Genomic DNA, 288,358 nt, shown 5'->3' on the forward strand with positions numbered 1-288,358 from the left:
TGTTGAAATGGGGATTGCACATTTTCTGTTAGTACAATAAACCTCATTTCAATCCAGAAATATTACTCAGTCCATCATTTATTAGATATATGAAACTGAAATAGCTGTTGCAAAAACCCAAATTGTTATAAAGAAAAAAGGTTAACATTAATAGGGGTGCCCAAACTTTTTTCATATGACTGTACCTGTATGGTACTGCCTTTACTTCATATAGCAATATCCTGGTGGTTGATTCTCTTTAAGGTATTTCCAACAGATTTTTGTCAAAAAAACCTTACTAAATCTCCCCTTCAGTCCCCATTTCATTAAAACTGCCATTTTGTATTCTACCCTGATGAATAGTGCTTTGGATGCCTCCTAATTAATTGGCATATCTTTTAGCATGCATCAACACAACTGATTCCACTTTTTGTGCTTAAATCATGATGACTCTGAACATTTTTGTGTAACTTTTCAGTTATGCAAAAATGTTGCAATATTTCAAGGAGTTTACTATGATAAAGCTGCAGATGAATCAGTGCCTTAGTATGCAGTATTGACCTACTGTATATGGTGCAAATTCATGGAGAAAATAACGTTTTCAATAATGAATTTCTGTTACAGAAATATAGTGTTATGTGTAGGTATAGGAAAAGTTTTTGGTAGATAACAGACTACCAAATGTCACCGATTGAATTTCTGGGCCTCTTCCTCCCTATATTGACTACATGGGTCAGTGCAGCTCAGAAGATGAAAAAGGATTGTGTAGCGGGAAGTGATCTGGGGAAGGGGTTTCTGGTGCTGCCCAGTCTGAGTGTTCTCTTCCAGTCCCGTTTGCATACTCATAGTCAGGGTTGGACTGGGGTGTCTGGGGCCCACCATGGGAATTGACGCTAGGGGCCCACCCTACAGCGATATGCAAATACCTGTTAGCCGTTATACCTGTTATAGTGGAGCATTGACTAACACAGGCGGCTCCTGCACATCTCCTGGGCACACACACAATAACTGATGTACAATTACAGTAGTTTGCAGTAAAGGGGATCTTTGGTGATAAATTATCACTGATGCACAGGTTAGGGAGGTGATCACTTATTGAATGAATGGATCAGTGGTCGAGTCGGACATGACCTCCACTTTAATGGGGATAAAAGTTGCAGGATCGGTGCAGGTCCCAGCAATTGGTCCCCACAGATGAATACGCTATCACTTATCCTTAGGCCAGGTTAACTATTTGGTCAGAATGTTACATCAGTATTTCTAAGCCAATACTAGGAGTGGGTTAAAAATGCAGAGGTGTTTCTATTATAATTTTCCTCTGATTTTACCATTCCTGGTTTTGGCTACAAATACTGATGTAAAATACTGACCAAATACCCAGCATGGGCACATGGCCATCGAATAGGCGATTACTTAGCATATTTGCTACAGTGTAATAGTCACAGGACAAGGAGGGGTTAAAAGTTCACGTATTTAATCTCTACTGGACATAATCTTCCCTTTATTGATAGAGAGAAAAAGTGACCTCCAGGCACAACATAATCCACTATACCAAGACCAATAATACCACATACAAGTGAGAAATACCGCCACACCGTGAACAATAACATATTACCGTATTTTTTGGACTATAAGATGCACTTTTTTCTCCCAAATGTAAGGGGGAAAGTGGGGGGTGCGTCTTATAGTCTGAATGTGACTGCGGGGAATGAGGGTGCTACGGTGGAGAGGGGCATCGGGGGCATGAGCAGGCTGTAGCAGTGCCTGCCGTGACCACGTGGGCCCGCTCATTACATATGGACACCCGTCCTCCCGCCCATCATCCCTCAGCGCTGAAGCCAGCACTGACAGGTGGGCAAGGGGGTGCACGCATAATTAACAGCCGGCCCGCATGGTCACCCCTGGCAACTACAGCCTGGAGTGATCATGTGCGGCTGTATCCACTGCCCCCCGCGCATCATCATCAGCGCGGAGTGCAGTGAATATTACGGTATACTCACCGGTCACTTCCCTGCAGCATCGCGATCTTCTCCTGTCTATGCCGGCCAGCTGATATGTGTAGAGAGCGGTGAGCACAGCAATGACGTCATCGTTGTGTGCGCCGCTAGTCTCCACGCAGGTCAGCTGACAGGCAAACAGGAGGACAAGCGATGCTGCAAACAAAGGTGATGGCTCCACACTCCAGCGACGCTGCTACCGCCACAGACAGGGGGAGGAGCAATGCTGCATGGAGCGAGGAAAGGTGAGTATAAACATTTGTTTTTTTTGTGTGACACAGGATACATGCCATATAGAAGGATGGGGGTATATAGCAGGATGGGGCCATATAGAAGGATGGATGGGGGTATATAGCAGGATGGATGGGGGTATATAGCAGGATGGGGGTATATATAGCAGGATGGGGGTATATAGCAGGATGAGGGCATATTCCAGGATGGCAGTATATAGCAGGATGGTGTATTTAGCAGGATGCCAGTATATAGCAGGATAAAGGCATATACCAGGATGGGGTACATATATAAAAGGATGGGGATCATATACAAGGCAGGAGGATCATTACCAGGCTGGGGTAAATTAGTAGAGAGTTTGAGGACATTACCCCCATAACAGTGTTAGCAGCAGATCCTCGCCCCTTAACAGTGTGTCATGACCACATTTTTTGCTTAAAATTTTATTTTCCTATTTTCCTCCTCTAAAACCAGGGTGCGTCTTATGATTCGGTGCGTCTTATAGTCCGAAAAATACGGTACCACCAAATAGTAACCAAATACAAGAGAGAAATACTGCCACACCATAATCAGAGCACATAGTGACTGAATATTACCACATACAAGGGAGAAATACTGCAACATTATGACCAGACCACATAAATGACCAAATAATACTACATACAACAAAAAAATACCCCATACTGTGACCAGGCCACATATTACCGCCACACAGTACCTGACTAATACTACAATAATGATCATGAATAAAAACCACAATTCTAATAACACTAATAGTACCATTAGTGCCATTATACACAGGAGCTCTGTATATAGTGATCGCCGGTGACTTTATAGACAGAAGATCTGTATATAGTGCACAGGTAATACAGTGATCATCAGTGACATTAATTAGTGACATTATACACAGGAGCTCTGTATATAGTGTATAGTGTGTGTACATGTAATACACTGACTTACCAGTGACTTCTCTAGCTGAAGTAATTCATCTTCATTTTCGTTTTTCATCTGGCGCAGACTGCCACCACTTCTTCCTGCCATGATTCGATTCTACAGAAAATAACACACAGTCACCTATAGCCGATCACTCCCAGAGCACATTCCTCACTTTTTCCCCAATTTCTACATTACTTCAGACTTTTGTTCCCCCCCATGGGAGACAGTAGCCACAAAATTAAATTATATTACAGCAGTAATATATTGGCAATGTGGGACATTATTGGGCAATGGGCGACATTATTAGGCAATGGGGGACATTATAGGGCAGTAGGGGACATTATTTGGCAATGTGACACATTATTGGGAATGTGACACATTATTGGGCAATGTGAGACATTATTGAGCAATGTCACTGCCCTATCATGTTTCACAGTACCCTATCATGTCCCACATTGCCCATTAATTTCCCCCATTGCCCATTAATGTCCCCCATTGCACTATCATTTCCCAGTCAATTTTCTCCATAATGTCCTCCACTGCCCGATAATGTCCTTTGTAAAGTAATACCGCTTCTCCCTCACGATGGCCACTGCATCTAAAATGATTCTCCATGTCATGTTCGGCTCCTCAGGAGCACTTACCCGGTGCCTGCGCGTCCTCTTCTTCTGTGCGGCTCCGGTGATGACAGATGTCAAGTCGGGGCTGAGAAGCTCTTCTGCCTCAGTCCTGGCGCCACACTGTTCTGTATATGCGCCTGAAATATGCGCATACATTTGAATATGAGAGGCGAAGTCTGCAGGTCCTGCACTCACCTCATATTATATACACATTATATTGGGCATCAATGGATGTCCAAATCAAAGGAGTGACGCCATTATTCAATAAAAATAATCTTTATTTAAACATATATTTAAAATGTTTTAGCAAAAGGTACCGAATAAAAAGAGAGGCACGGACAGAAACAGTAATTACATCCCCATATTGATCACCCATCGATCAATGAGATGTTTACACCAAAAAACACAGGTGAATTTAAATAGATCAAATATTGCATGTTCTAGTGGACCAAACACAGACTCTGCGATTTTGACCGCGTTTTTTTATCAAATACTGCAAATATTCACTAATGCACAGTTCACCCATAAGTAATTTGTACTCATAAGAATAAATAAAATAAAAGAGTATATGGGTTCCCTTATAGCATAGGAAATGCAGTTTGGGCTTCAAAAGACCGTACAGTCACTATCGCAGAGCCCGGATAGCTCCACAGACACCAAGACTCATTAAAGATAGGCTAAACGCCTTAATCATGGCATAATTACAATGATATCAGACAAATATTCATTAAAGATAGGCTAACGCCCACCATAGTGTTATCACAATGATATCATGAAAGTACATCACCTGAATGAATGGTGTCCTGCCGTGACCCTCACACTCCGACACGTGTTTCGCAAATGGCTTTCTCGAGGAGCGTGTCAGAGGTGAGGGGCGGGTTGGTTTAAAAGCATCAAGTGACCAATAGAAAACAGAGAGCTCAAACCGCCCTTATCGCGTCAGAGCAGAACGCAGATTAATCCAATTATGGCGCATGACAATGGTTGCCACAGACGCTAATAAATGGACCTCCCACAAGTCGCGATCACGTGACCGTGATGTCATGACCCACATGATCGTGAGTCATGGCAACCACGTAACGCTACTGACGCGATGTGGGACGGCCAGCGAGCGGCACCAACAGACATGCGCACTGGGTAATCTATGATACTTAGAAAAACCAGAGAGGAAAATCTCATGGTTGGTTCCCATTATTAATGCAAACCGCACAGATGGGCCTCAAAGGGCACATCTACACATAACATGATATTGAGACAACAAATAGTTATATTTTAGTATACACATATACATAATATAATATACATTAAACCCTTAAACATCATATACTATGTGGCATAAACCGCCAATCACACCACTCCACCAATATGAATAGCAATTTTTTGGCACTTTTTAATCGTCCCATTATCCCGAAAGCGGCTTGAAAAGTAGCTCCTTTTTTCCTGGCCATAGGGTCATCGGAAAAGAACATCTCTGTAGGTGTAGAGTTGGAACACTTCATAGATGATAATAAACCAAATATATGGTATCCTATTAAGCTGAAAAAACAGACAATTAAAATCATAAAAGAACAAAAACCCACCAAACACACCTGACTAAAAACAGGTATCACCTTGCACAGAATGCATAAAGCGTTACAAAACGTTAAAAAACGTCATATGGACATAAAACTTAATAACCCCAACTAGACATGAACAAAACAGGGTTACAAAAAAGCTGAGAACCCCATATTCTCATTCAATCCATTAGGAGTCAATGTTCCCAGCCTATAAATCCATTTACTTTCAACCTGGGCTAGGAACCTACCCAGGTCACCCCCCCTAGTCCCAAGAGACACCAGATCAATGCCTTTCGCTCTGAGCATAGTAGGGTTGCAGCCATGAAATTTTTTATAGTGTCTGGGAATAGTTTTTAACTGACTTTCATCAGTAATACTTTTAGCTTTCTCAATGTCCAGACAGTGCTCACGGATTCTAATTTTTAGCTCTCTAGTGGTTAGCCCTACATAGACTTTTTTGCACGGGCACTCAATCCTATAAATCACTCCTTTAGAGGAACACGTGATCCGATGCCTAATATCGAACTCACGTGATCCATCAAAGTTGTGAAATTTCTTAGACTTCACAAGATTGGCACACGCTTTGCAAAGGCCACAGGGAAAAAAGCCTACCGATAATGGTTGGCTGGATATGTTCGTCCGAGAAGGTTCATAGTTGCTATGGACCAACATATCCCTCAAATTTTTACCACGTTTAGCCACAATAGATGGTCGTGATGGAAGAATCCTTTTTAAAACTGGATCCGTCAGTAGGATACTCCAGTGTTTTTGAACAATTGTCCTCATTTTATCCCACTTGTTGTTAAACGTGGTAATGAGACGCACTGTCTGGTCATTTTTTACTTTCACCTTGTTAGAAAAAAGGAGGGAATTCCTAGACAACCCTGCTGCTCTTTTGAACCCACGCCTGATTGTCCTCCGACTATACCCTCTTGATTCAAATCTATGGGCCAGTTCCTCAGAATGGGTCATAAAACTCGTGTCATCCGAGCAGATCCTCCTGACCCTGAGAAACTGGCCAATAGGAATCCCCTTAATTGTACTCTTGGGGTGTGCGGACGAAGCAAGTAATAAAGAATTGGTGGCAGTGGGTTTACGGAACACCTGAGTGGACAGCATGCCATCTGGCAATGCAACAATTCTTAAATCCAGAAAATTGATCTCTCGGCCATACTCGAAGGTGAGTTTAATGTTTAGATTATTTTGATTTAAACTCTGCATAAATTCCTGTAATCCACCCACATCACCCTCCCAGATGAACCACACATCATCAATATACCTGATCCAATTTAAGACCTGATGTGTACATAGGTTATTATCACTCACAAAGATCTGCCGCTCCCATGCCCCCAAAAAAAGGTTGGCATAGGATGGCGCACAACAAGCGCCCATGGCAGTACCTTGAGTCTGTAGGTAGACCTTCCCATTGAATATGAAGATGTTGTGTGTCAGTATATACTCTAACAGAGTTAGAATTACCTCAGCCGTAGGTCGTGCAATATTACTAGACCCAAGATACCAAGAGACAGCTCTCAGACCATCAGGATGTCTAATAGAGGTATATAGGGATTCTATGTCAGCAGACACCATCACCATATTATCCTCTAGATGAATCCCATCCAAACGTCTGAGAGCCGCCGTGGTATCCTGAATGTAGGATGGTAACTCACATACCAACGGCTTCAAATAATAATCAATAACCTGACACACCAATTCAATGAGACTGCCATTCCCTGATATTATTGGTCTGCCAGGGGGGTTAGTTGGATCCTTGTGGATTTTAGGGATCAGGTACAGAGCCGGAAGCCGTGGATGAAGTTTTTTAATTGTATCAAGGAATTTCTTAGGTATAATCCCCTTCTCATATGCCTGCTCCAAAATCACAATCAGGGAGTTATGAAAAGACGAGGTAGGATTATATGGTAATTTCCGATAACAACTAGTATCCCCTAATAGTTTGTTAGCCTGCTCCTCGTATTTGTCACAAGGCCATATAACGAGGTTGCCGCCTTTATCTGCTGGCTTAATTATAACATCCTGCCAGGATTGTAACTCTTTCAAACCAGCCCACTCAGCTTTGCTGAGATTTCTGGCAGGTGAAGATACGGCGGCTAAATCCTCAATCTCTTGAGATACCATTTTTGTAAATACCTCTAAGGCCGGACAAATACTTAGGCTTGGGAATTTTTTAGATTTGTTCATAAGCTGCAACGGGAAATCACCAACCTCATTTTCAGAGCTCTCCTCCTCCAAAGATTGTAAAATTGAAAGTGCCTCCTGCTCCTCCCTAGTAGTAAAGGTATCAGGACCCTGTGTCTTGTGGTGCAACTTTTTGAGGAGGATTTTTCTTGAAAAGAGGTGAATATCCTTCACCGCTGTGAACGCGTCTAAAGGATTAGAAGGGGAGAAAGTTAATCCCTTTTCCAAAACAGAAATTTGTACATCTGAGAGCCTGTGTTGCGAAAGATTAATTACCTGTGGCCCATCTTTGCGTTTGTCCCTAGGATTAAAGATGTCGTATCCTTTGCGTTTCCCCTTGTATCCACCAAACGAAGGATCTCTGGGACCTTCAGAGCCACTGCTAGACACATTGCTCTCAGATGCAGAATTCAGGGATTGATTAGAGGCAAACCTAGAAGTGGCCAATCTAGTTTCCTTTTTGGTCTGCCACTTATAGATTTTTTTAGACTCAAAGTCTTGGACATCGCGTTGATACTTTTTCAATTTATCAGCGCTAATCTCCTTCTCCCACCGTTCAAAATCCTTATCCAGGCTCACAAAGAGTTCTTGTAATTCATCCTTGGACAAATCCTTTTGGAAACCTTCCTCAAGTTCTTTTATCTCCTCCTCTAGTTTTTGCAGAGTAATTTTGTTTTTTTCATTTATAATTTTCATGAACTCGAATGAGCATTTAGCAGCAGCTTTCTGCCATTTCAAAATCAATTCCTCCTCCTCCAGATCAAAGCTGGGATATAAATGGATTCTAAGACCCCGGGGAATGATCTCCTGTTCACAATACCGTTCAAGGGCATTATTTGTCCACCATATTTTCGTTTTTTTATGAAGGACGTTTTTATATTTTTTAATACTATCCTTGCAGGATACCTGAGGTAAATTCGTACCGGCACCTTTGCTAAATATAGTGGAGGCTTTAGAAAGCCAGCTTAGTTCTCTGGCTTTGAAGTCCATTGTGGAGTAGGACCAACTGTTCAAAAAACAGCAAAAACATATAATTAACCACCTCATGTCCATCAAATTTTAGCTCATGGCACTCCAAAGAGCTACTTTATACACATTATATTGGGCATCAATGGATGTCCAAATCAAAGGAGTGACGCCATTATTCAATAAAAATAATCTTTATTTAAACATATATTTAAAATGTTTTAGCAAAAGGTACCGAATAAAAAGAGAGGCACGGACAGAAACAGTAATTACATCCCCATATTGATCACCCATCGATCAATGAGATGTTTACACCAAAAAACACAGGTGAATTTAAATAGATCAAATATTGCATGTTCTAGTGGACCAAACACAGACTCTGCGATTTTGACCGCGTTTTTTTATCAAATACTGCAAATATTCACTAATGCACAGTTCACCCATAAGTAATTTGTACTCATAAGAATAAATAAAATAAAAGAGTATATGGGTTCCCTTATAGCATAGGAAATGCAGTTTGGGCTTCAAAAGACCGTACAGTCACTATCGCAGAGCCCGGATAGCTCCACAGACACCAAGACTCATTAAAGATAGGCTAAACGCCTTAATCATGGCATAATTACAATGATATCAGACAAATATTCATTAAAGATAGGCTAACGCCCACCATAGTGTTATCACAATGATATCATGAAAGTACATCACCTGAATGAATGGTGTCCTGCCGTGACCCTCACACTCCGACACGTGTTTCGCAAATGGCTTTCTCGAGGAGCGTGTCAGAGGTGAGGGGCGGGTTGGTTTAAAAGCATCAAGTGACCAATAGAAAACAGAGAGCTCAAACCGCCCTTATCGCGTCAGAGCAGAACGCAGATTAATCCAATTATGGCGCATGACAATGGTTGCCACAGACGCTAATAAATGGACCTCCCACAAGTCGCGATCACGTGACCGTGATGTCATGACCCACATGATCGTGAGTCATGGCAACCACGTAACGCTACTGACGCGATGTGGGTTTTGTAACCCTGTTTTGTTCATGTCTAGTTGGGGTTATTAAGTTTTATGTCCATATGACGTTTTTTTAACGTTTTGTAACGCTTTATGCATTCTGTGCAAGGTGATACCTGTTTTTAGTCAGGTGTGTTTGGTGGGTTTTTGTTCTTTTATGATTTTATTGTCTGTTTTTTCAGCTTAATAGGATACCATATATTTGGTTTATTATCATCTATGAAGTGTTCCAACTCTACACCTACAGAGATGTTCTTTTCCGATGACCCTATGGCCAGGAAAAAAGGAGCTACTTTTCAAGCCGCTTTCGGGATAATGGGACGATTAAAAAGTGCCAAAAAATTGCTATTCATATTGGTGGAGTGGTGTGATTGGCGGTTTATGCCACATAGTATATGATGTTTAAGGGTTTAATGTATATTATATTATGTATATGTGTATACTAAAATATAACTATTTGTTGTCTCAATATCATGTTATGTGTAGATGTGCCCTTTGAGGCCCATCTGTGCGGTTTGCATTAATAATGGGAACCAACCATGAGATTTTCCTCTCTGGTTTTTCTAAGTATCATAGATTACCCAGTGCGCATGTCTGTTGGTGCCGCTCGCTGGCCGTCCCACATCGCGTCAGTAGCGTTACGTGGTTGCCATGACTCACGATCATGTGGGTCATGACATCACGGTCACGTGATCGCGACTTGTGGGAGGTCCATTTATTAGCGTCTGTGGCAACCATTGTCATGCGCCATAATTGGATTAATCTGCGTTCTGCTCTGACGCGATAAGGGCGGTTTGAGCTCTCTGTTTTCTATTGGTCACTTGATGCTTTTAAACCAACCCGCCCCTCACCTCTGACACGCTCCTCGAGAAAGCCATTTGCGAAACACGTGTCGGAGTGTGAGGGTCACGGCAGGACACCATTCATTCAGGTGATGTACTTTCATGATATCATTGTGATAACACTATGGTGGGCGTTAGCCTATCTTTAATGAATATTTGTCTGATATCATTGTAATTATGCCATGATTAAGGCTTTGAGCCTATCTTTAATGAGTCTTGGTGTCTGTGGAGCTATCCGGGCTCTGCGATAGTGACTGTACGGTCTTTTGAAGCCCAAACTGCATTTCCTATGCTATAAGGGAACCCATATACTCTTTTATTTTATTTATTCTTATGAGTACAAATTACTTATGGGTGAACTGTGCATTAGTGAATATTTGCAGTATTTGATAAAAAAACGCGGTCAAAATCGCAGAGTCTGTGTTTGGTCCACTAGAACATGCAATATTTGATCTATTTAAATTCACCTGTGTTTTTTGGTGTAAACATCTCATTGATCGATGGGTGATCAATATGGGGATGTAATTACTGTTTCTGTCCGTGCCTCTCTTTTTATTCGGTACCTTTTGCTAAAACATTTTAAATATATGTTTAAATAAAGATTATTTTTATTGAATAATGGCGTCACTCCTTTGATTTGGACATCCATTGATGCCCAATATAATGTGTATAAAGTAGCTCTTTGGAGTGCCATGAGCTAAAATTTGATGGACATGAGGTGGTTACTCACCTCATATTGTGCAGGCCTGGACTACCGCAGTCACATGACTGTTTTGTCACCACAAGTTATTCTGCAACCGTGGAAACTGCAGAGATCGTCCAGAATTTATACAATCACTGCAGTTTATGATGGAAAGGCTGGGGGCCATCAGAGCGTGGGGGCCCAGTCTGCCCGCTCTAATGTTGGCCTTGAGAAACACCCCTGCCCAGCCCACAGTAACAAGCCCGCGTTACCCCGCACAATATAAAACATAGGGGCCCACTGGGAACCCAGGGCCCACCGGGGGATTCCCCGGTGCTCTGGTGGACCAGTACGACTCTGATCTGCTGTAACAGCTATTGGCCGAGATACTCTCTGCTAATACTGGTGTCGTTCATACTTACAACTCTGCTCTAAAGGGGGCTTTACACGTAGCGACATCACTAGCGACATCACTCGTGAAAGCACCCGCCCCCGTCGTTTGTGCGTCACGGGCAAATCGCTGCCCGTGGTGTACAAAATTGCTAGTACCCGTCACACATACCTGCGTAACGACGTCGCTGTGACCGGCGAACAGCCTCTTTTCTAAGGGGGCTGTTCGTGCTGCGTTACAGCGACATCACACGGCAGGCGTCCAATCGAAGCGGAGGGGCGGAGAGCAGCTGCATGAAAGTCACGCCCACTTCATTGCTGGAGGACGCAGGTACGGTGTTGTTCGTCGTTCCTGGGGTGTCACATGTAGCGATGTGTGCTGCCTCAGAAACGACGAACAAGCTGCGACCAGCACCAGCAACGATATTTGGGAAATGGACGACGTGTCAACAATCAACGATTTGGTGAGTATTTTACATCGTTAGCGGTCGCTCGTACATGTCACACACAACGACGTTGCTAATGAGGCCGGATGTGCGTCACGAATTCCGTGACCCCAACGACACCTCGTTAGCGATGTCGTTGCATGTAACGGGGCCTTAACAGTGTGTAATCTCTGTAAGCATTGAATGTGCCTGTCCTGCGTTAACTATTTGTCTATTGTTTGAATGTCTTTGCCAACAACCTGTTTAATGCTTAGTTTCCCCTGGGGTTTCCTGCATTGCTTGTCTGTTATCCTACATACAGTACTGTCCCAGTCCTCCCTGATCTATATGCTGTTTGGCATGCCTTTCTCCACTGTGCCACCTCTTCTGCATGTGTCGCTTACTTAACCTCATCTATGGCTTAGGGATTTCAAACACGTGGGCTGCACGTGGCTCCTGAGGCTGCTTTATGCGGCCCACAGGCACTGTAGAGTCCTTGACAATTGTGGCCCTACTATGCAATACCAATGCAAGCCGCTGGCCATTAAGAAGCCAGCAGCTAATGTCGGCTTGCTGGCGCGGAGGCACATGCAGTGACGTTATACTACTACAAGATGAAGACCAGGATGGGGTATTACTACACTATGTTGACAAGGATGAGGACATTACTCCAAGAAGGGAACAAGGATGTACACATTACTACAAGATAAGGGCAAGGATCGAGCATCTCAACAAGAATAGGCTAACATGGGGACCTGGAAGGGGATATTACTACAGGATGGGGAGCAGGATGGGCACATTACTACAAGGGGACCAGGATGGGGCAATAGTACACTATTGAGACAAAGATGGGGCATTACTACAAGATAAGGACCAGAATGGGGCATTACTACATTATGGGGACCAGGATAGTAACATTACTGCAAGACAGGGACCAGGATGGGAATTTTACTATAAGAAGGGGACAAGGATGAGCACATTAATATAAGAAGGGAACTAGGATGGGGCATTACTACATGATGAGGACCAGAATAGTTACATTACTACAAGACGAAGAAAAGGATGAGCTCACTACTACAAGAAGGGGACAAGGGTGAGGTATTACTACAATATAAGGACCAGAATGGGAGACATTACTACTCGGGACTAGGATGAGGATATCGCTACAAGATGTGGACCATTATAGGGACATTACTATAAGAAGGGGACCAGGATGGGCATATTACTATAAGATGGGGACCAGGATGGGGCATTGCTACAATATGAGGACCAGGATGAGGACATTACAACAAGGGGTCAAGGATGGGCACATTCCTATAAGAAGGGGACAAGGATGGGCATATTACTATAAGATGGGGACCAGGATGGGGCATTGCTACAATATGAGGACCAGGATGAGGACATTACTACAAGAAAGGGATCAGGATGGGGTACAATGCCCATAGCACTATGTCCCCATTGTTCATTTCCTATATAGTTTGATGCCCCCCTAGAATATGATGCCCCCACACAATATGATCCTCCATGAGCCCCTTTACAAAACATACCATAACATTATGACCCAGAAAGAGGCAAATATATCCAGCGGATAGGCCAGGTGAAAAGAACTTCTTTATTTCACATTTTTTAAAAATTCAATAAGCAGCAACGGCAGACATGGCACCGACAGATAATAGCGGGCAGCAATCCAACGCGTTTCGAAAATAGATTATGTCTTAGTCATGGTCATCAGATAGAAGGTATGTGTTAATAAGTATCTGTGCTTATTTCTCTTCATTCACATAATGACAAGTATGTCAGCATATTTTTTTACTAAAAATCTGAAAATAAAGTTTCTTATTTGACAACGTTTAATAAATAAAGGAAATTCTTGTTTATTAATGAATACTTGAAAGACCAAACAATTTACTTCCCAAAAATGTAATAATTCCCCATATTTTGGTTTACTCAAAACAAATTGCATCAAAACATAGACTTGCCTCTGGGTAAATGAAATTGCTCTAAAAATTGACAGCAATAATGCTTGATTTGTGTGATTATGAGGACATCTTGTGGTAAAAATGAGTACTGCAAAGATTATGAAATAGTACAGTGAAGTGAAGAATGGTCATCAAACAGTCTCATGGTTAATTTCCCCTAAGGAGATTCTCTGTGGATACAAGAGGGGCGGAGCTCTGACTCTAGCGCCTCCTCTGTCTCTAGCTCCTCCCACCTCCTGTCTACATAGAATCTCATCAGCACCAACTGAATACAGATTTTACCCCAAACTTGAGAATTTTGATAATGACAGATCAATTCTGGCAGAGGAAGAAGCAGATTTGTCTGATAAGAAATATTACAAAGTTGCTTATTTTCATGTGTGCTATTGATGTATAAAATAAAAATTAAAACGGCATTTATGCTTTAAGCCTAATGAAGACCATGCAGATTGAAGCATTGCTTGAGTACGGGCATTGAGGAATAACATTTTGTTTTACTTTATTGCACACCTGGTTAGCGTTGTAATCTTAATATTTCATCATCTCACATAATTTCAACATCCGTGGGTCCGCTCATCTCTAGTTATCACCCCTTAGATGAATATCAGGGGAGCAGCTAGGGGTTTAAATCAAATTTAGGGGGGGAGAATACAATACGGATAAATCCAGTTACAGGTGATTCTTTCACGTTCCCAGTCTTTTTGGTCCGGCCCAGACTGGCCATTTCTTCTAGCCATGACTCATCTGTGGAGTTTGCAGCACTGATACATTTAGCTCAAATTTCCAGCACCACCCCCTATTCGTAACCTACACACATTCTAAGCCCATTGTTGACCCCGGTGTCTCCTTCACTACATATGCTAGTTTGTGTGGTACCCTAAATGCCGTGCTTCAGAAATATTAGCGTCATTACTATAATTACCCCTCAAAAAATAGCAGCTATCGGTCAGTACCCCTGAGAACAGTAATATGAAAGAAAATGTCCCCAAATAGTGGACAATGAGAAACTGTGTCATCCCAGATTGAAATAGCGCATAACACAGTAAAAGTGTGACCTACACAGTAGTAATCTTCTTAGTGCCCCAAAACAGTAAAGCCTGCTTTACACGGTACGATCTATCGTGCAATTTCACGATCAATCGTACCCGCTCCCGTCGTTTGTGCGTCACGGGCAATTAGTTGCCCGTGGCGCACAAAGTCATTAACCCCCATCACACGTACTTACCTGCTATGCGATGTCGCTGTGGGCGGCGAACATCCTCTTCCTGAAGGGGGAGGGACGTTCGGCGTCACAGCGACGTAACACAGCAGCCGGCCAATAGAAGCGGAGGGGCGGAGATGAGCGGGATGTAACATCCCGCCCACCTCCTTCCTTCCGCATAGCCGGCGGGAGCCGCGGGACGGAGGTAAGCTGCTGTTCATTGTTCCCTGGGTGTCACACGGAGCGGCGTGTGCTACCCCGGGAACGATGAGCAACCGGCGCCATTTTAATTAAACGAGATTATGAAACCGAGCGACGAGTACACGACTCACGATTTGTGAGCGATACTGCGTCGCTCGGAGGTGTCACACAGCCCAACGTCGCAAGCGATGCCGGATGTGCGTCACAAAAACCGTGACCCCGACAATCTATCGCATGATAGATCGCCTCGTGTAAAGCACCCTTAACTGTTCCTCTTAGTGCCCCGTATAGTAATAATACCCACCATTGCGCTTCATCCAAAGTATCAGTGTTGGCTTGTTGCCCCTAAACAGTAAAGTTGACTCTAGAAGGTAATATTACGTCCTGTATGCGCCTTATTGAATTGTATTTCCCCTCTTCTAACACCACTTAGGTAGTGACAAGGCCTCCTCTAAGGCCTCCGTCACACATCCGTGCCTCCGGTACGTGTTTGCCATTTTTTACACGTACCGGATACACGTACATACGGGGACCTAGGTAATCCCAATGGTTAGGAGACATATAAGTATTTAGGAACGGAACGTGTGTCCGTTCTGTACTTACGTGTGTCCGTGAGTTCCATACGCTGACATGTCCGTGTTGCTCCGGCAGCACGGGTGTCACACGGCCTGCACATGTACCACACGGATGTAGTGTGGATGCGTTTCCGTGTGACACGCGCCGGAGAAACACACATGTCAGGTTAAAAATTAAAAAAACACATACCTCCACGAGCCCTGCAGTATTTGCCGCCGCTGTCACCTGCATTGGTCCCCCAGTGAATTTGAACAACGCATCTTCTTCACTGGGGGCCGGAAGCAGTGTCAGCGGGGCGTGGCCAGTGCCGGATGCTGTCATTCAGCACCACAGACAGCTCCGGAAGAATCAGGTAAGGCGGGGCTTTCCGTTCTCCGTGTGCTATTACGTATAACACACGGAGAAAACGTACGTGCCATAAACACCGCACACAGAGAACAAACCACCCCTTTAACACGTACGTGACAAAAACTTTACGTTTCGTCAAGTAAGTGTGGCAGAGGCCTAAGGCTGTATTTCCATAACTGCCCCTTTGTAAAGTAATAATGCAGTGAATGTCCCTTTGAAGGTTCCCCTAGTGGCCCCTTAGAAGATAATAATGCCCCGAACGCAATAAAATAAATAAATATTTTTTATATAAAAATATATAAAATAAGAATCCCCCTGAGTTCTTTTAAGGGGATATGACCCTGATTTTGCCTTATGAGTTAATAATGCCCGGAGTCCCCTATAAATAATTCTCCGAGCACAATAGAGCTTGGAGCACAATACAAATAGTTGTAATGGCCGCTAAGTGCCCCCTCCCCCATCTCAGAAAAAATATTAATACTACAAAAGCACCAAGGAAAAAAATAGTGCCCCAAGTCGCTGCTTAAAGCGCCACTCCTGTGGTTTTTTATTGCATCGCTGAAGTGGTGCTTTAATTCTAAGCCCCTGCCCCCTGTATTATACTCAGCTGCTGCCGTCTTCATCTTCTATCACCGTCGCTCCGGTCGCTCTCTGGGCACTGATGACCTGTTGACAGCGCCAATGTTTCATGGAGCGTTCCGGAAGTCACAACTCATACAAGTCTATGAGAGTCTCATTCTGGCCTCTTTCCAGCTCTCATAGAGAATCTTTGAGACCTTGTGACATCTCTTCTGGCCAGTCAGAGATTTCGGGACCGGAGAGACACTGAGAAAAGGTGAAAATGTTGGAGGGTAAGTATAAGACCAGGAGCCAGAGGACTTAGACTCAAAGGGGTATTCCCATCTCCAAGATCCTATCCCAATATGTAGTAGGTGTAATAATAATAATAATATTAGCAAATACCTCCAATTAGAAATGTAGTACAGTTCTCCTGTGTCTCTTACTTCATGTGCAGGGCATTGCAGCTTAGGTATCCATGGTTACAACCACAAGCAACTAACTCACTATATGAGTGGTTGTAACCATGGATACCTAAGCTGCAATGCCCTCCACATGAGGTAAGAGACACAGTAAAACTATACTACATTTCTAATTGGAGGTATTTGCTAATATTTTTATTACACATACTACATTTGGGTAGGATCTTGGAGATAGCCTTTTTAAAGCACCACTACAGGGCAGAAACAAAATCATGGAGTTGTGCTTTAAACATAATAATGCATCAGAATAAAAACATATAAGGACTTGCGTTATATAAAGTATGTATTGTAGTATTTCTCTGTAGATGTTAGAAATGCTGGGACACGTAGGGTGCGTCACACAGTTTACCAGAGAAAGCAAGGTAACTATACAGCAGTGAATAGGAAGCTTCTACCAGCCCTTCTTGCCCACTTCCAAAATGGCGCTCATATTATACGGGCGTGGAAGCGCAATCATTTCCGGTCAGTCGTGACGTGCAGTGTGCGCCGGAAGTAGCAGATTGTTACAACGCTTTGCCGGGAGCAGTTCACCGGGGAACCGAGGAAGGAAGGAGACGTGATACGGAGCACAATGATCACCTCGGCGGGTGAGCGGGGCCGTGCTGAGTGCCGGGGGTAGCAATACGAGGCTGGGAGCCGGGGGCCGATATCCGCTGACTCATTGTTCGGGGCGGCGGCGTGCTATGTACCGGGACAGTGTTACTGTACACTGTGTCAGTGCTAGGCGGGCCCGTGATTGGAGCAGTGCGGCGGGCGGGGCGGCTAGAAGAGCGGAGACAGCGGGCGCATGCTGAGTCACCGGCAGGCCTCACCATTACAGCCGGCTCCGCTCCTGCCTCTCTACACTATGCATGGTCTTACCTGGTTCACCGTGCAGGGGTTGCCCAGTCACATGATCCTGATCGCCTTCCCTGGCACCGCAGCTCATTTTGTAGTGGCCGCTGCTGAGACCTGCAGATCAGATCCTATACAATAAGGGCTGATCTACACCCGGGGTGGGCATTGCTGCCCCACTGGTTACATCTGGCCGCGGGTGACAGCTGATCGGCGGGTTTCTGACTGTTCGATCCCCACAGATCTGATATTGATGAGGTAACCTCGTGATCTGTCATCATTATCAAATCGCCTGAGATCTTTAAGCAATAGTGTAACTAGAGTTCGATGGGCCCTGGTGCAAAATTTGGACCTGCCCAATCCTCCCCCATCCCCACATGTTGGTCAGATGTATGTATACATTTAGCATTCTAAATCCTATAAAGACATATGAGTTTCCCTACCCCCCATTATGTAGTAATGTCTCCCATCCTGGTATATGTCGACTGTCCTAGTAAAAATGTCCCCCTCCTGGTATATACTATACCCCTCCTGGTATATATGTTCCTCTTCTGGGCACTGCCAGGTATATACTGCCACCTCTCCTGTTGTATATATTCCTCTCATGGGCACTTCCTGTTATATAGTGTCCCCCTTCTGGTTTCCATGTTCCTCTTCTGTCCCCTTCGTGGTATATATGTTCCTCTCCTGGGCCCCTCCTGGAATATACTGTCCCCTCTCCTGGTATATATTGTCTCCCCTCCTGGTACATATGTTCCTCTCCTGGTATATACTGTCCCCCTCGTGGTATGTGTTCCTCTCCTGTGTCCCTCCTGGTATATGTGTTCCTCTCCTTGGCTCCTCCTGGTATATACTGTCCCTCCCCTGTGCCCCTCCTGGTATATATGTTCCTCTCCTTGGCCCCTCCTGGTATATACTGTACTGACTAATTCCCCGACTCCCACATTCGCACGGCGTCCTGCTCTATAATCGGCCTGCAATGGCTGGCAGCTGTCATCAGCATCTGTGCCATGGCAAAGCATGGTGTTATTGTCATGTGCGTCTCAGTCACAGAGATGCGAATGAAAGCTGCTAGCTTCTGTTTGTCATGGAGGAACCCACCGGGTCTCTGTACCGTGATGCATTATAGCTGGATGTGCACCCTTAGACGCACATCCAGCAGAAGAAGGGGCTAGGACCGGCGGGCCCCCTGCACCTCCCGAGCCCGTTCGCGATCCCTGCGATCAGGCCCCCTGTGACTATGATCATTTTGCCCCTGACTTTAAGGCTATGTCCGCACGTTGCTTTTTACCTGCTTTTTTGCTGCTTTTTCAACTGCAGCGTTTAATGCCAAAATGGTTGTGTTCTGCTTTTCAAGCAAAGTCTATGGGAATTTGGGTTTCTTGTCCGCACTATGCAGTTCAAACTGCAGCCTTTTTGTGGCAGAACTTTGGTCAAAAACTCAGCTTTGCAGGGCAAAACCCAAATGGCAAAAACAACTGACATGTTGAAAAAGCAGGTAAAAAGCAACGTGCGGACATAGCATTAGTCTTTGCTTATATTCACACGGTGTCTGTGCGTTGATGCTGGGGCAATCTCTGGTGTACAGTCATGTGTATTCATAGCCCCCATTTACCTGGTAGTCTGGCCTGATGGTGGCATGGGTGGCATATGTCAGGTATGTACTGTATAGCGTGACGTGATACATGGTGCAGTAGGAGAAACCACACAGGACACTGCTGCATCTGATGTCATGCTGATTTTTTTTTTTTTCTACACAAGACGCTGAGAGAGGGGTCGTGGAGATGCCCCTGTATATTTAAAGAGTCTGTCCACTGCTTTTACAATGATGGCATTTCCTTAGGATTGATGTCTGGTCGGCTGAGGTCCGACACCCCCGCGATCAGCTGTTCTCGGTGTCGGTAGCAGACGGCAGGAAATACTCCCGATAGCGGCACTGCCCTGACTTCTGATAGCAGCCGGGTACTGCACATCTGCCATCTCCTCCTCAGCCTCATTAAGGAGATGTTCCAGGGAATCATTATTCATTTATCTAAAGAGAACCAATCATCAGGTTTTTCATATATAAAGTAAAGCCAGTGCTCTACCAATGCTAGGATGCTGAATGTAAGCATACCATTTATTCTGAGATTGGAGGTTTTATTTCAGAAATATGTGCAAGTAAGGTTACAGAAATGCACTGCTGTTTGATTGACAGGTGCAACAGGGGTGGGACTATGTGTGTCGGGTTTTGCTATTTATTCACGCCCCTGTCTGCTGCCTGGCCTTGTAGATGCTAGACTGTATGGGCTCCTTCCAGGTATGAGTCATTAGGCTAAAATCCTATGATGAATATATGGTGAGTTTGTTGACTCTGCGTGCCTTCACGGAGCTATACACGCAGCGTCTGCCAGGTCCAGCCCAGTGGATGGGATTTCTAGACATCTCGGGCCCGCTTTGCTTCTTCTTTGGCAACCTAATCTGACATGCCAAAAATTTTAGAAATCCACGACGTGTCAGTTTCTCTTGCAATAAATGTGTTTTATGTGTGAATTTGCACCATAGACTTGACTGAGATGAGGAAAATACTCAGGTAAAAATGCAAAGAAACAAATGTCCTCCCCACATCTTTCTCCATAAGGGTCTAGCATAGCCAGATAGCAGGACGTTCCCATGGTCTTGTGACCTGATCTGTGCCGTCTTGTCTTTCTGCAGCTGGCATCCTGTCCCTTCTTGATGAAGAGGAGCCTCAGCTTAAGGTTTGACCTTTAATATTATTACATATTTCCTACGTGGATTATTGTTACCATAGACTCTTTACTAATGTTTGTGTGATTTCTTTTTTTTCTCCATTCCTAATTATCAGATCATATAATTTTAAAGCTTAGACTGTGTTGTCATTTGTAATATTTTTAATACACAAGATCTTTCTGTAAGCTGCAATGAAGGAGTCTTATGCGGGCGTCACAAGGTACGATCTATCGTGTGATCGCACGAGCAATCGTACCCGCCCCCGTCGTTTGTGCGTCACGGGCAATTAGTTGCCCGTGGCGCACAACGTCGTTAAACCCCTGTCACACGTACTTATGTGCTGAGCGACGTCGCTGTGGGCAGCGAACATCCTCTTCCTGAAGGGGGAGGGACGTTCGGCGTCATAGTGATGTCACGCAGCGGCCGCCCAATAGAAGCGGAGGGGCGGAGATGAGCGGGACGTAAACATCCCACCCACTTCCTTCCTTCCGCATAGCCGGCGGGAGCCACGGGACGCAGGTAAGCTGTGTTCATCGTTCCCGAGGTGTCACACGGAGCGATGTGTGCTGCCCTGGGTACGATGAACAACCGGCGCCATTAAAAATAAACAATTTTTTAAAAATAAGCGACGAGTACACGACTCACGATTTGTGAGCGATTCTGCGTCGCTCAGAGGTGTCACGCGAAACGACGTCGCAAGCGATGCTGTATGTGCGTCACGAAAACTGTGACCCCGACGATGCATCGCGCGATAGATCGTCTCGTGTGACACCCACATATTACTTTCACCATTTTTAAATGATTGCTGATAGGAGAGATGCCAGTCGAGAGCAGAGTGACCATTCTTTGTGCCTAGATCTTCATGTTCTCGGCAGCACACGTCTTGTTACATGGCAATGTGCCGCCGATAACTTATTTTTATGCAGGATTAAAAATCATTTCACCTGACGAGCGAGTGTTTTGCTCATTTGCTGGGTGATTGCTATCCTGTTTTAGGCATGACGATAACCAGGGAACAAGCATTCCTAGAAACTGTCAATATTATTATTTATTATTATAGCACCATTTATTCCATGGCGCTTTACAAGTGAAAGAGGGTATACATACAACAATCATTAACAGTACAAAACAGACTGGTATTGCCTACTAATGGCATGTCTAAACAGACTTTAAGGGGAATGTCATCGGGTTTTTTCTACCTAATCTTCATAGCGGAGATCCTGATTCCAGTGATGTCACTGGGTTGCGTAGTGCAGTTTTTATAAAATCACTGTATTAACAGTAGGAGATCATCACTAGAGGACTAGTAAACCTGCTGAAATGTAGTCCAATCACTGCTTGACAGCTTTCTGCCTATGCACAGTGTACACAGAAAGCTGCTAATCAGTGGTAAGGGCTCAGCATTGAGAGAACTGGTAGATCTGCAGCGGCCAAAACTACAATTTTTAGGAAAACTGCAGCAAAAAATAAAGTAAGGGTGCTTTCACATCAGCAGTATTTTATCGCTCTGCCGGATCCATCACAACTCCAGTACAGTACAATACAGTTTAATGGCATTGTGGCAAGCTCCGGTCACATGACAGCATGTGACCGGAGCTTGCGCGATGCCATTCAACTGTATTGCACTCTACTGGTGTTATGATGGATCCGGCAGAGCGGCAAAATACCGCTGATGTGAAAGCACCCTAAGTGACACATCACTGGAGTCAGGTTCATTGCCCCTACATCAACATCATGCTGCTCTCTGCTGGATGAAAAAAGCGGACAGCTTTCCTTTGTGTTTTGCTTTATTACTTTTATTTACTTTGTGCATTTACTTTTCAAGAATTCTGTTGCTTTGCCACTCATCATAAAATTGTCTTTCCTTTAGGAATTTGCGTTACACAAGTTGAATGCAGTAGTCAATGATTTCTGGGCGGAGATTTCAGAGTCTGTGGATAAAATGTAAGACCTTTACACATTGTAATTAAGGGGGTTGCAACCCCCCCCCCTTCCCCAGGAAACTGCCTATATGAATGCTTACAAGGTGATGGTACTTATTTTTTATTGCCCCGTCCAGTTCTATATAGGACTTCTTTTCTTTTTTGATGCTGCTAGGGCTGTGAATGAGATTACCATATAGTTAGAAGGGTATTCCCATCTCCAAGATCCTATCCCAGTATGTAGTAGGCGTAATAATAATATATTAGCAAATACCTCCAATTAGAAATGTAGTATAGTACTCTTGATTAGCTATATTGCTTACCTCGTGCAGGGCATTACAGTAGCTTAGGTATCCATGGTTATGACTACTGACAACTGTCACTATTTGAGTGGTCGTAGCCATGGATACCTAAGCTATGCCCTGCAAATTAGGTAAGAGACCTAGCTAAGCAGGAGAACTATACTACACTTCCAATTTGTGGTATTTGATAATTATTATTAATTTTATTCTTATTCATACTACATATTGGGATAGAATTTTGGATATGAGAAAACCCCATTAATTTATTTTTTATTTCACCAGGGTTTTGTCATTTTTGATTGCTAGAACAGCATAATGTATAACTTGAGGGTTACTATACATAATACATAGCTGTCGGCCTGTTGATTATTCTGCCAGTCATTGTGGCCGGTGGCTATCTATTCCGACTCTTCTGTACACAGCGCTCCTGTGTTCTCGGTAAGAGAGCTGCTACTAGACTTCTCTGGCAGCGGCTGATCTCCCAGAGAACAAAAGGATTGGTAATTCGAAATCGGACATGCTGGATCTTTATCTTCCCCGACATGATCTCTCGGGGAACAGTTGTGAGTCCCCATAACCATTACACTACCGTCGGTCTACTACTGCCACGTTCATTGAATAGGAATGGCAGCCCCAGATTGGTGCTATTTTTGAGCCTACAAAGTAATCTGAACCCTTTTGAACTCCTTGTGAATGTGATTGGTCAGAATTCAGTGGGATTTGTTTATCTATGTATCCATCTACCAGTATGGCAGTCATGATGCCCCATATAACGTAAACTAATGTTTATGGCCTGCTAAGTTTTATGTGATCTGAATAATGTAAGTGTGCGTTTGTTCTCATTGCAAGGCCAGGTTTACGTTGCATGTCCCTGCCCAACCCCATGTCTAGTGACCCAGATTGACAGCATCCTCTATCAGTGCTGCGCCGACATGACATTAGGAATGTTTTTTCTTCTGTGTTCTGTGTGACCAAACCCTATAATGACTGTATTCGCTAATATTCTCTTTTCCAGCGAGGTGCTGTATGAAGATGAGACCTTCAGAAGCAGGCAGTTTGCTGCCCTTGTGGCCTCCAAGGTGTTTTACCACTTGGGGGCATTTGAAGAGTCTCTGAACTATGCCCTGGGTGCCGGGGATCTGTTTAATGTGAATGACAATTCAGAGTATGTGGAGACTATAATCGGTAAGTTGTAGATAAAAGGTTTCCAACAGTTGCTGAAAATTTTGGGTAGGGTAAGGGAGGTATAACAGATCGTTGTGTGTAGTTAATATTGGCACATGTTAGGCTATGTGCGCACGTTGCGTACTAGCCCTGCAGAAATTTCTGCAGCGATCTGAAGAGCACACGTGCGCTTCAAATCGCTGCAGAAAATGTCCGTAGAGAAAAAAAAAAAGCAGATTCCATGCGCTCTGCCTGCAGCTCCTGCCATAGACAGAGCAGGAGCTGCCGGCAAAGCGCACGGAAGAAGTGACATGTCACTTCTTAGAACGCAGCGCTTCGGGCAGCAGCCGAAGCGCTGCGTTCTAAGACGCCACGTGCGCACGGCCCCTGCACAATCTCCATAGACTGTGCAGGGGATGCAGGACGCATGCAGTTACGCTGCGCTACAAAGTGCAGCGTAACTGCATGTATTTACGCAATGTGCGCACATAGCCTTACCTTTGCTCTTGCTATTAGGCTGTATGGGGCTATTATAGACAATCTGTGGCTGGTTGGGGTTACTCTTGGATAGTCTTTCTTGGGCTGTGTTCAGATTTGGTAGCTTTGAGACGGATGTTTCTTCTGCTTTGATGGCATGCTGCAGATGTCCTTGCAGATTGTTTTGCTATTTAGCAGCTGGATTCAAGCAAAATCCACTGCCCTTTCTTCTGTTAATTAGTGACATTCCAATAATGACCAGAGTCTATGCACACAATAAGGGTTAAGTTGTGACCCTGCTATGCTCAATCAGCCGCATGTGGCTTTTGCATAAGCAACGCTTGGTTTAGTCCTTTAGGTCCCTACTCACTAAGACTGGTGGTGTACACTAAGGGTACCTTCACACTTTAGCGATGCAGCAGCGATCCGACCAGCGATCTGACCTGGTCAGGATCGCTGCTGCATCGCTACATGGTCGCTGGTGAGCTGTCAAACAGGCAGATCTCACCAGTGACCAGCCCCCAGCCAGCAGCGACGTGCAAGCGACGCTGCGCTTGCACGGAGCCGGCGTCTGGAACAGGTATGGTTACCCGATGTTTACCTTAGTTACCAGCTCACACCGCTTAACTTAGCGTGTGCAGGGAGCAGGAGCCGGCACTGGCAGCGTGAGAGCTGTGGAGGCTGGTAACTAAGGTAAATATCGGGTAACCACCTTGGTTACCCGATGTTTACCCTGGTTACAGCTTACCGCAGGCTGTCAGACGCCGGCTCCTGCTCCCTTCACATTCAGGATTGTTGCTCTCTCGCTGTCACACACAGCGATGTGTGCTTATCAGCGGGAGAGCAACAATAAAAAACGAACCAGCACTGTGTGTAACGAGCAGCGATCTCACAGCAGGGGCCAGATCGCTGCTCAGTGTCACACACAGCGAGATCGCTAATGAGGTCACAAAAAACGTGACTCAGCAGCGATCTCGCTGTGTGTGAAGTACCCCTAACAGGACAGCTTACTCTGGAAAGTTGAAAGCATGCGGGTACTCAGATCATCAGCGATTGTTCAAAACTGTGTGGTGGAAGTGTTCAGCTATAGATTTAACATTCATTTATATGGACTGACCAGCAGCACGATACAACCGCAGATTGGTGAACGTTTACTGATCGGCGGTCATTTGAATGCCTGTTTAATCAGGCAGACCAAAGTAAACTATGCCCACTGAGCGACCTATACTAGCACATAAGCTGCCTCTGTTCTCATGGCTACGAGTCCTGTTTACACAAGACTATTCTCTCAGAGATTGATATTATGTGCTGGAGAAAAGACCATTGCACCTGATGAACCAGCGTTTTGCTCATTCATTGAGCTATTGGCTCTCTGTTTACACCGCAAGATAATTAGAAAAACTGTGGAAATAGCGCAATAGGGTCTTACCCGGTATATACCGAGAGAAGTGGAAGATTTGCACTCACCTCAAAGAGTTGTGCCAGTCACAACTCCTGTATAAGCATATGGTATTAAGGTGAATTCTGCTGCAGCCCCCGTGGTAGATAACAGAGTAATAATGAAGGGGTTTTATGCCGCGCTATTCACCAGGCACAAGGACGAGAAGATATTCAATGTTCCTTTATTGTAGCTTGAGTCTACGCGTTTCAGGAGCTCTGCTCCCTTCATCAGGACATAAGGCACAAAATTAACATATCAAGATATTATTACTCTCACGGCAAGATAATTGTGACACGAGTGTTTTTGGCATCACTTAATCATGATTATATTGCGGCGTGAATACCCCTTTACCTTGGAGCTTGTACCCCTCTACACACATGTGCTGAGCACTTCTATCCTGTGGTTTTAGCGATTGCTGAAGATTTCAGGGATTGAATAGGCGTTTACGTTTGCTTCTGTTGTTAGCTGCATTATTTTATACCTTTCAATTTCCTCGTGTAGCCAAATGTATTGACCATTACACGAAGCAGTGTGTGGAAAATGCTGAGCTCCCGGAGGGTGAGAAGAAGCCGGTGGATGAGCGATTAGAAGGCATAGTAAATAAGATGTTCCAACGCTGCCTAGATGACCACAAGTACAAGCAGGCAATTGGAATTGCTCTAGAGACACGACGGTTGGATGTCTTCCAAAAAACCATTCTGGAATCGGTGAGACCCTTTGTTTTCTTACTCGGCACTTCTGCGTTATTTTCTTGCTTAAGATTTTTTTTTTGTTTTTATTTTGAGCATGTGTATTGTATTATAAAATGTGTGCATTTTTACATGTTACACTTTCCATCAATTTGCTTCAATGTTAAGACTTTTTTTTAACCTTTCTTTGTGTTCCAGAACGATGTCCCTGGGATGTTGGCCTACAGTTTAAAGGTCTGCATGTCTTTGATGCAAAACAAGCAGTTCAGGAATAAAGTTCTTCGAGTCTTGGTGAAAATCTATATGAACTTGGAGAAACCAGACTTCATCAATGTGTGCCAGGTAACTTAGTACCATGTTCAACATGGCAATAGTGTACACAATTGCTGTGATAAGATGGACATTGACTTGTTTTATTTCTGCCAACAGTGCCTCATCTTCCTGGATGACCCACAAGCTGTTAGTGACATTTTGGAGAAGTTGGTAAAGGAGGATAACTTGCTTATGGCTTATCAGATCTGCTTTGACCTGTATGAGAGTGCCAGCCAGCAGTTCCTGTCTTCTGTCATTCAAAATCTCCGGACTGTTGGAGCCCCCATTCCACCAGTACCAGGATCAACAAACACCGGCACTGTACCAGGGACTGCAAAAGACAGGTAAGTGTCAGTTCTAAAGCACCCAAATTTCTAAGATTTATCAAGTAAAATATATCTTTGTACCGTGTTAAGATTTATCAAATGACTTTTAAGCCATTTAAGGAATAAAAACCACTTGTTTGGTGTGAAAATGAAACTTCCTATTTGCAAAACTCCAAGGATGGCCTCCTTTGTGCGCTGGCACACAGCACCAGGTTCCAAGGAGCTTCCTCTCTACCTTGTGTGTTTAACGTCTGTGAGGTTGTTTGGTAAGCAGGCTGCTTATGCACAGTAAAAGCTCTTACCTATAATCCTTGCTTTTTATATTTCATCTGACAGTGAATCAATGGAAACTGAAGAAAAACCCACAAGCACAACAGGCACCAAATCAACAGACTCGGTCAGTGCCCCCTTATAATCATGTGTATCTAGATAATATAATCTTGTTTGGTTTGCAGTGATATAATACCTCATTCAGGGTACTTTCACACTTGCGTTTTTTCCCTTTCATCACAATCCGCCCTTTTGGAAAACAACGGAATCCGTTAACTTATTCCGCTGTTTCCCATAGACTTGTATGGATGACGGATTGTGCCAAAAGTACCTGCGTTCCTTCCGCTGGCTGACGCTGCGTTGCTTCCGCCGGGCGGAAGGAAAGCAGCATGTAACGTTTTTTGAGCGGCGGAATCCTCTATTTTTCACTGCGCATGCTCATTTTTTTTTTTTTTTTTATTTATCACAGAAACTTTATTTTGTCTCTCGGTGGCCGAACGTTCAGCTGAGCGCCTGGCCGCCGGCATGTGAGAGCGCTCAGCTGAGCGCCCGGCAGCCGGCTTTTGAGAGCGCTCATCTGATCGTTCACAATAGTCTGCTGCCGGTAAAATTGTAAAGAAGAAAAAAACAAAAAAATCTTTACGTTGTTTTGTACGATCCGTTGTGCCATTATATGCAACGCATCCGTCACATAACGCAATGCAACGGATGCCGTTCAACGCAAGTGTGAAACTAGCCTCAAACGAATGGATTGGGCAGGAATCTCCTGACTCCATCTTGACAACCTCCTAGTAATTATATAGAGGGAGAGAGGTATAGATAGATATATAGATATCTTTCTTTGTCGCTCCATTGGGAGACCCAGACAATTGGGTGTATAGGCTATGCCTCCGGAGGCCGCACAAAGTATTACACTTAAAAGTGTTAAGCCCCTCCCCTTCTGCCTATACACCCCCCGTGCTCCCACGGGCTCCTCAGTTTTTTGCTTTGTGCGAAGGAGGTCAGACACGCACGCACAGCTCCACAGATTGGTCAGCAGCAGCTGCTGACCATGTCGGATGGAAGAAAAGTGGGCCCATATAGAGCCCCCAGCATGCTCCCTTCTCACCCCACTCTTGTCGGTGGTGTTGTAAGGTTGAGGTATCCATTGCGGGTACGGAGGCTGGAGCCCACATGCTGTTTTCCTTCCCCATCCCCCTCAGGGCTCTGGGTGAAGTGGGATCCTATCGGTCTCCAGGCACTGAGACCGTGCTTCATCCACAACTCCTGTGGAGCCTGCTGGATAGGAGCCGGGTATCGTTCAGGGACATGGCCCTGCTACTTGGAGGTACTCTGTATCCCTGTGGGGACAGCGCACAGCAACACTCCAGCTTTGCTGGGTGTGCTAGTGCACCGGGGACCACGGCGCTGACCGGGTTAATATGTGCCATTACACACTCAGCGTTGCTGAGTGTGTTTATGTATAGGGACTGCCGCACTGACCGCCGCGGCCATGGAAACACTGCGGCACGGCTGGGACTTGTAGTGTGCCGGGGACTTTCACGCCGGCCGCGCTTTTACGGCGGCCGCGTTTATTACTAGAGTCCCCGGCTTTTTGCGGCCTAGTTTCCTTTCCTCCCGCCCACAGCCCTGACAGGCAGGGGAAGGGCGGGACGCTGCACAGAACGAGCAGCACTGAGGGCTGGAGCATGCTTTGCATACTCCACCCCTCTCACTGTGCACAGTGCGGGCACCAGTTCCCGCTCTTTCTGGGTCACGCCCACGGCTCCCTCCTCTCCTCAGGACGCTGGCAGCCATTCCTGTCAGCTCCTCGGACGCTGCAGAGGGGGACAAAGTCTGGGAGACCCAGGCAGGGACTCTGGTGGCCTCACAACCGCCTTAGGCGGGTGGTAAGCAGCACCTGTGGTGCTAGCCCCATTGTGCAGTAGTGTAACATTATATGTTTATGGTATATATGTTTTACACTGTATGGTGCACAGTTGATTTCTGGCTATATACCCTATTGTGTTACTCAGGGAAGATAATAGCATGGCGCCCACGAAAGGCAGGGGTGCCAAAACACAGGCTTATTATGTTGCCTGCGCCGCATGTACGACCCCGCTACCGGCAGGTTCCACTGACCCTCATTGTGTGCACTGTTCGGCCCCTGTGGCACTTACTCAGCCGGAGCCTCTGCTAAGAGGGGCCCAGGGGGAGCCACCTGCTAACACTGTTCAGGTGACGGGGACGGAGTTTGCAAAACTCTCTGAGACTATGGCTAAGATACTAGAAGCCTTGCAGTCCAGGCCGGTATCTCAGCACAGGGACTCTGTTGAATCTTTGTTCCCTGGCCCACCTCAGCTGGACCAACAATGTCCTCCCGGGGTATCTCATGGATCCCAGGCTGAGGGTTCTGACACAGGTTTCCCAAGCGTACACCGAGTATGTTTCTGGACCACTCTGATTTCAGAGAGGCAGTCCAGAATCACCATGCTTGTCCAGATAAGCGTTTTTCTAAGCGCCTTAAGGATACACGTTATCCTTTTCCCCCTGACGTGGTCAAAAGTTGGGCTCAGTGTCCCAAAGTGGATCCTCCAATCTCCAGACTGGCAGCTAGATCCATACTTGCAGTGGAAGATGGGGCTTCACTCAAAGATGCCACTGACAGGCAGATGGAACTCTGGTTGAAATCCATCTATGAAGCTATCGGCGCTTCTTTTGCCCCAGCGTTCGCAGCCGTATGGGCGCTACAAGCTATCTCAGCAGGTCAAGCGCAAATTGACACAGCCACACGCACGTCCGCGCCACAGGTGGCGTCCATAACCACTCAGACGTCGGCATTTGCGTCTTACGCTATTAATGCTGTCCTGTACTCTGCGAGCCGTACGGCGGTTGCAGCCGCCAATTCGGTGGTACTCCGCAGGGCCTTGTGGCTACGGGAATGGAAGGCAGATTCTGTTTCCAAAAAGCGCTTAACCAGTTTGCCAATTTCTGGCGACCGATTGTTTGGCGAGTGTTTGGATGAAATCATCAAACAATCCAAGGGAAAGGATACATCCTTACCCCAGCCCAAACCGAACATACCCCAACAGAGGAAGGGGCAGTCGAGGTTTCGGTCCTTTCGGGGCGCGGGCAGGTCCCAGTTCTCCTCGTCCAAAAGGCCTCAGAAAGATCAAAGGAACGCTGACGCATGGCGGTCTAAGTCACGTCCTAAAAAGGCCACCGGAGGTGCCGCTACCAAAGCGGCTTCCTCATGACTTTCGGCCTCCTCACTCCGCATCTTCGGTCGGTGGCAGGCTCTCCCGCTTTTGCGACGCCTGGCTGCCACGGGTAAAAGACCGTTGGGTGAGAGACATTCTGTCTCACGGTTACAAGATAGAGTTCACCTCTCGTCCCCCGACTCGATTCTTCAGGTCATCCCCGCCTCCCGAGCGAGCCGAGGCTCTTCTGCAGGCGCTGGGCACTCTGAAGGCAGAAGGAGTGGTGGTCCCTGTTCCTCTTCAGCAACAGGGCCACGGTTTTTACTCCAACTTGTTTGTGGTCCCAAAGAAGGACGGGTCTTTCCGTCCTGTCCTGGACCTGAAACTTCTCAACAAACACGTAACGACCAGGCGGTTCCGGATGGAATCCCTCCGCTCCGTCATCGCCTCAATGTCCCAAGGAGATTTCCTTGCATCGATCGATATCAAAGATGCTTATCTCCACGTACCGATTGCTCCAGAGCACCAGCGCTTCTTGCGCTTCGCCATAGAAAACGAACACCTGCAGTTCGTGGCACTGCCGTTCGGCCTGGCAACAGCCCCACGGGTTTTCACCAAGGTTATGGCTACTGTAGCAGCGGTCCTCCACTCTCAGGGTCACTCGGTGATCCCTTACTTGGACGATCTCCTGATCAAGGCACCCTCTCAAGAGGCATGCCAACGCAGCCTCAACGCTACCCTGGAGACTCTCCAGAGTTTCGGGTGGATCATCAATTTTCCAAAGTCAAATCTGACACCGGCCCAATCGCTCACATACCTTGGCATGGAGTTTCATACCCTCTCAGCGATAGTGAAGCTTCCGCTGATCAAGCAGCGGTCACTACAGACAGGGGTACAATCTCTCCTTCAAGGCCAGTCACACCCCTTGAGGCGCCTCATGCACTTCCTGGGGAAGATGGTGGCAGCAATGGAGGCAGTTCCTTTCGCGCAGTTTCACCTGCGTCCTCTTCAATGGGACATCCTACGCAAATGGGACAGGAAGCCGACGTCCCTCGACAGGACCGTCTCCCTCTCTCAGGCGACCAAAGCTTCCCTTCGGTGGTGGCTTCTTCCCACTTCATTATCGAAGGGGAAATCCTTCCTACCCCCATCCTGGGAGGTGGTCACGACGGACGCGAGTCTGTCAGGGTGGGGAGCGGTTTTTCTCCACCACAGGGCTCAGGGTACGTGGACCCAGCAAGAGTCCTCGCTTCAGATCAATGTTCTGGAAATACGGGCAGTGTATCTTGCCCTGAAAGCGTTCCAGCAGTGGCTGGAAGGCAAGCAGATCAGAATTCAGTCGGACAATTCCACAGCGGTGGCATACATCAACCACCAAGGCGGCACACGCAGTCGGCAAGCCTTCCAGGAAGTCCGGCGGATTTTGATGTGGGTGGAAGCCACGGCCTCCACCATCTCTGCAGTTCACATTCCAGGCGTGGAAAACTGGGAAGCAGATTATCTCAGTCGCCAGGGCATGGACGCAGGGGAATGGTCCCTTCACCCGGACGTGTTTCAGGAGATCTGTTGCCGCTGGGGGGTGCCGGACGTCGACCTCATGGCGTCCCGGCACAACAACAAGGTTCATGGCACGGTCTCAAGATCCCAGAGCTCTGGCGGCAGACGCCTTAGTTCAGGATTGGTCGCAGTTTCAGCTCCCTTATGTGTTTCCTCCGCTGGCACTGTTGCCCAGAGTGTTACGCAAGATCAGGGCCGACTGCCGCCGCGTCATCCTCGTCGCTCCAGACTGGCCGAGGCGGTCGTGGTACCCGGATCTGTGGCATCTCACGGTCGGCCAACCGTGGGCACTACCAGACCGACCAGACTTGCTATCTCAAGGGCCGTTTTTCCATCTGAATTCTGCGGCCCTCAACCTGACTGTGTGGCCATTGAGTCCTGGATCCTAGCGTCTTCAGGGTTATCTCAAGACGTCATTGCCACTATGAGACAGGCTAGGAAACCAACGTCCGCCAAGATCTACCACAGGACGTGGAAAATTTTCCTGTCGTGGTGCTCTGCTCAGGGTTTTTCTCCCTGGCCTTTTGCCTTGCCCACTTTTCTGTCCTTCCTTCAATCTGGACTGGAAAAGGGTTTGTCGCTCGGCTCCCTTAAGGGACAAGTCTCAGCGCTCTCTGTGTTTTTCCAGAAGCGCCTAGCCAGACTTCCACAGGTACGCACGTTCCTGCAGGGGGTTTGTCACATCGTTCCTCCTTACAAGCGGCCGTTAGAACCCTGGGATCTGAACAGGGTGCTGCTGGTTCTTCAGAAACCACCATTCGAGCCAATGAGAGATATATTTCTCTCACGCCTTTCGCAGAAAGTGGTTTTTCTAGTAGCAGTCACTTCACTTCGGAGAGTGTCTGAGCTAGCAGCGCTGTCATGCAAAGCCCCTTTCCTGGTTTTTCACCAGGACAAGGTGGTTCTGCGTCCGGTTCCGGAATTTCTCCCTAAGGTGGTATCCCCCTTTCATCTCAATCAGGATATCTCCTTACCTTCTTTTTGTCCTCATCCAGTTCACCAATGTGAAAAGGATTTGCACTTGTTAGATCTGGTGAGAGCACTCAGACTCTACATTTCTCGTACGGCGCCCCTGCGCCGCTCGGATGCACTCTTTGTCCTTGTCGCTGGCCAGCGTAAAGGGTCACAGGCTTCCAAATCAACCTTGGCTCGGTGGATCAAGGAGCCAATTCTCGAAGCCTACCGTTCGGCTGGGCTTCCGGTTCCCTCAGGGCTGAAGGCCCATTCTACCAGAGCCGTGGGCGCGTCCTGGGCTTTGAGGCACCAGGCTACGGCTCAGCAGGTGTGTCAGGCGGCTACCTGGTCGAGCCTGCACACTTTCACGAAACACTATCAGGTGCATACCTATGCTTCGGCGGATGCCAGCCTAGGTAGACGAGTCCTTCAGGCGGCGGTTGCCCACCTGTAGGAAGAGGCCGTTTTACGGCTCTCTTACGAGGTATTATTTTACCCACCCAGGGACTGCTTTTGGACGTCCCAATTGTCTGGGTCTCCCAATGGAGCGACAAAGAAGAAGGGAATTTTGTTTACTTACCGTAAATTCCTTTTCTTCTAGCTCCAATTGGGAGACCCAGTGCCCGCCCCTGTTTTTTTGTGTACACATGTTGTTCATGTTGAATGGTTTCAGTTCTCCGATATTCCTTCGGATTGAAGTTACTTTAAACCAGTTTATAATTCTTTTTCCTCCTTCTTGCTTTTGCACCAAAACTGAGGAGCCCGTGGGAGCACGGGGGGTGTATAGGCAGAAGGGGAGGGGCTTAACACTTTTAAGTGTAATACTTTGTGCGGCCTCCGGAGGCATAGCTATACACCCAATTGTCTGGGTCTCCCAATTGGAGCTAGAAGAAAAGGAATTTACGGTAAGTAAACAAAATTCCCTTCATTCCCTCGGATCAGGAGACCCATGACCCATGATCAGTCCGTATATCAGGGGCCATTCTTGGATCACTGAATGAGCCTTACATTTGCTTTGTAACCATAGAAAGAACTTCCACAGTTTAATTTTTTTTCCAAAACAATGAGTAATGATAATTCTTATAACATAAGATGTGTGTTAGGCAAATAATTGTGAAAAACACCACCAAAACCAGATATTAAATGGACCCTTTGTAACCAGTCTAAACTGATGACTGCGTGGAATCAGATTGGATTTACACATGCAGCTTTTTTTTTATTTTAAATCATCACGAGGGAATACAAGCGAGGGTCTCTTTTTCTTTTAATAAATCTGTTTTAATTTATTCTTTGCATTGGCTGCAAAAGAGAAACTGCTCAAAGCCTAATAACCCTCTTCCATTACGTGTGGGTTCTGATCGGTAGCTTTTAAGGGTTAATCTCAAGTGATCTCTTGAGCAGCTCACAGCTCTCCAGTCTCCTTACCTCCTGGTTATGGAGGAGTGGCCCCACTGGTGAGCAGAGCTGTTATAGTAGAACCAGAATGCTATATTCACATGCAGCATTTTTGCAGCATATTTTATTATACAAGTTTTAAAGCTGCTTTTTTAACATACTAGCAAAAGTTCTAAGATTTCAGAAATCTCATGCACTTGGAGGTTTTCTTTTCCTGACAGGTGAACTGCTTTTTCGGAAATCTTCAGCATGTAAAGTCTTTTTTAGCATTTTTCTCCTATGGAAAGGAGTGAAAAAATCCACCAACCTTTTTTAATGGATAAAACTAACTTTCTTTGTCGCTCCATTGGGAGACCCAGACAATTGGGTGTATAGCTTCTGCCTCCGGAGGCCACACAAAGTATTACACTTAAAAGTGTAAAGCCCCTCCCCTTCTGCCTATACACCCCCCGTGCATCACGGGCTCCTCAGTTTTTTATGCTTTGTGCGAAGGAGGCTGACATCCACGCATAGCTCCACATCTTAGTCAGCAGCAGCTGCTGACTATGTCGGATGGAAGAAAAGAGGGCCCATAACAGGACCCCCAGCATGCTCCCTTCTCACCCCACTCTGGTCGGCGGTGTGGTTAAGGTTGAGGTACCCATTGCGGGTACATAGGCAGGAGCCACATGCTGTTTTCCTTCCCCATCCCTTAATGGGCTCTGGGTGAAGTGGGATCCTAATCGGTCTCCAGGCACTGGTACCGTGCTCCCTCCGCAGCCCCTGGGGAATCTGCTGGACAGGAGCCGGGTATCGTCAGGGACAAGGCCCTGCTACTGTGAGGTACTCTGTGTCCCCCTGGGGGACCGCGCATGGAGCGCTTGTGCCATATACACTGCAGCACTGCTGGGTGTGTTAGTGCGCCGGGGACTACCGCGCCGGCCGCGCTTATATGCCGGCCGCGCTTATAACTTTAGTCCCCGGCTTTTGCGGCCTAGTATCGCATATTCCCGCCCCCAGGCCTGCCAGTCAGGGGAAGGGCGGGACGCTGCACAGGACATCAGCGCTGAGGGCTGGAGCATACTTTGTATCCTCCTCCCCCCTCATTCAGCACAGTGGGGCTCCAGATTCCCGCACTTTCTAGGGCACGCCCACGGCCCCCTCCTCCCCACAGAACGCCGGCAGCCATTCCTGTCAGCACTTCTGACGCTGGAGAGGAGAGACACGGCTCTGGGAGGCCCAGGCAGGGAATCTGGTGATCACACAACCGCTTTGAGCGGTCGGTAAGCAGCACCTGAGGTGCTGGCCCCACTGAGTGCAGAAGTGTACATATATATATATATATATATATATATATATATATATATATATGCTTATATGCTATACATTTACACTGTACGGTCGCACTGTTGATTTTTGGCTATATACCCTCCTGGATTGTACTCAGAGGAGACAACAGCATGTCGTCCGCAAAAAGCAAGGGTGCCAAAGCACAGGCTTACTTTGCAACCTGTACCTCATGTGCGGCCATACTATCGGCAGGTTCCACTGACCCTCATTGTGTGCAATGCTCGGCCCCTGTGGCACTTACTCAGCCGGAGCCTCTGCTACTGGTGGCCCAGGTGGAACCACCTGCTACCACTGTCCAGGTGACAGGGACGGAGTTTGCAGTATTTGCTGACAAACTGTCTGAGAGTATGGATAAATGGTCTGCTAGGATACTAGAAGCCTTACAGTCCAGACCGGTGACTCAGGCCCCGGGCACTGTTCAATCATTGACCCCAGGCCCCCCTCAATTGGAGCAGCAAAGTGCTCCTGGGGTGACCCATAGGTCCCAGGGTGAGGTCTCTGACACGGACCGCAGTCCCAGGCCGCCTAAGCGGGCTCGCTGGGAAATTCCCTCGACTTCATCACACTGTTCGGGGTCTCAGCAGGAGGACTCTCTGGAAGATGAAGCGGAGGTAGCAGATCAGGATTCTGATCCTGAGACCGCTCTCAACCTGGATACACCTGATGGTGACGCCATAGTGAATGACCTTATAGCGACCATCAATCAGGTGTTGGATATTTCTCCACCAGCTCCTACAATTGAGGAGTCAGCTTCTCAGCAGGAGAAATTCCGTTTCAGGTCTCCCAAGCGTACATTGAGTATGTTTCTGGATCACTCTGACTTCAGAGAGGCAGTCCAGAAACACCGAGCTTGTCCAGATAAGCGTTTTTCCAAGCGCCTTAAGGATACACGTTATCCTTTCCCCCCTGACGTTGTCAAGGGCTGGGCTCAGTGTCCTAAGGTGGATCCTCCTGTCTCCAGACTGGCGGCTAGATCCATAGTTGCAGTGGAAGATGGGGCTTCACTCAAAGATGCCACTGAGAGACAGATGGAGCTATGGTTGAAATCCATCTATGAAGCTATCGGCGCGTCTTTTGCTCCAGCATTCGCAGCCGTATGGGCACTCCAAGCTATCTCAGCTTGTCATGCGCAGATTAATGCAGTCACACGTACATCTGCTCCGCAAGTGGTGTCCTTAACCTCTCAGGCGTCGGCGTTTGCGTCCTACGCCATTAATGCTGTCCTGGACTCTACGAGCCGTACGGCGGTAGCATCCGCCAATTCGGTGGTAGTCCGCAGGGCCATGTGGCTACGTGAATGGAAGGCAGACTCCGCTTCCAAAAAGTTCTTAACCGGTTTGCCATTTTCTGGCGACCGCCTGTTTGGTGAGCGATTGGATGAAATCATTAAACAATCCAAGGGAAAGGACTCATCCTTACCCCAGTCCAAACCAAACAGACCTCAACCACGGAAGGTACAATCGAGGTTTCGGTCCTTTCGGCCCGCGGGCAGGTCTCAGTTCTCCTCGTCCAAAAGGCCTCAAAAGGATCAGAGGAACTCCGATTCATGGCGGTCTAAGTCACGTCCTAAAAAGACCGCCGGAGGAACCGCTCCCAAAGCGGCCTCCTCATGACTTTCGGCCTCCTCACACCGCATCCTCGGTCGGTGGCAGGCTTTCCCGCTTTTGCGACGCCTGGCTGCCACAGGTAAAAGACCGATGGGTGAGAGACATTCTATCCCACGGTTACAGGATAGAGTTCAGCTCTCGTCCTCCGACTCGATTTTTCAGAACATCTCCGCCCCCCGAGAGAGCCGATGCTCTTCTTCAGGCGGTGTGCACTCTGAAGGCAGAAGGAGTGGTGATCCCGGTTCCTCTTCAGCAACAGGGTCACGGTTTTTACTCCAACTTGTTTGTGGTGCCGAAAAAGGACGGATCCTTCCGTCCTGTTCTGGACCTAAAACTGCTCAACAAACACGTAAAAACCAGGCGGTTCCGGATGGAATCGCTCCGCTCCATCATCGCCTCAATGTCCCAAGGAGACTTCCTGGCATCAATCGACATCAAAGATGCTTATCTCCACGTACCGATTGCACCAGAGCATCAGCGCTTCCTGCGTTTCGCCATAGGGGACGAACACCTTCAGTTCGTGGCACTGCCTTTCGGCCTGGCGACAGCCCCACGGGTCTTCACCAAGGTCATGGCAGCAGTGGTAGCAGTCCTACACTCTCAGGGACACTCGGTGATCCCTTACTTAGACGATCTGCTTGTCAAGGCACCCTCTCAAGTGGCATGCCAACACAGCCTGGACATTGCTCTGGAGACTCACCAGAGTTTCGGGTGGATCATCAATTTTCCAAAGTCAAATCTGACACCGGCCCAATCACTGACATATCTTGGCATGGAGTTTCATACTCTCTCAGCGATAGTGAAGCTTCCGCTGCACAAACAGCGTTCACTACAGACAGGGGTGCAATCTCTCCTTCAAGGCCTGTCACACCCCCTGAGGCGCCTCATGCACTTCCTAGGGAAGATGGTAGCAGCAATGGAGGCAGTTCCTTTTGCGCAGTTTCATCTGCGTCCACTTCAATGGGACATTCTCCGCAAATGGGACAGGAAGTCGACGTCCCTCGACAGGAACGTCTCCCTTTCACGGGCAGCCAAGGCTTCCCTTCAGTGGTGGCTTCTCCCCACTTCTCTGTCGAAGGGGAAATCCTTCCTTCCCCCATCATGGGCTGTGGTCACGACGGACGCGAGCCTGTCAGGGTGGGGAGCGGTCTTTCTCCACCACAGGGCTCAGGGAACCTGGACTCCGACAGAGTCCTCCCTTCAGATCAATGTTCTGGAGATACGGGCAGTGTATCTTGCCCTAAAGGCGTTCCAGCCGTGGCTGGAAGGCAATCAGATCCGAATTCAGTCGGACAACTCCACAGCGGTGGCATACATCAACCACCAAGGAGGAACACGCAGTCGGCAAGCCTTCCAGGAAGTCCGGCGGATTCTGATGTGGGTGGAAGCCACGGCCTCCACCATATCCGCAGTTCACATCCCGGGCGTAGAAAACTGGGAAGCAGACTTTCTCAGTCGCCAGGGCATGGACGCAGGGGAATGGTCCCTTCACCCGGACATGTTTCAGGAGATCTGTTGCCGCTGGGGGATGCTGGACGTCGACCTAATGGCGTCACGGCACAACAACAAGGTCCCGACATTCATGGCACGGTCTCAAGATCACAGACCTCTGGCGGCAGACGCCTTAGTTCAGGATTGGTCGCAGTTTCAACTCCCTTATGTGTTTCCTCCTCTGGCACTGTTGCCCAGAGTGTTACGCAAGATCAGGTCCGACTGCCGCCGCGCCATCCTCGTCGCTCCAGACTGGCCGAGGAGGTCGTGGTACCCAGATCTGTGGCATCTCACGGTGGGTCAACCGTGGGCACTACCAGACCGACCAGACTTGCTGTCTCAAGGGCCGTTTTTCCATCTGAATTCTGCGGCCCTCAACCTGACTGTGTGGCCATTGAGTCCTGGATCCTAGCATCTTCAGGGTTATCTCAAGAGGTCATTGCCACTATGAGACAGGCTAGGAAACCAACGTCCGCCAAGATCTACCACAGGACGTGGAGGATATTCCTATCTTGGTGCTCTGATCAGGGTTTTTCTCCCTGGCCATTTGCCTTGCCCATTTTTCTTTCCTTCCTTCAATCCGGATTGGAAAAAGGGTTGTCGCTCTGCTCTCTTAAGGGACAAGTCTCAGCGCTCTGTGTTTTTTCAGAAGCGCCTGGCCAGACTTCCACAGGTACGCACGTTCCTGCAGGGGGTTTGTCACACAGTCCCTCCTTACAAGCGGCCGTTAGAACCCTCGGATCTGAACAGGGTGCTGATGGCTCTTCAGAAACCACCTTTCGAGCCAATGAGGGATATTTCTCTCTCACGCCTTTCGCAGAAAGTGGTCTTCCTATTAGCAGTCACATCACTTCGGAGAGTGTCTGAGCTAGCGGCGCTGTCATGCAAAGCCCCTTTCCTGGTGTTTCACCAGGACAAGGTGGTTCTGCGTCCGGTTCCGGAATTTCTCCCTAAGGTGGTATCCCCCTTTCATCTCAATCAGGATATCTCCTTACCCTCTTTTTGTCCTCATCCAGTTCACCAGTGTGAAAAGGATTTGCACTTGTTAGATCTGGTGAGAGCACTCAGAATCTACATTTCTCGTACGGCGCCCCTGCGCCGCTCGGATGCACTCTTTGTCCTTGTCGCTGGCCAGCGTAAAGGGTCACAAGCTTCCAAATCAACCCTGGCTCGGTGGATCAAGGAACCAATTCTTGAAGCTTACCGATCTTCTGGGCTTCCGGTTCCCTCAGGGCTGAAAGCCCATTCTACCAGAGCCGTGGGTGCGTCCTGGGCTTTGCGGCACCAGGCTACGGCTCAGCAGGTGTGTCAGGCGGCTACCTGGTCGAGCCTGCACACTTTCACGAAACACTATCAGGTGCATACCTATGCTTCGGCGGATGCCAGCCTAGGTAGGCGAGTCCTTCAGGCGGCGGTTGCCCACCTGTAGGAAAGGGCCGTTTTACGGCTCTATTACGAGGTATTATTTTACCCACCCAGGGACTGCTTTTGGACGTCCCAATTGTCTGGGTCTCCCAATGGAGCGACAAAGAAGGGAATTTTGTTTACTTACCGTAAATTCCTTTTCTTCTAGCTCCAATTGGGAGACCCAGCACCCGCCCCTGTTCCCTTCGGGCTGTTGTTCTTTGTGTACACATGTTGTTCATGTTGAATGGTTTCAGTTCTCCGAAATTCCTTCGGATTGAATTTACTTTAAACCAATTTATAACTTTTCCTCCTTCTTGCTTTTGCACCAAAACTGAGGAGCCCGTGATGCACGGGGGGTGTATAGGCAGAAAGGGAGGGGCTTTACACTTTTAAGTGTAATACTTTGTGTGGCCTCCGGAGGCAGAAGCTATACACCCAATTGTCTGGGTCTCCCAATTGGAGCTAGAAGAAAAGGAATTTACGGTAAGTAAACAAAATTCCCTTCTTCTTAATCGTTCCTTATGGGAGACCCAGACCATGGGTGTATAGCTTCTGCCTCCGGAGGACACATAAAGTACTACACTAAAAAGTGTAGCTCCTCCCTCCGAGCATATACACCCCCTGGATGACAAATCTAACCAGTTCAATGCTTTGTGTTCAGGAGGTCACACACACACACACATGCATTCTCATCTGATTTTTGATTTTTGATTTCAAAGATTTGGAAGAAAAGCGGGTCCAATCTGGACTCCCGGCATGTCCCTTCTCACCCCACTGTGTCGGCGGTGCTGTTAAGGTTGATTTTACAAGGCTGGAGCCTTCACATGCCGCGCTCCTTCACCATCCTCTGAGGCTCTGGCTTGAAGTGGGAGCCATCACGGTTCTCACTGCTTTTCAGGAGACCGGTCTCCATCCGCAGCCCTGTCAGGATCCTGCCGGACGGAGCGCTCACTCCTCAGGGAGCTGGCCCTGCGTCTCATACGCTAAGTATTGAGACGTTATTCAGAGGTCCCTTGTACATTTATTGTGGGGAGAGTGTGTTATTTCATTTGTTGTGATTTCCGGCCGGTTCTCTGTTTTTTTCCTGAGAACTGCGCCGAGGGTGCCTGCTCGTCGGCCGCATGGAAAAATCTAGGCCCCGGCTTCAGATGCGGCCTAGTTTCGATTTCACTGCCCCTGCATGTCAGTCATGCAGGGGAACATTGCGGCGCTGCCCTCCGGCCGTTCAGCAGAGGGGAGGACACGCCTCTCTGAGGAGATGTTCCCCTCCCCTGTATTTCTTCTTGGCCCTCCGGTTCCCGCTCTTGGACTCAACCCCGCCCCCCCTCCTCACTCCGGCGCCATTTTATCAGCGTTTACACACTGATCGGCGCTGGCTGCTGCAGCTACTGCATCTGTCTGGGGGTCCAAGCTGTGGAATCCGGAGAGCACACAAAAGCGGTCTGGTAAGCCACAACTTCTGGTTGTGGACTTTATTATACACTCTCTGAGGGTCATTCTGAAGGAGTGTATTCTTTACTGCAGAGCCTCCACCTCAGCAGCATGTCTCTCACTAGGAGCAAGGTTGCAAGGCTTTACTCTATTTGCACTGCATGTCAGCTCATACTGCCTGAACCGAGCACATATCCACATTGTGATGCCTGCTCTAACATGGTAGTGCCTCAGCCTGGAGCCTCCTCAGGGGTCCCTCCGGCTGCTCCAGTCCCGGTGGCTGAACCCCCGGCTTGGGTAGCATCGTTTTCTAAAGCTATCTCCCAGTCCTTTGCCGACTCCATGGGACAGCTGTCCCGGTCTCTGCTGACCATGCATCAGCCCCCTTCTCAGGGCGCTTCTGCTGCTCCGACTCGCTCTGCAGAGCTCTCAGAGGATTCTTTATCTGTTCCCGGACCCCGTCCTCCTAAACGGAGACGCAGGGACTCTTCTCCTTCCTCGTCCCACGGCTCTGATTCACGAGCTGAAGTGCAGGGCGAGGAGGATGCCTTTACTGTGGGCTCGGACGCTACCTCTATGTACCCTATTGATCTATCTGAGGGTGATGCGGATGTAAGTGATTTGATTGCGTCCATTAATTCCGTACTGGACCTCAATCCACCAGTGTCAGAGGAACAAGCCTCTCTGGTAGAAAAACACCAGTTTACCTCACCTAAGAGAGCAAGGAGTATGTTTTTTAACCACTCCAGTTTTCAGGCCACTGTGACCAAGCCCAGGGCCTGTCCTGACAAACGCTTCCCAAAGCGTAGTTCTGATGACCGTTTTCCCTTTCCACCAGAAGTGGTCAAGGAGTGGGCTCATTCACCAAAGGTAGATCCTCCGGTGTCTAGAATCTCAGCCCGGACAGTTGTATCTGTGGCTGATGGCACCTCACTTGAGGATCCCACTGACCGCCAGGTTGACCTTCTGGCCAAATCTGTATATGAGGCGGCAGGGGCTTCGTTCTCCCCGTCTTTTGCAGCAGTGTGGGCTCTTAAGGCAGTTTCTGCTTCTCTGGCGGAGATACATTCCCTCGCCAGAGACTCTATGCCCGAAATGGTTGCCTTAACTTCCCAGGCTTCGGCTTTTTCATCCTATGCCATGTCTGCCATTCTGGAGGCTTCTCACCGCACGGCGGTGGCTTCCGCTAATTCCCTCGGGATCCGCAGGATCTTGTGGCTTCGAGAGTGGAAAGCAGACGCTTCTTCCAAGAAGTACCTTGCTGGGCTCCCCTTTGCAGGGTCCCGGCTGTTCGGTGAACAACTGGATGAAATTATTAAGGAAGCTACTGGCGGGAAGAGTACTTCCTTGCCACAAACTAAAACCAGGAAACCTGTCCAGGGCAGGAACCAGTCGAGGTTTCGTTCCTTTCGTTCCTCTAACTGGTCGTTCTCTAAGCCCTCGGCCTAGTCCACTAACTCAGCCAAGGATTGAAAACCCAGCTGGCGCGCGAAGCCGCGTCCTCAGAAGAACGGAGGAGCCGCTGCCACTAAGGCAGCCTCCTCTTGACTATCTGGCTGCGCCAGCAACGTCCTTGGTCGGTGGCAGGCTCTCCCACTTTGTCGACGTGTGGTTTCAACACGTCTCCGATCAGTGGGTGTGGGATATCATCTCCCACGGCTACAGGATAGAATTCTCTTCCAGCCCGCCAAACAGATTTTTTCTGTCCACTCCCCCCTGCTCCAATGCCGCCGCTTTCTCTCAGGCCGTGGCATCCTTGCAGGCCAACGGAGTAATTGTTCCGGTTCCCGCCCGGGAACGGTTCAGAGGTTTCTACTCAAACCTCTTCCTAGTCCCCAAAAAGGACGGTTCCTTCCGGCCCATCCTGGATCTCAAGCTTCTCAACAAGCATGTTCAGGTGCGGCACTTTCGCATGGAATCTCTGCGATCGGTCATTGCCTCAATGACCCAAGGAGATTTTCTAGCATCCATCGACATCAGAGATGCCTATCTGCATGTGCCAATTGCAGTTTCACACCAGCGTTGGCTACGTTTTGCAATCGGAGAGGAACATTTCCAATTCGTGGCTCTTCACTTCGGGTTAGCCACGGCCCCTCGTGTATTCACCAAGGTCATGGCAGCAGTGGTTGCGGTTCTGCACCTCCAGGGGTTGGCAGTGATTCCTTACCTGGACGACCTTCTAGTCAAGGCTTCATCCAGTGCAGACTGTCAGCGGAGTGTCTCGCTCACTCTCGCCACGCTTGTTCAATTCGGGTGGCTTGTCAATCTGCCCAAGTCCACTCTGACCCCGACCCAGAAACTTGCGTACCTAGGGATGCAATTCGAGACTCTGCCGGCACTTGTGAAGCTGCCCTTAGTCAAACAGCAGTCCCTTCATCTGGCGGTGCGTTCTCTATTGAAGCCCCGCCGTCATTCCATCAGGCACCTCATGCAGGTGCTGGGTCAGATGGTGGCGTCAATGGAAGCGGTTCCCTTTGCCCAGTTCCATCTGCGTCCTCTGCAGCTGGACATTCTCCGCCTTTGGAACAAGCGGACCTCTTCCTTGCACAGGCTAGTGGCTCTGTCGCCACAGACCAGGAGCTCTCTTCAGTGGTGGCTTCGGCCCCTCTCTCTGTCTCAGGGACGCTCCTTCCTGTCTCCGTCCTGGGTGATCCTCACCACGGACGCCAGTCTCTCCGGCTGGGCAGCAGTATTTCTCCACCACTGAGCACAGGGCACTTGGACTCCGTCCGAATCAGCCCTCTCGATCAATGTGCTGGAAATCAGAGCTGTGCTCCTAGCTCTCGTAGCCTTTCACCACCTGTTGGCGGGCAAGCACATTCGAGTCCAGTCGGACAACGCGACAGCAGTTGCCTACATCAATCACCAGGGCGGGACTCGCAGCCGCCTGGCGATGTTGGAGGTTCAACGCATCCTTCAGTGGACGGAGGACTCCAAGTCCACCATATCCGCAGTCCACATCCCAGGCGTAGAAAACTGGGAGGCAGATTATCTCAGCCGTCAAACCGTGGACAGCGGCGAGTGGGCCCTGCATCCGGCAGTGTTCCGGTCAATCTGCCGCAAGTGGGGCACTCCGGAAGTGGATCTAATGGCATCCCGGCACAACAACAAGGTCCCGGTTTACGTGGCTCGCTCCCACGATCCTCAGGCCTTGGCAGCGGACGCGCTGGTTCAGGATTGGTCCCAGTTCCGTCTGGCCTACGTGTTTCCCCCTCTAGCTCTCTTGCCCAGAGTCCTGCGCAAGATCAGAATGGAGGGCCGTCGGGTCATAATAATTGCCCCAGACTGGCCCAGGCGACCTTGGTACCCAGACCTGCTCCGTCTGTCCGTAGAGGTGCCGTGGCATCTCCCGGACCGCCCAGACCTTCTCTCTCAAGGTCCGTTTTTCCGCCAGAATTCTGCGGCTCTCAGATTGACGGCGTGGCTCTTGAGTCCTGGATCCTGACGGCTTCAGGCATTCCTCCCGAGGTCATCTCCACTATGACTCAGGCTCGGAAATCTTCCTCGGCCAGGATTTACCACAGGACTTGGAGAATTTTCCTGTCCTGGTGTCGCTCTTCCGGCCATGCTCCTTGGCCTTTTTCCTTGCCGACCATCCTGTCCTTTCTACAGTCTGGTCTGCAGCTAGGACTATCCCTCAATTCCCTCAAGGGACAGGTCTCGGCTCTGTCAGTGTTGTTCCAGCGGCGTATCGCCGGACTGGCCCAGGTGCGCACCTTCATGCAGGGCGCATCTCACATCATTCCTCCTTACCGGCGGCCTCTGGATCCCTGGGACCTTAATCTGGTCCTCACGGCCTTACAGAAACCCCCCTTTGAGCCTCTTAGGGAGGTTTCTTTGTTTCGACTTTCACAGAAAGTGGTCTTTCTGGTGGCCATAACTTCTCTCAGGAGAGTCTCTGATTTGGCTGCGCTCTCTTCGGAGTCACCCTTTTTGGTTTTTCACCAAGACAAGGTGGTTCTCCGTCCGACTCCGGACTTTCTCCCTAAGGTGGTGTCTTCTTTCCACCTTAACCAGGACATTTCATTGCCATCGCTTTGAGAAAGCGTTGCATACTTTAGATCTGGTGCGGGCGCTCCGGATCTATGTGTCACGCACCGCCGCTCTCAGGCGGTGCACCTCTCTGTTTGTGCTAACCACAGGTCAGCGCAAGGGTCTCTCGGCTTCTAAACCGACTCTGGCTCGTTGGATTAGGTCGGCCATATCCGATGCCTACCAAATATTCTCAGGTGCCTCCCCCGCCGGGGATTAAGGCGCACTCGACCAGAGCTGTCGGTGCCTCTTGGGCTTTCAGGCACCAGGCTACGGCTCAGCAGGTCTGTCAGGCTGCCACTTGGTCTAGTCTACACACCTTTTCGAAGCACTACCAAGTGCATGCTCATGCTTCGGCAGATGCGAGCTTGGGCAGACGCATCCTTCAGGCGGCTGTCGCCCATTTGTGAAGTTAGGTTTTGCCTACTTCTCAGTTTTCTGTTTATTCCCACCCATGGACTGCTTTGAGACGTCCCATGGTCTGGGTCTCCCATAAGGAACGATGAAGAAAAAGAGAATTTTGTTTACTTACCGTAAATTCTTTTTCTTATAGTTCCGACATGGGAGACCCAGCACCCTCCCTGTTGCCTGTTGGCAGTTCTTGTTCCGTGTGTTTTCACCGGCTGTTGTTGTAGACAGAGGTTCCGGTTATTCCGGGTTTTACTCTCTCTACTTATGGGTGGATGTCCTCCTTCAGCTTTTGCACTAAACTGGTTAGATTTGTCATCCAGGGGTGTATATGCTCGGAGGGAGGAGCTACACTTTTAGTGTAGTACTTTGTGTGTCCTCCGGAGGCAGAAGCTATACACCCATGGTCTGGGTCTCCCATGTCGGAACTATAAGAAAAAGAATTTACGGTAAGTAAACAAAATTCTCTTTTTGTTAAACGCACACATGTAATCAATCTGCTGAAAAAAACCAGCAAAATGAGTGTTTTGAATGAAGAGTTTTTACTGCCAAGAGATCAGGTTTTGGCTGAAGAAGATAAAACACTGAATGTGAACATGCACTACTCACAAAAAGTTAGGATGTTTGGCTTCAGGTGAATTATATGGAAAACGTAAAAAGTTCACGCTACATTGATATTTTATCATGAAAGTAGGGCATTTAGGCAAAAGCATACAATGGGGATTTCCTCATCTCAGACAATTTATTGAAACAAAAGCCAACAACAGTAGTGGGTATCCCCCCACCCCCGCAAAAAAAAAAAAATTGTCAATGTCTCATTACCTTGTCATGGGGCCTTGAGCATCAATTGCAGCTTGATAATGACGTCTTCCGGTGTTCACAAGTGGAGTTATTGTCTGCGGAAGCATGGCACCCCTCTCTTACAGAAAGGACCTAGGGTCATTGAGGTTCTGGGGTACAGATTTACGAGCCTCTACACTTGACTCTATGGGATTCAGGTCTGGAGAAAGTGCAGGCCGCTCCATTTGAGGTACCCCAGTCTCCAGCAGCCGTTCCCTAATTATGCAGCTTCAGTGACCTGGAGCATTGTCGTCCGTGAAGATGAAATTAGGCCTGTGTTGTTCATACAGATGCACAATGACTGGATTAATGGTGTTATTCAAGTAGTAGGGGCTTGTCACTGAACCATTCTTAAGTGTAGGGCAGTTCTGTATTGACTAGACACACCTGACCACACTAACACACCAAAGGCTCATCAGATGACAACACTGGCATAGTGCTTTCCTTGAGGTCTCCAACATCATTGGAGGCAATCATTTCTGCTCAGCATGAATCGAATTTCATCAGTGATCAGCAGTGTGGCCCACCAGTCCCTCGTCCAGAAAAACTGTGGTGCCTGTGCCTGGTGGTGTGGTCAGGTGCCCTTCCAGGTCATCTAGCACGCAGACCACACTGTTGTAAACAGTTTCAAATGGTCTGATATGACACTTGGGTGCCTCTCATCTCCCTTAAATATGCCTGGAGTTGTGTGGCATTCATAATTTCTTTCTGAAGGGCATTGTCCACAATTTATCGGTCATTAGTAGGGGATGTGTGTACGTGCACGTCTATGCCTTTCTGTGGCTCTCCCAGTCTCTCAGTATCTCTGTTGCAATCTACTGATGAGACTCTGACTCGACGATCAATGGCCACTTCTGTCTGCTAACATCCTGCTTGAAGCCTCGCATTGTGAGGTACTGTTTATCAATTGTTAGGTGTCATCTTGGTCTCATAATGTCAAATGTGAACAGCATGACAAGGACTGTTTAAATACCAATTCTAATTGCGCCCTGAAATGTATTGGGCAATTCATGAGTCAAACATCTATTGTATGAAACCTGAAAAGGTTAGAGAGTATTTTAGGATCATCCCAAAATTTCACCTGAAAGCCAAATCTTCCTAACTTTTTGAGAGTAGTGTAGCCTAAAGGCCCCTTTACACACTGAGACTTTCTAGCGATCCCACCAGCGATCCCAACCTGGCAGGGATCGCTACAAAGTCTCTGGTGAGCTGTCAAACAGGCAGACCTGGCCAACGACGCAACAGCGATCCGGACCTGCAGAACGACCTAGCTAGTCATTGGGGACGTTGTCAGACCTAAAACACACATCCGTGAAAACTGTCGGCAGACAGCAGACAGAGTAGCGCGATGAGAATGAACTCGGGTGAACTTCACCCGACTTCATTGTCATGCCGCGGCTCTGTGTGCCGTGTACTGATTAGCGGTCACCTGTGAAGGATTCACCGGTGACCGCTAATCCCCCGAGTGACTGAAGTGTCCCCCCCCTCTCTCATACTCACCGATCCCCGATCACAGTCGCTGCACGGCGTTCACACTGCTCCGGCGGCTTTTTCTAATTTGAAAAAGCCGGCCGCTCGTTAAACAATCTCGTATTCCCTGCTTTCCCCGCCCACCGGCGCCTATGATTGGTTGCAGTGAGACACGCCCCCACGCTGAGTGACAGGTGTCTCACTGCACCCAATCACAGCAGCCGGTGGGCGTGTCACTATGGAGTATAGAAATAAATAAAAAAAACGGCGTGCGGTTCCCCCCAAATTTAATACCAGCCAGATAAAGCCATACGGCTGAAGGCTGGTATTCTCAGGATGGGGAGCCCCACGTTATGAGGAGCTCCCCAGCCTAACAATATCAGTCAGCAGCCGCCCAGAATGGCCACATACATTAGATGCGACTGTTCTGGGACAGTACCCGGCTCTTCCCGATTTGCCCTGGTGCGTTGGCAAATCGGGGTAATAAGGAGTTATTGGCAGCCCATAGCTGCCAATAAGTCCTAGATTAATCATGTCAGGCGTCTCCCCGAGATACCTTCCATGATTAATCTGTAAATTACAGTAAATAAACACACACAACTGAAAAATCCTTTATTAGAAAAAAAAACACAAACACATTCCCTGGTTCACCACTTTAATCAGCCCCAAAAAGCCATCCATGTCCGGCGGAATCCAGGATGGTCCAGCGTCGCTTCCAGCTGTGCTGCATGGAGGTGACCAGAGCAACAGAACAAACCGCCGCTCCTGTCACCTCCACGCAGCAAATGAAGAGAGCAGCGTGATCGGCTGAGCTGTCACTGAGGTTACCTGGATCTAGCGGTGGATGCAGCGGTGGCCGCGAGTAACCTCAGTGACAGCTCAGCTGATCGCGATACTAACCTCAGTTGCTGCGTGGAGCTGACCGAAGCGGCGGTGAGTAGCGCGATCAGCTGAGCTGTCACTGAGGTTACCCGCGGCCACCGCTGCATCCACCGCTGGATCCAGGTAACCTCAGTGACAGCTCAGCCGATCACGCGGCTCTCTTCATTTGCCGCGTGGAGGTGACAGGAGCGGCGGTTTCTTCTGCTGCCCCGGTTACCTCCATGCAGCACAGCTGGAAGCGACGCTGGACCATCCTGGATTCCGCCGGACATGGAGGGCTTTTTGGGGCTGATTAAAGTGGTTAACCAGGGTATATGTTTGTGTTTTTTATTTCTAATAAAGGATTTTTCAGTTGTGTGTATTTATTTACTGTAATTTACAGATTAATCATGGAAGGTATCTCGGGGAGACGCCTGACATGATTAATCTAGGACTTATTGGCAGCTATGGGCTGCCAATAACTCCTTATTACCCCGATTTGCCAACGCACCAGGGCAAATCTGGAAGAGCCGGGTACAGTCCCAGAACAGTCGCATCTAATGTATGCGGCCATTCTGGGCGGCTGCTGACTGATATTGTTAGGCTGGGGGACTCCCCATAACGTGGAGCTCCCCATCCTGAGAATACCAGCCTTCAGCCGTATGGCTTTATCTGGCTGGTATTAAATTTGGGGGGAACCGCACGCCGTTTATTTTAATTTATTTATTTCTATACTCCATAGTGACACGCCCACCGGCTGCTGTGATTGGGTGCACTGAGACACCTGTCACTCAGCGTGAGAGCGTGTCTCACTGCAACCAATCATAGGCGCCGGTGGGCAGGGAAAGCAGGGAATACGAGATTGTTTAACGAGCGGCCGGCTTTTTCAAATTAGAAAAAGCCGCCGGAGCAGTGTGAACGCCGTGCAGCGCCGGTGATCGGGGATCGGTGAGTATGAGAAAAGGGGGGACACTTCAGTCACTCGGGGGATTAGCGGTCACCGGTGAATTCTTCACAGGTGACCGCTAATCAGTACACGGCACACAGACAGAGCCGCGGCATGACAATGAAGTCGGGTGAAGTTCACCCGAGTTCATTCTCATCCCGCTACTCTGTCTTCCAACATGTAGTAACGACATTTTGCATCACACACGGACATTTCTCGGAAGATCAAATAACACGCACGTGTGCTTTTAAACATAAAAAAACATATGTGCACGTTTGGTCGTATTTCTGGTATGTACGGAAACGGACCAAACACGCACGTTTTAAACGGATGTGTGTTGCAGGTAAAGCAGCTTTCTTCGGCGCTCCATTGGGAGACCCAGACGATTGGGTGTATAGCACTGCCTCCGGAGGCCACACAAAGCAATTACACTAAAAAGTGTAAGGCCCCTCCCCTTCTGGCTATACACCCCCAGTGGGATCACTGGCTCACCAGTTTTCTGCTTTGTGCGAAGGAGGTCAGACATCCACGCATAGCTCCACTGTTTAGTCAGCAGTAGCTGCTGACTATATCGGATGGAAGAAAAGAGGGCCCATATGGGGCCCCCAGCATGCTCCCTTCTTTCCCCACTTGTGGTTTGTAAGGTTGAGGTACCCATTGCGGGTACGGAGGCTGGAGCCCACATGCTGTTTTCCTTCCCCATCCCCCTGGGGGGCTCTGAGGAAGTGGGATCTTACCGGCCGCCAAGCCCTGAGGCCGGGCTCCATCCACAGACCCATAGAACCTGCTGGATGTGGAGCGGGAGTGCCGTTCAGGGACAAGGCCCTGCAACTTTCAGGTACTCTGTGTCCCCGTATGGCAGGCCACGCACACCCCAGGCTTGCTGGGTGTGCTAGTGCGCCGGGGACTGTAGCGCTGTGCGCTGGGCTTATAGTCCACGCAGATTACTGGGGGACTTTATGTGTGTGGATCGCCGCGCCGACCGCCCCTGGAGCGGCGGCGCAGCTGCGACTTGTAGTGCGCCGGGGACGCGCCGACCGCGCTTTTACGGCGGCGGCGCTTCTAACTTTAGTTCCCGGTTTTTCTGCGGCCTAGCTCCGCTTCGTTAACGCCCCCCACCCTGTCAATCAGGGTAGGGGAGAGACGTTGTTCAATCGGCAGCGCCGAGGGCTGGAGCACGATTTACATGCTCCAGCCCTCTCACTGAGCACAGTAGGACACAGGCTTCGCGCTTTTTCTCTGTGCACGCCCTAGGCCCGCCCCCAGGCTTGCAGCTCCCCAGGACGCCGGCAGCCATTATACACATGCAGTCTGGCTGGAGAACGGACGCAGGCTCTGGGGGACCCAGGCTAGGGATTTCTGGCGACCACACACCCGCGCTAAGCGGGCGGTAAGCAGCACATACGTGCGGCCCCACTAGTGCCACAGTGTTATATTTGTGTACTGTTTTTCGCTGTACCAGATATATTTATATATATTTATATATACTGCACTGTTCGGTCGCTTCTTGGCTGTATACCCTATATTACTCTGGGGAGACAACAACATGTCATCCACAAAACGCAAGAGTGCCAAGGCAAGGGCTGCTTACACTGCTTGTACAGCATGTGGGGCTAATCTACCAGCAGGCTCCAAAGACTCTCATTGTGTGCAATGTTCAGTCCCAGTGGCACTTCGTCAGCCAGAGCCTATGGTGGTGGTAGCCCAGGCAGAGTCGCCTGCGACCCCTGCCCCGGTGACGGGGTCAGAATTTGCAGTTTTTGCTGATAAAATGTCTGTGACTATGGCAAAAATCCTGGAAACCTTGCAGTCCAGGCCAGTTGCTCAGACCATGGACACCGCTGTGTCTATGTTCCCCGGCCCCCCTCAGCTGGAATTAATCCGTAATTCAAGGGGGTCCCAGGCATCACAGGCTGAGGGCTCTGACTCCGCTGACAATCCCAGTCCGCCTAAGCGAGCTCGCTGGGAGAGACCCTCCACGTCATCACGCGGATCAGGGTCTCAGCGAGAAGGGTCTCTATATGATGACTCAGAGGTGGGTGATCAGGAGTCTTGTCCTGACGCCGCACTCAATTTGGATACGCCAGATGGTGACGCCATGGTAAATGACCTTATAGCGGCCATCAATAGGCTGTTGGATATTTCTCCCCCAGCCCCTTCTGCAGAGGAGGCAGCTGCACAGTAGGAGAAATTCCATTCCTGTATCCCAAGCGTAAATTGAGTACTTTTCTGGACCACTCTGACTTCAGAGAATCCATCCAGAAACACAATACTTATCCGGACAAGCGTTTTTCTAAACGCCTTAAGGATACACGTTATCCTTTTCCCCCTGACGTGGTCAAACGCTGGACCCAGTGTCCAAAAGTGGACCCTCCAATATCCAGGCTGGCAGCTAGATCCATAGTTGCAGTGGAGGATGGGGCTTCACTTAAAGATGCCAATGACAGACAGATGGACCTTTGGTTGAAATCTGTCTATGAAGCTATCGGCGCGTCGTTTGCTCCAGCATTCGCCGCCGTGTGGGCGCTCCAAGCTATTTCAGCTGGTCTGGCACAGGTGGACTCTCTCATACGTCCAGCAGTGCCGCAAGTGGCGTCCCTAACTACACAAATGTCTGCGTTTGCGACCTACGCTATCAATGCGGTACTGGACTCTACGAGCCGTACCTCAATGGCATCCGCCAACTCTGTAGTTTTGCGCAGAGCCTTGTGGTTAAAAGAATGGAAAGCAGATTCTGCTTCTAAAAAATGTTTAACCAGCTTGCCATTATCTGGAGACAGACTGTTTGGTGAGCAATTGGCGGAAATCATTAAACAGTCCAAAGGTAAGGACTCCTCCTTACCCCAGCCCAGATCTAGCAAACCTCCACAGAGGAAGTGGCAGTCAAAGTTTAGGTCCTTTCGAGGCTCGGGCAAGCCCCAATTCTCCTCGTCCAAAGGGACTCAGAAAGAGCAAAGAAGCTCTGATTCCTGGCGGGCTCACTCACGCCCCAAGAAAGCAACCGGAGGTACCGCTTCCAAGGCGGCTGCCTCATGACTTTCGGCCGCCTCCCTCCGCATCCTCGGTCGGTGGCAGGCTCTCCCGCTTTTGCGACATTTGGCTGCCACAGGTCAAAGACCGGTGGGTAACAGACATTTTGTCTCACGGGTACAGGATAGAGTTCAGTTCTCGTCCTCCGCCTCGGTTCTTCAGAACTTCCCCACATCCCGACCGAGCAGATGCCCTTCTGCAGGCGGTGAATTCTCTAAGAGCAGAAGGAGTGGTGGTCCCTGTTCCTCTTCAGGAACGAGGTCAAGGTTTTCACTCCAATCTCTTTGTGGTGCCAAAAAAGGACGGCTCATTCCGTCCTGTTCTGGACCTAAAACTGCTCAACAAGCATGTGAACGCCAGGCGGTTCCGGATGGAATCCCTCCGCTCAGTCATTGCCTCAATGTCTCAAGGAGATTTCCTAGCATCAATAGACATCAAAGATGCTTATCTCCACGTGCCGATTGCTACAGAGCACCAACGCTTTCTACGCTTCGTGATGGGAGACGACCATCTTCAGTTCGTAGCTCTGCCATTTGGTCTGGCGACAGCCCCACGGGTGTTCACCAAGATCATGGCGGCAGTGGTAGCAGTCTTGCACTCTCAGGGACACTCTGTGATCCCTTACTTGGACGATCTACTGGTCAAGGCACCCTCTCAAGAGGCATGCCAACTCAGCTTGACTGTTGCACTGGAGACTCTCCAGACGTTCGGGTGGATCATCAACTTCTCAAAGTCAAATCTGTCACCGACCCAATCACTAACGTATCTTGGCATGGAGTTTCATACTCTCTCAGCGATAGTGAAGCTTCCGCTGGACAAGCAGCGGTCTCTACAGACTGGGGTGCAGGCTCTCCTTCAAAGTCAGTCGCACTCCTTAAGACGCCTCATGCACTTCCTCGGGAAGATGGTGGCGGCAATAGAGGCGGTTCCGTTTGCGCAGTTTCATCTGCGCCCACTTCAATGGGACATTCTCCGCCAATGGGACGGGAAGTCAACATCCCTGGACAGGAAAGTCTCCCTTTCCCAGACGGCCAAGGACTCTCTGCAGTGGTGGCTTCTTCCCACCTCATTATCACAGGGAAGATCCTTCCTACCACCGTCTTGGGCGGTGGTCACGACAGACGCGAGTCTGTCAGGGTGGGGAGCAGTTTTTCTCCACCACAGGGCTCAGGGTACGTGGACTCAGCAGGAGTCCACCCTTCAGATCAATGTTCTGGAAATCAGAGCAGTGTATCTTGCCCTACTAGCCTTCCAGCAGTGGCTGGAAGGAAGGCAGATCCGAATTCAGTCGGACAACTCCACAGCAGTGGCATACATCAACCACCAAGGGGGGGGACACGCAGTCGGCAAGCCTTCCAGGAAGTCCGGCGGATTCTGATGTGGGTGGAAGCCACGGCCTCCACCATATCCGCAGTTCACATCCCCGGCGTAGAAAACTGGGAAGCAGACTTCCTCAGTCGCCAGGGCATGGACGCAGGGGAATGGTCCCTTCACCCAGACGTGCTTCAGGAAATCTGTCGCCGATGGGGAAGGCCGGACGTCGACCTAATGGCGTCCCGGCACAACAACAAGGTCCCAGCCTTCATGGCACGGTCTCGCGATCAAAGAGCGCTGGCGGCAGACGCCCTAGTGCAAGATTGCTCGCAGTTCCGGCTCCCTTATGTGTTTCCACCTCTGGCACTCTTGCCCAGAGTGCTACGCAAGATCAGATCCGATTGCAGCCGCGTCATACTCGTCGCCCCAGACTGGCCGAGGAGGGCGTGGTATCCGGATCTGTGGCAGCTCACGGTCGGCCAACCGTGGGCACTACCAGACCGACCAGACTTACTGTCCCAAGGGCCGTTTTTCCATCGGAATTCTGCGGCCCTGAACCTGACTGTGTGGCCATTGAGTCCTGGATCCTAGCGTCTTCAGGATTATCCCAAGGGGTCGGTGCCACCATGAGACAGGCTAGGAAGCCCACGTCCGCTAAGATCTACCACAGAACGTGGAGGATATTCTTATCCTGGGGCTCTGCTCAGGGAGTGTCTCCCTGGCCATTTGCATGGCCTACCTTTCTTTCTTTCCTGCAATCTGGGTTAGAAAAGGGTTTGTCGCTCGGCTCCCTTAAAGGTCAGGTCTCGGCGCTATCCGTCTTTTTTTCAGAGGCGTTTGGCACGCCTTCCTAAGGTGCGCACGTTCCTACAGGGGGTTTGCCATATCGTACCCCCGTACAAGCGGCCGTTAGATCCATGGGATCTGAACAGGGTACTAGTTGCCCTCCAGAAGCCGCCCTTCGAGCCTCTGAGAGAGAGTTTTCACTTTCTAGACTATCACAGAAAGTGGTTTTTCTGGTAGCGATCACATCTCTTCGGAGAGTGTCTGAGCTGGCACATCCAAGGCTCCCTTCCTGGTCTTCCACCAGGAGAAGGTAGTGCTGCGCCCCATTCAGGAGTTTCTCCCGAAGGTGGTATCCTCTTTTCATCTGAATCAGGATATCTCTTGCCTTCGTTTTGTCCTCATGCAGTTCATCAGTATGAGAAGGATTTACATTTGTTAGATCTGGTGAGAGCACTCAGAATCTACATTTCCCGCACGGCGCCCTTGCGCCGTTCGGATGCACTCTTTGTCCTTGTCGCTGGTAAGCGCAAAGGGTCGCAGGCTTCTAAGGCCACCCTGGCTCGATGGATCAAAGAACCAATTCTTGAAGCCTACCGTTCTGCTGGGCTTCCGGTTCCATCAGGGCTGAAGGCCCATTCTACCAGAGCCGTGGGTGCGTCCTGGGCATTGCGACACCAGGCTACGGCTCAACAGGTGTGCCAGGCAGCTGCCTGGTCGAGCCTGCACACTTTCACCAAACATTATCAGGTGCATACCTATGCTTCGGCGGACGCCAGCCTAGGTAGAAGAGTCCTGCAGGCGGCAGTTGCCTCCCTATAGGGGAGGGCTGTCTTGCAGCTCTAACATGAGGTATTCTTTACCCACCCAGGGACAGCTTTTGGACGTCCCAATCGTCTGGGTCTCCCAATGGAGCGCCGAAGAAGAAGGGAATTTTGTTACTTACCGTAAATTCCTTTTCTTCTAGCTCCTATTGGGAGACCCAGCACCCGCCCTGTTGTCCTTCGGGATTTTTGGGTGTTTTTCGGGTACACATGTTGTTCATGTTGAACGGTTTGCAGTTCTCCGACGTTACTTCGGAGTGAATTTGTTTAAACCAGTTATTGGCTTTCCTCCTTCTTGCTTTTGCACTAAAACTGGTGAGCCAGTGATCCCACTGGGGGTGTATAGCCAGAAGGGGAGGGGCCTTACACTTTTTAGTGTAATTGCTTTGTGTGGCCTCCGGAGGCAGTGCTATACACCCAATCGTCTGGGTCTCCCAATAGGAGCTAGAAGAAAAGGAATTTACGGTAAGTAACAAAATTCCCTTCTTTTGAAAGGGAAGTTGCTAACGAAGTCGCTGTAAAGTCCCCTTTACACACTGAGACTTTGCTGCACAGCGGGAAACAAAGAACCAAGGAATGGTCCTGAACGATTTGTAGCGATCAGCAACTTCACAGCAGGGGCTAGGTCGCTGATGTGTTTCACACACTGCAATGTCGCTGGGGAGGTCGCTATAACGTCACAAAACCGGTGACGTTACAGCGATGTCGTTTGCGATGTTGCAGTGTGTAAAGGGGCCTTAAAGCTCTGAAAGTTCTGCTGTAACACAATCGGCCTCCAGTGGTTTGTTCTGGAGTCTGCACTGTTATCACTATGTCGCCCAGATCTGCCAGGACATCTGAATTGGCCTATCCGTTTTCCACTTTCTATTTACCGTATTTTTCGCTTTATAAGATGCACTTTTCCTCCCAAAAATTTGAGAGGAGAATGGGGGGTGCGTCTTATAAAGCGAATATAGCAGTACCTGGGGGTCCTGTCTGTGCGGTGATCGGGCGGCCGGGTGCCTGTGGCTGCGTGCAAGCGGCCGGGTACCTGTGCTTGCGTGCGGTGGCAGCCGGGTACCCGTGGCTGTGTGCGGGCGGCAGTCGGGTGCTGTGTGCGGGCGGCGGTCGGCGTCTGTGTGTGGGCAGCCGCCGGGTGCTGTGTGTGGGCGGCGGCTGTGTGCGGTCGGCGGCCGGGTGCTGTGTGCGGGCGGCGGCTGTGTGCAGGCGGCGGTCGGCGGCCGGGTGATGTGTGCAGGCGGCGGCTGTGTGCAGGCGGCGGCTGTGTGCAGGCGGCGGTCGACGGCTGTGTGCGGGCAGCGGCCAGGTGTTGTGTGCGGGTAGCGGCCGGGTGTTGTGTGCCCCGCGGCTCCTACCACCATGAATCCCCCGGCTCCTGCCACCCCGGACGCCGCTGCCACTGACCCGCCGTGCCTGCCAGCAAATCCGCTGCCTCCTGTGACCCCGCTTCACCACCACTGCTGCCCCCCTCCGGTAAGAGAACACCGGATTATAAGATGGACCCCATTTTTCTTTTTTTACCTTTTTTTATGTCTAAGTTTGGGGTGCGTCTTATAATCCGGTGCGTCTTTTAAAGCGAAAAATACGGTACTTTATATTTTTTCTTCTGATTCCTATAAATTTAGGCTGTGGCTTTTTTTTTTTTTTTTTTTTTTTTTTTGCTGCATATGATTACTGTAAAAATGTACAACACTTTCCTATTCTTGCTGATGGGTGAAGGATTGAGTGAAATCGGCAGTTGGGTAGGTGTCTATTAGAAGAGAAGGGTTTTGGAGCTGGAGTGTACACCACCATTATTAAATGTGTGCAGATGTTTACTTGCTGTTAGCTACATCATATCTAATATGTCTTATTGTCCATTTTTCTGTTTTTATCTTCAGAGTCCTGAACCAAAAGACCAGATTTCCAAAATGATAAAGATCTTAAGTGGGGAGATGGCCATAGAGCTGCACTTACAGTTTTTGATCCGTAATAACAATACAGATTTAATGATCCTAAAGAACACTAAGGTTTGTTATATTTCCTCTAATGCTTTTCTGCTTCACTGTTTGGCTAAATGAAGATAACCCTGACTAAAGCCTTGACCATAACTACTTCTGCCTTCGCAGTGTAACACCGGTCTGTTCATAAACTACAGCTCACCCTTGCACCATTGGAAATAGTCCTTGACGAGGTTCCCTTGCATTGCTCTGCTCAGTCTGTGTAAGGCTATATGCCCACGGGAGATAATACCTGCGGATTTATCTGTGGAAAATCCGCGGATTTTCTGGATTTTCCAGATGAATCCGCAGGTTTCAGCAAGTACAGACACTCCCAATGTTATCCTATGGGACATGGGGAGTGCTTGTGTCTATGCTGCGGTACGTGCGGCTGCAGAATATGCTGCGGATGTCCCGCAGCCACACGTAATTGCATGTCAATTATTTCTGAGGAAATACCTGCGGAAATCCCGGCCCTCCACTATGGAGAGAGAGGCCGGGACTTCCGTAGTTAAGCCGCACGAATGCCCGCAGGTTTACCGCAGATATTTCACTGTACTAACGCAGCTATAAGTAGCTGCGGATTCCGGGGAGCAGCTGCGGGAAACCTGCGGACGTACCTGCGGATATATCCGCAGGTACAAACTCCCGTGGGCACATAGCCTAAGCCTCATTTAGGGCTGAAATAAATTATATAGGGGATTTTATACAAAAATCCACAAAGAACCAGCGCTAAATGGGTTTTTTTATATATTTTTATTAAGAAAATTTTGCTATCCTTGTTCCAAGGCAGAGTATTTAGTAGTACACAATACACTAAATATTAAATCCAAGAACCACATATACCAGAAAAAACATAAATTGAATAAAACTAAAAATGGAAATAAAATTAAAAATAAAAATGAAAATGAAAAATACAGATAAATCAAAAACCACACAAAAGGTTTTGGTATAAACCCGTTTTCTCAGAGGTGATCCAATATTCACAATAATTTGTTTCTAACTCAGCTATCGTAATGCCCCGGCCGGTGGCATATACTTGATTTGGTAAAATATTAAGACTAATAGCATAAAGGTGTACCACACCACCTCTGACTAATTTGCAAGCCTATTTTGCACACATCAAGCTTTGCAACGTTACAATTACCCCTAGATGGGGAATTAGCCTCAACAATCTGTTGTAGAAAACAAAATACCCCTAATCCACAATGTGAAATCAGTGGGATTTGCCAGCAGATTTTGGTCTGCAGTAAATAGACCGGATTCCTCCGTTAGATAAACTGAAGTCGTTGTAAATGCAGGATTAACCTGTTAGATTTCCCAAGCACCTACTTGGAGGCAAGTGGCCGTGAACAATACAGGTTGTGGAGGAGATGTCAGGTTACCAACATCCCACTTAGTTAGAGTCTCTAGACCACTTTACGGTGCCACAATCGGGCGGTCCCGTATTGTCCCAGTTAACCAGCAGCTAGACACAGCCGCTGGAAGCACCGATTGTTTGCTGCAAATAGAGTGTAAGATCAGCGGTTTTACTCAACCTCTCCAGCGGGCAGTCCGATCTGTGTCCAGTGTAAGCTGACTGTATCCACGCACCGGAGGAATTTACTTGGCAAACTGTCACCACACAGGTAAAGCAGACAGTGCAAGATTCCAATCCAATCCACTTCCAATGCGAACAATGAGTAGCCGTAGAGGGCACCACTGGAGGATGGTTGCAGACAAAAATATCAGCGGTAACTTCTCAACCTTTTCAGCAGACAGTCCGGACCGTGTCCTTTAGAGGCTGACTGATACCGCACGGAGGAGAGGTTATTTGACAGAGTATCACCACACAGGTGAAGTAGGCAAAGCAGAGTCTTAATCCGACGCGCGTTTCGGGGGCGTGCACCGGCCCCCTTCCTCAAGGTTCCTTGAGGAAGGGGGCCGGTGCACGCCCCCGAAACGCGCGTCGGATTAAGACTCTGCTTTGCCTACTTCACCTGTGTGGTGATACTCTGTCAAATAACCTCTCCTCCGTGCGGTATCAGTCAGCCTCTAAAGGACACGGTCCGGACTGTCTGCTGAAAAGGTTGAGAAGTTACCGCTGATATTTTTGTCTGCAACCATCCTCCAGTGGTGCCCTCTACGGCTACTCATTGTTCGCATTGGAAGTGGATTGGATTGGAATCTTGCACTATATGCTTTACCTGTGTGGTGACAGTTTGCCAAGTAAATTCCTCCGGTGCGTGGATACAGTCAGCTTACACTGGACACAGATCGGACTGCCCGCTGGAGAGGTTGAGTAAAACCGCTGATCTTACACTCTATTTGCAGCAAACAATCGGTGCTTCCAGCGGCTGTGTCTAGCTGCTGGTTAACTGGGACAATACGGGACCGCCTGATTGTGGCACCGTAAAGTGGTCTAGAGACTCTAACTAAGTGGGATGTTGGTAACCTGACATCTCCTCCACAACCTGTATTGTTCACGGTCACTTGCCTCCAAGTAGGTGCTTGGGAAATCTAACAGGTTAATCCTGCATTTACAACGACTTCAGTTTATCTAACGGAGGAATCCGGTCTATTTACTGCAGACCAAAATCTGCTGGCAAATCCCACTGATTTCACATTGTGGATTAGGGGTATTTTGTTTTCTACAACAGATTGTTGAGGCTAATTCCCCATCTAGGGGTAATTGTAACGTTGCAAAGCTTGATGTGTGCAAAATAGGCTTGCAAATTAGTCAGAGGTGGTGTGGTACACCTTTATGCTATTAGTCTTAATATTTTACCAAATCAAGTATATGCCACCGGCCGGGGCATTACGATAGCTGAGTTAGAAACAAATTATTGTGAATATTGGATCACCTCTGAGAAAACGGGTTTATACCAAAACCTTTTGTGTGGTTTTTGATTTATCTGTATTTTTCATTTTCATTTTTATTTTTAATTTTATTTCCATTTTTAGTTTTATTCAATTTATGTTTTTTCTGGTATATGTGGTTCTTGGATTTAATATTTAGTGTATTGTGTACTACTAAATACTCTGCCTTGGAACAAGGATAGCAACATTTTCTTAATAAAAATATATAAAAAAACCCATTTAGCGCTGGTTCTTTGTGGATTTTTGTATAAAATCCCCTATATAATTTATTAAAACCTGGCAAAGTAAAGGGGTCTCTTTGCCATTAGAACCAAGCTGCAAGAATATAGCAGGTTTTCTTTTTCGCTCCTAATTGGGAGACCCAGACAATTGGGTGTATAGCTACTGCCTCCGGAGGCCGCACAAAGTACTACACTTAAAAGTGTAAGGCCCCTCCCCTTCTGGCTATACACCCCCCCGTGGGAGCACGGGTCCCTCAGTTTTTGCTTTGTGCGAAGGAGGTCAGACACGCACGCATAGCTCCACTATTTAGTCAGCAGCAGCTGCTGACTATGTCGGATGGAAGAAAAGAGGGCCCATACAGGGCCCCCAGCATGCTCCCTTCTCACCCCACTTTCTGTCGGTGGTGCTTGTTAAGGTTGAGGTACCCATTGCGGGTACGGAGGCTGGAGCCCACATGCTGATTCCTTCCCCATCCCCATTAGGGCTCTGGGCGAAGTGGGATTTTACCGGTCTCCAGGCACTGAGACCGTGCTCCATCCGCAGCCCCTGGAGAAGCCGCTGGATATGGAGCTGAGTATCGTCAGGGACATGGCCCTGCTCCGTCAAGGTACTCTGTGTCCCCGTGCATACGCGCGCACACCGCAGCATTGCTGGGTGTGTTAGTGCGCCGGGGACAACAGCGCTGCTGCGCTTGTGCCATTTCCTCACTTCAGCTTAGCTGAGTGGGTAGACTCAGGGAGAACGGTCGCGCCGGCCGCTGGGACTGCGACGCGGCTGGGACTTGTGGTGCGCCGGGGACTTCCGCGCTGACCGTGCATATATCACGGCCGCGCTTATTACTACAGTCCCCGGCTTTTGCGGCCTAGTTCGTTCGTTCCCGCCTCCGCACCTGCCAGTCAGGAGGAGGGCGGGACGCTGTACAGAGCATCAGCGCTGAGGGCTGGAGTCTTTTTTACATACTCCAGCCCTCACACCAGGCACAGTAGGACGCAGTTTCCCGCACTTTGTTTGTGGCACGCCCACGGTCCGCCCCTCTTCACAGAACGCCGGCAGCCATTCCTGCCTGCACGCTGAGCTGCAGAGGGGAGACGGGGAGACCCGGACACGGGATTCTACGGCCTCATACCCGCTGTTCAGCGGGCGGTAAGCAGCCCTCAAGGGCTCACCCCCACTTGTGCCGTTTGTATACTGAGTATTTTGTGTTTGCAAATACTTTGTACTGTACGGTCGCTGGTGATTCTCGGCTATATACCCTCCTAGATTACAAGGAGGCAACAGCATGTCGTCCGCAAAACGCAAGGGTGCCAAGGCACAGACATTATATGCTGCCTGTACCGCATGTGGGGCTGCTCTACCGGCAGGTTCCACTGACCCCCATTGTGTGCAGTGCTCGGCCCCTGTGCAACTTGCACAGCCGGGGCCTCTGCTGGACGTGACCCAGAGTGTACCACCTGTGAATGCTGTCCAGGTGACAGGAACGGAGTTTGCAGCTTTTGCTGACAGATTGTCTATGACCATGTCAAAGATTCTTGAAACATTGCAGTCTAGACCAGTAACTCAGGCCATGGACACTGTGGCATCATTGCTCCCTGGTCCCCCTCAGCTGGAACACTTCCAAGCTCCGGGGGTGTCACATGCACCCCAGGGTGACGATTCTGACTCAGACGACAGTCCCAGACAACCTAAGCGGGCTCGTTATGAGGGGCCCTCAACTTCGTCTCACTGGTCAGGATCCCAGCGGGACGAATCTATGGGTGATGAGGCGGATGTAACTGATCAAGATTCTGATCCTGGGACCGCTCTCAATCTGGATACACCGGATGGTGACGCCATAGTGAATGATCTTATAGCGTCCATCAATAGGATGTTAGATATTTCCCCGCCAGCTCCTCCTGCGGAGGAGGCAGCTTCACAGCAGGAGAAATTCCATTTCAGATATCCCAAGCGTAAATTAAGCACTTTTCTGGACCACTCTGACTTTAGAGATGCAATCCAGAAACACCACGCTTATCCTGAGAAGCGGTTTTCTAAACGGCTTAAAGATACACGCTATCCTTTTCCCCCTGACGTGGTCAAGGGTTGGACCCAGTGTCCCAAGGTGGACCCTCCAATCTCCAGGCTTGCAGCTAGATCTTTAGTTGCAGTAGAAGATGGAGCGGCACTTAAAGATGCCACTGACAGGCAGATGGAGCTCTGGCTGAAATCCATCTATGAAGCTATTGGAGCGTCGTTGGCGCCAGCTTTTGCAGCCGTATGGGCACTCCAAGCCATTTCAGCTGGGCTTATACAAGTCGACTCGGTCACACGTACATCTGCCCCGCAGGTGGCACCATTGACCTCTCAAATGTCTGCATTCGCGTCTTACGCGATTAATGCTGTCCTGGACTCTACGAGCCGTACGGCGGTGGCGTCAGCCAACTCCGTGGTTTTGCGCAGAGCCCTGTGGTTGAGAGAATGGAAGGCAGATTCTGCTTCCAAGAAGTGCTTAACCAGTTTGCCTTTTTCTCGTGACCGATTGTTTGGGGAGCGTTTGGATGAAATCATTAAACACTCCAAGGGTAAGGACTCATCCTTACCTCAACACAGACAAAACAAGCCCCAACAAAGGAGGGGTCAGTCTGGTTTTCGGTCCTTTCGAGGCTCAGGCAGGTCCCAATTCTCCTCGTCCAAAAGGACTCAAAAGGATCAGAGAGGCTCAGATTCTTGGCGGACTCAGTCACGCCCAAAAAAGACAGCAGGAAGAACCGTTACCAAGACGGCTTCCTCATGACTTTCAGCCTCCTCTCTCCGCATCCTCGGTCGGTGGCAGGCTCTCCCGCTTTGGCGACATTTGGCTGTCACAGGTCAAAGACCGTTGGGTGAGGGACATTCTGTCTCACGGGTACAGGATAGAGTTCAGCTCTCGTCCTCCAACTCGTTTCTTCAGAACTTCCCCACCGCCCGACCGAGCCGATGCTCTGCTGCAGGCGGTGGCCGCTCTAAAGGCGGAAGGAGTGGTGACTTCCGTTCCTCTTCAGGAACAAGGTCACGGTTTTTACTCCAATCTGTTTGTGGTGCCAAAGAAGGACGGGTCCTTTCGGCCCGTCCTGGATCTAAAGTTGCTCAACAAACACGTAAAAACCAGGAGGTTCCGGATGGAATCTCTACGCTCCGTCATAGCCTCAATGTCTCAAGGAGATTTCTTAGCATCAATAGACATCAAAGATGCTTATCTTCACGTGCCGATTGCGCCAGAGCATCAGCGTTTTCTACGCTTCGTTGTAGAAAGCGAACACCTGCAGTTCGTAGCGTTACCTTTCGGGCTGGCAACAGCCCCTTGGGTCTTCACCAAGGTCATGGCAGCAGTAGTAGCTGTCCTGCACTCGCAGGGTCACTCCGTGATCCCGTATTTGGACGATCTACTTATAAAGGCACCCTCTCAAGAGGCATGCCAACACAGTCTGGACGTGGCACTGAAGACTCTCCAGAGTTTCGGGTGGATTATCAACTTTTCAAAGTCAAATCTAACCCCGACCCAATCACTAACATATCTTGGCATGGAGTTTCATACTCTCTCAGCGATAGTGAAGCTTCCACTGGACAAGCAGTGCTCTCTGTAGACAGGGGTGCAATCTCTCCTGCAGAACCAGTCCCACTCCTTGAGGCGCCTCATGCATTTCCTAGGGAAGATGGTGGCAGCAATGGAAGCAGTCCCTTTCGCGCAGTTTCATCTGCGCCCTCTACAATGGGACATTCTCCGCCAATGGGACGGGAAGTCGACGTCCCTTGACAGGGATGTCTCCCTCTCTCAGGCAGCCAAGGACTCTCTCCGATGGTGGCTTCTTCCCACCTCATTGTCAAAAGGAAAGTCGTTCCTACCCCCATCCTGGGCGGTGGTCACGACAGATGCGAGCCTATCAGGGTGGGGAGCAGTGTTTCTTCACCACAGGGCTCAGGGTACGTGGACTCAGAGAGAGTCCACCCTTCAGATCAATGTTCTGGAAATCAGAGCAGTCTATCTGGCTCTGCGAGCCTTCCAACAGTGGCTGGAGGGCAAGCAGATCCAGATTCAGTCGGACAATTCCACAGCGGTGGCGTACATCAACCACCAAGGGGGAACACGCAGTCGGCAAGCCTTTCAAGAAGTCCGGCGGATTCTGACGTGGGTGGAAAACACAGCATCCACCATATCCGCAGTTCACATCCCAGGCGTGGAAAACTGGGAAGCAGACTTTCTCAGTCGCCAGGGCATGGACGCAGGGGAATGGTCCCTTCACCCGGACGTGTTTCAGGAGATCTGTCGCCGCTGGGGGATGCCGGACGTCGACCTGATGGCGTCACGGCACAACAACAAGGTCCCGGTTTTCATGGCACGGTCTCACGATCACCGAGCTCTGGCGGCAGACGCCTTAGTTCAGGATTGGTCGCAGTTCCGACTACCTTATGTGTTCCCACCTCTGGCATTGTTGCCCAGAGTGCTCCGCAAAATCAGGTCCGACTGCCGTTGCGCCATTCTCGTCGCTCCAGACTGGCCAAGGAGGTCGTGGTACCCGGATCTGTGGCATCTCACGGTAGGACAACCGTGGGCGCTACCAGGCCGTCCAGACTTGCTGTCTCAAGGGCCGTTTTTCCATCTGAATTCTGCGGCCCTGAACCTGACTGTGTGGCCATTGAGTCCTGGATCCTAGGGACCTCAGGTTTATCTCATGATGTTGTTGCCACCATGAGACAGGCTAGGAAACCATCCTCCGCCAAGATATACCACAGAACGTGGAAGATATTCTTATCTTGGTGCTCTGCTCAGGGAGTTTCTCCCTGGCCATTTGCATTGCCTATTTTTCTTTCCTTCCTGCAGTCTGGGTTGGAAAAAGGTTTGTCGCTTAGCTCCCTTAAAGGACAAGTCTCTGCGCTATCCGTATTCTTTCAGAAGCGCCTGGCGCGACTTCCTAAGGTACGCACGTTCCTGCAAGGGGTTTGTCATATCGTTCCCCCTTACAAGCGGCCATTGGAACCCTGGGATCTGAACAAGGTTCTAATTGCTCTCCAGAAGCCACCTTTCGAGCCTATGAAGGAGATTTCCTTTTCTCGGCTTTCACAGAAAGTGGCTTTTCTGGTGGCGGTCACGTCTCTTCGGAGAGTGTCAGAGCTGGCGGCGTTATCTTGCAAATCTCCCTTCCTGGTGTTTCACCAAGACAAGGTAGTACTGCGTCCAATTCCAGAGTTTCTTCCCAAGGTGGTATCTTCCTTTCATCTCAATCAGGATATCACTTTACCATCTTTGTGTCCGCATCCAGTTCACCAATTTGAAAAGGGTTTGCATCTGTTGGACCTGGTGAGAGCACTCAGGATCTACATTTCCCGCACGGCGCCTCTGCGCCGTTCGGATGCACTCTTTATCCTGGTCGCTGGTCAGCATAAAGGGTCGCAAGCTTCCAAATCCACCCTTGCGCGGTGGATCAAGGAACCAATTCTTCACGCCTACCGTTCTGCTGGGCTTCCGACTCCTTCTGGACTGAAGGCCCATTCTACCAGAGCCGTGGGTGCGTCCTGGGCATTACGGCATCAGGCTACGGCTCAGCAGGTGTGCCAGGCGGCTACCTGGTCGAGTCTGCACACTTTTACCAAGCATTATCAGGTGCATACCTACGCTTCGGCGGATGCCAGCCTAGGTAGACAAGTCCTGCAGGCGGCGGTGGCCCACCTGTAAGAAAGGGCTGCCTGACAGCCCGATCACGAGGTATTCTTTTACCCACCCAGGGACTGCTTTTGGACGTCCCAATTGTCTGGGTCTCCCAATTAGGAGCGAAAAAGAAGGGAATTTTGTTTACTTACCGTAAATTCCTTTTCTTCTAGCTCCAATTGGGAGACCCAGCACCCGCCCTGTTTTTTCTTAGGGTATTTGTTTTTCGGGTGCACATGTTGTTCATGTTGATAAGTTACGTTCTCCGATATTGTTTATCGGATTGAATTTGTTTTTGAAACAGTTATTGGCTTTCCTCCTTCTTGCTTTTGCACTAAAACTGAGGGACCCGTGCTCCCACGGGGGGGTGTATAGCCAGAAGGGGAGGGGCCTTACACTTTTAAGTGTAGTACTTTGTGCGGCCTCCGGAGGCAGTAGCTATACACCCAATTGTCTGGGTCTCCCAATTGGAGCTAGAAGAAAAGGAATTTACGGTAAGTAAACAAAATTCCCTTCTTTTCGGGGTTAAGCGCTGCCAATTGCCTGCAGGCATTTTAGAATTCATTTAGGGCTGATGCACAGCCATCTGAATGAGGCTTTACAGTAGCCTCTGTAAAGCTCATCAGTCGAGATGACTTTGTCACTGGCTTCAGGGCTGAACATATTCAACTTCAATGTATAGAGCGCAGTAATCAGTGACCAAGTCATCTTGCCTGCAGGGCTATGCAGAGGTAGCAGTGAGGTCTATCCAGATGTCTGTGCAGTAGTGACTGAGTAGTGCCAAGGCAGTGTCCAGGGTACAGCAGTGAAGATTTGATGGCTGCCCACCAGTGATTACCGTGATCTGAGCCCTCGGCCACAATGGCATGATGGCTCCAGTCAGATCATAGTAATTACATGATGTGTCAAAACTGTAGTTCAGTGCAGAGCACATGGCTACAGAGAAATGATGCCGGACTCCACCTACAGCTGTGATCTGAACATAACAAGGGGGTGTACAGAGTTCACAACTGATACAGCATGGGAGATGGGGTCTGACACCCACCACACGCTTCTGTGGTCTGTGATTGCTGCATGGCAGTCGCCCCAGTTATGGTATAAAAAATATTTCACCATTTAACTTTTAACAGAATGAAAAAATTAACAAATTCAAAACATTAATATAATAGTTTGTGACACATTCTCTTTTAACTCCTTCACGACCATGGACAGATATATCTGTCATGGAGCGTGTCCTGTTAACCCCGCCCCCTGCAGCGGGCAGGCGGCGGCGGTCGGCACACATATCAGCTATTATCAACAGCTGACATGTGTGCCTGCATGTTCCTTCCACTCGCAACATTTAACCCCTTAAATCTCGCTGTCAAAGTCTGGCAGCGAGATCTATATGCGCGCGCCCATGATTTTTACTTACCGCCGCCCCCACCGGAAGTCACATGTGTGATCACGTGATTTTCGGTGGTTGCCATCGTAGCACAGGGTCATGTGATGACACCTGCAGCTATGAAGTTTCACTTTCGTTTTCTCTCGGCCGAGAGCAGAGAGAAACAGGAAGTGACTGAATCTGCTGTTTACAGCTGTATAGCTGTGATCAGCAGATAGATAAGAGCGATTGGATTGCTGATCCCTATAGCCCCCTAGGGGGACTAGTAAAATAAAAAAAAATAATAAAAAAAATTTTTAAAAAATAAAAAAAAAACAAAACCTAAAAGTTCAAATCACCCCCATTGAAAATGAAAGGGTTAAAAATAAATAAATATACACATATTTTGGTATTGCCGCGTTCAGAAATGCCCGATATATCAAACTATAAAATCAATTAATCTGGTAAACGGCGCAATGGCAAAAAAAATTCCAAACGCCAAAATTACGTTTTGGTCGCCGCAAGTTTTACGCAAAATGCAATAACAGTCGATCAAAACGTAGCATCTGCGCAAAAATGGTACCATTAGAAACGTCAGCTTGAGACGCAAAAAATAAGCCGTCACTGAGCCATAGATCCCAAAAACTGAGAACACTACGAGTTTCGGAAAATGGCGCAAAACGTGCGCCACTTTTATTGGACAAGCTTGTGAATTTTTTTTAACCCCTTAGATACAAGTAAACCTATACATGTTTTTGGTGTCTACAAACTCGCACCGACCTCAGGCATCATACCCACACCTCAGTTTTACCATATAGTGAACACCGTGAATAAAACATCCCAAAAACTATTGTGCCATCACACTTTTTTTTGCAGTTTTTCCACACTTGGAATTTTTTTGCTGTTTTCCAGTACACCATATGGTAAAACATATATGGTTTCATTTAAAAGTACAACTTGTCCCGCAAAATAATAATAATAATCTTTATTTCTATAGCGCCAACATATTCCGCAGCGCTTTACAATTCAGAAGGATCATATACAAACAAGTAACAGTTATCGAAAATACAATATTTAAAGGGAAAAAAAGACAACCCTGCTCATGAGAGCTTACAATCTACAGTGGGGGGGGGGCACAAGGTACAAGTGCTTATTTACAATGACAATCCAGCCATCTCAAGAAAATGGGGGATAGATAATGGCTTCGTGGATCAGTTGGCCAGGACCTTGAGATGCATTTGGGTGCCATGGAGTTTGACGTGGGGTACTTATCTGAGAAGTTGTGGAGGGATTAGGTGAAATTAGTTTGGCTAGGGATTGTGATAGGCCGCCCTAAAAAGATGCGTTTTTAGGGTGCGTCTGAAGCTGAGTAAGTTGGGATTCGTCCTAACTTCTTGGGGTAGAGCATTCCAGAGGTTTGGTGCAGCTTGGAAGAAGTCTTGGATTCGGGAGTGGGAGGTTCGAATTAGTGTAGATGTTAGTCGAAAGTCATTTGCAGAGCGTAGAGAATGGATGGGGTGATAGACAGAGAGGAGGGTGGAGATGTAAGGGGTGCTGCACTGTGGAGAGCTTTGTGGGTAAGAACAAGCAGTTGGAATTGGATCCTGTGATATATGGGCAGCCAGTGCAATGACTGGCACAGGGCAGAGGCATCCGAGTAGTGGTTAGCCAGATAGGTGACCCTGGCTGCTGCATTAAGGATGGACTGTAGAGGAGAGAGTCTAGTTAGGGGGAGACCAATTTAATAGAGAGTTACAGTAGTCAAGGCAAGAGTGGATCAGGGCCACGGTGAGGGTTTTTGTCGTTTCCATTGTGAGAAAGGAGTAGATTCTAGAGATGTTCTTGAGGTGCAAGCGGCAAGAGCGGGCAAGAGATTGTATGTGGGAGGTGAAGGAGAGATCAGTGTCAAGTATAACACCCAGACAGCGGGCTTGCTGCCTAGGGCTTATCGTTGTGCCACACACAGAGAGGGAGATGTCAGGTTGAGGAAGGTTGGAAGATGGAGGGAAAAGAAGTTCAGTTTTGGAAAGGTTAAGTTTCAGATAGAGAGCAGACATGACATTGCAAATTGCAGTCAGGCAGTCACTTGTGTTCTGTAGTACAGCGGGGGTGAGTTCAGGGGATGAGGTGTATAGCTGTGTGTCATCAGCATAAAGATAATACTGAAAGCCAAATCTGCTGATGGCCATTCCAATTGGGGCAGTGTAGAGGGAGAAAAGAAGAGGGCCGAGGACTAAACATTGAGGGACCCCAACAGTTAGAGGAAGAGGAGATGTGGAGCCAGCAAATGATACACTGAATGAACGGCCAGAAAGAAAGGAAGAGAATCAGGAAAGAACAGTGTCCTTTAGGCCGATAGAATGGAGCATAGTGAGAAAGAGATGGTTGTCAACAGTGTCGAAGGCGGCAGAGAGGTCAAGAAGAATAAGCAGAGAGTGTTCACCGTTACGTTTTGCTGTCAGTAGGTCATTGGTCACTTTGACAAGAGCAGTTTCTGTTGAGTGTAAAGGGCGGAAGCCAGACTGTAAGGCTATGTGTGCACTTAGCGGATTTTGCCGTGGATTTTTTGCGATTTTGCTGCATGTTTCGCTGCAGAAAATGTTCATAACATCTCTGCAGTGAATCACCAGCAAAACCTATGGGCAAAAAAAATCCTGTGCGCACTAGGCGGAATTTGACAGCTGCATGTTTTGCTGCGGGATTCCCGCAGCAAAAACAATTGCATGTCAATTCTTTCTTTATCGTTCCTATGGGAGACCCAGACATTGGGTGTATAGCTTCTGCCTCCGGAGGACACACAAAGTACTACACTAAAAAGTGTAGCTCCTCCCTCTGAGCCTATACACCCCCTGGAGAAACCAGATCTAGCCAGTTCATTGCTTTGTGTTCAGGAGGCATACATCCACACATGCATTCTCATCTGATTTTTCATTTTTGGAAAGAGTTTGAAGAAAAGCGGGTCCAAGTCTGGACCCCCGGCATGTCCCTTCTCACCCCACTGTGTCGGCGGTGCTGTTAAGGTTGATTACAAGGCTGGAGCCTTACATGCCGCGCTCCTTCACCATCCCTCGGGCTCTGGCTTGAAGTGGGAGCCAGCACGGTTCTCCATGCTTGGCAGGAGACCGGTCTCCATCCGCAGCCCTTCAGGATCCTGCTGGACCGGAGCACTCACCCCCAGGGACATGGCCCTGCGTCTCAGCAAGCTAAGTACCTGAGACGTTTATATCTGGGGGTCCCTGTATTTTATTATGGTGGGAGAGTGTGCTGAGTGTGTTTTTCTAACATTTCCGGCCGGTTCTCTGGTTTTCCCCTGAGAACCGCGCCGATGGTGCCTGCGCGCCGGCCGCACAGCTCAAATTTAGGCCCCGGCTTCGCCGGAGGCCTACTTTCGTTTTCACTGCCCTCGCATGTCATTCATGCAGAGGGACAGTGCGGCTCCACCCAGCGGCCGATTTGCACAGGGGAGAGACACTCCTCACTGAGTACATGTCTCCTCCCCTGTAAACCTCTTTGGCCCTCCAGTTCCCGCTCTCAGAGTTGGCCCCGCCCCCTCTCCTCGCTCCGGCGCCATTTTATCAGCGTTTTCTCTGCGATCATCACTGGCTGCAGCATCCCTGCTGAGGTGCTTGGGGGTCCGGGCTTTGGGATCTGGAGGGCACACAACACCGCTCCAGCGGTCTGGTAAGCCACAACCTTTGGTTTTGGGCCTCTGTATATACTCTCTGGGGGTCACTCTAGCAGAGCCCCCACTCCAGCAGCATGTCTCACACGAGGAGCAAGGCAAAGCTATACTCAGTATGCACAGCATGTAAGCTCGTGCTGCCGGAACCGAGCACCTATCCACATTGTGATGCCTGCTCTAACCTGGCGGTGCCTCAGCCTGGAGTCTCACCCCCAGTGGTCTCTCAGGCTGCTCTGGCTCCTGTGAAGAGAAACCAAGGAAAAAATTGTGAAAAAATACCCTGCTGTAACTAAATAAAAGCATAGTGCATATAAACATAGGGTACTTAGTAAACACTGTTTTCTTTATCGTTCCTTATGGGAGACCCAAACCATGGGGTGTATGCTACTGCCCCCGGAGGACACACAAAGTTACTACACTCAAAAACGTGTAGCTCCTCCCTCCTAGCATATACACCCCCTGCTAGCCAGATCTAGCCAGTTTTTTGCTTTGTGTCAGGAGGATCACACACACACATGCATTCTCTTTTGATTTTTCATTTTTTCTAAAGATTTGGAAGAAAAGCGGGTCCACTGGACTCCCGGCATGTCCCTTCTCACCCCCCTGGCGGCGGTGCTGTTAAGGTTGACTTCAGGGCAGGAGCCCTTCATGCCGCGCTCCTTCACCATCCCTTAGTGGCTCTGGCTTGAAGTTGGAGCCAACACGGTTCTCACTGCCTTGCAGGAGACCGGCCTCCATCCGCAGCCCTTGTGCAGGACCCTGCTGGAAGGAGCACTGGACCCCCACCCCACCAGGGACTGGGCCCTGCGTCTCAAAGCTAAGTATAGAGACGTTATTCAGAGGGTCCTTCTGCAATGTGGGGCACTTTTTATTGTGGGGGACAGTGATGCTTGATAATGCTGCTTTTACTGTGTTTCCGGCCGGTTCCACGGTTTTTTACTGGGAACCGCGCCGATGATGCCTGATTCTCGGCCGCATGTATAACTCTAGGCCCCGGCTTCAGCCGCGGCCTAGTTTCGTTTTCGTTCCCCTGCATGTCAGTCATGCAGGGGGACACTGCAGAGCCGCCCGCCGGCCGCTCTGCACAGGGGAGGACGCTCCTTTTTGAGGAGATGATTCCCTCCCCTGTACATCTCCTTCGCCCTCCGATTCCCGCTCCTGGGTTAACCCCCGCCCCCCCTCACTCTGGCGCCATTTTCTCAGCGTCTCAGTACTCTGGTCGGCGCTGGCTGCTCTGCAGTGCAGAGGGAGTGAATCTCTGGCTGGGGGTCCAGGCCTGGAATCCGGAGGGCACTCATATAGTGGCCTGATAAGTCACAACCTCTGGCTGTGCACTTTTATTCACTCTCAGGGCATTCTGAAGGAGTTAATTCTTTATCATAGAATCTCCTCCTCAGCAGCATGTCTCACTCTAGCAGCAAAGCCCCAAGGCTGTACACTACATGCTCTGCATGTAACCTCATATTGCCTGAACCGACACACTGTAACGGTTCTTATGTGGTGGATAGTGGCAAGATGCCTCAGCCGGGATTCTCCCCAGGCTGAACCTCTGTCTTGGGTATTCTAGCCATTCTAGACAGAGCCCCCCACCTCTGCAGCATGTCACAGAGCGAGACTGCAGGCTGTTTTTTATTATCCACTGCAGGTAGTCTCGTACGGCCTTACCGAGCTCATAACATGGGAGCTCATTCATGGTCCCTCCAGTCCGGTTTCGTTGGCTGACCCCCGTAGGAATCCTATTCCAGGGGTCGGCTGTCCCGGCATCTGCTGAGCATGCAGCCCCCTTCTCAGGGCGTTTTTCTGCTTCGCTCAGCAAAGCTCACAAGGGACTCTCCTTCTGGACTCAGACCCCGTCCTCCTGACAGGGAGACGCAGGGTCCCCTGTCCTCCCCGTCCCGCAGCTCCGATTACGAGCTGACTCGCTGGACGAGGAGGATGTCTCTACCACGGGCTCGGACGCTACTTGATGTACATTGATCCGTCCGTAGGTGGCGCAGATGCGAATGATTGGATTTCGTCCATTATTCTTGTACTGGACCTCCATCCGCCTGATCAGGGAAGTGTTCCCCGCTGGCAGAAATGCATCAGTATGCCTTTAACATGACGAGGAGTGTGTTCTTTAACCACTCCAGTTTTCAGCCCGCCGCGTCCAAGCCACAGCCTATCCTGCAGACCCCACAGCGGAGTTCTGCTGCCTGTCTCCCCCTCCCATCTGAGGTGGTCTAGGAGTGTACTCATTCGCCAAGGGTAGCCACTCCGGTGTCTAGACTTCAGCCCGGATAGTTGTATCAGTGGCTGACGGCACCTCTATATGGATCCCACGGTACATTAATTTTGTACTGGACCTCAATCCGCCGGTGTTACCTTATCTAGGTGAACACAACGTGTGTTCCTTAACCTCTCCAGTTTTCAGGCCCCTGTGACCAAGCCCAGGGTCCGCTCTGACAGTCGCTTCCCATGAAGCGTGATTCTGAGGACTGGATTTCCCCTGTCCACCAATGGTGGTCAAGTAGTGGGCTCATTCACCTTAGGTGGCTCAGCCCGGGCCGTTATGTCAGTGGCTGATGGCTCCTCACTTACGGTTCTGCGGTCCGCCCGGTTGTCCTTTGGGCCAAGGGGGACGGCAGGAGCTTCGTTCTCCTCAGCTTACGGCAGTGCGTTTTTTTTGTACCTTCTCTGCTTCTCTGGAGGAGATGCATTCTCTCACAGGGACTCTATGCCAAAACGGTTGCCTGAACTTCCAGACTCAGTTCTCTCATCCTATACCAGATCTGCCATGCTGGACGCCGCACGGCGGTGATCTGGGCTACCTTCCTCGCTATCCGCAAGCTCCTGTGGCTTCGGATTTGGAAGGCAGATGCCTCTATGGAGGTTCCCTGCTGGGCTCCCCCTTGGTGGGACCAGTTTCCTCGGAACCAACTGAGTGAAATTGAGGAAGCTCTTGGCGGGGAGTATTCTTCCTTGCCACAAACCTAAATCAGGGAACCTGTCCAGGACAGGAATCAGTTGAGGTTTCGGTGGTTTCCGTTCCTCCATCTGGTCGTCCTCTAGCTCAGCCTAGGTTCATAGAACCAAATAGCTCGAAGCTGCGTCTTCAGAAGGCCGCAGGAGATGCTGTCACTGAGTCAGCTTCCTCCGAGCTATTTAGCCACGCCAACAACCTCCTTGGTCGGTGGCAGGCTCTCTCCACGTGGCGACGTAGGGTTCTAACACGTCTCCGTTCAGTGGGGGCGAGATTATATCTCCCTTGGCTACAGGATGGACTTCTGTCCACCCGCCAAACAGATTTTCTCTGTCATCTCCTCCCTGCTCCAAGGCCGCCGCCTTCTCACAGGCCGTGGCATTTCTGGCAGGCCAATGGAGTAATGTACCGGTTCCCGTCTGGGAACGGTTCTGAGATTTTTGCTTAAATCTATTCCTAGTCCCCGAAGAGGGCGGTGCCTTCCGACCTGGATCTTTAGCTTTTCAAGCATAGCCAGGTGTGGCGTTTTCACATTGAGTCTTGGTTTTGTTCCGTGTGTTTTTTTTCACCGGATCAATCAAGACCCCAAGGAGATTCTCTAGCGACCATCGGCATCAGAGATGCCTATCGGCAGGAGTCAATCGCAGTTTCACACCAGCGTTGACTACGTTTTGACAATCGGAGTGGTCCAATCGTGGCTCTTCCCTTGGGGTTAGCAAGGCCCCTCGAGTATTCTCATTGGGGCAGCTGTGATCAGGGTCCTGCCCCCCAAGGGGTTGGCAGTGATTTTTAGCCCTGGACGGCCTTCTTGTCGGGGTTTCATCCAGTGCTGACTCTTAGCAGAGTGCTCCGCTCACTCTCGCCACTCTGACCTATCGGGTGGCTTGTCTTCTGTCCAAGTCCACTCTGACTTCGAACCAGAGGTTCTCAGGGCGTCAATGGAAGCGGTTCCTTGCCCAGTTTTTCCTGCGTCCTCTGAGACTGGATGTTTTCCGCTGTACAAGCGAACTCACTCCTCCCACGGGGTGGTGGCTTCGCCACTGACCAGGGGCTCGTTTCAGTGGTGGCTTCGGCCACTCTGTCTCAGGGGCGCGCCTTTTCTGGCCCGTTCCGGGTGATCCTCACCAGGATAGCCTATCCGCCTTGGGAGCGGTATATCTCCACGTGGAGCGCAGGGCGCTTGGACTCTGTCCGAATCAGCCCTCTGGATCAATGTGCTGGAATTCAGGGCTGTATTTCTTGCTCTCTAAGCCTTCACCATCTGTGGGCGGCTAGGCGCATTCGAGTCCAGTCGGACAACGTGACAGCGTTTTCCTACACCAGCTTCCAGGGCGGGACTCTCAGCCGCCTGGCAATCATGGCGGCTCAACATCCTTCAGTGGACAAGGGACTCCTAGTCCACCGTATCCGCAGTCCACATCCTAGATGTGAAAACTACGAGGCAGGCTATTTCAGCTGTCCTACCGTGGTCCACAATCCTCAGGTTTTGCGGTAGACACACTGGTTCATGTTTGATCCCAGCTTTGTCTCTTTACGAATTTCACCCTCTACCTCTTGTCCAGAGTCCTGCGCAAGATCGGTAAAGGGGGCCGTCGGGTCATTCTTCCAGACTGACCTAAGCAGGCTTCGTACTCTGACCTGCTCCTTCTGTCCGTTGGGTTGCCTTCGCATCTTCCGGACCGTTCAGACCTTTTCTCAAGAGGTCCGTTTTTTCCCCGTCAGAATTCTGGATTCTCAGATTGACGGCATAGCTCTTCAGTCCTGGATCTTAGCGACTTCTGATATCCTTCCTGAAGTCATCTCCACTTTGACTCGAGCTCCAAAGTGTCCTTTGACCTTTTTTTGGCCTTGCCGACCCTCCTGTCCCTTCCACAGTCCGGTCTACAGCTAGGACTATCCCTCATTAAGGGACAGGTCTCGGCTCTGTCAGTATGTGCCAGCGGCGTATCGTCCGGCTGGCTCCGGTGCGCTCCTTTAAGGGCGCATCTCACATCATTCCGCCTTCCGGCGGCCTATGGAGACCTCGGACCTTAATCCGGTCCTCACGGTTCCCGGAAACCCCCCTTTGCGCCGTCTTCGGGAGGTTTCTTTGTTGTGTCTTTCACAGAAGGTAGTCTTTCTAGTGGCTATAATTTCCCGCCAGAGAGTTCTGGCTGCGCTCCCTCGGAGTCACCCCCTTTTTTGCTCTTTTGCATCAAGACAAGGTGGTCTTCATCCGACTCTGGACTTTTTCCCTAAGGCGGTTACTGCTTCCACCTTATCCGGGGCAATTTTCCTGCCTTCCTTTTGTCCGGCTCCTGTTCATCGCTTGAGGAAGCGTTGCATATCCTAGATCTGGTGCGGGCGCTTCGGATCTACGTGTCTCGCACCGCCGTTATTAGGCGGTGCACCTCACTGGTGCTGACTGTTCGTCAGCGTAGCGGTCTCTCGGCATCTAAGCCGACCCTGATCGTTGGCTTAGGTCAGCCATTTCTGAGACTTACAAGTGTACTCAAGTGCCTTCCCCACCGGGGATCAGAGCACATTTGGTCAGACCTGTCGGCGCCTTTTTTTCTTGGGCTTCAGGCACCAGGTTACGGCTCAGTAGGTCTGTCAGTCTGCAGCTCGAATTTGTCTGCATACTTTTTCGAAGCACTACCCAAGGCATGCTCATGCTCTGGCAGACGTGGGCTCGGCAGACGCATTTTTCCAGCGTCTGTCGCCCATTTGTGAAGTTAGGTTTGCCTGCTTCTCAATTGTCTGTTTATTCCCACCCATAGACTGCTTTTGAACGTCCCATGGTTTGGGTCTCCCATAAGGAACGATAAAGAAAAAGAGAATTTTGTTTACTTACCGTAAATTCTTTTTCTTATAGTTCCGTCATGGGAGACCCAGCACCCTCCCTATTGCCTATTGGCAGGTTTCCTGTTCCGTGTGTCTTCACCGGCTGTTATTGTTGTAGACTGAGGTTCCGGTTCTTCCGGATTTTACTCTGTCACTTCTTGTGGGTGGATGTCCTCCTTCAGCTTTTGCACTAAACTGGCTAGATCTGGCTAGCAGGGGGTGTATATGCTAGGAGGGAGGAGCTACACGTTTTTGAGTGTAGTAACTTTGTGTGTCCTCCGGGGGCAGTAGCATACACCCCATGGTTTGGGTCTCCCATGACGGAACTATAAGAAAAAGAATTTACGGTAAGTAAACAAAATTCTCTTTTTTGATCAAAAAAAGCATAAAGCTATCCCACCAACGCCAAGGTGTACCCAGTTGGGATAGTATATGTATGCTTTGCACTATGCTTTTATTTAGTTACAGCAGGGTATTTTTTCACAATTTTTTCCTTGGTTTCTCTTTGTCTCATGGCCAGTGTGAACATGGTCTCACAAGTACCATGTATACCATCTCATACTCCGGCTCACTTTTTTGTTTTTATGTAGTTTTTTTGTATTCAGTACAAACAGGGAGTGGCCCCCTTCTCAGCGAGCTGGACATTTCATTCTGTGAATCCCCCTGACTGTGTGTGTCCTGTTGGGACCCGGTCGCTCTCAGCCCTTAGCCACATTGAGGCCTATTTTAGACCCATGGTAAGGTTTTAATATTAGAGAGTGTAGGTACTATCCCAACTGGGTACACCTTGGCGTTGGTGGGATAGCTTTATGCTTTTTTTGATCAAAAACAGTGTTTACCAAGTACCCTATGTTTATATGCACTATGCTTTTATTTAGTTACAGCAGGGTATTTTTTCACAATTTTTTCCTTGGTTTCTCTTTGTCTCATGGCCAGTGTGAACATGGTCTCACAAGTACCATGTATACCATCTCATACTCCGGCTCACTTTTTTTTTTTTTTAATGTGGTTTTTTGTTTTTGTTTTTTGTTTTGTTTTTGTTTTTGTTTTTTTTTTTTTGCTCCGGCTCCTGTGGCTGAACCCCCGGCTTGGGTAGAATCCTTAACCAGGTCTATCTCCCAGTCTTTTGCCGACTCCATGGGACAGCTGTCCCGGACTTTGCTGAACGCAGGGTGCCTCTGCTGCTAGGGCTCTCTCAGCGGAGCTCAGAGGATTCTTCATCTGGTTCCAGGTCCCGTCCTCCTAAGAGGAGACGTAGGGCTTCCTCCCCTTCCTCGCCCCGCGGCTCTGTTTCGGAGCCTGACTCGCAGGACGAGGAGGATGCATTTACTGGGGGCTCGGATGCTACCTCCATGTGCCCCATTGATATGTCCGAAAGTGACTCAGATGTTAGTGATTTGATTGCGTCCATTAATTCTGTACTGGACCTCAATCCGCCAGTATCAGAGGAGCAACCCTCTCTGGCAGAAAAGCACCAGTTTACCTCGCGTAAGAGGACAAAGAGTGTGTTCTTTAACCACTCCAGTTTTCAGGCCGCTGTGACAAAGCCCAGGGCCTGTCCTGACAAACGCTTCCCAAAGCGTGGTTCTGATGACCGTTTTCCCTTTCCACCTGAGGTGGTCAAGGAGTGGGCTCATTCACCAAAGGTAGACCCCCCCCCGTGTCTAGACTTTCAGCCCGGACCGTGGTATCAGTGGCTGATGGCACCTCTCAAGGATTCCACTGACCGTCAGGTTGACCTTCTGGCCAAATCTGTATATGAGGCGGCAGGGGCCTCTTTCTCCCATCTTTTGCAGCAGTGTGGGCTCTCAAAGCCATCTCTGCTTCTCTAGAGGAGATGCATTCCTTCGCCAGGGAATCTATGCCCGAGATGGTTGCCTTAACTTCCCAAGCTTCCGCTTTTTCATCCTATGCCTTGTCTGCCATGCTGGAGGCTTCTCACCGCACGGCGGTGGCTTCGGCTAATTCCCTCGCTATCCGCAGGATCTTGTGGCTTCGAGAGTGGAAGGCAGATGCTTCTTCAAAGAAGTACCTTGCTGGGCTCCCTTTTGCTGGGACCAGGCTATTCGGTGAACAACTGGATGAAATCATTAAGGAAGCTACTGGCGGGAAGAGTACTTCCATGCCACAAACCAAAACCAGGAAACCTGTCCAGGGTAGGAACCAGTCGAGGTTTCGTTCCTTTCGTTCCTCCAACTGGTCGTCCTCTAAGCCCTCGGCCTCGTCCACTAACTCAGCCGAGGACCAAAAATCCAACTGGCGCACAAAGGCGCGTCCACAGAAGACCGCAGGAGCTGCTGCCACTAAGGCAGCCTCCTCGTGACTATCTGTCCGCGCCACCAACGTCCTTAGTCGGTGGCAGGCTCTCCCACTTTGGCGACGCTTGGTTTCAACACGTCTCCGACCAGTGGGTGCGGGATGTCCTCTCCCACGGCTACAGGATAAAATTCTCTTCCAGCCCGCCAAACAGATTTTTTCTGTCAACTCCCCCCTGCTCCAAGGCCGCCGCCTTCTCTCAGGCCGTGGCATCCTTGCAGGCCAACGGAGTTATTGTACCGGTTCCCACCCGGGAACGGTTCAGAGGTTTCTACTCAAATCTCTTCCTAGTCCCCAAAAAGGACGGTTCCTTCCGGCCCATCCTGGATCTCAAGCTTCTCAACAAGCATGTTCAGGTGCGGCATTTTCGCATGGAATCTCTGCGGTCAGTCATTGCCTCAATGACCCAAGGGGATTTCCTGGCATCCATCGACATCAGAGATGCCTATCTGCATGTGCCAATTGCAGTTTCACACCAGCGTTGGCTACGTTTTGCAATCGGAGAGGAACATTTCCAATTCGTGGCTCTCCCCTTCGGGTTAGCCACGGCCCCTCGATTATTCACCAAGGTCATGGCAGCAGTGGTTGCAGTTCTGCACCTACAGGGGTTGGCAGTCATTCCTTACCTGGACGACCTTCTAGTCAAGGCTTCATCCAGCGCAGACTGTCAGCGGAGTGTCTCGCTCACTCTTGCCACTCTAGCCCAATTCGAGTGGATTGTCAATCTGCCCAAATCCACTCTGACTCCGACCCAGAGTCTCACGTACTTAGGGATGCAGTTCGAGACTCTTCCGGCACTTGTGAAGTTGCCCTTGATCAAACAGCAATCCCTCCAATTGGCGGTGCGCTCTCTGCTGAGGTCCCGCAGTTATTCCATCAGGCACCTAATGCAGGTGCTGGGTCAGATGGTAGCGTCAATGGAGGCTGTTCCCTTTGCCCAGTTCCATCTGCGTCCTCTGCAGCTGGACATTCTCCGCTGTTGGGACAAGCGGCCTTTCTCCTTGCACAGGTTAGTGGCTCTGTCACCACAAGCCAGGAGCTCTCTTCAGTGGTGGCTTCGGCCCCTCTCTCTGTCTCAGGGACGCTCCTTCCTGTCTCCGTCCTGGGTGATTCTCACCACGGATGCCAGTCTTTCCGGCTGGGGAGCGGTATGTCTCCACCACCGAGCACAGGGCACTTGGACTCCGTCCGAGTCAGCCCTCTCGATCAATGTGCTGGAAACCAGAGCCGTGCTCCTGGCTCTCCTAGCTTTTCACCACCTATTGGCGGGCAAAGCACATCCGAGTCCAGTCAGACAACGCGACAGCGGTTGCCTACATCAATCACCAGGGCGGGACACGCAGCCGCCTGACAATGTTGGAGGTTCAACGCATCCTTCAGTGGACGGAGGACTCCAAGTCCACCATATCCGCAGTCCACATCCCAGGCGTGGAGAACTGGGAAGCAGATTATCTCAGCCGTCAGACCGTGGACAGTGGCGAGTGGTCCCTGCATCCGACAGTGTTTCAGTCAATCTGCCGCAAGTGGGGCACTCCGGACGTGGATCTAATGACATCCCGTCACAACAACAAGGTTCCGGTTTACGTGGCTCGCTCCCACGATCCTCAGGCCTTCGCAGCGGACCCTCTGGTTCAAGACTGGTCCCAGTTTTGTCTGCCCTACGTGTTTCCCCCTCTAGCTCTCTTGCCCAGAGTTCTGCACAAGATCAGAATGGAGGGCCGTCGAGTCATTCTCATTGCCCCGGACTGGCCCAGACGAGCTTGGTATCCAGACCTGCTCCATCTGTCCGTAGAGGTGCCGTGGCATCTTCCGGACCGTCAGACCTTCTCTCACAAGGTCCGTTTTTCCGCCAGAATTCTGCGTTTCTCAGATTGACGGCGTGGCTCTTGAGTCCTGGATCTTGACGGCTTCTGGTATCCCACCTGAAGTCATCTCCACGATGACTCTGGCCCGTAAGTCTTCCTCTGCCAAGATCTATCACAGGACTTGGAAAATTTTCCTGTCCTGGTGTCGTTCTTCTGGCCATTCTCCTTGGCCTTTTTCCTTGCCAACCCTTCTGTCTTTTCTACAGTCCGGTCTGCAGCTGGGACTATCCCTCAACTCTCTCAAGGGACAAGTCTCGGCTCTGTCAGTGCTGTTCCAGCGGCGTATCGCCCGGCTGGCTCAGGTCCGCACCTTCATGCAAGGTGCGTCTCACATCATTCCGCCTTACCGGCGGCCCTTGGATCCCTGGGACCTCAATTTGGTTCTCACGGCTTTGCAGAAACCCCCCTTTGAACCTCTTAGGGAGGTTTCTTTGTTTCGTCTTTCACAGAAAGTGGTCTTTCTAGTGGCCATAACGTCCCTTAGGAGAGTATCTGATTTAGCCGCGCTCTCTTCGGAGTCCCCTTTTTTGGTTTTTCATCAAGACAAGGTGGTTCTCCGTCCGACTCCGGACTTTCTTCCTAAGGTGGTCTCTACTTTCCACCTTAACCAGGACATTACCCTACCTTCCTTTTGTCCGGCTCCTGTTCATCGCTTTGAAAAAGCGTTGCATACTTTGGATCTGGTGCGTGCGCTCCGGATCTATGTGTCTCGCACCGCTGTTCTTAGGCGGTGCACCTCTCTTTTTGTGTTAACCACAGGTCGGCGCAAGGGCCTCCCTGCTTCTAAGCCGACCTTAGCCCGTTGGATTAGGTCCACCATTTCGGATGCCTACCTGGGTTCTCAGGTGCCTCCCCCGCCGGGGATCAAGGCACATTCGACAAGAGCTGTCGGTGCCTCTTGGGCTTTCAGGCACCAGGCTACGGCTCAGCAAGTCTGTCAGGCTGCCACTTGGTCTAGCCTGCATACCTTTTCGAAGCACTACCAAGTGCATGCTCATGCTTCAGCAGATGCGAGCTTGGGCAGACGCATCCTTCAGGCGGCTGTCGTCCACTTGTGAAGTTAGGCTCTGCCTACTTCTCAGTTTTTCTGTTTATTCCCACCCATGGACTGCTTTGAGACGTCCCAATGTCTAGGTCTCCCATAGGAACGATAAAGAAAAAGAGAATTTTGTTTACTTACCGTAAATTCTTTTTCTTATAGTTCCGTATTGGGAGACCCAGGTCCCTCCCTGTTGCCTGTTGGCAGTTTCTTGTTCCGCGTGTTATCACCGGCTGTTGTCGTAGACAGAGGCTCCGGTTGTTCCGGTGCTTGCTCTGTTTTTACTTGTGGGTGGCTATTCTCCTTCAGCTTTTACACTTAACTGGCTAGATCTGGTTTCTCCAGGGGGTGTATAGGCTCAGAGGGAGGAGCTACACTTTTGAGTGTAGTACTTTGTGTGTCCTCCGGAGGCAGAAGCTATACACCCAATGTCTGGGTCTCCCAATACGGAACTATAAGAAAAAGAATTTACGGTAAGTAAACAAAATTCTCTTTTTTCCGCACGTCGCTGCGGGATTTCACTCCATTGACTCCAATGTTAATTGTGAAATCCCGCAGGGAATAACGCAGGAAGCAAATTCTGTGCGGTTCACTGCGTTTTCCTGCGTTATTCCCTGCGGTATTTCGCGGTTTACCTCCGGTAATGTACATAGCCTGTCTGCGGTTTTGCAGGGAAGTGATGTCATTACAGGAAGAGGAAGCGGAGGAGAGAGTAAACACACACACATCACAGACACACACAGACATCACAGACATAGAACACAGACATATAGAACACACATAGAAAGAAAACGGAAATATAGAAAACAAAGAACGTGGGCTCCGCTGTATATTTACCTTCCAGCCGAGGTAAGCACACAGCGGCGGCCCGGTATTCTCAGGCTGGGGAGGGAGAGGGGCAGGGTTAATGTCCCCCGCCTCACTCCCCCTCCCGCAGCCGAGAATATCAGCCGCAGCTGCCCCGGGAATGTTGCATGCATTATGCGGCACTACCGGAGTGTCCCCGGCTCTTCCTGCCGCCGTGTAGCAGTGGCAGCAGGGTAATACAAGGGGTTAATGATGGTGGTGGATCACCGCCATTAAGTCCAGGCTTGATCATGGCAGCGTCTATGTGACAGCTGACATGATCAACCCGTAAGTAAAGTGAATAAAACACACCGAAAAATCCTTTATTTTAAATAAAACAAACAAGCCTCGTTCACCATTTTATTAACCCCCCCCCCCCCCAAACAAAGCTCCGATGTAATCCACAGGTCCTGTGCTGCTTACATCCAGCCGCGACTGTCACAGACACAGCGCTGAATGAATGCAGCAGACAGCAGAGGTAATTACCGGTCATTTCCCACGGCCGGTAATGTGAACTCACTGCCGACCGTGGGAAATGTAGCGATCTGTCCTCTATCTATCTATCTGTCTGTCTATCTATCTATCCCTCTATCTATTCTTCTGTCTATCTATCTACTATCTCAGAATTAAATGACTTTTTTTTAAATTTTTTTTTCAATGTGCTTTATTGCATTGGATGCAATAAAGCGCATCCTAACCCGCACGCGGCAATACCGCGAACAAAACCGCGGCAAACCGCATGCGGTTTTCGGGTGCGGTTTCCCGCGTTTTTTTTTACCGCGGGTGCGGTAATCTTTGCGAGCATGCGGAATTTTCTCAAGAAAATTCCATTTCCCAGTGCGCACATAGCCTAAAGGATCTAGAAGAGTGAGTGGAAAGGTAGCGGGTGAGACGAGAGTAGACCAGGCGCTCCAAGAGTTTGGAGATGAAGGGGAGATTGGAGACTGGTCTGTAGTTGCTTGTGCAGGACGGATCAAGAGAAGGTTTTTTTATTAATGGAGTAATGATAGAGTGTTTGAGGGAACAGGGGAAGATACCAGAAGAGAGAGAGAGAGATTGAAGATTTTAGTTAGGTGAGTGGTGACAACTGGAGAGAGACTGGAGTAGGTGTGAGGGAAAGGGATCAGTAGGGCAAGTGGTAGGACGAGAAGGAGAGGAGCCTGGAGACTTCCTCCTCTGTGACTGGGTCAAATGTGGAAAGTGAGCTGGATGGGATGTGGCGAGGGATGGGATTCACAAGGCTTGGTGGCTGGGAGCTGATCTCTCGGCGGATGTTTTTTATTTTCTTTGTGAAATACGAGGCCAGGTTGTCAGCATGAAGGTCTGTGATAGGGGTCTGTGCTTTGGGACTGAGGAGGGAGTGAAAGATGTCAAAGAGCTTTTTTGGATTGTTTGATAGTGAAGAGATAAGGGTGGTGAAGTAGGTCTGTTTAGCGAGGTGAAGGGAAGAGTTGTAGGTCCTTAGCATGAACTTGTAGTGGATGAAGTTTTCTGGTGTGCGGGTTTTCCTCCAGAGGCGTTCGGCACTCCTGGAGCATCGCTGAAGAAATCGAGTTTGGGATGTGAGCCAAGGCTGTTTTACTCTGTGTTTGGAGGTTCTGAGAGTGAGGGGTGCTACTTGGTCCAGGGTGCTACTGAGTGTTTCATTGTAGTGGTTTAAAGCCAGATCAGGACAGGAAAGTGAGGAGATAGGGGACAGTGATGAGTGTAGAGAGTCTGTAAGTGTCTGAGAGTCAATGGCCTGTAGGTTTCTGAATGTGTGATAGGTGGGAGTGTGCTGGGGCGGACGAGGGTTTGTGAGCATGAAGGAGAGGATGTTGTGGTCAGAGAGGGGAAGAGGTGAGTTGTCAAAGTGAGAGATTGAGCAGAAGCGGATAAAGACCAGGTCAAGGGTGTTACCATCTTCATGTGTCTCAGAGGCCCAAATTGTGCCCCCCAACTCCCCATAACCCTGATCCCCTCCCACCACACTTACTGTATTTCTCCTGCTTTGGCAACACTAATTGTATTTTGGTCCTGCCAATAAAGCATATTTGAATTTGAATTTGAATTTGAATTTGAGAGCTGTGAGAGGCCAAGGGAGGTGGTGAGAGATAGAAGCTGGGATGCTGATGGGGAGGAGGGGCTGTTCATGGGGATGTTGAAGTCTCCTAGGATGAGGGTTGGTAATTCAGATGACATGAAGTGTGGCAGCCAGGCTGAAAAGTGGTCAAGGAACTGGGTGGGTGAGCCTGGTGGACGGTATATGACACAACTCTGAGGGAAAGGGGATGGAAGAGTCTGATGGTGTGTACCTCAAAGGATGGGAATGAGAGTGATGGAGCTGGGGGGATGACCTGGAAAGTGCATTGAGGGGACAGGAGTAAACAGACTCCACCACCATGTCTGTTTTCAGGTCTTGGTGAATGTGAAAAGTGTAAACCATCATGAGAAATGGCAGCAGGGGAAGCAGTGTCAGACTCCTGAATCCAGGTTTCAGTGAGGGCTAGTAGATTAAGAGAGTTATTGAGAAAGAGGTTGTGGATGTAAGAAAGCTTGTTACATACGGACCGTGGATTCCAAAGAGCACAATTAAAAGAGGGAAGTGAGGATGTACAACTAATGTCAATGAGGTTAGCTGGGTTTCTATGGGAGGTGGGGGAGGGGGTAAAGTTAGCATGGGGTGGACCGGGATTAGGAGAGATATCGCCTGAGAGAAGTAGAATTAACAGGAGAAAGGTCAGATGGTGTTTGGAGTTGTGGCATGTTTTTTTCTGCAAGACCCTGGAGTATGATGGATTGAGATTATTCAGATAGGTGAAAAGAGCCTGGGAGCTGTACATAGGAGAGGGGAGGAGAGAGGGACCGATGTGGATGAGTAGTGATGGAGGGGGTACAGGGCGGTGAAAGTGGACGGTAAAAGCAAATAGGATGGTAAGGATAGAAAAAATGGTCATGGTTGACACAAAAGGTGTCAAAGAGTAGTTTACCTGCTGACTCCTGCCCTGACTAACTGCCATTGAAATAACTGCCAGGCACTTAGCAACAGTGGCACTTTGCATAAGATGGCACGCATGCAACACCCCGCATGCATGCGCCCCTTAAGACACCCCCAGATATATAGGGCAGACTAGAGGAGTAGGTAAGGGGAATTGTGGGAGGCCAGCTTGTAAGGGGAAATTAACAAATGCTGATATTTGGCAAGATTGACGGAAAAATCAAAAAGTTACGGCTGTCGGAATAAGGGGAGCAAAAAGCAAAAACTGAAAGTGCCCCGGGGCTGAAGGGGTTAAAAGGGAATCTGTCAGTAGGATGGAGTTTCACTGAAAGTCAACTTTATGCGTTTGCAAGTCTTTGAAATGCAAAACCATCAACACCTTCATATCTTCTATTGGTTGCTGCATTCCCAGATAATTGTTTTTATTCATATGTAATGAAAGTTTAAATAAGGGCAGCACGGTGGCTCAGTGGTTAGCATTGTTGCTTTGCAGCGCTGGGGTCCTGGGTTCAAATCCCATCTGGTACAACATCTGCAAGGAGTGTGTATGTTCTCCCCGTGTTTGCGTGGGTTTCCTCTGGGATCTCCAGTTTTCTCCTACACTCCAAAGACATACAGATAGACAATTTAGATTGTGAGCTCCAATGGGCACAGTGATAATCACGTCTATAGAGTGCTGTGTAATAGCACTGAGTATAATAAATTAAGAGTACTTTAGAATTCTGCCTTCCCAGGTTGATTGTTAGCAGACTTTGACTTCCTTGCGTGACTCCTGATATCACACACAAGTGAACGATCACTCGAGCTGAAGATGCTGGGGCTGGACAGGGAAAAACCTGAGGAGGCTGAAGCTTGGGAACTGCTCTCTCCCCGAGGGCATTGCATGAGAAATGATTATCGGTTTTCTCTGTGCATCGTCCTGTGTAAACAGATTTCGCACTTATTTATTCTTATATATTTATGCATTTATTCTGATCTGTCTGTGTAAAGAAGCATTCAAATGTAAACTTGATAGAACGAAAGGCACTCACTGGAATAACTGTCAAAAATCCTTTATTCCCTCGTCGGGTCACATGTGAAGGCAGTAGGGAAGGGGGGACACAAAGCACGTCGAACGACGTCCGTTTCGCGTCTGTACACGACGCCTCCATGTTCACGTCGTGTACAGACGCAAAATGGCAGTCGTTCGACGTGCTTTGTGTGCCCCCCTCCCCTACTACCTTCACATGTGACCCGACGATGGAATAAAGGATTTTTGACAGTTGTTCCGGTAAGCGCCTTTCGTTCTATTAAGTTTGCATAACGCATCCTACGTCATTCACACTCGCCGGCACTGAGGTCCTGCGCAGGCGCACTTTGATCTGCCCTGGGCAAAGTATTGTAGTGCGCCTGCGCAGGACCTCGCTATTGGCCTGTGTGCATGACGTAGATCGCGTCATGCACACCGGTCTCAGAAGAAGGAAGACCAAGATGGTCAAAAGAGGAGGCGCCGCACACTGAGAACGGAGACACCCATTTGACCAGTCTGCACCGGAGCGACCTCCTAGGTGGGTATTATAAAGTGTGTTTTATGTTCTATAAGGCGGCCTGAGCTCTTATATACAGGATGTTAGAATGCTGTATATAAGAGCACACTGGTGGTGGCTGCAGCCTATAGGCACCAAATCTGGTGACAGGTTCCCTTTCCATCTGATGTAACAATTTGTCACATGTCAATTTCTGATGTATAAAGCGAGCTGAGGTGCTGGTCCCCACTACACCCAGGAGATGCCATTTGTGGTGCATAGCCAACATCTTGCTGTAATGGCTAGTACCAGAGCCATCTCTGATCGCTGCTGTTTAACCATTTAAATGCCAGTGCCAATCACTAACTGCGGAATCTAAATAGCAAATATGTCAGTACGTGAATGCAATAGCTCCAAATGCCTACCCCTGTGACTCGATCACAGGTGGCTGATAGGTTGACATGGCGGCCTGGAGCTTACTTCATGTCCACATGGCCGCCATCTTTGTCCTCCTGGAAGAGCATAACATTGTGTGTATACTGCAACACAGACGTTTTTCTTTCTAAACACAAAGGCCTCATGGAACACAGATTCGGCCCCATAATAATGGTGAATCCTCTGCTTCCATTTAGCACGTTATGCAACATATCCGTTTTGGACGTGAATTCCAATGTGAAGTATGACTGGGCATTTTTATATAGTGCACACTCACGATGAGCTTTGTCTTTTAGGATGCGGTGAGGAATTCTGTGTGTCATACAGCGACTGTAATAGCAAATTCTTTTATGCACTGTGGCACCACCAGTGATCAGTTCCTCAGGTAAGGGCCAGGTTTATGATGTTCTTTAATGCATAGGATCCCACTGTTTTATATGGATCCATCCCACTGTTGTCACTGACACTTAGTATAGGCTCAGTCGATAAGGATGTAGATGGCAACCGTTCGTTAGAATGCCTTCTTTCAATTTTGTAGATGCTGATCTATTCTAGCTAGAGTTAGCAGTTAGTATTTCTCCAAGGAGATATAGCGTACATATTGTCTTTTGCAACAATTGCAGATGGTAATTTAACAATTTTTTTGCTGTATTGACAGAGATAATCTGGAGTGGCTGGCGAGAGCTACGAATTGGGCAAAGTTCACTGCCACTGCTAGTTTAGGAGTCATTCACAAGGTAAGGGAGCCAAAGCCACATATCTTTAGCCTATAATTATATGGCATTTGTAGATAAACCATTTTCTGTGGCCGTTTAGTTTTTTTTTTAATATATATATTGGTCAATTCTTTCCTCCCACAGGGCCATGAGAAGGAGGCTTTGCAGCTTATGGCTACATATTTGCCAAAGGACACTTCCCCTGGCTCTGCGTACCAGGAAGGAGGCGGCCTGTATGCTCTGGGACTCATTCATGCGAACCATGGTGGTGATATAATCGACTACCTCCTCAACCAGCTGAAGAACGCCAGCAATGATGTAAGACTTATGTCTCGGATGTTGGGAAATATACTGTGTAATAAATGTGCCTGTAAGGAATTCAAAGCAGGGGCCATCTGCCAAAATACGGTTGTCCCTTCAGAACTATTTTTCTCCAGATACCTTAATAGGGTATACATGTCATGGTAGGCTGTGCCTTCCCTCCCCCACTATATAGTACTACTGTTGCTGCAGCAGGAGCCGTGAGTGACTTATAAGAAGTGAGAAACTGAAAGGGAACAGTTACCAGTTTTCAGTTTATAAACTGTATCCACCTCCCTTGTGCTGTATTTAATAGCAGTTCTGCAACTTCTCCATAAAATCATAACTCCCCCACATAGCGATTGCATGGGATGAGGGGGTGCTAAGCATTGTTGGGCCACCTTCATTGGCCTGCTTTGCAACAATTACCATATGGAAAGGAAGAATTTATAAGTCATTCTCTTTCGCTTCTTTGGGGGATATGGGGAAACCATGGGTGTATGCTAATCATTTTTAGCTTATAGTCCGTAGGCGGCAGACACTGTTCCCCATGGACCTGTTTCTACCTTTTCTTTCAGGTTCAGCTTGTGATTGGGTAAACCTAGTGGGAGAGCCAATCTGTCATCCCCCTCCCCCCCAAGAGACTAAGAGAACAGTGGGGTCTGATCCACTTTATACCTCTCCCTGGTCTGTCCATCAGGACCTTTTACCCTAACAATTCAGTGGTTAGAGGCAGTGGTTAGAGACGGTCCTTGCCTTCCTTCTCCAGCACCACTCGCTCGCCCTCCAGAGTGAGAGAGTGCAGGGAGGGGAGAAGGACCAGTACCAGCAACTCCCCTCCATGGGGCTCCTGAAGACAGTCTCCCTTGTTTGTGAGAAAGGAGCTGGATTTTATTTTATTTAAAAGTCAGGTTTGTCAGAAAAGGAAACAAGTCTACTTTAGACCAGCTTCTTCTTGGAGGTCTCAGGGGCATCAAAGTAGATGGCAGCATCCAGAGCTCACAGATTTTCCTCCACATGACTGGATGCCCCCACCGCGTCCTCTCTAGCTTGTTAACATTTCTTGATGGGACAGGACATCATCATCTCTGGACCGACTCCTCCTCCTTGCTCCCAGGGACACACAGTTCTTAAGCTGGTGGCAATACTCCCCTCTCATTCACCGTGAGAGATCATTGTTCTTGATACGCTAGGAAATCGTGATGACAAACGCCAGGGAGCATTGTTTCAGAGATACACAATTCAGGATTGCTGGAAAGTTCAAGAATCATCTCTTCCCATCATCATTCTGGAATTCAGAGCCATATTTCTCTCTCACTTTCATTGGCAGGACTTTGTCTCAAACGACCCAATCCAGACTCTGTACGACAATCTCTGAGCAAGACATTCATGTCTGAGGTAATCGACATTCTATCGTGGGCTGAACAGAACATTGCGGCAATCTCAGCAGTGCATATCCCCGGAGTGGACAATTGAGCCGCTGACTTCCTAAGCTTCGAAGGCCTCTCAGCGGCAAGTGGTCTCTAAATCTGTCAGATGGGGCACACAGGACATAGATGACGTCTAGAAGAAGCAACCAGGTCCCTCGGTTTGTCTCTTGGTCCTGCAAACCCTTTTTCATTTGACTTCCGTGCTCTGGCAATTACTTGGTCCTAGTTCTCCCTTCAATATCTTTCCTCCCTCTGCCTCTTAGGCCCAGGGTTATCAAGAAGGAGTGCTTGTCATCCTCGCAGCTCCATACTGGTCCAGAAGACCCTGGTACTTGGAGATAATCAATCTTCTCACAGACATCCTTTGGAAGCTTACACAATGTCAAGATCTTCTTTCCCAGGATCCCATCTTCCACCAGAATTCAGTTTCTATTTAACAGCATGGCTGTTGAAGCTGCAGTGTTAAAGGCAGGTGGGCTTTCATATCAGGGCATTCACACCAAGATCAAGGCAAGGAAGCCCTCTTTCTCTTGTATCTTCCATTGCACTTTAAAGGCCTTCTTTCGCTGCTGTGAAGTTAACCAAGTCACTCCCTTATCTTTTTTTTTTTTTTTTGCTCCCCACCCTGCTGACTTCTTATAGTCTGGCTTAAAGTCCAGGCTGTCTCTTAGCTGCCTTAACCCCTTCACAACCTAGGATGTAACTGTACATCCTAAATCGTGAAGGGGTGATCACCGGCTGCTGCGGTGTGATGGTGGTGATGCCGCACATGTCTGCTGATTTGTTTACACCTTAAATCGCGCTGTCAAAATGTGATAGCGCGATTTAAAGCTCTACAGCTAGAAACAAGCATTTCCCTGTCGCCATCGATGTGCCTGTTTCGCGATTAAGGGGAGTTGATGGTTGCCGTGCTAGCACAGGGTTTTTTAACACTCCTGTCGCTCATGACGTAGTTCCTGTTACAGCCGACAGCACCGGCTGTAATAAGAATGACGCATTTCTGCTGATCAGAGTGATGCTGCTCTGATCAGGAGCAATGAATCCTCAATCAGACTGCCGATCCTTTATAGTTCCCCTTGGGGACTACTAAGATTAAAGAGAAAGTAATACAAGTTTAAAAAAAAAATATAAAAAAAATAAAATCCTAAAAGTTCAAATCACCCCCCATTCGCCCCATTGAAAATTAAAGGGTAAAAATATACATCTATTTGGTCGCCGTGTTCAGTAATGCCCGATCTATGAAAATAAAAAATAAATTAATCTGATTGGTAAACGGCGTAGAGGCAAAAAATTTCCAAACTCCAAAATTACGTTTTTTTTTTAGCCATCGCAAATTTGTGCAAAATCTGCACAAAAATGGTACCATTAAAAACTTCAGGTTGAGAAAAAAAAATGCAGTCACTGAGCCCCATATGCCGAAAAATGAGTGCTATGGGTCATGGAGAATGGCACAAAAAATGCGTCACTTTTTTTTTTTTTTTTTGGACAATCTTCTGATTTTTTTTTTTTTTAAACCCCTTAGATAAGAGTAAGGGTATGTGCGCACGTTGCTTTTTACCTGCTTTTTACCTGCTTTTTTGCTGCTTTTTCTTCTGCGCTGTTTAATGCCAAAATGGATGTGTTCTTCTATTCAAGCAAAGTCTATGGGAATTTGGGTTTCTTGTTCACACTATTGTTGTTCAAAATGCTGCCTTTTTGTGGCAGAACTTTGGTCAAAAACTCAGCTTTTCAAAGAAGCAACATGTCAATTGTTTTTGCCATTTGGGTTTTGCACTGCAAAGCTGAGTTTTTGACCAAAGTTCTGCAACAAAAAGGCAGCATTTTGAACAACAATAGTGTGAACAAGAAACCCAAATTCCCATAGACTTTGCTTGAATAGAAGAACACATCCATTTTGGCATTAAACAGCGCAGAAGAAAAAGCAGCAAAAAAGCAGGTAAAAAGCAGGTAAAAAGCAACGTGCGCACATACCCTAAACCTATACATGTTTGGTGGCTAGGAACTTGTACCGACCTGAGACATCACACCGGCACATCAGTTTTACCATATAGTGAACACATGGAATAAAATACCCCAAAAACAAATGTGCAATCGCACCTTTTTTTTTTTTTTGCAATTTTTTCCTCACTTGGAATTTTTTTGTCGTTTTACAGTACACTATGTGGTAAAACTGATGGTTTCAATTAAAAGTACAACCCGTCCTGCAAAAAAATAAGGAATTTGGCTTCCCTCTCTCAGATCAGGACCTTTCTAATCTGCGTCACTCACTTTGTACTCCCTGTTAGATCTTCTATTGACCCATGGAATCTCAATTTAGTTTTTGATGTTCTTCAGGGTCCCCCCTTTGAACCTTTCTAGAGATTTCTGTCTTTGCTCTCTTGGAAGGTTGCCTTCCTGCTGGTGATCACCTCAATCAGGTGAGTCTCAGAACTCGTAGCTTTATCTTCTAGTTCACTATTCCTCATTCTCCATCAGGACAAGGGGGTATTACTCCATGCAATCCTTTATTCCCTAGGTGGCCTCTGCCTTCCACCTTAATCAGGATATTGTGCTTCCATTGTTCTGGCCATCTCCATCTCAACCGCTGGAGTGATCTTTACACAACCTGAATCTCGTCTGAGCTATTTGGCTCTATGTTTTCCTTACAGCATCTTTCAGAGGTTCGTATTCCCTGTATGTGATTTCAGATGGCCATCACAGGAGGCTACCCTCCTCCAAGGCTGCTATTGCGCATTGGATTTGATTTACCATCTTGGAAGCATATATCGAGAAAATAGACCGGCCTCGCTTATGGTCATGACTCATTCTACCCATGCAGTGGGGGCCTCCTGGGCTGTCCAACCTCAGGCCTCGGTGCAGGGCCGGCTCCAGGTTTTTGTGGGCCCCGGGCGTAAGAGTCCCAGTGGGCCCCACAAACAAACACACACACACACACACACACACACACACACACACACACACACACACACACACGCGCGCAAATATACATATTTAAATACAAACTCACACAGATACATATAATCAGACAAATCTAAACAGTCATATACACAGACCTACATAGATACACATCGTACATGCATACATACAGACACACACTGCTATGCTGCATACATACATATAGACAGACACACACATACTGCTCTGCTACATACATACATATAGACAGGCACACACACACTGCTCTGCTACATACATACATATAGACAGACACACACATACTGCTCTGCTGCATGCATACATACATACAGACACACTGCTCTGCTGCATACATACATACAGACACACTGCTCTGCTGCATACATACATACAGACACACATATACTGCTCTGCTGCATGCATACATACAGACACACATATACTGCTCTGCTGCATGCATACATACAGACACACATATACTGCTCTTCTGCATGCATACAAACAGACACGCATACTGCTCTGCTGCATATATACATACATACATACAGATACGCATACTGCTCTGCTGCATATATACATACATACATACAGACACGCATACTGCTCTGCTGCATATATACATACAGACAGACACACACCTTGCTCTGCGGGGCCCACACACGCAGCTCCGGGGGCCACACACGCAGCTCCGGGGGCCACACACGCACGGGGGTACAGGGAGGGAGTGATGTCCCACATACTGATCAGGTCACGGTGCAGATGGGGCCCACACAGCGCCGGAGGGAAGCGATGTGCTGGAGGTCGCTCGCTGGCTCTGTGACTCCTTCATCTGTGGGACCGAGCAGGACGCCGGGCGGTAGCTCCGCCCACAGATGATGCTCAATGCAGGAGAACAAAGTGAAAGCTGTGGTCTGCGGGCCTTAAAGAGCCGGCAGCCACAGTTTCCAGTGACAAGGACTGCGGTCCCCGTAACTCGGCCCGGGGACAGCAGAACTGACGAGGCCGAGTGGGCCCCCCCAGCTCGACCAGGGCCCCGGCATTTGCCCGGGTATGCCGCATGCTGACGCTGGCCCTGCCTCGGTGTCACAGCTCTTCAAGGCTGCTACCTGGTCCTCTGTGTATACTTTTACCAAGTTCTACAGAGTGCACACTTTTTTGCCTCGGCATATACAAGTGGCAGTTGCCTGGGCATAGGCCTGATCTTGACTTCCTTCTGTTTTGTCCCACCCTTGGGATTGCTTTAGGACATCCCAAGGTTTCACCGTAAAATCTCTTCCTCTGAGCCTTCATTTGGGAGACACCGCACCCTCCCTTGTGTTGGTTTTACTACTTTACTTCAGTGTGTGCTTACCTTGATATTTTCTTGCCTTACTGTTGCTTGTTCTACTGCTTTCTCACTAACTGACTAGTTTGGTTCCAGTTAGTGGGTGTAACCTGCTGAGGAGGAGTTCATTTTTTTTTTTTTTGCAATCTGTCTCCTAGTGGCTAAAGCATACACCATAGTTTCTGGTCGTGTTCCCCCCCCCACACCACCAATAAAGGTTCAGATAAAGAGATTTTATGGGGAGTAGCCAAAATCTTCTTTTCATGAAGGAGTTGTAAAAATGCTGTAAAAGACAGCATAAGGCTATGCTCACACAGGGCTTTTCTTTATCGTTCCTATGGGAGACCCAGACATTGGGTGTATAGCTTCTGCCTCCGGAGGACACACAAAGTACTACACTAAAAAGTGTAGCTCCTCCCTCTGAGCATATACACCCCCTGGATAACCAAATATAGCCAGTTCAATGCTTTGTGTTCAGGAGACATACATCCACACATGCATTCTCATCTGATTTTTGATTTTTGGAAAGAGTTTGAAGAAAAGCGGGTCCAAGCCTGGACTCCCGGCATGTCCCTTCTCACCCCACTGTGTCGGCGGTGTTGTTAAGGTTGATTTCAGGGCTGGAGCCTTACATGCCACGCTCCTTCACCATCCCTCGGGCTCTGGCTTGAAGTGGGAGCCAGCACGGTTCTCCCTGCCTTGCAGGAGACCGGTCTCCATCCGCAGCCCTTCAGGATCCTGCCGGACGGAGCACTCATCCCCAGGGACTTGAAACCCTGCGTCTCACAAGCTAAGTATCTGAGACGTTATTTTCGGGGGGTCCCTTGTACTTTATTGTTGGGGAGAGTGGGCTGTGTATCTGTTCTGACATTTCCGGCCGGTTCTCTGGCTTTCACCTGAGAACCGCGCCGATGGTGCCTGCGCACCGGCCGCATCGCTTAAATTTAGGCCCCGGCTTCGCCTGAGGCCTAGTTTCGATTTCACTGCCTCTGCATGTCAATCATGCAGAGGGACCGTGCGGCTCCGCCCAGCGGCCGTTCGGCACAGGGGAGGGACACTCCTCTCTGAGTAAATGTCCCCTCCCCTGTAAATCTCCTTGGCCCTCCAGATCCCGCTCTCAGAGTAGACCCCGCCCCCTCTCCTCGCTCCGGCGCCATTTTATCAGCGTTCTCACAGCGATCGGCGCTGGCTGCAGCATCTCTGCTAATCTGTCTGGGGGTCCGGTCTGTGGGATCTGGAGGGCACACAAACGGTCTGGTAAGCCACAACCTCCGGTTGTGGACCTGCTTATATACTCTCTGGGGGTCATTCTGGCTCAGAGCCCCCACTTCAGCAGCATGTCTCACACGAGGAGCAAGGCTTAAAGGCTGTACGCAATATGCACTGCATGTAAGCTCGTGCTGCCTGAACCGAGCACATATCCACATTGTGATGCCTGCTCTAACATGGCAATGCCTCAGCCTGGTATCGCACCCACAGTGGTCCCTCCGGCTGCTCCGGTGGCTGAACCCCCGGCTTGGGTAGAATCCTTCTCTAGGTCAATCTCCCAGTCTTTTGCCGACTCCATGGGACAGCTGTCCCGGACTTTGCTGACCATGCATCAGCCCCCTTCTCAGGGCGCCTCTGCTGCTAGGGCTCTCTCAGCGGAGCTCACAGAGGATTCTTCATCTGGTCCCAGACCCCGTCCTCCTAAAAGGAGACGCAGGGCTCCCTCTCCTTCCTCGTCCCGTGGCTCTGATTCACGAGCTGACTCGCAGGACGAGGAGGATGCCTTTACTGGGGGCTCGGACGCTACCTCCATGTGCCCCATTGATCTGTCCGAAAGTGACGCAGATGTTAGTGATTTGATTGCGTCCATTAATTCTGTACTGGACCTCAATCCGCCAGTATCAGAGGAGCAACCCTCTCTGGCAGAAAAGCACCAGTTTACCTTGCCTAAGAGGACAAGGAGTGTGTTCTTTAACCACTCCAGTTTTCAGGCCACTGTGACCAAGCCTAGGGCCTGTCCTGACAAACGCTTCCTAAAGCGCGGTTCTGATGACCGTTTTCCCTTTCCACCTGAGGTGGTCAAGGAGTGGGCTCATTCACCAAAGGTAGACCCTCCGGTGTCTAGACTCTCAGCCCGGACCGTTGTATTAGTGGCTGATGGCACCTCTCTTAAGGATGCCACTGACCGCCAGGTTGATAGTCTGGCCAAATCTGTATATGAGGCGGCTGGGGCCTCGTTCTCCCCGTCTTTTGCAGCAGTGTGGGCTCTCAAGGCCATCTCTGCTTCTCTGGAGGAGATGCATTCCCTCTCCAGGGAATCTATGCCCGAAATGGTTGCCTTAACGTCCCAGGCTTCAGCTTTTTCATCCTACGCCATGTCTGCCATGCTGGAGGCTTCTCACCGCACTGCGGTGGCTTCGGCTAATTCCCTCGCTATCCGCAGGATCTTGTGGCTTCGAGAGTGGAAGGCAGATGCTTCTTCAAAGAAGTACCTTGCTGGGCTCCCTCTTGCTGGATCCAGGCTATTCGGCGAACAACTGGATGAAATTATTAAGGAAGCTACTGGCGGGAAGAGTACTTCCATGCCACAGACTAAAACCAGGAAACCTGCCCAGGGTAGGAACCAGTCGAGGTTTCGTTCCTTTCGTTCCTCCAACTGGTCGTCCTCTAAGCCCTCGGCCTCGTCCACTAACTCAGCCAAGGACCAAAAGCCCAACTGGCGCACGAAGCCGCGTCCTCAAAAGACCGCAGGAGCTGCTGCCACTAAGGCAGCCTCCTCTTGACTATCTGGCCGCGCCAGCAACGTCCTTGGTCGGTGGCAGGCTCTCCCACTTTGGCGACGTGTGGTTTCAACACGTCTCCGATCAGTGGGTACGGGATATCATCTCCCACGGCTACAGGATAGAATTCTCTTCCAGCCCGCCAAACAGATTTTTTTCTGTCAACTCCCCCCTGCTCCAAGGCCGCCGCCTTCTCTCAGGCCGTGGCATCCTTGCAGGCCAACGGAGTAATTGTACCGGTTCCCGCTCGGGAACGGTTCAGGGGTTTCTACTCAAATCTCTTCCTAGTCCCCAAAAAGGACGGTTCCTTCCGGCCCATCCTGGATCTCAAGCTTCTCAACAAGCATGTTCAGGTGCGGCATTTTCGCATGGAATCTCTGCGTTTAGTCATTGCCTCAATGACCCAAGGGGATTTCCTGGCATCCATCGACATCAGAGATGCCGATCTGCATGTGCCAATTGCAGTTTCACACCAGCGTTGGCTACGTTTTGCAATTGGAGAGGAACATTTCCAATTCGTGGCTCTCCCCTTCGGGTTAGCCACGGCCCCTCAAGTATTCACCAAGGTCATGGCAGCAGTGGTTGCGGTTCTGCACCTCCAGGGGTTGGCAGTGATTCCTTACCTGGACGACCTTCTAGTCAAGGCGTCATCCAGCGCAGACTGTCAGCGGAGTGTCTCGCTCACTCTCGCCACTCTAGCCCAATTCGGGTGGCTTGTCAATCTGCCCAAATCCACTCTGACTCCGACCCAGAAGCTCGCGTACCTAGGGATGCAATTCGAGACTCTGCCGGCACTTGTGAAGCTGCCCTTAGTCAAACAGCAGTCCCTCCATCTGGCGGTGCGCTCTTTGCTGAGGCCCCGCCGTCATTCCATCAGACACCTAATGCAGGTGCTGGGTCAGATGGTGGCGTCAATGGAGGCGGTTCCCTTTGCCCAGTTCCATCTGCGTCCTCTGCAGCTGGACATTCTCCGCTGTTGGGACAGGCGGACTTCCTCCTTGCACAGGTTAGTGGCTTTGTCGCCACAGACCAGGGGCTCCCTTCAGTGGTGGCTTCGGCCCCTCTCTCTGTCTCAGGGACGCTCCTTCCTGGCCCCGTCCTGGGTGATCCTCACCACGGATGCCAGTCTATCCGGCTGGGGACCGGTATATCTCCACCACAGAGCGCAGGGCACTTGGACTCCGTCCGAATCAGCCCTCTCGATCAATGTGCTGGAAACCAGAGCTGTGCTTCTAGCTCTCTTAGCCTTTCACCACCTGTTGGCGGGCAAGCACATCCGAGTCCAGTCAGACAACGCGACAGCTGTTGCCTACATCAATCACCAGGGCGGGACACGCAGCCGCCTGGCAATGTTGGAGGTTCAACGCATCCTTCAGTGGACGGAGGACTCCAAGTCCACCATATCCGCAGTCCACATCCCAGGCGTGGAAAACTGGGAAGCAGATTATCTCAGCCGTCAAACCGTGGACAACGGCGAGTGGTCCCTGCATCCGGCAGTGTTTCGGTCAATCTGCCGCAAGTTGGGCACTCCGGAAGTGGATCTAATGACATCCCGGCACAACAACAAGGTTCCGGTTTACGTGGCTCGCTCCCACGATCCTCAGGCCTTGGCAGCGGACGCTCTGGTTCAAGATTGGTCCCAGTTTCGTCTGTCCTACGTGTTTCCCCCTCTAGCTCTCTTGCCCAGAGTCCTGCGCAAGATCAGAATGGAGGGCCGTCGGGTCATCCTCATTGCTCCGGACTGGCCCAGGCGAGCTTGGTACCCAGACCTGCTCCATCTGTCCGTAGAGGTGCCGTGGCATCTCCCGGACCGTCCAGACCTTCTCTCACAAGGTCCGTTTTTCCGCCAGAATTCTGCGTTTCTCAGATTGACGGCGTGGCTCTTGAGTCCTGGATCTTGACGACTTCTGGTATTCCTCCTGAAGTCATCTCCACTATGACTCGGGCTCGGAATTCTTCCTCGGCCAAAATCTATCACAGGACCTGGAGAATTTTCCTGTCCTGGTGTCTCTCTTCCGGCCATGCTCCTTGGCCTTTTTCCTTGCCGACCTTTCTGTCCTTTCTACAGTCCAGTCTGCAGCTAGGACTATCCCTCAATTCACTCAAAGTAGATAGATAAAACAAGCGCACTATGAGAAGCACCCGTGGAATCCTTTTAGCGTTTAAAACATTAGAATTGCTCACCTTTGTTGGTTGTGCGCCCCCGCACAACTTCAGTGTAAGCTTATCAGTCTGGAGTTCCTCCGAGCAGATCCTGTGTCCAGGCTTCAGGAGTCCAGATTTGGGGTAACGTTGTCGGCTACTGATTTCCACCGGCACCATGGAATTCAGGTTTTTGTTCCTCAATCCTCCAGCTACCAGCTGGATTTTTTGATATGTCAGCAGGTCCTTTGCAGCTATTACCGATTCCCAATAGGGAGGGGGTATATGAAAAAGTTCTTTCAGTCTAATATAGCGCAATAAGGATATATGCTGATATTAGTTATTTAAACTTTATTAATTAGGCGCTCCTATTATTACAACGCATTTCAGCGGAATTGCTTTCATCAGGTAAAATAGGAGCAGTATAAAAGGATCAGTATAAAACTTCTTATATAGATTAAAGGAGTGGACCTTTTGACCCAAAAGGTCCACTCCTTTAATCTATATAAGAAGTTTTATACTGATCCTTTTATACTGCTCCTATTTTACCTGATGAAAGCAATTCCGCTGAAACGCGTTGTAATAGGAGCGCCTAATTAATAAAGTTTAAATAACTAATATCAGCATATATCCTTATTGCGCTATATTAGACCGAAAGAACTTTTTCAATTCACTCAAAGGACAGGTCTCGGCTCTGTCAGTGTTGTTCCAGCGGCGTATCGCCCAGCTGGCTCAGGTGCGCACCTTCATGCAGTGCGCATCTCACATCATTCCGCCTTACCGGCGGCCTTTGGATCCCTGGGACCTCAATCTGGTCCTCACGGCTTTGCAGAAACCCCCCTTTGAGCCTCTTAGGGAGGTTTCTTTGTTTCGTCTTTCACAGAAAGTGGTCTTTCTAGTGGCCATAACTTCCCTCAGGAGAGTATCTGATTTGGCTGCGCTCTCTTCGGAGTCACCTTTTTTGGTTTTTCATCAAGACAAGGTGGTTCTCCGTCCGACTCCGGATTTTCTTCCTAAGGTGGTTTCTCCTTTCCACCTTAACCAGGACATTTCCCTGCCTTCCTTTTGTCCGGCTCCTGTTCATCGCTTTGAAAAAGCGTTGCATACTCTGGATCTGGTGCGGGCACTCCGGATCTATGTGTCTCGCACCGCTGTTCTTAGGCGGTGCACCTCTCTTTTTGTGCTGACCACAGGTCGGCGTAAGAGCCTCTCGGCTTCTAAGCCGACCTTAGCTTGTTGGATTAGGTCGGCCATTTCCGATGCCTACCAGTGTACTCGGGTGCCTCCCCCGCCGGGGATCAAGGCACACTCGACCAGAGCTGTCGGTGCTTCTTGGGCTTTCAGGCACCAGGCTACGGCTCAGCAGGTCTGTCAGGCTGCCACTTGGACTAGTCTGCACACCTTTTCGAAGCACTACCAAGTGCATGCTCATGCTTCGGCAGATGCGAGCTTTGGCAGACGCATCCTTCAGGCGGCTGTCGCCCATTTGTGAAGTTAGGTTTCGCCTACTTCTCAGTTTTCTGTTTATTCCCACCCATGGACTGCTTTGAGACGTCCCAATGTCTGGGTCTCCCATAGGAACGATAAAGAAAAAGAGAATTTTGTTTACTTACCGTAAATTCTTTTTCTTATAGTTCCGTATTGGGAGACCCAGCACCCTGCCTGTTGGCAGTTTCTTGTTCCGCGTGTTATCACCGGCTGTTGTTGTAGACAGAGGCTCCGGTTGTTCCGGTGCTTGCTCTATCTCTACTTCTGGGTGGCTATTCTACTTCAGCTTTTGCACTAAACTGGCTATATTTGGTTATCCAGGGGGTGTATATGCTCAGAGGGAGGAGCTACACTTTAGTGTAGTACTTTGTGTGTCCTCCGGAGGCAGAAGCTATACACCCAATGTCTGGGTCTCCCAATACGGAACTATAAGAAAAAGAATTTACGGTAAGTAAACAAAATTCTCTTTTTTTTTGGTAAGTTGTGTTTTTTTTTTTTTTCCTAACCTAAACCTGATCTGCAGCAAAGAATTGACATGCTCATTCTTTAAAAACCTGACCAAAAATTTGACAAAACAGTCTGGAAAAAAACCTGATGTGTTAGTGTTTGCATGAGATTTCAGAAATCTCATAGACTTTGCTGGGACTGTAAAAAGCAGCTTTTTTATTAACATGGGTTTGCATAAAACCAAGGCAAATCCGTAGCTAAAAAAACGCTGCAAAAACTTACCAAAAAAGCCTTGTGTGAACATAGGCTTAGGGTACCTTCACACTTTAGCGATGCAGCAGCGATCCGACCAGCGATCTGACCTGGTCAGGATCGCTGCTGCATCGCTACATGGTCGCTGGTGAGCTGTCAAACGGGCAGATCTCACCAGCGACCAGTGACCAGCCCCCAGCCAGCAGCGACGTGCAAGCGACGCTGCGCTTGCACTGAGCCGGCATCTGGAAGCTGCGGACACTGGTAACTAAGGTAAACATCGGGTATGGTTACCCGATGTTTACATTAGTTACCAGCGCACACCGCTTAGCTTTGCTCTCCTAGCTACAGTACACATCGGGTTAATTAACCCGATGTGTAATGCAGCTACATGTGCAGAGAGCCGGAGCCGGCAGCGTGAGAGCTGCGAAGGCTGGTAACTAAGGTAAATATCGGGTAACCACCTTGGTTACCCGATGTTTATCTTGGTTACAGCTTACCGCAGCTGCCAGATGCCGGCTCCTGCTCCCTGCTCGCTTCATTTCGTCGCTCTCTCGCTGTCACACACAGCGATCTGTGTGTCACTGCGGGAGAGCGCCTTTGAAGAAAACGAACCAGGGCTGTGTGTAACGAGCAGCGATCTCGCAGCAGGGGCCAGATCGCTGCTCAGTGTCACACACAGCGAGATCGCTAATGAGGTCACTGCTGCATCACAAAAAACGTGACTCAGCAGCGATCTCGGCAGCGAGCTCGCTGTGTGTGAAGCACCCCTTAGGGAGATGCATACTGTTTGTATAGGAGAAACATAGTGACTGGTTCCCTTTTAAGATCTAGTATGTTTGTTTTGGACCTTTTAAAGATAAAGCATTTTTTCCATACTATTCCAAGAGCTAGAACTGTTTTTTATTAGTTTTTAAGCGGTGGGCAATTAGGGGAGTAAGGAGGTATGAAACGCCAGGAAAGGGTCCTGGGGCGGTTTATAATAAAACTAATTGCTCCATTGTCTTTTTTGATTTATCTAAGGCAGGTCTTCCATTATCTTGTTGTTTTCTTCTTAAACAGATTGTGCGTCATGGTGGTTGTTTAGGTTTAGGCTTGGCTGCAATGGGAACAGCACGTCAAGATGTCTATGACCTGCTTAAAACAAATCTCTACCAAGATGATGCAGTGACAGGTGGGAATTTGTATTTCTCTTTATATTTTGTATACCAGATTGTTTTCGTAGTCAACTTATTATTTTATTTATTTTTTTCATTTTACCACTTTGATTTCTAGGGGAGGCAGCAGGGCTAGCACTTGGCTTAGTGATGCTTGGATCCAAAAATGCCCAAGCCATAGAAGACATGGTTGGGTATGCCCAAGAGACACAGCATGAGAAGATCTTACGAGGCTTAGCAGTTGGCATTGCCCTGGTTATGTATGGCCGCATGGAAGAAGCAGATGCGTTAATTGAGAGTCTTTGCCGGGACAAGGTAATTGGTTTAAAATGAGATTAACTTCCTACTTTACATATGTGGGCAGTATAGAATGGAATATTGTGCACACTTTCAAACATTGCAGCATCAGGATTTTAAGGGAATCACACCCCAAACTATTTATATGCTCATGCTTCAAAGACAAGGCCATCAGTACCTTTTAAGCTGGGTTCACACATAGCGACAGCGACAACGACGTCGCTGTTACGTCACCATTTTCTGTGACGCAACAGCGACCTTGTAAGTCACTGTTATGATCGCTACTTAGCTGTCAAACACAGCAGACGCAGCAGCCATCATAACGACACGCGTCGCTGTGGCAGCGATGCTGCGCTTGGTAACTAAGGTAAATATCGGGTAACCAACCAAAGGGCTTCTCTGGTTACCCAATATTTACCATGGTTACAAGCGCACACCGCTTAGCGCTGGCTCCCTGCACTCGTAGCCACAGTACACATCGGGTTAATAAGCAAACCTTTGCTTATTTCCCGATGTGTACTCTGGCTGTGTGCAGGGAGCAGGGAGCACAGGCAGCGTGAGAGCGGCGGACGCTGTAACTAAAGTAAATATCGGGTAACCAAGGAAAGGGCTTCCTTTGGTTACCCGATGTTTACCTTGATTACAGCTAACCGCAGGCTGCCAGAAGCTGGCTCCCTGCATCCTGCTCGCTTCAGTTCGTCGCTCTCTCGCTGTCACACAACGATGTGTGCTTCACAGCAGGCGAGCAACGAGCAAAAAATGAAGCACGACATTCAGCAACGAGCAGCGACCTCACAGCAGGGGCCGGGTCGTTGCTGGATGTCATGCACAGCGACAGCGACTGGACGTTTCTGCTACGTCACAGAAAATGGTGACGTAGCAGCGACGTCGTTGTCGCTATGTGTGAACCCAGCTTTACGTTGTCTGTTCCTGCATTGCTGATAAATCAGTATTTTAATTGATATGCAAATGAGTCTGAGGAGCTACTGCAGTTGTTAAGCCTTTGTCACTCCAGCTCTATTCCCCGGCCTGTGCCGCCGCCTCTGACTTAACTGACCACTCCTTTGCCTGAAGTCACTGAGTAGGGGCTGTCACTGAAGCGGGAGGCGACGCTGGGCGAGGAATGAAGTTGGATGATGGAGGTTTCTGATCTACAAATAGTTTTTCAGCCTCATATCAATGCAAATGCTAATTTCTCAGTAATGGAGGAATAGAGTGGCCATGTATTGCTGAACTGCATGCTCCTATAAATAGTTTGGTGACAAATTCCCTTTTTATTGGTTTGTCCAGGACTCAGACATTGGTAAGAGTCTGCTGAATGGAGAGGAATGGGTTATATCTGCACTGCCTTGGATGAAAGAAGCTGAAGGATGGATGAAATTGCAAATTCTTTCAGATAGATATGGTTTATTTGTCAACGTGTTTTGACGTTTCACAAGTAGTGCGACTCTTCGAAACGCGTTGACAAGCCACATGTAGCTGCAAAAATCTGCAACTTCATCCATGCAACACAGATTTAACCCATTCATTTCCATTCGACATCGCTATATCTGTGTGGGTCTGCAGCAGCCTATTCCATGCACTAAGTGGTTGGGTGACATAACCCGTGCTGAGCGAGAAGCCCCCTTATTTTATACATTGGTTATCCAGATAAGAACCATTTGGGCTATTGTGTTTCCAGGTTTCTTTGTCATTGGTTACAATCTGGCATTTGACACCCACTGATCAGTTGTTTGCAGGTCTCAAGATGGCTGGACATTAACAGCACTGTTTACAGCTTTGTACACTAGTGGTTAGCCTTAGGGGTACTTCTCACATAGCGAGATCGCTAGCGAGATCTCTGCTGAGTCACGTTTTTTGTGACGCACCAGTGACCTCATTAGCGATCTCGCTGTGTGTGACACTGAGCAGCGATCTGGCCCCTGCTGTGAAATCGCTGCTCGTTACACACTGCTCTGGTTCATTTTTTGGACGTTGCTCTCCCGCTGTGAAGCACTTATCGCTGTGTTTGACAGCGAGAGAGCAACGATCTGAATGCAGGGAGCCGGCGTCTGGAAGCTGCGGTAAGCTGTAACCAAGGTAAATATCGGGTAACCAAGCGAAGTGCTTTGCTTGGTTACCCGATATTTATCTTGGTTACTAGCGTCCACGGCTCTCAGGCTGCCAGTGCCGGCTGCCTGTTCCCTGCACACATAGCCAGAGTACATATCGGGTAAATAAGTGAAGCGGTTTGCTTATTAACCTGATGTGTACCCTGGCTAGGAGTGCAGGGAGCCAGCGCTAAGCGGTGTGCGCTTGTAACCAAGGTAAATATCGGGTAACCAAGCGCTTGGTTACCCGATATTTACCTTAGTTACCAAGCGCAGCATCGCTTCCACGCGTCGCTGAGGGCTGGTCGCTGGTGAGATCTGTCTGATTGACATCTCACCAGCGACCATGTAGCGACGCACCAGCGATCCTGACCAGGTCATATCGCTGGTGGGATCGCTGGAGCATCGCTAAAGTGTGACGGTACCCTTAGGTACTGCGGATCAGCTCCTATACTCCGTATTCAGATTAATGGCACATTCTGATAGGCTATCCATATCTGAGAACTGGATCACCCCTTTTAAACTACATTGTTATATAAAAACCCCACAAGCTCTCCTCACTGGCGTAGTTCTGTTGCATGCTTGCACTGTGTCTGGCCTGCTCTCATTCCTGTAGAATTTATCGGTCACGTCTGTTTTACCTCCCTGCAGCAGACGTGTCTGGCTTCCAAGTACTTCTAAGGTTTGGAGCTATGGCAGGAGACATCAATTTTCTTGTGAAATGAATTGAGCTGAATAGGCAGTACAGTGCAAACTGCGTACAGAACTATAAGCCAGAATTATTGTGCAAAACACTTCACAAATTACTGCTGTAGGAGAAAAACCTACCATGCTGCACCTGACGTAACCTTGTTACAATGCTCCTGTATATACAGAGCGGTGTGTGGCTTTAGCAGGAATAAGGTCTGTATCTGGAGTCGGACACCCCTAAAAGTCATTTTAAACTACTTAGGCTGCTTTTACACATCCGGCTTGAGCTCTGCGGCTCAATCCGGCTGTGCAAGCTATGCAACGGATGCGGTGAACACACCGCATCCTTTGCATAAGTTTTTCCTTTGCGGCCAGTCCGTTTTTTGCCGCTTGTGGCATGCTACTGAGCATGCGCAGTGGCAAAAACCGCATGCGGCCGGATGCGGTTATTGCCGCATCCGGCCGCCATAGGCATGCATTGAAAAATGCGCCGCATCGGCCGAATGCGGTGCGATGCGGTTTTTTTTGTCGCACGAAAAAACGTGCCAGGCAACGTTCCATAAGGCCGCCGCATCGGCAAAATCTGCTGCATGCGGCAAAAACCGGACGGAACGCAAGGCCATGCGGCACAATGCGGCACTAATTTAAAGTCTATGCAGAAAAAGCAAAAAAAAACGGATGCGATTTTCCTGCAAAGTGCCGGAGTGTGCCGCATTGCAGAAACCGGAGGTGTGAAAGCAGCCTAATATAGTCCAATAGGTAACTTGGCCCCTATAAAGCCCACACTGGTAGGATAGATTTATCTTCTATAGTTATATAGAAAAAGATTTTTCATATACTAATGGCACCCTTGGCCAAGGCCCAATGCACTGCTCCACCCCACCTAATAATGCACCATCCACCTCCTCTTAACTTGATTTTCAGAGCTCACTTGCCCAGAATCATTGCTTTCCATATTGAATCCCCGGTCCTGCACACCCGCACCGACACTGTAGGAACCTAGCGAGCGCACACAGTGTGTCAGTGAAGGCATGCTTTCATCTGTCACTCCTGTCTGCGGTTGTGTGATCCTGTTTACAGCCAGCAGGTGTTGTAGACAGGAGAGGAAAATCAGTGCACCCACACATTCTGCGGTGTCAGTGCGGATATGCAGAGCCAGGGATTCTATTCAGGCAGTACTTTCACTATACAAGTGAGTGCTGTGAATCAACATAAAGGGATCTACATAGCATGCTGGTTGAGGGGTTATACCGGTGCTCTGAGCCCTTGCCCCCAACAAAGGTACATTGAAGAGCCCTCATTTACATCTGTACAGCTAAAGAAGGGATGTTTAAACTGCAGGTGTAACTTTTTAGAGGGGCTAAGTCCCCTTTACCACTGTGTAAGTAACAAATTGAGTTTTGGGAATGAGCAACTTGCTTAACCGTATTTGCTGTTCTTCTTAGGACCCAATTCTGCGTAGATCGGGCATGTACACTGTTGCGATGGCATACTGCGGATCAGGAAATAACAAGGCTATTCGTCGTCTGCTTCATGTTGCTGTAAGTAGACTTGCATTGCCTGTATTTGTGTATATACTTAAAGCACCACTCCAGCGTTTCTTTAGTGCTTTAAATGTAAGCCCCTGCCCCCCTGGTGGCTTCATCTTCTATTTGCTGCCGTTCTGGTCGGTCTCCTGCGACTTGTGGCCTGACGGAAGCTCCAGTGTGCCATGGAGCTCTCAATAAATCATCTCTGAGAGCTTTGTTCTGGCCTCGTTTTTGGTCTCCTAGAGATGCATTGAGCGCTTGTGTCGTAACTTCTGACTTCTGGCCAGTCAGAAGTTACAGTCACAATATGTCGCTGCGGGACCGGAGCTGTGTCAGTAACCGGTGAAGCTGCTGGAAGAGTATGTGATGGGGCAGGGGGCTCACATTTAAAGCCCCACTTCAGCTCTGAGAAATCCCTGCTGAAGTAGTGCTTTAATTGTGGAGCTGTTACCCTGTATCAGACCTGTCCCTGTCTGTCTTGTTAGGTCAGTGATGTGAACGATGATGTAAGGAGGGCTGCTGTGGAATCGCTAGGCTTCATCCTGTTCAGGTCAGTATTTCTACTATCTCTATATCTGATGATGGATTGTTTTATTGAATGTATACACATTCCTATCATGCCCTTTCAGAAGCGCTTTCTTTTGTTTTTCGCTTGGTCATACAATAGGCCATGTATGATGCTGATTGTTAAAGTCTTTGTTTGCAAATGTTAGCAACTTTTTAATTTAAATTCATTTGTTTCTTAAGCATTAAAATAGAAAATGCACAAAAATAATGCTGAAATATGCCAGCAGTTAATTTTCTCTTCTGGTGCTGTTTTTAAATTTTTTTCCTATTACTAATTATAGTGAGAGATTTAATAAGGAAATCTGTATCTCAGAAAATCGTCCTTTCTTATAATTTTGAGAGGGGCTTCTAGACATCTAGCTTCAGCAGAAGCCTCTCCAACTGCTATGGCTTCAGCAGCACTTACAGTTAAGCCTCAGCCATTGGTCAAGCCACACTCTTTTAAAGGGAATCTATCAGTAGGTTTTTGCTATGTAACCTGAGAACAGCATAATATGGGGCGAAAGAGCCTGATTCCAGGGATGTAACTGAACTGCTTGGTGTAGGTTTTGATAGAATGTGTCCCAGGAGATCAGAAGACAACGGCACAATCCATTCAATATCCAAAACATGCTTTATTTAATCCAAGAAGTGCGATAAAAAGCAGGGAGAGAGCCAGGTGCAGGCCCATAGGGGACGACGGCCGTTTCGTACCTCCTAGTGCTTCCACGGACTAGACCTGTGGAAGCACTAGGAGGTGCGAAACGGCCGTTGTCCCCTGGAGGCCTGCACCTGGCTCTGTCCCCGCTTTTTAATGCACTTCTTGGATTAAATAAAGCATGTTTTGGATATCGACTGGATTATGCCCTTGTCTTCTGATCTCCTGGGAATCATATTGAAATTCTTTTCCCTCTTCAATGTGCACCCATGACCGGTGTGCTATTGGATAAAGACTCGAGCATTACCTACTCCTTCCCTGCACTATTTCAAGGTATAACGCGGTGGTGCAAAACAATATCTGTTTTTGTATATTATTTGAAGGTTTTGTTAGAATGCAGAGCTGTGTATAACCCCGCCCACATTGCTGATTGGCAGCTGTCTGTGTGCACTGCAAATTGTCAGCAAGCTGCTAATCAATGGTGGGGGCGGAGTTACACAGATTAACCTGACTGCCATTGAAATGAGGCCTAGTCCCTCTGGTGATATTCTACTGATAAAAAAACTGATTGTATTGAAACTAAGGGTACCTTCACGCTTAGCGATGCAGCAGCGATCCGACCAGCGATCTGACCTGGTCAGGATCGCTGCTGCATCGCTACATGGTCGCTGGTGAGCTGTCAAACAGGCAGATCTCACCAGTGAACAGCCCCCAGCCAGCAGCGACGTGCAAGCGACGCTGCGCTTGCACGGAGCCGCCGTCTGGAAGCTGCGGAGACTGGTAACTAAGGTAAACATCGGGTATGGTTACCCGATGTTTACATTAGTTACCAGCGCACACCGCTTAGCTGTGTGTGCAGGGAGCAGCACACTGAGCGCTGGCTCCTTGCTCTCCTAGCTACAGTACACATCGGGTTAATTAACCCGATGTGTAATGCAGCTACATGTGCAGAGAGCAGGGAGCCGCGCACACTGCTTAGCGCTGGCTCCTTGCTCTCCTAGCTGCTGTACACATCGGGTTAATTAACCCGATGTGTACAGCAGCTACATGTGCAGAGAGCCGGAGCCGGCAGCACAGGCAGCGTGAGAGCTGCAGAGGCTGGTAACTAAGGTAAATATCGGGTAACCACCTTGGTTACCCGATGTTTATCTTGGTTACAAGCTTACCTCAGCTGCCAGATGCCGGCTCCTGCTCCCTGCTCGCTTCATTTGTCGCTCTCTCGCTGTCACACACAGCGATCTGTGTGTCACAGTGGGAGAGCGCCTTTGAAGAAAACGAACCAGGGCTGTGTGTAACGAGCAGCGATCTCGCAGCAGGGGCCAGATCGCTGCTCATTGTCACACACAGCGAGATCGCTAATGAGGTCACTGCTGCGTCACAAAAAGCGTGACTCAGCAGCGATCTCGGCAGTGAGCTCGCTGTGTGTGAAGCACCCCTAAAACATACCACCTAAACAATGAAAGGGTCAGATCTTCTCCTCTGAGCATTTGGCTTAGGGTGTGTTCAGACGACCGTATAAATCAGAGATTGGACTACAATGCTCAGATTCACCGCGCGACTTTTCCTTTTCGAATGTGACCGCTGCATACAAATATATGAAACTGTCCCTCTGGTCGGGAGAGCGCAGCCAGTCCGAGCATTGCGGTCCAATCAGCACCGCCGTCTAAATGCACCCGTATCAGAACCATCTCCTGCAGCTGTGTGTGAAAGCCGACACTTTCACTGCAATCATCTGTACACCAAAAGAGTACATTGAAATACCAAGGAAGGCAAATAGACTGGGGAAAGAAAGGGCATGGAAGCCACTTGTATGAATATTTTTTTATTTTTTTTTTACAGGGAAGAATAAAAATCTAACTTAATGAATTTGCAAAGTTTGATAACTTCCCGTACTTGACAAAATAAATAGCATTTCTTTGTCGCTCTATTGGGAGACCCAGACAATTGGGTTGTATAGGCTATGCCTCCGGAGGCCGCACAAAGTACTACACTTAAAAGTGTTAAGCCCCTCCCCTTCTGCCTATACACCCCCCGTGCTCCCACGGGCTCCTCAGTTTTTTGCTTTGTGCGAAGGAGGTCAGACACGCACAGCACAGCTCCACAGATTGGTCAGCAGCAGCTGCTGACCATGTCGGATGGAAGACAAGTGGGCCCATATAGGGCCCCCAGCATGCTCCCTTCTCACCCCACTCTTGTCGGCGGTGTTGTTAAGGTTGAGGTATCCATTGCGGGTACGGAGGCTGGAGCCCACATGCTGCTTTCCTTCCCCATCCCCCTCAGGGCTCTGGGCGAAGTGGGATCTTATCGGTCTCCAGGCACTGAGACCGTGCTTCATCCACAACTCCTGTGGAGACTGCTGGATAGGAGCCGGGTACCGTTCAGGGACATGGCCCTGCTACGTGAAGGTACTCTGTATCCCTGTGGGGACCGCGCACGGCAACACCTCAGCTTTGCTGGGTGTGCTAGTGCACCGGGCCGCGGCGCTGACCGGGTTAAATGTGCCATTACACACTCAGCGTCGCTGAGTGTGTTTATATGTAGGGGCTACCGCGCTAACCGCGGAAACTGCGGCGCGGCTGGGACTTGTAGTTCGCCGGGGACTTCGGCGTGTACCGCGCTTTTACGGCGGACACGCTTATACTCGAGTCCCCGGCTTACTTGCGGCCTAGTTTTCCCTTTCTCCCGCCCTCAGCCCTGACAGGCAGGGGGAAGGGCGGGACGCTGCACGGAACGAGCAGCACTGAGGGCTGGAGTATGATTTGCATACTCCACCCCCCCTCACTGTGCACAGTGCGGTCACCAGTTCCCGCACTTTCTCGGCCACGCCCACGGCTCCCTCCTCTCGTCAGGACGCTGCAGCCATTCCTGTCAGCTCCTCCGACGCTGCAGAGAGGGATTAACCCTGGGAGACCCAGACTTAAAAGACCGCTGGGTGAGAGACATTCTGTCTCACGGTTACAAGATAGAGTTCACCTCTCGTCCCCCGACTCGATTCTTCAGGTCATCCCCGCCTCCCGAGCGAGCCGAGGCTCTTCTGCAGGCGCTGGGCACTCTGAAGGCGGAAGGAGTGGTGGTCCCTGTTCCTCTTCAGCAACAGAGCCACGGTTTTTACTCCAACTTGTTTGTGGTCCCAAAGAAGGACGGGTCTTTCCGCCCGGTCCTGGACCTGAAACTGCTCAACAAACACGTAAAAACCCGACGGTTCAGGATGGAATCCCTCCGCTCCGTCATCGCCTCAATGTCCCAAGGAGATTTCCTTGCATCGATCGATATCAAAGATGCTTATCTCCACGTACCGATTGCTCCAGAGCACCAGCGCTTCTTGCGCTTCGCCATAGGAAACGAACACCTGCAATTTGTGGCACTGCCGTTCGGCCTGTCAACAGCCTCACGGGTTTTTACCAAGGTGATGGCTACTGTAGTAGCGCTCCTACACTCGCAGGGTCACTCGGTGATTCCGTATTTGGACGATCTGCTGATCAAGGCACCCTCTCAAGAGGCATGCCAACGCAGCCTCGACGCTACCCTGGAGACTCTCCAGGGTTTCGGGTGGATCATCAATTTTCCAAAGTCAAATCTGACACCGGCCCAATCGCTGACATATCTTGGCATGGAGTTTCATACCCTCTCAGCGATAGTGAAGCTTCCGCTGATCAAGCAGCAGTCACTACAGAAAGGGGTACAATCTCTCCTTCAAGCCCAGTCACACCCCTTGAGGCGCCTCATGCACTTCCTGGGGAAGATGGTGGCAACAATGGAGGCAGTCCCTTTCGCGCAGTTTCACCTGCGTCCCCTTCAATGGGACATCTTACGCAAATGGGACAGGAAGCCGACGTCCCTCGACAGGACCGTCTCCCTCTCTCAGGCGACCAAAGCTTCCCTTCGGTGGTGGCTTCTTCCCACTTCATTATCGAAGGGGAAATCCTTCCTACCCCCATCCTGGGAAGTAGTCACGACGGACGCGAGTCTGTCAGGGTGGGGAGCGGTTTTTCTCCACCACAGGGCTCAGGGTACGTGGACCCAGCAAGAGTCCTCGCTTCAGATCAATGTTCTGGAAATACGGGCAGTGTATCTTGCCCTGAAAGCGTTCCATCAGTGGTTGAAGGGCAAGCAGATCCGAATTCAGTCGGACAACTCCACAGCGGTGGCATACATCAACCACCAAGGCGGCACACGCAGCCGGCAAGCCTTCCAGGAAGTCCGGCGGATTTTGATGTGGGTGGAAGCCACGGCCTCCACCATATCCGCAGTTCACATCCCAGGCGTGGAAAACTGGGAAGCAGATTATCTCAGTTGCCAGGGCATGGACGCAGGGGAATGGTCCCTTCACCCGGACGTGTTCCAGGAGATCTGTTGCCGCTGGGGGGTGCCGGACGTCGACCTCATGGCGTCCCGGCACAACAACAAGGTACCAATGTTCATGGCACGGTCTCAAGATCCCAGAGCTCTGGCGGCAGACGCCTTAGTTCAGGATTGGTCGCAGTTTCAGCTCCCTTATGCGTTTCCTCCGCTGGCACTGTTGCCCAGAGTGTTACGCAAGATCAGGGCCGAATGCCGCCGCGTCATCCTCGTCGCTCCAGACTGGCCGAGGCGGTCGTGGTACCCGGATCTGTGGCATCTCACGGTCGGCCAACCGTGGGCACTATCAAACCGACCAGACTTGCTATCTCAAGGGCCGTTTTTCCATCTGAATTCTGCGGCCCTCAACCTGACTGTGTGGCCATTGAGTCCTGGATCCTAGCGTCCTCAGGGTTATCTCAAGACGTCATTGCCACTATGAGACAAGCTAGGAAACCAACGTCCGCAAAAAATCTACCACAGGACGTGGAAAATTTTCCTGTCGTGGTGTTCTGCTCAGGGTATTTCTCCCTGGCCTTTTGCCTTGCCCGCTTTTCTGTCCTTCCTTCAATCTGGACTGGAAAAGGGTTTGTCGCTCGGCTCTCTTAAGGGACAAGTCTCAGCGCTCTCTGTGTTTTTCCAGAAGCGCCTAGCCAGACTTCCACAGGTACGCACGTTCCTGCAGGGGGTTTGTCACATCGTTCCTCCTTACAAGCGGCCGTTAGAACCCTGGGATCTGAACAGGGTGCTGATGGTTCTTCAGAAACCACCATTCGAGCCAATGAGGGATATTCCTCTCTCACGCCTTTCGCAGAAAGTGGTTTTTCTAGTAGCAGTCACTTCACTTCGGAGAGTGTCTGAGCTAGCAGCGCTTTCATGCAAAACCCCTTTCCTGGTGTTTCACCAGGACAAGGTGGTTCTACGTCCGGTTCCGGAATTTCTCCCTAAGGTGGTATCCCCCTTTCATCTCAATCAGGATATCTCCTTACCTTCTTTTTGTCCTCATCCAGTTCACCAATGTGAAAAGGATTTGCACTTGTTAGATCTGGTGAGAGCACTCAGAATCTACATTTCTCGTACGGCGCCCCTGCGCCGCTCGGATGCACTCTTTGTCCTTGTCGCTGGCCAGCGTAAAGGGTCACAGGCTTCCAAATCAACCCTGGCTCGGTGGATCAAGGAGCCAATTATCGAAGCTTACCGTTCGGCTGGACTTCCGGTTCCCTCAGGGCTGAAGGCCCATTCTACCAGAGCCGTGGGCGCGTCCTGGGCTTTGAGGCACCAGGCTACGGCTCAGCAGGTGTGTCAGGCGGCTACCTGGTCGAATCTGCACACTTTCACGAAGCACTATCAAGTGCATACCTATGCTTCGGCGGATGCCAGCCTAGGTAGACGAGTCCTTCAGGCGGCGGTTGCCCACCTGTAGGAAGAGGCCGTTTTACGGCTCTCTTACGAGGTATTATTTTACCCACCCAGGGACTGCTTTTGGACGTCCCAATTGTCTGGGTCTCCCAATAGAGCGACAAAGAAGAAGGGAATTTTGTTTACTTACCGTAAATTCCTTTTCTTCTAGCTCTAATTGGGAGACCCAGCACCCGCCCCTGTTTTTTTGTGTACACATGTTGTTCATGTTGAATGGTTTCAGTTCTCCGATATTCCTTCGGATTGAAGTTACTTTAAACCAGTTTATAATTCTTTTTCCTCCTTCTTGCTTTTGCACCAAAACTGAGGAGCACGGGGGGTGTATAGGCAGAAGGGGAGGGGCTTAACACTTTTAAGTGTAGTACTTTGTGCGGCCTCCGGAGGCATAGCCTATACAACCCAATTGTCTGGGTCTCCCAATTAGAGCTAGAAGAAAAGGAATTTACGGTAAGTAAACAAAATTCCCTTCTTTAGCTTCCCTTTAAGAGCCTTCTGAATCTTAGTCTCTTTGCCCCTCGTTTCCAGGGGCCATTAACATGTAATGTGCAGCGGAGCCTTATGTAGCGTGTTTATTTGGCCCCTAGAGGTGGAATAATGTCAGACCTGCACTGACCCCCGGTCTGAGCCGGAGCCGTTGCTTTGCTCTGCGCGGTGTTAAGTAGCTCGGTACTTTGTTGGGGATTGTGGTGAGTGCGCACTGCCTGGAACAAGCTCCGTATTGACTGAACTTGCTGACGGGAAGCTGGTGTTTATACAGCCGGTGACAGCTCTCCCGGGATGAGATACAGGCTGGGCTGGGCTTGGAATCTGTACAGGCAGCTTTGTTAATGGTGCATTTAGGCCGTAGGTAACCCTTTCACTGCTCATTTTCACGTTTCTGTTCCGAGTCTCGCGCTCGCTCTCATTTGTAGGCTACTGATTTTATTATAGACAATGCACCCTTGATTTTTTTTTATGCCCTTTCGTGCATGTATTTTTTTTGTACTAGGACTAATAGTGTGCTTGTCAGGAAATGGGGAATCTCGTTGGGAACTGCAATTGTATATCAAGGATCGCAAATCATAGTATATTTTACTCCTGTTACTTAAAGGGAATTTGTCACCAGGTTTTTGCCACCTAATCTGAGAGCAGCATGACTTGGGGGCAGAGATCCTGATTCCAGCGATGTATCACTTACTGGGATGCTTAGTGTAGTTTTTATAAAATCACTATTAATCAGCAGTAGATTATCATTAGAGGACTACTTGGCCTCCTGCCAAGTAGTCCAACATATTCATGAGCTCTGTATAACTGCTAGATCTGCAGCAGAGAAAACATTGATTTTATCAAAATGACAGCAAACAGCGCAGAAAGTGACACATCGCTGGAATCAGGGTCTCTGTCTCTACATTATACTGCTCTCACATGGGGAAGCAAAAACCTGGTGATAGATTCTTTTTTTTTTTTTTAAAGCACATTTGTCAGCTGAAGATGACTGTTCAAACCAAGCCCAGCACTTTGTATGAGCCCTAATAAAAAGCAGTCCTTTAATTTCCAAATCCTTTGTTGCATATGTCATAAATCGTTCTTTGTTCATGCTAATGAGGGGCTTGGGGCACTGTAGGCATTTAGTGCACCTTTCCTTTTTGTTTTCCGTGTCTGTCCACTCCTTTCTGGCTCTCAAGAAAGCGGAGGAGCTACGGTAGGTGGGATAGTGCATGGATTGCCCGACTGTGCATCAAGCACTCATTAGCCTATCTGAATGCAGAACAATTTATTGCCAATGCAACAACAGATTTGAACACTGAAGGTACCATTTATATTCGGGTTATGTCCCCTACAAGGAGCGGTACTTTATGCTAAAAAGACCTATTGTGCTGGCAGACTTCCTTTAATTGAAACTTTGACATTGGACCTATATATACGTCCTATTTCGTGTTCCCCCAGAAACTGCAGGCTTTGGTGGCGAACCTGCGCTAATCCCCGCACATGTCTGCTGATCCTATCAGCAGACATGTGCCTGCTTACCACTTAGATTATGCTGTCAAAATCTTGCATTACACAGGGTGTAATGGTGTTGCCATGGTAGCACGGGGTCAGCTGATGACCCCTGACGCTACCATGACTCATTTCCTGTGAGACCCGACAGAGCGCCAGCACTCACAGGAACGCTGCATTTCTGCTGATCAGAGCGATGCTGCAGCACAAGCGATTGGACACTGCGGTTATAAAGTCTCCTAGTAGGACTAGTAAATTCAATAAAAAGTTTTGAACAATATGAAAAAATTAAATTGCCCCCCCCCTTTCACTCCATTGAAAAGAAAACATTAAAAAAAATACACTTGGTATCATCGCGTTCAGAGATGCACGATCTATCAAAATATAAAATCCGTTATTCTGACCGGTACACAGCGGGGCGAGAAGAAATATCAAAACACCAAAATTAAGGGTTTTTTTGGTCACTGCAACATAGCATTAAAATGCAATAAAAGGCGATCAAAATGTCACATCTATGCAAAAATAAGCCATCATTGAGCCTCAGAACCCGAAAAGTGAGAACAATGCGGGTCACGGAAAATGGCGCCAAAAGTGCTCTTCTTTTTTTTTTTTGGACAAACTTTTGCATTTTTTTCCCCTTAGATAAAAATATACATGTATGTTATCTATGAACTCATACCGACCTGAGGCATCATACTCACAGATCAGTTTTACCATATAGTAAATGTGGTAAATAACAGACCCCAAAACAATTAGTCAATTGCACTTTTTTTTTTGCTATTTCACTGCACTTAAAATTTTTCCCTTTTTTCCAATACACTATTTGGTAAAACTAATGGTGTCATTCAAAAGCACAAGTCGTCATGCACAAACAAGCCATCATATGGCAAGATTGACGGAAAAATAAAAAGTTATGGCTCTTAGAAGAAGGGGAGGAGAAAACAAAAAATGAAATATTGCCATGGGGTGAAGGGGTTACATATGTACTGTAGACGAATGACACATCAGAAGAGTAGGATTTGCTGCAGAAAAAAATGTAACGTGTGAGCATAGCCTAAAGGTAACATTTCTTAAAATTAAAGGGAACCAATCACCAGGATTTTTGCATATAACTTAGTGCCAGTATAGCACTGGCTTTATCAGGCTGATTCTATACATACCATTAGTGGTCAGCTCGGATGTTTAGGTTTTGAAATCCAAGAAAGGGAAGTTTATAAATTCAGCAGCTTCTTGAGTGACAGTTGCATCTGAGCAGATAATCTCTGGGTGGGTATTCATATGGATTCCCGCCACCTGTTCCTCCCTCTCTCTGTTCTCTATGGTAAGCATAATACAAACAATTCACTTTTTTGAAGGACCTGTGTGAGGTCATAACCATGTGGTGACCTGGTATCCAGCTTTGTTGGCTGAGGCCCCGCCCCTTCTGGTCACATGGGTATGACCTCACCACAAGGTCCTTCAAAAAAAGGGAATAGTTTGTATAATACCATAGAGGGAGGAACAGGTGGCGGGGGGGCTGGAATCCATATGATTACCCACCCAGAGACTATCTGCTCAGATGCAGCTGTCACTCAAGAAGCTGCTGAATTTATAAACTTCACTGTCTTTGATTTGAAAGCTTATACATCCGAGCTGACCATTACAGGTATGTATAGAATCAGCCTGATAAAGCCAGTACTACATTGGCTTTATCTTCTATATGAAAATCCTGGTGATTGGGTCCCTTTTAATGGCTGCGTTTGAGTGACCAGATACATACAGGAGGCCTCATAAAGGTGGGGGGGGAGGCGGTGGAGGTCTACAAGAGAGAAGGAATGGCTACATTGGTCTCCTTACACCAGAAAAGAGTGATTGATTGTCAGTGGTGGCTCTGGTCTCCTTTCGATTTCCTGGCAATCCTACTCCCGATATGATATAGACCTCCTGCATTACCCAGCAGATGGTGCTGTCATGCCATGCATTTTCTGCCAGCGTAGGTCTGCTCAGATTGATTGTTCTTCTCAGCCTTACATATACAGAAGGGAAATTCCACGTGCATTTTTCACAGCGTTCAACGCTGTGTACAGATCTGATGGCGTTGCCGTTGACAGATTTCGCTGCACGGTACACAGTAGTGAATAGTCAGGCTGTTCATACATGCTTTTAGGATATCTCCGGGTTTTCCACTCAGTCAGGGCAGCTAGATGTATTGCCTCCATATCTGAATGTATTTCAATACAGTTCTTTGTGTCTGTTTAGCACAACCCATTAACTGGCGTATTCAGAAAATAGTAAAAACATGCTTAGGTAAATATATATTTAAATATCATTGCCACTCGCTAAAGGAAATATGTCAGCAAGTTTGGGTTACTTGCTGTCATTTTTAGAACATCACTGTTTTATCAGCAAGACATTATCACGAGAGGACTACTACACCTGCTGCAATGTAGTCCTCCACATTCATGAGCTCTTTCTAACCACTGATTGGTAGCTTTCTGCCTATCCACAGTGTACACAGAGAGCTGCCAAACAGTGGTGTGGGTGCGGTTATACAGAGCTCAGCATTCAGAGAACTGGTAGACCTGCAGCTAAAACACTGATTTTATCAATGACAGAAAGCAGCCCAGTAAGTGACACATCTCTAGAATCGGGTTCTCTGCCCCTACATCATGCTGCTCTTTATTTGGGTGACAAAATCCTGTTGATAGATTTTTTTTTTTTTAACTGTGCATCATATATGGTACCGAGATCAAGACTAGCAAACACTAAATGAACTTGCTAGTAAATGGAGCATCCTCGATCCTGCTTAGGCTGTTTAAAGGGAACCTGTCAGCAGATTTGGGGCCTATCAGCTGCGGCCACCACCAGTGCGCTCTTATATACAGCTTTCTAACATCCTGTATATAAGAGTCCAGATCAGGGGTATAACATAAAAAAACACTTTATAATACTCACCTAGGGGTCGGTGCGGTGCAAATTGGTCAGATGGGTGGCGCTGTTTTCCGGGACTGGCGCCTCCTCTTTCAGCCATCTTTGTTTTCCTTCTTCTGAAGCCAGGGTGCATGACACGTCCTACGTCATACCCACGCGTCGGCATTGAAGTACCACGCAGGCACACTTTGATGTGCCCTGAGTAGGGCAGATCAAAGTATTGTAGTGTGCCCGCACTGGACCTCAATACCGACCTTTGTGTATGATGTAGGATGCGTCCTGCAGCCCGGCTTCAGAAGGAGGACAAAGATGGCTGAAAGAGGAGGCGTCTGTCCCGGAGAACGGCGCCACCCATCTGAGCAATTTGCACCGCACCGACCCCTTGGTGAGTATTATAAAGTGTTTATGTTCTACACAGCAGCCTGGGCTCTTATATACTGCATGTTAGAATGATGTATATAAGAGCCCACTGGTGGTGGCCGCAGCTTATAGGCCCCAAATCTGGTGACAGGTTCCCTTTTAAGCTTTGGGTGAGTTACACATGTGTTTAGTGTCTGTGTAGATGTGTGAGAGGTAGGAATGGAGCCACAGGGTAACTGGAAGCGGTTAGCTGTGTAATGGCCGGGACGATGGTGCTAGCTACATGAGTCACCGAACGTCAGCCATGTGCGGTGGTTCAGGGCCAGCTGGTTTCATGTTAGAGGAATAACAGAGACCGCTGACTAATTACATTTTTAGAGATTACAAGAAAAGATCCTGTACACTTCTGGCTTCTAAGGCGTTAAAGGTGAATTACAGGAAGCGGGAAGACGTTGTCGTCTCATATTCCTGGCTTGTGGTTCCAGATGAGATATTTACTGCGTGTCTGATGCTAAATAGACTGATTACATGAAAAGAGGATATTCAGCCATTAAGGGGCATGCTGACTGTCAGTGCCGTTGGTGAGGATTTCCCTTCATACCATAAGAGTTCTCATACAGACATCTGACCACAGCTGCTGCATAACACTTTGCCTTTGATCAGTGATAAACTGTTAAGCAATTGTCACTCAAAGCAAATTACTTGCTGCCCAAAATATACCGACTTCTGCAGCAGACGGTCAGAAGTTAGTATGTTGGAATAAGAGTAAATAGGCATAACAAATGGTCTGAGCAACTTTGATATGTTCCTGATTGTGATGGGAGACGACTGGGTACATAGGCAGTGGAGACTGCCAGACGTGGTCTAAGGGAGTGCGACCGATGCACCACTATCATGGGTCATGGGCACCCAAAGCTCATTGATGTGTATTGTAAAGGGTAGTCACCTGGTTTGTTCCCACAGGGGAGCTACTGTAGTGGAAATGAGGCCTCCTTACCTCTGGTCTGCAGTGCACTAGTCCTGGCTTCCCCTCCCCCATATGTGATTTTGGTGTCCCTTGTTTCCCATTTTCAGCTGCACCCTTGGGGTATCGGTCAGGTGCCTACGAGTGCCAGGGAAGCTTCCTGGTTCCAGTGCACATTAGTTCAACCTCCAGCAATTATTGCTCATTGCTGGGAAGCAGGTAATGGAGCAGTGAGGAGGAGCTGAGCGTCATTGTGCATTTCCACCAAGCTCAGCACCGATGTACGGTCAGGTGACTGTGCTAATCACTGCTAATTTAGACTGGTAGTAATCGGGGGAACGCCCAGGGTACACGTTCGTAATATATAAGTCACAGGAACACCTTAAACTATGTACATACCAGTTCGGCAGACAATGCAGCCGATACATCAAACTGTTTACGCCAGTTTTCTGACTTAAAGGGAACCTGTCAAGTGCAATATGCACCCAGAACCACGAGCAGTTGTGGGTGCATATTACTAATCCCTGCCTAACCGTCCCTGTATCTAGTAGTATACATAAAGAGATCTTTAGAAAAAGTATTTCTAAAGATCCTTTATTATATACTAATGAGGCCAGCGACTAGTCGCAAGGGTGTTAGTTCCTGCGCTCATTCCCCCTCTAAACATGTTAGCACACCCCTGTAGACATGCTAACATGCTATTCAATGCCCATCGCCATCAGCGGTGACATGTGTACCTGTGTCTGTTGTCACCATATCAGACATCTGGCAGTGCGCTTGATCAGAAGTCACCGCACTTCCTGTCATGCGTACTATGAAGCCAGGTGTATGTGTCCCAGCTTCAGAGAGGTCTAGTGCGCATGACCGGAAGTGCCTGGACTTCTGATCATGTGCACTGCCCGACGTCTTATACGGTGACAATTGGCAAAGGTACACCTCTCGCCACTGATGACACTGGGCTATGGGCATTGAATAGAATATTAGCATGTCTCTCTGGGCGTGCTAATATGCTAAGAGGGCAGAATGAGCTCAGGAACTAACGCCCTTGCGACTAGTCCTTGTGCTCTTTAGCATATCATAAAGGACCTTTAGAAATACTTTTTGTAAAGATCTCTTTATCTATGCTACTAGATGATAGGACAGTAAGGCAGGGATTAGAAATATGTACCCAGAACTGCTCGTGGTTCTGGATGCATATTGCACCTGACAGGTTACCTTTAAAGGGAACCTGTCACCAGGTTTTTTTCCCCCTTTTTATAAGCTGCGTCCAGCACCAGTAAGCCCTTATATACAGCATTCTAGAATGCTGTATATAAGTGCCCAGGCTACTCTGTACAACGTGAAAGACCTTTTATTATATTATCTAGGGGGCGGGTGTGTCCTATCTGACATCTGCGGTCCCTGTCCTCCTTCCCAGCCCCATGTAGATAACTCATCTTGCGTCATCCACACACAGAAGCCACCATTGCACTCCTGCGCATGCACACTTTATCTGCCCTGCTGAAAGCAGAGCAAAGTACAGTACAGGCATGAGGAAAGGTCAAAGACCACCCACGCATGCGCACTACACTACCATGATCTTCCCTCAGAAGGGCAGATCAAAGTGCGCAGGAGCACAATGGAGGCCTCTGTGTGAATGACGTAGGATGCGTCGTTTACACGGGGCTGGGAAGGACGGCGACTGCAGATGATAGAAAAGGCGATGGACCGAGAGCAGCGACGCCCATTGGACCTGATCGCCCCCCTAGGTGACTGTTATAAAGATGTTTTATCCGTCCTACAGAGCAGCCTAGGCTCTTATATACAGTATCCTAGAATACTGTATATAAAAATCTCACTGGTTGTCGCCGCAGCTTATAAGGGAAAATCTTGGTGACAGGTTCCCTTTAAAAACACTTTGAAAAGTCTCAGTGTTATTGCTTTCATGCCAGTTTCGGCCAATTCCTACAAAATGGACAGCGATGGGAATGCGGCATGGCTGTGCCCGCTTGTGACTATGTATTGACCGCGCACAATTCACTTGCATTGAGCGGAGCCGCGCACGTCTACTAGACACGTGACTGCATATCTCATACTTGCGGTTTACACGCACATCGCTCCTGGTCTCTGCACCACGGATTCCTCACAGCGCTCAGTGTTCATGTTGTGAGGATTCACAAGTCTTCAGTCATATAGTGACTTGTACCTTAAGGTCGGAGAACATCTTCATCATTCTAGGACAGTCTCCTGTCAATGTAACAGGATAGCCGCCATTCTAATTCTATTCTGATTATCTCCCTACATAAAACAAGTGGGATTTGCTAATTAAATATATTTAAGAATTTATAATGAAATTTCCTTCTTGTGATTTATTTTTCTTTTCACCTGAGAATGTCTATAAAGAAACAGTACCCCAAAGCTCAGCAATTGTATTACCCAATGTTTGGCTTTAGGGCGTTGTAAGGCCTCTGCAGAGAGCAAAATGTCCGATCTTACTGGGGCAACTCCTACCACGCTATTCTTTTCTTTATTTCTCAGTTCTCTTTCCACCTCATCTAAGACAGGAGCGATATCCACTATAAGTAATTTGCAGCTAATTAAAGGGGAAGTCTGGTTTCATCAAGTTAATGTTATGTGTAATTAAATTCTGTACTTTCCCAATATATCCACTTGTAATTATTTATCATCTTTGAGTCATTTATTAGGGACCCTCAGTGTACACCGTGCTGTGCTGGTCACCGTGCTGTGCTGGTCATGTGATGCGCACAGGTGAACAGCTCTATACAAAGCTTTAGTAATGGTTTGTGGTCCAGACGTGCACATTCAGCACATGACCAGGACAGATTTTTATTCATTTCTTGAAAACTACAAAGAATTAATACAGAATGTATATTGGGAATTGTTGTAACTATTCATTGTACAACATTTTTTCCCCCTGAATCCCAAAAACACACTTTAAAGGGAACCTGTCATCACTTTTTTGGCCTATAAGCTGCAGCCACCACCACCGGGCTCTTATATATAGCATTCTAACATGCTGTATATAAGAGCCCAGGCCGGGGGTATAACATAAAACACACTTTATAATACTTAGCTAACGGTCGCGCTGTGGGCCTAATGGGCGTCTCCGTTGTCCGGTGCCGCCTCTTTCGGCCATCCTCGTCCTCTTTCTGAACCCTGGATGCATGACGCGGCTACGTCTTACACACTCGCCAGTCCTGCGCAGGTGCACTATCATACTTTGATCTGCCATGCTCAGGGCTGATCAAAGTGCGTCTGCCCAGGATCTGAATGCCAGCGAGTGTGGATGACGTTGGACCTGTCATGCACCGCAACTAGAGAAGGAGCACAAAGATGGCCAAAAGAGGTGGCGACAGCACTGGACAACGGAGACTCCCATTAGGCCCACAGTGCGACCGTTGGGTAAGTATTATAAAGTGTTTTTTATGTTATACCCCCGGCCTGAGCTCTTATATACAGCATGTTAGAATGCTGTATATAAGAGCCCAGTGGTGGTGGCCACAGCTTATAGCCAAAAAAGTGGTGACAGGTTCCCTTTTAAATCCTGTGCATGTATGTTATACCTGACAATCTCAGAGCCATCCATCCATAACTGTTGGTGTGGATTTGCTTTATAAATAATGATCCACTAACCATTCATACTAATACCAGAGATTGTTGTGACGCAGCGCTCACTATAGCTTACACATTGGGTTTCGCACTCTTCCTTTTGCACAGTTGTCGTGAGGCCTTTTGTTTTGAGCAGCTTCTATCAAACTGTAATGAATCAGTCTTTTAAGTAAATGCACCTATGGGGTGGCTTAAGGAATGAAACATCTGTGCCTTCCAAATGCTCAGACAGGGCTGTTGCATCCAAAAAAGGGCTGGGATATTGTTGGTGATAGATGAAGTGGAGATAAAGCATCAGTAAATCATTTCATTACATAAATACCTCATTTACTGCTCATGAAATATGAGGAGGCTACAAAGAGCAGCGTTTTAGCCAAGGGAATAAGTCAGGTGCGGTATCTTAGGGGGATCAAGAGAGTAATATGTTCCCCAGCACTTTACAGGTGTCCACAATTGGGTTTGTAATGTAATGTCAGGCTGACGCTAATAAAGCAATCAGTATGTTATGTGAGCAGAAATTAAAGTGCTCATTGCTGAAATGTCCTATATTTCGTGCTTACCACTGGATCCCTTTAGCAGTAATCGGAAATCTGTGTGCTTACAAAAATCCTAGTGGGAGCTTTAGTTTAACATTTCGAGAAGCTGTAATTGGCGACTCCTACACTTAGAGGACTTGTCACCGGGTCAAACGTAGCTAGTTTCTTATTTTATCCACCCTCCTTCCTGGAGTAAATCCGCCATACAGTCCCAGAGAGATGGGCCTTTTTATTAAGTTCCAATTTTTGTTCTTTACCAGTGGGGCCATGTTCACAGATAAAGCCACAGCGGTCACGTGAAGGTGGAAAAGGAATATCGTATTTCGTACTAAATAAAAATGGCCACAATGTCGGGAATTAAATAATGGATTAAAAGAAAAAACAAAACACAGGATTACACGGAGAGCTGTAGGAATGTAAAGCGGGCTTTACACCCTACAATTTATCTAACGATGTGTCGGCGGGGTCACATAAGTGACGCACATCCGGCATCGTTAGTTACATTGTAGCGTGTGAAACCTCCGTGCGATTTGCGATTGAAAGTTAAAATGATCGCATACACGTCGTTCAATTACTAAAAATCGCACGTCGGGTTGTTCAATGTTCCCGAGGTAGCACACATCGCAGTCTGTGACACCCCGGGAACGATGAACAGATCTTACCTGCGTCCCGCAGCTCCCGCCGGCAATGCGGAAGGAAGGAGGTGGGCGGGATGTTTACGTCCCGCTCATCTCCGCCCCTCCGCTTCTAGTGGCCGTGTGATGTCGCGGTGACGCCGAACCTTCCCCCCCACTCCAGGAAGTGGATGTTCGCCGCCCACATCGAGGTCATAAGGAAGGTAAGTACGTGTGACGGGAAAGAATCGTTTGTGCGACACGGTTAACAAATTGAACGTGCCACACATACGATGGGGGCGGGTCACATCGCATACGGTATCGTATGCGAAATTGTAAGGTGTAAAGCAGGCTTTACTAGCAAAAATTGGCCATTACACACTTAGTGACAGGTCCTCTAAATATGTACTGACCAGTGCTATATGTAACTATATGGCATTTGTCTAGCTCATATACCTACATAAGTTAGTGCCTACAAAATCAGCCGTATGCCTCCAAAAATGTATGTGTTCCTGGGGCTTCCATAACATTATGTTATAACATTATGACCCTGACATTGGCTGCCGGCATCACGTCACACAACAGTCAGTGGCCACTTCACTTTCCCCTACTTAAGGCTATGTTCACACAGGGCATCTTTTGCTGAGTTTTTGGTGCGTTTTTGAGTTCACAAAGATGCACCTAAACGCATGAATTTCCTTCCCCCAGCAAAGTCTGAGATTTCTATTTTGCTGTCCACATCAGGCATCTTTTTTTTTTTTTGTCTGCTTCTTGGCTGCGTTTTTCAAGATGCAGCCTGTCAATTTTTTTTTGGGTTTTTTGCTGTGTTTTTGAGCCCTTCCAGTCTATAGATTTGACTTAAAAAACGCATTGCGTTTTTGATGCGTTTTTACCACGGTGCATTTTTGGTGTATTTTAAGATGCACTGACAAAAATGATGCCGCGTGTGAGCATAACCTTAGACCAAATATGACTTTCGGAGGTAGTCAGAGAGCAGTTGTTAGCCTTATGTTTGTTGATCCTTTTTCTTTTCGCCAGAAAAGGCCTGTGGCTCCCATATGCATATTGTTAGCTAAAAAATGAGCAGAAATTGGCCAATTCATGAAAGCTTTTAGGCCCAGTGCCCACGCTGTGTAGTTTTGATGCGTATTTTCAGAAATTTGCATGTCCATTGTGAAGCCAGCAAAGTCTGAGTTCAGAAGTGCTGTGCCCACGTTGCTTATTTTTCCCTTGTGGATTTGGTGCAGTAAAAAAAATCTACACCAAATACGCAAAGGAAAAATACTCAACGTGGGCACAGCACTTCTGAACTCAGACTTTGCTGGCTTCACAATGGACATTCAGATTTTGTTACAGATTTCCGAAAATCCGCGTCAAAATATTCAGCATGGGCACAGAGCCTTACACTAAAAAAAAAACTGGTTTAAAAGCTTTGAAAAGTCTTAATTTTTCACCTTTTGGCCAATTTGACTCAACTCCGACATAATGGTCAGTGTCTGGCAGGAATGCAGTGTGATCACGCACGGCCATAAAAGTAGTGACAAATGCCACACCGATGCTTCTGCAGGCTCTGACTGTAGTATCATTTTGGCGAGGTGCACACCACTTAGAAGAGACCCTGAATTTAGTAGTGAGTGCCTCTTAATGAATTTGGCAGCTCCTATTACAGCAAGACCGGCGTAGTGCGATTGGGCTCTAGACCAGTCTTGTAGCATCGGCCCCAAAGACTTCAATCCCCTTAAAAGAAAAAGCCCAGTGCGTTTTCTTTATAGCACGGGCAGCAAATCTCTAAGTGGCACTAACAAAATAAATAATTGAATTAACTTGGTTGGTATGCTGTAAAGAGAGAAAAAAAAACAGAATTGCGGTTTTCATTCTCCCCAGCACTGGAGAAAGGAAAACAATGAAGTCGTCAAATATACCCCAAAATTATAGCATTAAAAACTTGAGCTTAAGGCTAGTTTCACACTTGCGTTAAACGGCATCCGTTGCATTGTGTTGTGTGACGGATGCAACGGATGCGTTGCATATAATGGCACAACGGATGCAACGGATCGTACAAAACAACGGAAATCTTTTTTTTCTTTTTTTTTTTTTTCTTCTTTACAGTTTTACCAGCAGCAGACTATTGTGAACGATCAGCTGAGCGCTCTCACATGCCGGCGGCCGGGCACTCAGCTGAGCGCTCTCACATGCCGGCGGCCGGGCGCTCAGCTGAGCGCTCTCACATGCCGGCGGCCGGGCACTCAGCTGAGCGCTCTCACATGCCGGCGGCCGGGCGCTCAGCTGAGCGCTCTCACATGGCGGCGGCCGGGCGCTCAGCTGAACGTTCGGCCACCGAGACAAAATAAAGTTTGTGATTTAAAAAAAAAAAAAAAAGAGCATGCGCAGTGAAATCCTACGGATTGCACTGCTCAAAAAAAGTTACATGCGGTGTTCCTTCCACCCAACGCAGCATCAAAATAACGACGATGCGTTGTCCAGCGGATGCAACGCTAACACTTGCGTTACAGTGCGTCGTCCATACAAGTCTATGGAGAATAGCGCAGTGCGTTAACGGACTGCGCTATTCTCCATCGTGACGGACTCTGCTATTCTCCATAGTGACGGACTGCGCTGAACGCAAGTGTGAAAGTACCCTAATACACAAAAAGAACAGCCTTCACACAACAGAACCAATTTTTCTTTTCAATTTTTCTTTTTTATTTCTCACATGACTTGATAAAATAAGACTGTTTGGTATCACCATGATCATTCTGGCCTGGAGATCTCGTCAGGATTCATATTTGCAGCATAATGAATACTGTAACCCCCCCATCCCCCCATCAATTATAGAATTGTCTTTTCACAATTTTACCCAACTTCCACTTTTGTTTTCCAGTACATTATATGGTAATAATGATTGGGGTCACTCAAAGCTGCAATTTGTTCTGCAAATAAACAAGAGCTCACATGACTGTGTGGTCAGAAATATAAAAGTATTCCATCTTGGAAAGTTATGGCTCTCTGGATTGTGAGGGTAAAAAACAGATACATCTATGAGGTCTAAAGTTGCTGGGATGTTACAGGGAATCTGTCACCAGGTTTTTGCTACGCTACCTGATGTATCACGATGTTGCAGAAGAGACCCTGATTCCAGCAATGGGCTGGGCTGCATGTTGTATTTTTTATAAAATATGTTTTCCATCTGCAGCAGATATACCAGTTCTCTGAATGCTGAGCTCTGTTTAATCCCGCGTCCACCACTGATTGGCTGTTTTCTGTGCACACTGTGCATAGGCAGAAAGCTCCCAATCGGTGGGGGCGGGGCTATGCAACGCTCATGAATATAGAGAACATGAACATTGCAGCAGATTTACTGATCCTCTAGTGATAATGCTGTGATTTTATCAAACTTACAAAAATCAGGCCAATAAGTGACACATCGTTGGAATCTGGGTCTCTTTCTCTCCAATAGGCTGCTCTCAGACTAGGTGGAAAGAGCTGGTGACAGATTCCCTTTAAGTGGTCAGACAGCAGGTTTTGTTCTTATTCCCTCACCTTTAGTGTGATTTTCTCCCTCGGTGTGTGTCATTGCTCTTCAGTTTTTCCATTAGGAGTGTAGTATGCCTAGTGATTCTGCTAATCCGGATATTGTACTCCTGAGTGTTTTCTGCAGCAGGTGAATGTGCAATGCGTGTGAAATTCCAGGCGGTAACATCATCTCCGTGTGTTTATTTGGTACTGATCCTGTAACACAAACATTTATACATTGCAGTGTGGGATGGAACCTGCGGAGTTTTCCTGGCTTCCTCCTGACATTCTGTACATAATTGTGAGAGGCAGGACAGGTGCTCGTGTGCTGTTATACATTCAGGCAGAGAGATGTGACTATAAGATCTTCCCCATTCCAGTTACTGATACCGACGTTATGTAAAGTGCAGGCGATCAGATATCACCGTACAGCGGAGGCGTCTCAATGTTTTCATGGACCACATCATTGTGTTCTTTAGGCAGGGGCCATTCGCTGTAGGCTTTAAGCTGGGGCTACACGAGCGTATGGCAAGCGATGCGAGCGAATCCGATGCGATATGTTTAATGACCCTCGGCTCCTGCTCTGTTGCGAGCATGAGTCCAGTATCATTATACTGTGATCTGATCCTGCGATCAGACCACAGCTGCAGAGGAGAGGGAGGGGGATTAATCTCCTCATCTACTCCATTATCAGCTGATGCGATTATTGGACTGCACTCCAGTGTCATCCGAGTGCAGTGCAATGTTTCACTCGCACCCATAGACTTGCATGGGTGCGAGTGAATATGGATCGGATTCCAACCGCAACATGCTACCACTGTTTTCTTGCTCTGATGAGGGCTGAGAAAAAAAAATCACAGATGGAAATGCCCCCATTCCATGCGGCCTGTTTTACTCGCCATGTGTCCTTACCCTTAGGCTATGTGTCCACGGTAGAATGTACCTGCGGATTTTCTGCCTGAAAATCCGTGACTTTCGCGGCAAATCCGCACCCGCGGATTTGCCGCGGATTTTGATGCGGATTTTTTTTTTCCCCCATTCAAAACCAAAAATCCGCACCAAATCTGCACCAAACAATTGACATGCTGCAGATTTTTCCGGATCAAAATCCGCGGCAAATCCGCAGCGGAAAAATCCGCAGCATGGACACAGCATTTCCAAAATGCCATTGAAATGGCTTGGAAGTGCCGCTGCTGCAGATTTTCGGGAAATCCGCGGCAAATCCGCGGCAAAATCCGCGGTAAATCCGCAGCGTGGGCACATAGCCTTACAGTTCCATCAAGCTTAACAAATCTAACAGCGTTATTGTAGTATTTACTCCAAGATCCAAACTCTGGTTTAAAGACCCGAATTTCATAGATACTCATGGAGCTGCCAGTTTGGATGGATAAACCCATGGTCAGAACAAGACTTGTATCTGTACTATAGCTGTATGTATCTGCTTGTAATAGACTCATCTGAAGCAGGTGGGTTTACACATTGTGCACTCCTGACAAATCTGCATGTCTTGGATTCAGATTTTGATATCTAATTACAGCAGAAAAGCTGCAGATTCCCCCTCAGTAGCTCTGGTAAATCTGCACCGCGTTCACACTGCTCTGGCAGCTTCTCTTCTTTTGAAAATGTCGGTCGCTCATAATTCCTTCTCGTATTGCTTGCTTCCCCCGCCCACCGGCGCCTCTGATTTGTTGCAGTCATACCCGCCCCTATGCTGAGTGATGGCTGTCTCACTGCAACCAATCACAGCCGCCGGTGGGCGGGTCTATATCGTGCAGTACAATAAATATTTTTTTTTAAAAAACAGCGTGCGGTCCCCCCCCCCCCAATTTTGATACCAGGCAAAGTAAAGCCACATGGCTGAAGGCTGGTATTCTCAGGATGTGGAGCGCCACGTTATGGGGAGCCCCCCAACCTAAAAATATCAGCCAGCAGCCGCCCGGAATTGCCGCATCCATTAGATGCGACAGTCCCGGGACTCTACCCAGCTCATGCCGAATTGCACTGGTGCGGTGGCAATCAGGGTATTAAAGAGTTAATGGCAGCCCATAGCTGCCACTAAGTCCTAGGTTAATCAAGGTAGGCGTCTGAGACACCCCCAATGATTAACCTGTAAGTAAAAGTAAATAAACACATACACCCGAAAAAATCCTTTATTTGAAATAAAAGACAAAAAACACCCTCTTTCACCACTTTATTAAAACCCCAAATACCCCTCCATGTCCGGCGTATTCCACATGAGGTCCTACTACGCTTTCAGCTCTGCTACATGAAGCTGACATGAGCGGCAGTAGAACACCGCCGCTCCTGGGAGCTCCATGCAGCAACTGAAGTGAGTCGCGCAATCAACGGTGACGTCACTCAGGTAGTGCCTACGTGTGTGCGGTGATGATTGATGATGGGGGCGGTAGTGCTTGTGTGTGTGTGCGGTGATGATGGGGGTGGTAGTGCTGGTGTGGTGATGATGGGGGCGGTAGTGCCTGTGTGTGCGCGGTGATGATGGGGGCGGTAGTGCCTGCTTGTGTGCGGTGATGATGGGTGCGGTAGTGCGGTGACGATGGGTGCGATAGTCTGTCTGTCTCAGTTCCCCTCACTCCTGATCACATGACTCCAATTCCCGCCCAGAATTTCAAGTGACAGGATCTTGTAAAATAACACATGCGTTTCTCTTTGGAAAAATAGAATCTGCTTTTGCAGCAAAAAACGTTCAGGACGCATGTTAAAAAAACGTAGTGTGAAACCAGCCTAACATTGTGGTTACAGACAAGCTATTGGAAAGCACAGACTTATCTGTTTATGCCTCATCCAGAATTACCGTGGAACCTCGCTTAACGAGTAACCCAGTTTGCGAGTATTTTGCTATATGAGCAAAGCTTGCTGTAAATTTGTAACTCAGTTTACGAGCAAGCTTTGCTGTACGAGCAAATACTCACCGCACACTCTTCCGGTTCTGTACTTTTAACCGTGCTCTGACCCGCTCTTGCAGTCCACACAAACACGCACAAACATGCGCACATACATATTATGCTCACCTTACCTTCCATTCCATCGCCGGCCTCCTGGTTCCTGTAGTTCGCCGCTACAGGTTGTGAATTGGGTAACCATCGTGACAATGGAGGAACTTCCACTGTCAGACGCTTCTCAAAGGCAGCACGCTGACCAATCAGAGGCAAGCAACTCCTGCCTTTGACATCAGTTCTCTGACAGCTGAGGTTCCTCCATCGTCGCGATGGTTACCCCGATACACATCCTGTAGCGGCGAACTGCAAGAACCAGGAGGCCAGCGATGGATCAGAAGGTAACGTGAGCATGTGTGTGTGTGTGTGTTTTTGTGTGTGTGTGTGCGCGCGTGTGTGTGTGCGCGTGTGGAATGACTCAATAGGGGTCCAGGATGGGACAATAAACAAGTTGTGGAAGGAATTGTCTGCATTGTAATGATTTCCTATGGGAAATCTTGCTCTGCTGAACGAGTAACTTGGTTTACAAGCACAGTCCCAGAACGGATTGTCCCCGTAAACCAAGGTTCCACTGTACGTGAGTCATGTCCATGCTCAGTGTTTTTCATGGATAGAACTGGTACCCATTACAGTCTATGGGGCTTTTCACAGGTCCGTGTTTATGCTTGCAAACAGAGTTGTCATCAAAAAATCGTGTGTGTATAGATTAGATATAGATAGCTTAAACGTTTTTGATGTAAGTTGCTGATCAAAATTGCCAATGCAAATAACAAACCGCACACAGATGCCATCATGTGCTCACAACACTGTAATGGATAGGAGAAGCTTTGTAGCTTATTTTTTTTTCCATCAGTGATAAATTACTGATAAAATACTGATGGTAAGAACTGACACACTGATGAAAGTCTGATCTGAAACACTGATGAAAGAATTGTGAGTGGATGAATTTGCCATCCTCTATTTCTATGGGAAGCTTTTCTCTGAGGACAGTCAGCCCATGACGGCAGGGTCCTCTCCCCTCTGTACAGTCTGTCACTGTCAGATTGTTTCTTGTGATTTCTACTTGTATGTGAACCCTTCTCACATGTACGGCTCCATGAACTCCGTGGTGCTCTAAAAAGAAATAACTTGCATGTCATTTGATCAGTAATTATTTTAATGAAAAGCATTCAAAGCTAGCTACTATTAGGCCCTGTGCACACTAGAAAATGGAATTTTCTTAAGAAAATTCCACAGACTCTGAGAGATTACCGCACTTGAGGTAAAAAACAACATGCGGTTTTGCTGCAAATTTTCCGCAGGTTGTTCCCTGTGGTTTTTGACCATTATCTATGGAAAAAACCACAGGTACCTGCAGAAAAGTGACATGCTCATTCTTTTTACTGCAGAAAACATGCAGCAAAACCTGTTGGTGACAAACTGCAGTGTGCGCCAGCATATTTTTTTTTTTTTTACCATAGGTTTTCCTGGGGAAGGACTGCAGAAAGGTTATAAACATTTTCTGCAGCAAAACATGCAGCAAAACCGCGGCAAAAACCGCAGCGTGTGCACAGGGCCTTGGTTATTCTCAAGTTCTTAAAGGGGAATCTGTCAATAAGGGTACCGTCACACTTCAGCGACGCTCCAGCAATTCCACCAGCGATCTGACCTGGTCAGGATCGCTGGTGCGTTGCTACATGGTCGCTGGTGAGCTGTCAATCAGGCAGATCTCACCAGTGACCAGCCCCCAGCCAGCAGCGACGCTTGGAAGCGATGCTGCACTTGGGTAACTAAGGTAAATATCGGGTAACCAAGCGCTTGGGTTACCCGATATTTAACTTGGTTACCAGCGCACCGCTTAGCGCTGGCTCCCTGCACTCCTAGCCAGAGTACACATCGGGTTAATAAGCAAACCGCTTTGCTTATTTACCCAATGTGTACTCCGGCTACTTGTGCAGGGAGCCAGCACTGACAGCGTGAGAGCAGAGGATGCTAGTAACCAAGGTAAATATCGGGTAGCCAAGCAAAGGGCGTCGCTTTGGTTACCCAATATTTACCTTGGTTACAGCTTACCGCAGGCTGCCAGACGCCTGCTCCCTGCACATTCAGATCGTTGCCCTCTTGCTGTCAAACACAGCGATGTGTGCTTCACAGCAGGAGAGCAATGAGCAAAAAATGAACCTGCGCTGTGTGTAACGAGCAGCGATCTCACAGCAGGGGCCAGATAGCTGCTCAGTGTCCCCCAGAGCGAGATCGCTAATGAGGTCACTGCTGCGTCACAAAAATTGTGACTCAGCAGCAGCCCTAAGTTTTTGCTATCAAATCTGAGAGCAGCATGATATTGGATAAGAGAGCGATATGTAATTTAGTAGTCTGTTAGGCTATGTGCACACGTTGAGTTTTTTGGTGCAGTTTATTGTGCAGATTGTGAAATTTTTATATCTATCCTTATGCCAGCAAAGTTAATGAGCATTCTGAAGTGCTGTGTGCACATTGCTTGATTGTTTCAGTAAAATCAGTGTTTTATCAGCAGACAATTATCACTGCAGGACTAGGTGTCACAAGCCTCCTAGTCCAACTAAGGCCCCACCACTAATTCGCAGCTATGTGAACAAACCTTGTACACCGAAAGATGCCAGTCAATGGCTTGGGCGGGGTCACGGTCATGTGCCTCCTAGTCCAACTAAGGCCCCACCACTAATTGGCAGCTTTTTGTCAATATACATTGTACACAGAAAGTTGTTAATTAGTGGTGTTAGCAGGAGATATACACCACTTGTGGTGAGTGTACATGATCAGTGTTTTGGACGCAGCGTGTTTTTCACGGAGTCCAAAACGCTGTGTTGGTGGATGGGCACTGCTGTGAATTAATAGAAATCTCGTGCCCACTGTGCTTCTTTTCTCCGCAGCGTAAACTGACATGTGGCGCGGCTTTCTGAGCCGCAGCATGTCTATTTATACTGCAGAGACGCAAGTTTTCTCTGCAGAGAGAACACAGCGAAAGTCTGCAGTGGCCCGAACCCTGACTGTGGACATGGACAGATGCATCTCCTGCGCAGAACACTCCAGTGTCCACAGAGGAAGATACACTGCGTCCACTACATAGCGTGTCCAGATCATGTGCACCCAGCCTTAATATTCCAAACTGTTAGATCTGCAGCAGAGAACATTGTGAGTCTATCGTAACTGCCGCACCCAGGAAGCTAAGTGATACATCATTGGAAAGGGGGTTCTGTCTCTACATCATACTGCTAACAGATTCCCTTTAAGAGGTCAAATTGCAAAGGGCATGTAAAAACAAGCAACTTTGCAATTTACTTCTTATTAAACATACTCTTAGTTCTCAAGTTTTTTTTTATATATTGTATTGTGTACTGCTCGTTGCCAGCGCTTAAAAGCCCTTTGCTATAAAGCAGTTTATTGCCGTTCTGAAGCTGGTCAGATCTCTGGATCCAGCGAGATTGTGTCCCTGCGCTCCTCTGATGCTGCCGATGGAGCCGCTTCTGCTCGCAGCATTAAGAGCGCACAGTGCAGAGAGTGGCCTAACCATGCTGCTGGTCTGAACTGTCAGGGGTTCACTCCTAAAAACCATTGGTGAGAACACCCCTTTCCGCTGCCTGTACACTTTAGATTCACTCACTCACACATTGAATTACATACTTTATTCGACCGGGTTTACATGTTTAATCTCACAGCTGTCGGACACCTACAATGTATTGGAATCTAACATGTTTTATCCCTTCCTCCAGAGTATACCTTTTAGAATAGTCGGGGGTGGGGGGGGACGACATTAATAAACCTATATTGTTAGCCATGTCAGCTATGCTTCATCTCCTCTGTATTGGCGCCTTTAGGTCCCTTTCATTCTGGACCATCTGATCGTAGCCTCCCTAGCGTTGTATTCTGATCATAGCCTCCCTAGCGTTGTGTTCTGATCGTAGCCTCCCTAGCGTTGTGTTCTGATCGTAGCCTCCCTAGCGTTGTGTTCTGATCGTAGCCTCCCTAGCGTTGTATTCTGATCGTAGCCTCCCTAGCGTTGCGTTCTGAGCGTAGCCTCCCTAGCGTTGCATTCTGATCGTAGCCTCTCTAGCGTTGCGTTCTGATCGTAGCCTCCCTAGCATTGCATTCTGATCGTAGCCTCCCTGGCGTTGTATTCTGATCGTAGCCTCCCTAGCGTTGTGTTCTGATCGTAGCCTCCCTAGCGTTGTGTTCTGAGCGTAGCCTCCCTAGCGTTGTGTTCTGATCGTAGCCTCCCTAGCGTTGTGTTCTGATCGTAGCCTCCCTAGCGTTGTGTTCTGATCGTAGCCTCCCTAGCGTTGTGTTCTGATCGTAGCCTCCCTAGCGTTGTGTTCTGATCGTAGCCTCCCTAGCGTTGTGTTCTGATCGTAGCCTCCCTAGCGTTGTGTTCTGATCGTAGCCTCCCTAGCGTTGTGTTCTGATCGTAGCCTCCCTAGCGTTGTGTTCTGATCGTAGCCTCCCTAGCGTTGTGTTCTGATCGTAGCCTCCCTAGCGTTGTGTTCTGAGCGTAGCCTCCCTAGCGTTGTGTTCTGAGCGTAGCCTCCCTAGCGTTGTGTTCTGAGCGTAGCCTCCCTAGCGTTGTGTTCTGATCGTAGCCTCCCTAGCGTTGTGTTCTGATCGTAGCCTCCCTAGCGTTGTGTTCTGATCGTAGCCTCCCTAGCGTTGTGTTCTGATCGTAGCCTCCCTAGCGTTGTGTTCTGATCGTAGCCTCCCTAGCGTTGTGTTCTGATCGTAGCCTCCCTAGCGTTGTGTTCTGATCGTAGCCTCCCTAGCGTTGTGTTCTGATCATACGCCTTTTAATCTAACAATGTTTCTAATGGTATTTTTTCTACCTCCTCATTAATCTATACTTCCACCTATTAGAAGTGCAGTTTTTCCTCCATCAGAATGGATTAGCGGCACTGCTTTAGCTTTACAACCAGTATCGTTTTATTGTCTTAACAGCAGTAATTACAATCTGACCGTGCGCTGAACAAGAACATAATGTCTTTTCTTAGCCACTGTTATGTTCACGAGACGTCAGCTTCATGCAACATGGATGCTTTATAGACCGGTTACCCTGTTCAAAGTCCTTTTTATTGCAGAGAAACGCCGGTTGTGGTTCTGTTATGCCTTACAGCAGCCGTCATATACTAAGCCCGCCATCTCGGTTTTCCGTAGGAAGTCTGATACATTTGGAGACCCTCAGATTGTGTGTCAGATGGTTTACAGGTAGAGGTTAATGTTCTGCTAGATTAATTGCTCCCCCTCCTAAAGCCAGACGTTTTATGTAAAGTGATACCGGAATGTTTTTCAGCTCGCAGCTTTCCAGAGTACTTGTCTGAAAATATTATTTCAACCAATTGTCATTTGTAAGCTTCGTCTGAACTGTGTATAAATCCCAGCGATGCTCGGCAATATATCCGAGGGGGTTCCTTTTCGCCTTTTCTTCAGATGCTTGTCATATGAACATGTCCACATAGACGCTGACTTTCAGTTCAGTCGGGAACCATCCTCCATGTACAGAAGAATATTTTTACCCATAGTTAGTTTTTATAAATATACTATAACATATCGGATCAAGATAAAGACTTGCGGTTGAATTATACATAGCTCACTTGCTCATCAGTCTTTCCAGCTTCGTTTTCAGTGAGCAATAAGGTGTCCAGCAGGATAGCCGATGATTCTAGCTGGGAGTTCCTCAGCCTTAGTGGGCTCTGGTACATGACTGGATTAATCCCATTTTTCATGCCATGTTTCATGATGAGCTTTGAGTTCTCTGCCATTGAGTTCCGAAATGATATCCTACTAGAGCAGTTTCGAAGGATGCCTACTGGCCGCATGCCACGAAAGTTACACGTGATGTAACGGCCAAAGGCGTCTCTGAAAGTTTTGTTAAACAGAGTGTAGACTAAAGGGTTCACCCCAGATGACACGTATCCAACCCACACAAAGATCTCCATTAACATCTTGATTACTTCTGGATTGCAGTCATTCGGATCGCAGAGAACTGAAGCCACGTTGGTAATAAAAAATGGACACCACATAAAAACAAAGAGGAAAAAGACTATACCCAAGACTTTGGAAGCTCTTTGCTCATTAGTGATGGTCTGCATCGACTTCTTCCCTACACTGGAAAGCCTTCGAATGGGCATCTCATCACTGTTAATATGCAGTGTCCGTTCTCTTCTTTGGCCCTCTAGCATGGCAACTTTCTCTGGAGAAGAGCCAGGGGCTATATCCCTCTGGAAGACTGTTGACACTGTAGACCAGTTGAGGCGCTGAGGAGGCTTGTTCTTGATTAGGTAGGCCTTTTTTCTCAGTAAGTGAATGGTCAAGAAGTAAATGACAACCATAATAGCAAATGGGACAAAAAATGCCGCCATGGAGCCGTAAATAATAAAGTACTTGAAGTGTTCTGTCCGAACCACACAAGTGTGGTTTGTGTTGAAGATGGTCTCCGGGTCTAGGAGTCCTTGGATCGGTATGGGAACAGCAATGCCTGAAACAGAATGAAGATCATTTATTTCTTATGTAAACTTGTATGGATTCTTTTCAAGAACTGCTCTGAAGATGTTTATTTCTGTGACCATCATACACTTCTCGGTTCATAACTTCTTGACATTTACTAATGTGTTAAGATTAGTGAAAACAATAGTGCATCCTAAAATCACGCAGTGGGGTTTTCTTTAAAGGGAACCTGTCAGGGGCAATATGGCACCCATATCCACCAGCAGTTCTGGGTGCATATTGCTAATCCCTGCCTAACCGTTCCTGTATACACTAGCATAGATAAAGAGATCTTTAGAAAACATATTTCTAAAGATCTTGTATCGTATGCTAATGAACAAGGGCACTAGCCCCCTGGGCGTTAGTTCCCCTGCCAGTTGCCCCCATTAGCATGTTAGTACGCCCCTGTGGGTGTGCTAACATGCTAATGAATACGTAGCGTCACAGGATGATCTCTCACCCCTCCGACGCCATCGCGACCGACAGGGGATTTCGGCTCAGTGCACATGACCTCGGAGTTTCGGTCATACACACTATGAAGCCGGGCGTATGTGTCCTGGCTTCAAACTGAAGTAGTGCGTATGACCCAATCTCCGGGGTCATGCGCACTGAGCCGAAATCCAGCGTCGGGCGGTAATGGCAGTGGAGAGGTGAGCGAGATCTCCTCTGATGCTGCACATTCATTAGCATGTTAGCATGCCCACAGGGGTGTACTAACATGCTAATGGGGTGACTGGCCGGAGAAATAACGCCCAGGGGACTAGTCCCTGTGCTCAGCATATGATACAGGATCTCTAGAAATACTTTTTCTAAATATCCCTTTATCAATGCTAGTGTATACAGGGACGGTTAGGCAGGGGGATTAGTAATATGCACCCAGAACTGCTCGTGGTACTGGGTGCATATTGGACCTGACAGGTTCCCTTTAAGCGCTGTTTCTTCAAGTCTACAAGCACCTAATGATATCAATACCAGGACGAATGAAAAAAAAACAAAACGCTTTAAAGGATGACACTTCAAACAGGCAATAAAAACACAGCGTCAAAAACGCATAAGCTAAAAACCGGAGATGGCGCAGATATTCTGCAGCGTCAAACTCAACGGATACTAATCGTTGGAACATAGCCTTAAAACTGGAAATACCTCCTCCTCCTGCCTGACTGTATAGCCGTGGATGAGAGATGCCATCTTAAGCTCCCGGTTAGTTACATCTTTCAGAAAATGTTGATTTCCTGCCGTACAGCTGCTGCGGACTGATTACCAAAGCTTTATCATGCAAGACCCAAGTAATCTGATCATTATGCACTGTAAGCTATTTCAGGCCAGAATAAATGAAAGGAAAGTGTTTGTGATCCGTAGTGTAGGGAAGCGTGGAGATAGTTTTTCAGCATGTCCCAGTTATGCAGAGCACCTCCACAGCTGCGGGATTCAGAGGATCAGCGTGTTGTCATAGCTCTTCCAGCTAGCAGGGGCTGGAGCCCGTTCATCTACTTGCTGTGGATTAGGAGCGGAGGTTGCTCTATGTCTGACTTTGTATAACCTCCGCTTCTGTATATTAGGAAGACCTTTTAGTGAAGTAGCAAGTAAAACCCATGTTCTGTGAACATAATACGAGTTATCTAATCTTGTCCTGGCTCCTCACTCATAGCATTCAGTGAACCTCCATGTATCTGCTATTGGCCTAAAACCAGCAGTCACTTAACTTGATTAATAATGGATACCCTTAGAGCACCTTCCATCAATCGTAAACTATTCGGTGTATATTCCACTTTTCACATGCGTGTTCTATTTGCAGTTTTCATGGATAGTGCACGTACCCATTATAATAATATATGGGGTTGTTCATCATTCCATCTTTTCTTGAGGACTGTGTCTCCCAAGAAATCAGATACATGCCCGTTTATCAAAATTACCCAGGCAAGTCTATCCATCCATGAAAAATGATGGACACCATATGAATGGCATCAGCGTACAGTCAGTGTGCTATCTGTGATTAACATAGCAATGAATCGGAGAAGCTTTGTAATTTTATTTTTACATACATTCATGGTCAAAGGTTTTGGCTCCCTTGAAATAGTTCCAGAAAATGAGGTATTTATCCCAGAAAATTATTGCAATTACACATGTTTTGTTATACCCATGTTTATTTCCTTTGTGGGTATTGAAGCAACACAAAAAAACAGAGAAAAAAATGCAAATTGGACATTTAACTCACAACTCCACAAATGGGCAGGACAAAACCCTCAACTTAATATTTGGTTGCACACTCTTTGGAATAAATAACTCCAATCAATTGCTTCCTATAACCAATTTTGGACCATTCTTCCTTTGCAACCTCCTCCGGGTCTTTCATATTTGAAGGGAGCCTTCACCCAGCACCATTTCTCCACAGGTGTTCCATGGGATTTAGATCCAGACTCATTGCTGGCCACTTCCGAACTTTCCAGTGCAAATGTTTGGTGCCATTGTTATACTGGAAGACCCGTGACCTAGGAAGCAAATCCAGCTTTCTCACACTAGGCACTACATTGCGACCCAAAATGCTTTGCTGATCTTCAGATTTCATGATGCCTTGCACACAGTTAGGGCACCCAGTGGAAAAGACAGTAAAACGACCCCAAAACATCTTTGAACCTCCACCATATTTGACTGTAGGTACTGTTTTTTTGTTTTGTTTTTTTTTTTGTTTGTTTGTAGACATCATTCCACTTTTGGTAAACAGTAGAATGATGTGCTTTATCCAAAATCTCTACTTGGTCTCCTCTGTCCACAAGACACTTTATCAGAATGATTTTAGCTTGCTCACATATATTTTGGCAAACTGCAGTCTAGCTTTTTATGCCGTCCACTTCCAGGGAGATTATGTACATTGCCACAGATTGTAAACTTATTGATTATGTTGTGCACAGTGGAGAAAGAAACATGAAGATCTCTGGAGGATGGACTTGTAACTTTTGAGATTGTTGATATTTTTCAACAATTTTGGTTCTCAAGGCCTCAGACGACGGTTCTCTGCGTCTTTGTTTTCCATCCTTTAAGTGAACTTCTTCCCTTTTTATCTGGTTTCAGGTGTGATTTTAATATTGCCCACACCTGTTACTTGCCACAGGTGAGTTTGAACGAACATCACATGCTTGAAACAAAGTTATTCATCCCACAATTTTGAAAAGGTGGCAACAATTTTGTCCTGCTCATTTTTGCGGGTTGTGTGAAATTCTTTACAATTTACCTTTTTTTTTTTTTCCCTTGTGGTGCTCCAATACACACAAATGAAATAAACATTTGTATGATAAAACGTGTAATAGGAATAATTTTCTGGGAGAAATATTTCACTTTCTGGCACAATTTCAAGAGTGCAAACACTTTCAGCCATGAATGTACGTGAAAAACACTGATCAAAAGCGGACACTGGGACCATTAATGTGTATGTGAAATTCACTGACATTTTAATAAGTCAAAAATATGCAAATTGCCTCTTCGGAGAGGAAGAGGACTAGTATTCTAGTGCCACCTATTGGAAGTAGAAATCTTAAAACTTAATATTGACCCTTTAACGAGCCTTGCCACATGATTTTGGATAATAAGCTAAACCAAAAATTATATTACCAGATACAAGTTGTAGGATGTTTGCCCCTCATCAGGCAAGAAGGAGACGTGATTTGGCTGGGAGACAGACCACTGACAGGTGTCTAAGGGGTATTATTTTTTTGTGTAGAGTGCAAAGTCTAAATAAGTAGATTTATATAATGCCCCTCTTGTTTCGACCGTATATAATACACCTTTATGCCTTTTGCTGTCTGTTTCACCCTGTGGTAAACCACATTGAGCTTTGACTACTGTACACATCTTGATGGCAAACATGGCTATGGCTTACCTGCTGAAATCAGCCACACCACTGCAATCTTAATGAGCGTTTTGGCTCTGGTGTTGAATTGACTGGCTTGGATAGGTTTCTTGATGGCAATATAGCGATCTAAGGATATGGCACAAAGGTGTATAATAGATGCTGTGGAAAACAGGACATCCAGAAATAGCCAGATTGCACATAGACATTGTGGTAGTGGCCAGGCAGGTTCTGAAAAAGACAGACAGTGGTCATTGTATGTGACTTAACAGCAAAGTTTATTCAACTCGTGTAGCCAGTATCTGTGCTTAGATTTGTAGTAGCTTCACATTGTGATACACTGAACCTCTAGAGAAATAGACCTTAAAGGAGCCCTCCCGACAAACCTTTCTAAATGTGTTGTGTAAGTCCGGTGCCACACGGGGACTACTGCGATCCTCGCATGACACTCGGCTCACGCTAGCAGCACAGCAGGAGCAGAGTGTCATTGCGACTGAGGTCCGATCATGCGATTTGGACCACAGCTGCGGGGGGTGGGCCAGCGCTGAGGAGGGGAGGGAGGGATTTATCTCCCTCTCTCCGTTGCCGTCTATTGACATTCTCGCCCTGCGCTCACGGTACACCGGTGTACTACGAGTGCAGTGTGATTTTTTTTTTTTTTTTTTTTTTTTTTTTTTTTTTCCTCGCCGCATAGACTTGAACGGGTGCGAGAGAAACAAGGATCACATTCCACCTGCAGCATGCTGCGATTGTTTTCTCAGTCTGATTAGGGCTGAGAAAATAATCGCTCATGTGTGCTGGGACATAGAGTAATATTGGTCCGAGTGGAATGCAATGTTTTATCGCATTCCACTCGCTCCGATTTTCATGCCGTGTGTCTTAGGCCTAATGTAGATGTAATACTTCAGTGTTCCCTGGTTTCTAGCCTCACACTGGTCGTGTGACTTCAGTTCCGACCCGCCAGATCACTCTGGGGTTTGAGTGGAATGGTAGTCGCTTTTACAGTGTAAGCCTGTGGAGTGTATGCCCCGTCCACACAAAAACACCAGGAATTGAAGTCACGTGAGATAGACCAGTGTGGCACTGGAAACTGTGAAAGCCTGAGATCTCGAAGTACTTTAAGACCATTACATTGGACTACACACACATTTATAAAGGTTTAGGGATTGAAAGGTGTTTTTTGTAAGGGTTTTTTGTTTTTTTTTCTTTAAGCTAGGTTCCCGTCTACCTTGGAAGCTCTGTCGTAGATTCCGTCATTTTTACTGGGGATGAATAGTTCCATTAAAATGAGGATAGTCACTGAAACCTGATTTACCCCATTAAGAATCTGCGGGGTCGTCTTGGCGCCACTTGTGTATCTACAGACTGCGCTGTCCCTGGCAGGAATCCTGGTTTTCTGTTCCTAATACAGAACACACAGTGCAATGACTTTTTGACAATGTGAACCCAGCCTAAAGTATCACGTGAATAGGACTGATCTATTTGTTTTCAGTTGACGTTAAATATATGATGCCCTCTATTCCGTGTGTCCTTGTATTCTGTGGGTAACCTGTAATATGGGATACTATGTTCCTAAGATCTGAATAGTGCTTAGATTCTTAGTGGTACTTCTATATAACTGGGTAATCGGATACATATTAAAGCTAAGTAACAACCAGTCTGTGCTTAGAGGGTTCTAAAAGTATATTAAATGAAAATAATGAAACTAAAGCGTCAGAACAGGACCAGTGGGAGTTTTTTTTTTTTTTTTTTTTTTTTTTTTTTTTTTTTAGTTCCCACAATGAAATTTTGATGCTGCGTATTTTCACTGTGCAAAAAACCCCAGAAACGCTTTATCTTACTGTTTCAGCAAAGTGGAACTTCCCTGCCCACCGTACTTTTTTTTTTAATTTTTTTTTTTATTCAGCATAAATGGATCAATGTGCATTTTAAGATCCTCAACATGTAAATGTCTCTTGCGAATATGCTGAGTGTGGATTTTCCCCATAGAATTGCATTCGATGCAGAAAATCTGCAGGTAAAAATGGATAAGCGTATTGCACAAAAAAAGCATGTAATCTGAACATGGCTGTATTAAAGCTTTGTAAAAGCCAAATACCAGGAAGTATCAAAAAAACCTGTGAATATGCAAAAATATACAAAACCACAGCACCAAAACGCATGTAAAAAAAAAATTAATAAATAAACCCAAATTAAAGTAACCCTGGGTGCAAAAATGCTGCAGAAAATCTGCAACATCAAAAATTGAGCAAATACTCATCATGGGAACGCAGCCTTACTGGTTCCACCCATTTCACGCTGGGATTGCTCTCTGTCAATCACTAGCTATAGCGTTGACTGAGCATGCGCTTCCGGTTTATCAAGGATGATTTCAGAAAGCCGAGACTATTCTGGTAAAGGACCTGATTGGGGATTTTTATTTATATATTTTTTAAATCATGAACCAATATTAACCCTTTCAGTAATACTTTAGATCAAATCGACAACACCTTTAAGGTCCCACCTTACTGTAGAGTCTTTAAAGTCAATTTTATGGCCTACAAAAGTGCAACTGGTGCTGGTCCTTGGCTCGAATCACCCCAGATACTGAACGTTCTCTTCTAATAATTCAGCCATCCAATAATATCCATGATTATTTTATGTTGTATGACTTTTACTATTTTGGAGTAACTATCACATGTGGCTTAACACTAGAAGTCCCAGAAATTTCGAGCTCCCCCCTGAAGTCCCGAAAGAGGGTCAAATGACCAAATACAATAAACTGAATAGAACGAACTAGAAACTAAATGTCTAAACTCAATGGAAAACAACAACCTCCTGTGGTGCGACAGTAATGGCCTTAATTGCAGAACAAAAGACGGTGATTATAGGATGTTAGCTAAAATCCTTCAGGTCATTCGACCCGTCTCTGGGTGCCAAAGGTAGAAATGTTAAAGGACCCCTCTCTGGGACTTCTAGTGTTAGACATTGGGAACGCCGCACTGCCCTTCTGTGATTATTTGGCAATGTAAAGTGCTGTGATCCTTGAGTAGTGGGAGCAGCACAGTTTACTTCATTGTTTTATATCTTTGTTATCTTTTGGATCCCGAGAGCTGCACTTTCACGAGAGCGGCAGGAACCTGCGTTACTGATGAATAAAATGTTTGAATTAACTTGGCGTTTGTGCTTTTTATAGCTTTCAGCTAATGACACGTCCATTGATTTAAATGTGCTTTACACAATAACAGTGGCCGGTGATGGATTCTTTTTAATCATTGCTGCAATTTTTCCAGCCCTCACGGTTACAAAGAACTGGGCATGCTTTGTATTAAGAACCCTTTGCTTATTTTAGTAAGCCTGAAAGCCTGGCGCTTGGTATTATTTTATTACGGAGGGTGGTTTTCTTTTCCGTTTGTTACTTTTGTAATTAATATTTGATTTTTGCTGATTATGAGTAAATTGTATGGCCGTGATCACATTAACTGGCCTAGCAAGGATATAGATTTGTACAACTGTTTCCTGTACTTGACAAGATTGTAAACCATCTCCTTCCAAGGCGAGTAGAACCCATTTGTTTCCCTCTCTTTGAAGTTACATGTTTCTCCGCAGTGTGATGTGTAGGGGCTGCTTATGGTTGTATGTGATGGCGGAGTCTTGCTGTCTGTCCATGGCGTAAACATGCATGGGGTTTGTGTAAGGATCGCAATAGGTTTTTCTTAATGTTCAGAAGGAACTGTTGTTGTCTTAGCAAAACCCTAAAGTGCTGGGTAATCGGTGGCACCTAATTCTTGACATTCATCCTTGCCTTCTCTCTTAATGCTAATTCAAGCCTTACTTCACTCACATTTTGGAATTTCAGGGGTGACTTATGCCTGCTGAGATTTAAGAATGAAGACATGGGGTAAAGAAGTTGCACCCTCGTGGTGTGACAGCATCGAGACATTATTGAATGTTCTCAGTGAGAGGAACAAAATTATAATCTTGTGATACCTTTTAATGGCTAACTAAAATAAAGTGATGTTACAAAGCAAGCTTTCGAGACATCTCAGGTCCCTTCATCAGGCATGGTATGACAAAATATCTGAAGAAACTACAAGCAGCGAGACAGTCTTACGACCAATGACTCTTACCTAATCTAAGGATTTAAATACTTTTTTCATCCCTGGCACTAAATCCCAAGTAGATCATTATTTTAGGCTCCTAACTCTGCAGGCAGCGTTACTTGTCCTATCAATACTTTGGCAGATCTGATTGTACCCTAAGTCAGTGGGGTCCATTGGGGGCTCTTGGTGCCTTGTGGGACCTAAAAACAAGCCACGATGTGAATGTGGACAAAGCCTTACTTAACGCAGCACTTAGGCAACTTTCCTACCAGAGACGTTCACTTTGGATTTGGAGTGTTTATTGAAGAACTTGTGTGATTTACAGCATATAACACCGGTATATAACCGCACAAAAACACCACCTCAATAGTACGACTCCCGAAGGGCTCCACACTGTTTATACTTACTGAACATAATGGTGACGAGTGCGATTGGCATCACAAATATTCCAACTAGCAGATCTGCCACAGCCAGGGACATAAGGAAATAGTTAGTAGCATTTTGTAGCTTCTTCTCTAGTGAAACTGCCAAGATCACCAGGATGTTGCCTCCGATGGTAGGCACAATAACCATAAGCGTTAGGAGGGCCAGCCAGCACTTCGGAGGTGCGGGGTCCGTCCCGGTGTTATTAACAGTATAGGAATAGTTGAACTCTAGCATTTCGTGCCAGAGAGCAGAGTTGTGAAAGATTCCAGGTATCCTGGGGTTAGGTACAACTTCTTCATTCATGTCCCATTCACTTTGCAGTTTCTCCACAACCCATATGATTTGTGTCCATCATGGTTGTTCTTTAGGAGGTCTCCAGGTTTCTTGCCATGCCTCTGTGAATGTCCTGTTAAATCCGGGTAATGGAGAGAACAAAATGATCAATCAGTCCGTTGAGGTGTCTCCCATGTGGCACGGATGGTATAAGTCCACTTGTATCTTCCTCCAATCGCCAGTCTTCGCACTCTTCTCCTACCTCACCAGGAGTGTCTCGATTTTTGTATGTGTGGGAGGTGTTTGCTTAACCCCATAGATGCCAAAGGTATTTCTTGGTGATTTAATAATCTTCTTGGATGTAAAGCAGTCAACCCCTCTTGTTGGGATAGTAATATATATGTATATATGCATGAAGCTTGGTAAAATGTTCTCATCTATTCTTTTTAATACCATTTAAATGCCATTGTCTGCCTTTGTAATGAGGGATTTGGTTCATTTATACCCATCTGTTTGTGTGATTTTGCTCCCCCTCCTCCAGTATGGGTATTATCTGCTGGTAACTCTTCATCAAGCTTTAACTCTTCGTATTGATCTCTCCCCCTGCCCTTTGTATGTAGGGGGGATGCTCGTTGGCATTGGCAGTATATTACGTTGGATCCAAATTTCTGTAAGTTTTGTGCTCCTGTCCATTTTGTAAAGTTTGTACTCACCAGCACCATTTAGATGGGCTCTGTGAAAACTTTGGTGCTTTGTCTCATCAGTGGCGCTCCTTGCTGTGCCCTCTCCGGCTCACACATGTGATGGATGCAGTGGTCTGTAGCCAGGGATACATCGCTGGTCCACCACTCCTGTGTGCCGGCAATGCATCTGCACTTCTGACTCGGAGCAGTCGTCTCCTTAGGAGAATCTAGTGGAGGTTTACATCTGGAGGTCAGCCAGAAGCCAGACTCCTTGATTCCTTTTTTTTTTTTTTTTTTTCCTTCTTCTTCTCTCCTCCTTCCTTTTCTATTCTGTCCCTCCCACCCAGTGCAGCTGCAACCTAGGGGGCTTCACTCCCAGTTCCTTACAGACAGACCCCCAATGTATTTGTAAGACTAGCAGACCTTTAACACATTGTATACTAGCAAATGGCTTACAAGGCCCAGTCCTCTAATTAAAACCATAAATGTTTTGTAGTTTTATGTTGTTTTGTTGCTTTTGGATGGAATAGACTATATTTGTTTACAGTGATTTTTTTTTTTCCGAGGGATTCTCTCGCTCTGTCACCTATTTACTATACGTCAGCTATCCTTAAAATCACAGCGTGCGTTGTATAAAGGATGAGTAGCTTTCCACGAGCTGAAATGTGAGGAGACAAGTTGTTTTGTGATTACCGGGGTCCGCACCTTTTGGACCATATGAATCTCGTTGTGTATGAGGAACCAGAGTCTGGAGAATTTCACGGCAGATATTGTATACACAGGACGAGGCGTGCATATACCTCTCCAAGCAAAAGCCACTTCTTTCCCCCTTTATAACTACAGAGACACTTCCCACACATTAACCCCCTGGTGACCTCCTTAATCCCAAGAAAATGTTAAACCTGTGAATGCCTCCCTATATATTCCTCATTCTGTAGGAAGTCCCAGGATTTTTCTCTCCAATCTTTGTGGAACGTGTAGTTTGTTTTTTTTGTTTTTTTTTCTTCTTTCATTTCACAATAAAATCTCACTAAAGTAAGAAAAAAAGAATAGAGCAACACTTTTATCCTCATGACTCTAGATCTGGATTTCAGACTGATAAAACCAATTTATTACATATTTCTCTGGAGGCTTTACATTGGCTCCCTGCGGCACTTGGAATAGATCAGCCGTGCTCCTGTGACCGCTGCTCCATTCACGCTCTATGGGGCCACTGAGTGTTGTGCTTGGCTTTTTCTAGCAGCCCCCATAAAGAATGAATGGAGTCGCTGTCAGGCATCTGATCGTTTTTGAACTGATATAAAAGTGCCTTAAATGTTTTCCGTTCTACCGATCGGTGTGTGTCCCAGCGGTTACACCCAAACCAATCATTAAGATTTTCAGCAGACAATGCCTTTATGTGATTTCTTTCTTGTCATGCAATCCAATATCCCCTCAGACTCTCCCCCCCCCTTCTCCCCCTCCCTTCTGCTGTCCCTCCCTTCTGCTGTCCCTCCCTTCTGCTGTCCCTCCCTTCTGCTGTCCCCCTTCTGCTCCCAGCCCCCTCTTCTTCCCACCCCCCTCTTCTTCCCACCCCCCTCTTCTTCCCACCCCCCTCTTCTTCCCACCCCCCTCTTCTTCCCACCCCCCTCTTCTTCCCACCCCCCTCTTCTTCCCACCCCCCTCTTCTTCCCACCCCCCTCTTCTTCCCACCCCTTCACTCCCCCTCTTCTCCCCCCCTTTCTCCCCCTTCTAACCCCCTCTCTCCCCTCCCTCTCTCCCCTCCCTCTCTCCCCTCCCTCTCTCCCCTCCCTCTCTCTCCCCTCCCTCTCTCTCCCCTCCCTCTCTCTCCCCTCCCTCTCTCTCCCCTCCCTCTCTCTCCCCTCCCTCTCTCTCCCCTCCCTCTCTCTCCCCTCCCTCTCTCTCCCCTCCCTCTCTCTCCCCTCCCTCTCTCTCCCCTCCCTCTCTCTCCCCTCCCTCTCTCTCCCCTCCCTCTCTCTCCCCTCCCTCTCTCTCCCCTCCCTCTCTCTCCCCTCCCTCTCTCTCCCCTCCCCTCTCTCTCCCCTCCCTCTCTCTCCCCTCCCTCTCTCTCCCCTCCCTCTCTCTCCCCTCCCTCTCTCTCCCCTCCCTCTCTCTCCCCTCCCTCTCTCTCCCCTCCCTCTCTCTCCCCTCCCTCTCTCTCCCCTCCCTCTCTCTTCTCTCTCCCCTCCCTCTCTCTCCCCTCCCTCTCTCCCCTCCCCTCTCTCCCCTCCCTCTCTCTCCCCTCCCTCTCTCTCCCCTCCCTCTCTCTCCCCTCCCTCTCTCTCCCCTCCCTCTCTCTCCCCTCCCTCTCTCTCCCCTCCCTCTCTCTCCCCTCCCTCTCTCTCCCCTCCCTCTCTCTCCCCTCCCTCTCTCTCCCCTCCCTCTCTCTCCCCTCCCTCTCTCTCCCCTCCCTCTCTCTCCCCCTCCCTCTCTCTCCCCTCCCTCTCTGTCTCCCCCCTCCCTCTCTGTCTCCCCCCTCCCTCTCTGTCTCCCCCCTCCCTCTCTCTCCCCCTCCCTCTCTCTCTCCCCCCTCCCTCTCTCTCTCCCCCCTCCCTCTCTCTCTCCCCCCTCCCTCTCTCTCTCCCCCCTCCCTCTCTCTCTCCCCCCTCCCTCTCTCTCTCCCCCCTCCCTCTCTCTCTCCCCCCTCCCTCTCTCTCTCCCCCCTCCCTCTCTCTCTCCCCCCTCCCTCTCTCTCTCCCCCCTCCCTCTCTCTCTCCCCCCTCCCTCTCTCTCTCCCCCCTCCCTCTCTCTCTCCCCCCTCCCTCTCTCTCTCCCCCCTCCCTCTCTCTCTCCCCCCTCCCTCTCTCTCTCCCCCCTCCCTCTCTCTCTCCCCCCTCCCTCTCTCTCTCCCCCCTCCCTCTCTCTCTCCCCCCTCCCTCTCTCTCTCCCCCCTCCCTCTCTCTCTCCCCCCTCCCCCCCCTCTCTCTCTCCCCCCTCCCTCTCTCTCTCCCCCCTCCCCCCTCTCTCCCCCTCCCCCCTCTCTCTTCCCCCCTCCCCCCTCTCTCTTCCCCCCTCCCCCCTCTCTCTTCCCCCCTCCCCCCTCTCTCTTCCCCCCTCCCCCCTCTCTCTTCCCCCCTCCCCCCTCTCTCTTCCCCCCTCCCCCCTCTCTCTTTCCCCCCTCCCCCCTCTCTCTTTCCCCCCTCCCCCCTCTCTCTTCCCCCCTCTCTCTCTCCCCTCCCTCTCTCTCTCTCTCTCTCCCCTCACTCTCTCTCTCTCTCCCCTCACTCTCTCTCTCTCTCTCCCCTCACTCTCTCTCTCTCTCTCCCCTCACTCTCTCTCTCTCTCCCCTCACTTCTCATCTTTATGATCTTGGACGTACCTGTAGATCAGAGGGGATTAACCATTCTCCGGCGTAGATCTCTCTCTCTCTCTCCCCTCACTCACTCTCTCTCTCTCTCCCCTCACTTCTCATCTTTATGATCTTGGACGTACCTGTAGATCAGAGGGGATTAACCATTCTCCGGCGTAGAGCGTGTCATTCCCCGTTGCCATCAGCAGCCCTGTGACGCGATTATGAGGTGCCGATGGGTTGTCTGGACAGCCGGGGTTCAGCTGATGACTCCTGCATCTGTCATGACATAGTTAAGTGATGGGGGGTACAAACTTAAGTTCAAATACCCACCTTTTGCCCCATTGAAAATAAAACCATAATAAAAAAATAAACACATTTGGTATCTCCGCTTGAGAAATGCACGATATATGAAAATATCAAATCAAGTAATCTGATTGATAAAGGGGCGTAGTGAGAAAAAAATCAAAATGCCATAATTATGGGGGTTTTTTTTTGTCGCAGAGGTGATCAAAACATTGCATTTAACCAACAATGGTATAATTAACCTCATAACGACGGCCGTACGACTTAAAGCGGCGTCAAAACAGGGTACTTATTCTGTTCCGCCGCTTTAAAGCGGCGGCCCGAAAAAAACCCTGTAGCGCCCCCCAGCGACTGAAAATCTCGGGGGTTTCAGTTACCGGGGGTAGCTGAGACCCCCCAGATTATGAATCGGGGTGGTTTTTTTTGGACCCCGATCATGTGATCGGCGGTATACACCGTATACCGACGAACACATGAAAAAAAAAAAATGGCCGGTAAAACTGATTTTTTTCATCTGACATGATCAAACATGTCAGATGAGAAAGAAATATAAACCCCTAGTGCCCCCCAAAGCCCCCGGTACCGGAGAGTCCCCCCCCCACCCCTACCCCCCCTCCGGAGCAGTCAAAATGGCGCCGAAGCGCACAGAAAACTGCCGCCGGCGCCGGCTCTGCATTCATTTCCCTCCGATCTGAAATGATCAAACATTTCAGATCGGAGGGAAATGTCCTCCCCCTGACCCCTCCTCCGGTCCACCGGAGCCTTCTGGTCCACCGGAGCCCCTCCGGTTCTCCAGAGCCGCCCCCCTTCCCCCCTCCGAAGCACGCAAGATTGCGGCGCGCAGCGCACAGCGCGTGGCTGCATTCATTCTGCTCTTTCTGCTGCATGTGACACGTCACATGTGGCAGAAAAGTCGACCCCAGGTTCCCCCGTCAGCCCTCGGTCAGCCCCCGGTCAGCCCCGTTACCTGGCTGCTGCTCCGTCCCCCGCGATCACTCCGCCTCCTAGAAAGCTGGCGGCGCATGCGCAGACAGCGGCTGTCAGCTGGATCCTTGCAAGCAGGGACGCTGACCTCGCTGCTGCGCTGTGGACCGGGGGAGAGTGAGTGCAGTAATCTGCAGCCACACTCCTCACATGGAGAGCCTGCTGTTCTAGAATATGGGGAGTACGTTCTGTGAGCGTGCCCCTCATAGTCTGGAATGAGGTTATTGCAGGTCACTCTGCCCTAGGTTGGACCGGGGCAGTGTGAGTGCAGTATTCTCAGATTACTGCACCCACACTGCTCATGGAGAGCTTGCTCTTCCAGAAAATGGGGGATACGTTCCCTGAACGTGCCCCCCATATTCTAGAAGGTCCAGAGTCGCCGAGGGACCTCCAAAATGGATTACAGCGACTGAAATTTATTTTCAATAAATTTGTGAAAAAGGAATGTTTCGGGAGTTTTTTTTTTCAAATAAATTTTTTTTTTGTCTTTATTTTTTTCTATTACTGACTGGGTTAGTGATGTCGGGTATCTGTCTAGATGCCGTGACATCACTAACCCCAGGGCTTGATGCCAGGTGACATTACAGCTGGTATCAACTCCGTATATTACCCCGTTTGCCACCGCACCAGGGCGTGGGATGAGCTGGAGCGAAGCGCCAGGATTGGCGCATCCAATGGATGCGCCACTTCTGGGGCGGCTGCGGCCTGCTATTTTTAGGCTGGGAAGAGTCCAATAACCATGGCTCTTCCCACCCTGAGAATACCAGACCCCAGCTGTCCGCTTCACCTTGGCTGGTGATCTAATTTGGGGAGGACCCCACGTTTTGTTTTTTTGTTGTTTTTTTTTTTAAAAAACGCCTGGGGAGCCCTCCAAATTGATCACCAGCCAAGGTGAAGCTGTCAGCTGTGGTTTGCAGGCTACAGCTGTCTGCTTTACCCTAGCTGGCTATCAAAAATAGGGGGGACCCCACGTCGTTTATTTTAATTATTAATTTTTTGGGGGCTAAATACAAGGCTAGGCACCCTTTAGTGCCACATGAAAGGCACTAAAGGGCGCCAGTTTAGAATATGCAGGGGGTGGGATGTTATATATGTTTGACATCTATCCATTCATACATCGTAGCATTTTAGGCTATATGTGCCCACAATCAGGGTTTGCAGCGTTTTGGGCGCAGAGTGTTTTCCCTGCATCCATAGCGCTGCATTGTGCAGTAGAAGCACAGTGGAAGGATTTTTAGAAATTCTATGCCCAATGTGCTTCTTTTCTCCACGGCATAAACCGACCTGTGGTGCAGCTTCCCGAGCCTCAGCATGTCAGTTTATGCTGCGGAAACAAGAGTGTTCTCTACAGGTAGCATAGAGCTCCACAGCAGCCTGAACCCAAATCGTGGGCATGGGCAGCTGCGTTCTCCCGTGGACAACACTCACATCTCTGCAGGAAGGCTGGCACTGTGTACTAGACGCCGTGTCGCTGGATCATGGCCACATAGCCTAAAAGTGAGAAATTTGTTGCTACAGCAACATTTTTGTGAAGTACCTGTGGATTCAAAATGCTTACTATACTCCTGAATAAAATCCAGTTTCCAAAATTGGGTCACTTGTGGGGGGTTTCTGCTGTATAGGTACCCAAGGGGCCCTGCTAATGTGACATGGTGCCCGCAATTTATTTCAACTTTTCCAGAATTCAAATGGTGCTCCTTCCATTCCAAGCCCTCCCATTTATCCAAACAGAGGTTTTTGGCCACATGTGGGGTATCCCTGTGCTCATAAGACATTGGATAACAACCTGTGGGGTCCACGGTTTGTTGTTGCCTCTTAAAAAAGTAAGAAATATGATGCTAAAGCAACATTTTTGTGAAAAAAATGAAAATTAATATGGCAACCTAACCTTATCAAATTCTGTGAAGTACTCTTGGATTCAAACTGCTCAATATACACCTAGATAAAAGCCTTGAGGTGTCTTGTTTCCAGAATGGGGTCACTTGTGGGAAACCTTCACTGTTTAGGCACTTTAGGGGCTTTCCAAATGCAACATAGCGTCCGCTAATGATTCCAGCCAATTGTGCAGTCAAATGGCGCTCCTTCCCTTCCGAGCCCTGCTGTGCACCCAAACAGTTGATTTTCACCACACATAAGGTATCAGCATACTCAGGAGAAATTGCACAATAAATTTTATGCTGAATTTTTTCCTTTTACACTTGTAAAAAAAAAAAGCTACCTGGTTGAAGTAACAATTTTGTGGTAAAATTTTATTTTTTTTATTTTCATGGCTCATTGTTATAAAATTCTGTGAAGCACCTGAGGGTTCAGGGTACTCACCAAACATCTAGATAAATTCCTTCAGGGGTCTATTTTCCAAAATGGGGCCACATGTTGGGGAGCTTCACTGTATAGACACCTCAGGGGCTCTCCTAATGCAACATAGCGTCCGCTATTGATTCCAGCCATTTTTGCAGTCAAATGGCGCTCCTTCCCTTCCGAGCCCTGTCATGCGCCCAAACAGTTGATTTCCACCACATATAAGGTATCACCAAACTCAGGAAAAATTGCACAATAAATTTCATGGTGATTTTTTTCCTGTTACCCTTGTGAAAAAAAAAAGCTACCTGGTTGAAATAACAATTTTGTGGTAAAATTTTATTTTTTTATTTTCATGGCTCAACGTTATAAAATTCTGTGAAGCACCTGGGGGTTCAGGGTACTCACCAAACATCTAGATAAATTCCTTGAGGGGCCTAGTTTCCAAAATGGGGTCACTTGTGCGGGGTTTCTGCTGTTTAGGTACCTTAGGGGACCTCCAAATGCGACATGGTGCCCGCAATCTTTTTCAGCCAAATTTCCTTTCCAAAATTCAAATATTGCTCCTTCTGTTCCGAGCCCTCCCATTTGTCCAAACAGAGGTTTCTGACCACATGTGGGGTATCGGCGCGCTCATAAGAAAGTGGGGAACAAGTTTTGGGGTCCATTTTGTTGTGGTGTTTCTTCTAAAAGTGAATAAATTTGGGTTAGAGCAACATTTTTAGGTAAAATTTAATTTTTGCTTTTTTTCATTCCACATTGCTTTTGTTCATGTGAAGCACCTGAAGGGTTAATAAACTTCTTGAATGCGGTTTTGAGTACTTTGGGGGGTGCAGTTTTTAGAATGGTGTCACTTTTGGGTATTTTCTGTCATCTAGGCCTATCAAAGTCACTTCAAATGTGATGTGGTCCCTAAAAAAATGGTTTTGTAAATTTTGATGTAAAAATAAGAAATCGCTGATAAACTTTGAACCCTTCTAACTTCCTAACAAAAAAAAATTTTGTTTCCAAAATTGTGCTGATGTAAAGTAGACATGTGGGAAATGTTATTTATTAACTATTTTGTGTCACAGAAATCTCTAGTTTAACGGTATAAAAATTCAAAATTTTTGCCAAAATTCAATTTTTTTCATAAACGCAAAAAATATTGTCCTAAATTTGGTACTAACATGAAGTCCAATATGTGCCGAAAAAACAATCTCAAAATCACCAGGATCCGTTGAAGCGTTCCAGAGTTATAACCTCATGAAGTGACACTGGTCAGAATTGCAAAATTTGGTCTGGTCATTAAGGTGAAAATTAGCTCCGTCACTAAGGGGTTAAAACACCAGTTCAAAACACAAAACATAAGCCATCACTGAGCCCCAGATCCTGAAAAATGAGAACACTACAGGCCTCAGAAAATAGCGACAAAAGAGCAATACACACACACACACACACACACACACACACACACACACACACACACACACACACACACACACACACACACACACACACACACACACTTACTTTTCAGTAATTTTTTTCACCACTTAAATCTCGCACTGACCTGGGGAATCATAATGCCAGGTGAGTTTTACCATATAGTGAACATGATAAATAATTGAAATTAAAAAAAAAATGGTGGCATTGCACTTTTTTTTGCAATTTCACCGCATTCGGATTTTTTCCCCCCCGTTTTCCAGTACAATATGGGGTAGAATGAATGATGTCAATCCAAAGTGCAACTCGTCCCACAAAAAACAAGCCCTCGTACAGCTATATTGACAAAAAATAAAGTTTTGGCTCTGGGGAGAAGAGGAAAAAACGAAAGCTAGAAATCGGCGAATGATGAAGGGGTTAATCAATTATGTTTAAGACGATTATATGCTGATTAAGATCTTCGATGTATGTAGACGGTCTGTTCTTTGTAAACCAAACCCCACTTTCTGAAAGTGAAGAATTGCTTTCCTCTCTGCCCTTTAATTTGTGCTGCATCTTACCTCTTCTAGTCTTGTGGTTTCTGATGGCACAATTTCTCCCCATATCTAGTTCATTATGTAAGAGGATCCCCACCGGGGCCGGATCCCCTCCACCCCCTGCCGAGCACCATGTTCTTTTCCTGGCTTGGGCTGACACTGTATATTTTTTTGTACAGTTGTGAACACAAACACAATCAGCGCTGTAATAATGTATTGCATTCTCGCAGTCTATCAAATGTTGGGTGGTAACGAGGGGAGGGGGGTGTAACCTCTGCTGGAATCCAAGGGAATTAGTGAGTGTTAGTAAGTGTTGAAATGTTTCTTCACAGACTCAAAGTACAGTCTGTTATAGAAGTAACTCCCGTATTCTTCCCCTGAGGTGTGTAGTCTGTTTATTCGCAGTGTATTTATGCAGAAATGCCACCAGGATAAACATTAGTACATTTTTCTATTAATGTTTGAGCAAGAAGCAGTCTCGAAAAAAAACATTTGCTTTATGTGGCACCATTAGGGTATGTTCACACGTGGCTGTTTTGCTGCGTTTTTTTTTTATGCAGCATATTTGGTGGAAATAATTTGCAGCGTTTTACAGTAGAAGTATAATCAATGACTAGTGATGGGCTTATCCGGACTGTAAAAGATCGGATCCGTGTGGGTTAAAAAGTACCTGAGCATCGACCCCCGGGCCTGGGGTTCTCGGGGAACTCCAGGTAATGTTCTGGGTTCGGTAACTTGGGTAATTAAAAAAAAAAAATAAAGGAAAGAAAGGGGAAAGCAGGTGCACTATACTAACTGAGTCTCCGGCGCACCTGTACACTGTTTCCGGGTTGCTCATACTACTTCCAGGGCCGGTCATCTTCCCCCGCCCACTGGCAGTCCAAGCATCTCTTGTTGTAGTCAGGCCCGCCCCCCACTCTGTGTGACAGCATGTCTGACTGCTTTCAATCAGAGGCACTGTCTGTGTGTGCATCTCTATTGGTTTAAAATAATACATAAATTGGCGTATGGTCCCCCTCATATTATGATACCCAGCAATGATAAAGCATATGGCTACAGGCTGCAGCCCCCAGCCATGCTCTTATTTTGGCTGTGTATCAAAATAAGAGGGACCACATGCAGCTTTTTAAAAATTATTTAGAGAAATAATTAAAAAAAAAAACAAAAAAAACAAAAACGGTGTGCAGCCCCTCCACATTTTGATACCCACGCATGATAAAGCTGACAGCTGGGTACTAGTATTCTCAGGCTGGGAAAACCTATGGTTATTGGGCCCTCCCAGCCTAAAAATAGCAGCCTGCAGCTGCCCAGGATTGTTACATCCATTAGATGCGACAACCCCAGAACTTTTTCTGGCTCATCCCGATTGCCCTGGTGCAATTGCAATTAGGTAAGAAGGGGTTAATGACAGCTCACAGCTGCCACTAAGGCCTAGATTAGTAATGGGAGGTGTCTGAAACCCCCCTCCATTACTAATCTGTATGTGAGAAGAAATGAACACAAACTCCGAAAAAATCCTTTATTTTAAATATAATACAAAACAAGCACCCTCTTTCACCTCCTGGCAAAAAATCGTATCAATACTGCATCATATCACATGTGGTTTTGATGCGATTTTTATTTTTTTTTTTTGCCAGGAGGTATAGATTGGGTGCCAAAAAAAAATTCACGGTTTCCTGATAAGAGATACAGGTCTTGGAGTTTGATGAGGTTACCTGCGATCACAGGTGGAGAACCATAGGAACCTCAAGCTGTGACTGCAAATAAATTGAGTGACGTCACCGCTCATCGCTGCAGATCAGTCTCTGCCTGAAGCTCACAGCGGGTGGTTATGTTCTATGCACATGTGCTCTGCCTTCAGTAACGTAGCAGAGCTGCAATCGTCGTGAAACCTCGTGTGCATTACGTCGGACCTGGGTGTTTTAGTAGTTAATAAAAGTAGTGAAAGAGGGTGCTTTTTTGTTTTTGGTTTTTTTTGTTTTTTGTTTTTTATTTAAAATCAAGGATTTTTTCTGTTTTTAATTTTTCTTTTCACTTACAGATTAGTAATGGGAGGCATCTGAGACCCCCCCTGTCACGAACCACCGGGGGGGGCACTCAGAAATCCCCCGCGCTGGCTACCAGTACGTCACAATCGGGGGGTAACAAGTGGGGGTCACCCCTCCTTTATACCTCCCGACCGACAGACAGAGCACGTGACGCGCTCTCTAGCGCCCCTCTTATAGTCAGGCCAATTATGGAATTGCCCGACAATAAGCAAGGAGGCCGCTATACTACTTATGCCGATTATTGAAGGGTCCCCGGTGAGAGTAGGGTATATATTCCCCCGACCTCCGCGGGCGGAATATATAAAACCTCCCCGAATCTCACTGGCCTCCCCACAATAATCCTTGGCACAACTCGCTGCCACCAACCGCTTCACGGTAACTATTAGCCGAACACACAGACGTGGGATTCAAGATCGAGATAACAGAACAGCCCAAGATTAATTATATAATTTAATCAGCCTAAAGCACACTAGAAACTACAATATATACAATAGGGAATCTACAGAATATACATATGTCAGAGTACAGTTACAGATAAAGCATGGTTTACAAACAGGCATACACAGTTCCAGCAGTTACCTTGTGCGTCTGGCCACAGGGGGGCGCTGTAGACCAGGTTTCTAGGATCCTTCCCACAGATGTTTCCTACACGTGACCCCCAGCGAAAGAACCCTGGAAAATGGCCGAAGTAGGGTTATCAACCTGGGCAAATCCAGGTCCCCTCCTACCTTAGTGACCTCAGAGGGAGCACTGCTCCACCCCTGGCTGGAGTTATGGACAATATCCACAACATGGAATATGGGCCATAACTTTGCCTGGGAGCGTCGTAGGCGGACGCCAACGCTCTCCTTGTGACAGTTATGAATTTAGCTACAGAACGAGAGGACTCATGACTTGTCTACTAGTTCCCCATTGGCTGATATCACGCCTGGGGTACTTCCCAAGCTCCCGCTCCCATAAAAAAGGTGTGCCAGCATCGTCCGCATGCGCAAACACCATTTTTATGGTTGCCATATTTATCGGAAATATGGCTTGTGAGATATGAACCATATTTTACTGGAGTCGTTCTGTCTGGATACTTCCAAGCTTGCTAATTAGATAGCAGCCCCTACCACAGGGTCACGGCAGGGAGTCATCCTGTGTCCATTGTTCCCACATCATCTAATCTCCATATCACAGGAGATGGCCGTTGGAGGTGTAAGTGGAACACAGACCAGTTCCTTTGACACCTATCTGCTAAACAAACCGTTTATCCCTGTGGTAAATTTTCTGATTGAAGGAGCTGTGTGAAGGAAAGGGGGGGTGACACCAGGAGAGGGCTTCCTGACATAACTTGAATATCATGATTTATCGTCATATCTCCGGATTTACCTCACACCCCCCATTACTAATCTAAGGCTTAGTGACAGCTATGAGCTGTCATTAACCCCTTATTACCTGATTGCCACCGCACGAGGGCAATTGGAATCAGCTGGGGTAAAGTTCCAGGATTGTCACATCGAATGGATGCCACAATCCTGGGCGGCTGCAGTCTATTTTTAGGCTGGGGGAGGGGCTAATAACCATGGGTCTCTCCAGCCTGAAACTACCAGCTGCCGGCTTTATCATGCCCTGGGTATCAAAATGAAGGGGCCACACTCTAGTGTTTTTTTTTTTTTTTAAATTATTAGAATAAAAAGCCGCATGCGGTCACTCTAATTTTGATACGCAGCCAACATAAATGCATGGCTGGGGGCTGCAACCTGCAGCTGTATGCTTTATCTGTGCTGGGTATCATACGGGGGGACTACGCCAATATATATTTTTATTCCAATAGAGACTCACACAGCGTCTCTGATTGCAAGCAGTCAGACCAGACACGCTGTCACACAGGGTGGGGGCGCGTTTGACTGCAACCAATCAAAGACTCGCGGACTGCCAGTGGGCGGAGGTAGCAGTGCATATGTATAAGGTTAAAGGGAACCTGTCAGCAGAAATTTCGACTTAAACCTAACAGATTCCCCCTCTGCAGCTCCTGGGCTGCATTCTAGCAAGGTCCCTGTTAGTATTGTGGCCCCTTTCTGACCCAAAAAAAGAGTTTATATCGAGGTACCTTTTTGGCTTCTGATTCTCTAAATGTGTCACGGGGGCGGGCTGCCTGATGGCCGTTATTCTGCCCCCTGTTCCTGTATGCCGCCCCCATCGCCGATTTCTATACTTCTGGACGCCGCCCACTGCTCCAGCCATCCCCGCGCATGCCCAGTGCTCATCTCTCGTGGATGAGCACTGTGCCCAGTGTCACCGGTGGTGACGTGCGCGCAGGGTTTAGATTATGGGCGGTGCTGTGATGTTAATTACCAAGCAACCGCCCATAATCGCGGGACCGCGCATTCCCCCTCGGCCTGCTTCTTTCTGCGCAAGCGCGCTGCAGCTGAACTCCTCCTGATCGGTGTAGTCACTGTTCCGCGCTCCTCCCATCTATTTCCTGCCTCAGGGCAAGATGGGAAGGAGGTGACGTGAGTTCAGCTGCAGCGCGCTTGCGCAGAAAGCAGGCCGAGGGGGAATGCACGGTCCCGCGATTATGGGCGGTTGCTTGGTAATTAACATCACAGCACCGCCCATAATCTAAACCCTGCGCGCACGTCACCACCGGTGACACTGGGCACAGTGCTCATCCACGAGAGATGAGCACTGGGCATGCGCGGGGATGGCTGGAGCAGTGGGCGGCGTCCAGAAGTATAGAAATCGGCGATGGGGGCGGCATACAGGAACAGGGGGCAGAATAACGGCCATCAGGCAGCCCGCCCCCGTGACACATTTAGAGAATCAGAAGCCAAAAAGGTACCTCGATATAAACTCTTTTTTTGGGTCAGAAAGGGGCCACAATACTAACAGGGACCTTGCTAGAATGCAGCCCAGGAGCTGCAGAGGGGGAATCTGTTAGGTTTAAGTCGAAATTTCTGCTGACAGGTTCCCTTTAACAAGCAGCCCCAGAACGTGCCTCCTCCAAACTCCCCATATCCCTTCTACCATATCTACCCATATGCCTTCTACCGCCATTTTCAAGTGCTGGATTTTTTTTTTTGTAAAAACTGGTTGAACCTGCCAACCCCGGGTATCTTCGAGACGGCCCATCTCGATCGATGACCTTTCTGAAATTTCATGCACACCCTGTTTTTTTTTTCCGGAAGTATTTTGAGCCCTTCTGCTTTTTTTTGCCAAGATGCAGCACTTCAATCCTGTTAGTGTTTTTGCTGCGCTTTTCACTCATTCAGATGAATGGATGATGAATGCTGCAGAAAATGCATGTATTGCACTGTTTGGGGGTTTTTTTTTGGGTGCAGAAAAATAATGCTTCATACATGTAAACCTAGCCTTAAAAGGTGTTTCCTACCATATGAAAATTGCCAAATTAAATGTAGTCGGTGTAAAGCTGCCTATCTTTATACAGAGTAATGTAATTGCCAGTGTATGTATATGGCACTAGGGCATGCCTCTGGGCATACTTTGGCAGGTTTGTAATTTGGGAGTCAGTACAAGCTGGCAGTGGTAAATCAATGGCGGACATAGACCAAAGAGGGCCCCGCTGCAAGAACGATATATGGGCCCTTGGAGGCAAATTCCGCAGCTTCTCGTAATGCAGAATCCCACCTGCTTTGCAGGTGGACGTTGGGCATTTTACTCTTGGACCCCTGGTGGTAACTGTGACCACTTACACAGCTTTTCTTTCTAGACTTCGAAAACACCCAAGTAGAATTTGCAATGACTTGCTGATAGACAACAAACAATGAGAATCCTCATAGTCAGGGAAATACTCCAGATTTTATGGAGAGCAGAGGGCAGCCCCGTGGCTTTTTTGGGAGATTCCTTGCATGACTAGTGTATTACATTACTCGGAGCGTCTGTGAGATGGGGACAACATATCCACGTGATGCCTTTGTAATTTTAAAAACTATAAGAAATATCCTGCCACTGTATGAGCCAAAAATAATAAAACTGGAGAATCCCAAGGACCAATATAGCCAACAAGTCTAGATTTATGCAATGGCCAACCAGCTGTCGTCTGCAGTATTATGGCTAGTTACCTTCCGTTTGTTATTTTAGCAGCTTTTTTGTGGTATATTGTACTTGCATTTTAACATTAAAGAAGTTGTCCCGTTACCAAAACTGATTTTTTTTTTTCCTGATAAATCTTGCTAATATGTGCCCCTCAACACATCTATTATGTTTTTTCAGCAAAATTAGGTTTTATTGTGCACTAGCAGCACATGCTCATTGCTGGCTCCAGCTCTGATGGGGTTAATCTCTCCTCTGACTTCCTGTGTTCAGTTCCTACAAGTTCCAGAATTCTTTGTGGCTCTAGGGCGGTGTCTAGCTTATCTAACACACCCCCCTCAGATCTCCACCCAAAGCCTCCTCCCTGCCTCTTCCCTGTGTGGATGAGAGAAATCACAGAGACTTCCAAAGCTGCCAGCTCTGCACACAACCAGGGGAAGAAAGTGTGTGTGTGTGTGTGTGTGTGTGTGTGTGTGTTTGTGTGTGTGTGTTTGTGTGTGTGTGTTTGTGTGTGTGTGTGAGTGTTTGTGTGTGAGTGTTTGTGTGTGAGTGTTTGTGTGTGAGTGTTTGTGTGTGAGTGTTTGTGTGTGAGTGTTTGTGTGTGAGTGAGTGTTTGTGAGTGAGTGTTTGTGAGTGAGTGTGTGTATATAATGTGTGTATAATGTGAGTGTGTGTGTGTGTGTGTGTGTGTGTGTACACAGAAATTATGATTATTAGCCGGCACAACATGTGAAAAAAATAATTGGGGGAAAAAAAAGTGAGGGGGTGATGAGATTGCTTTTTTCCCTCTTGCCTAGTCTGTGTGTCGTCCGTATCATCCGCAAACTGCATATGACCGGATCCTGTGGATTAAATGTGCAGCGCATGCAACCGTTATTTTACCGGATCCTTCTGCAGCGGGACACAGAATTTATCGGCCGGCGCTGGAGTCAGCTGACTCCTGATCTCACAGCCCGCACACGCTGCAATGGCTGCAGGTGGGCTCATTCACATGACCGTTCCGTTTGTCCTGGTCAGTTCCTGTTTTTTTGCGGCCCCACAGACAGGACCATCTTTTCAATGTCTTTTGTGTAGGATCGGATGGCACGCGGTAGCACTTCCATGTGCATCCGATCCTACAAAAAAAACCCCACATCGGATGCCGTATGTCCGCTCCGTTATTATGAAACATGTCCTATTCTGTTCCGTAATAACGAACCGTGACTCAATACAAGTCAATGGGTCCGCAATATTCCCGGAAGCAACACTGAAGCACTTCCATGTGACTTCCGTTGGGTGCCCGTGCAGTCAGTGTCCCGCTCCAGCCCCAGCCCTGCGGCTGCCCGCTCAGCAGTGTCAGCAGCGGCCCGCACTGCAGTGTTAGCAGCCGCGGGGATGACAAGCACTACCGTCAGGAGGTTAGCAAGTTCATTACATACGGTGATGAAGTCCTGCCCTCCTGACGTCAGCGGTCGTCACTGCCTTCTATGCCCGCCGCTTGTCACATCACCTCTCGCTGTCGACCCGAGACTGTGACTAGTGGTAACGTCACGGGCCGCTCGCGATACTTTGTTTGTGAAGGCGGCGGTCATTGAACTCAGTGACAGCGCTGCTGTCAGGAGTTCAGCAATCATCGCAGGTAATATACCTCGCTAACCTCCTGATAGCAGCACTCGTCATGCCCTGCAGTGACCTGGGCTGACCTATTGATGTTAGCTCAGGTCACTGCACGGCTCTCCCAGCAAATAGGGAACATTCTGTTCTTCATTGACTGGGACATTGACTATGGTATGGATCATCGTGGGACCCCCTTGTATTACACCAGACCTGGATTTGTTTTTCTTTCTAATAAATTGGTGAAAGAGGGAATGTGTTGGGGAGTGTTTTTTCAAATAAAAATGTGTTTGTTGTCTTTTTTTTTTTTTTTTTTTTTTTATTACTGCCTGGGTTGGTGATGTCGGGTATCTGATACACGCCTGACATCACAAACTTCAGGGCTTGATGCCAGGTGACATTACACATCTGGTATTAACCCCACATATTACCCCGTTTGCCACCGCACCAGGGCAACTGGATGAGCTGGCGCGAAGCACCAGGACTGGCACATCTAATGGATGCGCTACTTCTGGGGCGGCTGCAGCCTGCTATTTTTATGCTGGGGAGTGTCCAATAACGGTGAACCTCCCTAGTCTGAGAATACCAGACCACAGCTGTCTGCTTTACCTTGGCTGGTGATCCAATTTCGGGGGACCCCGTGTTTTTTGTTTTAAATTATTTAATTTAAAATAACAGTGTGGGGGGCCTCTGTTTTGGATTACCAGCCAAGGTGAAGCTGCCAGCTGTGGTTTGCAGGCTGCAGCCGTTTGCTTTACCCTAGCTGGCTACAAAAGATAGGGGGACCGCATGTCATTTTTTTTTTTTATTTAATTATTTTTTTGGCTAAATACAAAACTAAGCACCTTAGTGCCACATGACAGTCACAAAAGGGTGCCAGCTTAGAATATGCAGGGGGGGTAGGACATTATATATGTCTTTATCTATCTATCTATCTATCTATCCATTCATTCATTCATCCCTCTATCCCTCTGTCTCTATATCTATCTATTCATCTCTATATCTACTCATCTATTTATCTTTCTTGCTGCTTCCGTTTTTTGCGGTCCGCAAAAAAACCCGGAAGGCACGCAGATGTCACACGGATGCCACTAGGATGCATCCGTGAAACAAAAGGACCGTTTTTTGTGGCCCGCAAAAACAGAACGGTCATGTGAATGTAGCCTTAACAGCAGTCGCTACCTGCTGCCGATCACATGTGACCGAGTGCGGGCTGTGTGTGCGGGCTCTGTGTGCGGGCTATGTGTACAAGAGTTCAGCTGAGTTCAGATCAGCTTGACTCAAGTGTCGGCCGATCAGGCTAGGGCCACACGGGGATTACTGCGATCCCCTCGCATTACACTCGGCTCACGCTCAGTACAGCAGAGCTGAGTGTCATGCGTGTGTCCCTGCGACTGAGGTCAGACTGTGCGAGCAGACCTCAGCTGCGGGGGGCGGTCCGCCACTCGAGGGGTGGGCCAGCACTGAGGAGTGGTGGGAGGGATATCTCTCCCTCTCTCCTTCGTAGTCCACCGATGTACCGCAAGTGCAGTGCGATTTTTCTCTCACCACATACACTTGAATGGGTAAAAGAGAGAGTCTTGCATTACAGTTGTAGCATGCTGCGATTGTTTTCTCGGTCCAATTAGGGCTGAGAAAATAATCACTCATGTGCGCTAACACACAGGCTAATATTAGTCCGAGTGGAATGCGATGTTTTATCGCACTCCACTCGCACTGTGTTTCTCGCCGTGTGGCTTAGACCTTACTTGTTCTATGTCCCCCTGCATCCATCGCAGCGTGTGCAGGCTGGAGTTCAGCTGCGTTCAGATCAGCTGACTCCAGTGCTGGACTGAACTCCGCTGACCTCACAGCCCGTACACGCTGCAATGGATGCAGGGGGACACAGAACAAGTAATCGGCCGACACTGGAGTCATCTGATTACTTGGGATGAATTGAGCAGTAAAATGCTCTGGTGCTCGATGGGCGAAGCCCATGTCAATTTTTTTTTTTAAAAATTCACTTAAAAAAAAAAAAACAAAAAACAAAAAATCACATTGTTTGTGGGCTCCCGCTGCATTTTCTATTGTTAAGGGTAACCCAAGCAGCTACTGGCTGCTAACCCCCGCTGCTTGGTGTTACTTTCACTGGCAATAGAAATCCAGGGAAGCATTTTTTTTTTTATAAAGGTTTTTGCCTGAAAACTTTTTTTTAAAAAAATGACGTGGGCTTCGCCATATTTTTGTATGCTAGCCAGGTACAGCAGGCAGCTACGGGCTGCCCCCAACCCCCAGCTGCCTATTTGTACCCGGCTGGAAACCAAAAATATAGAGAAGCCTTTTTTATTTTTATTTTTTTTTTTATTTTTTTTTATTTCATGAATTTCATGAAATAATTAAAAAAAAAAAAATGACATGGGCTTCGCCGAATTTTTGAGTCTAGCCAGGTACAACTAGGCAGCTGGGGATTGGAATCCGCAGTGAAGCGTGCCCAAACTTTCTGGGCCCCCCGCTGCGAATTTCAGTCCACAGCCCGCCCCAGAAAATGGCGCTTTCATAGAAGCGCCATCTTCTGGCGCTGTATCCAACTCTTCCAGAGGCCCTGGTGGCAGGTGGCACGCTGGGTAATAAGGGGTTAATACCAGCTATGTTTTACCAGCTGGTATAAAGCCCGAGATTCTTAATGTCAGGCCAAGTTTGACCTGGCCATTAAGAATCTCCAATAAAGGGTTTAAAAAAAAAAAAAAAAAAAGACCACAGAGAAAAATTCTTTATTAGAAAAATAAATACACAGACACAGTAGGGACTCCATGTTTATTACTCCCTCTCACCCCTCCACGATGGAGAGATTTCTGTACTGACCATGCCAGGAGAGAGCGAGGGAAAAGAGAGCGCGCGGGGGGGAGGAAAAGAGAGCGCGGGGGGGGAGGAAAAGAGAGCGCGGGGGGGGGAGGAAAAGAGAGCGCGGGGGGGGGGAGGAAAAGAGAGCGCGGGGGGGGGGAGGAAAAGAGAGCGCGGGGGGGGAGGAAAAGAGCGCGGGGGGGGAGGAAAAGAGCGCGGGGGGGGAGGAAAAGAGAGCGCGGGGGGGGAGGAAAAGAGAGCGCGGGGGGGAGGAAAAGAGAGCGCGGGGGGGGAGGAAAAGAGAGCGCGGGGGGGAGGAAAAGAGAGCGCGGGGGGGGAGGAAAAGAGAGCGCGGGGGGGGAGGAAAAGAGAGCGCGGGGGGGGGAGGAAAAGAGAGCGCGGGGGGGGAGGAAAAGAGAGCGCGGGGGGGGAGGAAAAGAGAGCGCGGGGGGGAGGAAAAGAGAGCGCGGGGTGGGAGGAAAAGAGAGCGCGGGGTGGGAGGAAAAGAGAGCGCGGGGTGGGAGGAAAAGAGAGCGCGGGGTGGGAGGAAAAGAGAGCGCGGGGGGGGAGGAAAAGAGAGCGCGGGGGGGGAGGAAAAGAGAGCGCGGGGGGGAGGAAAAGAGAGCGCGGGGGGGGAGGAAAAGAGAGCGCGGGGGGGGGAGGAAAAGAGAGCGCGGGGGGGGAGGAAAAGAGAGCGCGGGGGGGGAGGAAAAGAGAGCGCGGGGGGGAGGGAAAAGAGAGCGCGGGGGGGGAGGAAAAGAGAGCGCGGGGGGGAGGAAAAGAGAGCGCGGGGGGGGAGGAAAAGAGAGCGCGGGGGGGGGGGGAAAGAGCGCGGGGGGGAGGAAAAGAGAGCGCGGGGGGGGAGGAAAAGAGAGCGCGGGGGGGGAGGAAAAGAGAGCGCGGGGGGAGGAAAAGAGAGCGCGGGGGGGGAGGAAAAGAGGGGGCGGGAGAAGAGGGGGGCGGGAGAAGAGGGGGAAGAGGGGGGCGGGAGAAGAGGGGGAAGAGGGGAGGGGGAGAAGAGGGGGAAGAGGGGAGGGGGAGAAGAGGGGAGGGGGAGAAGAGTGGGAGGAGAGAAGAGAGTGGAGAAAGAACGGGGGGGGGGGGGGGGGCAGAGGTGCTCTGTCACCAACTGTCTCCACTCTGTGACTTGTGGTGCAGGTGGCAGAGTGCAGACAGTTGGTCCCATGCAGCAGGACAGATGGCAGAGCACAGCGGTGACATGCCTGTCAGTGTCTTGCTGCTGGGAGGAGCAGATGATCACACTGCCCGACACCGGCTGCTCTCCTGACATCGCAGCACAGCGGGCGGGTGGAGAGTGTGATCACATACTTACGTGCAGGGGGGGATTCAGCTGAAGAACCCCCCCCCCCCCACTGTACTGCACACTGGCGCCCCGTGCCTCACCATCTGCAGGACGCCCGCTCCACAGTGACGTCCTCCGGCTCCTCCCCTCTATGCTGGGCTGTGATGTGCGGTAGTTACCGCCCACAGCCCTGTCACTCAATCTGAGTGATGCCAGCCTCCTCTGACGTACCCGACGAGTTTGAGAGCCCGGAAATGCCGGGACGTCAGAGGATGCTGGCGGCCACAGCTCCAGGGGGTCATGTGACAGGCACTGAGCGTGCAGGATAGCGCCGCTCAGTGCCAGAACTGGAAACAGAAGACAATGGAGAAAACTCCAAGAAAGGTAAGTAGAACTCATACAGAAAAAAAAAAAAAAATGGGTGAACCACCCCTTTAACCATTCTGTAATACAGAGTGTAATAATTTTGGGAATTAAATATTTTAAATAAGTGTACGCTAATGTCCTGCCTTTAAAATATAGTATTTGTGTCAAAGTGAGCCTTTTTGTACATGGCCAGAGGGCGGTATCAGTGCATCCCATCAGCTTGTTATTGGGTCTGTGGCTATATATGGATATAGGAGCAGCACACGGTTTGCTCACTATGCACTACTAACCTTTCACACTCGCACCACTGCTGCTTTTACATTCATTGAGGAGTTTGTGAAATATTTTAGCCTCTCCATAGGGAATGTAGGATGATCTTGTAATGGAAGTCAATAAGTGGTGTTTGACACTGTATTCCAGGCATGTACAGTATATCACAGGTACAGCAGAGTGCAAATATTAGAGGTATGTAAAAAAAAATGTTTGAAAGTTAGAATGCTTTCAAAAATTGAAATGTTAATATTTTTATCCTGTGATAAAATGCTTAGTGAAAGAACAAAAGGCAAATCCAAATAAAATGAGTATCTGGTGTGACCACTAGTGATACTCACACTCTCTCTCTCTCTCTCTCTCGCACGCGCTCTCTCGGTACTCAAGTCAAACCCGTCCAAACGTCCGACCTGCTTGATTCGAGTACTGAGCACTCAAGCATGTTAGAGCTCGCTTGTCACTAGTGACCACCCTTTTGCTCTCAAAACCGTTTCAATTTTTCTCGGTACACTTGTACATAGTTTTTGCAGGAATTCAGCAGGGAAGTCATTACAAACATCTTGAAGAAATAACCACTGATCTTCTGTGTATGAAGCATGTGTACATCCATCTGTCTCTTCATGTAACCACAGACAGACTTGATGCTGAGATCATAATTCTGTGGGGACCCTGTCACTTCCAGGAGTACTTCTTTATACTAATGACAGTTCTTAAAGGGAATATATCAAGTGATTGTCTAGTACAATACTAATGTTATCTTTAAAGGGGTGGTTCACCCATTTTTTTTATTTTCTATATGAGTGTAACTTACTATTTTAGGAGTTTTCTTCATTGGCTTCTATTTTTAGTTCTGGCACTGAGCGGCGGTATCCTGCACGCTCAGTGCCGGTCACATGACCCCATGGTGCTGTGGCCTCTAGTATCCTCTGACGTCACGTCAAGTTCTGGGCTCTGAGACTTGACGTTACGTCAGGGTTTTGCCAGCGCCACTCACACTGACTGGGCTGTGGGCGGTGACTACCGCACGTCGCAGCCGAGCATTGAGGGGAGGATCCGGAGGATGGCACAGTGTGGAGCGGTGAAGAGGGCTAAGCGTCTGGCAAATTGGTGAGTTACCAGAGAAAAATACTGGTACCGTGTTAGCCAGAACTTTTTCTTTTGTAACTAGAAATAGAGGATACCAGAATGTACTGCACTGGCTAACAGCAGATTGGTGAGGCACGGGGCGCCAGTATGAAGTGAAGGGGGGTTTTCTTCAGCTGAAACCTCCCCTGTCACGTAAGTCTCTGATCTCACTATCCAGCCGCCCGCTCTGCTCAGCTGTCAGGAGAGCGTGCGTTGTCAGGCAGTGTGATCATATACTCCCACCAGCACTACAGGACACAGCAAGAGACTGACAAGCTGGTGACATGCAGCAGTGCATGTGTCAGAGCAGAGCATGTCACCAGAAAACTTGGGCCATCCTTCGCTGCGGATTCCAATCCCCAGCTGCCTAGTTGTACCTGGCTGGACACAAAATATGGGCAAAGCCCACGTCTTTTTTTTTTTTTTTTTTTTTTTTTTTTAAATTATTGCATGAAATTCATGACATAATTTTAAAAAAAGGCTTCCCTATATTTTTTGTTCCCAGACTGGTACAAATAGGCAGCTGGGGGTTGGTGGCAGCCCGTACCTGCCTGCTGTACCTGGCTATCTTACAAAAAATATGGCGAAGCCCACGTATTTTTTTTTTTATTTTTTAGACAAAAAAAAACAAACAAAAAAAAGGTCTTCTCTGGATTTTACATTGTGAATGAAGGGAACACCAAGCAGTGGGGGTTAGCAGACAGTTGCTGCTTGGGTTACCCTTCGCAATAGAAAATGCAGTGGTAGCCCACACATTTTCTTTGTATTTTTTTTTTTTTTTACCCCCAACCCTTGTTTGGGTTTTTTGCTATCTTTATTTTTTTATGAATTAAAAAAAAAAAAAATCGACATGGGCTTTGCCTATCAAGCGCCAGATCATTTTGCTGCTCACTCATCCCTACTCCTGACCACACAGCCAGCAGAACAAGTAATCAGATACCTCCAGTGTCGGCCGATTACTTGTTCTGTGTCCTCCTGTCTCTCTGCATCCATCACAGCGTGTGTGGGCTGTGAAGTCAGCTGATCTGAACTCAGCTGAACTCCAGCCCGCACACGCTGCGATGGATGCAGCGGGACATAGAACAAGTAATTGGCCGACACTGGATAAATTCTGTGTCAAGCTGCAGAAGGATCCGGTAAAATAACAATTGCGGTTGCATGCGTTGCACATTTAATCCACAGGATTCGGTCATATGCGGTTTGCGTTTTTTTGCCTACAGGCAAAAAAAAAACGCTGATGTGAAAGTAGCCTGCAAAATGCATGCCACACGGATGATACGGACGACACACAGACTAGGCAAGAGGGGAAAAGCAATCTCATGCCCACATCATTTTTCCCCCCCCCCAATTATTTATTTTTTTCACATGTTGCGCCGGCTAAGGCTGCTTTCATACATCAGTTTTTGCCATCAGGCACAATCCGGCAAAAAAAAGGATAACGCTAGATCCGTTTTTTCCCTGCATGGAATTGTAGTCGCGCCGGAATGTGCCTGATGCCCTTGAATTGCATCCGTTGTGCACGGATCCAGCGAAATTTGTGTCCAGCTGCCGGAAAGGACGCAGCATGCAACGTTTTTTGTCAGCGGCAAAAAACGGACCGCGCCGCATCTGGTGTCATGTACAATGAAAGCCTATGGGCGCCGTAACCGTTGAAAGCGGCATACAACGCATTACAGCGACTGATTCCGTTTTTTTCTACTGAGTATGCTCAGCAGCACAATGGGTCCGTCCAAAAACTGAAGGAACTGATGGAAAAAACATCCGTTTTTTTTCGCCTGATCCGTTGCATCAATTCTTACACTGGATTGTGCCTTCATGTCAAAAAACTGATGTGTGACAGCAGCTTAATCATTTCTGTACAAAACACACACCACACACACACCCACACACCCACACACACTGAACTATATGAGAACAAGCAGAAGATAGACGCTCTCTTCCCCTGGTTGTGCAGAGCTGGGAGCTTCTGCTGTCTCTATTGTGATTTTTCTCAGTGCTTCCACACAGGGAGGAGTCTTGGAGTGGAGAGCTGAGTGGGTGTGTTAGATACAGTCCTAGAGCCACAAAGAATTATGGGAGTTGTAAGAACTGAACCCAGGAAGTCAGGAGAGAGATTAACCCCATCAGAGCTGGAGCCAGAAATGAGGATGTGCTGCTAGAGCACGATAAAAGGTAATATTACTGAAATAACATAGATGTGTGGAGAGGCACATAGCAAGACTTTTGACAAAAAAAAAGTCAGTTTTGGTAACTGGACAACTTCTTTAAATGGGACTTAACCAGTCCTTTTAGGATCAGTAATTTTTATTGCTGTAGCTTCTCCTGTTACCTTGCTGTAGGCTCTTAAGAATTCCAGTCTCATGAGGGCTAGTTGTGTGTGTAAATACAATTTTCATATGCACTGCTCCCCCCACATCTCAGTGCATTCACTATCACTGCTGAGAGGTGGGTGGGGACTGCTGAGAGGTGGGTGGGGACAGCAGTGCAAATTCAGTTGATATTCACTATCACTGATGCCAGCACTGGGTTGGGAGAGGGGAGCAGGGCATATGTAATTTGTATTTACATATGCTTGACTAGTTACTAGTCACACTGAATGCTCCAGAGCTTACAACAAAATGATGGGAGGAAGGTACAGCAATAAAACTTACTGATCCTGTTGCAGCAGCTTAAGCCCTATTTAAAATAACATTATTGTACTAGAAAATCACCTGACAGTCTCTTTAAAGATGTTGGCTGTATGTTTATGGTCCTTATCCTCATGCAGAATATATTTTGAGCCAATCTGACAACTCCTTGATTGTACTGCATGATGGGACAAGTATCTGCCTGTATTACTTACCGTTGGTTACACCAATATTCCTGTCCAAATTCCCAAGTCCATGATGTAGCCTTAAACTTTGCAAGGCACCTCCACCATGCTTCAATGTTCCCTGCAGACACTCATTATTGTACTGCTATCCAACTCTTGAGCAAATTGCCTTTTGTTACAACCTATTTCAGTAGTATGTAGAACACCTTCTGCCATTTCTCTGCACTTCAGTTGTGTTTTTGCACACAGTTGAGTCACTTGGCCTTCTTTCCATGTTGAAGGAATGGTTGGTTTTTGGCCAGAACTCTTCCAGGAAGATCACTTCTTGCCACACTTCTCTGAAAGCTTATATGGGTATAGCTGGGTGACACTGGTTGCTACCAGTTTTGAGTTGATGGCACAGGACATCTTTTGATTTTGAAGGGAAGTAAGCATAATGTGCCTTTAATCTTCTGCACTAAGTTGCCTATTCCTTGGTGCCCTCAATGCTGAGAAATACAAGCAGATAATTCCATCATGCAATACCATCAGGGAAGCAGATGATTGGCTCCAGGTTTATTTTGCAGCAGAACAATGACCCCAAACATACAGCCAACAATATTAATTACTATCTTCAGTTTAAAGAGGAGTAATTAGTCCTAGAAGTGATGATATGGCCCCAACAGAGCCCTAATATTAACATCATGTCTTTGTGGCATTAGAGAAAGAAGGATGTAAAGAAGTCTATATCTACAGAAGATCCGTGGTTAGTTTTCCATGATGTTTGAAAGCAAAAGTTTGTCACATCAAATATTGATCTGATTTTGATGTCTTGTGTTCATTTACTTTACATTATGGTAATTGAAAAAATAAGCTATGAAGACATACTTATATATGAATACATATATAAATATAATATGTATGTGTGTGTGTGTGTATATGTATGTATATATGTGTGTGTATATATATGTATGTGTGTGTGTGTGTGTGTATATATATATATGTATATATATATTTGCCTTATTCTGTCTGTCTTGCTCCAAAATTGTGTCACCGTGACACTGTCGTTAGCGTGACAACTGTCGGATTGGCCGCTGGGCTCGGCCTGCCCCCCCCCCCCCACGGATTGGCCGCTCGCCTCGGCCTGGCCCCGCCCCCCCGCATGGATTAGCTGCTCGCCCCGGCCCTCCGCACGCATCGCCCGCTCTAGCGTACACCAGCTCCCGGTACACATGTGCAGGGAGCCGGCACCCGGCCCTCCGCACGCATCGCCCGCTCCAGCGAACACCGGCTCCTGCAGGGAGCCGGCCTACGCTGACTCCTCGTTCGCTTGCCCCCGCCACACGTTGGCACACTCGGCCCCGCCCCCGGCGGACATAACCTTACAATGCTGAGATCGTGACTGAGCCGGTGTACGCTGGTAACCATGATACACATCGCGTAACTATAGGAAACGCTTCCCTTAGTTACCCGATGTGTATCATGGTTACCAGCGTACACCGGCTCCCGGTACACATGTGCAGGGAGCCGGCATATGCTGCGGTCAATAATTAAGTTTCATGCAGCGGTGAAAGAGTTAGACACTGCAGGACACTTCATTATAGGCAGCGGGCACCCCAAGAAGAGAGAAGAAAGAAGACCCCTGCAGTCATACTCACCAGACGCCGACCGGGAGCAGGTGAGCGCATCAAGGTCCTGCAGCGGCGGAACACATACACACGCACACACATAAGAACAGACACACACACATCAGATCACACTCACTCTCACACACACCTCACACACACATCAGATCGCATCCACACACTCACAACATCCAGTGATATCGCTTACTTCTCGGCGGCGATACTGTGCGTGTAGTGACCTTCCAGGACCTGCCGGAGGATCACATGGCCGGAAGCATGTGGTATCTCCGGTTGTGAGTGTGTGAGCGCGTATGTGCGATATCGTCTGTGTGTGTGCGTGTATGCGATCGGATGTGTGCGTGTATGCGATCGGATCTGTGAGTGTCGGCAGAAGGCAGAGGAGCACGGCATGCAGCACAGCTGCTGGGACCGCCCACCGGAGGGCACAGGGAGAAGTGGGGTGTGAGTGTATGCGATCAGATGTGTGCATGTATACTGTCTGATGTGTGACTGTACGATGGGGGAGTGCGCAGCATGGGGGATGGAGCACGATGGGGGGTGCGCAGTATGGGGGATGGAGCACGATGGGGGGTGCGCTGCATGGGGGATGGAGCACGATGGGGGGTGCGCAGCGTGGGGGATGGAGCACGATGGGGGGTGCGCTGCATGGGGGATGGAGCACGATGGGGGGTGCGCAGCGTGGGGGATGGAGCATGATGGGGGGTGCGCTGCATGGGGGATGGAGCACGATGGGGGGTGCGCAGCATGGGGGATGGAGCACGATGGGGAGTGCGCAGCATGGGGGATGGAGCACGATGGGGAGTGCGCAGCATGGGGGATGGAGCACGATGGGGGTGCGCAGCATGGGGGATGGAGCACGATGGGGGGTGCGCAGCATGGGGGATGGAGCACGATGGGGGTGCGCAGCATGGGGGATGGAGCACGATGGGGGTGCGCAGCATGGGGGATGGAGCACGATGGGGGTGCGCAGCATGGGGGATGGAGCACGATGGGGGGGTGCGCAGCATGGGGGATGGAGCACGATGGGGGGTGCGCAGCATGGGGGATGGAGCACGATGGGGGGTGCGCAGCATGGGGGATGGAGCACGATGGGGGGTGCGCAGCATGGGGGATGGAGTACGATGGGCGGTGCGCAGCATGGGGGATGGAGCACGATGGGTGCGCAGCATGGGGGATGGAGCACGATGGGTGCGCAGCATGGGGGATGGAGCACGATGGGGGGTGCGCAGCATGGGGGATGGAGCACGATGGGGGGTGCGCAGCATGGGGGATGGAGCACGATGGGGGTACACACCCCCAAAACACACACACAGCGCCACACGCGCACCGCACAACACACCACACACACACACACTGGGAACCACAAACACCTCCCTACACAGACACCCACACACAGACAACGCCGCACACACACAACACCCAACACACAAACACCGCGGCATACACAAATATACGCACATACCGCGCAACACACATACATTGCACAAAACATACCTCCCCCAAAACACACACACGCACTCCACACCCACACAAACTGCGCAACACACACAGCACCACACACACACAACACTGCAGACACACAGCGCTCCACAAGCAACGCAACACACACAACGCAACACACATACAACACCGCTCACATACACCCCCACACCCAGACAACATCCAGAACATTTACAGCGCCCTACACAAACACTTGGTAACTACACACAATATATATTTATATATATATATTTATATATAATATATATATATATATACAAAAATCATATGCGATGCGTTAGAATCGGGTCACCTTCTAGTGTATGTGTATATATATATATATATATATATATATATATATATATATATATATATATATATATAATATATAAAATATATGAGAGATGTGTATAGATATATATCCTCTGATCTGTTACCAGATTTCATATACACTGTAGGTTGTGTAATAGTGAATTACATTGATTTTTTTTTTTTTCTTCTATTGTTTTGTTGTATATATGACATTGATTGCACAATTCAGAAATTTATAAACTGTGGAGGAAAGACGGGCGCATAGGTTCTTAACCGGTAAAATCAATAAAAGGATAATAGGGTGTACTCACCTATGGATGTTGTGAAAGTCACACCACCTCATGAAGCATAACGCTGGAGGAGACAGCTGCGGACCCGTAACAGTGAGATAGAAGTTTCTAAAGGAAATCTGGGATCAACGCCACGCTTATCGCCTTTCAATCCAAAGGATCATTTTCCAAGTCATTATTAGGAAGCATGAACAAGTCTACGCGTTTCAGGGGTCTCAGGACAATGTACATGCACATAGACTATCCCTATAAAACTTAAATAATTTATTAAATCACTTAAAACCACACAGTGATTACTAAAAGTGCACAGGATAGATTGCTAGCCCTCAATAGCTGCACCTATCTGTGCACTGCCTTTTAGCGGGGGTTGGCACCCTAAAAATGCGATGTGGCGCCCCCACTCCGCGACGACTTTCCCTGCTGCCCCTGAAGTCCCTGCCGGAAAAAAGGTGCAGTGCCTAAGATAAGTGCAACAAATAAATTGGTGTGGCAGGTGGACAGTAGGGAGGAAAATTCAAAAACTTATCTCGCTGATATGAATAAAATAGTAATTTCAAGCCTCAACGCGTTTCTCCCAGAAGTGGGTTCCTCAGGAGGCCAATAGTAAACTACAATGGTGGTTCAAAAAAGGATGATTCAAAGAGGGGATCCTGATGATAAATAGCACACTGCAGACCCAAATTGTGCTGGTGTCCAAGGGAAAAACTCCCTATTCAATGAGATCTCATTGAATAGGGAGTTTTTCCCTTGGACACCAGCACTATTTGGGTCTGCAGTGTGCTATTTATCATCAGGATCCCCTCTTTGAATCATCCTTTTTTGAACCACCATTGTAGTTTACTATTGGCCTCCTGAGGAACCCACTTCTGGGAGAAACGCGTTGAGGCTTGAAATTACTATTTTATCCATATCTATGAGATAAGTTTTTGAATTTTCCTCCCTACTGTCCACCTGCCACACCAATTTATTTGTTGCACTTATCTTAGGCACTGCACCTTTTTTCCGGCAGGGACTTCAGGGGCAGCAGGGAAAGTCGTCGCAGAGTGGGGGCGCCACATCGCATTTTTAGGGTGCCAACCCCCGCTATAAGGCAGTGCACAGATAGGTGCAGCTATTGAGGGCTAGCAATCTATCCTGTGCACTTTTAGTAATCACGGTGTGGTTTTAAGTGATTTAATAAAGTATTTAAGTTTTATAGGGACAGTCTATGTGCATGTATTTTGTTATTCCCTAGTTGTTATCACATATGAGTCCCAGGACAATGTAACAATGACCATGTAACATTGTCGTGAGGAAGGCGGCAGAGACCCCTGATACGCGTAGACTTGTTCATGCTTCCTAATAATGACTTGGAAAATTATCCTTTGGATTGAATGGTGATCAGCACGGCGTTGATCCCCGATTTCCTTCAGAAACTTTTATTGATTGCACAATGTAACATGGTGTAGTTATGGACACCAGCTCTTCATTACCTTCCATATCTGAGCCATCATCAGTATCACATTTCATATTGGGTGGCGGAGTGTAATTGAAAATACGCAGAAAATGACTTGCCTGTCGCCGCTCTTTGCATGGTTTACATTTTTGCACAATGCTGCTGTGTGAAGCAGCTGGATCGTACATTGTTATAATAAACAACGCCGGCGTCGTAGCCTCTGCAGGGTCTGCTGCCTTATATATATATGATATGATAACCAGATTAATAGCGACATCCTGGATTCTGTTGTGCAGAATGAACACGCTTGTAGCAAGATTTTTTTGTTTAGACTGGATAACATTTCTTCCTTCATCACAGGTCTTTAATAGCTGTCTAATGTTTTGGGTTGTGTTTTTTTTTTTTTTAGTCTAATTCTGCAAATTCTATGGATTGTGACTTTTGGTTAAGCAGTTTATTTGTAGATTGTCATCCTCTTCAGCTGCCCTTTTCTTAAAGGGGGTGTCCACTACTTGGACAACTCCTACTTATTCCCCTTGTTCACCCCCCTAAAAATAAATAAGCCTATACTCTCCTCCGGTGCAACTACTGTTCCAGCGATGTCCACATGACCGTGACACTCGGGCCGCACAATCAATCAGCGGCCATTGTCTGTGAGTGCTGCGCTGACTTCCTGCTCAAATGTCTGATGGCAGAGTGAAGGAAGCCGGGCACAGTGGTCGCGGGGCTCCCATATCCTAACAATGCCATGTGGGCCCTGGGAAGGCGACTTCAGACATCGCTGGAACCGCTGCCTCACTGGAGGCGCAGGTATGCTTATTTATTTTTACTTTTCTGTGGCGAACGAGGCAAATGAGAAGGGGTTGTCCAAGCAGTGGACAACCCCTTTAAGGCTACATGCGCACGCTGCTTTTTTTGCTGCTTTTTTGCTGCTTTTTTGGCTGCAGTTTGTCAGAACTTTCTGACATCTGACTTCCCAGCAAAGTCTATGAGAAGTCAGATTTGTCATGCGCACATTGCAGTTTATTTGTCAGCGTTTTTTTTTGTCAAAAGTTTGTGACAAAAAAAATGCAGCATGTTCATTCTTCCTGCGTTTTTGTCAACATTTGTCACCCATTGAAATCAATGAGGGCATCAAAAACGCAGGAAAAATGCATGCTAATCAAAAGTGGTGCATTTTACCTGCCTTTTACCTGCGTTTTTGGTACCAAAAACGCAGGTGATTTGTCAGGAAGTGAGGTCAGGCAAGTGGTCCCGTCCCGTCCTCCATGTGTTCCCCGAAGTACCGCTGTCCCCAGGGGAGATGATGTGGAGGACGGGGACTATCAGCAGCGGCGGCAGCCAGAGGGAAAAATCAATGTTTTCAGCTGCTAATGTCCATCCCCCTCTCGCTGCCGCTGATAGTCCCGTCCTCCATGTGTTCCCCGAAGTACCACTGTCCCCAGCGTGCACGCACAGGGGAGATGATGTGGAGGACGGGACTATCAGCGGCGGCGGCAGCGAGAGGGGGATGGACATTGGCAGCTGAAAACATTGATTTTTCCCTCTCGCTGCCGCCGCTGCTGATAGTCCCGTCCTCCACATCATCTCCCCTGTGCGTGCATGCTGAGGACGGGACTATCAGCGGCGGCGGTAGCGAGAGGGAAAAATCAATGTTTTCAGCTGCCAATGTCCATCCCCCTCTCGCTGCCGCCGCTGATAGTCCCGTCCTCCACGTGTTCCCCGATGTACTGCTGTCCCCAGCGTGCACGCACAGGGGATATGATGGACCCCTCTCGCTGCCACCACCACCGCTGAAAGTCCCGTCCTCCACGCTCCTGTCAGCTCCACGCAGTAGCGCGATCAGCTGAGCTGTCACTGTGGTTACTCGCGGCCACCGCTGGATTCAGCGGTGGCCGCGGGTAACCTCAGTGACAGCTCAGCTGATCGCGCGGCTGTCTTCAGTTGCTGTGTGGAGGTGACAGGAGCGGCAGTGTCTGCTGCTTCTCCGGTCACCTACATGCAGCAGAGCTGGAAGCGACGCTGGACCATCCTGGATTACGCCGGACATGGAGGGCTTTGTCAGGGTTAATAAATTGGTAATGAGGGAATGTTTTGTGTTTTTTATTTCTAATAAAGGATTTTTCGGGTGTGTGTGTTTATTTACTGTAATTTACAGATTAATCATGGAGGGTGTCTCGGGGAGACGTCTGACATGATTATTCTATGACTTATTGGCAGCTATGGGCTGCCATTAGCTCCTTATTACCCCGATTTGCCAACGCACCAGGGCAAATCGGGAAGAGCCTGGTACAGTCCCAGAACAGCCGCATCTAATGGATGCGGCCATTCTGGGCGGCTGCTGACTGATATTGTTAGGCTGGGGGGCTCCCCATAACGTGGAGCTCCCCATCCTGAGAATACCAGCCTTCAGCCGTATGGCTTTATCTGGCTGGCATTAAAATTGGGGGGGGGGGGGGGGGGGACCGCACGCCAGTTTTTTTTAATTATTTATTTATTTCTAATTTTTTTTCTTTTCAATTCAACAAGCTTTATGGGCTTGTTTGAACTGAAAAATACATGAAACAATTGTTGACAAAACTGCAGCCAAAAACGCACCAAAAAAGCACCTACATTTTTTGTGACATTTCCAGACTCTCTCTGACAAGGTGCAGTTTTGGCTGCAGTTTGTGAACACGAAAAAGAAGCAGCGTGCGCATGTAGCCTAAAGGCAATCTGTCACCAGGTTTTTTGCCACCTAATCTGAGAGCAGCATAACATAGGGGCTGAGATCCTGATTCCAGCGGCGTTTCGCTTACTAGTGTGCTTAGTGTAGTTTTTATAAAATCACTATTAATCAGCAGTAGGTTATCATTAGAGGACTACTTGGTCTGATACCAGGTAGTCCAGAATAATCATGAGCTCTATAACTGCTAGATCTGCAACAGAGAACACATTGATTTTATCAAAATGACAGCAAACCGCTCAATAAGTGACACATCGCTGGAATCAGGATCCCTGTCTATACAATTATGCTGCTCTCAGATAGAGGAGCAAAAACCTGGCGACAGATTCTCTTAATTCTGCAGTAAACTAAAGAATATGTAATATGTTTATTTTATAAATTAGTTTGATCACTATATCCTAATAGCACATTCACAAGAGAAGTTTTGATTGGTAAAGGTCAAGGTGCTGATTTTCTATTGAGCTAGGTCAGCTTCAGTGTCGAAGGTGAGCTGCCTTTTAGCAATTGATGCAGGGGTCTCCGCACCCAAAAGCTGCAAATCAAAACACCGGACGTCAAAAGTTTAGCAAAAATGAAGTTGCCCTTTAAAGGAGTTGTCCCTCAACCAACATGTTAATCAATAGATCTTGGAATAATAGTAAGATTTACAAATAGAGGTGCTAAAAAAATAAATAAATAAAATCTTCCTGTGCTGAGATTATCTTGTATATGTGTCCCTGCTATGTACTGTGTAATGGCTGTGCCTGACCGGACAGGGTCATGGTCTCATCATACCACATCTGGAACAGGGAGGAAGCAAAATAGAGTATACAGATAGGACAGCATCGGATCGCAGATTGTGTTCTGTGAGGTAAAAGATGTTTAAAATCAGGCATGGAAATGTTTTACCTCCCAGAGAGAATCAGCTGTGATCTCTTGCCATAATAGCTTTATACTTGTTTCTTACTTCCTCCCCTGACCAGGAGCTGTGGTATGATCAGACCATGTCCCTGTACGGTCAGATTCAGCCATTACACAGTACAGAGCAGGGACACATTTATAACATTATCTTGACATTGGAGCATTTTTTTTTTAAAGGGAACCGGTCATCAGAAATTTTGCTTTAAACCTAAAAGTTTCCCGCTCTGCAGCTGCTGGGCTGCATTCTAGGAAGGTTCCTGTACTTTTTGTGGCCCCTTTTAAACCAAATTAAATACTTTATAAACTTGTACCTTTTGCTATGTAAATTTTGTAAATCGTCCATGGGGGCGGGCTCTCTCCTGACCGTTGCTGTTCCTCCAGCAGATTTACGCCGCCCCCCAACGCTAAATTTCATATCTCAGGACGCCGCCCCTGGGCGCCCGTGGTCTCGCGCATGCGCTGTGCGACTGTAGCGGGACTGTGCACTGTGTGCATGTGTGACCGCTGGTGACGTTTTGCGCAGGCACGAGGTTATGGGCAGCGCTGTGAGTGTCATCAGCAAGTGCTGCCCATAACCTCGTGACCTCACTTTCCCCCACTGCCTCCAGCATTCTGCGCAAGCGCTTGCTGGCCAGATGACCCGACGTCACCTCTTTCCCATCTTGCCCTGCTGCAGGCTAAGATGGGAAGGAGGTGACGTCAGGTCATTTGGCCGGCGAGCGCTTGTGCAGAACGCTGGAGGAAGTAGGGGAAAGCGCGTCCACGAGATTATGGGCGGCATTTGCGATGCAATCACAGCGCCGCCCATAATCTCGTGCTTGTGACACACGTCACCAGCTATCCTGGCGTGGGCGGCACCTCGGGGGCAGTGGGCGGCGTCCTGATGGATGAAATGGAGCGTGGGGGGGACGGCGTCAATGTGCTGGAGGAACAGCAACGGTCAGCAGAGAGCCCGCCCCCATGGACGATTTACAAAATTTACATAGCAAAAGGTACAAGTTTATAAAGTATTTAATTTGGTTTAAAGGGGGCCACAAAAAGTATAGAAACCTTACTAGAATGCAGCCCAGGAGCTGCAGAGGGGGAAACTTTTAGGTTTCAAGCTAAATTTCTGATGACAGGTTCCCTTTAAGACCTCCAATTGTGGAACGTAATATTATTCTAAGATCTATTGATTTAAAACTTACTTGGCATTAAGAGAAGATCGATCGTTTAATATTGGTATTATTCGTGTGTATCTTTTGTAAGAAATATAAAATAACTATCCTGTTGTAAAATGTTGCTGTGGTGTTCCATAAAAGTTTGATTAAAAAAAGTACTTATTTTGTGAGACAACCTTTTTAAGGCTCTTTCCATCCATAATGATTATATCCTTTATGGTAGAATGCTTAGGAATACTTATACTTTATTTAACTGTAGTTGGGCAATGTATTTAAAGGGAACTTGACATATGGTAAAACGACGTTAACCTGCAGATATGGGGTTAATCTGCCAATATGGGGATAATCTGCAGGTTAATAGCATTTGGAACCTGGTTGGCACCTGAATATTGAATCCCAATGCTGGGAGGAAATTAACTTTAATCCTCCCATCAGCGTTTGGGTTTTAGTTACAGGGGCGGAGCGGTTTGTCAGCACCCTGTGTCACGAGCGACAGCTCCCCAGGCTCTGACAAACAGCCATGTCTAATGCAGAGCGGCTGTCGGTCAGTGCGGGGGTGCGCAGTTACAGCTGCCGCTCTCCATACACAGAGCGGGGACTGAACAAGCTCTGCCCCATAAGTAAAATCCAAACGCTGATGGGAGGATTAAAGTTAATTTCCTCCCAGCATCGGGATTCAATATGCAGGCGCCAGCCAGGTTCCAAACGCTATTAACTTGCATCTTGTCCCCGTATACAAGGCTGTGGAGTCGGTAAGCCAAACCTTCGACTCCGACTCCTCAATTTCCCTTGCACCGACTCAGACTCCCACATATATTGCTTATAGTGAAGTGAAAAAAGTATTGTAGTACAATGTGAACATCAGACATTTAATCATTTTTATGATACAATAATCAAGATATTTAGATAGAACATAAAATATATATTTATTGGAATACAACTTTAGAACACAAAAACTGTAATAAATAGTAAATATGTAATACACTATGTAATATACAGTAGATTACATATATATCTTGTGTGTGTGTATATGTATATATAATATATATACACACACGATATATATGTAATCTACTGTACATTACATAGTGTATTACATATATACAATGTATTAGTTTTTTTGTGTTCTAAAGTTTTATTCCAATAAATATATTTTATGTTCTATCTAAATATCTTGATTATTGTATCATAAAAATGATTAAATGTCTGTTCGCTTTGCACTACAATACATTTTTCACTTAAATATAAGCATTATACTAAATATTATTTAGTATGTTTTTGTTGAAAACTGTTTTTTGCCACTTACATAGTTTATTATATACTGTAGTGTTATATAGAACACTATGTAATACACTATGTAAGTGGCAAAAAACAGTTTTCAACAAAAACATAGTAAATAACATTTGTAATATGCTTCCATCAAATCCTCCTTCGCAGATGACCTCAAATCTGACCTAATTTTAAGGCTAGAGAACAACACCTCTACAGTAACTTGGATTGGAGGCAAAGCCGTAACCACATGGGCAACATCTCTAACTAACAATTTCCGGGAATAAAGGAATTGCCTCATGCACAGTCAGTTTTGATGAATGGTTGAATTTTTCTATTTCTTTGAGCGCAAGTGAAAAATGTTACTGAAATCTGGTCAATCTGCTGCTATAGGACACAGAGTGAAATCTTTTTCCTTGCGGCAACAATTTGCTGCTCCATGTTATCCAAATACTTATCAAAGTTAAACTCCTTATCTGATGAGGATGAAGATATGGCAGTAGTAGCACTGTCAGGCCCCAAGTCCTCTTCCGCCTGGCTGTCCTGTAGCCGCTCATCCTAACTGCTACCTCACTCAAAGCTTCTTTTCCTGTAGTAAGCTGTTGATCATCAACCAGTATACGATGACTTGGGTCCACATAAACAGCTGCCAGAGGAATTTTATTTTCCAATAGCTGTGTCTCTCTCCGTTTCATTGAAGCAGAAATCCCATCTGTGATTAAACCTCCTCTTTGGGACAGGCAAAATAGCAAGTTCTTTCACTCCCTTATGAAAATGCCAGGAGTTAAATCCTCAGCTTGTAATTTTTTAGTCACGGTAAATGGGTGATTAAGCAATTCCTTCAATTCAGCCACCTGTGTCCATTGACCTTCATTTAATGTTACTTGAGGGTTCGCCATATCTATAAGAAGTGATTTTAGTTCAAGCAATCGCTCAGTCATTAAATAAGTGCTGCCTCACCGAGTGGCTTGATCAACAATTGCCCCTTTCCCAGCACGTCTCTTCAAGATGGAATCAATTTTAGGGGTTCTGGCGGCAATAACCAATTTCCTCACTTTTCCAATCAGATTTCCAGCATGTCCGCCCAGTTTCACACATCCGGCTTTTCGCCGTTTTGGCGGATGCGGTGCACACCAGTACAGTAAGATACAGTACAGTGGCAGCACCGCAACTTCCGGGTCACATGACAGCATGTGATCGGCGTTTGACGCGCTGCCACTGTACTGTATACACTTTACTGGAGTGCGCCGCATCCGCCAAACCGGCAAAAAGCCAGATGTGTGAAATCGGGGTCCCTCTTGCAGACTATCTTATTGCCAGCTGCAGCGTGTGCACAACACAGCGTATGTAATGAATATGAAAGTTTTTTGAAGCAGCTTCAACAAGATCATCTAATCCTAAAGTATCATTTTGCTGTTCATCTGTTGTAATATCTGTTTGTTCCTCAGTTACATGAACAGCACTGTGGCCTTCCATCTCAAAGATACTGAATCCTAAATTTTCTTCTAGATGTTGTTCATTACTCTCCTTCCTCAGTTTAATTGTACTTATGTTTGAAGCATTGTCCGTTACAATGGCAAGAACCTGTTCTTTTTTGAGTTTGTAATCTTGCAGAACTTTTTCCACTAAGGCCTGGAGAAACTGGCTGTTGTGATGAGCTTTACTATCTTTTACTGCCAGTGTCTTACTAACAATTTCTTTCTTGTTACAAACATATCGAACATTGATGGCAAAATAATTCAGTAAAATGCAGTGACTCCGGCATCCCAGCAAAGGCAATGGGTTTCAAGATAGGACATTCAGACACATCGCTTTGTGAGGATCCTCTCAAAGAATGAGCATGGCAGATTGTGGCGTTTTTCTAATCTGCTTTTGCTCTTGAAAGCATTATTTATGAGCTCAAAAACCTTTCAGGTGATGCGTTTTTTTTAAAAAGCTGATCTGCTTTTGCAGCTGACAAACGTATCCTCAAAAAACGCTGTGTGTGAATGTAGCCTTAGATCAGGAATAGAACAGCCATTTATAGGACACTTCATACGTTTCCCAAATTCCTATGAAAAATATTCAGCACACTGCATTACACTGCTGTCCCCAATTTATTATATATTTTAGGCGTCGAGAGTCGGTGCATTTTATTCCGTCTTCGACTCCACCAAAATGAGCTCCGACTCCACAGCCCTGCCCATATATGCAGGTGAATAGGATTTTTTCGTATGACAGGGTTCCTTTTAAAATGCCTTAATGCCCTATATCTTACCCTTGCTTTGTGTTGCCTCCTCCCATAATGTTTTTACCCAGGGTGAGGATGCACTGTGTCCATTTGTTCTTATGGAAAGTGACTGACTTTCCACCAGATCGCAGTGAATGGAGTCATTGAACCTGCACTATTGAGACATGCTTTCCAGAGGCTTCCGTACATCAGGAGATAGAATACTCCTGGGATTTGTTTGCGGGAGGAATTAAGGAATTATGTATGTCTGTGCAGGATCCGACAGTATAGATCAGACTGTCTGCGAGCTGAGAACACAGTGTAACCTCCAGGGTGAGGATAAATGCTCAGAATGAATTTACATATTCTGATGATAAAGTATGATTGCTTTTATGTATAGAAAAGATTGGAGTGGAACATGCATTTCCTATGGGAAACCCCTTTATTGAAATTGTATTCTCTGCTGAGTTGGACTGGAGTTTGTTCACCTCTTCTTCCTCTTTCTGTAGAACACCAGAGCAATGCCCAAGTGTAGTGTCCCTGCTGTCTGAGAGCTACAATCCTCATGTGCGTTATGGAGCGGCAATGGCACTTGGGATCTGCTGTTCTGGCACTGGAAATAAGGTTAGAGAATATGCCTCCTTATGTTCTCCTTGGCCGGTCTTGTATGTGGTATGACCTAAAGTCCATGTATCTATTACAGGAAGCCATTAACCTCCTTGAACCGATGACTAACGACCCTGTGAATTATGTGCGTCAGGGTGCGCTCATCTCCTCTGCACTGATCATGATCCAGCAGACTGAAGTAACTTGTCCAAAAGTAAGTGAGGGTTTTCTGACCCCATATTGTGTGATTCTTCTATATGCGTATACATTTTTACGATTACCTTTCACCATGCTGCCAGTCATCGTTTTTACACAATTAAAACACAACACATTATTCCTTCTCAAGTTCAAAGCTCTATGTAACCGAGGAAGAAACTCTGAGAAGATTCAGATGTAGGTGGGTGCTGTAAAATACAAAGTCTGATTTGTGGTTTATTGATATAAACCTCCTTCCACTAACTTATTCAGTATCACTCCATGAGCTTGCACATAGAGATATGTCCTCACTGAATAGGAAAAACTACTGGTTTACTGAGCTTTGAGGGAGCTGTTGTCCACAGGATAGGTGATAACTTGTAGATCGGCATTGGTATAATCCCCACGGATCTCGATACATTTCTGAAATGCCAATTCTCCAGTCTGAAAGGCATTGCATGGAGTGGTGGCTCACTTTCATGATGGGGCATTTTGGATTCCCCCTCTCAAGAACAGCAGGGCTCCAAGTGGTCACATCCTGATCTGTAATCTAAGGTAGAGAAATATACTTTACTCCGCTAAATCAATAGCGTGTGGTGCTCGAGTAAAGGTCCAGTGTGTAAAATGATGTGAAAACAAACTTGGCACTCAAAGGGACAGTGAATAAACCATTATTAATGGCACTCAAAAATAAAATCTTTTGACGTTTCGGTCCTTAATTGTGGACCTTCATCAGAAAATAAGCTGATTGTTGGGTTGTTTGAAGTATCAGTGATGTCAGCACAGTGGTAAAGCGACGGCTGTCACATGGAAATAGCGGCCATCTCCTTACCACTGTGCTGACATCACTGATACTTCAGACCACCCAACAATCGGCTCATTTTCTGATGAAGGTCCACAATTAAGCACCGAAACATCAAAAGATTTAATTTTTGATTGCCATTAAAATCGTTAATTCATTGTCCCTCTGAGTGCAGAGTCTACTTTCACATCAGTCTGCAGTTTACACACTCAAGAAGAAAATGCTGTCAGTCACTCTTCATGGGTAAGGTAAACAGGGCTCGCAGGATTTCTGGCAGCTTTTTCCATGAAAATAATAAAAACATTCAAAAACTGTCAGAAGTCCAGCATTTTATACTGCCCACAGAATCGACAAGTCGAAAGTTTTAAGAAAAACTTCTGCCCGGAAGATGAAAAATGCAAGCGGATTCCCCCATATCCTAGGACCCAGTCATTATATAATATATGTATATTATATATATGTATTATATGTATATATATATATATGTGTGTGTGTGTGTGTGTGTGTGTGTGTGTATATATATATATATATATATATATATATATATATATATATATATATATATATATATATATATATATATATATATATATATATATATATATATATATATATATAATAATATATAAAATTTTAATAGATCATGAAATCGACCTCTTTTTTTTTTTTTTAAGCACTCGCACCGGGATAAACTACTTTCCAAGTGATGAGGAAGATTTCGTATATAAGTGTATAGCGCGTGTGATTCCAAACTGAAAGTCTGTAAGACTCTGTCCTCCTTCAATAAGTTCTTTATTGTTGATTCATGCATAAGACAACATTAAAATTATCAAAGCAACTGACGCGTTTCGGAATAAGATCCCAGGATGCCATTAATGCAGGTGTGGTGAGCTGCCCTGCATGTTGGATATAGCGCGTGTTATGACACCCTCAATGAGGGAGAGACAGCCCTAGTAAAGTATCCAAATGAATTTAGTGGGTCTCAATGATCCGTATCAGGTGAAGTAGATGGTCTATATCGTTCAGACCCCAGCAGCACAGGCACTGAACCCTCTTATTTTCCACCTTAGTAAACATTACATCAGTCTTCCCGTGTAAGCCTGAGCTGGTGTATGTACGCCTACCTTCCCATGCTCGGTCTTGTACACAGATTGTCTCCCCACTTTGGTATGCAGCTCTCTCCGGAGCGTTCCATCTGGGAGAACTCTGTTTATTTTAATTCGGTGCAGTCTATGAAGGAGATAATACAGTCTGTGTCCACAGTTGGATCAGGGTAAAACCTTTACTGTGACTCAAGCCTCCCGTTTCCAGACTCTTCCTGGAAACCCCTTAATCTTCAAATGCATGGGGAACAACTAGTATAACTTCTAAAGGTTCCTGGTTTGGCTTTTCAGACGCAGCCAAAAGCCCTTTATACAGGTAACAATAATAGCGAATGCCACTCTTTCATGGTTTTCTTGCTCGGAGCGTGTGAGGAAAATCCTGGGATATGAAGAGGAATTATGATTTCCAGTCATAATCACTCTCATCACTCCATGGCAGTGCCCCTCCCTTCTTGTTCTCAATGTCCAACATCTGGGAAGGTGTCACATCCTAGCAACACATCCCATGGCCATCTCCTGTGATATGGAGATTAGATGACCTGGGAACAGTGGAGACAGGATGCCTCCCTGTCGTGACTCTGTAACAAGAGTTTGTATCTCATTATAAGGCTATGGAAGTATCCAGACAGAACGACTCCAGTAAAAAACGGTTCATATCTCGCAAGCCATATTTCCGATAAAAAATGGCAACCATAAAAATGGTGTTTCCACATGCGGAGGATGCTGGCACACCTTTTTTTTATGGGAGTGGGAGCTTGGGAAGTACCCCAGGCGTGATATCAGCCAATGGGGAACTAGTAGACAAGTCATGAGTCCTCTCGTTCTGTAGCTAAATTCATAACTGTCACAATGAGAGCGTTGGCGTCCGCCTACGACGCTCCCAGGCAAAGTTATGGCCCATATCCCCTGTTGTGGATATTGTCCATAACTCCAGCCAGGGGTGGAGCAGTGCTCCCTCTGAGGTCACTAAGGTAGGAGGGGACCTGGATTTGCCCAGGTTGATAACCCCAATTCGACCATTTTCCAGTGTTCTTTTGCTCGGTGGTCTGGTCAGGGAAGACCTGTGAGGGAGATCCTGGAAACCTGGTCCACGGCGCCCCCCTGTGGCCAGACGCACAAGGTAACTGCTGGAACTGTGTATGCCTGTTTGTAAACCATGCTTTGATTGTAACTGTACTCTGACCTATGTCTATTCTGTAGATCTCCTATTGTATATATTGTAGTTTCTAGTGTGGCTTCGGCCGATTAAAATATATAATTAATCTTGGGTTGTTCTGTTATCTCGATCTTGAATCCCACGTCTGTGTGTTCGGCTAATAGTTACCGTAAATCGGTTGGTGGCAGCGAGTTGTGCCAAGGATTATTGTGGGGAGGCCAGTGAGATTCGGGGAGATTTTATATATTCCGCCCGCGGAGGTCGGGGGAATATATACCCTACTCTCACCGGGGACCCTTCAATAATCGGCATAAGTAGTATAGCGGCCTCCTTGCTTATTGTCGGGCAATTCCATAATTGGCCTGACTATAAGAGGGGCGCTAGAGAGCGCGTCACGTGCTCTGTCTGTCGGTCGGGAGGTATAAAGGAGGGTTGACCCCCACTTGTTACCCCCCGATTGTGACGTACTGGTAGCCAGCGCGGGGGATTTCTGAGTGACCCCCCCGGTGGTTCGTGACATATTGGTGGCAGCGGTGGGATCGAGATAATAGTGTGTGTGAGTGTGAGACCCATACTCCCAGACACTAAAGACTGCCTGCAGCAGCTGTGGCTGCTGGGGTCTTCAGACTAGCTCAACAGTAGAGTGTCAGAGTGCAGATACTGTAAGGTGTGTGGGTGCATCAGGTGGCAGTTCTGTGTCAGTGACCAAAGTCTGCAAGAATGGCTGAGAGCACCAGGAGCAAAGCCAAAGGAATGGCCGATGCTCAGGCCAGAGACGATGAGGAGGTTGTCCACGAGCCCTCCAAGAGCCCGACGCCAGAGAACAGCTCTGAAGAGGACATCGCACAACCTGGCACTGCTGGACAAAATGAGGAGGAGCTCGCCCAACGGTCCTCAACGAGCCAGATGCCAGTCCTCCGCTCTGAAATGGACAGTGAATCACCTGGCTCTGCAGCGTGCCGCAGATCACCACTTGCCAATCCCTCCGGCCTGAGAGGTGCAGAGGCCCTCATTCAAGCTGCCTTGGCCAGGCTTATGGCTGGAGACCGGGATACCTACGAGATACTCATGGCCGAGCGTGAGCGACAGGCAGCGCGTGACGCTGAGGCTGCGGAGCGGCAAGCAGCGCGTGAGGTTGCGGAGCGGCAAGCAGCGCGTGAGGTTGCGGAGCGGCAAGCAGCGCGTGAGGCTGCGGAGCGGCAGGCAGCACGTGAAGAGCGACAGCAACAGGCAGAGCGTGACCACCAGCTGCAGCTAGCTCAGCTCCAGCCCTCATCAGCCACCCGTGACCTTCAAGACACCAAACTTCCAAAGGTCCGTGTTGAGGACTTCCCAGTGCTGGAGAAGGATGGAGACTTGGACTCTTTCCTGACTGCTTTTGAACGGACTTGCTTGCAGCACCATCTGGACAAGGACCAGTGGGCCAAATACCTGACCCCCCGTTTAAGGGGTAAGGCCCTGGAAATCCTTGGGGACTTGCCTACTGAGGCAGATCAGGGCTACGACACCATCAAGCGGGCCCTGATCCAACAGTACAACCTCACTCCGGAGTCCTACCGCAAGAAGTTCCGGACCCTGCAGAAGGGACCAAAGGACTCCTGGGCTGACCACCGGCGGGCCCTTGCCCGAGCTGCCGACCACTGGACCCAAGGCCTGCAGCTTTCCACCGGACCAGAGATCCTGGACTTGGTCATCACGGAGCAACTCTTGTGGAACTGCCCTGAGGATCTCTGCCAGTTCATCCGAGACCAGAAGCCAAAGGGGTCCACGGCTACAGCTGCCCTGGCCGATGACTACACCAACAACCGGGCCCCTGAGGCCAGGAGAGCAGCCACCAGCAGCACCTGGAGAGGGGGTAAGATGAATTCTGCGACTGCCCCACCTGCCCCTAGACCGCAGGGGGTGTCCCCCTCAATTCCCCTCTCCAGGCCCGTGGCAGAACCAAGACGGTGCCACCAGTGCAACCAACCTGGACACTTCAAGGCCATGTGCCCTCAGCGTCCCAAGGCCCCGGCTCCGTCCCCGTCCCAAGGGCCGCCCAAGGTGTATTGTGTGGGTGAGGGTGGTGGTAGGTCCCTGGACAGCTTCCAACCTGTCACCGTCGGCCGGTCTGTGACCATAGGACTGCGAGACAGCGCCTCAGAGGTGACTCTGGTGAGGCCTGAGATGGTGTCCCCCCAAGACTTGGTACCTGGAAAAACCCTCGCTGTCTCCGGGATTGAAGGCATTGACCCGGCGCTGCCTGTTGCTGGCATTTATTTGGACTGGGGCGCAGGGCGAGGGGTGAGGGAGGTGGGGGTAACTGATCGGATCCCCGCAAACGTGCTACTTGGGACAGATTTGGGGCAGATAACCTCCCAGTTTGGGCCCCAACCAAGGGCTGAACCTTCAGCCAGTACTGACATGCCTCCGGACAATGTTAATGTGTTATCTATGAATGATGTAAGGGAGGAGGGAGTGAACTCTGATATTTCTGCTTGCATAGACACCATAGACACACACACAGCTGCAGCTGTGACAGGGGAGGGGGTCAGAGAAAGGTGTGACAATGCCTCTACAAGTAATCAGCCTGTGAGCTGGGATCTGTTGCCCTCTGCAGGGATAAGCAGAGAGCAGGGTGCTGCAGGGGGAGGACCAGTGTGTGGGGTGGGGGCTACCACAGCAAATGTGGGGTCCCCAGAGATTTCACAGCGGGGTTCTGTTGCTGCAGGGGGGGAACAGGCAGGTGAGATTGGGGCCGGTCCCGGAGCGGAAGTGCTCCCAGGTAAGATCTCGGTGCAGGGTTCCCCCACAACCGGGGTGTCAGGGAGCCAGGTAGGTCTGCCTGAATCAGCGACTTGGTCAGGAACGGAGGAGGAGCAGGCACGACCCACGGTCGCAGCGGCTGTGGCCGCTGTCACCCGCAGTGGGAGTGCTGGAACCCAAGGGGCCTCCCGGAGGTCCGATGGCTCTTCCCCTTCTGACCAAGTGGCAGCCGAGTCAGGCGGAGGCCAGGACACAGGTCCCGGGGTACTGACCGAAGATGTGACAGTCTCGTCGATTCTGGCCACATCTAGTCACGGGTTTCAGGCAGCGTTAGAAGCGGACGACAGCCTGAAAGCTCTAAAGGAGCAGGCGGCACAGCCTCCCTCGGACTCGGACCCGGAGCGAGTGGTCTGGGACCAAGGACGGCTGTACCGGGTCACGGTCCAGCAGGGTTCACCGGAGGCGTGGCCCAGGGACCGACAGTTGGTGGTACCCTATCCGTTCCGGACGGAGTTGTTGCGGATCGCACATGAGATTCCGATGGCCGGACACCTAGGGATCGCTAAGACCAAGGCCAGGTTAAACCAGCATTTCTACTGGCCAAAAATGGGGGCCGATGTGGCTGCCTACTGCCGTTCGTGTGACACCTGTCAGAGAGTGGGGAAGGCGGGGCCACACCCCAAAGCCCCACTGGTATCTCTGCCCATCATCGATGAGCCTTTCAGGAGGGTGGCTGTGGATCTGGTCGGCCCGCTGGCCATCCCCAGTAGCTCCGGGAAACTCTTCATACTGACGGTAGTGGACTATGCCACCCGGTACCCAGAAGCAGTGGCCTTGTCGTCCATTCGGGCTGACAAGGTGGCCACCGCATTGCTGGAGATTTTCTCCTGAGTGGGTTTTCCCCAGGAAATGCTCACTGACCGGGGGACCCAATTCATGTCCCAGCTGATGGAGGCCCTCTGTAAGCAAGTCCAGGTGCGACATCTGGTGGCCAGCCCGTACCATCCACAGACTAATGGCCTGTGCGAGCGGTTCAATGGCACCTTAAAGCAGATGCTTAAGATGTTGGTCGACTCCCACGGGCGTGACTGGGAGCGTTATCTCCCACACCTGTTATTTGCTTACCGGGAGGTTCCACAGGCCTCAACAGGATTCTCACCGTTTGAGCTCCTGTACGGGCGACGTGTGCGGGGCCCCCTGGCTCTGGTGAAAGAGGCTTGGGAAGGGGATTTGGCCACCCCTGGAGTGTCGGTTATAGAGTATGTCATGCGCTTCCGGGACTAAATGCAGGCCTTGACGCAACTGGTACACGACAATATGGCTCAAGCCCAGGCCGATCAGAAGCGTTGGTACGATCAGAACGCTTGTGAGAGGACCTACCAAGTGGGTCAAAAGGTGTGGGTACTGGTCCCCGTACCACAGGACAAGCTTCAGGCAGCCTGGGAAGGCCCATACCTCGTGTACCAGCAGCTCAACCCTGTGACGTACCTGGTCACCCTGGACCCTGCCCGTGGAAGGCGGAAGCCCTTCCATGTGAACATGATGAAGGCACATCATGAGCGGGAGGCGTGTGCTCTCCCCGTGTGCAACCTGCCCGAGGAGGGAGAAGCGGAAACCCTCTTGGATATGCTAGCCCAGGTTAGGGCAGGCGGATCCATTGAGGATGTGGAGGTTGGCCACCAGCTCTTGGAGGACCAACGGTCCCAGCTGTGGGCCACCCTACACCCCTTCCGGGGGTTGTTTACCAACCAGCCCGGAAAGACTGACTTGGGTGTCCATCACGTGGACACTGGGGATCATCCCCCGATCCGGCGTTCAGCATATCGGGTCTCCCTGGAGGTGCAGCAACACATGCGCCAGGAGATTGACGAGATGCTGAAGCTGGGGGTGATCCAGGCATCCAACAGCGCTTGGGCCTCGCCTGTAGTCCTCGTCCCTAAGAAGGACCGAACCACTCGGTTCTGCGTGGACTACAGGGGGCTCAATGCTGTCACGGTCGCCGATGCGTACACAATGCCACGCATCGATGACCTGCTCGATCAGTTGGCCGGGGCTCAGTACCTGACCACCATGGATCTGAGCCGGGGATATTGGCAGATCCCCCTGACTCGCAAGGCCAGGGAACGCTCTGCCTTTATTACCCCATTTGGACTGTACGAATCCACGGTGATGCCATTCGGGATGAGGAATGCCCCTGCCACTTTCCAGCGGATGGTCAACACCCTGCTCACGGGACTTGAAGGGTACGCGGCCGCGTACCTGGATGACATTGCCGTCTTCAGTCCCACCTGGGAGGACCACCTAGAGCATCTAGCACAGGTGCTCAGGCGGATCCACCAGGCAGGTTTGACCATCAAGCCGGGAAAGTGTCAGCTGGCCATGAGCGAGGTCCAGTACCTCGGTCACCGGGTAGGCGGGAGAACACTGAAGCCCGAGCCTGAGAAAGTGGAGGCCATCGCATCCTGGCCCACCCCCAGGACCAAGAAGCAGGTGATGTCCTTCTTGGGGACCGCTGGGTACTATAGGAGGTTTGTTCCATGCTATAGTAGCCTGGCAAAGCCCTTGACGGACCTCACCAAGAAGAAGCTGCCCTCTGCAGTCGATTGGACAATGGACTGCGAGACAGCCTTCCGGGCCCTAAAGGACGCCCTGTCCAGCCCGCCCGTGCTACAGGCAGCCGACTTCACGCGGCCGTTTGTAGTACAGACCGACGCCAGTGACTTCGGCCTCGGTGCGGTGCTCAGCCAGGTGGACTCTGCGAGCCAAGAGCACCCAGTCTTGTACCTGAGCAGGAAGCTGTTACCGAGGGAGGTGGCCTATTCCACGATGGAAAAGGAATGCCTGGCCATAGTGTGGGCCCTGCAGCGTCTGCAACCCTATCTATACGGGCGCCACTTCATCGTGGAGACGGACCACAATCCCCTCAGCTGGTTGCACACCGTCTCTGGGACGAATGGATGGTTGTTGCGATGGAGCCTTGCGCTCCAGCAATACAACTTCACCATTCGCCACAAAAGGGGCCGGGACCACAGTAACGCGGACGGGCTGTCCCGACAAGGAGAGGTCGCGGACGGGCGCACGGGGGAACACCGGAGTGTGCTGCCCCCTAGCGCCCTCAAAAGGGGGGAGGTGTTAGGAAAATCCTGGGATATGAAGAGGAATTATGATTTCCAGTCATAATCGCTCTCATCACTCCATGGCAGTGCCCCTCCCTTCTTGTTCTCAATGTCCAACATCTGGGAAGGTGTCACATCCTAGCAACACATCCCATGGCCATCTCCTGTGATATGGAGATTAGATGACCTGGGAACAGTGGAGACAGGATGCCTCCCTGCCGTGACCCTGTAACAAGAGTTTGTATCTCATTATAAGGCTATGGAAGTATCCAGACAGAACGACTCCAGTAAAAAATGGTTCATATCTCGCAAGCCATATTTCCGATAAAAATGGCAACCATAAAAATGGTGTTTCTGCATGCGGAGGATGCTGGCACACCTTTTTTATGGGAGTGGGAGCTTGGGAAGTACCCCAGGCGTGATATCAGCCAATGGGGAACTAGTAGACAAGTCATGAGTCCTCTCGTTCTGTAGCTAAATTCATAACTGTCACAATGAGAGCGTTGGCGTCCGCCTACGACGCTCCCAGGCAAAGTTATGGCCCATATCCCCTGTTGTGGATATTGTCCATAACTCCAGCCAGGGGTGGAGCAGTGCTCCCTCTGAGGTCACTAAGGTAGGAGGGGACCTGGATTTGCCCAGGTTGATAACCCCAATTCGACCATTTTCCAGTGTTCTTTTGCTCGGGGGTCTGGTCAGGGAAGACCTGTGAGGGAGATCCTGGAAACCTGGTCCACGGCGCCCCCCTGTGGCCAGACGCACAAGGTAACTGCTGGAACTGTGTATGCCTGTTTGTAAACCATGCTTTGATTGTAACTGTACTCTGACCTATGTCTATTCTGTAGATCTCCTATTGTATATATTGTAGTTTCTAGTGTGGCTTCGGCCGATTAAAATATATAATTAATCTTGGGTTGTTCTGTTATCTCGATCTTGAATCCCACGTCTGTGTGTTCGGCTAATAGTTACCGTAAATCGGTTGGTGGCAGCGAGTTGTGCCAAGAATTATTGTGGGGAGGCCAGTGAGATTCGGGGAGATTTTATATATTCCGCCCGCGGAGGTCGGGGGAATATATACCCTACTCTCACCGGGGACCCTTCAATAATCGGCATAAGTAGTATAGCGGCCTCCTTGCTTATTGTCGGGCAATTCCATAATTGGCCTGACTATAAGAGGGGCGCTAGAGAGCGCGTCACGTGCTCTGTCTGTCGGTCGGGAGGTATAAAGGAGGGTTGACCCCCACTTGTTACCCCCCGATTGTGACGTACTGGTAGCCAGCGCGGGGGATTTCTGAGTGACCCCCCCGGTGGTTCGTGACAGAGCGTAAATCTGAGTCTCCAGGGTTCTCGGGGTTATCCCAGAAGACTTTACACCACACTTTAACTTGTCAGTGTGCAGTTTCAAGCTGTATGCAGGACAATGCTCATGTCCGGTATCCTGAACATTGCCTTTCCAACAGGCGCCAGCGGAGCATTAGGTCTGCAGTGCATCTGCCTTATTGTAGCCCTGCTTCCTCAAGATATGATTACCGATCAGAGGGTATGATGTACTGTGAAGGGTGCCGCTAGGGCTTCCACACACCAAAAGCAAATATGTACCCTAGCCAGCTTGTACTGAAGTGTTTACATGAAATGTGCACGTTTCCATCAGAATCAATGGCAAATCAATATTCTGTAATATTTGTTACAGGTGAGTCAATTCCGTCAGTTGTATTCCAAGGTGATTAATGACAAACATGACGATGTGATGGCAAAGTTTGGTGCCATACTGGCACAGGGCATCCTTGACGCAGGTATGTGGTAAAAGGGATATAGATGTTGTATATTCTGGTAACGTGACTTGCTGAGCCTGTGGATGAGTTCAGTAGAAATGCTTGTGGTACCCAAGGGGTTATCTTTGCTGGAAGTATGTCACTGTATAAATTACTTCTCTCTAGAAGTCGGCAGATAATGGTTTTCTAATGATATTAGATGACTGCACCTGGCTTCATGGCGGTAATGACCCAGCCTGCTGCCCTCTTCACCCCGCACTGACGGGAGAAATCCTGGCTTTAAACCTTATTTTAACCACTCGACAACCACTTGGCTGTAAATGGCTAGCATTGTAATGCCTACAGAACAACCAATTTTGAAGCTAATGCTCCATTTTCCTTTGTGCAGGCGGACACAATGTTACCATCTCTCTGCAGTCTCGCACCGGTCACACTCACATGCCTTCTGTGGTCGGAGTCCTAGTCTTCACTCAGTTCTGGTTCTGGTTCCCACTTTCACATTTCTTATCTTTATCCTTTACTCCTACCTGTGTGATTGGTCTTAATAAGGATCTTAAGGTGAGTGTGAACACTTTGCTGCCATATTCTTGCCCAGCCATTTTACTTGAGCAGGCTCTGAATGGGTTACAGTAATTGTAGCATCACAAGTCCCCATAACTTAAAAGAAAAATGCATAATCCTCTTACAGACCTTATGATGCAGGATCACTCACCACTCATTAGCAGCTCATAGTAATGATAGACAGGACTGTTAACGAGATTCATTAACTCTTCCTAACGCCAGCGCTCCTTCCGAGATAACGGTTTCTCCTTCCTGCTCAAGAAACGATCATTTAGTCATCTGAAAAGGAACTAAGAGGTTAAAGTTGTGAGTAGTTTGGCACTTGGTCTCATAGTGCTTGGTCCTCACAGCCATGTATTAGCAGACCCTCGCCGCCTTAAAACAAATCTTCAAGGTGCTGAGGCCACTGATGCATTTCATTAAAGCACAGCTTTCCTTTAACCACGAAAGCGCATAATAAGATGGATTCCAGTGCTTATGTGCACCATATTTTTTTTGCAATGTAATTCTGCATATTATGATCTAGCATTGAGCAAGTAACAATATTTGCCAGTTTGTTGGTCACTGGTCCATAGAATGCATTTATACAGAAAAATTGGCCAGCGTATCCTAGTGTCTATCGATTTCATGAAATTTGTGAAAAACGTTCGCGTATATCAGTATATTTTCAATAAAAATATTTTTTATTGGAAACACTCATTTCTTGTTTAGTTATTATTCATCTTTTTTTTTTTTTTTTTTAGATGCCAAAGGTTCAGTATAGATCGAATTGCAAGCCTTCAACATTTGCCTACCCAGCCCCCTTAGAAGTGCCCAAGGAGAAAGAAAAAGAGAAGGTGAGTATTAAGCATAAAATGCATATTCATTTAAAGGGAACAAATCACCAGGATTTTCCTATATAAACTACAGCCAGTGCTATACTGCTGATATCAGGCTGATTCTCTACATACCTTTTAGTTATCAGATTAGATGCATAGTTTTTCAAATACAAGCAAGTAAAGTTACAGAAATGTACAGCTTTTTGATTGGCAGCAGCTGCCGAATAGCTAATAGGCAAGTCGGGTTTTGATAGGGATTTCTGCCCCCGTCTGTCCGTCTTCCTCCTAGCTTTTATTTATGCAAATTCTATTATAGAAGTGTTTTTACGAATATCTTCACCAAGATCGCGCTGGAGTTGGTGCCTGAGCATAGCGCTTATCTCCGGCGCTATCTTTGTGAAGATAGTGTGTGACCTTATGAGTTCTTTCCTTTCTGCCGCTGCGAGGGCGGCGCATGCACCCTTGCGTCTTCTGCTTTTGTTCTGACCGCGGGAGCATGCGCGGTCACAACAGAAATGGAGGCCGCCCCCCAGCAACAGCTGATCAGAACATGATCAGCAGGAGAGAAGAGCGGAGGACAGCCAGGACAGCGTTCATTTCATTGTCCCACAGGTATGCTCATATTCCCTGCCTGCTATAAAACTACATCAAACAATTGGTGGCACAGTGGGGTTCAGTTTGGGTGATGGCAGGCAGGCAGGGCATATGAACATACCTGCGGGAAGGTGAGATGAGTGCTGCTGCCCTGACACTCTAGCGGCTTGTTGCTCTGCTCTGGTGTCCAGCGTCTGTTCTCCAGACGATCGCCTTTTTAAACTTCCTTTTGAATGTTGCCTATGAAGTGTGTGAAGTTCTTGTAGTTGGCAGGATCAGATGTCAGTGGAGATCCCCACTTACAGCACATCGTGAGGCCATTTCCGCACATCAATATTTAGATCAGTATTTAGCATGAGTATTTGTAAGCTGAGTGCTGAATTCAGAAGAGTGGCAAGTGTTTCTATAAAAGTATTTTATTTTTTCTCTTCAGGTTTAATGCCTCGTTTTGGCAAAAAATATCGTCCAAATTACTAAAAGATTTACACTATCCCATTGTAGGCTATGTTTACATGGAGTGTTTTTGTAGTGATTTTAAGCTGCCTTTTTTTTGACCCATAGAAAGCAATGAGAAAGTGAAACAAAAATGAAGAAAACTGGTGTTTCAAACACAGTTTTTACTGCCAAGAGAGCATTGTTTTGGTTGCTGAAAAAAAATGTAGTAACGCTTTGTGTGAACATAGCCTTACATGACTTTTAAAACAATTTGGCCAGGCCTCCATGGTCTTGCCTGTTTGCTGTATGCATCTCGTAATACACTGCAATGTTGCTATCTTGTAAAGTCAGATATTTCTTTTTATGTATGTTAATACTTTGTTCCTCCAGGTCTCCACTGCTGTCCTATCCATTACAGCCAAGGCAAAGAAGAAGGAGAAGGAAAAAGAGAAGAAAGAGGAGGAAAAAATGGAAGTGGTGAGTTATTTCTGCGTTATTTATAATAATCATGGTCCCCCAATGTGACTCGTGAGACACATCTGCCTCTTGGCCCTGTGCATGTGGCTCCAAAGATGTTGGCTGCTTTACTTAAAAATAGAAGTAGGAAAAAGGAAATATTCAGCTCACCTGCCGCCCGAACTGCTTGATCATCCGGGTGCACGGATCCGCTGGTAGGTCCAAACCAGCATACAATGGACAGCAGAAAAGGAAGGATCCAGCACAAATTCCTTCTTTAAGATAAAAAGTTTTTATCTTCCTTTATTGATGCATTAAAAACATGTGAAGATCGAAAAATAGAGGCATATATTAACGCATTGTACTTCTTAACGCGTTTCGGACTTAAAATTAAAACCAAGAGTCCTTAATCATAAGCCATAAGGCTTATGATTAAGCTGTTGGTTTTAATTTTAAGTCCGAAACGCGTTAAGAACTCCAATGCGTTAATATATGCCTCTATTTTTCGATCTTCACATGTTTTTAATGCATCAATAAAGGAAGATAAAAACTTTTTATTTTAAAGAAGGAATTTGTGCTGGATCCCTCCTTTTTTACTTAAAAATATACTGCTCTATTCTGTGTCCTATTGTGTATAAAGATGTGACTCCAGATTTTGTGTTATACCTTGTCTGACGAAGAGACCGGAGTTGTTTAGAAACTGCTATGTATTACCATTGTCTCAGTTAGATATAACGTTATCAACCACTGAAAACTCTTTAATTAAAAAATAAACAACTATCTACAAAGCCAGTATATTTCGAATAACCACATCTCCGTCCACCTGTTGTCTTATTATCAAAGAACTGTATAGACCAAAGATCTTCACTATCCAGGTCACAGTAAATATTTGCATCTTGGATTCTACAAGTATCCTGATTAGCTGTAGGGAGTGATTACATATGCAACTGCTGATCGTCTCACTTCTTTAGTGGGGGGAAAAAAATGTGACAATCTGAGAGCACAAATGTTCTCCAATTGATTAGAAGTGATAACTTCCCTTGCTTTTCCTGCAGCCACTGGAGGCTAGAAGCATAAGGGTACCTTCACACTTAGCGATGCAGCAGCGATCCGACCAGTGATCTGACCTGGTCAGGATCGCTGCTGCATCGCTACATGGTCGCTGGTGAGCTGTCAAACAGGCAGATCTCACCAGCGACCAGTGAACAGCCCCCAGCCAGCAGCGACGTGCAAGCGATGCTGCGCTTGCACGGAGCCGCCGTCTGGAAGCTGCGGAGACTGGTAACTAAGGTAAACATCGGGTATGGTTACCCGATGTTTACATTAGTTACCAGCGCACACCGCTTAGCTGTGTGTGCAGGGAGCAGGGAGCCGCGCACACTGAGCGCTGGCTCCTTGCTCTCCTAGCTACAGTACACATCGGGTTAATTAACCCGATGTGTAATGCAGCTACATGTGCAGAGAGCAGGGAGCCGCGCACACTGCTTAGCGGTGGCTCCTTGCTCTCCTAGCTGCTGTACACATCGGGTTAATTAACCCGATGTGTACAGCAGCTACATGTGCAGAGAGCCGGAGCCGGCAGCACAGGCAGCGTGAGAGCTGCAGAGGCTGGTAACTAAGGTAAATATCGGGTAACCACCTTGGTTACCTGATGTTTATCTTGGTTACAAGCTTACCTCAGCTGTCAGACGCCGGCTCCTGCTCCCTGCTCGCTTCATTTGTCGCTCTCTCGCTGTCACACACAGCGATCTGTGTGTCACAGTGGGAGAGCGCCTTTGAAGAAAACGAACCAGGGCTGTATGTAACGAGCAGCGATCTCGCAGCAGGGGCCAGATCGCTGCTCATTGTCACACACAGCGAGATCGCTAATGAGGTCACTGCTGCGTCACAAAAAGCGTGACTCAGCAGCGATCTCGGCAGTGAGCTCGCTGTGTGTGAAGCACCCCTAAGAGGACTTTTCTAAATAGTACTTTTTCTTTACCCGCTAGGGATTTTGAATAATAACTATTCATGGTGTTTCAAAGCATTATTATATATCATTTAGACTCTTGGCTTTAATAGGAAAGAATTACAATCCTACCTTACCTGTGATTAGTCTTCATGGGGCCAATGGGCTGACAGAAGGAGCCTTCTCCCTCTGTCAAACATTTTAGTTCCAACAGTCACTAATGTCCGCTGTCGCTAAACGACCACAGACCACTTTTATTGGTTTCTGATTGTTACATAATGCCCAATGCTGTTAGCAGCGGCCTAGACATTGGGTTCTTTTAAGGTGCTGCTGTAAAAAGGCAGTGGTACCTGCAGCGAATGCTTTAAAAGTATGAAACAGCATTCATTAAGGGTTACATGTGGAAAAGCAAGTTAGCTGATCTGGTAAACATCTGTTACTGAAATGCCATCTGTAGCCTGATTAATGGTGTGGCCCAGGACTGTGGAACAACCAGAATACACTCCAAGAATCTGAGAACTTGTGACACTGTATAGTAAATTAAACAACTGGTGCACAAATTACTATTCCACATAACATTTCTGAATGTGAATCTTCATCTTGTTCCCAGGATGAGACCGAAAAAAAGGAAGAGAAAAAGAAGGAACCAGAACCAAACTTCCAGCTCCTTGAGAACCCAGCTCGTGTGATGCCAGCTCAACTCAAAGTCCTTAGCATGCCAGAGGGCTCCAGATACCAACCTTTCAAACCCGTGAGTACAGTATGAGTGCAAGATTGAGCCGAAATATATACAAAATACTTTAAGGATTAAGAGGACGGGTCATTTACCGGAAACGTAGCTGCCTCCAAAGAGAAGTTACTACTTACAGATTAATGCAGCTCTAGATTACTAATTCTTTCATTAGGAGGATTGCTGTTTGGGCATTAGAGCTGCATGTGGACCTTACTCTGTTACTTTAGATCAATAAAAGGTCCAGCTATGGAGGTCTTGACAGTATTACATGGTGTCCTATACGTTGGAATGCAACTCATTTAGAACATATTCCACGTGCAGCACCCACCAGAGGGTAAATATGTAGCGGTTCATTACTCCCCCTACAGATGATTGCAAGGGGTTGTAGCTGCTGAGTCTACTTTTACAAAATGGTTGTCCACTAGACAAACCCCTTTAACTCTGTCCCTGTAAAGGCAACCGTAAATTTGGAGACTTGGCAGGGTATGTGCACACATTAAGTATCTGGTGCAGAAATTTTTGCACTATTTCTGCATCTCTTGGCAGGAAAAATGCAGCGTAAAATGCGCATATTTTTGTGGTTTTTTTATGATGCTTTTTTACATGTATTTTTGGTGCAGATTTTTCTCCACTCATTAGTATGGGTGAAATCTGCAACAAAAACTCAGAAAGAATTGACATGCTGCCTATATAAATCTGTACCAAATCTGAAAGTCACTATTAAGCAACGTATGCGTGAGACACCAGGAAACCCTTCAGGAATTGCGATATTTGCACAGAAGTAAATGCATCAAAAATACGACATAAATGTGTGCAGACAGCCAAAAAGTAAAATAGGTGTACACGTTGTGATTATACCATTTTGTTGTTGTTAAAAATGGTATTATCTTCATTGGAGACTTGCTTACTTACAGTGCTTTGAAAAAGTATTCATACCCCGTGAACTTTTCCTTATTTCTTTCACTGTAGACCCATAAACGTAAATTTACGTATTTTATTGGGCTTTTATGTGATAGGTCAGCACCAAATTAAAAAGGAAATTTATACATTATTTCTAAATATTTTAAAAGTATACATCTAAAAATTGTGACCAGCATTTGTGTTCAGCCCCCTGTACACTAAAGGATAACTGAAGTGAGCACATAGATAGATAGATAGATAGATAGATAGAGAGATAGAGATGGAGATATAGATATATATATATATATATATATATGTGGATCTCTGCAGCTGAGTGACCATGAGCCTGATATGCATACCTGCCAAGACTATTAGGAAAAAAAGAGATATTTAGCAATCGCATTGATCAATCTAACCGAGCCCCAAATATATCTCCATGTATTTTCCATCTCCTATATAAGCAAGTCCTTTGTTACCCCTCTCCACACACAGCAGTTTTTAATTGCAATGAGAATGACACACAGTTGGGGTCACAGAGCTAGGGACCCCAATATAGAGATATACCTTGGTGAGGTTTTGGGGCTGTGTTGCATTGATCGATGCGATTGCTAAATATCTCTTTTTTTCCTAATAGTCTTGGCAGGTATGCATATCATTATTCACATGTTCACTATCCAGTTAGCAAATTGCATTTTTCATTTAGAATTGTCACCATGCTTGTAGCATTATACCATTATCTTATTATTGGATGTGCAGCCCCCTGTGTGTCTGATACCCGCAAATAAAATCCTGAGGGACAAATTGCCTACAGAAGTCACATAAATAGTAAATTGAGTCCACCCAGGTGTAATTTATTCTCAGTATAACTATAGATAGTCTGTGAAAGTCTCGGGGATAAAATTATGTAGAAATGTAAATCTGGGTTAGGTTATTAAAAAAAATAATAAAATAGCCCAAGCCCTGACCATCTCATGGAGCACAGATCAATCAGTCATCTAAAAATGGAATGGGTTTGGCACAACTGTAAACTAAAGAAGACATGGCCGTACACCTAAACTGATATCCCAAGCAACGAGAGCACTAATAATAAAAGCGGCTGACAGGCCAGGCTCATGGTCACTCAGCTGCAGAGATCCACAGCTCAGGTGGTAAATTCTGTCTACAGGACAAGTATTAGTCATATAGTCCACAAAACTGGCCTTTATGCAAGAGTGCCAAGAAGAAAGCCATTATTGAAAGAAAGCCACGAGAAGTGGTGTTTGCAGAAAGCCATGTAGAGGACACAGCTAGTATGTAAAAGAAGATGCTCCGGTTTGAGGAGACGAAAGTAAAACTTTTTTGGCTAAATGGAAAATACTATGTGTGGCAGAAAAGGAACATATGCCATCACCACCGTCAAACATGGTGGCAGCATGATGCTGTGGAGATGTCTTTCTTCAGCAGGGACAGGGAATGTGGTCAAAGTTCATGGGAAGATGAATGGAGCTAAACACAGGGCAATCCTGGAGGAAAACGTGTTAGAGACTGCAAAAGACTTGAGATTGGAGTGTAGGTTCACCTTCCAGCTGGTCAACAACCCTAAACATACTGCCAGAGCTACAATGCATGGTTTAGATCAAATCATATTCATGTGTGTGAATTGCCCCATCAGAGTCCAGACCTAAATCCCATTGAGAATCTGTGACAAGCCTTGAAAATTGCTGTTCGTAGACTCCTTCACCCAATCTCACTGAGCTAGAGCTAGTTTGCAAACATTTGATACTTAGTGTTGGTATATCACATAAAATATATTTTTTTGTGGATGTAACATGAAAAAATGTGGAAATGTTCATGGGGTATGAATGGTTTTTTTTTTTAAGGCACTGTATAATATAGACTGGTAAATTGCTGAGGATTTTTGTACTCTTCTTCATAACTTTCAATTCTATGTGCACCTTTGATGTGTTGACCATGTTGATAGCCTGGTGGTTCAGTTTATTTCGTTCCCCACAGCTCTCAATTGGTGGCATAATTATCCTCCGAGATACTAGCGAGGAAGAAGAGCAACTAGTGGAACCTGTCGCTGCACATGGTCCCAAAATTGAGGAGGAGGAGCAAGAACCAGAGCCCCCAGAGCCATTTGAATATATTGATGACTAAAATTAAAGGTAAGGAGCCCTGAGTATAATGTATGTATATTACGGGTCATATTTGGCTTCACACAAAGTGTGATATCAAATGAAACATTATCCATGTTATGAATAGCAATATACCCTTCATTACAGCACTCAAGTCTTCTATGGGTGTGATATTAATTGTGAAATATGAAAAATCCGCTTTCATCATGTTCTATCTTAGACCTGATGTGGTTGCTACACTTTGAAAATTCTTTGTATGAATGGTTGTATAATCAGGACCATTTTAACAGTTAAAATAATGCTGGATGGATAAAATGCAAATTTCTTTGTCGCTCCATTGGGAGACCCAGACAATTGGGTGTATAGCCTCTGCCCCCGGAGGCCACACAAAGCACTACACTTTAAAAAGTGTAACCCCTCCCCTCCGCCTATACACCCTCCCGTGGACCACGGGCTCCTCAGTTTTATGCTTTGTCAACAGACATGTGAGAACCAGACGGTTTCGGATGGAATCTCTCCGCTCGGTCATCGCCTCAATGTCACAAGGAGACTTCCTAGCATCGATCGACATCAAGGATGCTTATCTCCATGTGCCGATCGCACCCGAACATCGTTTCCTGCGTTTCGCCATCGGGGACGAACACCTCCAGTTCGTGGCATTGCCTTTCGGCCTGGCGACAGCCCCACGGGTTTTCACCAAAGTCATGGCATCCGTCGTGGCAGTCCTACACTCTCAGGGCCACTTGGTGATCCCCTACTTAGACGATCTCCTAGTCAGGGCCCCTTCTCGGGTGGCGTGTCAACAAAGCCTTACCGTCGCTCTGGCGACTCTCCAGCAGTTCGGGTGGATCATCAATTTCCCGAAATCCAAGTTGACAGCGACCCAATCACTGACTTACCTCGTGATGGAGTTTCATACCCAGCCAGCGTTAGTCAAGCTACCGCGGGACAAACAGCTTTCTCTGCAGGCGGGGGTGCAATCACTTCTTCGGAGTCAGTCACACCCCTTAAGGCGCCTCATGCACTTCCTGGGGAAGATGGTGGCAGCTATGGAGGCAGTGCCGTTCGTGCAATTCCATCTACGGCCACTCCAATGGGACATTCTTCGCAAATAAGACAAGAGTGCGGCTTCCCTCGACAAGAACATCTCTCTTTCCCTTGCAACCAAAACATCACTTCAGTGGTGGCTCCTACCCACATCTCTGTCTCGGGGAAAATCCTTCCTACCCCCAACCTGGGCCGTGGTCACCACGGACGCGAGCCTGTCAGGTTGGGGAGCGGTTTTTCTCCACCACAGGGCTCAAGGAACCTGGACTCCGATAGAATCGTCCCTTCAGATCAATATCCTGGAGATAAGGGCAGTATATCTAGCCCTATTGGCTTTCCATCGGTGGCTGGAGGGCAGACAGAGCCGAATCCAGTCGGACAACGCCACTGCCGTCGCCTACATCAACCACCAAGGCGGCACTCGCGGTCGTCAAGCCTTCCATGAAGTCCAGCGGATTCTGCAGTGGGTGGAAGCCACAGGCTCCACCATCCCCGCAGTTCACATCCCGGGCGTAGAAAACTGGGAAGCAGATTTTCTCAGTCGTCAGGGCATGGACGCGGGGGAATGGTCTCTTCATCCAGACGTGTTTCGAGAGATCTGTCGCCTCTGGGGAACGCCGGACGTCGATCTCATGGCGTCACGACACAACAACAAGGTCCCGGCCTTCATGGCACGGTCTCAGGATCACAGAGCTCTGGCAGCGGACTCTTTAGTCCAGGATTGGTCGCAGTTTCGACTGCCTTATGTGTTCCCCCCTCTGGCGATGCTGCCCAGGGTACTACGCAAGATCCGGTCCGACTGCCGTCGCGCCATTCTCGTCGCTCCAGACTGGCCGAGGCGGTCGTGGTATCCGGATCTGTGGCATCTCACGGTGGGTCAACCGTGGGCACTTCCAGACCGCCCAGACTTGCTGTCACAAGGCCCGTTTTTCCATCTGAATTCTGTGGCCCTCAACCTGACTGTGTGGCCATTGAGTCCTGGCTCCTAGCGTCTTCAGGGTTATCTCAGGATGTCATTGCCACCATGAGACAAGCCAGGAAGCCAACGTCCGCCAAGATCTATTACAGGTCTTGGCAAATCTTCCTATCCTGGTGCGCTGATAACGGCTTTCCGCCATGGCTGTTTGCCTTACCCACATTCCTTTCATTCCTACAATCTGGAATGGACAAGGGTTTGTCCCTCGGCTCTCTCAAGGGCCAAGTATCGGCGCTATCCGTGTTTTTTCAAAAGCGTCTAGCCAGACTTCCGCAGGTCCGCACGTTCCTGCAGGGGGTCTGCCACATGGTCCCACCTTACAAACGTCCGTTGGAACCTTGGGATCTTAACAGGGTCCTGACGGCTCTTCAAAAGCCGCCTTTTGAGCCGCTGCGGGATGTCTCTCTCTCCCGTCTTTCGCAGAAGGTGGCCTTCCTGGTGGCAGTCACATCACTTCGGAGAGTGTCTGAGCTTGCAGCTCTGTCATGCAAAGCCCCCTTCCTGGTTTTTCACCAGGATAAGGTGGTTCTGCGTCCTGTCCCGGAATTTCTCCGTAAGGTGGTATCCCCTTTTCATCTAAATCAGGATATCTCCTTGCCTTCCTTTTGCCCTAATCCAATTCACCAGTGTGAAAAGGATTTGCACTCTTTGGATCTAGTGAGAGCACTCCGGTTCTACGTGTCTCGCACGGCACCCCTGCGCCGTTCAGATGCGCTCTTTGTCCTTGTCGCTGGCCAGCGTAAGGGCTCTCAGGCCTCCAAGTCAACCTTGGCTCGGTGGATCAAGGAACCGATTCTCGAGGCCTACCGTTCTTCTGGGCTTCCGCTCCCTTCAGGGCTGAAAGCCCATTCTACCAGAGCCGTAGGTGCGTCCTGGGCATTGCGGCGCCGGGCGACGGCTCAGCAGGTGTGTCAGGCAGCTACGTGGTCTAGTCTGCACACTTACACTTTCACGAAGCACTATCAGGTGCATACCTATGCTTCGGCAGACGCCAGTCTAGGTAGGCGAGTCCTTCAGGCGGCGGTTGCCCACCTTCAAGAGGGGGCCGTTTTCGGCTCTTTTGATTGAGGTATTCTTTTACCCACCCAGGGACTGCTCTTGGACGTCCCAATTGTCTGGGTCTCCCAATGGAGCGACAAAAAAAAAGGGAATTTTGTTTACCGTAAATTCCTTTTCTTCTAGCTCCTATTGGGAGACCCAGCACCCACCCCTGGGCCCTTTGGGCTGGTTGTTCTTTTGTGTACACATTTTGTTGATGTTGAATTGTTCTTTTGGTTCATGGTCTTCAGTTCTCCGAACATCCTTCGGATTGAATTTACCCTAGACCAATTTATAAGTTTTCTCCTTCCTGCTTTTGCACCAAAACTGAGGAGCCCGTGGTCCACGGGAGGGTGTATAGGCGGAGGTGAGGGGTTCCACGTTTTAAAGTGTAGTGCTTTGTGTGGCCTCCGGGGTCAGAGGCTATACACCCAATTGTCTGGGTCTCCCAATAGATGCTAGAAGAAAAGGAATTTACGGTAAGTAAACAAAATTCCCTTTTTTAGTATCATGCGTGAACTTTTAAAATAACTATGAGACATTCTGACATGAATTTTCAAGGTAAGTATGCCAGCCTCCTCTGGTTTAAGATCTATATAATAATGTATACAGTTTATAACATGAAATGTGCCGAGATAAAGGCTCTAAACAAAGTGATTGTGTCATCAGAAAATTACATATTCATTAAATGGGATCTTGCACCAGGGTTTTGCTACCTCATCTGAGAGCAGCATGACGTAGGAAAAGAGATCCTGAATCCAACAATGTATCACTTAAATTACTGGCTGCAGCTGTTCTGACACAACCCGAATTTTTAGATTTAGCAATGGTAGATGCTAAAATGTACAGGCTCCTGACATGTATGACGTAACTTGTCATGTGATGGAGCATGTTCAAAATGAAGCCTGATGTTTCCAGCCCGACCTTTCCATACAGAAAAACAATGTTTATTCTAAGTCCACGTGGGCATAGAGTTGATTATTATAGAAGCGGAGGTCGGGGGGTAAGACACCCACATGGGGTGGTGCAGGGGGAGCGTAGCTCCCCCGTAAATGCTTATAGTAGATAGGCAAAAACATCGCCATGCCCCCAACCTAAACGGTCACGTCCATCAACCAAGCCATTCACGCCCATGACCTGACTGCAGCCCGTACATTCTAGGCTCAACCATTTAGCAATGCAGCAGAGTCCAGAGAGCAATTTTGCCCACACCAGGCTCTCAATAGAGATTGTACACTACCAGTGAGGTATCAGAGGAGAGAGTGTGCCGGATTGCCGTACCCATGTCAATACTCATTGTTATCGTAGTTTGAGCAATGAGAAGTCCTGCTGCTTAAACAAACACAGCAAATAAACAACAGATCTTGACAAGACAGGCATCCCTTAATTCTATTCTACTATGCAAAGTAGCGAGTAAGCCAAAAGCTGTACTATTCGCACGAAAAGTATGGCTTTCGAGTTACTCGCTACTTAGCGAGTATTTCCCATTGACTTACATTGTGCCTGCTACTCGTAACAAATATGCGAGTAGCTGACAATACTCGCTAACAGCATAGCAAGTACGAATAGTTAACTACTCGCTCAGCACTAGTCGTGTGCTTGGGTCTTGGCAGCCAACTGTCAATACTACGTAATCAGCATCTGTGCTAAATGTGCAGAATTCAGAGGCGCAAGAGAATCCCTTTAACCCCTTAACGACCGCGGGCAGTAAAATTACGTCCTAGCGGTCATAACGTTACTGCCCGCGGTCTGCCGTCAGCAGCATGCCGCGATCGGCGCACATCTCAGCTGATTTTCATAGCTGAGATGTGTACCTGCTAGGCACGAGCAGAATAGTTATCTGCTCGTGCCATTTAACCCCTGTAATGGCGCTGTCAATATGTGACAGCGCCATTATAAACGCGATCGCGGTAATGTTTTACTTACTGCCCGATACCGGAAGTCACGTGACATGATCACGTGACTTCCGGTGGTTGTCATGGTAGCACAGGGTCATGTGATGACTCCTGTGCTAGACCACTTTCGCTTTGTACGGAGGCCATGGAAGCAGGAAGTGCACGTATCTGCTATTTACAGCTGTGTAGCTGTGATCTGTGCAGAGCGATCGGATTGCTGATCGCTATAGCCCCCTAGGGGGACTAGTAAAATAAAAAAAAAATTTTAAAAAAAAAAACCTAAAAGTTCAAATCACCCCCCTGTCGCCCCATTGAAAATTAAAGGGTTAAAAAAATAAAAAATATACACATTTGGTATCGCCGCGTTCAGAAATGCCCGATCTATCAAAATATAAAATCAATTAATCTGATCAGTAAACGGCGTAGCGGCAAAAAAATTCCAAACGCCAAAATGACGTTTTTTTTTGTTGCCACAACTTTTGCGCAAAATGCAATAACAGGCGATCAACACGTAGCATCTGCGCAAAAATGGTACCGTTAAAAACGTCAGCTCGAGTCGCAAAAAATAAGCTGTCACTGAGCCATAGATCCCGAAAAATGATAACGCTATGGGTCACGGAATATGGCGTAAAATGTGCGCCACTTTTTTCAGACAAACTTCCGAATTTATTTTAACCCATATGTAAAAGTAAATCTATATATGTTTGGTGTCTACGAACTTGCACTGGCCTGAGGCATCACACCCACACATCAGTTTTACCATATAGTGAACACAGTGAATAAAATATCTCAAAAACCATAGTGCTATCGCACTTTTTTTGCAATTTTTCTGCATTTGGAATTTTTTTTTGCAGTTTTCCAGTACACTATATGGTAAAACCTACGGTTTCATTTAAAAGTACAACTTGTTCCGCAAAAAATGAGCCCTCACATGACCATATTGACTGAAAAATAAAAAAGTTGCGTCTCTCAGAAAAAGAATGGCGAAAAAAAAAACGGAAAGCGAAAAATCGGCCTGTCGTGAAGGGGTTAATGTTATGTATAATACATTTTCTTTATCGTTCCTTTGGGAGACCCAGACCATGGGTGTTTAGCTTCTGCCTCCGGAGGACACACAAAGTACTACACTTAAAAAGTATAGCTCCTCCCTCTGAGCTTATACACCCCCTAATGAGCAGACTCAGCCAGTTTATCGCTTTGTGTTCAGGAGGCATACATCCACACATGCATTCTCATATGATTATTCCTTTTGGAACGAGATTGAAGAGTGGGGTCCACGTCTGGACCCCCGTCATGTCCCTTCTCACCCCACTGTGTCAGCGGTGTTGTAAGGTTGATTCCTAGGCTGGAGCCTTACATGCCGTGCTCCTTCACCATCCCTCCTGCTTGGCAGGAGACCGGTCTCCATCCGCAGCCCTTCAGGACCCTGCTGGTCCGGAGCACTCATCCCCAGGGACTTGGCCCTGCGTCTCAGCAAGCTAAGTACCTGAGACGTTTAGTTTTCGGGGTCCCTGTACTTTATTGTTGTGGGAGAGTGTGCTTATTGTGTTTTCTGACATTTCCGGCGGGTTCTCTAGCTGTCGCCTGAGAACCGCGCCGATGGTGCCTGCGCGTCGGCCGCGCCGCTCAAATTTAGGCCCAGGCTTCGCCGGAGGCCTACTTTCTGTTTCTGTGCCCTCGCATGTCACTCATGCAGAGGGATAGGCTCGGCTCCGCCCGGCGGCCGTTCTGTACAGGGGAGGGACACTCCCCACTGCAGTGTGTGTCCCCTCCCCTGTAGGTCTCTATGGCCCTCCAGATCCCGCTCCTCAAGCAAGTCCCGCCCCCGCTCTTCGCTCCGGCGGCCATTTTCTCAGCGTTCTCTCTGCGATCAGTCATTGCAGCGCTGGTCTGCAGCATCTCTGCTGAGGTGCTGTGCTTGGGGGTCCGGGCTTCGGGATCTGGAGGGCACACAACACCGCTCCAGCGGTCTGGTAAGCCACAACCGGTCTCCGGTTGTGGACCTCTGTATATACTCTCTGGGGTTCATTCTCTGGCAGAGCCCCCACTCCAGCAGCATGTCTCACACGAGGAGCAAGGCTCCAAAGCTTTATTCAGTATGCACTGCATGTAAGCTCCTGCTGCCTGAACCGAGCATCTTCCCACATTGTGATGCCTGCTCTACCCTGGCGGTGCCTCAGCCTGGAGTCTCACCCCCAGTGGTCTCTCAGGCTGCTCCTGCTCCTGTGGCTGAACCCCCGGCTTGGGTAGAATCCTTTTCTAGGTCTATCGCCCAGTCTTTTGCTGACTCCATGGGACTTCTGTCCAGGACTTTGCTGAACATGCATCAGCCCCCTTCACAGGGTGCCTCTGCTGCTAGGGTCTCTCAGGACCGGAGCTCACAGAGGATTCATCATCTGGTCCCAGACCCCGTCCTCCTGAGAAGAGACGCAGGGTTCCCTCTCCTTCATCGTCCCGCGGCTCTGATTCAGGAGCTGACTCGCAGGATGAGGAGGATGCCTTTACGGGGGGCTCGGAGGTTAACTCCATGTACCCCATTGATCTGTCTGAAGGTGACTCAGATGTTAGTGATTTGATTGCTTCCATTAATTCTGTACTGGATCTCAATCCGCCAGTATCAGAGGAGCAACCCTCTCTGGCAGAAAAGCACCAGTTTACCTCGCCTAAGAGAGTAAAGAGTGTGTTCTTTAACCACTCCAGTTTTCAGGCCGCTGTGACCAAGCCCAGGGCCTGTCCTGACAAACGCTTTCCAAAGCGTGGTTCTGATGACCGCTTTCCCTTTCCACCTGAGGTGGTCAAGGAGTGGGCTCATTCCCCAAAGGTAGACCCCCCGGTGTCTAGACTCTCAGCCCGGACCGTTGTGTCGGTGGCTGATGGCACCTCCCTTAAGGATTCCACTGACCGCCAGATTGACCTTCTGGCCAAATCCGTATATGAAGCGGCGGGGGCCTCGTTCTCCCCGACTTTTGCAGCAGTGTGGGCTCTCAAAGCCATCTCTGCTTCTCTAGAGGGGATGCATTCCCTCGCCAGGGAATCTATGCCCGAAATGGTTGCCTTAACTTCCCAAGCTTCAGCTTTTTCATCCTATGCCATGGCTGCCATGCTGGAGGCTTCTCACTGCACTGCGGTGGCTTCGGCTAATTCCCTCGCTATCCGCAGGATCTTGTGGCTTCGAGAGTGGAAGGCAGATGCTTCTTCAAAGAAGTACCTTGCTGGACTCCCTTTTGCTGGGTCCCGGCTGTTCGGTGAACAGCTGGATGAAATTATTAAGGAAGCTACTGGCGGGAAGAGTACTTCCATGCCACAAACCAAAACCAGGAAACCTGTCCAGGGTAGGAATCAGTCGAGGTTTCGTTCCTTTCGTTCCTCCAACTGGTCGTCCTCTAAGCCCTCGGCCTCGTCCACTAACTCAGCCAAGGACCAGAAATCCAACTGGCGCCCAAAAGCGCGTCCACAGAAGACCGCAGGAGGTGCTGCCGCTAAGGCAGCCTCCTCGTGACTATCTGTCCGCACCAGCAATGGCCTTAGTCGGTGGCAGGCTCTCCCACTTTGGCGACGCGTGGTTTCAACACTTCTCCGATCAGTGGGTGAGGGATATCATCTCCCGCGGCTACAGGATAGAATTCTCTTCCAGCCCGCCAAACAGATTTTTTCTCTCAACTCCCCCCTGCTCCAAGGCCGCCGCCTTCTCGCAGGCCGTGGCGTCCTTGCAGGCCAACGGAGTAATTGTACCGGTTCCCACCCGGGAACAGTTCAGAGGTTTCTACTCAAATCTCTTCCTAGTCCCCAAAAAGGACGGTTCCTTCCGGCCCTTCCTGGATCTCAAGCTTCTCAACAAGCATGTTCAGGTGCGGCACTTTCGCATGGAGTCTCTGCGATCAGTCATTGCTTCAATGACCCAAGGGGATTTCCTGGCATCCATCGACATCAGAGATGCCTATCTGCATGTGCCAATTGCAGTTTCACACCAGCGTTGGCTACGTTTTGCAATAGGAGAAGATCATTTCCAATTCGTGGCTCTCCCCTTCGGGTTGGCCACGGCCCCTCGGGTATTCACCAAGGTCATGGCAGCAGTGATTGCGGTCCTGCACCTACAGGGGTTGGCAGTGATTCCTTACCTGGACGACCTTCTAGTCAAGGCTTCATCCAGCGCGGACTGTCAGCGGAGTGTCTCGCTCACTCGCGCCACTCTAGCCCAATTCGGGTGGCTTGTCAATCTTCCCAAATCCTCTCTGACTCCGACCCAGAGTCTCACGTACCTAGGGATGCAGTTCGAGACTTTGCCGGCACTTGTGAAGTTGCCCTTAGTCAAACAGCAGTCCCTCCAACTGGCGGTGCGCTCTCTGCTGAGGCCCCGCCGTTATTCCCTCAGGCGCCTGATGCAGGTGCTGGGTCAAATGGTGGCGTCAATGGAGGCTGTTCCCTTTGCCCAGTTCCATCTGCGTCCCCTGCAGCTGGACATTCTCCGCTGTTGGGACAAGCGGCCTTCCTCCTTGCACAGGTTAGTGGCTCTGTTGCCACAGACCAGGAGCTCTCTTTAGTGGTGGCTTCGGCCCCTCTCTCTGTCCCAGGGGCGCTCCTTCCTGGCCCCGTCCTGGGTGATCCTCACCACGGATGCCAGTCTATCCGGCTGGGGAGCGGTATGTCTCCACCACAGAGCGCAGGGCACTTGGACTCCGTCCGAGTCAGCCCTTTCGATCAATGTGCTGGAAACCAGAGCCGTGCTTCTGGCTCTTCTAGCTTTTCACCACCTGTTGGCGGGCAGGCACATCCGAGTCCAGTCAGACAACGCGACAGCGGTTGCCTACATCAATCACCAAGGCGAGACATGCAGCCGCCTGGCAATGTTGGAGGTACAACGCATCCTTCAATGGGCGGAGGACTCCAAGTCCACCATATCCGCAGTCCACATCCCAGGCGTGGAAAACTGGGAGGCAGATTATCTCAGCCGTCAAAACGTGGACAGTGGCGAGTGGTCCCTGCACCCGGCAGTGTTTCAGTCAATCTGCCACAAATGGGGCACTCCGGACGTGGACCTAATGGCATCCCGTCACAACAACAAAGTTCCTGTTTACGTGGCTCGCTCCCACGATCCTCAGGCATTCGCCGCGGACGCTCTGGTTCAAGACTGGTCCCAGTTTCGTCTGTCCTACGTGTTTCCCCCTCTAGCCCTCTTGCCCAGAGTCCTGCGCAAGATCAGAATGGAGGGCCGTCGAGTCATCCTCATTGCTTTGGACTGGCCCAGGCGAGCTTGGTACCCAGACCTGCTCCATCTGTTCGTAGAGGTGCCGTGGCATCTCCCGGACCGTCCAGACCTTCTCTCACAAGGTCCGTTTTTCCGCCTGAATTCTGCAACTCTCAAATTGACGGCATGGCTCTTGAGTCCTGGATCTTGACGGCTTCTGGTATTCCTCCGGAAGTCATCTCCACTATGACTCGGGCCCGTAAGTCTTCCTCCGCCAAGATCTATCACAGGACTTGGAAAATTTTCCTGTCCTGGTGTCGCTCTTCCGGCCATCCTCCTTGGCCATTCTCCTTGCCGACCCTTCTGTCCTTTCTACAGTCCGGTCTGCAGCTAGGACTGTCCCTCAACTCTCTCAAGGGACAAGTCTCAGCTCTGTCAGTGCTATTCCAGCGGCGTCTCGCCCGGCTGGCTCAGGTCCGCACCTTCATGCAGGGCGCGTCTCACATCATTCCGCCTTACCGGCGGCCCTTGGATCCCTGGGACCTTAATTTGGTTCTCACGGTTTTGCAGAAACCCCCCTTTGAGCCTCTTAGGGAGGTTTCTTTGTTTCGTCTTTCACAGAAAGTGGCCTTTCTGGTGGCCATAACTTCCCTCAGGAGAGTCTCCGATTTGGCTGCGCTCTCTTCGGAGTCACCTTTTTTGGTTTTCCATCAAGACAAGGTGGTTCTCTGTTTATTTCCCACCCAGGGACAGCTTTGATGCGTCCCATGGTCTGGGTCTCCCAAAGGAACGATAAAGAAAAAGAGAATTTTGTTTACTTACCGTAAATTCTTTTTCTTATAGTTCCATATTGGGAGACCCAGCTCCCTCCCTGTTGCCTGTTGGCAATTGCTTGTTCCGTGTGTTATCACCGGCTGTTGTCGCTGACAGAGTCTCCGGTTGTTCCGGTTCTTGCTCTGTTTTTCTTGTGGGTGGCTATTCTCCTTCAGCTTTTACACTAAACTGGCTGAGTCTGCTCATCAGGGGGTGTATAAGCTCAGAGGGAGGAGCTACACTTTTTAAGTGTAGTACTTTGTGTGTCCTCCGGAGGCAGAAGCTAAACACCCATGGTCTGGGTCTCCCAATACGGAACTATAAGAAAAAGAATTTACGGTAAGTAAACAAAATTCTCTTTTTTTTGTTTTTCCTTGGTAGTGACATACATTTGGACTAAAAGGGAAAAAAAAATAACCAGAAACTATCAGATCCGTTGTGAATTCAGTGTCCTGCTTACTTTCTAACAATTATATCACTTATGAGAAAATTACATTGTCCATGTAACACTTCTGTGTTTAACGGTTTTTATATTTTTTTGTAGGTTTACTTAAATGTCTGTCATGATGAATGCCTGAAGCAGCAACATCAACTAGGCTGCATGTTAATTGTCTGCTCCCCTTTCCTGTTGTGCCCATAAAGTGAAGAATACCTGGATTCCATATTATTGACCAGTGGTCACTTTTCAAATAAAAATTAGAAAAAAAGGAAAACAATGATTTGTATCTTATTATTCCAATGAAGTAGGAAACACTATATTTGGTTGCATACATTTTATTTTATGCAGTAAATGACTTAATGCTGAATGATTTCATTCCATTCATATGCTGAATGCAACAGTAAAGAATTTTCTCTTCTAAGAAACACTGACAAAATGCAGGAAAAAGATTGTGCATATCACTTTATTAAAGGGAACATAAGCATTGAATATAAAGTCCGAAATTTCTCTTTATTACCCTATAAGGTTCATTGTAAATAGCCCTTTATATGCTCCAACTTGATAATGCACGCTATAGTAATCCAGTCCCTAGAGACGATCTTCAGAATCGTGACCGCACAGATCATTCTGTTTATTTTACAAACCGTGCCCATTTCTTTTAGATATAGTAGAAATGTACAGAGTGGTGTATGACAATGAGCAAGCTTCTACATATGCCACACTTTAGCCCTACCCTAACATTGTCCCTAAAAATATTTCCCATGGCTACGCTTGTTTCTGATTTTCTTTTTGGAAATTACAGGATCTCTTTAAAGGTAAGGTGTTGCGTTTTTTTATTTTTGTATTAATAGTGATTATGAAATCAAGTGTGTTTAATACAAAATTAAACTCACTGTTTTAGTTTTTATTTAATTTTAGTTTTACTGAAACACTGGGGGCTGCTATCTTGGATTTGCTGTGAGTAATAACAGTTACGCACCTCAAATACGGCAACCCCTGTGCATAGAAGACAGTTGTCGCTCTTCAACCCTATCTCCTGCACTGTCTGCTTCCTGCTGTGACCTGGACAACACCCCTGCTTTGTCCAGATCACAGCAGAGGGAGGAGATCACCGCCATCTTTGTGGAGCTCATAGCGTATGACACTTTCCCCCGTCACCCGCCGGGATGTGTGAGTATCGGTGCCGAGCTGCCGCCGCTACCCTCCCCCCTCCCCTACCCTCTGTCCCCTCCCCCCACTGCTGCTCCTCCGCTGCCACTCTCCCCTCCCCCCATCGATCCCCTCCCCGCCGCCGCTCCTCCCTGCTCTTTTGTGCCCACCTCGGGCCTCAGCTCAGCGGAGCTTAGTACACTGAGGAGCTGTGCACATGTGCGTGCAGCAAAGCATTGGGGGAGGCGTGCATGCGACAGAGCATTAGGGGGGATTGAAGGTGTGTGTACGGCAGAGCAATTGGGGGGGCGTGCGTGCGGCAGAGCATTGGGGGGGCGTGCGTGCGGCAGAGCATTGGGGGGGGGCGTGTGGGTGGCAGAGCATTGGCAGGCGTGCAGGAGGTAGAACATTGCGGCAGAGCATTGGTGTGTGGGTGTACGTGCGGCAGAGCATTGCTGGTACGGGGCATGCAGAGCGCTATGTGGGGAGCACTATGCAGCTGTCCTTGGTGACACTTTAGACATTAGGATCACTTTGCGGTCACCAACAAAGTGGCTCCACACTGTGATCCTAAAGTTAATTTTCTCTTATCCTTTTGGAAACACCCAGATTGGGAGGGATAGGTGACATTACAAACAAGGGAGCCGATTCCACCCACTTTTACTGCAGGACAAAAAAACAGGGACCCAGGGCAAATCTCATGACATAGAATTGCAACAACTTCAGAGAATATGAAGGCACAGAAAAGAAAAGTCTTTAATTTTTGCAACTTTGTGAACAAACCATCCCATGACGCCAAAATCATGCTATATAAATATTTATAGAAATGATGCTTCAAGACAGTAACTTTTAAACAACAAATCAAACAGATGGGTAAAGTGCAAAAGGGAATAGAAAAGACCCCACATGCCCCTGGATAGATGTTCAAAATATATAAAATAGGGTGAATCTATTCATAAAAGAGGTAGAAAGACAGGTGCAAAGTTGCCCTAGTAAAATAGTCCAGTCGTAGTAATCAGACCTCAAAATGAACACTCACCCATATTAATGTAATGACAGACCAGGGTTGCACGTGAGGACCAGCGTCCCGACACGTGTTTCACGTCTCCTACGCTTCTTTGGGGGACACAAAATTGCAAAAATTAAAGACTTTTCTTTTCTGTGCCTCCACTTTTACTGCAGTTGTAATGTGAGCTAGTTCTACAGTAGGATTTCAGCATCTGCTCCCCCTAGTGTTTAAGGGTGGAAAATATCAAACTATTTTTTTTTATATTTTGCTTAATTAAAAACTAATAATTTTTAAACATAACATAATACATTACATTTTTTCAGTTATTGATTTTTTTTTGGGGGGGGGGGAACGACACCTTCCCTTTAAATCTACCTGCAGATATAGGAATATTCTGCATGAAAATAGTATTAAAATACTACCTGCCTGTATTACTGGAAAAGTGGCTACAGGGAGAAAATTAACTTATATCCGATGTCTTATATCTTCTTGCTTCCAGTCAAAGGGCTGGTGTTTGGAGGTATCAGTCACGGCTCACACATGCTGCAGAGCTGACTGTCACAGTACTCTGTCATCCGACTGTTAATCTCATTCAGTAAATAAACAGGAAGAAGTTGCCTCTGTCAAATACCTTCCTCAGCCCCCAGAGTGCTATGGCTTAGGGGCCTAAAAGATAGAACACACATACAGCTGTCATCAATATAAATTAAGGTAAAGATTAACTATTATGGACGACAACTGTGCAAAACACTGACTCAAACTGACAGTGTTGCTGTCAGAGGTAACGCCATCTGGCTGTGACTGAGGCAACTTATGCTCGATATATTCCTTAACACCCTTCAGTTTCTCCACATTAATACGCTTGCCACAAGAAAGGAGACCAACTGTGACCCAAATTCTGTAGTGCTACTGCCCTGATGGCTGTTGCCTGTGGTAGTGGTACTGCTGTTAGCGGCTCCCACATTCTTAGCCATATCGGGTTTTTTTTTTATTTTTTTTTTTCCTTTTATGTAACCTCATCCATTGTCACTTATTCAGATACCATACATTTTGTACAACACTATAAATAAATGACCTTTTGATAATCTTTTCAACCCTAGTTATTTAACTCTTGTTGCCAAAAGGGACTGAAGAAGAAATAGGTAGATACACGTACAGAAGCAAAGTGTGGCACCAAGCCACATTAGACTAGTAGAATAGTTGTACAAAAACAGACATGCATAATTGTCTACTTTTGTTTCTATCTATTTAAACATATCTTGAACCCCCTTCCTTTTGAAGGACCCAAGAAATAGTAGGTACACATACAGCAAGCATAATGTACCAGCAGGCTGCGATAGAGATAGATATATAGATAGTTATAGAGAGAAAGAGAGAGATATATAGATATATAGAGAGAGATATAGAGAGAGATAGAAGGATAGATAGATAGATAGATAGATATGTGTGTGTGGCTTGTAGGTATGTAAAATTTTACTTTTAAAATAGTAGTGCAAAAAAGAATTGTTGCCCACAAGCACACTTTGTGAGGCAGACAGTCCAAGTTAGATGCTTCAATTTTGGGGAATTTTCTTTTGTATTTAAGAAACAACAATTCTTCCCCCGCCAGGAAAAAAAGCAAGAAAGATATGCAAAAAGTCTATAGTCTCTTGTGATAAGCAAGCACACCAGAGTGACTAACGCAAATTTCAGATTTGTAATTTTTTTTTTTTTTTTTTATAAAAAAATATTCTGCTGACTTGCAGCTGCTTTCTAGTGAACTAATAATAAAGGAAAAAAAATGTAATTCAAATTCAGCAGGTCAATTTCCAGCAACACCGTATTACTGATCAATCATACTGGGTCTGGGGCTGTTGCTGGCACCTCCCTTATCTCTCTTCCCAAAATAAGTGAATCTTAGTATGGTAGATGTCAGAGAATAATACAATCATCTTCACTACTGCAGTTGTATAATACATAAGTCGAATATCTGAATGTTTTAGGGCTTTCTGTCCCTATCTCTAGTGCTGAGCTATCTTTGACTTCCAGTCTGTCCTGAATAAACATAATGACTGCGTTATTCCTTCCCTCAGCTTTTATACTGTCTCTGATAGCCTCTCTTGATTGGCTGGGATATACCATGTGATGTGATGGCTGCAAATCATCGTGGGGAAATCTGCGTGGCCATGCCTAAGGTCATGTGAATCTTCTGTAGCTGATGTAATGTTGAGGAGACAGGGATGATGTCTGTAAAATGTGGTGGAATAATGGCACTATATAAGTGAGCCACAGTTCCCGTTATCACATTGTGAAAGAGTTTTCACACTTTGAACATTTCTCCCTAATTACTCTACTGCTGCCACTACTTTGGGCTCAATTCATGAAAGCTTTCAAACCAGAATTGTGGTATAAAAGCTATGAAAAGTCGCAATTTGAGGTTTCACTTAAATTTTGTGACATTTTGGAGTTTCCATGCCAATTTCTATGAGCTCTGAGAAAATGAGTAGGATGCCACTGCTTGACTAATTCATGATAAGCTATCCTGTTCAGTACACCAGAAATCTCACTCCAAAACCTGACTGGAATGAGATCTGGCATAGTGCACGCCAATTGTCGGGCACTCCAGATTCATGAAGAGTAACATCTGACTCCAACACATTCCTTCATCAAGACTGACATGAACAGCACTGATCTTCATGAATTGGGCCCTTTGTCTTCAATTTGATTAAACACCAAATTATAAAGGGCGTGTCCATAGTTTGTCCTGGATTTGGCTACAGGCTAGTCCAGAAAGCAAAATCTAAGGGATTGTGAAGTAATTTATCCTTAGGTTGTGCAGTCTAAATCTATAAGTCTACAGTCATTCTGTATCTACAGACTTATGAACCCTCACATAGCATGCACTGTGCAATGTGGGGATTTGCCAATTTCAGAGTCTGGAATGGAGGTCACGAGGCTAAGAGTACATGATATGTAGACTCCCGACCACATTATGACTAGAGGGTTGTGGCCTCGCTCAATACACTAGTGAGGGATGTGCCCATCTAGTTGGATCCTGGCTGAGAGTCTGCAGATTACATACTCCCTGTCATGTATATTGACTGCAGAATTATGGATTTAGACCAGACAACCCCTTTAACCTCACCAAAAAGGTGTAGAATTTCCTGCAGGAAATTCCCAAGTCACTAATAAGCTAAACAGATGTCACAATTTGATGGCTGGCGGACTTCTTGCAATTCTGATAATGGTTAGGTCGGGTACCAACCAGATCGTGATCAGGAAATTAGCCGTCTTCACCGATAGTTCATCTGGAGTACATAATACAATCCTTGGAACCTTATTGTTCAGGCATTGACCGATGGGAAGGTTCCCTTAGGATTCCTGGGTTGGCTGAATATTGACTGGTTAAAAAAGGACTTTGGTATATGTGGGCATTAGAAACTGCAAGCTGGTACATGAAAGCAGTAGAAATTTAGCCTGAGTTCGTAACATGAGGGTAAGCATTGGTGGGCGACTGATCATGACCAGGACATGCATAACCCAGTTGATGCCATATAAGTAGTCTGACTTTTCCAGAAACCCTTGCTCCTCTAATTACTGAGTTACTCCTGGTTTAATCAAAGGTAACTAGAAGTATCAGCTTTATTTTCTTTGACAAAACTGAGCTTCTTATAAAATACAACACTGTTTTACTCTACGTAGCTTCCCGTGGAAAGTTCTAAGTGAAGGTTCCCTTAAAGATTTTACATAGATACTTCATTTAGTTCTTCTTAAAAATCCAGATACCGAGGGCAAACTGTTTCCGTAATGGTTTTCTGGTACATTCCATGAGCCGGTGGTGTGAGGACAGATTTTGAACATTGCTGTTTCCTGTGTCCTGGATATGAAAGCATTACCAGAAAGGATCCTACTCCATGTGATGTACAGGAAACGCATCGGATAAGAAGGCCAAGATCAAATGAAATGTACAAGGCCAATTAGGATCTAACACATTGAAATAATGATGGTGTAAAGAGTGGCTTGTACATAATGCATACCAGAAAAGTACTGTCCATAGTTCCCACGTCTTATGCTCTGATCTCTAGTTGTCAAGACAAAAAGCCATAATTCTGAATAATTAGGCTGATGGACTTTTACACTTTAACATCATAACCTTTTTAAAAGATGCTAAACATGAAAAGAACCCCCCCCCCCCCCCAACTGTTTTATTTTCCATCAATGGGAGAAAAGAGGGCTGATTTTGATGTGGGTTTTTAGCAATTTTTGTTTATTTACACTTTTTGATTTTATTAGTCCTTTGGGGGACTTGAAGCTGATACAATCTGATCGCTTCTTCTGTACAGAGCGATACTTCAGCAGCACTCTGTACAGCAGAAAAGCTGACACTGGTGTTCACAGGAATTGCGTCATGACAATGACTGGTCATCAGCTGACCTCCTGTCATGACAACGCATCGGCACCCCATAATCACATCACAGGGGCGAGGACATGCGCGTTTCCTGCTGGCACGTGTTAAATTCAGCTGTCAGAGATTGACAACTGGATTTAACTGGTTAACCAGTGCGGGTGGATCACCTGTTAGCTGGACATGCTGGCTGATCAAATCAGCTGACTTGTGTGGTGAAACATACAGGCTTACTGTGCAAGTCCCATTAAAGGGACAGATACGACCTTGTACTGGTACATCCAAGGTCATGAAATAAAGCTTATTTGTTTTTGATACTTGTTATATCATTGTCAATACTCCTCAAAATGGTTCACATACTCATATACATTTGATATGGGCTTCACGCCTTGATCAGGGATAGGGGGTCCTGACATATTTGAAATCCTTGGTCTACTTTTATTACTAAAGTCCAATAATCCTAAAAAGCAAATACTAAGCAGTATAGGATACTGCAGTACAGATTCACTACATGCATGGTGGAGCGGAAGCAATGTGCTGGACTAGTGCAGAGAGTCTCATTAAGGCCTCTTTCACACGTCAGTATTTTGCATCAGTGTTTCATCAGTGTTTGGATGCCAAAACCAGGAATGGAACTTACAGAGAAGAACTATAGTTGAAAGACTGACACCTGTTCTGTGTTTTGGAGACACTCCTGATTTTGGCATCCAAATACTGATGACAAACTGAAGAAACACGGATGCAAAATACTGACGTGTGAAAGAAGCCTAAAAGAGGATTTTCTCTGACGCCTCATTGGGGGACACCGGACCATGGGTGTTATGCTACCTAACCATAGGAGGACACTAAGTAGATGCAAAAGCATAGCTCCTCCTCTGCAGTATACACCCCCTGGCCAGGCCAGGCAACCTCAGTTTTAGCTTAGTGTCTATAGGAGGCACATCTCTGCAGACTACTGCAGCAAGAATTTTTTGTTTTTAGACGGTGACTGTTCCTTCGGGGACCGATTTCCCAAAACCATCAACAGGCGGGAACGCGGAGTGTTGCCTCCCCGTACCACCTCCTGCGATGCTGGATCCTGGGCTGTTACTCACTGGACGGCAGGTCTCATGGCACTGATTTTCCAGAGCCCAGAGCAGATGAAAACTTCCTCAGCCCCTCTTGCAGGCTCTGAGTTGATATTCGCTCCGCACCAGCGTGACCAGACTGCCATCTCCACAGGAGCTGAGGTGAGAATTCCGATTTTTCCAGAGCCCCAGAGCATTCCTCAGTCCCTCTGGCAGGCTCTGAGTTGAAACATGTTCTGTGACCGGGCACAGCAGGCGTCAGAATCTGCACACTGGTTCCCTGACAGGAAACTGGAGCAAAGGTCACACTGACTGGATGCACATGGGCTGTGATTTGGCTCCCTGACAGGAAACTGGAGCAAAGGTCACACTGACTGGATGCACATGGGCTGTAATTGCAGACACCTGCAGAGCATTCCACCTGTGGCGGGAGGAGGGGACAACTCCCTGGACTAAGTGCACCCGCAGCCGCGGTACACTAAGGGTATGTGCGCACGTTGCTTTTTACCTGCTTTTTTGCTGCTTTTTCTTCTGCGCTGTTTAATGCCAAAATGGATGTGTTCTTCTATTCAAGCAAAGTCTATGGGAATTTGGGTTTCTTGTTCACACTATTGTTGTTCAAAATGCTGCCTTTTTGTGGCAGAACTTTGGTCAAAAACTCAGCTTTGCAGTGCAAAACCCAAATGGCAAAAACAATTGACATGTTGCTTCTTTGAAAAGCTGAGTTTTTGACCAAAGTTCTGCCACAAAAAGGCAGCATTTTGAACAACATAGTGTGAACAAGAAACCCAAATTCCCATAGACTTTGCTTGAATAGAAGAACACATCCATTTTGGCATTAAACAGCGCAGAAGAAAAAGCAGCAAAAAAGCAGGTAAAAAGCAACGTGCGCACATACCCTTAGAGGTTTTTCTGTCCACCATTGTTGTACAGGGCTGGAGGGGGGAAGGGGAGTCCCTTCCCACCATTTTTTTTTGTTTATTATATTTTCTCATGCCTTCTTGTCAGAGCTAAGCCTTGCCCCCTACGACACTCGATAAGCCACGCTCCCTCACGAAAGCGCGCGTAACCCTCCTCACACAGGATCTGCAGAGCATTGCTGCAGAGCATTGCTCCCTCTTGTGATCAGAGCCTGTGGGCGTCTCTCAGAGCTGGCTTCCTCCTTCCCACAGGAACTGTGACGCAGGAGGGGGAAAGGGTCATCAGGGTTCTGGATGAGTTATAGCCTCACTTACATATTAACTCTTCAGAGCATTGCGCCCTCATTACAATCAGAGTTTGTGGCTCATCAGCCAGGAGTTGCAGTAACATGTTTTATGCCCTGCACAACTACAGCAACAACTATAAGACTATTAATGTATCCTACCACGCTGAGCTACTAGGGGATGATAGTACCTCTTTCTTCTGTGAGTCCGGTGCCTTTGTAGCGCCCCCCCCCCCCCCCGCTCCCGCCACCACCGCAGCAACCGCTGCCAGCCCAGAGCCTATGGCTCCCAGTCCCCCAGAATGGGCACAGTTCCCAGAACCTGGTGCTGGCTATGCAACATCGTTCTACACCCCTCGGGGCCATTGGACAGAACGCAGCCTGATGACACCTCTATCCTTCTGATAAGAATCAGCCCTCTGCTTCACCGGTTGCAGATCAGAAAAAGGGCATGACCCCCATGGGTCTCCCTCTGGGGTTCACCCACATGTTCCGCGGTCTCTGAGGAGCCGGAGGAAGGGGAATGATGTTTGTACCGGGATGATTCCTTGGTTTCAACCTCCTCGAGCGATCAAGCTGCGATGGACTCCCTTATTGCAGCAATCTACCAAAACTCTGCATGTGGAAGATCTCTCATCCACTACTACTGACCCTGCGGTCTCCTTTAAAAGGGTGAAGAAACTTTAAAAAAAAAAAAAAGAGCTTTTTGACGCCGCTTTGGTATTTGTAAACTCATGGAGTCCCGGAACCCCTTTGGCTTAGCTGTCTCTAAGGGCTGCGCCGATCCGGCCTCGGTGGACCCTCACCCGGCTTCTGCCTGCCTGAAAGACCCTCCTGTCTTTTACTTGATGGATCCTCCTTCAAGGACCCGACAGACAGACAAGTGGAGCAGCTCGATCACTCTGCCTCGAGGCCGCGGGTCCCTCTCCCCTTCCGTATGAGTCGCACAGGCACCAGGACTACCAGTTTCCCTCAGACCCTCACAGATGTAACAGTTCACATTGCTGCGGCGGCAGAGTACCTCATGCAGGCCTCCCTCGGCGCTTCTACCTGCGCAGTTATTGCCGCCTCAAATACCATAGCCATCCGTAAGGCCCTCTGGTTCCAATAATGGAGAGTGGACTCGGTCTCTAAGAAGCCTCTCACAGTACTCCTTTCCAGACCGATGGTTTGCCGATCGTCTGGACAGGCTTTTTTTTTTTTTTTTTTGTCTGACGCCACAGGAGGAAAAGAGTACCTCTCTCCCCCAACTCTAGCCCAGGATGTTTTTTACTAGACACGCAGGGCCTGACCTTCTCAGCCCTCCCCGAGTCCACCTCGTCCTGGCAGTCTAGACAAAGACCGAGAAGTCTCGTCCTTCTCCATCTGGGCCGCCGCCTCAGACCACAAATGGGTGTGATACCTTGTGTCTTCCGGTTACCACATTGAATTCTGGACCCGATCCCCTGGTCAGTCTTTTCTCTCAAACCCCCCCAAACGCTCCAAAACAGCACGAGGCCTTCTCCTCAGCAATCCACTCCCTCCAAACGGCGGGGGTGATGGTACCTGTTCCGGACGGCGAGAGGTTCAAGGCTATACCTATCGTGGTCGCCAAAGAAAGACGGGTCAGTTCGTCCCATCCTGGACCTCTAACACCTGAGCAAACATGTGAACGTAAGGAGATTCAGAATGGACTTCCTAGGGTCCATTGTTACCTTTATGGTCGAAGGAGAATTCCTTGCTTCCCTAGCTATCAGGTACGCGTACCTGCACATACCCATCGCTCCAGCTCACCAAAGTTTCTCCACTTCGCGGTCCAGGACTTCATGTTTTCATTTGTGGCCCTACCCTCGGCTCTGCCACAGCACCAAGGGTCTTAACTAAGGTCATGGCGGCCGCCATGAGTGCCCTTCACGCCAGGAGAGTGGCTGTTCTGCCTTGCTTGGATGACCTCCTCATCAAGGGCTCAACCAGCGTGCAGATCTCTTTGGGCACCCTATCCCGCTTAGGGCGGCTTCTGACTCCAGTCAAATCATCCCCGGTCGCGTCAAAATTCGTCACCTCCCTGGGCATGTCCCTGGACACTCTTCGGGGCTTGATATTTCTCCCTCAAGTCAAGGTGACCGCTCTACAACAAGCGGTACACTGCCCTCTACGTACTCCTGTCACTTCATACGATTCAGTATGAAAGTGCTAGGTACGATAGCGGCGGCTATAGAGGCAGTGCTGCTCGCTTAGCTACACCACCGCCCACTGCAGCTTGCGCGTCTAGCTGCCTGGGACAAGAGCCCCTTCTCCTTGGATGAACTTTTCACCTGACACCTTCAGTCAGGTATGCGCTTTACTGGTGGCTTCAGTCCTCTTCCATATCGAGGAGTTTTTCTCCCCCAAGTGGACTGGCTAGTCCTGACCACGGACGCCAGCCTCTTAGTCTGGGGAGCAGTGTACTGGCTCCACACTGCTTCGGGACGTTGGATACCCCAGGAGTCTTCCCTTCCCAGAAATCATCCTGAAAATCAGCGCGATCTTCTCGCGCTCAGGTCATTCCCCTTTTCTGCTAGCAGGTCGTTCGATTCGGGTCCAATTGGACAATGCAACAGCTGTGGCCTATGTCAATCAGCAGGAAGGTACCAGCAGCAAGACAGCTTATCTCGAGGTCCTCAGGATCCTCACCTGGACCGAATCGACGGGGGTCTGTGTTTTCAACGTTGCACATACCGGGAGTAGAAAACTGGGTGGCGGACCTTCTAAGTCGCCATGGCCTGGCCGCCGGAGAGTGGTTTCTCCACCCAGAAGTGTTCCCACACATCTGCACTCACTGGAGTACACCAGACGTGGAATTAATGGTGCTCTACAAATAAATAATAATAAATAATAATAATCTAATGGCCTCAAGGTTGAACGCAAAGGTACCTGCGTTCTTAGCCAGGTCACGTGACCCACAGTCCATTGGCGCGGATGCTCTAGTCTCCTGAAGTCATTTCCGTCCAACTTACATGTTTTTCGCCTCTGCCGCGAGTAATCAGGAAGATCAAGGCAGAAGGAGTCCCGGTGATACTAATGGCACCGGACTAGCCCAGGTGCACCTGGTATGCTGAATTAGTACAATTGCTCATGTTGCCTCGTAAGCATCCCAGACTTGCTGACCTAAGGGCCCATTTCCCATCAGAACTCCAGAGCCCTGAAGCTGACGGCCTGGCCATTGAGACCTGGACTTTAAAAAGAGGGAGATTCTCTCCTGCGGTCATCTCCACCTTGTACAGTGCCCGAAAGCCGGCCTTCATCCCATATTTACCACCGTACGTGGAAAACTTTCCTTTCCCAGTACAGGGAATCTAATGTCCAACCTATGCCTCTGGCGATCCCCAGAATTCTTGATATTTTTTTTGCAGTCAGGTTGCAAAAGGGGTTGGCCCTCAGCTCCCTTAAGGGGCAGGTTTCATCTCTCTCAATATTCTATCAATACCGCCTAGCTTACAATCCGCAAGTCAAGACTTTCCTCAAGGGTGATTCTCATCTAGTTTCCCTGTATAAACGGTCGCTGGACCCACGGCACCTCAATCTCGTTTTGGACGGTATCCAGAGGTCCCCTTTTGAACCTCTTAAGGAATCTTCTCTTGCTCTTCTCTCCTGGAAGGTAACATTCTTAGTGGCGATTACATCCATCAGACAAGTTTCGGAACTGGCATCACTCTCTTGCCGCGAACGCTTTCTGATCTTTCATCAGGACAAGGTGGTTCTACGCCCCCTTCCGGATTTTCTTCCGATGGTTATTTCCCCGTTTCATATGAGCGAGGACATTGTTCTGACTTCCTTTTTGTCCACACCAAGTCCATAGGGTGGAAAGGTTTCTACATTCGCTAGATCTTGTGAGGGCTCTCAGATTTTACGTACCCAGGACAGCCCCTTTAGGAACATAGACTCCTTGTTCGTCATTCCTGAAAGGCCTAAGAAAGGACCGGCAGCTTCATAGGCAACACTGGCTCGCTGGATTCGCTCTGCGATCCAGGAAGTCTACCGCTTGCAACTTAAGCCCATTCCTAGTGGGCTGCGGACTTATTCCACGCAAGCAGTTGGCGCCCCTTGGGCCATTAGGTATCAGCCTTCAGTGGAACAGAGGTGTAAGGCTGCGACCTGGTCTTGCCTACATACTGTTTCAAAGCATTACTGAATCCATACCCAGGCTTCGGCTAAGGCGAACCTAGGTAGGAAAATTCTGCAAACGATAGCCAGGAGCGCCTACTGAGATAGGTACTCCACTATCTGGGACTGGTTCCTAGTCCTTGGGTTGCGTTTATTGTTTACCCACCCATGGACTGCTTTAGGATGTCCCATGGTCCTGTGTCCCCCAATGAGGCATCAGAGGAAAAACGGATTTTTGTATACTTACCATAAAATCGTTTTCTCTTAGCCATCATTGGGGGACACAGCACCCACCCTGTTGCCCTGTTGGGCCTTGGTTCTCTCAGTACCTTATTTGGTTATGACTCTTTTTTTTCTCATGTTCCTCTGTTGAGAAGTTTTTACTGTTTTTTTTCTCCTACTGCTTGTGTACTAAAACTGAGGTTGCCTGGCCCGGCCAGGGGGTGTATACTGCAGAGGAGGAGCTATGCTTTTGCATCTACTTAGTGTCCTCCTATGGATAGGCAGCATAACACCCATGGTCCTGTGTCCCCCAATGATGGCTAAGAGAAAATGATTTTACGGTGAGTACACAAAAATCCGTTTTTTTACATCATCACATTGAGTTGTGTAGAGAAACCAAGTTCCTAGAGAACTAAGCAAAATACTACTGTAACAACTGAAATTCTGACAATTTTCCCAACTGAACAACCACTTTTCTAAAGCAGGCAGTCTAGACAATCTGTTAAAAACACTGTAGATCTGGCTGGTGAAACACCTACTGATTAGCTGCTATACTTAGATATTGATGTTTTTCTTACTTTTTTTTGCATTAAGCTGTCTGCTTTACCATGGCTGGTTATAAAAAATAGAGGGCAGCCTACACTTTTTATTCATATATTTATTTAAATTTAAAAAAAATGGTGTGAGGTCCCCTCAATTTTTGATAACCAGTCAATGTAAAGCGAACAGCTGGGGGCTAGTATCAGACTGGGAAGGTCTGATAATATGCCCTTTCCGACCTAAAAATAGCAGCCCACAGTCGCCCCAGAAGTGGTGCATCCATCAGATGGCCACTTCAGAACTCTCCAGCGCTTTGTTTCCATCCGTTTCTGGGTTCTTTAAATATGTTTGGGGTCATTTGCCTGGTGGAAAACACGTGACATAGGACGCAAACCCAGTTTTCTGATACTGGGCACTACATTGTGATACAAAATCCTTTGGTAATCTTCAGATTTGATGATGCCGTGCACACAGTCAATGTCCTCAGTGCTATAGGCCGCAAAATAACCCCAAAACATCTTTGAACATCCACCATCTTTGAATGTAGGTACTGTGTTCTTTTCTTTGTAGGCCTCATTCCATTTTTGGTAAATGTTAATATGATGTGCTTTACCAAAAAGTTCCATATTGGAATCATCTGTCCAAAAAACGCTTTCCCAAAAGGATTTTGGCTTACTCATGTACATTTTGGCAAACTGCAGTCTAGCTTTTTTATTTATTTTTTTAATTCTTTATTTATAAACCGACCCATACAAAACAAAATAAACTGTCAATCAGGATCCAATTATACAGGCTTTGAGAGCAGACATTTGCCATACATTAAAACCCTTCAAATTGTTGCTCTCATCCCATAGTGCGGGTCTAGCTTTTTTTTATGTCTCTGTGTCAGCAGTGGTGTCCTTCTCAGTGTCCTGCCATAGTGTTTAATTTCATGCAAATGTCGACAGTGTGCGCTGACACTTATGCACCCTGAGTCTTCAGGGCAGCTTGAATTTCTTTGGAACTTGATTGGGACTGCTTATCCACCATCTGGACTATCCTGTGTTGCCACCTGCCATCAGTTTTTATCTGCTTTCCATGTCCAGGGAGATTAGCTATAGTGCCATGGGTTGTAAACTCCTTGATTATGTTGTTCACAGTGGCCTAAAGGTGGCTTTACACACTGCAACATCGCAAACGACATCGCTGTAACGTCACCGGTTTTGTGACGTTATAGCGACCTCTCCAGTGACATTGCAGTGTGTGAAACACATCAGCGACCTAGCCCCTGCTGTGAAGTTGTGATCGCTACAAATCGTTCAGGACCATTCCTAGGTCCTTTGTTTCCCACTGTGCAGCATGATCGCTAGAAAGTTTCAGTGTGTAAAGGGGACTTTACAGCGACTTCCCTTTCAAATAGCTGCTTTGACACGTCCCCAACAACCAGCTAGGTCGTTCTGCAGGTCCGGATCGCTGTTGCGTCGTTGGCCAGGTTTGCCTGTTTGACAGCTCACCAGAGACTTTGTAGCGATCCCGGCCAGGTTGGGATCGCTGTTGGGATCGCTAGAAAGTTTGTGTGCAAACCCAGCTAAAGAACCTTCAAGATCTCTGGAGACAGACTTGTAACCTTGAGATTGTTGATATTTTTCAACAATTTTAGTTCTCCAGTCCTCAAACAGTTCTGTTCTCTTTCTGTTCTTTATGCATAGTGTAACACACACAGACACAATGTCAACGTCTCCTCTTTTTATCTGGTTTTATGTGTCATTTCCATATTGCCCACACCTATTACTTGCCACAGGTGAGTTTAAATGAGCATCACATGCTTCAAACAAAGTTGTTTAGCCACAATTTTGTAACAGTGCCAACAATTTGGTCTAGCCCATTTAGGGGAGTTTGTGTGAAATTATGTCCAATTTGGCTTTTTTTTTTTTTTGTTTTGTTCCAATACACACAAAGGAAATAAACATGTGTAATTGCAATAATTTTCTGGGAGAACTACTATATTTTCTGGAACAATTTCAAGGATACCAACTCTTTCATCCATGACCTCACATGTAATTTGCTATGGAATAAATGTCACTATAATCTAATATATAAAGCTGAGTGTGTGTGTGTCCACTAAAGGAATCCGACCATCGCATAAACAATCACGAACTTTTTGCACAGACACCCCATGTGACTCAGGGAATGTCCTATAAAAAGAAAATTTAACCCAGCGCTTTACAGTTACTCTCTAACAAACCTGCCTACATTAAAGTGAATGGAGCTGCAAGCTATTAGGTTATTAATAGGAGCTGTAATTGGTTGCTATAGGAACAAAATAAATTGTTAGTATAAGAAGCTTATGTGTGAGGTAATAAGATGTCAGTGGGGAGACTGATAGAGAGACAGCAAGAGAGAGACAGTCAATGAGACAGACCAAGGCAGACACACAGGCAGACAGGGAAAGAGACACATGGGGAACGAGACAGACGGGGAATGAAACAGACCTGGAACAAGACAGACTGGGAAAGAGACAGACAGGGACACACACACACACACACACACACACACACACACACACACACACACACACACACACACACACACACACACACACACACACAGACACACACACACAGACAGACAGACAGACAGAGATAGAGACAGACATGCAGAGACAGACAGAAAATGGGAGAGACACAGTTAATATCACGGGCAATGCTCGGGTACTACAGCTAGTAAATAATAATAATGGCTGTATGTTTTTCAATATAAGCATTATTTTTCATGTTCCGGATACAAATGTGTTTGCCTTTATTAACTGATTGAGATTAGGAATGCCTCCAGCGTTGCTTTGCCAAAGAAAATCATCACCTTTAGATGACTTGCTTGCTCTTCCAGGCCTGTCGTTGTTGCTGATCTCACTAGCTTTTCCTCCTTTTTAAGGATGCACCAAATTGCATTGATTAGGTCATTTCTTGTGTTCCTGTTATCTCTTGACTCAATTCACATCTCTATGAATTTATTTAATATCCATTGTACTGGAGTACAGAGGTTAAATAATCAAAATTCTTCAAGTGTCCAAATACATCTTGGGTACAATCTATATCAGATCGGTAGACGTCTGACACCCAGCGCCCCCAACTATCAGCTACTTGCCGTTCTGTTGGTGATTGGAAGTAAGCATATAGGGACCCAGGAAACTATAGTTTTGTTCACGTGTAGAAGCCATTATCAGGTATTAACTAGTTTCTTTTGAGATGATCTCCAGAACCCAAGAGCAACCAACACACAGTGTACAAAGCTATGGTGTCCCATCCCCCTACATGATAACTTATAGCCGCTGAGACAGCTGAATGTTGGGGTTGCCGGGTGTTGCACCCTTACCAATCTGATATTAATGAACTAAAGACACTCTGTCAGCACACGATGACGGTTCAAAGCAACTACGGACACTGCCAAAGATTTAAGAGTACCTTCCCACCTCCTTGTTTTGACTATCTGTGCCGTTCTCTGGCTCAATGAAGCCAGAGGCGTCAATCAAAGAAATGGAGGGGGTGGAGATAGAGGGAAAACAAGCATGTGGGAAGGTGCACCTAAATGATTGACCCCGCCATGATGCACCGAGCTCCTGTACTTGGGTTGAACATTCATTCTGTGCTGACAGAGTTTGAAAACCCCCTTTATTTGACAAGTGCGTCTTAAAAAATAAGATTGTGAGCCTCATTGTGGACAGGGACTGAAGTGATTGGTGGCAATATCTACAACACTGTAGAATAGATTGGTGCTATGTAAGCAATGGGCAATATACTATTTGTATTAGCAATTGAACTTGTGGGGCAACGCCTGTGAAAATTACGCTTTTTATGTGCACAGCATTGATGTAATCATTGATCGCAGTGAGCTGATGCACAGATATGTTATTAATCGTAACCGTTTGCTCTGCAAATTAGATGATTGCTTACTATACGTTTGGGTGGCTAGTGCTGAGATAAGCACATGTGCAAAAAATTATACCGTAATGGGTGGGTTGTAATAATAAAAACACTAGAGGTTGGTAGAGTAATATAAGCCATTTGGTAGGCATACGCTCTGATATGATATTGGGCAGGAGGAGACACCAGTGTTGGGCATTATTAACGTTAATGCAACTATATGATGTAAGTAACCCACAGAGGACCTATTATAACAAGGGCATGGATACTCGCAGTGTGTTAGATGATTGTCTGCCCAGTGTACACTAGGGTCTGTCCATGCCAGACTGGGTGGAAAAATATATAACTGAATAGGATAACTGAAGTGAGCACTAATATATATATATGAGTGCAAGCCAAAAATACATACTATATATAAGAATAAGGCTGCACATCAAACTTAGATAATGGTATAATGCCTCAAGCATATGGAAAAATATTGGAATATACAATGAAAAATGCTACTTGCTAATTTGAACATGTGAATAATGAATTGCATACCTGCTATGAATATTAGGAAAAAGGAGATATTTAGCAATCGCATTGATCAATGTAACTGAGCCCCAAGGCCTCGTCAAGGCATATCTCTATATTGGGGTCCCTAGCTCTGTGACCCTAACTGTGTGTCATCTCATTGCAATTAAAAACTGCTATGGGTGGAGAGGGGTAACTAAGGACTTTCTTATATAGGAGATGGAAAAAACATGGCCGAAAGGGGCGGAGCTGTGTTCACATTCAGAAAAAAAACCACATATAACTGAATAGGATAACTGAAGTGAGCACTAATATATATATATATATGAGTGCAAGCCAAAAATACATACTATATATAAGAATAAGGCTGCACATCAAACTTAGATAATGGTATAATGCCTCAAGCATATGGAAAAATATTGGAATATACAATGAAAAATGCTACTTGCTAATTTGAACATGTGAATAATGAATTGCATACCTGCTATGAATATTAGGAAAAAGGAGATATTTAGCAATCGCATTGATCAATGTAACTGAGCCCCAAGGCCTCGTCAAGGCATATCTCTATATTGGGGTCCCTAGCTCTGTGACCCTAACTGTGTGTCATCTCATTGCAATTAAAAACTGCTATGGGTGGAGAGGGGTAACTAAGGACTTTCTTATATAGGAGATGGAAAAAACATGGCCGAAAGGGGCGGAGCTGTGTTCACATTCAGAAAAAAAAAAAAATGCTTGAGGCATTATACCATTATCTAAGTTTGATGTGCAGCCTTATTCTTATATATAGTATGTATTTTTGGCTTGCACTCATATATATATATTAGTGCTCACTTCAGTTATCCTATTCAGTTATATGTGGTTTTTTTTCTGAATGTGAACACAGCTCCGCCCCTTTCGGCCATGTTTTTTCCATCTCCTATATAAGAAAGTCCTTAGTTACCCCTCTCCACCCATAGCAGTTTTTAATTGCAATGAGATGACACACAGTTAGGGTCACAGAGCTAGGGACCCCAATATAGAGATATGCCTTGACGAGGCCTTGGGGCTCAGTTACATTGATCAATGCGATTGCTAAATATCTCCTTTTTCCTAATATTCATAGCAGGTATGCAATTCATTATTCACATGTTCAAATTAGCAAGTAGCATTTTTCATTGTATATTCCAATATTTTTCCATATGCTTGAGGCATTATACCATTATCTAAGTTTGATGTGCAGCCTTATTCTTATATATAGTATGTATTTTTGGCTTGCACTCATATATATATATTCGTGCTCACTTCAGTTATCCTATTCAGTTATGTGTTTTTTTTTCTGAATGTGAACACAGCTCCGCCCCTTTCGGCCATGTTTTTTCCATCTCCTATATAAGAAAGTCCTTAGTTACCCCTCTCCACCCATAGCAGTTTTTAATTGCAATGAGATGACACACAGTTAGGGTCACAGAGCTAGGGACCCCAATATAGAGATATGCCTTGACGAGGCCTTGGGGCTCAGTTACATTGATCAATGCGATTGCTAAATATCTCCTTTTTCCTAATATTCATAGCAGGTATGCAATTCATTATTCACATGTTCAAATTAGCAAGTAGCATTTTTCATTGTATATTCCAATATTTTTCCATATGCTTGAGGCATTATACCATTATCTAAGTTTGATGTGCAGCCTTATTCTTATATATAGTATGTATTTTTGGCTTGCACTCATATATATATATTAGTGCTCACTTCAGTTATCCTATTCAGTTATATGTGGTTTTTTTCTGAATGTGAACACAGCTCCGCCCCTTTCGGCCATGTTTTTTCCATCTCCTATATAAGAAAGTCCTTAGTTACCCCTCTCCACCCATAGCAGTTTTTAATTGCAATGAGATGACACACAGTTAGGGTCACAGAGCTAGGGACCCCAATATAGAGATATGCCTTGACGAGGCCTTGGGGCTCAGTTACATTGATCAATGCGATTGCTAAATATCTCCTTTTTCCTAATATTCATAGCAGGTATGCAATTCATTATTCACATGTTCAAATTAGCAAGTAGCATTTTTCATTGTATATTCCAATATTTTTCCATATGCTTGAGGCATTATACCATTATCTAAGTTTGATGTGCAGCCTTATTCTTATATATAGTATGTATTTTTGGCTTGCACTCATATATATATATATTAGTGCTCACTTCAGTTATCCTATTCAGTTATATGTGGGTTTTTTTCTGAATGTGAACACAGCTCCGCCCCTTTCGGCCATGTTTTTTCCATCTCCTATATAAGAAAGTCCTTAGTTACCCCTCTCCACCCATAGCAGTTTTTAATTGCAATGAGATGACACACAGTTAGGGTCACAGAGCTAGGGACCCCAATATAGAGATATGCCTTGACGAGGCCTTGGGGCTCAGTTACATTGATCAATGCGATTGCTAAATATCTCCTTTTTCCTAATATTCATAGCAGGTATGCAATTCATTATTCACATGTTCAAATTAGCAAGTAGCATTTTTCATTGTATATTCCAATATTTTTCCATATGCTTGAGGCATTATACCATTATCTAAGTTTGATGTGCAGCCTTATTCTTATATATAGTATGTATTTTTGGCTTGCACTCATATATATATATTAGTGCTCACTTCAGTTATCCTATTCAGTTATATGTGGTTTTTTTTTCTGAATGTGAACACAGCTCCGCCCCTTTCGGCCATGTTTTTTCCATCTCCTATATAAGAAAGTCCTTAGTTACCCCTCTCCACCCATAGCAGTTTTTAATTGCAATGAGATGACACACAGTTAGGGTCACAGAGCTAGGGACCCCAATATAGAGATATGCCTTGACGAGGCCTTGGGGCTCAGTTACATTGATCAATGCGATTGCTAAATATCTCCTTTTTCCTAATATTCATAGCAGGTATGCAATTTATTATTCACATGTTCAAATTAGCAAGTAGCATTTTTCATTGTATATTCCAATATTTTTCCATATGCTTGAGGCATTATACCATTATCTAAGTTTGATGTGCAGCCTTATTCTTATATATAGTATGTATTTTTGGCTTGCACTCATATATATATATTAGTGCTCACTTCAGTTATCCTATTCAGTTATATGTGGTTTTTTTTCTGAATGTGAACACAGCTCCGCCCCTTTCGGCCATGTTTTTTCCATCTCCTATATAAGAAAGCCTTAGTTACCCCTCTCCACCCATAGCAGTTTTTAATTGCAATGAGATGACACACAGTTAGGGTCACAGAGCTAGGGACCCCAATATAGAGATATGCCTTGACGAGGCCTTGGGGCTCAGTTACATTGATCAATGCGATTGCTAAATATCTCCTTTTTCCTAATATTCATAGCAGGTATGCAATTCATTATTCACATGTTCAAATTAGCAAGTAGCATTTTTCATTGTATATTCCAATATTTTTCCATATGCTTGAGGCATTATACCATTATCTAAGTTTGATGTGCAGCCTTATTCTTATATATAGTATGTATTTTTGGCTTGCACTCATATATATATATATTAGTGCTCACTTCAGTTATCCTATTCAGTTATATGTGGTTTTTTTTCTGAATGTGAACACAGCTCCGCCCCTTTCGGCCATGTTTTTTCCATCTCCTATATAAGAAAGTCCTTAGTTACCCCTCTCCACCCATAGCAGTTTTTAATTGCAATGAGATGACACACAGTTAGGGTCACAGAGCTAGGGACCCCAATATAGAGATATGCCTTGACGAGGCCTTGGGGCTCAGTTACATTGATCAATGCGATTGCTAAATATCTCCTTTTTCCTAATATTCATAGCAGGTATGCAATTCATTATTCACATGTTCAAATTAGCAAGTAGCATTTTTCATTGTATATTCCAATATTTTTCCATATGCTTGAGGCATTATACCATTATCTAAGTTTGATGTGCAGCCTTATTCTTATATATTGGGTGGAAAAATATGCCTGCACGTCCCCTTTAAAAGGTTTGACTGAGCTTAGTAGGAAAGTGTACAGTCACAGTACATGTCTGCTAATAGTGACAGCATGTGATGCACACTGTCACAATTCCCATATTCTCCATGCTACCGTAGTAGTCAGTGGTCACAAGACCAGTTTGTATACGTTTGGTCATACACCTTCATGCCTCGTCTTATAGGGTATCTCTCAATTTATTTCTGAAATACAGTATGTCACAAAAGTGAGTACACCCCTCACATTTTTATAAATAATTTTTTATATGATTCCATGGGACAACACTGAAGCTCTGACACTTTAATACAATGTGAAGTAGTCAGTGTACAGCTTGTATAATAGTGTATATTTGGTGTGCTCTGTAAATAACTCAACACACGGCCATTAATGTCTAAACTGCTGGCAACAAGAGAGAGTATACACCTAAGTAAAAATGACCAAATTGTTCCCAAAGTGTCAACATTTTGTGTGACCACCATTATTTTAAAGCACTGCCTTAAGTCTCAGGGGCATGGAGTTCACTAGAGCTTCAGAGGAGCCACTGGAATCCTGTTCCATCCTCAATGATGACATCACGGAGCTGGTGGATGTTAGAGACCTTGTGCTCCTCTAGTTTTTATTTGATGATGTTCCACAGATACTCAATTGGATTTAGTTCTGGAGACATGCTTGGCCGGTCCAGCACCTTTACCATCAGTTTCTTTAGCAAGGCAGCGATTGTCTTTGAGGTCATTATCTTGGAATACTGCTCTGCAGCCCACTTTCCGAAGGGAGTGGGATCATACTCTGCTTCAGTATGTCACAATACATATTGGCTTTCATAGTTCCTTCAATGAACTGTAGCTCCCCACAGCCGGCAGCACTCATGCAGCCCCAAACCATGACACTCCCACCACCATGCTTTACTGGAAGGAAGACACACTTATCTTTGTACTCCTTACCTGCTTGACGACATACTCTTGTCACAATCTGAACCAAACAAGTTTATCTTCGTCTCATCAGACCACAGAACATGGTTTCAGTAATTCATGTCCTTAGTCTGCTTGTCTTCAGTGACCAATGTGATGCAGTGTGCGGCGAGCACTGACAGGCTGACCCCAATCCCCACCCTTTTAACCTGTGCAGCAATGCTGACAGCACTCATAGGTCTATTTTGAAAAGACAACCTCGGGATATGACACAGAGCACGTGAACTCAACTTCTTTGCTCGACCAAGACGAGGCCTGTTCTGAGTGGAACCTGTCTTGTTAAACCGCTGTATGGTCTTGTCCAGATCAGTGTCAGGGTGTTGGCAATCTAATGGAACCTAGGCCATCTTTATTTAGAGCAACAATTCTTTTTTTCAGGTCCACAGAACTGTGTGCCATGTTGAACTTCCAGTGAACAGAATGAGAATGTGAGCGATAAAAGCACATCTAACACACCTGCTCCCCATTCACAAGTGACATCTTGTAACTAGAGGGGAGCAAACCTGAGATTTGCCATTCATACCAAATGCAGACTTTACAAAAAACACAAAACAAAACAGAGTTTGGATGCTTTACATATGCAAACCACTTGCATGAGCATTGCAGTGCTCAGCCAAGTGTGAGCCGCTTGCAGTGTTTGATTTGCTCGCACTGGGAGGGTAACAATAGCATGATTGTTTGGTGCACACTACATCCTAACAAAAAAAGTATATACAGTGTGTCCATCCATATTCTGTCCACCGCCATTAACTTGAGAACGGCGGCAGCTATAGGCATAGAAGTGGTGTCTAGGTATAGTAAAGTATCCATGCGCTACGCTATGAAACCACTTATAGCGCCACCTGGTGGAAAACAATGGAGTTCGTATTTTTATCTCGAAAATGGAACGAAATAGAGAAAAAAAGTGAATTACAAAGTTGTAGGGCATCATCAATTCAATACGAATCGACACCTTGCATACAGAAATGCTATGATTAGAACGTGTAAAACTCACAAGGCTGCAGACGTGAAGCGATACCTCATGGAGACCTTCCTACAAGTTATTGGGTATGGTGGCTGCGTGGAGTGGCCTCCACACTCACCTGACCTGACCCCATTGGACTTCTTTCTGTGAGGTCACATTAAACAGCAGGTGTATGCGACCCCTCCACCAACATTGAAGGATCTACGACGATGTATCACAGATGCTTGTGCAAACGCGTCACCTACCATATTGCACAACATGCAGTAATATACAGTATGCTGTCCAGAGTCCAGATGTGCATTGCAGCAGACGGTGGCCACTTTGAGCATCAAAGTTAAATGAGCGCCATATGCGGGACCAGCATTCAATGTTTTGGAAGGGGGGGGGTCATAGGTTTCATATCATAGCATTTCTGTATGCAAGGTGTCGATTCGTATTGAATTGATGATGCCCTACAATTTTTTAATTCACTCTTTTTCTCTATCTCGTTCCGTTTTCGAGATAAAAATGCAAACTCCGTTGTGTTCCACCAGGTGGCGCTATAGGTGGTTTCATTGCGTAGCGCATGGCTACTTTACTATATCTAGACACCACTTCTATGCCTATAGCTGCCGCCATTCTCAAGTTAATGGCGGTGGACAGGATATGAGTGGACACACTGTATATATACAGTGCCTTGCAAAAGTATTCGGCCCCCTTGAATTTTTCAACCTTTTCCCACATTTCAGGCTTCAAACATAAAGATAAAAAATTTAATGTTATGGTGAAGAATCAACAACAAGTGGGACACAATTGTGAAGGTGAATGATATTTATTGCTTATAAACTTTTATAAAAAATAAATAACTGAAAATTGGGGAGTGCAATATTATTTGGCCCATTTAAGTTAGTACTTTGTAGCGCCACCTTTTGCTGCGATTACAGCTGCAAGTTGCTTGGGGTACGTCTCTATCAGTTTTACACATCGAGAGACTGAAATTCTCGCCCATTCTTCCTTTGCAAACAGCTGGAGCTGAGTGAGGTTGGACGGAGAGCGTTTGTGAACAGCAGTTTTCAGCTCTTTCCACAGATTCCCGATTGGATTTAGGTCTGGACTTTGACTTGGCCATTCTAACACCTGGATACGTTTATTTGTGAACCATTCCATTGTAGATTTTGCTTTTATGTTTTGGATCATTGTCTTGTTGGAAGACAAATTTCCATCCCAGTCTCTTTTGCAGACTCCAACAGGTTTTCTTCAAGAATGGTTCTGTATTTGGCTGCATCCATCTTCCCATCAATTTTAACAATGTTCCCTGTCCCTGCTGAAGAAAAGCAGGCCCAAACCATGAAGCTGCTGCCACCATGTTTGACAGTGGGGATTGGGTGTTCAGGGTGATGAGCTGTGTTGCTTTTACACCAAACATATCGTTTGGCATTGTGCCCAAATAGTTCAATTTTTGGTTTCATCTGACCAGAGCACCTTCTTCCACGTTTGGTGTGTCTCCCAGGTTGCTTGTAGCAAACTTTAAACAACACTTTTTATGGATATCTTTGAGAAATGGATTTCTTCTTGCCACTCTTCCATAAAGGCCAGATTTGTGCAGTGTACGACTGATTGTTGTTCTATTGACAGACTCTCCCACCTCAGCTGTATATCTCTGCAGTTCATCCAGAGTGATCATGGGCCTCTTGGCTGCATCTCTGATTAGTCTTCTCCTTGTTTGAGATGAAAGTTTGGATGGTCGGCCAGGTCTTGGTAGATTTGCAGTGGTATGATACTCCTTCCATTTCAATATAATCGCTTGCACAGTGCTCCTTGGGATGTTTCAAGTTGTGGAAATCTTTTTGCAACAAAATCCGGCTTTAAACTTCTCTACAACAGTATCACGGACTAGCCTGTTGTGTTTCTTGGTCTTCATGATGCTATCTGTGCTTTAAACAGAACACTAAGGCTGCTTTCACACCTCCGGTTTTTGCTATGCGGCACAATCCGGCACTTTGCAGGAAAATCGCAACCGTTTTTTTTTTGCTGCCGGTTGCGATTTTCCTGCATAGACTTTAATTAGTGCCGCATTGTGCCGCATGGCCTTGCGTTCCGTCCGGTTTTTGCCACATGCGGCAGATTTAGCTGATGCGGCGGCCGGATGGAACGTTGCCTGGCACGTTTTTTTCGTGCGGCAAAAAAAACCGCATCGCGCCGCATTCGGCCGATGCGGCGCATTTTTCAATGCATGCCTATGGCGGCCGGATGTGGCAATAACCGCATCCGGCCGCCGCATGCGGTTTTTGCCACTGCGCATGCTCAGTAGCATGCCGCAAGCGGCAAAAACCGGACTGGCCGCAAAGGAAAAACTTATGCAAAGGATGCGGTGTTTTCACCGCATCCGTTGCATAGCTTGCACAGCCGGATTGAGCCGCAGAGCTCAAGCCGGATGTGTGAAAGTAGCCTGAGATTATCACAGAGCAGGTGCATTTATACGGAGACAAGATTACACACAGGTGGATTATATTTGTCATCATCAGTCATTTAGGACAACATTGGATCATTCAGGCTACTTTCACACATCCGGTTTGAGCACTGCGGCTCAATCCGGCTGTGAAAACTATGCAACGGATGCGGCGAAAACACCGCATCCTTTGCATAAGTTTTTACATGCGGCCCGTCCGTTTTTTTCCGGTTGCGGCATGCTACTGAGCATGCGCAGTGGAAAAAACCGCATGCGGCGGCCGGATGCGTTTTTTTCCGCATCGCGCCGCATCCGGCCTCCATAGGTATGCATTGAAAAATGCGCCGCAGCGGCCGGATGCGGCGCGATGCGGTGTTTTTTGCCGGAGCAAAAAACGTTGCAGGGAACGTTCGATCCGGCCGCGGCATCGGCTAAATTTGCCGCATGCGGCAAAAACCGGACCGAACGCAAGCCCCTGCGGCACAATACGGCACTAATGTAAGTCTATGCAAAAAAAAAACGCAACCGGCGTTACAAAAGCCGGTTGCGGTTTTTCTGCAGAACGCCGTATTGTGCCGCAGAGCAAAAATCCGGATGTGTGAAAGTACCCTCAGAGATCCTCAATGAACTTCTAGAGCGAGTTTGCTGCACTGAGAGTAAAGGGGACGAATAATATTTTACAAAAGTTTAAAATAAGCAATAAACTGCGTTCAACTTCACAATTGTGTCCCACTTGTTGATTTATCACCATAAAATTTACATTTCTTATCCTTATGATTGAAGCCCGAAATGTGGGAAAAAGCTGAAAAATTCAAGGGGGGCCGAATACTTTCACAAGGCACTGTAATTATATATATATATACATATACACACACACACACACACACACGGAAAAACCCTCCCCACCTGTTTGCGGAAGTGATCTGTTTATGGCCGTCCGCCCAATTAGTGACATCCATTGGGGTTCAGGTCAAGTCTGGGTCCCGAACTGAACTTCATCTAAAGTTGGGCTGAACCGAACTTCCAAGGGTCCGCTCACCTATACTTGTAAAACTAATGAGTCACATGACGCAGGGAGGTACAATGACAAATTTGGTCATTTTCCAACAGGGGTGTACTCACTTTTGCTGCAAGCGGTCTAGACATTAATGGCTGTGCGTGGAGGTCTTTACAGAGCATGCCAGATTTAGGGTATGTGCGCACGTCTGCGTTCTATTCTGCAGCGTTTAAGTCACTGCATGTGCGTTTTAAAATGCAGCCGAAAAGGTGCGCTTTGAGAGCATTGTGCCTGCAGAATTCATGCGTTCTGGATGCTTGCTCTCTCATAGACAGTGGGAAAAGCATCCGGAATGCACAAAAGAAGTGACATGTTGCTTTTCAGAACGCAGCGTTTTGGCAAAATATTTCAGCAGCCGAAACGCTGCGTTCTAAAACACAACGTGCGGATGGAATTTGCACAACATAGATGGTGCTGGGGACGCAGGATGCATGCATTTATGCTGCAGTGCAAAACGCAGTGTAAATGTACCGCCCCAGCGTCAGCAGCCGGGCTGTTGTTCGGATTTGGATCCGCGGTGGCTCGAGGGGTCTCCGGACCCGGGAGGGGGCCGCGCGGACACTCAAAATAAAAGGGGGTATTTACGGGGGATTTTGTGGTTAGAGTTTGTGACGCCACCCACGGTGTGTGGTAAGGTGGAATGCCACCGCTGCTGTTGGGAGCGCCCGGTGGCGATGTGATGGCAGCCAGGTGTTTAACCCCTCTGTGGGTAGGGGGAATGTCCCGGGGCTTGGTGATGGTGAGAGGGGAGCGCCGTTGGGGAGGAAAGGGTCCCTGCGTACTCATTCAGTCCAATAACACTGACACCGACAACTTGTAAACCGAAATTCTGAGCACCGCTGCAGCAGGGAGGGAGCATGCTGGGATCCTGTGCCCGATGGTGTTGCTTGTTAGCCTGTGACCTTTTCCTTGGCTCTTTCTTTACTGGTTGGCCCCTGTAGTATAGAACTAGTCAGGTCCCGCTCACCCGTATGGCTAATGGAGTGAGCTTGCTCTCAGGGTTCATGCTTGGGATTTTCTGGACTGTGTATTGGGAAAGTCCTAGTCCCCTCGGTGCGCTAGTACCCCGATTTTGGAGCGGGTGAAGGTTGAATCATGAAGTCTTCGCACTCGTTGGGTAAATTGCATTTGTACGTATACCCTTTCACTTGTAAAGCGCCATGGAATAAATGGCGCTATAATAATAAATAATAATAATAATAAATTACCAGGACACTTGAAGCTACTTCCCGGCCTAGGGTCCACGTACCCCGCCGTGCCCTGGCCCCTGTCCGGAGATGGCTCAAGACCGTCGGCTGCCCTCCTTGGCAGTTCCGTGCCCCTTGACACGATCCCCTGAGACCGGGGTTCCAGCTCCTACCAGGCCGAGACCAACGTCTGCCACCTAGTAACTGAGGAGCCAGGCTCCTAACCTCCTCCAACTGACTTGTTTCCTCTCCTCACGAGCGTCACCACACAACTGACTACTCCTGACACTCCTAACCCTCCCCCCAAGTGGGTGGCCCTATCCCCTTCAGGCTACCCATTGGTGGGTGTGGTGCAGAGTGTTCCTAGGATTTTTGATTGGTTTGATCTTAGCAACACCAAAGGCCAGGGACCCGTAACCAAGGAGGAGATGGACACCATGCAGAAGGGCAGATTGCACAATACCCTGTGATGACCTGATAGGCCAGAGCGTCACATTAATGCACGGAAAAACGCACCGTGCGCACACAGCCTTACACTGATAGGCTATGTTGCCAAAATTTCTGCACCAAATCTACATCGCCTAGCAGAAAAAACGTGTTTTTGCCGTGTTTTGTTTCCCATATGTTTTTCATGCGTTTGTGGTGAAAAAAAACGCTGAACTAATTGACATGCTGCAAATTATTTTCTGCACCAACTCAGCAAGGGAAAAACAAGCCACCTGTGCACAGCACTTCAGGATTCTCATTGATTTCGCCGGCATAAGGATTTGCATGGAGTTTTCTAACAAATCTGCAGCCAAAACCGCACTGTGTGCACATAGCCTTATATAAGCTGGACACTGCCTACTTTACATTGTACCTAAGTGTCTTATCTTCAGTGTTGTCCCATGAAAAGATAGAATAAAATAGTTACAAATGAGGGGTGCACTCACTATTGAGAGAAGCTGAATGTGACATAGTGGGCCATGAGGAAACTGCATACATGTGGTCACCGTCCCCTCCCCAGGCATACAGGGGAGTCGCACACAGACTGCAGATTTGCCCACAGTCTGAACAACCCCTTAGCCATAGTTGTCATGTTGAAGTTGAGGGGAGGAGCCTGGTGTAGACGCCGAGAGCTTGTCCCGCCTCTGTATAATTAGCCGATGCAAACAATGGCCAAACTTTATTGTTCATGATCCCGTGGACACAGTCCATGTCCTCAATATACCCCATATTGAGGCAGTGCGGGGCTCAGCGGGACCCCTGTGCACACACACACGGCGCCTGCACGGAGGGCAGCATCGCCACAGCCTTTCTCTCAGGACTCCTGATTGGCCAGTCTTAGTAATCCGATTTGTTACAATCCTTTCTATTGGTGTTCCGCAGTTGTCTCCTTGGTTACCCGGTAACCGTCTCCTGGGCCTGGTGTGACTGCACTGACTCCAAACGGTCCGTACCTCGCCGCGCACACTGGGATAGCGGTAAGATCCTGCAGTTGGGTGGTCTGTAGTAACCTGCGGTCTTATGACTGCTGCCATTTGTTGTGATGTAGTTGTGTGTTCCCCACCGATTCCAGATGGCAGGTCTGTGCCTGATCCACTAATGGAGGGCATTAGATGGGGTCATCAGATCGGACTAATCAGATGGGGGTCATTAGATGGCAGCATTAGATGGGTGCATCAGATGGGGTAATTAGATGGGGGGCATCAGATGGGGGTCATTAGATGGCAGCATTAGATGGCAGCATCAGATGGGGGGTATCAGATGGGGTAATTAGATGGGGGGCATCAGATGGAATTCATCAGAGGGGATGCATCAGATGGGGTCATGTGACGGGGGACATCCTCCTGGGTTGTACATAGCTATTACAGGGAGATGTATGGGGCCTCGTTTAACACAGTGATTATTATGGAATCCATCCACCAAACGCTGTCTTATGGTGATATCCTCCATTGTAGGGCGGCTGCCATGAGGCTATATGCACACGCTGCATCTTATACTGTAATTTTGGTGCATTTTTTGTGAAGTTTGTGGTCACAAAAGATGCACCCATATGCATGCATTTCATTCCCCCAGCAAAGTCTATGAGATATATATTTTGCGGTCCGCACAGTGCATCCTTTTTGGCTGCGTTTTTGAAGGCACAGCCAAGATGCAGCATGTCAATTCTTTTTGCATTTTGTCCCTGCGTTTCGGAGGACTGGCAGATCAATCCCCCGCTGACTCGGGATCAGCGGGGGATTGATCTCTGGTATCTGACCAGATGTCGGTCCCCATATAAAGTCTATGGAGACTAGAATCCGTCACAAAGGGGTAGGAGCAAGCCCTTTATACTTACCGTTTCGCCAGGGCAGCTGTCAAACTGCTCCTGCGGCTTCTCATTCACTTCCCAGGCCACTCATTACCCTCATTGAATATGCACTGCTTCCTGCGCCTATTGGCACCTGTGATTGGTTGCAGTCAGACGAGCCCACAGCGTGTCTGACACAATCACAGATGCCAGTGGGTGGGTCTATAGTGTACTGGAAAATAAATAAATTAAGAAATTGGCGTAGGATTCCCCCATGTTATCATACCCATCACTGATAAAGCCCGACAGCTGGAGGCTGGTATTCTCAGGCTGGGGATACCCATGGTTACTGGGCAATCTCCCAGCCTAAAAATATCAGCCTGTAGCCGCCCGGTGTTGCTGCCATTAGATGCAACAGTTCCGGCACTTTACCCACCTCTTTCTGATTGCCCTGGTACGGTGGCAGTCTGGGTATTAAGGAGTTAATGGCAGCCCACAGCTGCCACTAAGCCCTAGATTAGTAATGAGAGGCGTCTATGAGACACCCCCATCACTAATCTGTAAGTTAAAAGAAATAAACACAAACACCGAAAAAATCCTTTATTTAGAATAAAAAAACAAAAAAACACCCTTTTTCACCACTTTATTAACCCCCAAAATACCCCTGCAGGTCCGACGTAATCCACATGAGGTCCCACGACGCTTCCAGCACTGCTACATCTGAAGTTTACAGCGAGCGCAATAGAGCATGACTGCCCGCTGTGAGATTCAAGCAGAGACTGAGTGAGCCATGCAATCAACGACATCCCTCAGGTTAGCAGCAACGACCACAGCTGGAGTCCTCCACCTGTGACCGCAAATCACCTGAGTGACGTCACCGCTGATCGCGTGGCTCACTTCATCTGCTTGAACCTCACAGCGGGCATTCATGACACTCTAAAGGCCCTGTCACACGCTACGATATATCTAACAATATGTCATCGGGGTCACGGAATTTTTGACGCACATCCGGCATCGTTAGAGATGTCATAGCGTGTGACACCTCCAAACGACTGTTAACGAGCAAAAATACTCACCTTATCGTTGCTCGTTGACATGTTGTTCATTTTCAGAATGTCGTTCCTCTTTCTGCACGCTGGTTGTTTGTCGTTCCTGAGGCAGCACACATCGCTCCGTGTGACACCCCGGGAACGACAAACACAGCTAACCTGCGTCCTGCCGGCAATGAGGAAGGAAGGAGGTGGGCGGGATGTTACGTCCCGCTCATCTCCACCCCTCCGCTTCTATTGGGTGGCCGCTGTGTGATGTCGCTGTAACGCCGAACGTCCCACCCCCTTCAGGAAGGGGATGTTCGCCGCCCACAGTGACGTCGTTAGGGAGGTAAGTATGTGTGACAGGGGTTAACGACTTTGTGTGCCACGGGCAACAAATTGCTCATGACGCACAAACGACGGGGGCGGGTGCGATCGCTCATGCGATTGCACGATATATCGTAGCGTGTAACGCCGCCTTTAGGCCCAGTTTACACAGAATTAAGACAAATGGGGGGCAATGATGCATCAAATATTACAAGATACTAAATGTAATAAATGCTCTCCGATACTTTCTGCAGGTCTGTTCTGCAGTCTACTCGTGACAGCCCTGGAGGTGCGCCTCTAAAGTCAGTGATCGGCTGCAGCGAGCATATTCATAATCGGTGACAATCGCTGCAGAACAGAGCCGCAGAGAGCATTGGAGCAACAGCGGTGGGATAGTCACCGACTTATCAGGTTATTTGTCTTTCACTTTTTCATGCATTCCCACACCTTTGCCTAATTTATTTTTAATAAGCTTGAAAAACTTTTTAACTATTAAGTTTTCGTCCTAAAAATAATTGAATACTCCACTGAATTACATGCAGCCTTGGCTGTCCCTGGAAATCAATCGACATCCATATATGCATTGCTGCAATTTGTTTGGCATGCATAGGTGAAGTACATAGACAACGAGGGTCTCTTAAAGGAAAGGAGGATTTTATACCTCAGACTAATGGCATATGTCTAATGTGTCTGTAAGGGTTTTCATGCCGCTTAAGGAAGCACATATATATATATATATATATAGATATATATAGATATATATATATATATATATATATATATATATATATAGATATATATAGATATATATATATATATATATATATATATATATATATATATATATTTATATATATATATATATAATGTGCACATATATGCCAGTAACACGCTATAAAGAAAGACATGGATCGCACATCCCAAAAAAATACAGTGGTGCCTCGCTTAACGAGTAACCCACTTAACGAGAATTTCGCTTAACAAGCAAAGCTTTCTGTAAATTTGTACCCGCTTTACGAGAAAGCTTTGCTGGACGAGCAAAATCCTCACCGCACACACTTCCGGTTCCGTACATCCACCGCACTCTGACCCGCACTTGCAGTGCACATAAACACACACATGTACACACACACACGCACGCGCACACATACAGTATTATGCTCACCTTACCTTCCGTTCCACTGCCGGCCTCATGGTTCTTGTAGTTCCCGGGTACATTGCGACGTCCTCGCGGCAAACTACAAGACTCAGGAGGCCTGCGATGGAACGGAAGGTAAGGTGAGCATATAATTTAACATAATATGTTTACCTTTTGTTTCATCGCCGTCCTCCTGGGTCCTGTAGTTTGCCGCTGCGCTCCAGTCCATGCTGTTTATCGGCATCCATAGCAACGAGGGAGGAACTTCTTGTCGCCGCTACTGAAAGGCAGCGCGCTGGCCAATCAGAGGCAAACGGTTCTGCCTTTGACGTCAGCGCTCTGGCCAGGAAGTTCCTCCCTCGTCGTTATGGTAACGCGATACACAGCCCGGCCCCGTACCAGGGAACAGCAAGTCCCAGGAGACCGGCGATGGAATGGAAGGTAAGGTGAGCGTATAATATGTGCGTGTGCGTGCGTGCTTGTATGTTTCTGTGGGTTTGTGTGAGTTTGTGGGTATTTGTGCATGTGTGGAATGCAGGGCTGTGGAGTCGGTAAGCCAAACCTTCGACTCCGACTCCTCAAATTCTCTTGCACCGACTCCGACTCCGGCTCCGACTCCGACTCCGGCTCCGACTCCGACTCCTACATATATTGCTTAGTTAGGTGAAAAATTTATTGTAGTACATGAATATGTGTATGTGAACATCAGACATTTAATAATTTTTATGATACGATAATCAAGATATTTGGATAGAACATAAAATATATTTATTGGAATACAACTTTAGAACACAAAAAACTGTAATAAATTGTAAATATGTAATACACTATGTAATATACAGTAGATTACATATATATCTTGTGTGTGTATATACACTGTGTGTATATATATATATATATATATATATATATATATATATTACATATTTACAATTTATTAGTTTTTTGTGTTCTAAAGTTGTATTCCAATAAATATTTTATGTTCTATCCAAATATCTTGATTATTGTATCATAAAAACAATTAAATGTCTGATGTTCACATTGTACTACAATAAATTTTTCACTTAAATATAAGCATTATACTAAATGTTATTATTTAGTAAAATATTCAGCACATTCTGCATTGCACTCCTGTCCCCAATTTATTATATATTTTAGGAGTCGGAGTCGGTGCATTTTATACCGACTCCGACTCCACCAAAATGAGCTCCGACTCCGACTCCACGACTCCGACTCCACAGCCCTGGTGGAATGACAGAATAGGGGACCAGGATGGGAAATTTAACACGTTGTGGAACGAATTGTTTGCATTGCAATAATTTCCTATGGGAAATCTTGCTTTGCCTAACGAGTAACTTGGTTAACAAGTACAGTCCCAGAACGGATTGTTCCCGTTAAGCAAGGTTCCACTGTACAATGATCTAAAGCTGCTAGTCAAAAATTAAATAGAACATGAAGTTCTTTTGTTACCATTCTGATCAGATTGTATTAAGCCCACTGCCACGTCACAGCAAACCTCTTGAGTGGGTCCCTATCCTAAACCTTTTAGTGCGGCACTGTGCACTGACCACTGCCGCAGCGACAAAGCGACAGCAGGGCAGGTGACCTGGTGCCTCACAGCACCCATGCTGCAAGGCAAAGCCCCCAAGGCTCCAGGCCGCACCGCCCCACCACAACAGCGACCACCAGTGATTTTAATCAGCAGGAGACTGCAAGAGGGTCAGCCTTTTTTTGCTCCCAGTTCACATATGGGAGCCAGTGGGAGGTGAGTGCGCAGCTCCTCTCACTGTGTGCTGGTGCTGTGTGGTGGCCGCTGTTGTGGTGGTGTCGTGTCGGTGGGGCGGCGCGGCGCGGCCTGGAGCCTTGGGGGCTTTGCCTTACAGTATGGGCGCTGTGCGGCACCAGGTCGCCTGCCTTGCTGGCGCTTTGTCGCTGCAGCAGCGGTTAGTGCACAGTGACGCACTAAAAGGTTTAGTATAGGGATCCACTCAAGAGGTTCGCCGTGACGTGGCAGTGCGCTTAATACAATCTGATAAGAATGGTAACAAAGAACCTCATCTTCTATTTAATTTTTTGCCTAGCGGCTTTAGGGCATTGTATTTTTTGGGATGTGCGATCCATGTCTTTTTCTTCATATTGTGTGACATATATGCCAGTGTAAAGGCCGCTTTACATGCAGCGATATCGCTAGCGATAGCACCCGCCCCGTCGTTTATGAGTCACGGGCAAATCGCTGCCCGTGGCGAACAATATCGCTGGTACGCGTCACACCAACTTACTTTCCTAACGACGTCGTTGTGGCCGCTGAACAAACTCTTTTTTTAAGCGGGCGGTTCGTGCGGCGTCACAGCAACGTCACACAGCGGGCCACCATTAGAAGTGGAGGGGTGGAGAGCAGCCACATGAAGGTCACTCCCACCTCGTTGCCGGAGGATGCAGGAACGCTGTTGTTCGTCGTTCCCGGGGTGTCACACGTAACGATGTGTGCTGCCTCAGGAACGACAAACAACCTGCGTACCAAATGAGCAACATTTTTTTGGAAACGAACGACGTGCCAACAACCAACGATTTTGGGCACTTTTCGGATCGGCAGTGGTCGCTTGTAAGTGTCACACGCAACGACGTCGCTAACAAGGCCAGATGTGCGTTACAAATTCCGTGACCCCAGCGACATCTCGTTAGCGATGTCTTTGTGTGTAACGGGGCCTTAAGGCTTTCACACTTGCTTTGTTTTCCATCAGTTGCAATCCGCCGCCTTGAGGAACTACGGTAACTGGCAAAATATTTAGCAGGAATCCGTTTATTCCTCATAGACTTCTATAGCTGCTTTCACACTTGCGTTTTTTTGCATCCGTCACAATCAGTTGTGTGACTGATGCAACAGATGCGTTGCAGATAGTAGCACAACTGATGTGATTGATGCTGCAAAAAAAGATCCTTTGGTTTTTTTTGTTTTTGTTTTTTTTTTACTGTTTTACCGGCGGCCGCCTTTTGTGAACGATCAGTTGATCCTTATTTTGCAGGCTACCATAATTCCTCAAGGCGACGGATTGTGACTGATGCAAAACAACGCAAGTGTGAAAGCAGCTTACTAATAGCGGATTGCAAGTGAAGGTCTCGCCTTGCATCCGCCCCGTGGCACATCAGTCGTTTAGCAACTGACCGTCGGGCGGGAGGAACGTAGAATGTAACGTTTTTTGCAGCTGTGAAAAAACGCACGCCGCAGGATTCCGTAGGATTGGAAAAGGGATAATGAATGTCTATGGTTCTGGATTCCGTCGTCATGCGTCACACGACGGATTCCAGTGCAAGATTCCGTCACGTTCTACTGAGCATGCTTAGCATGTCCAGCAGAACGCTCTAAATCGTGTAAAAGCCCTCCTGGTCTCTCTCCCTCGAAAAAAATCACAAACTGAAAACGTTTTTTCACAGTAATCCTTTGCCTTTATTGTCACACTATTTACAACGCATCAGTCACATGCGTCACACAACGACTGAAGCAAGACAACGCAAGTGTGAAACCAGTCTAATAATATACCCCCCTACCTCCACTCTCTCCGTATTCAGCACCGTTCTGCTCCTCTTCTCAATGACGTCACTGCAAATACAATTAGTTGACTCCCTCCATGCTCTATGTGTGAGCTGCTAGACTCTTTTACAATCCAATTAAAGAATGTATGTCTGGAATACCAATGGTGTGAACAAGGTGCAGACTCAAAAAACATATAACTATACAATAGGATAAAGAGTTGCACACCAGTCACAATGTATAGGGGAATAATTAAAAGCAGACCTGCTATGGGAATGCTAGAGTGAAAAATACAATGGACTATCTGAAAAAATGAAAAACATGAAAATTGAATCTGCATAATTGCTATGAATAATAGGAATATAAGAGATGTTTAGCCATTGTATTGATCAATGTAAAAGATCCCTAAACCATGTAAAGGTAATCTTTCTTTTACAATCCAAACCTATGGACCCTCATTCTGATACACCTTAGAGCAGGGGTGGGCAATTAATTTTTCCATGGGGCCACATGAGAAATTGGGATGGTTTTAGAGGGCCGGACTAATATAATTAACTCAGTTCTACTCAATATACTACACCCCCCATATACTACACCTGTAATAAACTACTGTACACCACTACACCCCTATATACATATATACACCTGTAATATACTACATCACTACACCCCTAATACACCTGTAATTAACTACTGTACACCACTACACCCCTATATACACCTGTCATAAACTTCTGTACACCACTACACCCCTATATACACCTGTAATATACTACATCAGTACACCCCTATGTACTACATCTGTAATATACCACATCACTACACACCTATATACACCTGTAATATACATCACTACACCCCTATATACACACCTGTAATATACATCACTACACCCCTATATACACGTGTAATATACATCACTACACGCCTATATACACCACTATATACACAACACCATATACTACACCTGTAAAACTACACCCCCAGTATTAGTCACCAGTCCCCCCGCCCCCATTGTCCCCTTCTCAGCTTATTAGTCACTACTTACCTCTCCCTTCTTATCGTCCCCGTCCTCAGGCACCTCCGTACAGGCCCCCCGCTGAGCTGCTCCTTGTCTTGTACGGGCCTTGGCTGTGCCGCTGCTGTTCTTGTAGAGCCCCCGCCGCAGCTTCTCTCCGTACGAGCCCCGGCTGCTGCAGCTTCTTCTCCTGCCCGGCGGGAACTTTTGAAATGACACACACGCGCCGTACTGACGACATCAGGACGCGCGCGTGTGTCACAGAGAAAGGTGCTGGGCAGGGAACAGAGGAGAGATTCCTGCGTTCTGCTGCCTACACTGTGCGGAGCTGCAGGATCTCTCCCTGCCCGGCACGCAGCAGCCCGACTCCACTGCACCGGCTGAAGACGGGCGGGCCGGTCACAGACAGTAGGCGGGCCGGATGTGGCCCGCGGGCTGCCCCTTGTCCAGGTCTGCCTTAGACTTACATTGTTAGAGTCTAAGCGTGACTAGGAGAGTCTGAAGAGTGATGTTGTCGTCACTGAGAAGAGGAGCAGATGGAATACTGATATACACTCACACTACATCACATGCACATATACATACATTTAATAAAAAAAAAATATATACTTGACAGTGCTTCTTTAAATGCATACCTTGATTGTAGAAATTAGTTTTACAGTTTTTGAGAAATCTAGTATTTAAATCATAGGCAAAGGAGCAGCCAAAGCTTTGGGGTGGGACATCGCATGCAGCTCCTCTGCCACCTTTCTCCCTATTCTTCATTGGCCTCCTGATGACTGACAGGTCATGCCCATTTCTTCTTTGACCGTGATTTCGCTTGAGCGTTGTCATGAGGATCTAACTGCGCATATACACTGCTGCAAGAAGTAACGGTGCATGCGCGAGATCAGTCAGCTAAAGCAGATCACTGAAACAAGATTTACCTATCAGTCAGACAGAGGAGGCATGCTGGAAATAGGGAAGGAGACCTGTAAGTGCAATGGCCCCACTGCGAGGCACTTGCAGTTCATTTGCCTACGATTTCAATGTTTGATTTCACAGAAGCTAAAAAAATGTGTATTTACAATCAAGATATGCATTTAATCCACATGATAACCCCTATACATGCCATTAATTTGAGATATAAAATCCTTATATTAAGTTCCCTTGAAAAGAAGCCCACTGTAGTACCGGATTTTTCGCTTTATAAGACGCACTTTTGTTCTCCCAAATTTTGGGGGAAAGTATGGGGGTGCGTCTTATAAACCGAATATACGGGGGGGGTGTACATATATATACTGCAGGGTCCGCTATGGAGTGGTGCTGGGGGCAGGTGAAGGCTGCGGGCGGCAGCGTTAGATCTCCTGCTCCCGCTCATATAATATGCACAGCCGCTGTCCATCAGCGTGGTGCTGAAACCGCATCGCGCTGATGGGCTGGGGCAGGGGCGCATATTATATGTGCCTATGCTCCCTTTGATCGCACATGATCTCCCCTGTGTTAGATATGGCCCCCATACTGCTGCCCATAGTAAAATAAAAAAAGCTTTACTTACCTCCAGCGCTGATCTCCCGGTCTCCTGCTGCTGCTGTCTGTGATAAGGCACGCAGAGATGATATCACTCTGCCATGCTGATCACATGACCGGCAGCAAGAACCAGGAAGTGTAGGAGGAGCTCCACCCCACGGAGGGAGACACAGGGATTACAGCGCTGAGAAGGTAAGGAAAGAGTGTTTTATTTTATTATGGGCAGCAGCATGGGGGGCATATCTAACACAGGGGAGATGAGCCATCTATAGTGGCCATGGGCAGCAGTATGGGGGCCATATCAAACAGAGGGGAGGTGTGCCCTCTATGGTGGCCATGGGCAGCAGTATGGGGGCCATATCAAACACAGGGGAGGTGTGCCATCTATGGTGGCCATGGGCAGCAGTATGGGGGCCATATCAAACACAGGGGAGATGTGCCATCTATAGTGGCCATGGGCAGCAGTATGGGGGCCATATCAAACACAGGGGAGATGTGCCATCTATAGTGGCCATGGGCAGCAGTATGGGGGCCATATCAAACACAGGGGATGGGTGCCAGCTGTAGGGGCCATGGGCAGCACAGGGGGACATGTCCCAGCACAAGGGGGCTATATTCAATATAAGGGCCATATCCAGATTAAGGGGGGCTAATTTTATGATGGGGGCTATGAGGGACATATACCCTATATGATTTGTTAGACGGACACTGGCATTATAAGATGGACCCCATTTAACATTAAAAAAAAATAATTCTCTTTTTCCTTCACCAAATTTGGGGGTGCGTCTTATAATCAGGTGCGTCTTATAAAGCGAAAAATACGGTAAGTTGTGCCAGTTGTACTTAGATGCCCATGTTGTGTCTTCCATGCACCATAAACTGAAATCTACGCCAGCCATGAGCTGGTATAGATTTCCACTATAATTTATACCAATCTTATATTTTTGGGGTAAATAATAGTAAATCTGTCAGGCCTTCCGGCTAAGCCTTACCCACTTACTTTTAAGAAAGCTGTACATTTTTGCACAAAACAATTTTATAATTTTTTTCCTACTATTAAAATAGTTCTATCAGCTTAAATGTGTTGTGCAGATCTGTCCCAGCGTCTGCAGCCTTTCAATAGTGTATCAGATTGGAAGTCTATAAAGCCTGCTGCTGATCAGTGGTCACTGATTGGCTGCAGTTGTCATGTGATCTCCAGGAGACAGCGCCAACATCACAGGAAGAGCGCTTGTTCAGGAGACTTTTTTTTTTTTTTTTTTTTTAACCAATTAGTTTTTATTAAAGATTTCCATAAAAGAAACAGATTAAACATAACAAGCATACAGAGAGAAAAATAAGAGAATATTATGTACTACAAGTTCCGTAGGTGGGCCGCTGCCCTTGGTGTTTATACAACCTACATAATACATTACTGAAAAGAATATACTTCCACCCGTGTTCTGATAGGTTATCTGTGACTATTACATATTCATAGGTTACTGTTTGTCACCTTTTACTTTCCAAGGGCTAGACCCACCTGTCTATATGAAGAACCTTACTAGAAAAGTGGTCAAGATATAGAGTGAGTAGATAGCAGAATAGAAAGAGAGGGGAGAAGGAGGGGACTTACACAAGGGGTTGCGGTAGGGAGTCAAGAGGGGGGTTGTTTGTGCACAGTCACTAGAACAGACTCCTAAATGCAGGGGACTCCTTGAACAGTATCCACGGCTGCCATAGTTTGGTAAACTTCTCATTTGTGCCCGATACCCAAGAGGAGAGTTCCTCCATGTGACAAAGATGCGTTAGCTCTGTCAGCCATTCCCCTATTCCGGGGGTCACTGTGGTCCTCCAGTGTCGTGGAATGACTGCTCTGGCCACAATCAAAAAGAACCGCAACAGGCGCTTCTTTTGGCATCCCAGTGAACCGGGTAAAATAGACAGAAGAGCGATCTTAATGGAAGGAGTTACGCTTTCTCCTGCCATTTGGTTGTAGGTCGCAAAGACCTGAGTCCAAAAGTTGGACAGGAGACTTTTTTTTTTCCGTTATTGAAGCAGTTTGGGGTGATTCAGAAAAATCTCTCCAAATTTCTCCCTCTATGCACATGTGCTTCATCTGTACTGGTTGTATAACCTGATGAGCCACGTAAGATTTTTGTACATGGCAGACTAGTAGGCGTCGTGTACATGTTAAAGGGAACCTGTCAGGTCCCTTATGCCCTCAAACCCAGCAGTAAAGTGTGCTGCACTTTCCCCCTGTCACTCGCTGGGATGGGGTGAGAACCAGTGCCGGGCAGCAGTGATTGCACCGTAACTGATTCTGCTCCCCACCCCTCCGCTCAGCCCCCGCTTCCCCGCGTATGCTTACCTAGGGCCCCCACTCCTCTGTGCTGTGATCGCTGATGGGAGGAACAGACACCAGGCTGACAGGAGAGGCTGCCGGGGTCGCAGGTCTAAGGTGAGTTCATGCGGCTGGAAGCTGTGATGGCGGCGTGATATCTGTAGTGCAATGCCGCTCAGGCTGCAGATCATAGCTCCTTACAGCATGTCACCTCGGACCTCCGATCCTGGCCAGCAGCACAGTATATGGTGGCGCGTCATACAGTGCGGCATGGGATACAGTGGAGCACTATGCCAGCTGTCCTTAGTGACACTTTAGACATTAGGATTACTTTGCGGTCACCAAAAAAATGTCTCCACACTGTGATCGTAAACTTCATTCTCCCTTATCCTTTTGGAAACACCCAGATTGGGAGGGGGAGGTGACATCACACACAGCGAAGCAGATTCTGCCCACTTTAACTGCAGTTGTAATGTGAGCTAGTTCTACAGTAGTTATGGGCGGCACGGTGGCTCAGTGGTTAGCACTGCAGTCTTGCAGCGCTGGGGTCCTGGGTTCAAATCCCACTAAGGACACCATCTGCAAGGAGTTTGTATGTTCTCCCCGTGTTTGCGTGGGTTTCCTCCGGGTACTCCGGTTTCCTCCCACACTCCAAAGACATACAGATAGGGACTCTAGATTGTGAGCCCCAATGGGGACAGTATTGCCAATATGTGTAAAGCGCTATGGAATTAATAGCGCTATATAAATGAATAAAATTATTAATTATTATTATTATTAGTTCTACAGTAGGATTTCAGCAGCTGCTCCCCCTAGTGTTTGAGTGGAAAATATCAAACTTTTAAATATTTTTTTTTTTAGATTTTTCTCAATTAAAACCAAATAATAATATTTACACATTAAAACATTAATACGTTACATTTTTTCAGTTGTTGAAAAATATTTTTTTTTATGATGACACCTTCCCTTTAACAAAAGCATTTACGAGATGTGCTATCCCTATGCTAATTAGGTTTTGACTAGTCAAGGGGTGTTGTTTCCACTAGACGGCGCCACTGCAGCTCCCGGAATTCTTGCGCATGCGCGCGGCTCATATCAGCAGTGTTTGGGGCGTGATAACATGGAAAGTGGGCCGCCTAATCTGGGGAAACAGTGCCACTTCGACTAGTCAAAGGCCTTATTAGCATAGGGGTCATTCCGTGTCAAGTGGACCAGTTTTAAAAATCGTCCCCACTCGACGTTCTCCGATTTTGCTGAAAATTTATAAGGATGTACATGTATGTTTGAAAAGAGGTTCTGTAAATTTTTAGGGCCAGATCTCAAATATATTGGGCACTGTTGACCTTTCACTGGAGGTTCCCCCAAGCCTGCGGCTTCAGCTAAGAGGATTTTGCAAACTTTGGCACATAGCCATTAGAGTTCTATACTGGCTATGATGCTGAAATTTGGCATACTAGCTCAACTTTTGCTGCTAAACGCGATAAAATTATTACCGGCTATGACAAAACAATATTTCGGCCGCAATTTTGTGTCAAAGTAGCTTGCAAAACGCCTCGCATAAAATTTATGCCAAACTTTGCCCATATACAACTCAAGACCAAAAACCAATAGGAACTGGTGCTTTACCCTGTACAACAAACATCTTCATGACTTTTCATTGCTGCAATATCACGGTCAAAGCATATGTATTTGTGGAAATATTCACACCCACATATGATGAAAAACGTAAAAAAAACGAATTTTACCTATTTTTAGGTCAAATTTCTCAAAAAGGGTACCCCTAAAATATATTAATTCTGTTATCATTTGAAAGAGCACATTTTTCTCTACAAGGATCATTGGGGTTTTTTTTGGAGTCTCTCCATTTAAGAAAAGAAAAATGCCACTGAACATGGTGTTATTTATTAATACGCAATGAATGCTAACTGCACTATTCAAACCCTTGCGTTGGTCCATGGTGGTTATACCACAATTAATTCCCTAAGAATTGGTATTATAATCCTATTAAGAATTGTAATAATGCTGTCTTTTGAGAATTGGCAGCCCCATCGCCTAGCAGCCATGGCCGATAGCCGTGCAAGGCCAGCCGAAGGCGGTCTCTTTATCGCAGGTTCCAAAGCCTGAGGGTGGGTGTCTTTGCCTAGGATCCCAAGCCTAATATTGGGTATCTTTTGTTGGTTCCCAAGCCATAATGTTCAGTCTAAGTAAGTGGTCTGGAATTGTTGCTGAATTTGCAATGAAAGATGAAGGGTCATTTGACAGCCTTGTTGCAGTCCACACTTTCTTAACAGTAATTGTGGAGTATCTCAAGACTCTCATCTATGGGATTCATCATATCCACTACTTCAGTGATGGATCTGCAGCCCAGTACAAAAATTTCAAAAATGTTCTCAACTTGTGCCACTACAATGCTGATTTCAATATCAGCGCTGAATGGAATTTTTTTGGTACCAGTCATGGAAAGTCGCCCTGTGATGGGATTGGAGGGACAGCAAAGAGGTTGGCAGCTCGTGCCAGTCTTCAACGCCCAACTGAAAACCAAATACTGACCCCGGTGGATTTATTCAACTTTTGCAACGAGCAACTGCATGGAATCAAGTTTTTTTTGTTCCAAAAGAAAAAATTGACGAAATACGGGTAGTTCAAGAGGAAAGGTTCAAAGATGGACATACAATTGCTGGAACAAGAGAAAATCACCAGTTTATGCCAATTGATGACAAAAAGATTCGCATTTCAAGGGTGTCAAATGACCCATCATCTTTCATTGGCCATGTAGATGGATCTGTCAGATCAGAAATGCCTTTTGTGCCAATTGCAAACCTCCAGCCAGGGCAACACATTGCCTGCATTTACGATAGGAACTGGTGGATTGGAAATATTTCTGAAATTTCAGTCGACGACCATGATGCATTAATAAATTTTATGCATCCTCATGGACCAGCTAGCTTCTTTCACTGGCCTGTGAGAAATGATACATGCTGGATTCCCGAGCAGTCAATCATTACAATAATTCCAGCACCAGCTGCAACAGCAATGGGCCGACAATACAGCTTCTCTGAACCGATTATGTTGCAAATTCAGCAACAATTCCAGACCACTTAGACTGAACATTATGGCTTGGGAACCAATAAAAGATACCCAATATTAGGCTTGGGATCCTAGGCAAAGACACCCACCCTCAGGCTTTGGAACCTGCGATAAAGAGACCGCCTTCGGCTGGCCTTGCACGGCTATCGGCCATGGCTCCTAGGCGATGGGGCTGCCAATTCTCGAAAGACAGCATTATTCCAATTCTTAATAGGATTATAATACCAATTCTTAGGGAATTGGTTGTGGTATAACCACCATGGACCAACGCAAGGGTTTGAATAGTGCAGTCACCATTCATTGCGTATTAATAAATAACAACAAGTTCAGTGGCATTTTTCTTTTCTTAAATGGAGAGACTCCAAAAAAACCCCAATGATCCTTGTAGAGAAAAATGTGCTCTTTCAAATGATAACAGAATTAATATATTTTAGGGGTACCCTTTTTGGGAAATTTGACCTAAAATAGGTAAAATTCGGTCTTTTTAAGTTTTTCATCATATGTGGGTGTGAATATTTCCACAAATACATATGCTTTGACCGTGATATTGCAGCAATGCAAAGTCATGTAGATGTTTGGTGTACAGGGTAAAGCACCAGTTCCTATTGGTTTTTGGTCTTGAGTTATATATGGGCAAAGTTTGGCATAAATTTTATGCGAGGCGTTTTGCAAGCTACTTTGACACAAAATTGCGGCCGAAATATTGTTTTGTCATAGCCGGTAATAATTTTATCGCGTTTAGCAGCAAAAGTTGAGCTAGTATGCCAAATTTCAGCATCATAGCCAGTATAGAACTCTAATGGCTATGTGCCAAAGTTTGCAAAATCCTCTTAGCTGAAGCCGCAGGCTTGGGGGAACCTCCAGTGAAAGGTCAACAGTGCCCAATGTATTTGAGATCTGGCCCTAAAAATTTACAGAACCTCTTTTCAAACATACATGTACATCCTTATAAATTTTCAGCAAAATCGGAGAACGTCGAGTGGGGACCAATGGTCCACTTGACACGGAATGACCCATAGGAATAGCACACTTTATAAATTATTTTTTTAAACATTGATTTTAGTAAATGGTATTATACAGGGATGCTTAGGCAGGGAATTTTGGCTTCCACATGTGAACGCTGATGGGTTGGAGGGATTAAGGTACCTGACAGGTTTCCTTTAACACTAGAACTACTGAGGTAGTCATTTTGACTACTTTGCACTATGTATTTCTATATAGGTGTCACGAGTCCAGTAGTTCTAGTGTTAAGTATTTGGTGAGTTTTTTACCTCAGGATTTTTAAGCACAAACCAGGAGGGGTGCTGGTGTTTCTATATGGCTATGTTCACACAGTGCATCTGTTATTGTGTTTTGCTGCGTTTTTGAGGTCATAAAGATGCACCAAAATGCATGAATTTTCTTCTCCCAGCAAAGTCTATGAGATTTCTATTTTGCTGTCCACACTGGGCATCTTTTTTGTCTGCATCTTGGCTGCGTTTTTGAAGATGCAGCATGTCAATTCCTTTTGCGTTTTTCCATCGTTTTTCAGCCCTTCCACTCAATAGATTTAACTTAAAAAATGCATTGGGCGAAAGGCAGTAAAAACGCGGCAAAAACGCATGCGTTTTTGCTGCGGGTGCATTTTTTGGGGTGAAAAACGTTGCATCTCTATAGTTACAAATGATTCACTGTGTGAACATAGCCTACTTTTCCTCTGACTGTTCTACTCCTGATTTATGGCTACAAATACTGAGGTAAAAAATTATGTCACCTTTTACCTGAGGGAAAAGGTAAAATACTGAGGTAAAAAGTCACCAAATACTCAACATGTGCACGTGGCCGTATCCGTGCTTCAGGTGAGGCATTTGTTTCACGTGGTTTCTGTAGGATAAGTGCTAAATATAAGTGGCAAAAATGTCTACATTAAATAAGCTCCCTCAGTCATCATGGCTGGGCTCCTCAACAACGCCTTCCTCAGAAGTCCTCCAGTAGTAGCAGTAGCTTCACCACCCCCGACAGTAGATACAACTGGCAGGTTACATATACAAGAAAAGAAAAGATATACCAAAAAATGGGATCACCACCACGATATTGGAATCATAGAAAAATATTTTTATTTATTACTGAAAAAATTGTGTGGACAGATCATGGCCCCAGGGAACAAGGGCACACATACAAACAGTTAAAAACATTTAAAAGCCAGAAATGGCATGGTTCCCCAGCACGCCAACCTCCAATATATGAATACAAAAATATATAAAGTACCTCTCGTATTAAATAACTGATCCTCTATACAATTAAGGCTAAGTTCACATTTCCGTTGTTTTGTATCAGTCACATGCGTCGCTTGACGCATGTGACTGATGCGTTGTACAACGGATGACAAAGAAAAGAATTTCATTGTCGGACTCCGTTGTGTGCGGAAGGGGGCGGAGCCGAGCGGGGGGCGGAGCCAGGCACTGAGGATGTCAGTAGCATTGCTGCGGTCTGCATGGCTGGGGACAGGTGAGAGTGTGAGTGAGTGTTGTCAGTGAGTGAGTGTACACATGCGGAGTGCGGGAGGGGGCGGAGCCGAGTGGGGGCGGAGCCAGGCGCTGAGGATGGCAGTGGCAGTGCTGCGGTCTGCATGGCTGGGGACAGGTGAGTGTGTGAGTGAGTGTTGTGAGTGTGTGTGTACATGTGCGGGAGGGGACGGGGCCGAGCGGGGAAGTGTCGGCCTCCCTGCACACGTAACCAGACTAAATATCGGGTAAAGCAAAGCACCCGATGTTTACCTTGGTTACCTGATATTTACCTTGGTTACGGGCGTACACCGCTTAGCGCTGGCTCCTTGCACCGTAACCAGGGTAAATATCGGGTAACCAAGCAAAGCTGGTGACGTGTGCAGGGAGCTAGAGAGCATGCGCAGCGAAATCCGACGGATTGCACTGCTCAAAAACCGTTACATGCTGCGTTCCTCCCGCCCAGTGGTCAGTCGTTCCACGACTGATCAGTCGGGCGGAGGGTGCAACGCAGCATCATCAGTCACAATCCGCCGCTCATACAAGTCAATGGGAACAATGGAATCCGCTAAACGGATTCCGTTGTTTACCAGAGCAGCGGATTGTGACTGATACAATTTAACGGAAGTGTGAACCTAGCCAAAGTTGGTACAAATAGACCCACTGGTGTATAAATAAAGTGCTTCACAGAATCGGAAGGGGGGTTAATGCAGTAAATATAGATCACAAATCACGCCACGCATGTCAAGTAGTTATTAATGATAAAATGTGCATACATAAATCTGCCCAGAGGACAATGAACCTCACGCCAGGTACCCGCAATATTAGGTCAAGATGAGATAAAAATGTGTACGTCCACAAATGTAGGTGTTTTGTATCATGAAGCAAAAGGTATTACATGTATCAAGCCTGGGGTACCTCTAGTGTATATACAGACATCTAAGTCATCCAATTCATAGCAGAAACTTGTCAGTGGCTATGCCATGGACGATAGCAAGTTAGAGCAACGACCCCAGATACCAGTGCAGGATCAGCAGTACACGCTAGGGAGATTCAGATCCCAGTAGGGAAAAAGTGGCATACTCTCTCTCCCCTGAGGAAGCCACACGCCAGTGGCGATTTGCGTGGGGTCGCACGCCCCCTGCCTCCTCTCCCTGTACCTCCTCTTTCCCTCCCCCTGGTATTGTTGGGCTACATGCGCACGCTGCTTCTTTTTCGTGTTCACAAAATGCAGCCAAAACTGCAGCCAAAACTGCACCGTGTCAGAGAGAGCCTGGAAATGTCACAAAAAATGTAGGTGCTTTTTTGGTGCGTTTTTGCTGCTTTTTTGGTGCGTTTTTGGCTGCAGTTTTGTCAACAAATGTTTCATGTATTTTTCAGTTCAAACAAGCCCATAAAGCTTGTTGAATTGAAGAAAAAAAAAATTAGAAATAAATAAATAATTAAAAAAAATGGCGTGCGGTCCCCCCCAATTTTAATGCCAGCCAGATAAAGCCATACGGCTGAAGGCTGGTATTCTCAGGATGGGGAGCTCCACGTTATGGGGAGCCCCCCAGCCTAACAATATCAGTCAGCAGCCGCCCAGAATTGCCGCATACATTATATGCGACAGTTCTGGGGCTGTACCCGGCTCTTCCCGATTTACCCTGGTGCGTTGGCAAATCGGGGTAATAAGGAGTTATTGGCAGCCCATAGCTGCCACTAAATCCTAGATTAATCATGTCAGGCGTCTATGAGACACCCTCCATGATTAATCTGTAAATTACAGTAATAAACACACACACCCGAAAAAATCCTTTATTAGAAATAAAAAACACAAACACATTCCCTCATTACCAATTTATTAACCCCGATAAAGCCCTCCATGTCCGGCGTAATCCAGCATGCTCCAGCATCGCATCCAGCTCTGCTACATGCAGGTGACCGGAGAAGCAGCAGACACCGCCGCTCCGGTCACCTCCATGCAGCTAATGAAGACAGCCTGAGCTGTCAGTGAGGTTACCCGCAGCCACCGCTGAATCCAGCGGTGGCCGCGAGTAACCTCAGTGACAGCTCAGCTGATCGCGCTGGAGCGTGGAGCCGACACAGGAGCGTGGAGCCGACACAGGAGCGTGGAGCCGACACAGGAGCGTGGAGGACGGGACTTTCAGCGGCGGCGGCGGTGGCAGTGAGAGGGGTCCATCATCTCCCCTGTGCGTGCACGCTGGGGACAGCGGTACTTCGGGGAACACGTGGAGGACGGGACTATCAGCGGCGGCGGCAGCGAGAGGGGGATGGACATTGGCAGCTGAAAACATAGATTTTTCCCTCTCTCTGCCGCCGCTGCTGATAGTCCCGTCCTCCACATCATCTCCCCTGTGCGTGCATGCTGGGGACAGTGGTACTTCGGGTAACACGTGGAGGACGAGACTATCAGCGGCGGCGGCAGAGAGAGATAAAAATCAATGTTTTCAGCTGCCAATGTCCATCCCCCTCTCGCTGCCGCTGCTGATAGTCCCGTCCTCCACATCATCTCCCCTGGGGACAGCGGTACTTCGGGGAACACATGGAGGATGGGACGGGACCACTTGCCTGACCTCACTTCCTGACAAATCACCTGCGTTTTTGCTAGCAAAAACGCAGGTAAAAGGCAGGTAAAATGCACCACTTTTGATTAGCATGCATTTTTCCTGCGTTTTTGATGCCCTCATTGATTTCAATGGGTGACAAATGTTGACAAAAACGCAGGAAGAATGAACATGCTGCATTTTTTTTGTCACAAACTTTTGACAAAAAAAACGCTGACAAATAAACTGCAGCGTGCGCATGACAAATCTGACTTCTCATAGACTTTGCTGGGAAGTCAGATGTCAGAAAGTTCTGCTGACAAAACTGCAGGAAAAAAAGCAGGAAAACAGCAGGAAAAAAAGCAGCGTGCGCATGTAGCCTTGCGCCGTGCTAGGTGTGAGTATGACTTACTACAGGTCACTTTTTCCCTACTGGGATCTGCATCTCCCTAGCGTGTACTGCTGATCCTGCACTGGTGTCTGGGGTCGTTGCTCTAACTTGCTTATCGTCCATAGCCACAAACACATTTCTGCTATGAATTGGATGATTTAGATGTCTGTATATACACTAGAGGTGCCCCAGGCTTGATATATGTAATATCTTTTGCTTCATGATACAAAGCAGCTGCATTTGTGGACGTCCACATTTTTATCTCATCTTGACCTAATATTGCGGGTACCCGGCGTGAGGTTCATTGTCCTCTGGGCAGATTTATTTATGCACATTTTGTCATTAATAACTACTTGACATGCGTGGCGTTATTTGTGATCTATATTTACTGCATTAACCCCCCCCTACCGATTCTGTGAAGCACTTTATTTATACACCAGTGGGTCTATTTGTACCAACTTTATTGTATAGAGGATCAGTTCTTTAATACGAGAGGTACTTTATATATTTTTGTATTCATATATTGGAGGTTGGCGTGCTGGGGAACCATGCCATTTCTGGCTTTTAAATGTTTTTAACTGTTTTGTATGTGTGCCCTTGTTCCCTGGGGCCATGATCTGTCCACACAATTTTTTCAGTAATAAATAAAAATATTTTTCTATGATTCTAATATCGTGGTGGTGATCCCATTTTTGGTATATCTTTTCTTTTCTTGTATAGGTTTACTGTTATGTATCAGGAGATCCCAATGGGTGGTGCCCTTTCATTTGTTCATGTTTAACTGGCAGGTTACACTCGCCATTGTTTGTACTTTTTAGCAGTAAGGAACGTACAACCAGCCGGCAGCTGCTGTGTGTAACTTCTGCTAACACACTGACTCCGGGGAATCGCACAGCACCACCATCATGACCCCAGCAGCGTGCTCTCACTGCCCTGCCAGAAGAAATAGAGCTGTATTGTGCCGCTATATACTTTGTTTGTTTGATAGACAGGTCATGGTTTTCTTTAGACTTATGGTCTCAGCTTACAATGGTTTTTCCGGAATTAATATAATAACTAGACTGAGCACTGTATAATGGTCACATCAGGTCTATCTTGGTCCCTGACATTCGCCTAAACAGTGATTGCCTTTTACTACGGCAGAGACTGTGGGATGGAGACCTCTCCTGAAGACTAACCACAATCCTACCGGGCACGGTGCGGTGCTCCACTGTACACTGTGCTTCCTTTTATTGTAAATATAGACTAAGTAATTCAGGAACCCATCATGTCAAGAAGCCAGTGGGGTTTATTGACTTCAAAATATTGATGCTAAAAGTCATTTTTAGATCCATTGATTACAAGGCTTGGGCTTTGTGGCCTGCCTTGCTTTATTTGTATGTTTAGAAGTGTAAAGCATTTAAAGGGAAATTATTCTTAAAAGGGCTCATATTGGTTAAAAATAATAATAATAAAAAAAAAATAAAAGATATCCCTCCTCATTGATCTGCCACAGGTCTCTCCTGGTCTGTGCTTCCTGGTCCTGTCCTTCACACATCGGAAATGCCAGGCGATGCAATTGCTGGCCACATTAGTGCCCTGCCTATGCTGGTAATTGGCAAAGCAGGCATGGCTATTTCCTGTGAGCCCTAAGACACACGGCATGAAAATCGGACCGAGTGGAATGCGATAAAACATTGCATTCCACTCGGACCAATATTAGCCTGTGTGACAGCACCCATGAGCGATTATTTTCTCGGCCCCAATCGGACCGAGAAAACAATTGCAGCATGCTGCGATTGCAATGCGAGTCTCTTTCTCTCCCACCCATTCAAGTCTATGGGGCCAGAGAAAGATCGCACTGCACTCGCAGTACACCGGTGTACTGCGAGTGTAGGGCGAGAGTGGTAATAGCCATCTACAGAGGAGAGAGCGAGATAAATCCCTCCCTCCCCTCTGTAGCGCCGGCCCGCCCCTCCTCAGAGCCAGCCCTCCCCTCCTGAGTGCCGGCCCGCCAACCGCAGCTGAGGTCTGATCGCATGATGGGACCTCAGTCGCAGTGACACTCACATGACACTCGGCTCCCGCTGTGCTGCCAGTGTGAGCCGACTGTCATGCGAGGATCGTATTAGTCCCCGTGTGGCCCCAGCCTAACTGGGACAAGAAGTAGAAAGCAAAAACAAGTGTAATTGCAGGAACTGAAGCTGTGTGCCACGACCGTCTCTCTGTTACTAGATATTTGGGACAGGATCTGAGCCAGAGTCTCTCTTTGCCATCTGAGACCCCTACATTAAACGTATTCCCTTTCCTTTAGTGCTGAAAGGGTTAATGTCAGTTTTGCTTTCCAGCAGCTTCTGACTCTTGGCCTCAGGTGCGTCCGGTTGATGACCACTCCATTCCTCTACATATGGTCACATCTCCCAGTAGAGGGCGTCAGTTATTCTGAATCCATTCTGTAGCTTGGCCTTGAGGTGGAAGGAGCTGCTGGAGCCCTTGTTGCTGTGAAGTGGTGTAGGCTGCAGTCCTGGTGTCTGACTGCAGCCATAAAACTGGGCTTTATCCTTTTGTTGTTTCCCCTGTCTGTCATACCTTCCCTTCAGGTTGTATTAGTGCAGCTGTGGGTTTAGTGAGCTTACCTGCCAACCCACTAGCCAGGGTTATTACAGGGTCTCTCAGGGCTTCAGATATCCTGCTCGGCGATAGGTGCGGAACTTGTATAGGGACTGGCTAGGAGTGCAGGGTGCATCTGCAGATGAGTACAGGAGGTGTCCCATCATCCCACTCACTAACACCAGGGCCCACTGTTGTTAAAGTGTCCCCGGTGTACCCCTTGTTTGTTGGTGGTCAAAGCCTTGTTTGTGGTGTGTCTTTCCCCATGCCAGACCTCTCCTCTCCCCAAGTCGGTGCGTGACACTGAGGAGGCTCAATAAAGGTAAGTATTATATCCTATAGCTTACAGATCATAGAATGATAGAGTATATCAATTAACCCATACATACTAAAATGTTCAATGTTTATCATTTCTAAAATAACCCTGTATTACAGGAACAAATAAAATGTAACACTCTTAATCAAAAATAAGGAAGTAGTATAAAAAAAAGTATCGCTCAGATAAATCAATATACATTTTCACTGAAAAGATATAGAGGACAAAAAAGGGCGCGTTATAGAGTAGAATAAAATATTCAGGAATAACAAATAAGAGTAATATATTCCATTCTAAATCTAAGGCCCTAATAGGCCCTTCTAGAAATCTGTTCATTACCTAACCACGGAGGTTGACACAATATTATACGATATGGTGCCGCCACTCAACGACAAGTGCCCCTAAGATGTCCCTAAATGTTGCCCCAAAAAGGGAGCACTTATGCTTCACAAGAAACCCCTCAATGTTGAATTGAAATCAGTATCCCCATCAGAAAGACCTCAAGCATTTAGGGTTACACGATCAGGATTAGGTGGTGTTCTAGATGCAGCGTAATTTTGCTGTGTCTGCTGCATTCTCCCACTTAGGAGACTCAAGCGTCTCCGCATGAGAAATTGACATACTCCAAATAGGAAACCCGCACCGCAGGTCAGTTCACCCAGCGTTAAAAAGAAGCACAGTGGGCAGGAGATTTCTATAAATCCCATCCACTGTTCTTATACTGTACAACGCAGCATTTTGTAAAACACACTGCATCCAAAACTCTCCTAACACTGATCATGGGCAGGGGCCCTTAGGGTTCTTTAGCAGACGGCTCCTTTTTAGGCTTAATTGCCCATAGCATAAGGGGTATGGTAATATCCTAACAACCTTATATCATTTCTGGGAAAATTATATATAATGTTGCGATGTATCTGATCAATACATTTTAATTATTTCTTTATTTTTTATTATGAGTGTCACATTTGGTCCTGTAATAAAGTATTATTTTAATAATTATTAATAAAGACTGAACATTTTAATATTTATGGATTTATTTTTCACAAGTATAATTTCCAATATTTTTAATCTAGCTGAGCACTTTTATGAATATTTATTTTTAGGTGTAAAAACGCCCTTTAAAGGAGATCTGTCAGCAGCAGGATTTCACCCTCAGAACTGTTTATAAGGCCATATAAACAAGTCCATTCTTGCCTTTCGCTAGCGAGCCTGTTCCTGCATTTACTAAGAAATCGCTGTTTGGACCAATATGTAAATAGGGCTGAAGTGCTTTGGGCATAACAAAGCACTTCCCAGATGTCTCTCTAGCTGTATGGGTACCTTCACACTTAGCGATGCAGCAGCGATCCGACCAGCGATCTGACCTGGTCAGGATCGCTGCTGCATCGCTACATGGTCGCTGGTGAGCTGTCAAACAGGCAGATCTCACCAGCGACCAGTGAACAGCCCCCAGCCAGCAGCGACGTGCAAGCGACGCTGCGCTTGCACGGAGCTGCCGTCTGGAAGCTGCGGAGACTGGTAACTAAGGTAAACATCGGGTATGGTTACCCGATGTTTACATTAGTTACCAGCGCACAGCTGTGTGTGCAGGGAGCAGGGAGCCGCGCACACTGAGCGCTGGCTCCTTGCTCTCCTACCATAGCTACAGTACACATCGGGTTAATTAACCCGATGTGTAATGCAGCTACATGTGCAGAGAGCAGGGAGCCGCGCACACTGCTTAGCGCTGGCTCCTTGCTCTCCTAGCTGCTGTACACATCGGGTTAATTAACCCGATGTGTACAGCAGCTACATGTGCAGAGAGCCGGAGCCGGCAGCACAGGCAGCGTGAGAGCTGCAGATGCTGGTAACTAAGGTAAATATCGAGTAACCACCTTGGTTACCCGATGTTTATCTTGGATACAGCTTACCTCAGCTGTCAGATGCCGGCTCCTGCTCCCTGCTCGCTTCATTTGTCGCTCTCTTGCTGTCACACACAGCGATCTGTGTGTCACAGCAGGAGAGCGGCTTTGAAGAAAACGAACCAGGGCTGTGTGTAACGAGCAGCGATCTCGCAGCAGGGGCCAGATCGCTGCTCAGTGTCACACACAGCGAGATCGCTAATGAGGTCACTGCTGCGTCACAAAAACCGTGACTCAGCAGCGATCTCGGCAGCGAGCTCGCTGTGTGTGAAGCACCCCTATAGCCTGCTCAGCGCTGTCTTATCTGCTTGACTGATAGATTCTTTGCTTGAAGTCACGCAGAAAATGAGCTGCCAGTCATGTAGGGGAATCTAAAATAAAACAAAGAGTGCTTCCTAAAAGACAAATGTGAACAGGTGCAAACCGAACAGGAAATATACTGTAACAAATAAACAGCTGCACTCTGAGACTCTAAGGTATGCAAACATTGAATATAGGAATTTGGACATTCATTACTGCTAAGGAAACTTAGCAATAAAAAGGCCAGTTTTATGTGAGCCCAGCAGCCAGCATCAAGGCACATCCCTTTCACTGTGTCCCTACCTAATGGCTTCTACCCGGACTGAAAAGCCTACAATTTTATGGGTGGGTAGAAACTAGCTATTGGAAAATTAAAAATTGCCTTAAGCTGGTGGGATGGAATGGTCAATCAGAAGTAGAGATGAGGTAACCCGTGTTTTGGTGTTCGTACCGAACACAGACTTTTCCCAAAAAAAAAATACCCAAACCACTGTTCGAGGACGGAGTTCGGGTGCTTTATGTATGAACACCACTCACGTGAGCATCGCTGTGCTCAGGTATGCTCAGTGCTTAGCCCAATACGAGTCGCTTGAAGTGTTTGTTCAGCTCACACTGGGCGTAACAACACTGTGATCTGATGTAGTGTGCACCCAAAAAGAAAAAAAATGGAAAAACCCCGCATACCCACTCTTGGAAGGGATCTGTTTATGGTTGGCTGCATGTTGTCGGAGACGTGAACTGCCTTATTAGTGACTTCCATTGGGGTTCAGGTGAAGTCAAATTGAACGTTTCCAAAAGTCTGGCTGCACCTGCCAAACTGAACTTCCATGGGTCCGCTGATCTCTAAGGCTGCTTTCACACATCAGTTTTTTGGCATCAGGCACGATCCGGCGAAAAATGGATCAGTTGCGTCTTTTTTTTCCATCAGTTCCTTCAGTTTTTTGACAGATCCGGTGTGATTCTGAGCATGCTCAGTTATAAAAAATGGATCCGGCGGCCAAATCCGTTTTTTTTTTTTTTTTTTGCCGCATTACGCCGAAACCAGCGTCCATAGGCTTCCATTATAAAAGTCGCCGTACGACGCCAGATCCGGCGCTATCCATTTTTTCTGCTGGACACAAAAACGTTCACTTCAACGTTTCATCCGGCCGCCGGACAAGCAAATTTTGCCGGATCCAGCAAAAAACTAATGAAACACAAGGCCATCCGGCACAATCCGGCGCTAATGAAAGTCTGTGGGGGAAAAAAACGGATCCGGCGGCAACAGATGCCGGATCCGTTTTTTTTAGTTTTTGCCGGATTGTGCCTAATGGCAAAAAACTGATGTGTGAAAGCAGCCTAATGAGACCCTATAATCTAAACTAAGAAAACTGATGGCACTTCCAAACAGAGAAATGTGAACAGGTGTAAACCAAATATGAAATCTACTCTAACAAATAAACAGCTGCACTCTGAGAAGCGAAGTGTCTCAATTTTAAAATGTATTTCCTTAGCAGTAATGCATGTCCAAATTCCTAAATTCAATGTCTGCATGCATTAGAGTCTGAGTGCAGTTGTTTATTTGTTAGTCATGTAGGGGAAGGTGGCACTAGGCGAAGAATAGAGCTGCAGAGGCAGATGCTTTGGAAGTGCTTTGTCACACCCATAGCACTTAAGCCCTATTTACATATTGATTAAAACGTCGATTTCTCAGTAATGGAGGAAAGGACAGGTTTACTAAAAGTACTTGTCTATACAAAAGCTACAGTTAGGTCCAGAAATATTTGGACAGTGACACAATTTTCGCGAGTTGGGCTCTGCATGCCACCACATTGGATTTGAAATGAAACCTCTACAACAGAATTCAAGTGCAGATTGTAACATTTAATTTGAAGGTTTGAACAAAAATATCTGATAGAAATTGTAGGAATTGTACACATTTCTTTACAAACACTCCACATTTTAGGAGGTCAAAAGTAATTGGACAAATAAACCAAACCCAAACAAAATATTTTTATTTTCAATATTTTGTTGCGAATCCTTTGGAGGCAATCACTGCTTTAAGTCTGGAACCCATGGACATCACCAAACGCTGGGTTTCCTCCTTCTTAATGCTTTTCCAGGCCTTTACAGCCGCAGCCTTCAGGTCTTGCTTGTTTGTGGGTCTTTCCGTCTTAAGTCTGGATTTGAGCAAGTGAAATGCATGCTCAATTGGGTTAAGATCTGGTGATTGACTTGGCCATTGCAGAATGTTCCACTTTTTTGCACTCATGAACTCCTGGGTAGCTTTGGCTGTATGCTTGGGGTCATTGTCCATCTGTACTATGAAGCGCCGTCCGATCAACTTTGCGGCATTTGGCTGAATCTGGGCTGAAAGTATATCCCGGTACACTTCAGAATTCAACCGGCTACTCTTGTCTGCTGTTATGTCATCAATAAACACAAGTGACCCAGTGCCATTGAAAGCCATGCATGCCCATGCCATCACGTTGCCTCCACCATGTTTTACAGAGGATGTGGTGTGCCTTGGATCATGTGCCGTTCCCTTTCTTCTCCAAACTTTTTTCTTCCCATCATTCTGGTACAGGTTGATCTTTGTCTCATCTGTCCATAGAATACTTTTCCAGAACTGAGCTGGCTTCATGAGGTGTTTTTCAGCAAATTTAACTCTGGCCTGTCTATTTTTGGAATTGATGAATGGTTTGCATCTAGATGTGAACCCTTTGTATTTACTTTCATGGAGTCTTCTCTTTACTGTTGACTTAGAGACAGATACACCTACTTCACTGAGAGTGTTCTGGACTTCAGTTGATGTTGTAATCGGGTTTTTCTTCACCAAAGAAAGTATGCGGCGATCATCCACCACTGTTGTCATCCGTGGACGCCCAGGCCTTTTTGAGTTCCCAAGCTCACCAGTCAATTCCTTTTTTCTCAGAATGTACCCGACTGTTGATTTTGCTACTCCAAGCATGTCTGCTATCTCTCTGATGGATTTTTTCTTTTTTTTCAGCCTCAGGATGTTCTGCTTCACCTCAATTGAGAGTTCCTTAGACCGCATGTTGTCTGGTCACAGCAACAGCTTCCAAATGCAAAACCACACACCTGTAATCAACCCCAGACCTTTTAACTACTTCATTGATTACAGGTTAACGAGGGAGACGCCTTCAGAGTTAATTGCAGCCCTTAGAGTCCCTTGTCCAATTACTTTTGGTCCCTTGAAAAAGAGGAGGCTATGCATTACAGAGCTATGATTCCTAAACCCTTTCTCCGATTTGGATGTGAAAACTCTCATATTGCAGTTGGGAGTGTGCACTTTCAGCCCATATTATATATATAATTGTATTTCTGAACATGTTTTTGTAAACAGCTAAAATAACAAAACTTGTTTCACTGTCCAAATATTTCTGGACCTAACTGTACATGCACATACAAACCGTTTTGGGGTGAAATCAAGCTGACAGATTCCCTTTTCAAGTAGCATGTAATCCAAGGTTACTTGTGATTTCTGATATTCCCTGGGAGGAGTCTGCTGCTTCACTCCTTGGGGTTTTTTCAAGTTCTGTGCACCAGAATTTATGGTGGAAAAATTATCACATTTGATCTGTGCCTGAAGTTATGCTGATGCCTCTAGTCTTCTTTATTTAAAAAAAAAATAAAATAAATAATGTTGGGGCTCAACAAGATGAAAGCCACCTGTGACTTTTATATATTTTACGCTAAAAAGTGTCCTAAATTATAGAGGAAAGGTTTGTCAGCACATAGCTAGCAGAGTATTCAGTTTAATGTGCCAAAGGAGATGTGCACAACTTAAAGGAAACCTGACGTAAGGTTTTCTCTATGTAAACCGGTGCCATATCGGCACGGAGCATAGACCACAGACACCCATCGGACCGCACAGCTCTCATTCTCTTAGGCTGCTTTCACACCTCCGGTTTTTCCTATGCGGCACAATCCGGCACTTTGCAGGAAAAACGCAACCGTTTTTTTTTGCTGCCGGTTGCGTTTTTCCTGCATAGACTTTAATTAGTGCCGCATTGTGCCGCATGGCCTTGCGTTCGGTCCGGTTTTTGCCGCATGCGGCAGATTTAGCCGATGCGGCGGCTGGATGGAACGTTGCCTGGCACGTTTTTTTGTGCGGCAAAAAAACCCGCATCGCGCCTCATCCGGCCGATGCGGCGCTTTTCTCAATGCATCCCTGCGCAAGCTCAGTAGCATGCCGCAAGCGGCAAAAACCGGATGGGCCGCATATAAAAAACGTATGCAAAGGATGCGGTGTTTTCACCGCATCCGTTGCACAGGTTTCACAGCCGGATTGAGGCGCACGGCTCAAACCGGATGTGTGAAAGCAGCCTTATAGGGCCAGACAATTCCGATCAGTTTTTCTTTTTGCACTTACTCGGGTCAGAAGCAGGGTCCTAGAGAAGATATTCAATTTTTCTAATGTGGTGCCTCTGGATTACATAGGGAAAACCTGTTGACAGATACTATTAATATATATGGCTTATTCTAGCAAGTGTGTGTTTAGCACTGGCATATAAAACATTGCATTCGCAGATACTGATTTCACTCCCTCTGGTATTCTTAGCCCAAGAATTACATCTCTGTTATATCTGTAAATATGGTGGAAGCCAAGGCTTGGGGATAAACGCAGCACAGGGACAATGCCCTGACGGTGCAGAAAATTGGTCTTAAAAGTGCAAAGACTTGAGGGTCAGAAAATATAAAATGCATTTCTTGGTTTTAGGAAAAGAGCTCACATGAATATTGTTCACAGAAATAATATGCGACTATCACCACCATGAAATATTACCCACATGTAAAATTTCCTGCACTGAAACAAACCCATATGTGTTCTGTGTGATTGGAAGGTCCTGGTGGTGCTGTGTTATTGGAGCAGCATGGACTTGGCAATGATACCTGATAACTGAACAGTCAGAACCAACATCAGACTTGTATAAAGACTGACTGTTCAGAGCTCATGGGAGGGTACTATATGTGAGAGTAGGATAGGACACCTAGACTGGCAGTTTTGGGGACAGTAGAGCACTACCTGGCATCATGACATGGTACTAACTAACTGACTTTTTGGTGGGGCCCAGCTATGCTCTATCTCTTCAATGTCGAGAGAGCTATAGAGACACACACACACACACACACACACACACACACGTGTGTGTGTCAGCACAGTGATTTCTGTATAGATGAACTTCACTATTGCTTTTTTTTTGTTCTTTTATGCTGCCAGCAAAAGTTCTCAATCATATTGTCATTTAAAGAACCTTCACATAGTACTATTACAGTAACACAGTGCACCAAGACATTACTAGTCAGTTACCCAGTGCAATGTCAGCCAGAGTGCCCCATATTCGTGATTAGAGCCCACACCCTCACATGATACTAATGATCCCATGGTACCTCAGCTTTGACCGCAGGTAAACTGACCTCAGGTGACCTCATTAACCTCAATGACCTCACCTCAGGTGAGGTCACTGAGTTCACAGACCTTCATCTCCTGACAGAAAACCGCAGAATTCAGATTAGGTGCTGAAATTTATACACCATAGTCCTTCCCCTAATCTGCATCTTATGGCTAAAAAAAGCGCATCAAAACATGATGCAGTTTTGATGCAATAGTGATGTGACGTTTTTTGTCAGGAGATGCAGATTTGGTGCAGGAATATAATGTATAAATTTCAGCACCAAATCTGGATCTCTTGGCAAAGAAATGAACACAAACGATTTTGACGCCGTTTCGGTGCAATTTTCTGCCAGGAGGTGCAAATTTGGTGCTGAAATCTGGTGCAGACATGTGCAAAGTATCTCGCCGGTCAGATCTGTACACTCCACACGGGACATGCCACCTCAGTTGCAGAGCTCCATGTGGACTTACCTGCGTGACTTATCCATGTGGGTATTTTTCTGTGCCCATATATGACAGTGAATAAGAAAAATTAGAGCGGAGCGCAATGAGGAGTACCAGCGATATTGAAAACTAAAACACTTTTATTCACTGCTCACCTTTTAAGGGTTGGGTTGTGCGCCCCCGCACAACCCCAGTGTTATGCGGGCGTCACACTTGACGATCTATCGTGCGATTGCAGGAGCGATCGCACCCGCCCCTGTCATTTGTGTGTCACGGGCAATTAGTTGCCCGTGGCGCACAAAGTCGTTAAACCCACGTCACACGTACTTACCTGCTAAGCCGACGTTGCTGTGGGCGGCAACATTCACTTCCTGAAGGAGGTGGGACGTTCGGCGTCACAGCGACATCACACAACGGCCGGCCAATAGAAGTGGAGGGGCGGAGATGAGCGGGACGTAAACATCCCGCCCACCTCCTTCCTTCCGCATTGCCGGTGGGACACAGGTAAGCTGTGTTCGTCGTTCCCGGGGTGTCACACGGAGCGATGTGTGTTACCCCTGGTACGATGAACAACCGGCGCAGAGAAGAAGAAACGACTTTTTGAAAATGAGCGACGTGTCAACGAGCAACGATAACGATAAGGCTGCTTTCACACTACGTTTTTTTAACATGCGTCATGAACGTTTTTTTAACGCAAAAACGGATCCAGTGCAAATGCGTTTTCATTTCAATGCATTTGCAATGGACTCGCGTTAACATGCGTTAACATGCGTTCACATGCGTTTGCGTGCGTTATAGTGAGGATCCAGCGAGTTGCAGTTTTTTAACATTTTCCAAAAACGCTACTTGTAGCGTTTTTGAGCTGCGTCCAAATACTGCAAATTGCTGGATCCTGACTAAACAGCATGCAAACGCATGTGAACACTGACATGCTGATAGACAGGATCCTGCTTGCTCTACTGAGCATGCCCAGAAACCAGCCTCCGTGATCAGTGTCTCTCTCCCCCTCCCTCTCTCTCCTCCCATCTCTCTCCCCTGTCTCTCCTCCCTCTCTCTCTCTGTCTCTCCCCCACCTGAGAGCTGCGGACACTTGTAACCAAGGTAAATATCGGGTAACCACTTCTCTTAGTTACCCGATGTTTACGTTGGTTACGTGTGCAGACGCTCGTAACCAAGATAAATATCGGGCATCCAAGCAAGTTACCCGATGTTTACCTTGGTTACGATCCTCTGCAGCTGTGAGATGCCGGCTCCCAGTCTGGCACGTTTAGTTCCCATCACTCCCGATCACATGACTCCAATGCCCGCCCCTAAACATCCAGTGACAGGATCCTGCAAAATAATATGCGTTTGCATGCATTTTTTTGCTGTAAAAGCAGGATCCGCTTTTACAGCAAAAAAACGTTCATGACACATGTTAAAAAAATGTAGTGTGAAAGCAGCCTAAGGTGAATATTTTTGCTCGTTCACCGTCGCTCGTAGCTGTCACACGCTACAATATATCAAACGATGCCGGATGTGCGTCACTTACGACGTGACCCCGCTGACATATCGCCCGATATATCGTCTCGTGTGACGCCCGCATTAGGCTAAGAATGTACCCGTGAAAGGACAGTGGGGATTATTCTAAGAGCAATTTTCATATTTTTTTTTTTTTTAATTTTTGGTCACTGAATTTCTTAAGTCTGAATATTTTCAGTGTTGTATATTGAGGGTTAAAGTCCTTTTGTCTGTAAATATGGCTTTCGTCTGTAAATATGAATGTTAATAGTAATGTGCAGATATTGGTGTGTTGTTTCTTGGACTTGTATAGTCAGAAGCTATATAATTATATGGGAAGTGGCAGACAAGACATAATAAAGTTACCTTGATGTGTAATCACATTATATCGTTTGGAGTCTTTATTACCAGCCAACAAAGCGGAACAAAGAACAGAGCTCTGCTGGGTACAGGGCGTCCTAATTCAGTACATCTATCTACAATGACACCTTCTGCCCTGGAGACAAGAATTCCTGAAGTAAACACTATGAAGTAGAAAAGCCAGGTCCAGGGGTGGCACCCAGTGAGGGTCGGTTCAGACCAGGCAGATTTGGGGCAAATATGTTGTGCATTTTTTTGTATGTACAGTTGAAATGAGAAGCTTCCCTACACTATCTATAAAGACACACATGCATTTGTTTCTCACTATCTGACATGAAATCAGAATAAACCTTTCTCGTTTTAGGTCAATTAGGAACCAAAATGATTTATATTTGCCAAATGCCAGAATAATGAGAGAGAGAATGTTTTAAGACATTTTTATTACTTTCTGCAAAGTCAAAAGTTTACATACATTTCATTAGTATCTGTATGACTTGGGTCAAACATTTTGGATATCCTTCCACAAGCTTCTCAAAATATTTGGTAGGAATTTGGACCTATTCCTCCTGACATAAATGGTGTAACTGAGCCATGTTTATAGGTCGCCTTGTTCACACCTGCCTTTTCAGCTTTGCCCATACATTTTAAATAGGATTGAGATCAGGGTTTAATGATGGCCACTCCAAAACATTGACTTTGTTATCCTTAAGCCACTTTGTAACCAGTTTGGCTTTGGGTTATTGTCCATCTGGAAGACCCATTTCCACACAAGATTTAAAAGGAACCTGTCACCAGGTTTTTCTCTTATGAGCTGTGGCCATTACCAGTGAGCCCTTATTTCCAGCTTTCCAGAATGCTGTATATAAGAGCCCAGGCTGCTTCGTAAAACGTTAAAAAACACCTTTATAATACTCACCTAGTGGGTGGTCCGGTCCGATGGGTGTCGCTGCTTTTGGGCCAGCGCCTCCTCCATCTTGTGTGAGCGTTGTCCTGCCCAGCCCCGTGTGGATGTCGCTTCCTGCACATGCACACTTTCAGTTGCTCGGCTTAGGGCAGATCAAAATGTTGTAGTGTGCACATGTGGGTAGTCTTTAACCTTTCCTCATGCGTCAATATTTTGGAGTGGCCATCAGAAAGCCCTGATCTCAATCCTATTAAAAATTTATGGGCAAAGCTGAAAAGGTAGGTGCAAGTAAGGGCTCACTGGTGGTGGCCGCAGCTCATAACGGAAAAAACTGGTGACAGGTTCCCTTTAAGTTCCTGGCTGATGTCTTGACATGCTGCTTCAGTATTGCCACATAATGTTCTTTCCTCATGATGCCATCTATTTTGTGAAGTACACCAGTCTGGAATGGTGTTCTTAGGCTTCAAAGCTTCTCCCTTTTTCCTCCAAAAGTAACGATGGTCATTATGGCCAAACAGTTCAATTTTACTTTCGTCAGACTACAGGACATGACTCCAAAAAATAAGGTCTGTGTTCCTATGTACATTTGCAAACATTGATTTGGCTTTTTCATGTACTTTTCGAGTAATGGCTTCTTTCTGGCAGAGTGGCCTTTCATCCCATGTTGATACAGCACTCGTTTCACTGTGGATAATGACAAAATCTTACCAGCATCTTCATAAGGTCTTACACTTTTGTTGATATGCACATGTCTGACCAAAGCATGTTCATCTCTAGTAAACAGAACCTGTTTCCTTCCTGAGCGGTAAGATGGCTGGATATTCCCATCTTGTTTGTACTTAAGTATAATTGTTTGTGCAGATGAATGAAGCATCTCAAAATCCCAATGCAAACCTATGAGTCCATGAAAACAAATCTGACGGCTTTTGGATGTCATCTGATTGTTGTTTATTCTTCACATACTGTTAGAAGGTGGAGAAATGTTTGTTTTTTTTCTCATCTGAGAAAAACTGATGAAACTCAGATGAAATTCGGTTGAAATTCGAATGACAATCTGATGAAGATCTGATAAATTCTGAACAAAAGCACTTTTGCATTTGCGACTATTTTTCTCCTACATGAAAAAACCCAGACATCTGAATAATCCATTACAGTAAGATCTGGAGCAGAAAAAAAATCCAAAAAATGTGGCTTTATCCAAATGGTTCTACATGTATAGTATAATCCGGTCCTCGGGGGTTTTCCTTTTGGGTGTTTTGTGCTTTCTTAATTGTGCAGATTTGCGGTTTAATTTTTTTGCTCTTCTTTTTGCTTTAGGGTTTCTTGCTATGTGGAAAGTAACCAATTAGTGTCAAAATGGGCGATATTTTGGCATACGAGGCAGATATACTTGGATTAGTAAAAGAGGTGAGTATAGTGCTCTTTTTATTGTATGTATACAAAGGTCTATATCTGAAACATTATTCCCTAAGGGCATCGTGTAACTTTCTTTTTTTTTCTACAAAAATATAGGCACTTGGGAGTCTGACACTTTTTTTTGTTTCTTAAATTCTGGTTGAAGTTTTTTTTCCTTTTAAATATTTTAAGATATTTGAAAACAACATTTTTTTTAAGGTGGTGAAAAACCATGAATTCTTTAATCAGAAACTGCTTTAGATAATATTCCTTTTTTGGGGGACATTTTGAAGGAGGTTTTCTTTTCCTAAAGTTTTTCTGGAAGCTGTTTTAGGCCCAGTGCGCACGCTGCCGATTTTACCGCGGATTTCGCTGAAGGAATGCTGCAGAAAATGTTGATAACATTTCTGCAGTCCTTCTCCAGCAAAACTTATGGGGATAAATAAATGCTGTGCGCACACTGCGTTTTTTTGTCCCTGCGGGTTTTGCTGCGGAATTTCCGCTGCGGAATTAATGTGCATGTCACTTCTTTTCCGCAGGTCCCTGCGGTTTGGAAGGCTGGCAGATCAATCACCTGCTGACTCTGGGTCGGCGGAGGATTGATCCCCGGTATATGGCCAGATGCTGCTCCCCATATAAAGTTTATGGGGAACACAATCTGGCGCAAAGGGGTAGGAGCAGCACTTCATACTCACCGATGACCGGGCAGCTGTCACACTGCTCCCGCAGCAGCTCTTTCATCTTCCAGAGCCGCTGCTCATTAGGCTCATAACATATTCACGCCTTCCCTTCTCACCGGTGGCTGTTATTGGTTACAGGCAGACCTGCCCCCACACTGACAGCTGTCTCACTGCAACCAATCACAGACGCCGGTGGGCGGGTCTATAGCGTACAGTAAAATAAATAAATAATTTAAAAAAACGGCGTGCAGTCCCCCCAATTTTGATAACCTGCCAGGATAAAGCCTCACAGCCAGGGGCTGGTATTCTCAGGCTGGGGAGCCACCCGGAATTGCCCCATCTATTAGATGCGACAGTACCGGGACTTTTCCCGCCTCTTCCCGTTGCCCTGATGCGGTGGCAATCGGGTTAATAAGGAGTTAATGGCAGCAATCCATAGCTTCCACTAAGTCCTAGTTTAGTGATGGCAGGCGTCTATGGGACACCCCCTCATCACAAAACTGTAAGTGAAAGTAAATAAACACAAACACCCCAAAAATCCTTTATTTGAAATAAAAGACAAAAAAGACCCCTCTTTCATCACTTTATTAACCCCACCAATAACAGCCCTCCAGGTCCGACGTAATCCATACGAGGTCCCACGATGTTTCTAGCTCTGCTACACCTGACAGTCAGAGCTAGTGCCATAGACCATGACTGCTTACTGTGAGGGTCAGGCCGCAAGTGAAGTGAGCCACGCGAGATCAGCGGTGACTTCACTCATGTGCTTTGCAGTGACAGGTGGAGGACTCCAACTGTCACTGCACATTAGCTAACTGACGTCACCGCCGATCTTATACTCACCTTCTCCAGCGAGGCTGTTTCTGGACGCTGGTCTCCTGCTTACAGGCTGGCTCATGCATATGCAGTTATGCACTGTACAGCCGACCCATAAGTAGCAGAGTGCCGGAGACAGCAGCACGGGACACAGCATCGCGGTAGACTTCAGCACCACGGACAGCAGGAGCGGGGATAGGTGAGCATCTCCCTGTGCTATCAAAATAACGCAGGGACATACCGCAGCCAATCCGCAGCGTGGTAAAACCGCATGCGGATTTCGGGTGCGGTTTGCAGCGTTTTTTTTTACCGCAGGTGCAGTAATCTTTAAGAGGGTCCGGAATTTTCTTAAGAAAATTCCATTTTCTAGTGCGCACAGGACCTTAGAAGACTTTTTTTTTAATTTGACAGTGCTCGGTTTGCTCTAGATTCCTTCAGGATCCTCTTCAAAGAAATTACATGCGCTGTCTTTTTTTTCTGCTAGGTGGTTTTCAAAGCCTCTTCAGGAAAAAGAAAAAGCTAGAAAATCTACAAAGTTTCAAAAATAACTTGAAACAGACTTTCAATAGTTGACTTTTTTTTGAGGATTTTGGTGAGGATGATATAAAAATTCAAAAACAGTGTGAACAGAGCTTCATGTTTATCTTCACATCCCAGCTTATAACCTTTTACAAGCTTATATTTACAGTGCCTACAAGTAGTATTCAACCCCCTGCAGATTTAGCAGGTTTGATAAGATGCAAATAAGTTAGAGCCTGCAAACTTCAAACAAGAGCAGGATTTATTAACAGATGCATAAATCTTACAAACCAGCAAGTTATATTGCTCAGTTAAATTTTAATAAATTTTCAGCATAAAAGTGTGGGTCAATTATTATTCAACCCCTAGGTTTAACATTTTGTGGAATAACCCTTGTTTGCAATTACAGCTAATAATCGTCTTTTATAAGACCTGATCAGGCCGGCACAGGTCTCTGGAGTTATCTTGGCCCACTTCTCCATGCAGATCTTCTCCAAGTTATCTAGGTTCTTTGGGTGTCTCATGTGGACTTTAATCTTGAGCTCCTTCCACAAGTTTTCAATTGGGTTAAGGTCAGGAGACTGACTAGGCCACTGCAACACCTTGATTTTTTCCCTCTTGAACCAGGCCTTGGTTTTCTTGGCTGTGTGCTTTGGGTCGTTGTCTTGTTGGAAGATGAAATGACGACCCATCTTAAGATCCTTGATGGAGGAGCGGAGGTTCTTGGCCAAAATCTCCAGGTAGGCTGTGCTATCCATTTTCCCATGGATGCGGACCAGATGGCCAGGCCCCTTGGCTGAGAAACAGCCCCACAGCATGATGCTGCCACCACCATGCTTGACTGTAGGGATGGTATTCTTGGGGTCGTATGCAGTGCCATCCAGTCTCCAAACGTCATGTGTGTGGTTGGCACCAAAGATCTCGATCTTGGTCTCATTAGACCAGAGAACCTTGAACCAGTCTGTCTCAGAGTCCTCCAAGTGATCATGAGCAAACTGTAGACGAGCCTTGACATGACGCTTTGAAAGTAAAGGTACCTTACAGGCTCGTCTGGAACGGAGACCATTGCGGTGGAGTACGTTACTTATGGTATTGACTGAAACCAATGTCCCCACTGCCATGAGATCTTCCCGGAGCTCCTTCCTTGTTGTCCTTGGGTTAGCCTTGACTCTTCGGACAAGCCTGGCCTCGGCACGGGTGGAAACTTTCAAAGGCTGTCCAGGCCGTGGAAGGCTAACAGTAGTTCCATAAGCCTTCCACTCCCAACAGTGGATACAGGTAGGCCCAACTCCTTGGAAAGGGTTTTGTACCCCTTGCCAGCCATGTGACCCTCCACGATCTTGTCTCTGATGGCCTTGGAATGCTCCTTTGTCTTTCCCATGTTGACCAAGTATGAGTGCTGTTCACAAGTTTGGGGAGGGTCTTAATTAGTCAGAAAAGGCTGGAAAAAGAGATAATTAATCCAAACATGTGAAGCTCATTGTTCTTTGTGCCTGAAATACTTCTTAATACTTTAGGGGAACCAAACAGAATTCTTGTGGTTTGAGGGGTTGAATAATAAATGAGCCTCTGAATAAACTTTTCACAATTTAAAAAAAAAAATAAAAAAAGAAATAACATTCTTTTTTGCTGCAGTGCATTTCACACTTCCAGGCTGATCTACAGTCCAAATGTCACAATGCCAAGTTAATTCCGAATGTGTAAACCTGCTAAATCTGCAGGGGGTTGAATACTACTTGTAGGCACTGTAATAGGGTGGAAACACATCTATGCGAGTAAAATCGGTCCGACTGGGCTGAAAAAAACTCGGCTGACGTTAGGTGCGAGTGCAACGCAAGTGCGATGCTATTTCTGAATAAATTAATGATTTTACTAGCGTGTGTAATGCGTGTGTAATGCGTATTTTTTACTATGTCATCTGCCATTCAGCGCTGCTACATGGCCGCTGACAGCAGACACAGACAGCCATGTAGCAGAGCTGAATGGCAGATGACAGCAGACACAGACAGAGCCGCACAATCAGAATGAAATCGGGTGAACTTAACCCGACTTCATTGTCATGCTGCGGC

At 47.3% G+C, this 288,358-nt stretch overlaps 3 protein-coding genes across 7 annotated transcripts in view; 2 read left to right on the top strand and 1 right to left on the bottom strand.

The window, feature by feature from the left end:
• Positions 1 to 17,657: 17,657 nt before the first annotated feature.
• On the top strand, positions 17,658 to 219,115 carry PSMD1 (proteasome 26S subunit, non-ATPase 1). Its single transcript, XM_075340393.1, has 25 exons — positions 17,658 to 17,766; positions 20,708 to 20,751; positions 22,614 to 22,687; positions 23,983 to 24,152; positions 26,551 to 26,756; positions 26,937 to 27,080; positions 27,168 to 27,394; positions 27,713 to 27,773; positions 58,385 to 58,513; positions 89,333 to 89,421; positions 89,695 to 89,773; positions 89,897 to 90,070; positions 103,882 to 103,993; positions 104,095 to 104,291; positions 108,499 to 108,594; positions 109,068 to 109,132; positions 187,898 to 188,012; positions 188,092 to 188,208; positions 198,802 to 198,904; positions 199,272 to 199,441; positions 200,188 to 200,280; positions 201,682 to 201,768; positions 204,306 to 204,446; positions 207,321 to 207,475; positions 218,944 to 219,115. The coding sequence occupies exons 1-24, from the start codon at positions 17,751 to 17,753 to the stop codon at positions 207,465 to 207,467; spliced, it is 2,856 nt and encodes a 951-aa protein (XP_075196508.1). The 5' UTR covers positions 17,658 to 17,750; the 3' UTR covers positions 207,468 to 207,475; positions 218,944 to 219,115.
• HTR2B (5-hydroxytryptamine receptor 2B) lies at positions 137,918 to 148,996 on the bottom strand. Of its 2 annotated transcripts, XM_075338489.1 has the most exons (3): positions 147,800 to 148,996; positions 143,341 to 143,541; positions 137,918 to 139,458 (listed from the first exon to the last, which is right to left on the bottom strand). In XM_075338489.1, the coding sequence occupies exons 1-3, from the start codon at positions 148,119 to 148,121 to the stop codon at positions 138,560 to 138,562; spliced, it is 1,422 nt and encodes a 473-aa protein (XP_075194604.1). In that variant the 5' UTR covers positions 148,122 to 148,996; the 3' UTR covers positions 137,918 to 138,559. The 2 variants fall into 2 exon arrangements, with proteins under 2 accessions (XP_075194604.1, XP_075194605.1); XM_075338490.1 differs by lacking the exon at positions 143,341 to 143,541.
• Positions 219,116 to 248,703: 29,588 nt separating the features above from the next.
• Positions 248,704 to 288,358, top strand: part of ARMC9 (armadillo repeat containing 9) — a 294,215-nt gene continuing 254,560 nt past the window's right edge. For 3 of the 4 annotated variants that reach the window (XM_075340394.1, XM_075340396.1, XM_075340397.1), the window contains exons 1-2: positions 248,704 to 248,979; positions 284,197 to 284,286. In XM_075340394.1, coding sequence (XP_075196509.1) covers positions 284,236 to 284,286 — 51 coding nt within the window. In that variant the 5' untranslated portion in view covers positions 248,704 to 248,979; positions 284,197 to 284,235. Of the gene's footprint in view, positions 248,980 to 251,480; positions 251,558 to 284,196; positions 284,287 to 288,358 lie in introns of those variants that run through there. The other variant, XM_075340395.1, reaches the window with a different exon arrangement.

This window comes from Anomaloglossus baeobatrachus, chromosome 3, assembly GCF_048569485.1.
Source record: "Anomaloglossus baeobatrachus isolate aAnoBae1 chromosome 3, aAnoBae1.hap1, whole genome shotgun sequence".
Lineage (NCBI taxonomy): Eukaryota > Metazoa > Chordata > Amphibia > Anura > Aromobatidae > Anomaloglossus > Anomaloglossus baeobatrachus.

Bases quoted from the DNA above. Each gene is read 5' to 3' on its own strand.
- PSMD1 (XM_075340393.1), top strand. The intron at 27,395-27,712 runs GTAAGTGTCAGT...TTCATCTGACAG, and splicing joins CCAGGGACTGCAAAAGACAG to TGAATCAATGGAAACTGAAG. The intron at 103,994-104,094 runs GTGGGAATTTGT...TTTGATTTCTAG, and splicing joins CCAAGATGATGCAGTGACAG to GGGAGGCAGCAGGGCTAGCA.
- HTR2B (XM_075338489.1), bottom strand. From the start codon at position 148,121: ATGAATGAAGAAGTTGTACCTAACCCCAGGATACCTGGAATCTTTCAC. The intron at 143,542-147,799 runs GTAAGTATAAAC...TGTCTTTTTCAG, and splicing joins ACTCGTCACCATTATGTTCA to AACCTGCCTGGCCACTACCA. The intron at 139,459-143,340 runs GTAAGCCATAGC...ATTCTGTTTCAG, and splicing joins GGTGTGGCTGATTTCAGCAG to GCATTGCTGTTCCCATACCG.